The 225,000-nt window shown below is 42.6% G+C and overlaps 2 protein-coding genes across 4 annotated transcripts; one reads left to right on the forward strand and one right to left on the reverse strand.

Annotated features, from left to right (window-relative positions):
- The first annotated feature begins 858 nt into the window (after positions 1 to 858).
- Positions 859 to 65,733, forward strand: Naa15-16 (N-alpha-acetyltransferase 15/16). 2 transcript variants are annotated; one of them, XM_068359587.1, is made up of 17 exons: positions 859 to 1,056; positions 6,597 to 6,675; positions 17,169 to 17,431; positions 23,190 to 23,324; positions 31,358 to 31,505; positions 36,706 to 36,871; positions 38,246 to 38,475; positions 39,048 to 39,214; positions 41,984 to 42,136; positions 42,292 to 42,429; positions 44,625 to 44,776; positions 51,401 to 51,453; positions 52,058 to 52,182; positions 52,304 to 52,489; positions 52,842 to 53,064; positions 54,016 to 54,113; positions 64,720 to 65,733. In XM_068359587.1, the coding sequence occupies exons 1-17, from the start codon at positions 997 to 999 to the stop codon at positions 64,939 to 64,941; spliced, it is 2,598 nt and encodes an 865-aa protein (XP_068215688.1). In that variant the 5' UTR covers positions 859 to 996; the 3' UTR covers positions 64,942 to 65,733. The 2 variants fall into 2 exon arrangements, with proteins under 2 accessions (XP_068215688.1, XP_068215692.1); XM_068359591.1 differs by having other exon boundaries at positions 44,628 to 44,776.
- Positions 65,734 to 89,946: 24,213 nt separating this feature from the next.
- LOC137628450 (uncharacterized) lies at positions 89,947 to 202,861 on the reverse strand. Of its 2 annotated transcripts, XM_068359610.1 has the most exons (10): positions 202,743 to 202,861; positions 190,767 to 190,995; positions 172,722 to 172,887; positions 163,462 to 163,627; positions 140,143 to 140,285; positions 134,110 to 134,291; positions 131,308 to 131,494; positions 123,139 to 123,219; positions 113,972 to 114,101; positions 89,947 to 90,159 (listed from the first exon to the last, which is right to left on the reverse strand). In XM_068359610.1, exons 2-10 carry the CDS (start codon positions 190,940 to 190,942, stop codon positions 90,035 to 90,037), a joined length of 1,356 nt encoding a protein of 451 aa, XP_068215711.1. In that variant the 5' UTR covers positions 190,943 to 190,995; positions 202,743 to 202,861; the 3' UTR covers positions 89,947 to 90,034. The 2 variants fall into 2 exon arrangements, with proteins under 2 accessions (XP_068215711.1, XP_068215702.1); XM_068359601.1 differs by lacking the exons at positions 190,767 to 190,995; positions 202,743 to 202,861 and adding an exon at positions 174,082 to 174,220.
- Positions 202,862 to 225,000: the final 22,139 nt, after the last annotated feature.

Genomic DNA, 225,000 nt, shown 5'->3' on the forward strand with positions numbered 1-225,000 from the left:
GTATTGTAGCAAACATTCACAAGTCGGTTCTATTTTATGACGGAATTTTTCGTGTGTTGATAAAATAGAGAGCGATACGCTTAAAAGTAATGAATAATGAAGGATTTTCTTCCTTCAGTGCACTTCTCAGACAATTAGTATCTGTTGATAATTTCGTTAAAATGCATAGAATATTCAATAAAAAGTAATAAATTTATTATTCTTCTAATATTTGTTTCACGCAAAAATTCGAGGATTTTAGAAACCGTTGTTTGATACATTTTACAGGTGGTGTAAATCGAATTAATTAAATTACAAACATAAACAAATTGGATTTGTAATAATTTAGACAAAGGGCTGACTAAGATCGGGAATTTCAAACCAATTCTTTTTCATTTTATCTCTGTCTCATGTGAGATAAGGAAATGTCAAAAAAATATGTTACCTTTTTTAACCATAAATCCTGGTATCTTTAGATAAATAAATCTATTCCAAGAAATATGATATCTCCGCAGATAACATTTAACGGTAAGATTGTCAATAGAAAATTTGTTTTTCGGTATGGAAATATAGTGATTTTTATTTCTATAAAAATAAATGTGTTTCTCAGCATGTTTGTTCTTATTTCGAAATTATTGTAGAGAAGACAATAGATCGGTAAATCTGAATTTCAAATAGAAATATTATTTTCTAGATATAAGGATAGAAACTAATTTAGAAGCCTTTTTAAGTTATAATTTCTATTCTAATGTTAGCATGCATGTTTAATGTTAAGGGCTTCAAACTCTATCAACTTTACACATCTGCTTATAAATAATCCCCGAGTCCCAACTCTAAAACAAAGAAGAGATCTCAAGAGGCAGCCATATTTGTTTACGATGACGTCACTTCCTCGACGTCATCTCCGACACCCGCCATCTTGCCCGGTCCACGCGGGATATTTCCGTTATTTTGCCTTTATTTATACACTCTGAGGCCATTATTTCCATCATTAGCCTCAGTGGTAGATAAAAGAAGATGGACCCGAAAAAGCAGCAGCTGCCGCCTAAGGAAAATGCGCTATTTAAGCGAATATTGGTGAGTATAGTCTAGGCATGGTTCACTCGGGGATCCGCTCCCGTATCCAAAACAAATCTCCGAAATGTATATGACCGATGCATTCCCTTTCAACCGGTCTACAGACTTCTTCCAATGATCCTACCGATTGACACGACTCTTTAGACAATTTGTGTCCACTGCTCGACGTATATGCCAGTCAGATGCTCTAAATAAATGCGATGCTGGAAAAGCCTGTCTAGGAGTCCGCGTTTAATTTCGGCCCGTTTTACGATGTTCTTTTGAAATGGCCATTTTTCAAAGATGTCACGAAAAGTCATCTTTAATGGGATGATTTACCACCCGAGAGCATTATTAGAAGGCGAATAATAAAGTCCGGCCTAGATTACATAATGTGTAATATATGTTCTACTTTAGGCCTAAGTCAACTTGAACCAGTAGCCTTGGCCAGCATGCATCTTGTTCAGAATTAGGCCTAATTCACGTGTAGCCTCGCCGGTGGCCTTGCCATAGCCTAATTTAATTGCAGCCCTTTGTTTGCATGCAATTGTCACCGGCCTTGGCCTGTAGCCCTTTCCTGAGAGAATTGTTATTTATGATCAAGTAACCTAACAAAAGTAGATTATCCCTTCGATTTGAGAGATATCCAACATAGCCTAACATAATTTCTAAATTCTGCTGTGGGCAGAACTAATATGTAAAGTTAGCATTTGCTTGCTGTTTAATTTTTTTATGTATAACTTTGAGTCTGGGTTAGCCCATAAAGGTTAATGGTTGGCTGTTAACATTGTGGAAATTTTATAATTGTTTGCCGAAGTGGTTGATTTGTTCCACAATTATTTGGCAGAATAGCCACCTTCTGCTAATGGTCCTCAAGGGGAACACCTTTTTTTCCAAAATTATAAGCCGATTGGCTGAGCGAGCTGTCATGTAATTGTTAGTAGCGCGGAGAGGCGTGGCATGAAGTGGGAATCACGTAGGAAGTAACGAGAAACCCTAATTGTGTCACACATAAAGATAAGTGATAACAAAGATCTTTATCGTCTGTTGCTTAGAAAGTAATGACACACCAGGAACTCGAAACAGGTGTGGCCACGTGTGGATCGAAAGTGAACCTTTTCTATTTTTGTGTAGATGTCCGGATGCCAGAAAACTCCAAATTAATCAGTCTACTTTCGTGTCGTGGCGCATGTGTGTGCTACAGCGGCTGTCGCAACTTATTTTGGTGTTGGTGGTATACTGCTGTTGCTTATAAGTTTGAAAACTAATTTCTAACTCCCTTAAGAGCCTAGATTAATTTTCCTTCTGCAGATACAGTACTTTATTGCTTTATGCCAATTTTAACCCTCAGATTGACTTTTTGGTTGCCGCAGTGATATCAGTCCCTCATTCGCAAATAATTGAAAAACAATTATTCATCCTTAAATTTCATGAGTGTGAAGATTCATTGAAATTCTTCTCTTCAATTCCCCAATGGAAAATGCTTATAACATTTACAGCTGTACTTTTTCCTTTTGTTTTGTCACTAAAGCCAATATAACCAGTGTATCTTCATTCGAGGAATCCTTCTTGTCAATTGAGATGTGAGCACATGCGTACGCCTATGTGACAGGGTGATACTTGATGTGAGGTGTTTCGTATTTCGGCGTTAATTTTTCTCGTTTTGCGTTATTTCCTACGTGGCCTCGATATTTGATTCAGGTTTCTGAATTTGGAGTCTTTGTATATCAGCGGCCAGTTCCTCACGCGTTCATTAAAAATGGACATCAACTAACCCAAACTTTCCCCCCTAACCTAACCTACAAGCCATGCCCTTACCTACTTGCCTAACTTTGGGGGGGTGGGGCTAACGCCCCCTTGCGACCCCCCTTACACTGCCGTATTCTAAGTTTGACATACTAATACATGCAGGTGGCCGCTATCATACAACCCCTGAATTTTTTTTTTTTCCTTTTTGTTACTATGTATCTTCAGCATCTTATATGGCAAAATATGCTGTGATTGTGTTGGTGATTAAGTGCGCAAAGATTATGATACTGATAGTGATATTCCAAATGATGTGCATACAATTGTCAATGATCCTGTGTAATGAATATGTGAGCGATAGTGATGTTCAATACAAAGTGATGACGAGACGAGTGATAATGTTACTGCTCTTGGTTAGGGGTATATGTACCCAACTTCAAAATACACTCAAATATACATTGTTTTTAAGTGTAGATGAAAATTAACGCAATAGCCATCCCATTAAATACTTGAAATATTTTTGACTGATCAGTTGATCAATAATTTGTGAGACAGTGATATACAAATACACTACGTTACTTAAGTTAATGTGGAAGGTGAGTAAAGCCAATCTTTTAAATCAGTACAGCACTGGGTGAATGTAATTGTATTATTATTTTGACTGTTTCTACGTTAGGTTAGGTCATTGTTTCCAAGACTCTTGAAAAGTTTGCGTACATTTGCAGTCTGGAATCTAAGAGTAATAAACTTTTTTTCTCAATTTGGCTCACTTGGTAGATATTTCAGTTTTTATTTAGATATTTAGAAAATATGGAACTATTTTGACTGCACTGTACCTAATGATAAACATGTCGGTTATCCATAGAATTAGGCAAAGGTTTACCAGTACAAAACAAAAAGGAATTAAGAATTATAAATGCCCCTAGAATTTTGTTTTCTTCTGCCTTCAACGTTTTGTGTGAAATTTCTCAACATGCCAGTGGTAAGAGAACTGAAATGTATTTTAGTACATTATTGTTCAAGTATTATGAAATATTATGAGTAAAAAGAAGAGCTAATAGCCTCTCTAGTTCAAATTGTATACTTCATTGTCATCTTAACTTCTGGTGTCATAGGCTAGATTAATAGTAACTCGGGGGTATTTTGCCCAACAATTGAGGTTTTCTACTGTGCATAGCCTACATAAATAATTCACATTGTACTTAATAATTTTAAAGATAAATAAACTGCACACTTAGAAATGGAGGAGAAACATAAGATTTTTAAATTCTAAAACTACCTTAGAAAAATTACATGTGATATAAATATTCCTAGTTTCGTAGGATGGTTTGCATATGACAACAAATAAATCTTTACAATTGACTACATGGGCGTTGCCCCTAATTGAATACAAACCTTATGGCCTATAGAACAGGAAAATTTTTAGTTGACCTATAATTACAGTTTTTGTTGATGCATTAGTTACGACAAGTGATGAGTGCATGTGAGTAGCCCCTCCCACTTACATGTCAAAGATTCTTCACTTTTCTCTTCATGGACAAGTATTTTCTTAATGATTTAGATTTCAGGAAAATCCATGAGAATTTCAGTACAATCTATCTCAAGACACCCATTCATTTTCTAAATATACATTTATTTAAGGAAAGCCAACATTTGGTATGGTAGCTCATCTACTCGTAATTGGTAATGTTATGGCACTGTGTTAAGAGTCTCAGAACTTGCCAGAGGGAACAGATGGGACATTCCAAAACACTGAGATTACCTCTCCTTTTGAGCAGTGAATTAGGTACTTGATTGTTAGCCGTTAGCACCATAGTCGGTTGCAGCTAGGTGGAGAGAGAGAGAGATAGAGAAATACTATATAGAAACTGATGTGAACTACTGTCTTTGTCATAACATTTGTGAGGTAGTATCTCGGTCTATGAGTTTAATCCATTCTACAAGCATGTTTGTAAACCAAAACATTTTTCTCAAGAAATCCAGGAAAGGAATTTACTCAATACGATATACATAACCTATACACTCATTTAATAAAGGTTCTAGTATTATATAAAGGATGAATTATAACCGCCTAGCGTCGGAAATTAATAATTCACAATAAAGAACAGAGTAATACATAATAAAGAATGAATTATTGACAGATTAACTCGCACTTCACCATAGAGGAGAATCGGGACTGGCGTTTCGTTTAAGATACAAGAGGAGGGATTGTTAGTGCTTGGAGGGAGAATCTTCCTCCCTGAGAACTTCTTTCACTCCCAGACATAGCGTGAATATGTAAATTAATGGATATTTTCTGGGTGATGAACAAAGTAGACAAGTAAAATGTTGAAAGTGAACAGATATTTAATTTTCTAGGCCCAGTTCCGAGTTTTATCACAAGCAGCAAATGGTTAAAAAGTGGTTTGAGAATTATAAGTATTTTCTCTTTGTTCGGTTAATCTTGTAGTGTTATGGTACAATGCTGTACTTTGAAATAATTTTACAGCTAAATACAGTTACCGACGAGGTAATTAGTACTAAGTACAATCAGATGACAAAGTCTTAATAATAGTGACTTTAGCAAAACTGGTTAGGGTTGCACTCACTCTTACGCTGGACGAATGTATAGCCTTCCGAGTATCAGCTATGACGTCCCGACACTAACTCTTTGCTCTTCAAGGGCTTGAGTCTTCTTTACAATTGCTTGTAGTTTAAATTGTTCAACTGTTGCAGTAGGTGATGGTGCACCCGTCATACCGGTTACATCGAGTTGGTTGGTTTGTAGACCAGAGTAGTCGCAACACTGGGTCGTATTCCTCCTCCACACCTACAGTCTGAGAACACACATTAACACACAAAAGCGCCGAAAACCGCAGTAGACCGCATTTCTTTCATGCTCTCATAACCTCATTAGGTCTTACTGCTGTTGGTACGTGACAGTTCTCTCTTTTGAACGGTGTTCACTATCACCAAGTGAATCACTTGGATTATGGTTTGTATATTTGGTTGTCTATTTCTACACTTGCATTCAATTTTGACAAGAAACTTACGTAGAGATGACTACATTTGTGTTTTCTATAAAATGGCATGGGAAGGGGTAGAAATCTCATGAACATGCCGTGAAGACTGCTTTTGGTGTATGGGCACCGCTTTACTGATTTCATGTTAGTCACGTTAGTATTTGTCCACAAAATGCACATATGGAGAGAAATTTTTTCTTGCATACAGATGCAGTGCTCATATACTGAGAATAAAGTTCATGCCCTTATTCTGAGTTAATACTCATAAATCAAGGTATTACTGTAGTATAACCTAAAAAAAAAAATGGAAGGGCACTGACAAGGTAATCCTCATTCTGTTGGGGTGAAACCAATAAAAGGACGATGGGCCATATTACTATTGCCTTTGGGTCTCGTGTCATTTTAGTCACTCCATCAGGTCTAGTGTTAGAAAGAGAAATTAGTAGAAATAGAAGTTATTGCCTGCTATCATATTTTATTTTTTTAGCTACTGCAGGGATAAGATTTTATCCTTGAGTTCTTTTAATTTCTTGTAAGAGACAAGTAGCTGTATTTATAGAAATCATGTTTCCTTTGACAAGAAGAGAATAGAGCCGCTTGTTATAGTCTAATACATAGGTGTTGTCATGATTTCATATATTGTGATTTTGAATTTTTCTTCACTGCCTCGTTTGAGTTAGTAAATTACATAGTAACTAATTTCTACTCTAATTTAGTTTCAGTAACAGTATAGCATAATTGATTGTAACTAATTTTTACATTAATTTGGTTTCAGTAACAGTATAGCATAATTTATTGTACTTTCTATTTCAGAAATGCTATGAGCAGAAACAGTATAAAAATGGGCTCAAGTTTGCAAAGCAAATTCTCGCCAACTTTTCAGATCATGGAGGTAAGCACTTATATAACATTAAGTAATTTTGATACTGTATGTGTAATACCTTTGGGCTGCAAAGGTATCAACATTAATTCATTTAGACAATTATTTGCAGTTTAAATCCCATTTTCACTAGGCAGCCCAACTGACGCATTTAAGATACTCGGGTGGCACCAGCCGCCCGTTGAGATACTACTGCTAGAGTGTTATGGGGTCCTTTGATTGGCTAGACATTACTACATTGGATCCTTCTCTCTAGTTACGGTTCTTTCCCTTTGCCTACACAGACACCGAATAGTCTGGCCTATTCTCTACAGATTCTCCTTTGTTCTAATACACCTGACAACACTGAGATTACCAAACAATTCTTCTCCACCCAAGGGGTTAATTACTGCACTGCAATTGTTCAGTGGCTACTTTGCTCTTGGTAAGGGTAGAAGAGACTCTTTAGCTATGGTAAGAGCTCTTCTAGAACACTCCAAAATCAAACCATTGTTCTCTAGTCTTTGGTAGTGCCATAGCCTCTGCACCATGGTCTTCCACTGTCTTGGGTTAGAGTTCTCTTGCTTGAAGGTACACTTGGGCACACTATTCTATCTAATTTCTCTTCCTCTTGTTCTGTTAAAGTTTTTATAGTTTATATAGGAAATATTTATTTTGATATCACTGCTCTTGAAATATTTTATTTATCCTTGTATCGTTTCCCTTCCTCACTGGACTATGTTCCCTGTTGGGGCCCTTGGGCTTATAGCATCCTGCTTTTCCAACTAGGGTTGTAACTTAGCATTTAATGATAATAATGATAATGTCTGAAGTGTATTGGATTAATTGCTCTGCATAACCGTAATTCTCAGTGACAGTGATCCAGTAAGTTAACCAAGAATCAGCTCCTTTTAACAATTTGCATTATAGTTGTGGGTTACCCTGTGCTGGCAGCACGTTCTGTTATTAAAATACCCATGTTAGTGCACAGGTGATGTTAATTGAATTTAGATTTGTGTAAATTGCACTTATGTTTGTCATTTTATTTATAGATATGGCTTATAAAGATTGCTATGTTAATCTTGATGACGCGGTACCGTACTAAGCTTACACTTTAGCAGCGTTTGTTTGACATGGAGCATTGTCAGCAACCATTTCTCTTTGCTTGGAATTGATGCAAGTCTAAATTTCTAATATTTGTTATTTTAGTGATTCATAGTTCTAGGTCACATTGCATATATCTACAAAGCACCACAAGATTTTTGTGTTTATTAAAAGAAAAACAACTTGTGCTTACCTTCCCCAGGGATTGCCTCTGTAAGACCCCCAACCCAGGGAAGAAGTTCCCTAAATAGTTGCCAGGGATTTTACATCATAATGAGTGTTAAATGATTACTGTATGATATTTTGTTCGTTATTTTTTATTATTTTACTGCTGAAATTATTCAGGTGTTTTGTGTCTTTAGCTAATATTAGTTATTGTTTCCAACTTATTAGTTTTTGGCCTATGATTGCTTTGCCACTGCATCAGATCTAAGGCTTTTAAGAATATATAATCGGTCAAATTCAATTTGGAGTTTTTTCTGTTATTCAATAATTAGTTGTTCCGTAACTGCAATACAAACCTACGCTATTTATAGGGGTATTACTTTCAGCAAAGCTGAAAAGAGGAGCCATTAGAATTTAGCGAGGGTTAACCACCCATCCTGCTTGTTAGTGGGGGTTGGGGTGGGGGTAGTGCCTACCCTTGTCACTCACAAACCTGTGACTGTTCTTCTCTTTGCTTTTGGCTCGGATGGAGAACGGTTGTTACCGCTCTTCTTCTTCTATAATTCGACTGCCATTGCTAATATTTTTGTACTTTTTCTTCTGTGTGTGTGCCCTTCCTTGCCGGTCATGCGTATCTGCCATAGACCTGAGGGCTGCTCCTGCGGTACTGTACTCTCATATCTTCCAAGGGTACCAATCCTCACCATTTATATCGGGCTTGTTGGTGCCAACAATGTGACGTGGATAGTGTGTTGATTGTCGGGAGTGGTCTGCCTTCTAGTGGGTAAAGTTTGGGCGACTGCATAAGTAGTTTAAAAGGGACTTCTCCTTTGAAGAAGCAGAAGAAACCCAAAGCTGCTTCTTCCGTCCCCGGACTTTTCTCCAAAGCTTCTACTCGAGAGGTTCCCCCCTGGGTTTCGTCGAGTAGTACCGCAGGACCCTTAACTCTTGGTCAGACTCGGGCCTCGAGAGATGGTGTTGCCTCCCCTTGCGAGGCGGCCCTGCCTCTCTCCCTGAGGGACACCTTGCCTCCCCTTGCGAGGCGGCCCTGCCTCTCCCCCTGAGGGAGACCTTGCCTCTTTCTCCCCTTTCTGAGTTGTGGCCATCTCAGGGTTTGCCAGGTTCCACCTTTCAAGGAGGTGTTGTTGCAGTTGCTTCAGCAAGGGGTACAGGGTTGCCACGTTTTTCCGAGTCAGAGGTAGACCCTTTGGCCCTGGTCGAAATGGTCGTCCTTGAGGACTGCGCTTCCCCTTCCGATCTTTTGGGAGTGGAGCAAAGTCCAAGGCATGTTCTCCCATTCGCGAGAGAGACCATTCATAGATTCCTCTTCGGAGGCCTGCTGCTCTGGCTGCCCCTGGGGAGGTTCGTCGTCGTGGTCGCCGAACTCGCCCTCCTCTTCGCGTCGGTCGTGGTCCTTCACCTTCAGTGAAAAAGTGACTGCTTGGCTCGTCTGCTTCGTCCTTGTAGCGCTCCTCTTCGAAGGATCTTCCTAGCTTGTTTGGTTCTTGGTCTTCGCCTGTTTCTCTGGTGATCATACATCCAAGGATCTTCTTTCAGCTATTCGTCGTTTCCGGCCTGGTGCCGTTAGCCAGCTCATCGATCCCCAGTTCACCAATCGCCGACCCATCGATCTCCTCACCGATCGATAGCCCGTCAGTCTCCTGCTCGTCAGGACTCAGTAACTGACGTTCTTCCATCTCGCCAGTTCACCAGCAATCTTTGGTTGCTCACCGAGGCTCTCGTCATTTGCCGACGACTTGTCACTCCCCTCCAGAGGATGGCAAGGCTACAGCTTTACGCCATTCCCTGGCCCGGTTCCGTTCGCCAGCTCAACGCTTGCCAACTCATTGTTTGCCAGCTTGCCGATTTCTTGCTGATCGCTGAACGAATGACAGCATACCTAGAGCATACCTCTCTTCAGGTGGTTGCACGGTAATGTGCTCCCATAGAGCTTCGGCTCTCCCCATTGTTCGCCGTCACCCCATTCTCTTCCCTGTGAACACAGAACATCGCGTTTGCCGAGGACGACTGAAAAGGGCAGCCTGCAAGGATTCAAAATTCCTAAACTTCTTGCTCGGAGACCACAGCACAGCAACCCTCATCATCCTCGTCTGCAGTAAAGACTGTTGCGGCGCTCCTCTTCTCTCTTCTCGGGAACTTTCAGACAGTGCCACCATCGGACAGCAACCGCGGTTTGGAGCCTTGGTTAGGGGAGTATCCCAGGCGTCCTCTTCGGGATTACCATCCTCCCGCCCCTCGGAAACTCCCAGAGTACTGGAGGAGTCTTTCTCTGCTCTTCCAAGGCAAAGACCCACGTTTTTGTCTCCTGAAGAGGAAGAAAGGAGCTCATGATGAGGCACCATATACCAGGGTCAAGCTGACCAATACTAGACCTTTTAAGAGAATGCCTAGGCTCACTGGTTCATCTCCTCCTCAATCTCCTGTGCCTCACTTGTCATTTCAGTCAGAGGTACACAGCAAGAAAGAGTCCTTGCCTGACTCACTCCTGTCCTCCCTTAGCAAGGAAGTCCCACGCGATGGCAATACAACTGCACCGAAACCCGCGGAGGAATCCATCATTCCCCGACTGGTGGACAGCAAAAGCTTATTCCATCAAAACCTGCTGTGGAGACCTTTTTGCCTCCTAGGAGGGAATCTAAGAGCTCCAAGACGATGCTGAAATCCTCTATGAGGATCCCTAGACCCGCAGAGGGGTCAGGCCATGGACCAGCCACTACATGAACCACGACCCACCCCGAAATGATATCTCTTGGATGGAAGACGATGATGTAGCTGTCAGTCCTTCAGAAGCTGATCAGAGAGAGTCTGAACATGCCTTTTGGTAAGTTCTGGCCTGCTTGAGGTCCTTCAACTGGTTGACAGACCCAGTGATGGCTCCTCAAGAGGGCAAAGACACGTCCTCGATTGTGTTTTTGGCACTCGGATGCTCCTCAAGTCCAGTGCACCCTTGCCTTGGTCTCAGGGACTGAAGAGTGCCAGGGGAAAGGTTTCCTCCCAGCTCTCGGACTTCTTTGCAATGTTCCACTCAGGCTCGTCCTCAAAATTCCTCCTCCCACCTCCGGGTCTCCAGCAAGGAGATACGTGGCCCTCCCGACTCTTCAATGTTCCACTCAGGCTCGTCCTCAAAATTCCTCCTCCCACCTCCGTGTCTCCAGCAAGGAGATACGTGGCCCTCCCGACTCTTCCTCTACACCATTTCTTAGAGGAATTAACGAAGGGAATGTCTCTAGAGAGACTTTATGGCCTTCAAATCAAGTTCTCGGCTACAGAGATCCTGATCCAGGAAAAAGTGGGGAAGCACACCATGCAGACTACTGCATGGCTTGATCTGTGGTTAGGATCATTGGGGAACCTGGTAAGGACCGAGGATTTTTCCAAGGAAGGCGACGGAGACGTTCCTGCTTTCAGGCACTTGCACTATAGAGTTCCTCGCCCACCAAATTATGAACTTGTGGGCTTACACCATCTTGAGGCGCAAAGACTGGGTAGTCGAGAGGTTCTATCGCCAAGTCCCATACATCAAGATCACGAGACACTGGAATTCCTCTCTGGAGGGATCTTTTTTGTTTGAGCCAGATGTTTAGCAGGCAGCAGGGAGATGGAGGAAGTCTCATCAGGACTCTGCCCTCCATAGGACTCACACAGACCAACCAGCCAAAACCAGCTTCAAGTAGGACTGCAGCTAAAGACAAGGTTAAGAAGCCCTTTCCTACCAAGGACACTAATGGCTCCAAGTATGCGATCTCCCCACTTGTCCACCAATAGGGGGATGCCTACATTGTTGTTGGCAGAGGTGGCTGCAGCTTTGGGCCGAATCCTGAACAGTGTCCGTGATTCATACAGTATCGCGTCCTGTACACGTCATCTCTCCCTCTACTGATCAAGACTCCAGTGTCAAAAATCTCCTTTGTAATGGGATCCGCAGTGGAGCAGGCCCTTCTGGCTAAAGTCCAGACCATGTTGGAGAAGGGAGCTCTCCAAGAGGTCCTCGATGGCTCCCCAGGCTTCTTCAGTCGAGAGACTCTTGTGGAAAAAGGTGTCTGGACGCTGGAACCTGAGGATTCGATCTCTCCAGTGGTGGCTGAAGTCCAACTGGAATCAAGCCTTTGATTCCCTGGATATTCTGATCCCCATGCAACCAAAAGAACAGATAGACCTGGGGGGGGGGGGGGCAGACTAGAATCTGCTAAAGGGCGTCAAACTTCACTTCTTGTCCTCCCCAGGACTTGTTGCTTTTCACAGATGCATCATAAGAAGGGTGGGGGCCTACAGGCTGCACCACACGACCTCAGGCCTAGGATCAGAATTTGAAAAGTACCAGCACGTCAATCTCTTGAAGATGAGAGCGGCATTCCTGGCCCTTGAACAGTTCCATCAGTTTCTGGAGGGCCACTTACTGGTGGTGATGAGTGACAACATCACAGTCGGGGCTTACATCAACAAGCAAGCCCCTATCCCATCTGGCAGTAGAAATACTGAGATAAACGGAAGTCCATTTGGTAACACTATCAGCTTGCTTCATTCCTGGCAAAAGGAATGTGCTCGCGTACAATTTGAGCAGAGCGAATCGGATAGTGGGTTCCGAATGGTCTTAGGATCATATAGTAATCAACAGAGTCCTGACTTTGTAGGGTTCTCCGACGGTGGATCTGTTTGCAACGGCCCTGAACTTCAGGCTCCCATTGTACTGCTCCCCAGTCTCAGACCCCGAGGCTCTCTGGCAAAATGCATTCCAACAGCGGTGGGACAACGTTGACGTTTTTGCGTTTGCCCTGTTCTTTCTGATGAGAAGAGTGCTCAACAAGACCAGTACCTTGGTCAATCTCTCAATGACCCTCGTAGCTCAGCTGTGGCATCACGCAGAATAGTTCCTAGACCTTCTGTAACTCCTAACGGAGCTTCCAAGAGAACTTCCTCCACGACACGATCTACTCAGACAACCACACGCCAACATCTTCTATAAAGCCGTAGCCTCGCTTCGACTTCACGCTGGAGACTATCCAACATCTCTCCCAGTGAGGCTTTTTGCAGTAAGCTGCGAAAAGAAAAGGATGTCTGAGCATCTGCGAAAGTCGTCAGCTGCAGTCTACCAGGTGAAGTGGAATGTGTTCTGTGGTATCTCTCCATTCGATGCCACTATTCCAGCAATTGCGGAGTTCTTCGTATATCTGTGAGAGGAAATGCTCTCTCAGTTTCGGTAGTAAAAGGCTATTGCTCGGCCTTGAGTCATGCCTTTAGATTGAAAGGAGTCGACATTTTCTTTCCTCTGGAACTTTCACTTCTAATATGAAGTTATGAACTTACTGTCCCCATTTAGAAGTGAGACCTCCTCCTTGTAACGTGGTTTGGGTTCTTCGGTCCCCTGGAGGACCTCCCTATGAACCTTTACACCAGGCAACAGATCGCCACTTCTTCCGTGTAAAGACGATGATCTTACTAGCTTTGGCTTCGCCGAGGGAGTCAGCGAACTACATTGTCTTTCGTATGGCATTGCTCATTCAAGGGGATGGGGAGAGGTAAACCTCAACTTTGTTCTGGAGTTCGTAGCTAAGACTCAAAATCCGGGGATAGCGGATCTGAGATTAGGCTTCTTTTGGATATCGAGTCTTCGTTCTGTAACCGATGACCCAAATCATCTGTTACTATGCTCAGTAAGGACATATGCAGCTCGTCCCTGAGGGCCTTCGCTTTTTGTCAGCATAGGGATGACTAAGAGGAGGATCACAAAAAAAAACATTTCAGCGTGGATTCGCATGATAATTGAATGAGCACAGAATCCAGATCCTCCTCCAACACGTGGACCAAGAGCACATGACGTAAGGTGCATTGCTACGTCTCTGGCCTTCAATTGTAACTACTCTGTGGTGCAGGTTCTATAAGCGGGCATGTGGAAACATCAGATTAACGTTTACTGCCCACTACTTGCAAGACGTGACCCACAGGAGACTTGATATGTTCTCTATTGGTCCTGTGGTGGCTGCACAACAGCTGGTTTAATACCTCAAGCTCCTTAAAGGACAAGTAGCAGAAAGTTTAAGGCATTGGTTACCCGGTTTTAATCTGAATGAACGAAAAGGCTCTTTTCTTTTCTTCATCCTCCCCTCTATTGGGGAAATAAGCATCCAGGGTCCTTTGTACAGCTGACTGACCTCAAACCACTGTAGCTACACCATTGTTCCTAGTATTGTGTCAATACTCTTGCATCCCCATACCTTGGGGAGGTGGTATTGGAAATGTCTTGGTGACCTCAAACAACTCCTACCTTGACAATCACATTGCTAGTATCTCTACACACACAGCTTGCTTAGGCCGCAGATATTGCATAGCAACGTTAGCGAGGTTTTGGGGTTTCCTTCTTTTGGTGCTAACACAAAAAAGAGGAATCCCCAGGTAAAGCAAAAATGTCAGATTGGCAGGGACGTCCACCCTCCTAATGTGTGAGTCGTACTGTACCCCTATAAATAGCGTAGGTTTGTATTCCAGTTACGGAACAAATGACAAATTTGGAAATAATTTGTATTTTTCCTGATACAAACCTTTAGCTCTTTATACAGACTTGCCGGCCAACCCAGGCCCCTTGAAATCCTACTGACAAGCAAAGTGAAGCACAGTTACAGCTGTGTGAGTGAGAGGGGTAGATACTAAACCCCCCCCTTTCCCCCCCTCGCTAAATTCTAATGGCTTGTCTTTTCAGTTTTGCCAAAAGTAATACCCCCATGAATAGCTAAAGGTTTGTATCGTTCGGGAAAATACAAATTATTTTAAAATTTGTCAGATCAGAAGATTTGTATGATGATTTTACTTTCAAGTCGGGTAACGGTGTATATTTGATGGCATTATTGTTATGTTCAAATAACTTTGGTCCAACAACTATAATGTATAGGTATTTTCTCTTCCAATCCCATTGATTGCTTCATTTTAGGGGGAAGACCTTATCCCTTTCTGTTCATTTTCATTGTGTGATCTTCTGGTTTTCTTTAATGTTATTCTTTTGTACTGGGGATTGCTGTTTAAGGTAAATGAATTAAATTGCCAAGTTAATTATTGTTGGGACTAGCTAAGCTACAACTTCAGTTGGACAAGCAGGATGCTACAAGCCCTAGGGCTCCAATAGAGAAACCAGCTCGCAGTTTTCATTGTTTGCTTCAATTCTGTCGCGTGAGGACCATGGAAGATAATTCTCTCGGCATTAGAAATTTGGCAGTAATTGCTCTTGTACTAGAAGAGGAGGAAGAAGAGAGATTCCGACAAAAAAGGAAAACTATATTGGTGGATCAGCTCTTAAAGAAAAGAAAGGGAGGGAGTGTTCTGGACACTATAATGTACTGGGAGATGATGAAGTGAAATTTTGTCAATATTTCAGAATGTCAAAAGCAAAGCTTATCTGTAATGCTACAAAGATTAAAATGGGCCTGCCCAGGAAGAACACAAATTGCCAATGAGCCATATCTCCAAAGGAAAGACTTGGTTTGCTTAAGGTGAAAATGCCTTAATCTCATCTCTGAAAACAAATTTTGTACTTCTCAAAGAAAATTCTATATCATGTCAAATAACTCTTCATACCCTCATACAAGTTCAATTAACTACTCATTCATTGTGCCACCTGTCAACAATGAAGTAACTGTACACTATAACTCTATGAGGAAAAGTCGAGGTTGCAGACTACGAAACTAACGGATACGATACGGGTCCTTGTTCACATGAAGCATCATCCATCCATTGATTGGGTGGCTAACGGCCGTAAAACCAGCTGGCATTTCTTGGAAAGAAGGCTGACGATCGAGGGCCGCCGTCAACCTGACGGGTCGTGTGAACAGTTGCATTGGAATTCACGTAAGAAAGCTAGATGCCGCTTAAACGGCGGCGTGCCTGTCATAAAGAAAACGGGTCATGTGAATCGGCCTTTACTGTACCTTATTGAAACAAGGAACTTGTAAATTTTAGATGCTTTATGAAGTGCCTGTCCAGAATTTGAAACTAATCTTGAATTTACTTTTATTTTTATAAATTTCCCTCACTTATTAGAATAAGGGAATCACATGATATGCCACACCATCCACATAAGTAATGTGAGACTGGTGATTAGTACCTACTTTAACGAATGGGGTGATTATGGATCAAGACAAACCACTCTGTCTTCTGCCTCACAATCTAGTTTAGTCTTTTTGAGCAACTAGAAGGGTTTAGTGGCATTAGGAACTTAGGTACTGTATGTAGATTTTTCAAGGCTCTGTTAGGTTTTGAATCTGTGGAGTGCATTGCAAGTTCAGAATCCTTACTGAATGAAATAATATTAATATTAGAATGATTATGAGGGTTGGGGTTTAGGTTAGTTTTGACAGTGGGTAGAGAAGGATTAGAATTACCAAGACCAAGGGAGAATTCACTGATGTCTGAAGTTTAACAAAGGGAGCAAGTGATATCAAGAGCTTGTGAAGCTCATCACTATCGAAAGATGGCAGAACTTGTGTGTCGTGTAAAGGTCGAGGCGTGTCAATATCGTTATATCGCTAGTCAACCATTGAAACATTTTTCCATGAATGGTACCGAAAGTGAAGTACACACATCACTGAATATTTAAATCACAGAAGTGCCCCCGACATGATATGCAAAGGGAATGCGGATCATGATATCCCAAAAATAACTCTCGTACACATTTCAGGGAATAATTGCTAACTAAATCAGGGGAAGACAACTTCAGTCACAGTACATATGTAAACAATCTAAGAGCGTATTTTGCGAAGGTGCGATCGCCCTTGGTAGACGGAGATAACTGAAAACCATACTGCCTAACCCAGCAATTTGGGATTCCTACTACTAACTGCTAGAGGGCTCTGTTTGTTGAAGTAAAAAAAATGGGAAAATTTAAAATTTGAAAATATTTTACTGGTAAGTATCGATTAAACCAAAATTCTAAAGAAACAATATGAACATCAGGTGAATATAGAAATAAGAAATTTTAATAAATGCTAATTTTACCTCAATACCGTACTGAGGAAACCTTTATTATTAATTAGGCTCTTCGTAATGATATCCTTGTTGCCAAGGTTGATTTTGCAGTTTATACTGTTTATATACTATATGTTTTTGTAGCAAGTTCTATGTGACAGTAAGTGCAAAGTACTGTAGAGAATACAATATTTTTACCATTTTATGAAGCCCTAACATTAATGTTTTGAATGCAGATGATTTTTTAGTAGTTAGAATTTAATGAATTTTGATTTTTTCTTTTACAGAAACGCTAGCAATGAAAGGCCTTATCTTGAATTGTCTTGGACGCAAAGAAGATGCATATAATTTTGTACGCCAAGGCTTACGAAATAATCTCAAGAGTCATGTGTGTTGGCATGTGTTTGGTCTTTTACAACGTTCGGACAAAAAATACGATGAAGCCATCAAGTGTTATCGAAATGCCCTTAAATGGGACAAAGACAATTTACAGATCCTGCGAGATCTGTCTTTATTACAGATTCAAATGCGAGATCTGGAAGGTTATAAGGTGAGCGGCAAGTGATTGCAATAAGTATTTGCCAAGTGTTTTTATGAACAGTAAACTATGCCTTGACAGATTTGTGCAAATCTTCTAAAAAGTAGCATGTTGAGTAAGTATTTATTAATTACTATTTGTTCCTACACAAATACAACCCCATGTTCTTTACGTAGGACTAATGATAATAGTGAAGCTGGAATACCGCTATAAACTTATAACTAAGTGTCAACAACAATTTTGGTTGTTACCAGTCTGTAGCGAGGGAAATAACCCCCTTGCTCACTCACTGCAACCCCACTTTGATTCCAGACCTGTTTGAGAGCGTACTTTCTCTTCCACGCTCTGGATTACTGGCTAAAAGTTGAGATCTTTCTCTTTCAGATATATCAATTGTACATACTTAAATTAATTATGTGGAATGTAATTCTCACCGATGTGTCCTGGGTGCAGAGTACACACTATAACGCAGGTATGTGATAAGTGTCGGAGAAATGGCCATCCTTCCAGTGGGAGTGGTATGGCAGGAGGAAGAAGAAAGGATCTAAAAGGGAATTGTCACCTTTGGGAGCTTTCTTTTCTTCCTCTTTTGCCTGGTACCCACTCCTCTGGCTCTTTTCGCTCGGCCTCCTCGAGTAAGAATGTTGGCCCTTTAACTCTCCGGCAACCCTCCGGTCAGGAGGCTTCCTCCCACGTGAAGTCTGCTGTGCAAGACGCTTTACGTCTCTTGTGGCCCTCTTTGGGGCTTAATCGTTCTTCATCGAAGGATGGGCTGGTAAAGGTGTTAGTCCTGGTTTTATAGAAGCACTTTCTGCACCAGCTGGCCCTAAGGCTAGTCGGATTCAATTTTTATTTCAAGTTCTCTTCTGTATCAGAATGTTAATGAACTTTGCGAGGCACCTCGCTCTTCTCAAAGGGAAAAATCACGTCAATTGACTTGTCGTTTATGGCTTTCCAGGCTATTAAACCTCGTCTAGAACTGCTACGATCTGTCCTGGCAGCTGAGTCCATTAAGAAAGTCTATATTAAGATCTCTGCAAGGAAGGACTCCCTTAGCACCTGGAAGATGACAAAGCTACTTCCTGTTCTATTTGTGAGACAGAAGAAGTGCTACTGTGTGCAGGACTTCCTGTCTCTCTACCTTTAGATCCTGCACACCCTGTTGCATTCTTGGCAATTGATGCCATGAACATGAAGAGGATGGCTAGATCTACTCTTTAGCCTCCTCATGGATGGATGATTGCAATAATTATTTGCCAAGTGTTTATATAAATAACCTATTCCTTGAAAGATTTGTTTAAATCTTTTATAAAGGAGCATTTTGAAAAACGTCGTTCTTTCTGGTAGGTAGGTAGTAGGTTGGCCAAGGCACCAGCCGCCCGTTGAAATACTACCGCCAGAGAGTTATGGGGTCCTTTGACTGGCCAGACAGTACTACGTTGGATCCTTCTCTTTGGTTACGGTTCTTTCTCTTTGCCTACACATACGCCGAATAGTCTGGCCTATTCTTAACAGATTCTCCTCTGTCCTCACACACCTGACAACACTGAGGTTACTAAACAATTCTTCTTCGCTCAAGGGGTTAACTACTGCACTGTATTTGTTCTGTGGCTACTTTCCTCTTAGTAAGGGTAGAAGAGACTCTTTAGCTATGGTAAGCAGCTCTTCTAGGAGAAGGACACTCCAAAATCAAACCATTGTTCTCTAGTCTTGGGTAGTGCCATAGCCTCTGTACCATGGTCTTCCACTGTCTTGGGTTAGAGTTCTCTTGCTTGAGGGTACAATCAGGCACACTATTCTATTTAATTTCTCTTCCTCTTGTTTTGTTAAAGTTTTCTTAGTTTATATAGGAAATATTTATTTTAATGTTACTCTTCTTAAAATATTTTATTTTTCCTTCTTTCCTTTCCTTACTGGGCTATTTTCCCTGTTGGGGCCCCTGGGCTTATAGCATTTTGCTTTTCCAGCTAGGGTTGTAGCTTAGCAAATAATAATAATAATAATAATAATAAGGGCTATGGAATTCTACGCACAGTGTTGCGAGCTAGTGAGTCAACTGGATACTCGAGGTATGATGCCGTCATCTCCAGGTTCCGAAGGCAGATGCCGAGGAGCAAGGTTCTTTGGCTTTGAAATGCCCCTGGTTAAATACCCTTCATTGTTTCCTTTAAAGGAGATATGACCGAAATCCGGAACCAGTTCTTGCAAGACTTCATCGGTGTCGTCTACCGTATTGCAATATTTGGAGTCTGCATGCAAATATTCAAATCCTTACAGTTGCATCCAGACAGTATGATATTCTTTTGTGCTCAGATACTTTGGTTTCTAATATGAGGCACTCATCTGAGTTCCTTATTCAGAGTTTTAGGAAGTCAATAATTTTGAAATGGGATGCCATTCCTAAGGCCAGGGGAATTGTGGTGTACAGTATATTAGAACTGAGTACCCTGCTTTTCATAAGTCCTGCTATGAATGTGGATGTCATGAGATTCAGGTAATAAAAGTTTATGGCAGGCATAACTACTTCTATTTGTGTTCGATCTACTGTATCCAGGCTTGGATGATACTATCTTCGATTGTCTCATTACCATTATGGCTAAGATACAAGAAAATTATAAAGGCCTGTTTTTGGGTGGAGGTTCATTTCAATGCTTACTATAGTGAGTGGTTAAATTTTGTTTCTTATACTGATGGCCATTTCATAAGAGCTTTGACTTTGCCTCTGAATGAGGCTATGAACAAATCATAAGTGAAGCTCCTCATAGGTCTGGTAACGGCTTGGACCTCATATACACCAACTCCACTGGCGTTATAAAAAATAAGGTTGGTTCTTCAGGTGGGGCATCTGATCATGCTTTGATTTCATTAGTACTGAAGACTGAACAGCCTGTCCCTGATGTGTCATACTCATGTAGAATTCATCTAAAATCTTAAGGAGATTGGAATGGCATTTTGAGTGATCTTTCGGGCTTGAATTGGTCACAGTTGTATAATAGTGATGAGCCTGTTATTCCCTTGAATGAGAATCTGATCAACATAATTGATAAGCAAATCCCTTCTCATGTGCTCAGGTACCGAGTGAAAGACAAACCCTGGTTCAGTGATGGTTGTAGACGTGCTTATTTGGAGAAGCAGGAGGCCTATCATCTTTGGAAGGGTAACAGATCTGATTTAACTTGGAATAACTATACTCAGCTTAGAGATTTTGCTCAGAGTTTGTTTCAACTGAAATGGAATACAATTTAACCATAAAAGAAACCCTTTCTGGTACAACCCATGAGCATAAGTGGTGGGTTATCCTTAAATCTGTACTCTTTGGTGTAGACACAACAGTTCCTCCTCTACTTAAACCAGATGGCTCTTGTCACTCACTGTCCAAAGGAAAGGGTAACCTTTGTGGCTGATGTGTGTGACTTAGCAGAGTAATGAGAAACTTGCTCTTACTCATTCAGGTTTTCCAGAACTAGTTTAGCTTTTTGATCTCGGGAAGTTAAGGCTGTCTCGATGGACTTTGATGCTTGTGGAAGTGTAGACTCCAATGGTACTTTTCCTTCATTTATTTTTAGAAAGACTGCTGATTTCTTAGCTCCTAAGTTATATTATTATCCACAAGTTAGCAAGAAGGGGTTCTTCTTTGCACTTGTTGGAGAATTAGTGATGTTACTCCATTAAGTAAATGCTTTTGTGGTAGCTCAAGTACAACTGATTACCGCCCAATTTCTGTAACTCCCATTATCTAACGTTTTTAAGTGTCCTTTGGCAAAACTTCTAAATAAGTTTGTTGAAGGTAATCATCTGTTCCCTAGTTTGCAATTTGGCTTTCGTAAAGGCTTGGGAGCATGTGATGCCCTTCTTACAATCTCCAGTGCTTTACAGAAATCCCTTCCTTGTGGTCAGGAAGTTTGTATGATTGGCCTTGATTTTAGTGTTGCCTTTGATCGTGTTAATCATGAGGTCCTTGTTTTAAAACTAGTTTGGATTGGGTTGGTCTTCTCTTAGCATCATTGTTGAATTTTTAGGTCGTAGGTTTGGATACTACCGTTAAGAGTGTTATTGGGTCCTTTGGATGGCCTGACAGTACTACATTGGATCCCTCTCACTGGTTACTGCTCATTTTATCTGCCTGCACATACACCGAATAGTCTGGCTTATTTTTTCCACATTCTCCTCTGTCCTCATACACCTAACAACACAGATTACCAAACAATTCTTCATTCAAGGGGTTAACTACTGCACTGTAATTGTTCAGTGGCTACTTTACTCCTGGTAAGGGTAGATGAGAGACTAGGTATGGTAAGCAGCTCTTATAGGAATACACTCCAAAATCAAACCATTGTTCTCTAGTCTTGGAGTAGTGCCATAGCCTATGTACCATGGTCTTCCACTGTCTTCGAAAGTTTTTATTTTACATAAGAAAAATCTGATCTAATGTTATTGTTGCCAGGAAGGCTCATAAGGCCTTCAAGGATGGATGTAGTCTGGTGCAGTCCACTGCCAAGAGATAAAACCCTCAGAGACCTTCCTTTTAGGGGAAGAAGTTAAAAGAGGGTAGAGGAGGCTGACAAGCAAAACACCCCCCCCCCTAGTAGGCTACTCTCCCTGCAATTCCACCAGTGGGGGTATGCCTAAAGTGTAGGGGGCAGAGCCCTGGACGGTGAGTGTTGCCCCGTTCACCAAATCTCCCCTTACCTTGATTCATCCTCCAATGAGTTCAATGTCTTTCGCACAGGGTATCGAACACAAATTGGGACCATGGTAGAGAATGGCACTCTCCAGGAGGTCCTCATTGAATTTTTATGCTTTTATAGTCTTATTTTTTGAAGAGAATTCATCTGGAGACCGGTCATAGACTTCTCCGTTATGAATGAGTTTGTCCTTTAGACTCCGTTTAAGATGGAGAACTCGGTCACGGCCTGACAGATAGTAAGACTGCTAGACTTCAAAATCACATTAGATCTCAAGGAGTGTACTTGCAGATCCTTATACAGCCTCCAGGCTGTGGTCTGAATCTGATTGGCAGTGCCGCATAAACCTCCTGGAGTTACCAGCAACCTTTCCCATGCTCCTACATTTTCAACGCTCCAGGTCTCTTGATAGTGTTGATGAGTGACAATACGATCATACTCTTGTTTGTATTTTGCCCCAGACATAGCCACAAAGTGTTCTCATGCTCGATTAGCGCCAAGTGCGTAGGGCGTCAACCCGCTGGCATTGCCAAGCCATCGGTTAACGAGGTGTCTGGATTCTTAGTCTTGATGCTTAAGGCTCAAGTACAGTACTCCCAGGTAGAATTTCCAGCCATTTGGAAAGTGGACTTACACTGTCCCAACGATGATTGGCCTATGTAAAGAACAAGGGTTTGTATGTAATGTGGGGACAAATGAAAAATTTGGAAGTACTTTGAATTTTTTTATAACTATACAAATTTATCCGTCATCATCTATCCCCGGATGTCCTTTTTGCAATCAACGTGGGGTTTTAGTGAGCGTGTAGGAGCGGTGCTTCCCGCTACTGAGTGGTAGCAACCCAAATGGCTGTTGACACTTGGTTAAAAGTTTATACCTGGATTCCAACTTCTCGGTTATCATCACTCTTATCTTATGTAAAAAAAACTTGGTTTGTATACAGTAGTTAAGGAAAATACAAACTGCTTTCAAATTTGTTGTTTGACTACCAACACTGATCTGAAAACTTTACCTTTATGGTAAAACTTTGAATTGTATATTGCAGCTGCTTCTTAAAATAATTTTTGTTTTTTTTTACTTTTCAGGACACACGGTACAAATTATTTGAATTACGACCAACCCAGCGAGCTTCATGGATTGGTTATGCCATGTCTTTCCATTTACTCAAGGACTATGATACAGCATTAAGGATATTAGAAGAATTTAGAAAAACTATTCAGGTTAGTTGATATTGTGTATAATTGTACTTTCATTGATTAATATTAAGGGAATTAGTGCATAATTTCAGCTCAAGGGAGATCAGAGGAAGGGGATTAAGTATTATCCTTTGCTTTTTTGTACTCTTCTCATCATTCTGGTTGGATAAGTTTCCTGTTTTAATTATTACTCGCTAGACCACAACCCTTGTTAGAAAAGCAGGAGGCTACAATCCCAAAGGCTCCAACAGGGAAAGGTGCCTATCACTGAAAGGAAATACTGTAAAGAAATATCAAAATACCTATAAATGAGCAACTACGTTAGACTAGAAAGTTTATAGAATATACAGTATTAAGAATATATCAAGTAACTAGGTTGAAATGAATCAGTCATATATAGCCAAACAAAAAGCATTTGCAATACGTTTGACCTTCTGAAGTTCCACCAATACATTCCCCACATTTGGTATATCATTCCAAAATTTGGTCACCGCTGGGATAAAATTGGAGCCCTTTTTATTAGCACAGACTTAGGTGCGTATTAATTTTATTTTGCATGATAATGTACTGTATTTGACATTACGAGGAATGTCCCCTTCCATAAGTGTGGACGCGGTTGTTGGTACAGAACAAGGCTTTATGAAGACGCATCATAAAAGAATAGTGCAATTTTTTTCTAAACTTTAGATTAAATGTATTACATGGAGTTAGATACTTTTTAAATCATCTATTCATTAGTCGGTGTAATGTTTTAAGTGGTTTAACTTTATTATTGATTTTCTTGAAAACCTAGTTACCAAGGAGAATCCAGCAATATCATAATAAAAAAGTTTGTGTATTAAGAAGGTATCCATGAATTGAATTATTCATTGATAGATTTTGTTTGACCTTTGTATGTATTTCAAAGAAACAAATGATAAACAACAAATTTTGTTAGAACAGTCATTGCATAGTGAGAGTCAAGTTTTGATAATTTTACTCAGCATTCTCTCAAGATGGTGGACTGATTGTGGGGAATTGATATCAGAGACAAAATGGACCTAATATCTTTGACATCTGTAAAATGGTGGATAATGAAAATTAAAGTTTATCTTCAAAATTCTCTTCCCTCTTAACGAGAGAATGCCTTGATGAAGTCATTGGGCTTCAGCACGGCATATCATTCCCGTGCTGAAGGCTTGTGACGGGCAAGAGGGCTCTCGAACTGGGGAATTTCTTTTCCTCAGTTTGACTCTAAATTTCTCTCATTCTTTTTCTATTACCTCTTATTGCTTATTCCTCCTTCATAATTATCAGCTGTCTCCAACCTTGCTGTCAAAACTCTTTTACCCATTTCACTGTCCAGGTTTTTTAGAGGGGACATTGTATCCATGATCGGTTTTTATTTCAAAATCAATTGTGGGAGCTGTGGTGGTCTTGCCAACTGCCCGAAAATGTTTGGACACCTAGGAGTGTCAGTATTCCCATACTGGCACGCGGAACTATCTCTTAGGAAATTTGGCCTTCGGATTCCAGGGGTTGGCGATTTTATAGAGATAGGACTCTCGGCATTCTGTCCGGTTTGCCTGCCACTATGATTAGAGTGGGGATGATTGTATTCATGAAATGCTCTCAGTCCCATCAAGCGGGTTTGGCATACACTTGAGCCACTCTAATCATAGTGGTACCATCCCTTTGTGGTAGGGTAGGGAGTGGACATTTGGTAAGCAGCTTTCACAGGTGTCATTGGTGGAGAAATTAATTCCAGGAAAGGCTAACGGTGTCTTCTTTGGAATTTCAGACAGTCTTAATTTTTTCTCTCCCTTAAACTATATTTTTTTCCATTGTTTTTTTTTCATTGTTATTATGACCCCTTCCCTCCCCCTGAAAAAATAATTAATGAGTAAACTTAATATTCCCCGTACCCCTGGATCAAATGGCGAACCCCAGACACCGTTGACGACTTATGCTTGTTTAAATAGGGAAAGCTCTGTTGACAACCTCGGCAATAAAAAGGATTCCTCCAACAATACTTCTTTGACCAGTGTTGTTAAAGACAATTTATCGGCACTGGTGGAAAATGATGCTTGTAATAACCGTAATACTTTACTCTCTGGTTCTGGCTCATTACCAGATCCAACAAAAAATCTGAAAATTCTCCATTTAAAAAACATACCAATTGGTTGTAGCTATGACATAATTCATGAAGCCTTCTGTAGATTTGGAGCAATCAAAGAAATTTTAATGGAGCTTAATGGTAGTAAAGGCTTTTGGGAAGCTTGGGTATCATTTTCAAGTTTTGAGATTGCTTTAGAAGCAAATAAAAATTTAGATAGCATAAAAATTGACAATTGTTTGATTTCTGGGGCTTTATGTGATAAAGCACCAAGACACCTAGAGGTATATAAACCAGAAGAATGGATGGAAAAAGAAATAGAGCATAGACTTCCAGAAGTAAGAACCCCCAAGCCCCCAACATGGATAATTGCATCTGGAAAGATAGAAAATTATAACTATTATAAGATTAGTAAATTTATACAAAAAAAAGTTGGATTAATTAAAAGTAAGGATATTAGTAGATACGGTAAGCAATCTGTTTTGATTAATGCAAAATCAGATACTCAAGCTCACATGCTTTGTGGCATGAAGATTGCAGAAATTGATCCTATTAAGGATATTAAACCACATATGAGCTTCAGCTATGGTAAAGGAGTAGTTTTTGATAAAGATCTATATGAATTCTCAGAACCAGAAATTCTGGACATGTGCCCTGCTAATGTTTGGAAAGTAAGTAAGATCCCTCAAACAAGCATGGTAGTTTTAACATTTGAAACCCCTGTTATACCAGATCATATAATTATTGAGAATGAAAGAGTACGTGTTCGAGAATATAAACCTAGGCCTTTACAATGCTTCAATTGTTTCAAGTACGGTCACCCTTCCCGGTACTGCAATAATACGAAGATCTGTATTAACTGTTCTTTGTTAGAACATGGCCAATGCAACAGAGATACAACCTGTGCAAACTGTAAAGATAATCATAAACCAAATGATAAAAGATGTAGAGAATACAAGAATGAAGAAGCTGCAATCTTGAAAGCAAATGCTGAACATATAAGTGTAGGTTATGCAAAGCATTTACTCAATCGGCAACTTAATTTTGCTCGCGCGGTTAAGATGCCAACAAAAGATTATAATCCACTACCCCTTACTACCACAGGGGGACCAGTGGCAGCACCTGGCCCGTCAGGTGCATCTCCCTTAGTGGTAGTAGCCCAGCCATCTGGGTCAAGTGCTCAGGCTATAAAAGCCAGAGCACAAACCTCCAAAGAGGTCAATATGGTGTCCAACACACCAAAAGTATTGTCACCGATAGGAGCATCTCCCCTAGAGGTAGTAGCCCAGCCTTCTGGGTTAAGTGCTCGAACTGTTGAAGTTCTAGCACAATCCTCCAAGGAAGCCAATGTGGCTTCCACCACCTTAAATGTATTGTCTCAGGCAGAATCTCTACCTGATTTGATGGAGATTGGAAAACAAGATCTTCCAAAGAGGAAAAGGTCCCCATCATCCTCACCTTCATCTAAGTCAGGTAAGTGCCCTACTGCTCATGATCCTAAGGTTGACTCTTGTAAAGATTCTAGAAAGAAAGAAAAGAAGAGTGGTGGCCTAGTAAAGCCTTCCATCTCCAGGCCTTACATGGCTTCATCTGAAAAGTCCCAAAAGACAAATGAGACAAAGAAAAATAATAACAAAAGATAATGTCTATCATCCAGTGGAATTGCAGAGGTCTAAGTACTAGCATTGAGCAAATAAAAACTTTAACCAGGGACTCGGACACGAAGGTAATTTGCCTACAGGAAACCAAGATCGGTGACAAACCATTTAATCCTGGACTCAATTATCATCTTTGTAGATCCCCTCCTTTGCAAGCTGCAAGAGCTCAAGGTGGTACAGGTTTTATTATTCACAAATCTGTAAAATTTGAAACAATCCCACTCAATACACCACTACAGGCATGTGCAGTTAGAACTCATATCGGGAAAAAAATTACTTTATGCTCGCTATATATTGAACCATCCTTAGAACTTTTCCTCTTAGATCATGCTGGTAATCCAAGAAGGCTTAGACTTTCTGACCTCCAAGACTTGATCAATCAGCTTCCTGCCCCTTTTATTTTAATGGGTGATTTTAATGCAAAGCATACTTTATGGGGTGGAAATGTGTGCGATAGATGGGGTAATCTTGTTGAAGAATTAATCGACAACAATGATGTAATACTAATGAATGATGGTTCTCCAACTAGGTATGATGTATTCCACAACTCTACATCAGCCATTGATTTGTCAATCTGTTCCTCATCCATTCGATTGGACTACCTTTGGTCAGTAAATGAACACCTACATGGCAGTGACCATTGGCCAATAATGTTAAATTATGTCCATAATCTTCCTTCTCAGTGTCCACCAAAATGGAAGATAGATGAGGCAGACTGGGCAGCTTATGAAAACTGTTCACACACTGATAAAGAATATGATGAATTTACATCTCCAGTGCATGCCTATCAACATCTTGAAAATATTATTGATGATAATGCTAGCAAGTTTATACCTAAAACATGCGGTTTACCTCATCGCTCTGTAGTTCCTTGGTGGAGTAAAGAATGTGCCAACGCAAGAAAAGTGACCCGAACTTGCTTCAGAAGATACTTGAGGACAAACTATTTAGCAGATAGAATAGCATATCTCAGAGCCTGTGCCAAACAAAAAAGAATTTTTAAAAAAGCAAAGAGAGCATCTTGGAAGAAATATATATCTAATATTAATACCAAAACTCCTTCAAAGGAAATATGGGACAAGATTAGAAAACTTCAAGGTAAATTCGTCCCTAAGCCTCTACCAATATTAAGGGAAAATAATAGATATATATCTGACCCCAAAGATGTAGCAGAGGTTCTTGCTAAGCACTTTGCTCATGTATCAAGTGCTGACAACTATTCCCCAGCATTTCAACAAATTAGAGCATCAACATCTGTTGTTCCTCCTGCTTCTTCAAATACTGAAGCTTTTAACCTGCCTTTTAGTATGGAGGAGATGCAAAATGCTATCTCCAGCTCTTCTTTAACTGCCCCAGGTGAGGATGGCATCCGGTATGAAATGATATCACATCTTCCAGTGGATACCAAGGAATTTTTATTAGAAACCTTTAATGGTCTATGGGCTTCCCATACATCTCCTGATTCCTGGCATACTTCAATTGTAATTCCAGGCCACAAGTCTGGTAAAGACCCAGAACTGCCATCTAGTTATAGGCCCATATCCTTGACCAGTTGCATATGCAAACTATTTGAGAGAATGATCAACAACAGACTTGTGTGGTATCTAGAATCAAAAAATCTTTTATCTAACAGACAGTTTGGTTTTAGGAAGAACCGAAGTACTCTAGACCCTTTGCTGATGTTATCAAGGGAAATTTCAAATTCTTTTTCTAACCAAAACCAGGTGGTGGGTGTCTTTTTTGACCTTGAAAAGGCATATGACACCACCTGGAGGGGTGGTATTTTAAAGCAATTGGCCTCGTGGGGTATAGGAGGACATATGTTCTCTTTTATTGAAGAATTTTTATCAAACCGCTCCATTAAAGTGAGAGTAGGGTCAGAACTATCTTCATCCTACATGCAAGAAGAAGGTGTCCCCCAAGGCAGCGTATTGAGTGTGACCTTGTTTGCTGTTGCTATTAATAGTCTCATTAGTCACATACCTCCTGGCATACAAGGATCACTATTTGTCGATGACTTTGCAATTTATTGTAGTGGATCATCTGCACTACAAGCATGCCAAAATCTTCAAATTGCAATAAATGCTGCTTCCGCATGGGCAAATTCTCGCGGATTCATGTTTTCTCCTCAGAAGACCAAAGCCATTCGCTTTACTCGTACTCGTAAAAGGGAAGAGATCCCCACCCTTTTCTTAAATGATTGTATTTTGCCATATGAGGATAGTGTCAAGTTTCTTGGAGTCATTTTCGACAAGAAAATGACATTTGGTCCCCATATAAATGACCTATCTATCAGGGTTAAGAAGTCACTGAACATTCTGAAAGTGATATCGCATTTTGATTGGGGTGCTGATAGAACAACTTTGCTTAGAATTTATACATCTTTGTGTCTGAGCAAGTTAGACTATGCATGCCAAATATATGGGTCAGCTACAAAGACTTTACTTGGAAAACTTGATATTGTTCACAATGCTGGGCTTCGCATCTGCACAGGTGCTTACAGAACATCTCCCATTGACAGTCTCTATGTTGATTCTGGCATACCTCCCCTTTCCATTCGCAGAGAGGAGTTGAGTTTGAGGTTTTTAGCTAGGTCCCTTGCTGTGAGAAACAATCCTAACTGTAAATATGTTAGGGCGCCTTTAGATCGGGCTCCTAACAGATCTAGAGTGCCTAAGCCTTTGGAAGTACAGCTGAAAAATGATGCTAGAGAAGTAGGCTTGTTAACAGCACAGATAGCAGAGGTAGGATATCCCAAGTCTCCTCCTTGGTGTAATCCACCTGTTAAAGTATGTTTTACGGCAGGAGGGAAAAATACCTTACCTAGTAGGGTAATGAAAAGTGAGTTTTTAAATCATGCTGCTCAACATCATGGGAAACATGTTTTTACAGATGGCTCCAAATCGGCTGCAGGAGTTGGAAGTGCAGCTGTGGTGGGGGATATTGTTATTAGAAGGAAACTCCCATCCTCTTGTTCAATTTTTACTGCTGAGTTGTACGCAATAATTCTCGCAGTCCAACATATTTTTAAAAATGGCAACCAAAATAGTTTTTATACAATTTTTACGGATTCCAATAGTGTTTTACTCTCATTAAAACAAATTATGCCAGGCCATCATCTAGTACAAGAGGTGCAGGACTGGTTAGTACTTCTGCAATCTAGGAAGAGTATCAGTGTTCACTTCTGTTGGGTCCCTGCCCATGTTGGGGTGGATGGGAATGAACAAGTTGATAAGGCAGCAAAGGAAGCTTCAGGGCTAAGTAATCCATCCCCCTTGAGTATTCCTTACAAAGATCTTAAAAGTGAGATTCATCTTTACTGTAAAAATAAGTGGCAAGCTCGATGGTCTGAACTGACCACCAATACAAAATTGAAACAAATCCACCCATTGGTGGATAAATGGTCATGTTGTAATTCTACAAGTAGAAGGTACAATTATTTTAACTAGGCTGCGTATTGGCCATACACATGCAACGCACAATTATTTAATGAAGAGTGGGGAAGGGAGACAGGCCCCTCTTTGTAATACCTGTCAAGTGACAATGGATGTTAAACATATTTTAGTCGATTGTCCTGTTTTTAATCTCCAGTGGAGGACACATTTACTCCAGGACAAACCGTTAAGAGATATACTGGGGGAAAACTGTAATACCCTGAACTTGAGAAAATTTATACAAAGTATTGGGTTATATTACGAGCTATAATTGATTTTATTAATTTATTTATTTATTTTACCCTTTTAATCGCTATTTATTTCACATCTAGATTTTATTGTATGAAAGTGTTACGATTTGTATTAAAGGTTAAAATGATACTAAATGGTGTGAGTGTACAGATATGATTGAATGATTTTTGTTATATAGCGCTGAATGGCCTTTGATGCCCCAGTGCTTGGCTTAATGCCTAAATCCCATATTCAATTCAATTCAATTCAAAATTCTCTTTAGAAAACTGGTAGTAAAGGGTAAATATCCCAGATTTTCCTGAATTAATTTCTTCAATTTATACTGCATTTAGTTTTCTATTATATGATGAACATAGGATGGAAGAGTTTTAAGGCTGTTTGGTTCTGTACCTGATAACCCTGCAAGGGTACCCATGTAAGAGAATATCAGTTACTGTATTGTACTGTACTTTGTTATTGTAATGGAGGTTGTCAAAACTGTTTACCAGGATATTTGAACCCATAATATGTCGGTACCTCTTCTCGATAAATTGTTTCGAATTATGCTTTGAGTGTATTTAGACTGGAATATTCATTACTTAAACTTGATAATGACTCGCACTGTTTATTTTTCCGCAGAAAAGTACGTACGATTATGAATACAGTGAATTACTTCTGTATCAAAATCTTGTAATACGAGAGAGTGCCAACCTACAGGAAGCCCTGAAACACCTCAATACATATGAAGCAAATATATGTGATAAAGTAACACTCCAGGAATTAAGAGGTATGTCTTGTTAGAGTGAGTGGAAAACTTACTATGTCTGTTATAACTTTTATTCTATCCTGTGTAGTGATAGAATTAAAATATTTTTTCATTTCCATGAATTTTACATTTGAATAGGAGAGGCTGTTAACTGCGAGTGCCTATCTGACAACCGGATGAATTGGTGCATTATCCATGGTCAGCTATGGTCTGTCAAGTTGAGATTCCATATGTACAGTATATCATAAATTTAAAAGTTTCTCTTGTTGAAATTTAAGTTTGTCTCTTTTTTACTTTTTTCATTTTATCTTTTTTAAAAATAGTACAGGTGCTCCCATATTAACAAGGGGTGTAACAACCCAACCAGTAAGTTATTTTGTCATGAATCATGTTACTCGTGTGATTAACATTTCGCCCCTAAAATTTTCTAGTTTTAATGTCAACAGTCACTAGTGGGCTAGACCTGAGAAAATCTCATCTAATGTTGTGTATCATTTTTGTTTCCTTGAAAAAGTGTTAATTAAATACGCTATATGAAATAGTTACTGTATAGTATATGTTGTGGCCAATATGGTAACGTCCCTGACTGGTGAATGCCCGACTGGAGTTTGAATCCCGCTCAAACTCTTTAGTTTCTTTGGTTGCTGCAATCTCACCATCCTTGTAAGCCAAGGATGGTGGTTTTTGGGGAACCTATAGTTCTATCCGCTGAGTCATCAGCAGCCATTGCCTGGCCCTCCTTGGTCCTAGCTTGAGTGGAGAGGGGCTATGACGCCTTTCATGTGTCTATATGGTCAGTCTCTAGGGCATTGTCCTGCTCGATAGGGCAATGTCACTCTCCCTTGACCCTGCTATTCATGAGCAGCCTTTAAACCTTTAAACTTATACTGTAGTAAATCGGTTTTGTAAGGAGGCAAGGCCTGAAAATCCACAGCATGTTTTTTATCAGCCAACTGCCAGTTTTGGCATGCAAACACCAAAGATAAAAAATATATAGTACTGTAAAAAACATTGTCATCATCATATCTTGATTTTCATTTATGTATTCTTGTTTGAATGAAATTTTTTTTTTTTTTTTTGTTCGTAAAGTGTACACATTATCAGATTTTTGTACACTGCCACTAACAAGAATATACACACCAAAGAAAGCAATGACTATAGCAACTACACAGCAGTATAATGGTATTTTTGTTATTAATTTAACCCCCCTCTATTTCTCTCTCGAATATGAATCATTTAATCATATAAACATATTTATGTTGATAAAGCCATTTACTAAACATCGATCAATCATATGATCAAACAAACGAAAATATCTACTAAGGAAAATTGCATTGTGCGAATGTGTTCTAGCTTACCACAATTTACAAACACTTTGTTGAAAGCTTTTTATAATTAGGTAACAATTCAATATGTGAATGCTAACTCGCTCGCTCTCTCATATAAGTTAACATAAGAAACAAAAATTTAAAGAGTGGCAAATGAATATGTTATGTGAAACAGAATTTATCTATCTACCATGACTTTCCCCAATTTTTGGAGCTAGCCAACATGAAAAAAAAGGATAAAAGGGGATTTTTCGTCTTGTTCTTCCTTGCCTGACGATGGTTTCAGCCAAATTTGATTGACACTGCTAGGGTGCTACAGCCCACCTTCCGTTGTTTTCCGCAACAAATGAAGCTTCATATGCTGACTCCCCTACTGCTACTACCTCAGCTGTCACCAAGGTGACCGAAGGTACCAACATGGCCTATCGTAACTACGTCTGAGGGACTCAGCTGAGTTTGATTGGTACTGCTAGAGTGCCACAGCCCACCCTCCCTTGTTTTCTACCACAAATGAAATATAGTACTGTATATCTAATACTTATCTTTGAAAAGAAAAATCAAAGGGAAACTCAAACTTGGTTCACAAATCATTGATTTATTTATAGAAATCTAAGATTACATATGATAACAGAAAGTATAATCAGCAAAAAAAATCGTATTGTGCTCTTTTCTGTCATAGAGTTTCGTAACTTTGAGCTGTCATTAATCAAATACGTTGTTAACCGATGAGTACCTGTATGTTCAGCATGTCCCCATTAATCATAAAATGCTGTTTTTTTTTTTTTTCTTTTTTTTTTTTTTTTTTTTTTCCCAACAAGCTGGTAACTAGAAAAAAAAAAAAAAAACTCTCAGGACGTACATACAGACCTTTTTATGATGTTCATCATCATTTCTCATGCCATTGTGCAATGTAAGTCTTCACACTTGCCACAAGTAGTTTACCCAATTTGCTAGTGTTATCTGTTTTACTATAATTGTATGCCTTTTTTCATACTAGTTTATCACTTTGATGGTTTCTTTAATTCAATTCGTGCTTTAATTCTTGCTTATATTTTTGAAAAAATTATGTAGATCTGAGGTATAGTATGTCTTGTCTGTCTGACCCCAGTTTGGGGTAGTGAGCTCAATTGTTTGGGCATTTTAACAGGCTCGCAAGGTGGGATTGAGATGTGTATATCGGTGTTTGCTACTACCTTGGTATCCAAGAATTAGTGACAGATATTCTTATGTGGTTAAAGTAACCATTTCAAATCCAAGAGTTTGAATTAGGGGTAGGATCCGTTCAAAATCTCTGTGCTAACTTGCCGTAAAGATGGTCACTTGAAGAGAAACATAATAATTTCAAGTTTCAATTGGAGATGAAGAAGTTCGTCGATGAGTTCACCAGAAGTTTCCGGATTATACCATCATAGCAACCTTGTAATGTTGACAGTTGCAAAGTTATTTGACAGTTTTGGGTTTGAATAGTTTTCTAGTGGATTTTATTGATAATATCACTAAACTTAAATTTGCCAATTCACTGAATGGTTCCATCAGCATATTGAATTTTACAATATGGGACAAACTAGAAGAGCGTATCTCTCTCCTTTCTCAATGCCAGATTCAACAAGTGGTTTTCAAATTTCAGGCTTGTAAGAATACCTACTCTTGCACTACAGCACAGTAGTCTTTCCCGTACCTTCTGGATCTATGATCATACAATCCCATACCAATGTGGAAGAAGCTATTCAATCGCCCTTTCTTTCTCTACTTTCATGACTAATTTGACTCCCTCCATCTGCATGTAGAGAATATCCAGTGTGACATTTGAAAGAGAGGTTCCTTGGAAGGACCAGTAACCTCAATGGCTATAGTACCATGAAAAGCAGCACAACTATCTTTACCATTGGGAGGGATTCATTGCTAGTGAAATACATTTCCTGTTGATGCCTCATTTCCACTGATGAGACTTTCAGTTTTGCCAGTTAGTTTTAGGAATAGCTTATTCATGCCAACATATTCTTAACAAGGCCTTGAAATAAACAAAAGTGTATATTTGTTCCTTGTCAGTGGTCTCCCAATTTTATACAGAAAAGCTAATAACAGTAATTTTTATAAAGATGTAAGGTCAACAAAAGATTACGATTTTCAGTTAAAAATTAGATACAATATATTCCCCTTTAATCAAACAGTAAAATTTCTAGCTTTAGCCCCCTTCACCATGATGCGTACACTGAATGTCAAAACATACCAGTTACAATAGGGTACAGTATGACGTACCTGATACATCATTTACACAGATAAATCTTATAGAAGTTAGAATAATTTGTTTATCTTACCAAAGAGTACAACACATGGTTGTATATCAAACATAAGGACATTTCCATAAAAAAAGCTTCTCTTGATTTTATCCCCCTCCTTTCTTCAGCCAACATAGACTGGGATTCTAGGCTTTAATCCTGAATGTGTAAGGGCTACTTCAGTGTGTTTTTCGGTTACCATGCATAATCACACCACTTTTAGCTTTGAGACGTAGCAATCCTGATATCTCGCCACACCACCAACTGAGACACTTGCTATTCTATTCTATTTAATATTATGTAAGGGCTATTTTATTGTATTTCTATGTTGGCATACCTGATCAAATCACACAGGAAGCATTCTCTAAAGAAAGATGTAGCTGTCCACCCCCTCCTGCCTCCCACCCCCAATGTCACCCAAGACACCAGTCACGCAAGTAGTAGAGAGCTGCTGTTTGGTTAAATTCCTTCACAAAATTATATGTAACATCGCACCAAATTATCTTCATACTATAGATAATCACCTGAAAAATGTCTCAATCCATATGACTCTTCCCTTTTTTTTTTTTTTTATAAATTTCTGAATTCCTACACAAATTACTTGCATTTCACAGATCTTGGGAAATTTTCTCAATATCGGTAACACTGATCACATTTGTAACCCTGATGGCTGTAAACATGATGACAGACAACAAGATTTATTGTTTTCTTTCTTTCTATATTTTCTCTACTATCATCTCGACAAAATAATTTTAATCTTTTAGAAATATATATTTCATATTGTCAATTCTTTTTACAAGTAGAAGTTAGCCTACTGTGATTATTTCCAATTACTGACTTTCTAGAATCATACATAATGATGTAATAAAATACAGTATAGCAGATGGTGCAGATTGTGTTCGACTGTTGGTTCTGGATATTTTTATAAACTAAATTTTTTTAAATTAACAGTTTCTGTCCTTTTGGGTACTTCGTTTTTTCCCCAGTATACGGGGTATGTTATTGATAAATCCTTTGTCTTCTAAGGGTTAATAAAGTGGTTGGAGAAAAAGATAAGGAGGAAACTTGCTGAGGGATATGCTCAGCGAGTTTTTTTCCAGATGCAATAAGGTGTACTGGCTTTCATTCATGGAGATGAGGCATCTCAAGATTAACAGGTTTGATTGGAAAATATACTTTTGCCTGATAAATTTTGCTACTATTGACTATATACCTAATTTGAAATTATAATAATGTATGAAAAATAACCTGAGGTTACTTCAAGTGGGAAGATAGTGATGTACTGTATGTACTTTATCTGAAATTATGATAATTATATGAACTGAGGTTGCTTTAAGCTAGATAACTCCCTAGTTAGGTCTTTTCACATTATATGGTTGGGGCCACATATGTGATGTTTACAAATGATCTGTGCTGTATTAATTTTAGTCTTTCTAAGCAAGCATGCTAAAATTCATGTTTTGATTTACACTTGTGAATGGGATAATTATCCATTGTTTCTGTTCAAACAGTAATTCCTTTTAGTCTTGGTCATTTGCATAAGTTCTGTTATTGGTGGTAGCACTGGTGCCACATCATTTAACTTTGTTTTCCAAAGTATGATTTACTTTTCAGGTGAATTATTGATGAAATTAGGAAGAAAAGACGAAGCTTCAGAAGTTTACAGAGGTTTGATCAAACGTAATCCAGAAAACCGTAACTACTACCTCAATTTAGAAGAAGCCCTTGGCCTATCCACAGTTGAAGAAAGATTAAAATTATATGAAGAGCTCAAAGAAAAGTAAGTACTGTACAGATATATCTTTATCCTTGTGGTTACTGGTAATGTTAGTCAAAAAAATTGTAATTTGTTGAAGGAAGATTAACCCTTTTACCCCCAAAGGACGTACTGGTACGTTTCACAAAACTCATCCCTTTACCCCCATGGACGTACCGGTACGTCCTTGCAAAAAACTGCTATTTACATTTATTTTTGCATATTTTTTATAATTTTTGGAGAAACTTCAGGCATTTTCCAAGAGAATGAGACCAACCTGACCTCTCTATGATGAAAATTAAGGCTGTTAGAGCAATTAAAAAAAATATACTGCAAAATGTGCTTGAAAAAAAATAACCCCTGGGGGTTAAGGGTTGGAAAGTTCCAAATAGCCTGGGGGTAAAAGGGTTAATGCTTGCATGTTTGTGTATGAAGCACACTTTGCTCTAGTTTTAAAATTCATTTGTTCCAACAGTATATACAAACCCTCGCTATTTATACAGATTATACTTTTGGCAAAGCTGGAAGGTAGCCATAAGACTTTTAGTGAGGTGTGAACTACCCTACTGCTAGTTAGCTTGGGTTTACAGTTTGGTCCTTCATCACCTGTCGCCCAACAAGCCCTGCCTGCAATGTAAAGTAATGAGACAACACAGGTGTGTGTGAGCAGGGTAGCTGGCTACCCCGTGTACCCCCCCCCCCTCTAACTCTTGGTAGGGTAGTTTATACCTCGCTAAAAGTCTTATGGCTACCTTTCAGCTTTGCCGAAAGTATACTTCCTATAAATAGCTATAGGTTTGTATAGCTATAAAAAATACATAATACTTCCAAATTTGTTATTTTATCTGATAACAAACCCATCTTTTACTCTTTAGCTTTACATTTGGGTTTGTGAATGGGCAAATACTAAACAGTGAAGTAAAACATGCATGTGTGGCTGGTAGTTCAAAAGTTGTTTTTAAAACTATTGAGTTTCTATTTGTAAGATTGGTTTTGCAATTCAACTACATCATAAGGTTCGTGTTACTTAATTGGGTCTTTACCGTAATGTTATTTTGACTAAGTTTTGAAGATAACGGTAATTGGTGCATTGAATATTATTTTCATTATGAAAGATAGGTGCTGTTACCCGGTGTTGATGGTATTTTCAGTATATCTTTGTAATTCATTGTAATGAACAATATATTCCCTTCCAATATGCATGATATAGTCAGTTCCTAGGGTTTGGGCTTGGAAATCCCCTCAACTAGAAATGTAAAATGATTTATGAAATACTTCTTTATTCAGAGCCATAGACAATTAGTGAAGTGACTGCAATTTTTATTTTAGTTTATTGAATTATTGTTTCATGTAAAATATGTTTGATTTTTTCTATAAGATATTTTATTTCAATTTCAGATTCCCCCGTGCTCAAGTGCCTAAGCGATTACCACTTAATTATGCCAATGGAGAAACGTTAGAAAAACTCGTAGATCCATATCTACGGGCGTCATTACAAAAGGGTGTACCACCATTGTTTACAGACATTCGGCCGCTTTACAGTGATACGGAGAGAGTGCAGATAATTGAAAAACTCATGAACCGTTACCTTAAAAACTTAGAAGAGATGGGACATTTATGTGAAACAGGTAATAACTAGAGTTTCCCCACAATCTCATCCCCACAATCTCATCCCCAATCTCATCCCCAAAATCCCATCCCCATAATCTCATCCCCATAATCTCATCCTCAAAATTTCATCCCCAAAATCACATCCCCACAATCTCATCCCCACTAATTAAAATGATTAATATTAGATCATAATCTTTATGTATTATTGTAAATGTTTTATATATCCTTTCATTGACTTAGAGTTCATGAAATGTTAATTAATTTCCTGTTTCGTTACAGATAATGAATACAATTGACTTAAAAGTTCATGAAATGTTAATTCATTTCCTGTTTCGTTACAGATAATGAATACAATTGACTTAAAAGTTCATGAAATGTTAATTAATTTCCTGTTTCGTTACAGATAATGAATACAATTGACTTAAAAGTTCATGAAATGTTAATTCATTTCCTGTTTCGTTACAGATAATGAATACAATTGACTTAAAAGTTCATGAAATGTTAATTCATTTCCTGTTTCGTTACAGATAATGAATACAATTAACTTAAAAGTTCATGAAATGTTAATTAATTTCCTGTTTCCTTACAGATAATGAATACAAAGAACCTGCATCCATATTGTATGTATTGATGTACCTGGCACAACATTACAGTTATTTAGGCGATTCAGAGAAGGCGTTACAGTTAATAGATCGGGCATTAGATCATACTCCAACTCTCATAGAGTTGTATATAGTTAAAGGAAAAATTCTGAAGGTGAGCACTAAATGTACAGTGTATACAGTATTAATTTTAAGGATTATGATTCTAGATTATTTAGATTGATTTTATCATTCTGTAATATTGTTTAAAGATTTTTTTTTCTTCATCTTATCAAGCATTCTAATCCCAATGTAAGGATTAGGTTTCTACAATATAAAACAAAGTTTTCCATACAAACCTATTAATCTGAAAGAGTACAATCATCATTAGTGAGAATAATGAGTGTGTGTGTGCACCTAGTGACCATCAATCAAAGGTGCAGTAAACACTTGGTTCAATCTATCTCATTGGTAGAATCTGATATGACAAAAATGAGGTGGGCCCTTTCTGTGTAATTGATATATTTGCATTAGAAATTTATATTATTTAAAAATTTGATATGTTCTTAGCAAACGGGTCATTAATATTGATACTAAATCACTGTATGTTTGGAATAACAAATGTGCAAGAGCCTTGCAACAAAATAGTTTTGATAGAGAATGTCTAAACTAAGTACAGAATGTACTCTTAATGTAGTACTCCCATTACTTTAATGTAGTACATTATTACTCTTAATGCAGTACTCCCGTTACTGTTAATCCAATCCCAGAGTCAAACTCTTTGTTTGTGCTCTTTGAACGAAGACATACAAACTCTTAACCGTGGAAAGTTGTCTTGCGAGCATGATGTTGATGTTGAGTGCTACATGGAGCAGGTCACGAATAATTGGAAGATTGTTCAGTATAATCAAATACTAGGAAAACTGGACCCTCAGGTCCCATTTTGTGAGAGTTTACTCGGAAGATGACCTTGCAATATGAAGAAATATAAGTTAAAATGTATTTAAAAAAGAGAAGCATTGAGACCCTCATTTACTTGGTGTTGAAGTAATCCAGACCCCTTGATGATTCCTTTTGCTGTTATACTACCTTAGGGGGTTAATGCTTTTTGTACACCATAGTCATTACTGTATGTAAAATCTGCAGTATCCCTTTGGCCTCCTATCTGCTCATATTTTTCTAATTTTTACTATACCTCTGTTTCCACCTACTTTCTTCCATCATGCTGTCCCACCTTTTCTTCATGCTGATATGAGGGTTTTTTACTTCAGTTAAGCATCAGTCACTGAAAGGCCTTCCAGGCTCCAGAATAAGGTTTTAGAACACAACACAATTACTTTTGTAATAAATTCTCATTCCAAGATATTCTACATAACCAGAAATATAAAGGATTGGTGTATGTCTAAGTACCATTGTACGTTTACTCCTTAAACCGTAAAAGTTTCATATGTTAGAAGTTAATGTTTAAGGAAAGTAATTTAGCCTTAGATCCAATCTAGTATTATAAATACCCACAAACTTGGGAATTTGCCTTTTCCTATTATGGTATACAATCAAAGTATGAAAATATAGATAATTTTTGTGTATAGCCACATTGTTACATGGATTTGAATTCTTGTCCTCTGGCTTGTCATTGTATTGTAAGTCAAAGATAGCTATTAGCAAGAGGCTCGCATGTCTCTTGAATTTCAAAATTTAACTACACTGGTTATTTATTTGGATTTTCTTGAGACTGTACTATACGTCCCTGACTTTCATAGCAGTACCGCCTGCAACCTGTCAAAATTTGTGAGCTAAGGATGTTTGTTTTTATGGGAGCCTGTAGGTCTACCTTTCAATTCATCATCATCCATTGTCAGACTCTCCCAGGCTTGATCATATGCGCATATGGTCGGTCTATAGGACCTTGTCTTGTTCCTTGCCCCTGTCATTCATGAGTGACCATTATACCATTTTAGGAGAGTTGAAGTCTACTGTATTCTCTTATAAGATACCTTCGTTTATGCTGAAACTTTATTTATGAATTCATAAGTGCAAAAAGTAATTATTTTCCAAATCAAGCAACATATAAGATGATTTTTTCCATTTTATGTCTTTATTAAATATAGCTAAAAGGAATTATATAAAAATTTAGGTAGATCCTTTTAAACAAAATCTCAAAATCAAAATCTTTAAGGTGGCCTTTTGGCAAAGTCATACCCCTTAATGACTTAGTAGCCTCATCAAATACAAACAGTGGATTGATGTGCACGGGAGACTGCAGATGACTCATGTACTACTGCTACCAATTTTCTGTCTAATAAATAAGACATTGCCGTGTCTTGGGGCATTAGAAAATCATAAATCTGGCCATGAATAAGGCATGATTTGTTATCACTGAAATTGTTATTGATAAAATAGGGTTATAGTTTGAGTTTGTTGAATAAGAGGTATCTAGAGTCATATTAAGTCTTGGAAAAAAAAATTTGAGTTAGATTGGTGTTAGGCATTATTTTTGTAGATCATTATCTTAACCCTTTTACCCCCAAAGGACGTACTGGTACGTTTCACAAAAGCCATCCCTTTACCCCCATGGACGTACCAGTACGTCCTTGCAAAAAAATGCTATAAATTTTTTTTTTTTTTTCATATTTTTGATAATTTTTTGAGAAAATTCAGGCATTTTCCAAGAGAATGAGACCAACCTGACCTCTCTATGACAAAAATTAAGGCTGTTAGAGCAATTTAAAAAATATATACTGCAAAATGTGCTGGGAAAAAAATAACCCCTTGGGGGTTAAGGGTTGGAAATTTCCAAATAGCCTGGGGGTAAAAGGGTTAATTTTTAATTGTTACTATATTGCTTAGACAATAAAGATAAAGTTAACATTTCCTGTTTTATATTCTTTGATAATTATAGACAGTAGGTGTTCAAGTATTTAATATCATTTTTATATTGTGACAGCATGCTGGTGATTTTGTGGGAGCATACGAGGCCTTACAAGAAGCCCAAACGTTAGATACTGCAGATAGATATGTTAACTCAAAAGCTGCATCTTACCTACTTAAAGCTAACCTGGTTAGACAGGCGGAGGAAATGTGTTCAAAGTTCACTAGGGTAAGTTTTACTGTTTTTGTTTATAGTATATTTTGTTTTGTATTATATTTTTGAAGTTTTTTTATGCTGAGAAGATTGCTATAGTGATACCAATAAGTTTAGCTTTTACATGTTTTCATAAGAATATAATAGTGGAATAATTTTTTCTACCTAAGGAGGGAGTGTCGGCAATGGAGAACCTCAATGAAATGCAATGTATGTGGTTCCAAACCGAGTGTGCTCGAGCATATTACCGTCTGGGTCAATTTGGTGACTCTTTAAGAAAGTGCCATGAAGTAGATCGACATTTCCAGGTAAGTTTTTGAATATTTGAAGGATGGGAATGCCACTGCATAACTAATTGGGAGTGGTGGGAATTTTTTTTTTTTTTTTAATTTCATATTTTGAAGTAAAGTATATTGTTACATTTGGGTGTTAATTTTTAGTTACTATATCCTCCAAAGTTCTTTGGCATTACATGAAGTTTCATCATAGATATTAACTTTAGAAGTGTGCCTTTTATTTTTGGCTAATATTAAAATGGTTATTGTTATATCCTTATATCACAAAATTTCAGTCATGCAATTTATCCATATGTTTTTTAAGAATCTTGTTAGTTTGTGATTTATCATAAGTTTTGTTAGCTGTAGTATCAGTTATGTTAGTACTACCGCCGCTACCAGCCAATTTATGCAACCCTAGTTGGAAATGCAGAATGTTTGAAGCCCAGGGGTCCCTATAAGGAAAGCAGCCCAGTGCAGGACATAAATGAAAAATAAAGTATAAACTATATAAGAGAAATAACAAACTAATAGAATGTATTGAGATTGATAATTGTGTTAAACACACAAACATAAACTGTGAAACATAACATGTTAACCTACTACACAGAATAATGTTTGCGTCAAGTTTGAACTTCTGTAGTCTCACTGATTCATCTACAGTATGTATTTCATTGGGAATATTGCAGCTCAATTTAGTCACAAACAGAATTACGAGTCTAGAATGCTGTTGGAATTAAGTGCAAATCCTCTTTAACATGTTGGATGGTTTAGTGTGGGAAGAGTTTAATGAAAATGACATTCATACCTATGGAACAGCATAAAGAACAAATAGAGTAAGGGGATCATTGTCAGCTGCTGAAGAACACTGGAGAAGGTTATTCAAACCATTGTAGAATAAATGAATAATGATGATGGTATTCTTAATCGAGATTTAGATAAACTTATGAGAAAATATAATAAATCAGTATGTAACTAGAGCTTGTGAAATGAATTATTAAAATCAATTCTATATGTAATGGAAACAATGAAGTTCCTGGTAATTCGCTGTTTGTTAGTGTCACATTTTAATCAATGTATTGTGACTTCAAATGATGAATCTTTAAACCCTTTCAGGACTGATGGAGAAAATTGTAGAAAATTAAAGAAATTGAGTGTTAGAATAGTGACACCAGCTTTGAGATGATATCCAGAGGTTTTTGTTGACTCCTTCAAAGTAGGGATAGTTTGAAAAGTTATCTGTAAAACATTTTCAGGAAGAGATATATGTCGTAATTTTTCCCCTTGTTTTGATTTTACTGTATATCCAGTGGCAATATATACCAATGATATACTGTACTACTATACAGTATCAATTTACAAAGACTTAGAAATTTTCCCAGTAACTTATTTGTAATCCTTTGGTTAAAAGGGCAGTTTTTCTTTATTTTCTTTCCACATCTGACAGTTATGATACAAAAATGAGATCGATACCACTATTATGATAAACAATAGACTTACATCACGCAATAAGTGGTAAGCTGTATGTAATCCAGGTCCAGTGTGTTATACCACAAAAAAAATGCACCCTCCATGAAATTGCGGAGAGAATTCCACTTTGACGTTATGGTTAGTTTCAGTAGGGTCACTTCCTTCATTCAGCATTTCTGCTTTCAATATATAATCATTGCAGTACATTTTGGGTTTTAATCATTAAAATATATTACCTTTTTGTTGTCAGCATCCTTGTTTGTGCAGCATATATAATAAGTCTGTACTATTAAAATCAGAAAGTAGAAAACGTGGATATAAAGGAACCTCTTCATGCTGACAATTAAAAGCTATTAGGGTTGCTCGTACCCCTCACTTGCAAAATCTTTTTACCCAAATGGCACTAAACGTCATTTTCTCAAAATCAGAGCAAAATACTTTTCAGGTGACCAGGAAAGACAAAATAATTGGGCTGTGAGACCTGTAAAATTGCCTTTGATACATATTGTGTTTATTGTCTTAAGAAAATAATCATCAGGTAATGGCTCAATTTTACATTAACCTTGCCAAATTAATTTATTTCATGATTTTGTTTTTCTATTTGCAGTTCTATGGACTTGTTTTTTTAACAGTGAAGTGTATCAATGTCTTTACACTAAAAAAAAACTAATTTTATTGAAATGAGCATTTATTAAAATATAAAATGCTTCAATATTTTTTCTCAGGTGTTATTTTTTAGTTGTTTTTGTTTTTTCCAGGAGATAATCGAGGACCAATTCGACTTCCACACATACTGTATGAGAAAGATGACGTTAAGATCTTATGTTGAACTGCTTAGGTTAGAAGATGTCTTGAGGAATAATAGGTTTTATTGGGATGCTGCAAGGATAGCAATTACCACTTATCTACAGTAAGTTTAAATTTTGATAGTTACAGTCCTTTTGCTATGAACCTGTTATTTGCATGTCTACATTTGTGTTCTTTTCTACCCATAGACTTCTCAAATTAAAATATCTTCTATACTGTTATATGATGGACAACACATCATCGTATCTAGGCCAGGATATAATTTTTATTTCCATAAATTGTGCCGCCCTTAACTAGTAAATGCTATTAATTTCAAGTGCTAACCAGACAACTTCTAGTTTTAGCAAAGGAAAAACCTATTTTTTGGGAGGTGCTGTGTGGTCTCCCAAGGACTTTACTAAAAAAGGCTGGAACAGGGAATCCAGTACTATATAAATACCAAAGAAATATTGTCTCCCTTGCAATAGGGCCTGTGTATCAATGTGTAAAGCACCGACAAGGTTTGTATAGGAGAGACCATTGAGGTCAGGTGGTTTTGAACTCTACATAGCACCTCTTAATGCTGAAGACCGTGTGCTATGGGTGACGTCATTACTACATCATCATGTCTTAGCTGAAAATAACCAATGCTACAGTTGGCAACCAGTCAACCTGCACATCAACTTGCCCCATTTATTATTTCTAAGTGAGAATCTGTTGTCCCACTCTTGTGCACTAGGCTAGGGTAGAGGAAGGGTCGTGGAGAACATTGAGTAGACTTTCACTATCGAGGACAACTGTCTTCCATCAATAAATAATGTACAACTACATGTTTATGTAGAGATGAAAAACTAACAAGCTTGACTGTCACCTCTGAAGAAACTGTTTCTAGGGAACACTTGATGCCTGTCCTCACTTTTCTGCTAAAGGACCGGACTGATATGGTCCTTTTCTCTGAATTTCCCCTGTAAGGGTACCTAACAAGTGAAGTACCAAACATAAGTGTTTGTACTGTTTGAAATTTTTAAGGAAGTGTTTGATAAACACCCTATGCCCAAACCAACCTGTAAAGCTCTGGATGTCATGAAATTGCATATTAGTATAGAAAAAAACTAGTGAAGAGGCATGCTTTCTCTCATCGTTGGTTTTACGGATGGAGACAGGATGATCATCTTTAATTAGAATGGTCATCAGAACACAGATAAGCCCCTATTGAAAGGGGCTTGGTGATCTTTGTATTTTGAAACAAAGTACCTTCTGAGGACATGAATCTCTGCAAGTATAGTTGTAGGCTAAACACTGGTCAGAGGCTAATATCTCCCTACTCTAAAGAGGGGAGATGTAAAGTGGATCTCGTCTGAAGGGGCTTTTGGTTAGAAGACAACCCAGGATATAGTGATAAACTCCTGTCCCCTCTGAAAGGCCACAATTTTAACGACATGCTCCTAAGGCTAAAGCTATAAAAAATAGGGCTTTTTGCAATAGTTCCTCTAGGGAGGGAGGAATTACCGTATTTCCCGTGTCATTAGAAACTTTTTTTTTTCCCCTGAAAAATGCCCCAAAAATCACCCTGCATCTTAATACTAAGATAAAGTTGTACAGGTAGTCGTCGGCTTACGACTGTTCACATTTACAACAGCTTTTTTCACTGATGACGTCACAAGTATCGGAACTAGTACACTAATAGGACAAAGGACTAATATTTCATTAGAAATAATCAATTTTCTTGTATATAAATTATCCGGTTTCTCATGGTTAGTTAGTATTTCTTTCTTTGATAATATACAGTATCCATTTTAATAAAAAATACATTAGGAAAAGTTTTAAGTTGTCAAGTTCATATCATATGTCTGATGACATGAAATTTTTAGTGGAAAGCGATTGGGTAAATCGAGAGATTTCCTTTCAATGGGCTACCGCTTAATATTTCATTGGTCTGTATCGGTTGTTTTGAGTACTTAGTCTAAATTTGACTACAACTAGGACAAAATCTCTTATTTTACGGTAGTTTTATTCAATTTGTTTCATCTCTGAGAGTAGATCTATATTTATCTATTGAAAGTAAACTAATAGAACATATATTTTCTTAGAAATAATGATAATTACTTTTGCATTATAAAAATTTTTTTATTGCAAGAAAAAAGTCATTCTTTGTCGAGTTCACGTCATATTTGTGGCGGAAGGGGAGTGGCATATGGAGTGATTTCCTTTTTGATGCTTTACTGAGTAATATTACTATTCCCATAATCAAAACATAGAGTAGCTATACCAAGAATTTCTAATTATTTCTAAAGAAATATGTAGATTTGATAATGAAGTAAATATTGAAATAAGGTATGAAGCTTTGAAAATGAACTAACCGTAGAGAGAGAGAGAGGGCGAGAACGTATTCATATAACTAATAGTAATGGCTATAAACGAACTGTAAGAAAAATATATCCTGTAGCATATTGGTGATGATGTAATATTCATTATGAAGATATTTTGAATAAGTTAAGAAATTATTGGTAATTGTTGATTGTTAAAATGCTCCCAGAATTGAATAATAGAATGCAAAAATGTTTTAATAAAGCATATGATATCCTATGAACCAATCAAATGAAATAATGATATACAATAAGAAAAGAATGATAAAATACAACCAAGATGGTTACAGTATAATGAATTTATGGAAACTTCACATTTCTAAGTTGACTTGGGGGCAGATTGAGTTACAACCTGTCTCTTGGTCCCTATCCCTGTCGTAAGTCGATAACTACCTTGGGGTAGTTTGACAATCGCAAACACAAGTAATGACATACAAACACTCCACTCACCATACATAAAATATAAGGCCACAATCATCATCCATACGTAATAAATAAATATATTTTGATACTAAACTTTGTTTGGTAAAGGTAATAAGATATTTATTTGTTTTGGTTATCAGCTGATGACTCGCCAACGCCATCTACAAGAAAAAATGCCAACTAACGGCATCCTAGCAGACGACGGTAGGATGTATTAATTGTTTGTGCAGTATACTGTATATTTATTTTCTAATTTTCTTGATATTTTGTAATAAAGCAATATTTTGATAGACTTGCTTGAGTTACAAAATAATGCAAACAGATAGTTATTGTGCACGACCTTGAAAAAACATCGCACTATGAGTTGAGTGTAGTGTTATCACGTTATCAACAAATAACTAGACCTAGAGTCACAAGCAGCAGAAAAAATATTCCACCTAGTGGAACTTTTATGGAATTCTTTATTTGATCAGTAATGAATTTTGTATGAAAATGTGGACATGTGGAATTTGGGAAATATTACCAGAATTTTACTATTTTACTGACATTTGATCAGGAACATTTGGCAACAGGAACATTTGGCAACACTGCTTTCACGTAAACAAACACTTGAAAGTTGAAACAATAAAGATGCTACGCATTGTGGTGGTAACTACGACTGGTTAGTGTTTTTTTTTTATATGAAGATTTAATAGGACTTTTTTGATGTGTATATTTAATAGAATTGGGATAACTGGTGTACAGCAAATTAATATTAAACTAACACATTTCTTAATACGTACGCCCAAAATATGAAAATTTACTATGACAGATGGAAAATCACATTGTAGAGTTGCCGAACAGGAAATGCTGCTACGATAGGTTATAAAATCCTCATTTTTTTTCTCCAAAAACTGCTTAGCTAGTTGTAGGGTGCGTCTTACCACGTGTAGTGCCTTATGACGCGAGGAAGTATGTTATTTAACTTGGCCAACAACTTAAGCCCACTATCCAGAGACCAAGTTACAACAGGTATTGGTGGAGATAGTCTGTGCAAAGCAAAAGACTGGGTGATCTTATGAAACATGTCAAAGTCTTGATCCACGTAAAGGCACGCTTGACCAGTTCTGCCAATGCCAATTTGTATAGTTGATGGTTAAAACTTCCTATCCTTATGGACCAGAAAGAATCCAAGAAGTCCAGGGTTATCTGACAAGGTGACCTATTCCTTTGAAAAGTAATCTAAGGTTTTCACACTTGGTGTTTTCTCATGGATGAAATCGGCCAACTTGTGGGATAAGAAATTTCTCTTGTAAATGCAGGAAAGAAGATCCAAGTGTGGAGGTTCTGGGTCTTAAAGGAGGAGACGAAGATACTCCGTCTCCCTATTTTCTTATACAGTTGTGAAAAAGGAAATGGGTGTAATCTTGGTTTCAGAAGGTGAAGCAGTGGATAGCATGGGTTGTCTGGCCACACTGGTTCTATTAAGACAGCTGTTCCTGAAGTTATGAAGGATCTTGCCTCTGCCTAAGAATCCTCATTCAACACTATGTATAGTGAAAGATTTTGGTTCTCTTTTGTTGCAAACACGTGAGTTTAGAGATCTGGAACTAACTGTAGAATCTCTTGAAAAGAGCTCCGATCCAAGGTCCATTCTATATGCAAGTCTGCCTGTCTGGATAAGGCATCTGCCCCTATGTTGACAGATCTAGACATATGGAATGGTCAGAGGAACACCTCTCCCAAAGAAACTTCATAATAGGGAGATTCACTGCAATGAGAATTCTCAAGCAGGATCCTCCCCCCTTTCTGAGGCAATAGACCACTACTTGATTGTCTATGAAAATCTTTATATGGGAGTTCCTTCTGGGACCAAATCTCTTCAATTTCAGGAAAACTGCCATCAGTTCCAACATATGTGAAATTCTGAAAACTGAAGGGATCATCTTCCAAACACATAGGTCTCCTCTGTGTGACCTTCCCAACTCTATTGGGATACTTTGGTATGAAGGATCATGGGAGTTGGGGAGGGACTAATATGGGAAAGGTAAAAACCACTCCATGCCTAACAAAAGTATCTCAACAAAGAATTCTAAGCAAGGCCAGATTCTTTCTTTCAAACTGCTTTTCAACCAGACGGCAACCAGAGAAGAGTTTGGGTCTGCTTCAGATTCCCCTAGTAGTCGATCCAGTCTTAAAGACCCAAGTTGGAAGACCTCTATTTCCATTTAGTTTCCTAACCCTCACTATACATATACACTTCCATGCTTTTTATTATAACAAGGGAGTAAACCAAATTTCACCTTTTTTTTTTTTTTTTTTTTTCTTTTAATCACTAACATTTGTAAGAGTTATGATTAAAGGAAAGTTACTGTTATGTAAAATACAATTAATCCAGTAAGGAATCAAAATTTATTCAATTAGAAAGGGTTTGTCAAATTTTAACACTGGGAATTGTAAACAGCTTAAACCCGTCTATGTTTCAAGAATCTGGAACGTAACTGCTAACAATACTATACAATTCAGAAATCAAAGCATATACACTTACTCAACTGTTGGCACATTTGACCAAGATTTAAATCCAATTTACATTAATGCTATTCAAAACAAAATATTTTTTAATTGTGGTAACCAAAACGTGATTCCTATTATTTATCTTAATCGTTTTCCAAAATTCCTCACTTCATGGTGTTGTCTCAATGACGACGTAAATGTGGATGGTGGTTGGGCGCAAGTAGATTGGTCCCCAGCTGTAGTGTTGCTTCTTTCGACTATGCAATGATGACATAGTAATGACGTCGCCCATAGCAGACATTTTTCAGCATTGGAGGTAGTGTGTCAATTTCAAGAGCTCCTGACGTTGAAGGTCTCTTATACACACACAGTCGGTGCTTTGCATGTTGATACACCGGCCCTAGAGCATGGGAGACAATATTTCTTTGGTATTCATATCATATTGGATTCCTTGTTCTCGCCTCTCACAGTAAGGTCCTTAGAGACCACACAGCACATTAAACCCCCAAAATTATAAGGTATTTTTATTGTCTTATTTTCTTTACATATAATGTTCCTCTAATTTTAATCCTTATAAAGTGATTGACCTTAATCCACCATTTTTTCTGCATTTTACTGTAATTTTGCTCTTATTTATTTTTTGTTCAAAGCTGTCAAGGTTCTTTTGGTGGTGAAGTTTGAATTTTCAAACAAATATTTCAACTTACAACCTTGTCCTAAAACATGCTGCACATATACAGTATACAGTTTTTAATTGATTTGGTTCTTTAACAATAATTGTGTGGCATTGATATATTCATCGCTGTTCCTTTTTCAGGTCATGTTACTGTACAGTACATAGTAGTTCCTTTTTCTTCTCAATATAATTATTAATTTAAAGAACAGAAAGAACTTTCTATTTATCCGATAGTTACTACAACAGAATTGTTTAGCACAACCCCTCCCCCCCAAAAAAAATAGATATGCAAAGACTCAGAGATATTATGTGTACTGTGTACCTTATGCTTGATGCCGTTATACAAAGATTTCTTTGCAGTGATACTTGGCTGTCCAACCTCAGTAACGTAATTTTCAACTTTATTTATTGCCCATATTTTTGTGCTGACTTTAGTTTACAAAAAGGTATTATTGTATAAATTTTACAATATGTTGAAATTTATCCTTTGATCTGTTGCTCTTAAAGTTTACTTTCTTGCAAACTTTGTTTTCTAATCCAAAAATGCCATCTGGAGTAATGGTTAGTGTCCCTCCTGTTAGCATATTCTGATTTAATTTCAGTAGCCCAATTGAGTATTTATTGCCAAGTGCTAAATGTATTTTGAGCATACCTTTCGGTCTTAACTACTGCGGGCTAAATACTTAAATTTGTTTTTCATTTGCTCCATTTGTATAATAAAAGAATTGATAATTTGGGCCAGGTTTATGTAGTTCGACTAAATTTCTTAATAAATTAATTCTTTTTTCAGGTTGCACGACAAGCCTCTGTCTGTAAATACTGGAGAAAATAATATTAATACAGGTAAGTGAACATTTTTATAACATGTCAAGCATTTACACATCTTTTTTTTTTTTTTTTTTTTTTTTAGAGATTTTAAATATCACCATACACCATGGGGTTTGTTAATAAGATCATATTTGAAACTTTTTTATTTTTTTATTTAAGGATAGGAAATTGACTAAATTGTAAATCATTAGATCATAATGTTAACGGGTAAGCACCATATACCAAGGATTTTTAGCATTTTTAGGATATTCACATCTTGTGTGTTTATATGACTAAAATTTCAGCCTAAGGCTTTGTAGGATATCAAAATTGGCTATGCAATTGTATTTTTTCATGATTCTCGAAAAAAAAAGCTTTATTTTTTTCCAACAGAAGATAGTATAAAAGGGGAAGGCTCTAGTGTTGAGTTCTCAGCTGTTGTGATAAACACTTGCAGTTTTCTGTGAAGGTTGTATTATAACATCTACTGTAGGGTTTTGAGGTTAGATATCCAAAAACATACTTAGAGAGTCTGCCTACTTTAGTAATATATTGGTAACCATGACCTTAAGGTTTTAGAATAAAACTACTCTTTGTCTGGAATTAATATTACAAAAGTTTTTTTTCTTTAATTTTTCAGCAAATATGGACCCAGCGGAGCTCAAGAAACTTAGATCTAAACAGCGTAAAGCAGCTAAAAAGGCTGAACAGAATAAGGTCGAGGAAAAGAAGAAAGAAGATAAAAAGTCAAAGTCTGGAAATCCAGTATGTATTGATGGCTCTTATCATTAAAGAAAGTACTGTGAAGATTAAAAATGTAAATGACATAAGTGCATCCAAGTGTTATTATTATTAATGTGTAATCTCTTGCAAAATTTAATTACAGGATGACCATGAAAACACACCAGCAGAAGATCTAGTACCAAGTAAATTGGAGAGGACAGAAGATCCTTTAAGTGAAGCCATCCACTTTCTTAAGCCACTCCAGTCTCTTGCTTCTAACCGAATTCAAACTCACCTCATGGCCTTTGAAATTTATTTTAGAAAATCTAAACCATTGCTCATGCTACAGGTAAGAAAACCCATTATTGACTTCCAGAATTTCTATTTGTACTTTTTTCATACCTCTATAATGTAAATATTCTCTTGTTCATTTTTCTTTTTGTTCATTAAGTTGCACAAGATAATTTTTTATTTCAAATAGTTGAATAGTTTGAGATAATTATTTGCTTTTCATATTTCAAGGTCATTTTGCTTTCTTGCTTAGACACAGAAAATATAAATCCAAGTCCTTTTAGTCATGTTTAGGATATTTGAAAGTGAAATTATATTGTCTAAAGTACTGTGTAGTTGTCATGCTTGTAAAGATTTTCAACTGAAATTTGATCGGAAATTACTTTGAAATACGACTTCTATACTTTCAGGCATTAAAACGGGCTTTAAAATTGGAACCCTCTCATCCAGAACTTCATACGTGTGTGGTCAGGTTTCTTAAATTTAGAAATGAAAAATTAGCAGGTCAGACTGGGGCTGTAGTAGACGTTATCACCAGAGAAGTAACAAGATTACTTCCAACAACAGATCCAACCACCTTGAATGAAGATTTTTTGAATAGTCATCAAGATTCCCTCCCACATAGATTACAAGGTAGGTGAACCATTTTTTCAAGTAGATAAGGGTATATAATATAAACAATTAAAGATGTGTCCATACATATATTTTATATACGGTATACAGGACATTATGAATGTATGAAAATTGAATGGTCCAGGGGATGATATGAGGAAAGTTGTATAAATGCCTTCGTAAGAAAAAAATGAAGGGCAATAAAATGCAAGATGGCTTGTGAAAAAGGTTAGATCTCTCCACCTTATAGAGAAACAAAATGAGTAAAATTCACAAGGAAAAAGTTTGTAAGCAATAAGGAAAGAAACCATGAATGAAATTAAGGTTTTTTTTTAAGGCATATTCTAAGAGCAAACCTAAAGGTTTGGGGTTTTCAAGGGGTAAAGTTTGGACTACAATTTTACAATGGAGCAAATTGTTTGAAGTATCTCGTATTCATTACCCACTTTATCATAATGAATTTGTGAACCAAAGATAGTTTTCTTCAAATGATATCCAATTAAAGGAAACTATCTTTCGTAAAATGTATGCAATCAAAGTCCAAATAGATGGCATAAATAATTAAGCTGGCATTGAGTCATCTATGCTAATGATAAGCAGAAAACACAATGTACTTAATGAGGGATCAGCTCAGGGTTTTACAAAATTTCATTAGGTATAATTTGGCACTCATCTGGTGTTGTAATGCACAATTACAGAATTCTTTTTTAGACATTTGTATTTACTGTAGATTACATTTAAATTTTCATCTCTAAATAATGATGTGTGCCTAAATACTGAATGATTCAGCAGAAAAAATAATTAGAATATGATGATAAATGATATTACTAAAGACACTCTGCTTCATGATTTTGGAGATTGGTTGAATTGGAAAAAAGGCCTTAAAATCAAATTAATTATCAGTATGTAAGGGGTTGACTTATGTATTGTATTCATTCCTGAACTTACCATTTTATTTTTATTTTCTGATAGCTGCCAGATCAATGGTGCTCCTTGACAGCGTACAACGTGAACGAGGCCTTACCATTGGTACAGCTTTAGATTCACACTTGTTAGGCAGAGTACACCAGGTAAGAACTTTTTTAACCTTTTTAGGGCAATATAGAATTTACTGTTGTCCTGGAAGATTAGATAAGATTAAACTGATATTTGATTTGTGAATGGTTGGTATGCTATCTATTTTATATAAAATTAATTTACGTGTGGGTTTTGTTTTAAAACAAGAATTGCAATTCTTTTTACAATTATCCATTTGTTCCAATGTGTATACAGAACTTTCGTGCTTTAGAATAGTGAATATCTTAAGGCGAGCTGGAACAGCCATTGAATTAATTAGCGTGAGTAGCGGCTACCTGCCTGTCGAGGACTCTTCACTTGTGCCTTCGGTTGCAACGAGTACTGTTGTTACCTATTGAAGGCTGTTTAATCTTTTTCTAATATCTTTAGTTTGATTGGTGATATTAACTTTGTGTATAATATGGAACAAGGCAGAATTGTAATGGCACTTCGGTTTATGATAAACCAGCCTTAGATCCGATCACAAATTAAGGGCATAATTGTTTACAATTATCCCCTTTGTTACTAGATCATGGCCTTCTGTTGGTGGGCATTTAAGTTGAGGAGCGACAGGTTGTATTCTTGACAAGTCCATAAATTGCCAGAAAAACTGTTTGGATGTTTCTGGTTGCTGAAGCTTCTTCATATACAACCTTGGCTTTAACCCAGGGAGTATGCTTCAGATGCATGGAGAACTCCGATCTATGTTGGGGAGTTTTTCGGGTTTTTTTTTAGTGTGAGGTGATTGTCATACTCCAATATGTGCTAGAAGCTTTTTCTTGCATGCCGCTGACAATGATCGATATAAGGAAAGCTTTCTGCGTGTAAGGGATGTCCATCTGGCCTTTGGACATCCTCTTCTTAAGATATTTTATTTTTCCTTGTTTTCTTTCCGCACTGGGCTATTTTCCCTGTTGGGGCCCCTGGGCTTATAGCATCCTGCTTTTCCAACTAGGGTTGTAGCTTAGCAATTAATAATAATAATAAAACTCAAAGTATTATTGTTAGTAGGTTAAGGACAGTGGCTCCTCAACATCTGGGTCTCGGCATTAATAATGTTTCTATAAATACAAAATTTTGTGCGTGATTTACTTCTGAGACAAACATATAATCTGTTTCTTCAATTGCAAAAGAAATTGGCTTGAGGAAATCTTTTCGAGTGTTAATGATCAGTCTATTCTAAAGAAATGTTTTGATCCTTTCATTCTATACTGTATTATTTTGACTGTTGTTCTGTATGGTCTTTAGCTGTTGACTTGCATCTTATTTTGTATAATAAAAACTTGTGGTCTATTAAATTTCTTATGCTCAATCAGAATATTAATCTCTGACAGTCATTCAGTTAGTTCTTATTGCTTGTTGCACAAGATTTTTCGTTGTTCTGACCATCCTTTGCATTTAGATCTTCTGACTATACCATCTTGTATGTAGTTAATTTCAACAGTCATGTCTTCTCCATCAGGAGGCTCAACACTGCACAGTATTCTAGAAGTTTTATTCCAGCTGTATTCAGATTGTGGAATGATTTTCGTTACCAGGCAGTTGATATTTTTTTCATGTTGAAGAGTCTGACATTGACCTCTTAATAATTTATACGTGACAGATCTAATTTAACGTTTTTACTGTTTTCAAGATTTTAAGATATTTTATATTCTTCATTCATATATTTTACTAATTTTTGTTCTTCATATATTTTACTAATTTTTTCCTTTCCTCACTGGGCTATTTTTCCCTGTTAGAGCCCTTGGATTTTAGCATCCTCTTTTTCCAATTAGGGTTGTAGCTTAGCTAGTAATAACAATAATAATGAATAAATATTGAAATGAACTGTAAAATGCATAAATAATAGAAATGAATAGGAAAGAGGGACAAATTGGGGAAATAAAATCAATCCACTTCGTCAGAATTTAGTCGGAAATACTGTACTAAATAAAAGGAAATAAGGTTGATAAGAAATAAGAAAGGTAACAAGGCTAATGTGAAATAAGGATTAAACGAGACTGAAATAGACAGTACAAATGCGTGGAAAGGGAAGTAGGAATGAAAAATGTGGAAAGGCAAGTAGAATTGAGAGAAGAATGGCCCAACATTCCCTTTACTTGAAACAATTTTACAGCACCATACTCTATTGATTGGTGATGTAATTGTGCTTAGTTTAAAATTTGTCTCGTTGCTTCCAGTTTAGCAGCCACAGGGAAGTTAATTTCCAGAGTATGTATATATATATATATATATATATATATATATATATATATATATATATATATATATATATTATATTTGTTCCAACACGAATACTTACCTCGAACTACTTTCTTTAGGAGATCACTGGTTATCTCTCTCTGCCGACCAGAGTTTTGAGTAGTTACCCCCCCGCTCCGCGCCCTAAGTAGCCTTACCCCCGGCATCAAGGAATGTGCCCCGAGGGTAGGATTAAGGTAGGTCGCTAGCTTGCTGGGTCGCCTTCCTCATTAAGTTCTCTGGTCGCGAGACGATAACATCTCTCGCTCTCGTATCTCTGTCGATCCTTTGTGTGCGTTCCAGTGCCCCACGTGTTCCCAGCGTGGCAACTTGCGTTTTCCAGTGTACTTTTCCCGGGTGTTCCTGTGCGTTCACCTTCCACCCGTGTGCTTACCCAGTGTATTCCTTGATTCCCTTCAAGGAATTAATAGCTGAAGGGAACAATTTTACAATAAATCATTCTTCCTCCCCTTATCCTCTGTGTTAGCCGTGTAGGGGCAGCTTATGTTCCCCTACAACCACGTGTCAGGACTACTAGTCCTGGAACGTAGTGCAGTGTGTGCACTTCGGCACCAAGAGGAAGAATACATCCAAGAGGCTCATAGGAAGACGAGCCTCTCCTCGCCACTTACTTCCCGATGCCTCGTCGAATAGAGCTTCTTATACAGCCATCTTCCCCTACCCGGAGTAGGGGACGAGGTAAGTCAGTTGCGGGGAAGTGCCCATTGCTCTTCCCCAGGAGTTTGAGTGGGTGCGGTATAGCACCAAGAAGAAGTAGGCGACGAAGGGTTCGCCTAAGAAGACTAGCGCCGGGCGTCTCGCCTGACAGATCTTCCCTACCACCCTCCCCTACCCAAAGTAGGAGACGAGGTTGGTCTGTTGTGGAGGAGGTAACTCCTAAGAAAGTAGTTCGAGGTAAGTACTACTTTCGAGAGTGTGTGGGGAGACGGAGTCCTGGTGCAAGCAGGCCACGTCTCCTCTGATGACCCCATGTGGGGGAAAAATGTCCCTAATTCTTCTCCAGTCTCTGTGGCGTATTTTTCAGTCTCTTCTGCAGCCGAGGGCGTCGCTGAGAAGGAGCCTCCCAAGTCTGTATGGCAGCGTTCCCCGGACCGGCAGCCCAGGGTTTTTCTCACCACGAAGGCCATCCTCCAGACGCAGATATAATCCTCGTAGGGAGAAATGCGAGAAGGCCTCTTCAGGCAGGCGTAAGGCCGCGAAGCTTCCGGTTCACCCCGCCAGCGGGTGTAACCGGGCATCTTTACGGGCAGCCTGGCCGAATCAGCACAGCTGGTTCGGCCCTCGGACTTGAAGGAACGGTTCCCTCCATCGGGTCAGCCCACGGGGATCCGCGTCCGCGTCCCCCAGAGAGAATACACGAACGGTAGTCCTTGACGGTACGGCGATGCCGGTTCTGACCCCCCGAACTTGGTGCGGAGCTCCCGCCGGGGAAGACCGGTACCACCGCAAGGGAGTGTCTGGTATTCCAGAACCGAAGCGCCCGATGGGGAGTGCCCGCTGACCCGGCTCCTCGAGATCAAGCCGTAGGAAGGACTCTACAGGTAGGCGTAAGTCGCCGAAGCCTCCGGTTCACCCCGCCCAGCGGGGGGAAACGCGTTTCTCGTCGGGCGGCCTGGCCGAACCAGCCCAGCTGGTGCGGCCTTCGGGTCGGAAGGAACGGTTCCCGCTGTCGGGTCAGCCCACGGGAACCGCATCCTCGGCACCCAGAGCCCTTGGGCGGACGAGAGTCCCCGCTGAACCAGCGTTGCCTGCGTTAACCCAGGCCCCTGGTGCGGACATCCCCGCAGATGAAATCCAGTACTTCGGCAGGAAGGCGCCCCTGGCCCCAAGAGCTAGACGTCCAGTCGGCGTGCCCGGTAACCCAGCTCCCCGGCCCCAAGCCGAGACCTCGGCTGACGGAGGGGAGGGTTCCCTGACGGAGGACTCCGCTTATAGGAGAGTGGTTAGCCTTTTCAGAAGGCACCACAAAATAGCGGAACCTGCGGCTACGGATGAAGATTCCTGGAAGTCAAGCCTTTTGAGGATCATGCAGACTCCCTCCCAACCTAAGACGTCCCTAGCACTTCCTCTAGCCCGAGAGCTAGTCCTAGAGCAGGAATATGTCGGCAAGGTAGTGGCCAGCAATGCCGAGGCCCCCGAAACCCAGAGGTCCTCGAAATTGCTCCAGGGCCTCAGACCCCAAGGCAAAGTCTATGTACCAGCGGGACGACGCCCAGACCCCTGTAAGGTGGAGTCAGCCGTAGACATCCTTAGTCAAGGCGTTTCAGACGGTAGAGCCTCTTCGGCCTCAGTCTGTTTCTCGCCAGCAGAAGCCTCCATGATGGAGAAAATGTCGAGGGACTTAGTAAACGTCTCCTCTTGGCTGGACTGGTGGGCTTTCACTTTGGTAGGTGTACAAGCCTCCTTCGACCCCGAGGACCCTGACCAGCAAGGCCTACTGAGGGACCTCATTACCTCCGGGGGTGAAACCCTTAAGTTTTGACATATCAGTCTCTCGCACTAACAGCTAACTGGGTGCTCTGGAAGCGAGACACTGTTCTGGCGAAGGTGTCTCGGAAGGTACCAGACAGGGAGGCGCGAGCCATTCGCAGCCTACCCCTGTGGGGAGAGTCTTTGTTTCCTCTGAAGGAACTAGAAGCCATAATGGAGAAGGTCCCGAAAAAGAAGGAGGCTAACGTCCCCAGACCTACGACTCCTAGGAGACCGCCCTATAAGAGGTCCGTCTCGGATAGTGCCGCGACACCCCAAGCCTCTACCAGCACTACGAGGAGAGAGGCCCCCCTCTTCCTCCTGGTCCGCAACACCTCAGGCCCCCCACAGGGGAGCTCCAGCGCCCTCAAGCTCCTTCAGGTCGGGTTACTCCGCCTCTAGGAGAGGCAGATCAGGCCGCCCCTCTAGAAGAAGATAGAGTGGGAGGCCCCCTATCCCCGCCCAACCCTCGGGTTGGAGGATGCCTCAGACGTCATTGGCAAGCATGGAAGGCTCAAGGAGCAGAGCCTTGGACAGTGTCCGTACTAAAGGAGGGCTGCAGACTTCCATTCATAACGAAACCACCCCCGCTTATTCCGGCCAACCGGACAGAATGGCTAGCTCCCAAAGACCCGTTAAAGAGGACCGCCCTTCAAGAGGAGGTATCGTCCATGTTAGAGAAGGGTGCCATGGAAGAAGTTCTTCTCCCAGGGCCAGGTTTCTACAGTCGCCTGTTCCTGGTGGAGAAAGCGACCGGGGGGTGGAGACCGGTTATAGATCTGTCAGCTCTCAACAAGTTCGTCAAGAAGACGGACTTCAAAATGGACACTCCAAAGTCAGTCCTGCTGTCCTTGAGGGAGAAAGATTATATGATGACCATCGACCCCAGGGACGTATACTCCAGATTCTGGTCCAAACCTCGGGTCGAAAGTTCTTCCGGGTGAAATGGGGTTCCCAGATCCTGCAATTCAGGACCCTTTGCTACGGTCTGTCAACAGCGCCCCAGGTGTTCACGAGAGTCTTCACGGCTGTCTCAGTGGGGGCTCACGAACGAGGCATTCGCCTTATCAGATACCTGGACGGCTGGTTGCTTCTTTCCGCCTCAAAGGCCCTCTTGGAGGAACAAGGGAGAATAGTCTCCTCCAATTTTGCAAGGATCTGGGGATCGTAATCAACCCTAAGGAGTCAAATCTATCCCCAGCCACCAGGATGAACTACTTGGGAATGACATTAGACATCATTCGGGGAAAAGTTTTCAATTCGGAGGACAAGATAAGAAACCTCAGGCACATTAGTCAGCCGTTCCTGTCAGAACACCCCAGGAGGGCGAAAGACTGGCAGAGGCTGATAGGTCACCTGGTCTCATTGGAGAACCTAGTTCCCCAAGGGAGGGTAAGGCTCAGATCCATCCAATGGAATCTCAAGAACCTCTGGTGCCAGACGGATTCACAGCAGGTGCTAATCCCAGTCCTTCCAAACACGAGATCCTCCCTAGAATGGTGGCATTGCCAGTCGAACTCACTCAAGGGGACGCCCTTCGGGACCGGCCCTCCCGAGTTACTACTGTTCACAGACGCCTCCAACCAGGGATGGGAGCCCTTCTCCTCGACGAAACGGCACGAGAGACCTGGTTGGAAGGGGACAGGCAACTCCACATCAATGTCCTGGAGTTGGAAGCAGTCCAGAAGGCGTGCCTACACCTCGCAAGTCTGCTAAAGGGAAACACCGTGGTGTTGATGTGCGACAACGCCACGGTAGTGGCATACATGAAGAAGCAGGGTGCTTGAAATCGAAGGAGTTGTGCAATCTCACCATAGAGATTCTAGATTGAGCAGAAGAAAATCAAGTGGTGATGTTAGCAAGGTTCATTCCCGGGAAGAAAAACGTTCTGGCCGACGGCCTCAGCAGAATGGGCCAGATAGTAGGGACAGAATGGTCCCTTCTCCCAGAAGTAGCCAAGCTCATCATTCAATGCTGGATTTCCCCGGTTATTGACCTCTTTGCAACAACCTCAACGCCCAACTCACAGTCTATTGCTCCCTTGTACCAGACCCGAAAGCAGCCTTAGAAGACGTTTTTTAGCTCAAGTGGGACAATCTGGATGTGTACGCCTTTCCCCCTTTCACGTTGATAAGACAAGTGCTCAACAGAGTAAGGACGGCCCGAAACCTAAAGATGACTTTGGTAGCGCCCTGGTGGCCGGAGAGAGAGTGGTTCGCGGACCTAAAAGACCTATCGAGTCAACCGCCGTGGCCTCTGTCCGCCAGGTCAGACCTTCTGCACCAGCCTCACTTTCTCAGGCTCCACGGCAACCCACTCTCCCTACGTCTTCACACCTGGAGACTATAGAGCGGCTCCTGAAGAAAGAAGGATATTCTTCCTCCACGGCTAAGAGAATGTCTTTATACCTGAGAAAGTCGTCAACCGCGGTCTACCAGGCAAAATGGGCCTCCGTCACGTAGTGGTGCTCTGAGAGGCACATTAGACCTCTTAAGGCCTCTGTCCCAGACATAGCAGATTTTCTGGTGTTTCTCAGGGACAAAGTAGGGATGTCAATCCCAGCCATAAAAGGAGTTCGGGCTGCCTTAGGCCAAGTCTTCCTCCTGAAGGGCATCGACCTGGGGGCCTCGAGACACATAGCGATGCTTGTCAAAAGCTTCGAGCAGTCTTGCCCCCCTCAGACGAGGGTGGTGCCCCAGTGGGACTTAGCCAAGGTCCGGAAGATGCTGTGTCGTCCCCCCTTTGAACCCTTGAAGGATATCGTGGACAAAGATCTCACCCTCAAGGCCGTCTTCTTGCTGGCCTTGGCGGCCGCTAAGAGAGTGGGAGAGATCCATGGTTTGTCATACGACGTCTCTCACTCAAAGGGGTGGAAAGAAGTATCCTTCAAGTTCGTGCCTTCTTTTGTGGCCAAGACTCAGAACCCAGCAGTCTGGGACCCGAGGTTTGAAGGTTTTCTCAATTCCTGCCATCCCTAAGACAGGTAATGCAAAAGACTTAAAATTGTGCCCAGTGCGAACAATTAGAAAATACCTGGAAAGGACAGCGCATCTCCGACCAGACATCAAGAGCCTCTTCGTTTCCACAGGTATTAATAAGAAACAAGTTTCCAAAAACACCATCTCCTTCTGGTTGAGACAGGTTATCGCCAGAACCTACAAGGAGGCTGGCATGGTAGTGCCAGGCACTCCCAGACCTCATGACATCAGGGGCCTGAGCACCTCCTTAGCCTTTGAGAAAAACATGGCAGTAGGGCAAATTCTGCGAGCAGGTACTTGGTCGAACCAGTCAACCTTTACTGCCCACTACCTCAAGGACTACTCAAGAAAATCCTTGGACGGGTTCTCCATTGGAACAGTCATCTCCGCCCTCCAAGCGGTGTAACGGTAAAACCCCAGGCGCATTCAAGACTAGCGACCGGTAGGCACAAGTGCGGTTTCCTACCTCCTACCCAGTTGCTTACTTGCCTCTTCGGGGAGTACCGTCTGTTCCCAGAAAATAACACATTCTTCACGACTACGCGACGAGAAGGAACGTCAAAAGAAGTTTTTCAAAGGGTGAGTACTTAGACACTAACGTGAATTTTTGTGTAGTTACCCTCGCTTCCGCTCTCTGGTAGGTCCCGTTATCCAGAGGCCTGTTGGCCTCCACGGCCGGGTCAGTGGGTCAAAATAGCACTCCCTCCTCCTAAAGTGTAAGTTTCCTAAAGAAAGTAGTTCGAGGTAAGTATTCGTGTTGGAACAAATCAAAAATTTTAAGTAATTTTTATTTTTCCTAACATACTTACCGAGAACTACTTTCGGGTAATGGCCCTCCCTTCCTTCCCCGAGTGCCTCTCTTCCCTTGCTAGCATTATGCTAATTCAATAGAACTTAATGAGGAAGGCGACCCAGCAAGCTAGCGACCTACCTTAATCCTACCCTCGGGGCACATTCCTTGATGCCGGGGGTAAGGCTACTTAGGGCCTGGAGCGGGGGGTAACTACTCAAAACTCTGGTCGGCAGAGAGAGATAACCAGTGATCTCCTAAAGAAAGTAGTTCTCGGTAAGTATGTTAGGAAAAATAAAAATTACTTAGAATTTTTTATATATATATATATATATATAATTTTTTTTTTTTTTCATATAAAGGTATCAATAGTTCAACAGTGGATAGTTGAATAAATGGATAAGAAGGTTTTACTGTTTATTAAAGAAGGTGGCAATGATCTTTAGTAATCCATCTGAATATTTTATAGATGATGTAATTTCTGAACTTTTTATTTCAAGATATAGTATTTTCTTAGATATTCTTGTTTCCTTAAAATAATTGAAATGAATATAGGGGGTGGTTGCTGTTCCCACTCCACTATCATAGAACTGGTCTTAGGTTTTCCTACTTCTCGATATCTTCTTTTCCGAAGTTTGTTGAGTCACTATCTTGCCTTGGACTAAGCTGTTTTCTCATTTCCTATGGAGAAGCGAACAAGAACAATTTCAGGTCGGGCAACATTGCAGGTCTGTCTCTGACTCTTTACTTTCTTCTGTGGATCACAAAAAGTCCAAGACCTGATGAAGGTAGCAGTGGCATCATCCTGAACTCTGCCAAGGATGAATATTGTTCCCTCATGGCTACACAATGCACAAAACGGGACAGGTGACATGTCTGGAGCGTGCTCCATACATGAGTATAAACAAGCCCCAGACATGACAGTGATAGTTTCTAAATAGTGCTGAGATATCAGTAGCCATTGATTGGCCCTCCCTGTTCCTAGCTTGGTATAGAGGGGACTAGAGCACTGATTATATGTATATATTGTTCTCTACAGTAATTTCCTGTCCCTTACCTCTGTCATTTATGGGTGAACTTTGAAACCTTAATAATATAATTTCTCAATTTTTTTCCTATACCAGATACTGTATTGTATTCTACATAAGCAATGCCTGTCCATAAATGTTGGGAACATAGCTGAAATTCATTATAATGAAACAACAAAATAAAAAAACAGGATTATGCAAATCAATAGAAATGGGAAGAAGTCGGTCAGATATGGACACAATTCTTGAAATCGCTTATTTTATTGCCACTCGTTTAACTCGCTTCTTACGTGTAGCCAGTGCACCTTGTACGTGGGTTGAACTACCAGTGTACCCTATGTGGCATGCTATATGCATTTCTAAGGGTTCTTTAAAACATTTAATTGTAACCACCTTTTAGTCCTTCCTTCTATCTTGCTGTCCAACCTCTTGTCAACTTTTTCTTCATAGTGGAACTGCAAGGTTTTCCCTGTCTTCAGTGTTGTGTGGCCATATGGGCAAATTCCAGAAATGCAAAATCTTTAGTCAGTGGATGACATCATTAACAAAGGATATTTTATGTGAATGCACAAATTTTATTTGATGACAAATGACATTTATTGGGTCATAAATTTGAAAAAGTGTTAATTTAAAGTTTTTTTTATATATAAAAAATGTAATTTATTTAGTCTTATCAGTTGTATTCCTTATATGCATTATTAAAATTTTATTTCTTTTTATAAGAAAGAACCCTTGGTATTCATTCTATAAGAAGAAAATCTTCAAGCCAGGCCAGTAAAAGTTAAAATTCTGGTTGAAACATCTTTATAATTGATTTGTTAGGCTAATGTAAAGTTTTATGGGTAGTCTAATTTTCTTTATTTAGGTGCCATACAGGTAGGTAGGTATTTGTTTACAAAACATACTATGATTTAAATAAACTTTTATATATAATTAAATTTGTTAGAATAATTTAGTGCAATTACCAGAAGTAACAGAAATGTTAATAAAAATTTATGTGGATTAACAAGAGGCTCTTATTGGATGGTTTGTTAACTTTTAAACTAGTTAAGTGTTTCTTCATTGGTATAATCAAATTTATTTTTTTCCTCAGAATGCACAGGCAGTCCTTAAATGGTTAGAATCAACTGAATTTAATGCTACTCCTGAGGAAATTAGCCATTACAAAAGCCAGTGCCACGAAGTATTTCCAAGGGCGAGAGCCTTCTATCTCCCTCAGCCATCAACAACTGAGTCCAGCGACCCCTCTTCAACCTCCACATCGCAATCCACTTCCACCGCCAACCACAATCATGTTGACTCTCCTAGTAGCTGAGGCTCATTAGTTAATCTTAGACATTGCAGATTAAAGAAAAGGCAGGGTTTGAATTAATGTGACAATGGGAACCCTCACTCAACATGTGTGGAGTGTGCTTGCTTGCTGAATCAGACCCAGTTACCATGTATAGAAGAGACTGTGAGAAAGAGAGATTACTATCTCAGAAGAAAGCAGTAAGTTACTCCCCACAAAGAATGAAACAGCTGTTTATCCTGGTGTATTTAAACTTGGTGTCAACCAAGATCATACTACTATAATTATCATGAGTATTCCATCTCATGCTGTTGTTCTCGCCACATTTTAATTAATTCACATTGATTTTGAAAAAGAACTGCTTTGTTAGATATTGGCGAAGTATTTTTATATATATATATTATATATATAACATTTGAAATCACCTCTGAACATAGGAAATCATTGAACAATATGAAGTTCCTGTTTTAAATGCTTATATTGAACAATTACTTTAAAAAATGTGTATTTATTACCTGTAGATAATTTTTTTCATTATCCTGAATTGACATTACTTGTGTGGAGGTCCCACTAACCAGATATATGGGATAAAGGCATCTGTGAAGGACACAATAGAATTGCCTTGGACAATGTGATGTCAGTGATTCAGTTTTTCTTTCCCCTCCTTAGGTCAAAATTTTAAAGTATTTCTTGAAACTAGGGCAGAGAAATGTACAGAAGTTTAGGTCTACTGTCCTTAGTTTTATGAGAATATGCTGTTTAAAGCTGTGTGTGGTATGTTCATGAAAAAATAAATCAACCCAGAGTGAAGCTCCATTACTGTGTATGGCTGTTATTTCAAGCTGAAAATTGTATTTAAATCCTTTAGAATTGAGTAGGAGTGACCTTTAATGGTGCGGTCCTTTGTTTTGTTCAGTGCACATTGGAGGTTTCTGTTGTTGGTGGCTGTTTTTCTATGGTACATTCCACAATTATTAGTTGAATGTCATCATTATCATTTTCACAAGACTACCATTAATTATGTGCCTTTTATATTCCTCTTATCTCTTCTCTTTTATGTTGAAAGTGCCCATGCCAAAGAACCTTATGATTGATAGTTTCTCCTACAAAAAAAAATTATTTTAGGATGACAAAGAAGTGTGTGCAAGTTCCCTCGTCTTTGTATAGGTTTTTTCGCAATATCCATAATCAAACCAGCCGAGGAAGTTTCCTGTTTTAACAACATATCTTAAGCTGTAAGGGAACTGGATTTTTTAAATACAACTTCATTGTTTTTCATGTACTGGAACTTTAATTTGGAAATAACTCTGGACATCCAAGTCTTCAAATCAAACTGTTATGCAGTGTCTTATTAGCTCCACTAAACTTAAAATTCTTTTTAAATGCTCAAGTATTCCTTGCTCTCACTTGTGGTGTTTTAAGAAATTGGACCAATGACCCCTCCCTCAATTTTAATTTTTTTGTACCTAACTTGCCATGGAAAACAACGACATTGGTGTGATAAAGTATTTGGCTGTCATGACTGATTCACTCTGCTAGTATTTTAAAGCTTAAAACAGTACTGTAATCATTGCTGCTCATTTACTGTAGTCATTTGTGATTGGTTTGCATTGGATATCTTACAGTAAGCCAGTAAAAATTTGCTAATGTGTGCCAGAAAAGATATTTACTGTATACATTTGTATGAGCACAAACTACACATGATAATTGCTTATGTACATAAAACATACACATGTATGTTCACTGCGTAATGAAAACCAGTTAAGCAGTATTAACTGACACCAGAAACCAGTATCAGTCCACTAGATCTGATTTATGCGTATACTAGTATACAGCTTTGATTGTTGTTTAAATTTGCCTAGTACATTAATTTCTCAAGACAATGAAAGTACTGTAACAGTAAATATCATGGAAGCCAAAGACTATATCCTAGAATTCTAGTAAAGGTGGCTTAGGGAAGGTGTAAAGGCAATGCATTTATTCCTGAAACTTCTAATACTCAAGTCCTTTTTGTATTCATTTGTATTTTCTATTGTAACAATTGGTTTGACTTTATTTAGATGATCTAACACTGTAATATTAGATGATAAATTTTACCGAATTGCAACAGCACAGGTAAATCAATTTTTTGAAACAAGTCAGGTTTTGCTTTGATGCCATGGGAGTGTAAAAACCTAATTCATTCTAATAAAAGGGTTCTCTGACTTACCCTTTATAAATTTGTTATTGTTATTTCATCTTATTTCCATTACCACTATTTTCATCTTTTTTCCATTACCATTATTTCCCTCAAAATTTTTCAGGCAAAGAAGTTCGGTTGTTGCACTGTGGTTCAGCTAGTCACAAAGGGGTGGTGTTTTCAAACGCTTTATTTGCTTATATTGAATTGTATATATTGGTTAATACAACTTAGCATTTGAGTTTATTCATCTGAGGTGTGCTGCATCTGCAGCAACAGCTTCTCCATTGGTTCCATCATGAAATGGCCTTTGGTTTCCCAGCTTGCAGAAATGTTGATCAGTAGAGAAATTCAGATATTCATGAGTTTTCCCTTAAAATTGGAATTTGTGATGGAACTTGTAAATTTGAATAAAACTGTACTTTTCTTTGGAGATGAGATGAAGGGGAATTGCTAATTGTTTAATTTTTTTTTTCTAGAAAAAAATCTAAGTTTATAGGTTGTTGAAATTTTTTTTTAGGTGTAATCTCTCTTTATTTTCATAAAGCCTCAGGTGATCTAGGAATGAAATGGGCACAGACAGAATGTACATGGATTGTTATATGAGCCGCCTGCCTGCGTACCACCCTATTTTGATACATTTTACAGTGTCACTATATATAGGCAGAGGACCCTATAAATGGGGACTTGAAAATAAATATAAATCCCTATTAATGTTTCAGTTTCCAAGGTCACTTTAAGGTTGTGTAATACATAAAATAGGAAGAGTAGAGGTGAGTACTTTTTTAAATGTTTGATTTTATGGATGTAAAAAATCACAAATTGAGTCAATGAGAAGTAGCTACACCAAGGAACTTTTTCTTGATAAAGAAACAAATGACTATATGAGAAGAATGAGCCAACACAAAGTAGGTACACCATACCATATGTGAAGAAGTGGTAAGTACATGAAACTAACAAAAACTGATAGGAAGGTATCTAGGTTTGGTATATGTGACAAATTAATGTAAAGAATTTAAGAACACTATAATTGTTCTTACACGAGTACAAACCATATTTCTTTACTTATAGGAGACCAACAGCTGCAATACAGCAGTCAAACTTTTAACTAGGTGTAAACAACTGCCAGCGGTGGGGAGGCAACCGCCTGCCCTGTAGCTAACTTATCTCAATGGGATTTTAGCTGTCAGAGAGTATACTTGTTTCCATCTACTGGAAACTTTGGCAGTTTTTCCTTTGGAAATTATCTTTGAAATTTTCTCAAAAATTTCTTGCCGACCTGCGAGTGTATTTGTTACCACTACTGTACTCATGTATATTTGACCGAAGTTTATGACCATTCGTTTCATGTGTGTTGGTGGTCCTTTGATTACATCCCTGCCTGGCAATCACTGGGGCCAGGAGGTCATCCTTCAAAGGAAAAGCATTTCTGGGGTGGGAATCAGGATCCCTTCTCCTTTGGGGGTCGTTGACACTACATGATGCGACCTCTTTCCCTTTCTTTTCCATTGGCTTCCTCCAAAGGCCTGTTGGGAAAGAGGAATTCCATTAACCTTTTATGAACCTCAAGATTGAGAGTTTTTCTCGTTTCTCTTGGGATGTGAAAGAGGCTTCCTCTCAAGGGGGTTTTTACTTTTCTCAGTTTTGATATGAGGCGAATTGAAAAGGATCCCAAAACAGAAGCCGACCGACTTGGAGAGTTCGGACTCTCTAGGTTCCTCTGCATGGTTTCATGAGAGGTTGAGTGTCAGGGCGCTATCGGTCACTCCTACCCAGGGACGTTCTCCTAACGCTTCAGGATCTTGTCAATGATGCTCTTCTTGGAGGACTATGCCAACAGCAACTTCGAAGACCTTCTCTACATAGGACCATCTCAGCTGCAGCTCCTGGCTTCATCCTTCTCTAGAGCTATTCTGCTTGTCAGAGCATGCTCTCAGGGTTGCTTGTCTTCCTTGTTTGTTCTTTCCTTTTCAGATCTTCAGGGACCTTCTAGATCTGGCGAGCAACTTGAGGAAATTTTTCAGCTCCAGTCCTGTCATCATCCTTCAGGGTGTCAATATCTTGTCGTTGATGCCCTTCTTGAAGGACTAGGGCGACAGCGACTTCGAAGACCTTCTCTACATAAGGACCATCTTGGCTGCAGCTCCAGGCTTCGCCGTTCTCTAGAACTATTCTGCTCGTCAGAGCATGCTCTCAGGGTTGCTTGTCTTCCTTATTTGATCTTTCCTTTTCAGAAGATCTTTGACGCCCCTGGGGTCCTTCATCCTGATCTTTCAGGACCTTTAGATCCGTCCTCTTCACTATAAGATATCTGTTCCTTTTGCCGTCCTTCACTCTGAATTTCATGGAACTAATGGACCTGCAACTACTTCATGGACCTTCTCACCAGGCTGTACCCTACAGGAGGTCCTCTTCCTGAGCGTTACTCCTCGGAGCATGCTCACAAGGTTGCTTGTCAACCTCGTCCTGATCCTTCCTCTTCGGAGGAGGCAACCTCGTCCTGATCCTTCCTCTTCGGAGGAGGCAACCTTGTCCTGAGTCGCCTTCTTCAGAGGAGGATCACTAATGCCTCTGGTGTCCTCCTTGAGCTTAAGGGAACTTCTAGGTCTGCTACAACATAGAGGATCTTCTCTTTCGGTATCATCCCTTCCAGAACACTTGTGCTCCTCGGAGCATGTTTACAAGGTGGCTCATCATCCTTGTCCTAATCCTTCCTCTTCGGAAGAGGATCAATGACGCTCATGGCGTCCTTCATCCTGATCTTTATAGAACTTCTAGCTTCAGCATGCAACTTCATGGACCTTCTTATTGGTGGTTCCAGACCGACGTTATCCTTTAGGAAGTTCTCTTCCAGAGCTCTCGTTCTTCGGAGCTTGCTCACAAGGTTCCTTGTTAACCTTGTCCTAATCTTTCCTCTTCAGAGGAGGATCTCGGATCCTCTGGCGTCCTTGTCTTCAACCTTCGTAGTACTTCTTGTCCTTGGAGTGGCTAAGCGGCGAGTCTCACTCCCGGAATCATCGGTGGGAGTTGTCCTCTCTGGCACCTTCCCGAGGGAAGTGCACTGATCTGTATTGGTCCTATTCTTTCTGACTCCGCATAGTCACTGTCAGAGGGAGAGCCTCTACACCTAGCACTGTTGTTTCTCATCCTCCTCCTGGTCTTGCCTCACCTGGTCGTGTTTTTGGCTATGCTCCACCCAGTCGTGCTCTTGATCGAGTTCTTGATTCCACTCCTGGTAGTGCTCTTGATCACACTCCAGATCATGCTCCTCGTTGTGTTTTTGGTCATGCTTCTGGTAGACAAATTCCTCCAACTTCTCTACCAAGTATAACCCTCGTCAGCAGCCATATGTCTTGCAGATGAATATGGTGCAAAACTTGATCCTGCCTACATCTGCATTTCCCAGAGATGCGCACTACAGTAATACCTTGAGATACGAGCGACCCAACATAAGAGAAAATTGAGATACGAGGAGAGTTCCGAGCAAATTTCTATTCTGAGATACGAGGAAAAATTTGAGATACGAGGTACAGTAGTTCCCTATGCGGCTGCCAGGTGGATGCATGTGCGAGAGGCTGATCACGAGGACAGCATCACTTGGTCTTTCCCTTCGGATCTCTGTCGCGTAAAGTTATCTCGAAGCATCGGCCGTATTGTTTGCTTTTTTTACGTGTTTTTTGCGTGAAGCAGTGCAGAATTAAGTGAATAAATAAAGGGTCCAAAGCAAGCAAGTGCAAACAAGGGTAGTGAGAAGAAAAAGCGTATGATGACAATGGAGATGAAGCATGAAATAATCACAAAACATGAGTGGCGTAATAGTAACTGAGCTGGCGCGCCATTACGAGAGGAGTATGTCAACTATATGTACCATTCTCAAGCAAGGAGAGGCTTCTTTTGATTTGGATAAAGGAGAAACAGTTGGCGGGAGATATCGTGACCGAGACTATCATATGCGAGAAGGCCAGTCGAATCTACGAGGACTTGAAAGGGAAGCAAGCACCCGAGAAAGGGGAGACTTCGCTGCCAGCGGAAACCTTCAAAGCCAGTCGTGGCTGGCTGGATAATTTTAAGAAAAGGACTGGGATACACTCAGTTGTGAAGCATGGGGAAGCAGCAAGTTCAGACGCGAAAGCCCTGGCGTACTTCGTCACAGCCTTTGCCTCGGTTATTGCCCAACATGGCTTCATCCCCCAGCAACTCTTCAACTGCGATGAAACTGGCCTTTTCTGGAAGAAGATGCCCAGGAGGACTTTCATCACGGCAGAGGAGAAGAGACTACCAGGCCATAAACCCATGAAGGACTAGTTAACTCTAGCCTTGTGTGCCAATGCCAGCGGTGACTGCAAGGTCAAGCCACTGCTTGTGTACCACTCGGAAAACCCACGTGCTTTCAAGAGCCAAAGGATCTTGAAAGAGAAACTGCAAGTGATGTGGCGCACTAATGGTAAGGCTTGGGTTACCCAGCATTTCTTCACAGAATGGGTTAATCTGTGCTTTGGTCCGGCAGTCGAAAAATATTTGGCTGAGAAAAACCTGCCAATAAAATGTCTCCTGGTCCTCGACAATGCCCCTGGTCTCGAAGAGGCCATTCTTGATGAATTCCTGTTCATCAAGGTCCTTTATCTCCCGCCCAACAACACACAACTCCAGGCCATGGACCAACAAGTTATTTCCAACTTTAAAAAACTGTACACGAAGCATTTCTTCAAGAAATGCTTCGATATCACAGACAACACCAACCTCACCCTTCGGGAATTTTGGAAAGAACATTTCAACATCGTCCATTGTTTGAAAATTATAGACGATGCATGGCAGGGTGTCGCAAGACGAACTCTTAATTCAGCGTGGAAAAAATTGTGGCCAGCTTACGTCGCTAAGAGGGACTTTGAAGGGTTCGATACAACAGACCCTGATGACCCCGAACCTGTTGTGATGGATGAAATCATGTCTCTTGGAAAGTCCAGGGGGCTGGAGGTAGACGAGGAAGACGTGAACGATCTTGTCGAGGAGCTTCAGGAAGAGCTCACGACAAAGGAAATGATCGAGCTCCAGGAGATGACACATTCGGAGGTGTTGCAAGAGCTCAGTAGTGAGGAGGAGGTGGAAGACAAGGGCCGCCTTTCTACGGCAGAAATCAAAGACATGTTAGCCAAGTGGCAGGAGTTTTCTAATTTTATGGAAAAGAGGCACCCGGACAAGTTGGCGAGTGGTCGTGCGTTAGCCTTGTGTGATGACACTTGCGTGCATCATTTTTGCAACATGTTGAAGGGGAGACAAAAACAAACATCCCTAGATAGGCTCCTTTTTAAAAAGGCCATCAAAAAGTGCAGGTGAAAGATAGGCAAAAAGAGCCAAGCCGGAATAAGAAAAGTAAAAAAAAAATGAAAATGAAAACAAAATGTAGAATTAAGTTTAGTGTAACGTAAGATTAACATTTTATTTTTAAGTGTGTACAGTAAGCTAATTTCATTCAAGTTAAATTTAAAGTTGAATTTCATTTAAGTTGAATTTAAAGTTAAGGTGATGTTACGTAGTGTTACAAAAGTGTTGCGTACCGAACGTGTTGCCGTCAAGTCTCCTCCCCGTCCTCCTCCGCACACCGCCATTAGCCGCTACCGTCTTCCTCGAAGGTAAGAACTCCATAATAAAGTTAAATTTCATTACCAGTTTATAGCTTTTGTTATTTTGTCAGCGTAGGATGTTGATTACAACAATTATAATCATGTTTTTCCTCTAATATCAAAAATTTTAAGTAATTTTTATTTTTCCTAACATACTTACCAAGAACTACTTTCTTAGGAGTTACCTGTAATCTCCTCTCTACCGACCAGAGTTTTGTGTAGGGTACCCTCAATCCCGTTTTCTATGGAGGCCTACCCCGGCATTAAAGAATGTGCCCCAAGGGTAGACTTAGCTTGGGTCGATATCGCCAGTAAGTTCTATTGATGTAGCACAATACTTGCAAGGGAAGAGAGGCACTCGGGGAAGGAAGGGAGGGCCATTACCCGAAAGTAGTTCTTGGTAAGTATGTTAGGAAAAATAAAAATTACTTAAAATTTTTGATTTGTTCCAACACGAATACTTACCTCGAACTACTTTCTTAGGAGACTTGCACTTTAGGAGGTGGGAGTGCTATTCTGACCTACAGACCCAGTAAGCGGAGGCCAAGAGGCCTAGGTATAACGGTACATACTAGAAAACGGACGAGCGGGTAACTACACAAAGAGCTCACGTTAGTGTCTAAGTACTCACCCTTTGAAAAACTTCTTCTGATGTTGCATCCAGTAACGTAGTTGTGAAGAACGTGTTATCCAATGGTACAAGCTGGTAATCTCCGATGAGGATAGGGAACAACTGGGTAGGATGAAAGGAAACGCACCTGTGTCTCCCGGTTGCTATCCGCGATTGAGCCTGGGGCTTTTACCGTTAAACCACTTGGAGGGCGGAGATGACTGTTCCAATGGAGAACCCGTCTAAGGACTTCCTCGCGTAGTCCTTGAGGTAATGGGCAGTAAAAGTCGACTGGTTAGACCAAGTACCTGCCCGAAGGATCTGACCCACTGCCATGTTTTTCTCAAAGGCTAAGGACGTGCTCAGACCTCTGATGTCATGAGGTCTGGGGACGCCTGGCACGGCCAGACCTTCTTCCTTGTAGGCCCTGGCAATAACTTGTCTCAACCAGAAGGAAATGGTGTTCTTGGATACTTGTTTCTTAGTAACACCTGTGGAGATGAAGAGGCTCTTGATGCCTGGCCGGAGATGAGCCGTTCTTTCAAGGTATTTTCTAATGGCCCGGACAGGGCATAATTTTAAATCCTCAGTATTACCCGTCTTAGGGATGGCTGGTATGGAGAAACCTTCGAATTTAGGATCCCAGACAGCTGGGTTCTGGGTCTTAGCCACAATAGAAGGAACGAACTTGAAAGATACTTCTTTCCACCCCTTCGAATGAGAGACGTCATACGACAGCCCATGGATCTCACCTACTCTCTTAGCGGACGCCAAGGCCAGCAAGAAGACTGCCTTGAGAGTGAGATCCCTGTCCACGATATCTTTCAAAGGTTCAAAGGGGGGGGCCACTCAACATCTTCAGGACCTTAGCTAAGTCCCACTGGGGCACCCTACCTGCTTGTGGGGGGCAGGACTGCTCGAAGCTCTTGACAAGCATCGCGATGTGCCTAGAGGACTCCAGGTCGATGCCCTTCAGGAGGAAGACTTGGCCAAAGGCGGCCCGTACCCCTTTTATGGCTGGGATTGACATTCCCATTTTGTCTCTGAGATATACCAGAAAACCTGCTATGTCTGGGACAGAGGCATTGAGGGGCTTTATGTGCCTCGCAGCGCACAACTTCGTGAAGGAGGCCCACTTAGCTTGGTAGACCGCAGCTGAAGACCTTCTCAGGTATAGCGACATTCTCTTAGCAGTGGCTGAAGAATACCCTTCCTTCTTCAGGAGTCGCTCGATAGTCTCCAGGCGTGAAGACGTAGGGACTGTGGGTTGTCGTGAAGTCTGAGAAAATGTGGTTGATGTAGAAGGTCTGACCTGTCGGGTAGAGGCCACGGAGGTTGACTCGCCAGGTCTTTTAGGTCTGCGAACCACTCTCTCTCCGGCCACCAGGGCGCTACCAAAGTCATCTTTAAGTTTCGGGCTGTCCTTACTCTGTTGAGCACTTGTCTTATCAACGTGAAGGGGGGAAAAGCGTACACGTCTAGGTTGTCCCACCTGTGCTGAAAGGCGTCCTCCAAGGCTGCCTTCGGATCTGGTACAGGAGAACAATATACGGGGAGTTGGGCGTTCAGTTTAGTTGCAAAGAGGTCCATCACCGGGGAACCCCAACGTTGGATGATGAGCTTGGCTACTTCTGGGAGGAGGGACCACTCTGTCCCTACTATTTGGCCCACCCTGCTGAGACCGTCGGCCAGCACGTTTTTCTTCCCGGGAATGAACCTTGCTAACAACACAACCTGGTTCTCTTCTGCCCAATCTAGAATCTTTATGGTGAGATCGCACAACTCCCTTGACTTCAAACCTCCTTGCTTCTTTATGTATGCTACTACCGTGGCGTTGTCGCACATCAACGCCATGGTGTTTCCCCTTAGTAGATCTGCGAAGTGTAGGCAAGCCTTCTGGACTGCCTTCAACTCTAGGACATTGATGTGGAGTTCCTTTTCCCCGTCCATCCAGGTTCCTCGCGCTGTCTCGTCGAGGAGATGGGCTCCCCATCCCTGGTTGGAGGCGTCTGTGAACAGTAGTAACTCGGGGGGGTCGTTCGCGAAGGGCATCCCCTTGAGTGAGTTCGACCGGCAATGCCACCATTCCAAGGAGGGCCTCGTATTTGGTAGAACTGGGATTAGAACTTGTTGCGAGTCCAGTTGGCACCAGAGGTTCTTTAGGTTGCATTGCACGGCTCTGAGTCTGATTCTCCCCTGGGGAACCAGTTTCTCCAACGACACCAGGTGCCCTATCAGTCTTTGCCAGTCCTTTGCTCTCCTGGGGCGCCCCGATAGGAACGGGCGAATGATTTCCATGAGATTGTTTATTCTGTCTTCTGAAGGGAAGGCTTTTCCCAGAATGGTATCTAGAGTCATTCCCAAGTAGGTCATTCTGGTGGAGGGGGATAGGTTTGATTTTTCCGGGTTGATCACGATGCCCAGATCCTTGCAAAACTGGAGGAGTTTCATCCCTTGTTCCTTCAAGAGGTCCTTCGAGGAGGAAAGAAGCAACCAGTCGTCCAGGTATCGGATGAGGCGAATGCCTCGTTCGTGAGCCCACACTGAGACAGTCGTGAAGACTCTCGTGAACACCTGGGGCGCTGTTGACAATCCGAAGCAAAGGGTCTTGAATTGCAGGATCTGGGAACCCCATTTCACCTGGAGAAACTTTCGACTCGAGGGGTGGACCGGAATTTGGAAGTAGGCGTCCTTGAGGTCTATGGTCATCATGTAATCTTTCTCCCTCCAGGACAGTAGGACTGACTTCGGAGTGTCCATTTTAAAGTCTGTCTTCTTTATGAACTTGTTGAGAGCCGACAGATCTATAACCGGCCTCCACCCCCCCGTCGCCTTTTCTACCAGGAACAGGCAACTGTAGAAACCCGGGCCTGGGTGTAGAATTTCTTCCATGGCGCCCTTCTCCAACATGGAGGACACTTCCTCTTGAAGGGCGGTCTTCTTCAACGGGTCCTTGGGGACCAGCCACTCCGCCCGGCTGGCCGGGATTAGAGGGGGTGGTTCTGCTAAGAACGGTAACCTGTAGCCCTCCTTCAGTACGGACACTGTCCTGGGCTCCGCTCCGTGAGCCTTCCATGCTTGCCAAAATAGTCTGAGGCATCCCCCAACCCGAGGCTTGGGCAGGGATAGGGGGCCTCTCACTCTATCTCCTTCTGGAGGAGCGGCCTGAACGGCCTCTCCTGGAGGCAGAATAACCTGTCCTAAAGGAGGCTGAAGATGCTGGGCCCCCCCTACGGGGGGGCTGAGGCACTGAGGACCAGGAGGAAGAAGGAGCTTCTCTCCTTGTCATGCTGGGGGAGGCCTGAGCCGTCGCGGCACTGTCTGAGACTGACCTCTTGTAGGGCGGTCTCCTTGTAGGCGTAGGCCTGGGGGTGCTTAAATCCTTCCTCTTAGACACCTTCTCCATAATGGTCTCTAAGTCTTTTAAGGGGAACAAGGAGTCACCCCACAAGGGCAGGCTCCTCATGGCCTGCGCTTCCCTGTCTGGGACCTTTCGGAACACCTTAGCCAGGATGGTGTCTCTCTTGCGGAGTACCCAATTCGCTGTCAAGACGAGAGACTGGTACGTTAGGAAGTTTAGGGTCTTGCCCCCGGAGGTAATAAGTTCCCTCAGGAGGTTCTGCTGTTCCGGGTCCGTGGGGTCAAACGTGGCTTGCACCCCTACTAAGGTGGAAGCCCACCAGTCCAGCCAAGAGGAGACGTGCACCAGGTCCCTCGACATTTCTTCCATCATGGCGGCCTCCGATGGAGAAAAACAAACTGGGGCCGAAGAGGCTCTATCCTCCGAGACGCCCTGACCCAGGATGTCAAGGGAAGGTTCTACTTTGCAGGGGCCTGGCCGACGCCCTTCCGGTACATAGACCTTGCCCTGAGTCTTGAGCCCCTGAAGTAATTTTGAAGAACTCTGAGTTTTGGGGGCCTCGGCATTACTAGCCACCACTTTGTCTACGTATTCTTGCCCTAGGACAAGATCCCGGGCTAGAGGGAGAGCCAGAGAGGTCTTAGGCTGGGTAGGGGCCTGCATTAACCGTATAAGGCTGGACCTCCAGTAGTCCTCGTCGGTAGCTGCAGGTTCTTCAATTTTATGATGCCTCCTGATAAGGCCAATCACCCTTCTATAGGCCGAGTCCTCCGTCGGGGAACCCTCCCTACCGTCAGCCGAGGCCTCGGCTTGAGCCCGGGGAGCCGGGTCACCGGGCACACCCACCGGACGCCTTGTTCTTGATGCAAGGGGCGCTGCCCTACCGAGGTACTGGACTTCTTCGGCGGAGGCTTCCGCACCAGGGGCGGGGGTTAGCGCAGGCATCGTCGACCCAGCGAGGACTAGCATCCGCTCAAGGTCTCTGGGGGACGAGGACGCGGATCCCGTGGGCTGACCCGACAGCGGGAACCGTTCCTTCCGACCCGAGGGCCGCACCAGCTGGGCTGGTTCGGCCAGGCTGCCCGAAAGGAAGCGCGGTTCCCCCCGCTGGGCGGGGTGAACCGGAGGCTTCGCGGTCTTATGCCTGCCTGTAGAGTCCTTCTCGCGAACTTGCCTGCGAGGGTCAAAACCGTGCTTGGAGGGAGGTCTCCTTGGCGAGAACTCCTTGGATCGGCGGTCCGGGGAACAACGTACCTCTGCTTCACGGGGTACGAAGACCCAATCGCCATCCGGTGACCTACTCCTTCTGTATTTTCGTCTTGGAGAGCGGGAGCGTTTCCTGCTGTATCTGGAGCGCGATCTTGAACGGGAACGCCTGCTCCTGGACCGCTCCCTCCGACGGCGATGCTTCCTCCTGGCGTCTTCCCCCGACGAGTAATACTCCTCTGAAGAGCCCGACGACACTGCACTTACCGTACGGCGGGCGGGAGCGGGGACCGCGGGGGACTTCGTGACTCGTTGCGTGCCCGAGGTAGAAGGTTGTAGGAATTCTTCGGGAACATCCATGAGCGGGGTTGGGAACAAGGTTTGACGCCCAACGCCAGGAAACCAGGGATCCAGGCCCTCTTCCATTCGCAAAAGGGACCTACCTGGTTTCTTAGGAAGTTTCCAACTGAAGGCATCACTCCCTGCAGAACCTAACTTACTCTGGTTGTCACCGCCTGCCGAAGACCATGAAACACAGGCCCACGAAGGGGGCGAAGACACAGACACAACGTTACTACCCCACAAGGGGTCATCAGAGGACGCGTGCCCGCCGAGCACAAGGGCCGAGTCTCCAGACGCACTGCTGGGCTCTTCACTAGCCCGAGAAGGACCCGCAACCCCCACTGCACATTCACTAGATTCTTGGGGAAGATCATTCGGTTCTTTCCCCACGATGGACTTACCTCGGCCCCTACTCTGGGTAGGGGACGGCGAAACAGAGGCCCCGTCGGACCGTTCACTGGGCGACGGTAGCGGCGAAGTAACACTAGCCTTCCTGGGTGAACGTTTCGACGATTTTCTCTTCTTTGTTCCGTAACGCACCCACTGGATATCACTCCAACCTACACACTCGGGGCACGTATCTGATGACGAACAAACCTTGCCCCTACAGGAGGAACAAAGGGAGTGAGGGTCCACTTCAGGCTTGGAGAGGAACGCTCCACACGATTTACCGGCTCTAGGCCCAGGACAACGGCGGATTTGCTCCATAATGCACAAACGCAAGACACAGGAACGCAGGGAATCAAGGAATACACTGGAGAAGCACAAGGGTGAAAGGTGAACACACAGGAACACCAGGGATAAGTACACAGGAACACAAGTTACCACGCGGGAAACATGTGGGACACACACAACGCACACAAAGGATCGATAGAGAACGAGAGCGACGTGGTGACACGTCGCGACCAGAGAATTTACTGGAGATATCGACCCAAGCGGACATCGACCTAGCGCTAAGCCTACCCTCGGGGCACATTCTTTAATGCCGGGGTAGGCCTCCATAGAAAACGGGATTGAGGGTACCCTACACAAAACTCTGGTCGGTAGAGAGGAGATTACAGGTAACTCCTAAGAAAGTAGTTCGAGGTAAGTATTTGTGTTGGAACAAATACTGTTTTTAGGGTTTTTTTCAGAGTGGGAACGGATTAATTTGTTTTCAGTTATTTTATATGAGAAAAATTCATCTGAGATATGAGGGAATTGAAATACGAGCTCAGTCCCGGAACGGATTAAACTCATACCTCAAGGGGTTACTGTAGTGCTGGAGGAGCTTTCTTCTCTAATTGTGCTAGGGCACTCGTCGCAAGACGCACAGCAAATAGCATTGCATCTTATTAGTTAAGTTTTCTCACCGATGAAGATGAGAGAGGAATGCTTTGCATCTAGCACCTTGAGAACTTCTTCGTCTAGTTTTCATCTTCCTCTGAGGGTACCAGGACCACTGAAAGGGCTCTCCTCTGATTAGGTGGAGAGAGAACAGAATCAGGTCACCTATGGCCGATTGGAGAACAGTTCACCAGGCTCCTCTAGTTCTTGAGGGAAAGTTTTAATCTGTTCTCGTCTCACTTGGCGGCGAGCTCATATTGTAGAGGAATTTTCTCCTAGTATGTGTTGGATGCCATGCTGCTGCTTCATCTCCTGCCAGGGAAGAAGGATCCCTAAGCACAAAACAATCAACCCTGAGAGTTCTTTTAAGACCTCTTCAAGTTCCTCTGCATAAATTTGTGGAAGTAGCAGCATTACACCAAATCCTTCTATTGAGTGTGAGGTTTAAGGACCAAGTCCTTTGCCTCAAGTAGTCATTCCCGCTAAGGGAGGTCCTACAGGCGCTACTGTTCAGGATGAAAAACTTTGCTCTAGTTCCTCTCCTGCCCAGAGATGTTCCCTTTACTCTTCGGAATCTCCCCGAGTCAGCTTCTTTCAAAGAACGTGACACCTTTGGCTTTCAGGGATTTTCATTGTAAGCTGCTCCTCATTCATACTCTGCACTTCAAGGAGTATTGTCACAAGTCTAGGTTTCATTCCCCCACGGCACAGATAAGATTGGTCCCGGGAGGAATTAGTTTGGCTTTACGGACTCTGATTTGTCTCTTCCTAGATCGTACCTCACCTCCCAGGACAGTCCCTCAAAGTGAAGGTAGACCAATCCTGTTCTCAGGAGACAAAGTACAATAATCGTCTCTGGCATCAAGGGCCACGCTCTCATCATATTACTCTCAGTAGACGTCTTGAGCATAGGGGGACATCAAAACTAGGCCAAGTTACAAGCTCTGCTTGTCTGATCAGTGAAGATAAGCAACATTGGGTCTGGTTACTACTCGGATGGGTGACCGCTGGGGACCAGATATAGTTGGCATCAGTTTTTGTTATCAGTCTACAGTTGGCTTTCGGTCAAACACCCTTGCCTTCATATCCAACACAGTGGATCACTTGGATCCAAGGATCCCATTAGATTACATCATTAAACAGTCACACTCGATTCATATTAAGCAAAACCCTGGCTCCTGTAAATCCTCAATGCCAAACGGGAAGCTAGATGTGGATTCAGTGTCCCTTTAATCTCTTGGGTATTGGAATCTAGTTGAGATTTGTGATATGCTCAGAGATGCCTTCTTTCATGGTTTGCCCTTTGCCAGATGCAGTTGGCAAACTGCTTCCCTTTTCGAGATACAAGCCTCATGAAAGAACGACCATCCTCTTTACAGGCTTTTCTACGTAAAGTGCCACAGCTTTCAGCACCTCCTTGCTCTTCACGTTCTTTTAGCTCTCGAGGCTAACAATCCAAGAAAAAAAGGGGGGACAGTCCACCTGTGCTGTGGGTCGCCAGTACTCTATCTCAGTTGAAGAAAGGAGATAGAGTCAGATGGAGTAGCTGTGGTCTCTTCACTATTGTTAACCTTCTCAACCTTAAGCATTGACAGCAACACATCAGGGTTTGTCAACTTTGCTGGTCGTTCGGGGAAATCAAGACTATGGTAAAGAAGACATTACTTGAAGCTTTTCCTTCTATTAGTCAAGTTTCATTTCCAAGCCGGAGGCCACATCCATGAGCAATCAAGGCATTCAAGTTGTGAGAGGACGGACAAGGTACCTCACCAGGGGAATTCAAAGTTCTATAGTATCACACCTTCAGGGATACCTATGGTTCATCAAGACGGACAAGACACTGTCTTACAGGATTTTTCTCGGTTTGTTAGAGACAGTAAACAGGGCCCAACGGCCTTCCTTCCAGATGCATAGCTATGCCGGTGTAACCTCGGGAAATTTTGTTCTTGATTATTTGAGTATATAGCTGCTCTTACCTCCTTATCATTCGCCAAACTATGATACCCCGACCATCTGAAAGTCCATGTGTTGCCTTGGCATGACACTGTGGGTCTCCAGGTGATTTGTACAGTCCCGCAGTATTCATTAATCCAGAAGTGTTCAATGTCTCTCTCGTCATGAGCTACTTTTCAATTGCACCTATGCCAGAATCAGTCCGGCATATAAGAGCTCTGTCCATCAACTTTGAAATGCCCACATCTTTTCCTTTTGTCTCCACCCTACCTTGAGGTAACACTCAACATGGCTCGAGTCAGTTTAGGTCTTAGCATGACGTTCAAAACTCTTGAGATATCGTTAGTCAAAGATGCCCACTCTGGCTCAGATATACTCTGAGAGGCTTGGCTGCTTTTCACAATCACATAGGCCTGTTTGGAGCTGGTAATAGCAGAAGAGTCCTATTGACAATTTCTTTGCTTAATTGCCTGATTTAAGGAGATAAGGACGAATGTTGTCCTACGCCTCACCAAATATCAATGATCAGAAACAAGGATCAATCAACAGGTAGATCCTGGTTTTCTATAGCCTGAATGTGAATTAACACAAAGTAATGTGTGGACTGATTAATTACTTAGTGTCCAGAACTTCGATTCCTTTCTCGGAAAGAACTTCGAATAGGAGCCCTCCAGCTCAGCTGAGTAGGCGCTTGCCACCCTTCTAAAATCTCTGGCAGGTTTAATGGGCAGAGAAATGTCAAGCAACATTAACTGTCCTATTCCTGTGCGATGTGACCCAAAGGTTTCTTCATCAAGACCTGTTGTAACCACACACAGAGTGAAATAGCTACCCTGGCTCCTTTCACAGGACCATTAGCATCATATCAAGGCAAGGGTGATATATGAGTCTGGGACAAAAGGATAGTCTAACTGGTTCTTTCATTTCCTTTCGATTTTCCCCGTTTTTGTGGTACAACTTTGAAACCATGCTAGGTGGACTTAATCTCAATGCAGGTATTCTCCATTCAGCTTGCATCTAATCTGTACTAACGTATAGATGTCTTCTTCCCAACTCCTTACTAGGGGGAGTGTAACGTACCAGCCATACAACATAATTCAGCGAATGCATCATTCTCTTTTCCAGGATACAACACAGATTTTCAACTAAAAAACAACTCTACAAAGCACAGCACATGATTCATGCACTCTTTCTTATAGTTCTCTAGATGTGAAGAATCCTGAATCTTCTAGCATAACAAATACTGGAGTCTTAGTTCCTGAATAGTTTCCAGCCACTTGGAACAGGAACTTTCTCCTACCTCTTAAGGATATGTCTCCTATAAGTAAAGAACGATGGTTTGTATTCGTAGGAACAAATGACAAATTTAAAAAGTAATTTGTATTTTTCCTAACCATACGAACCTGAGTTCTTAACTCAAACTTGGCCACCGTCACCAACCGCCAACATAAAGCCCGGCTGCAATCCAATTGTTACAGTGAGCTACAGGCGAGGTGGTTGCCTCCCCGCCACCAGCAGAGTAACTTTACCTGCTGGTTGTTTACACCTCGGTAATAGTTTTAACTGCCGTATTCGAGTTGGAGTACAGAGTAAAGAACTCGGGTTTGTATAGTTAGTAAAAATACATATTACTTTTAAAATTTATCATATTTTGATGAAGGAAAAATGTAGTTTTGGGGAGGTGCTGTGTGTTCTCCGAGGACTTTCCTGTGAAAGGCTAGAGTGGAAGCCAATGCAACATAAATATCAAAGAAATGTTATCTTCCCTGCTTTACCGCAGTGTATCAGTGCAAACCACAGACTCGGTGTATATACGGGGACATGCTAAGTTTAGCTTCTCTAGAACTCCACATAGCACCTTTAATGCTTAAATTCCTTTGCTATGGGTGACGTCGTTACTACATCGCATAAAACAGAACCAGTGTTCCTGTCGTAGACAATGCTGCCAGCCCATCACTTTGCGGCCAACAGCCATATAGCCCATAAATGATTACCCCGTTCTAGTCTAACCTCACCCAGGTTAGAACTACCACATCAATTGATAAAAACTTTAAATTTGGGTCATGGAATCATCTAAAATTATAAACCAGTGAACTATTTGAAGTTACACACAACTGTTTCAATAATTAACCACTTGTAAATTGGCTAGAAAAGGCCCACATCAGGTTATAGTAGCCAACCATAATTATAGTTCAACAATAAGATTTTCTAAAATTCCCATTTAGTTTCATAACAGTCAGTGTGTATATAGTGTATACATTCATGCTGAACATAATAACCTGACTGAAAATACCAATGGTGCTGGAAACTTAAAACCCAAACATTCTCAAGATTGACTAAAGTTATGAAAAGGGAAAATTTCTAGGCTATTGAAGGGTGACTTTATTAATTAATTAGAAAGGGAAGTAAAATTTTAACACTGGGAAGGGTGGATAGATAAAACCCCTCCACATTTGCAAGAAGCCGAGTACTGTAACTACCAACGTTGAATGTATGAGAATAAAAAAACAATTAATCAACCTCAAGGACATTTGACCAAAATATTTAAGTGTTAACATAACAAAATGAAGAAAAACCTGTTTACACTTATTGGACTATTCATAAGTAATTTTCCACTTTGAAGAAGACACACTCGGGGGTGTTGGTTTGTTAATGACAAACTCGAAGATAGTGGTTGGGCACAAAGTGATGTGCTGATAGCATTGTCTCCAACTGGGATGATGGTTCTGTTCTATAACGCAATGTCTTGGTAATGACGTCATCCATAGCTTAAAGAATTTCAACATTAAAGGTGCTGTGCCAAGTTCAAGAGAGCCTGAACTCAAAGGTTTCCATTATACACTGAGTGCATGCTTTGTACACTGATACTCTGACCCTATAGCAGGGTAGACAATATTTCTTTTGTATTTATGTAGTACTGAATTCCCTGTTCTAACTTTTAACTGGAAAGTCCTCGTCCTTGGAGACACAGCACATTAACCACCTGAAAATATAAACATGGCTGTAATTAAATTAGTCCTGTCATAAAATATAATTTGTATTTTTCTTAGCCATACAAACCTGAGTCCTTTAAGTAGAGAGATTACTTCAGCGCGAGCTGGAATCGGTCATTGAAAAGAAGAATAAGCAGTTACCCGACAGATGAGGGCTTTGGCCCAGCGCCCCTCACAGTCAGTTTTCTATTCACTTTTGTTACATCAACCCAGGACTTGAAGGGGTGGTTTGAGTAGGGAAGTCATTAAATTCCCACATGACATGCAAACCCTTGTACAGTACTTTAATTAGGGAGCTTAACTGCTTGGAGGGTTAGAAGCTTCCCTAAAATCAAACTGGGAGATTCTTTCAACTTCTCTCAATTGTGTTCAATGCTTGGTTTAAGGAGAGCAAAGCAAAGACACAAACATAAGGATGATAAACTGATAGGACCTGAGGTGTACATAATGCACCAAACCAAAATCAAAAGAACCCCTTTCCCCATGGGAAATTTTTTTTGGCCAAATCAAATACTAGGCACATGAGTAATAGTATTGCATTAGATTCATCATCCCCTGACTCACATGGAAAATTTGGAGATACACTTCTTTGGCTTTGGAAAATGGAGCTCTGAAGTATAACTTACCAGCATCTAGTCTAACAAGCTTGTAACGTTTCAACTGCTGACCCGAAGAAAGGGGAAGAAGAATGAAGAAGAGCCAGCTATACTACATTAGTTCTCGACTTTAGTCAATATCGTTACCATATATAAGATGCAATCTGTCCTCATAAGGAGCTGGGCTTGCTACACTACAGATTGGGCTGATACCACAGGGACTTGTGGGTACAATCTCTTTGGTAAAGGTAACCTACCTTTAACACTTAGCTTATCGACAGGTTCCATGGGAATGAGAGATCGGACAATACCCCTGACTACATGAGCTCTAACACTGGTTGGCTCCCCGACTGTCTTGTCACCCAAGGCGTAAGCTCTCCGGATTGTTTTATGTAACCAGGAAGACATCATGTTCCTCGACACTCTCTTGGAGTGGAAAAAAAAAATATCCTACACTCAGGCCTGAGGTATCGGGTCCTCTGTCCTCGTAGGATAGCACTGTAGAGACCTTACAGGATGCAAGAGCATTTCGTTTTCGTCACCACCCGATGCCTCCCAGAAGGAAGATATGGAGAAGGACTCGAACCTGGGGTTATCCACCAACGGATTCTGAGTCTTGGCCAGAAATTCCTACATAAAACTAAAGGCTTCCTTCCATCCATGAGCATGGGTGACTACGAAAGAGAGACCGTGCAACTTACTCACTTTCTTTGCCGAAGCTAAGACTGATAGATCCCTATCTGATGGCCGCAACTGAGACACTTCTCCTGGTGAAGGAAGACGAGGAAATCTACGATCTGTGTTAGTGACACTCTGACCAGAGAAATACCCCTTATATGACACCAATCGCCGAAGATGGCTCACTTAGTCTTGTAGACATCTGTCGAGGACCTCCAGAGGTATTGTGACATCTCTTGTGCAGTGCCTCGAGAAAAGCCTCTCGTTCAAAGGAGATGCTAGATACTATCCAACCATGAAGAGACAACGATTCCACGAACTGATGATACCTCTGCCAATGCAGATGACAGAGAAGAGTTGCCCATGGGGGTAGTTCTCTCAAGACCTCAACCGGAAGAGCAAGCAGATTGGGATAGCATTCGGTGTGGGGCCATCTGGGAGCAACCAGGGTCATTCTGATTCCTGGTATAATTAACACATTGTTGATTACGAGCAAAATCAAGCTGAACGAGGGAAAGACATAGGAGTCCAAGGGTGTTGGAAGGCATCTTTGAACACTGCCTATGGGTCTGGAACCGGGGAGCAGAAGACTGGGAGCTTCCTATTCAGCTAAGTCACAAACCTGTCAACCCGGGGAGAGCTGAGTGTGTCTGCTAGGACATTCCTCTTGCCCGGCATGTACCTTGCTGACAACTACATGGCGTTGAATGCTGCCCAGATCTGCATTTGCTTACTTGCAAAGATGGCCTAAGACCATGCCTCCTTGCTGGTTTACATAGGCCAGTACAGTTGAGGTTTTTGCTCATCAGCACTACCAAAGTTCATGCAGCCACTGGCATCTCAAGGATGTTCATGTGTAGATGCCTGTGTTCTTCGGAATGCACTCCTCATACAATATCCACGTGTGTACACCATCCCTACAATGCATCCAAGAACAGATGCAGATCCAGAGACAAAAATTCCAGTGGGATGCCCCTGGTGAGGATCTCGTCAAACCACCCGGCAATATTGCTTCGGCCTTCCTGTGACACAGTCACAGGCATACTAATAGATTTGGCAGCAAGAGTCTTTCACATAAACAATCACATCAGCAAGCTCAGGTAGGTTGCGCGACCAGTTTTCTTGGACAGGGACCGTAATGGCAACATCTCGGACATCTGTCCTCGTTAGAGAATCTTGTTCCTCTCAGGTTTCTCCACCAGAGATCCCTTCAGTAGTGTCTGATGAATCATTGGCTAACCAACAGGGATCTCCCTTCCTTCCTGTGACCGAAATGCTAATCGATGACTGATGTCCTCCCCAAAAGCAGAACCACAAAAACCTCCCCTACACTGTTGCATTCACCGAGTGCAAGGACCTCCAAAAACAAACTCTCCGACTCAAGACAGGCAGCCTCTGCAGTTCAAAGACCCAGAGACATCCTGCTCCTGAGCACCTTCATTCGCCACCACAGCCGAAGGTGAGGCAACATGTTTCGGAATCCGCTTCCACACACGAGTACATCCATTCTGTCCCTCAGGACAAAACCCTGCATATAATTAAGGGCACACAAGGACCCGGGCAAGCCAGAGCCATGGGAGGGGATCTGGTGCAAGACCCATTAGCAATCGATGAGGCACAATTTGCCCATGGTGCGACAGGTCAGGGCAGAGGGTCAACCATGGTCTTGTGCAAGAAGAAAAAACCGCCACCCCACATTTTCCACGAATGTCTTCTAGCACGGTTTTGAATGGTACCATCCTCTCTTCCAAGAGTAAGTCTGTAAATGAGGGAGGAGCCACCATCCAACGTCCAGGTCGAAAGGGAGATGGAGGTTGCAACAGCTCTTCCATCATCCCCAAAACAGAATGTGTGCCATGCACCATGTCTGTTCTAACCGGCTACCAGAGTAGCCAGACTGAAGATCTATGATCTCTTTAGCTAGTGCTGTAGTGTCCTCACAGGGCAGAGAAGAAAGTCATCTTGGTCCTCGATAATCACTTATTGTAGAGAAGGGATGGAGAAAGAGTTGAACCTGAGGTCATTGACAGATGGATTTTGACCATAAATTGGAGAATAAAAGGACCTTCCATCCTTCAGGATACCTCATGACAATGAGATACCATGAAGCTCGCCTACTCGCATCACCAAGGATAAGGCTAGTAAGAAGACAGTCTTGAGTGTCAGATCTTTGTCCTACCAACTCAAAAGGCTAAAATGGGCTGTGCATTATACACTTCAGGACACTGGTAACAATCCCCTCTGAATTTCTGAGCTCCCGGGAAGGGTAAGGCTGCTCCATCCACAGAAGTATCCCTTCTAAGATACCAACTGAAGAAGATGGCTCACAGGTATCCAAACATCTGTGCAGTGTCTAGAAAAAAAAATCCTTTTGCTCGGAGATGCTGGATAGTCGCCAACTGTTAACTGCAAGGGTACCCGCTGAGTTATAGTATACTATACCTCTGCTGAAAGTGGGCTGACCAAGTGAGTATGTCATTAGAGTACTTTTCTCGGTACATTGACAAACATATCTATACTATTTGAAGTGTTGAAAATTGGGAGCCAACAGGTCATCTTGAGAACCCATGTTATTAACAGCCTGTTGATTACACAGTGATTCAGAAAGGCAGGAAAGGCGCCGGCGATCAAGTTGTCCCAGGGAAGTTGAACGGGAAGTATAATTCCATGAGTTTCTCATTCAACCATGTGGTGAACAGGTTGTCTGCCAGTGATCTTCAAAGAGCATGTTGCCTTTCTTCCACACAAGGGTGTAGGAACTCATCTGAGCCTACAACCTGCCCCTGGCTACTAAGCGTATCTGCAGGACACTACTTCTTTCCAGGAAACTTTGCTGACAGCTCCACAGCATTGTCCATTGCCCAGGTATGCACCTATATTGCCATTTGGTCTGAAATAGTACCCCCATTACTTGTTGACCTATGTCACAAATGTAGTTTTGTTGCTCATCAACAGTAATGAGTGCCCTATAAAACTGCTAGAATGCTTGTAGTGTTGGGAATGGAACTTGTATTTCCTACTGGTTGACATGTAGGTGCTTTTCTACTGAGCACTACACTCCCGTGGTATTTTTTTTCCTCAAGTGTGCAGCATTTGGATGTGGAAAGTTGAGTGGAATAAGACTGTGAGGGAGATCGCTACTTGCTGATCAGTGTCACTTAAGACCCTACTCAAATGAAGAAAGATGTTCCAAAAGATGTTCCAAAAGTTGTTGTAGGAAGGAATGCATCCTCCTTCACTGAGTCAGTGAATATGGTTGTCTGATGAAAAGTTATGGGCTGCCTTTTGGTATGAGCCCATGGCCTGCACCTTTAGTGCACGTCGTTCTAATACCTACCTGATGAAAAGACTTACTACTGCCATATGTATCAGCACGTCTAGCAGCGTGTCTACTAGAACATTACTCTCGCCCGGAATGTACCTTGCTGACAACTCCGTGGCATGAAACACTGCCCAGACGTGCATCTGCTTATTCAACTCGGAGGGGGGAGGATGAGACCCTGCCCTTGACAAAAGGAAACCAGTCTATTCAGATCATAAAACAATTGCTTCCTAGTGAAGGCCAAGATTAGCAAATTGTCAAGATACCTGAAGAGTGGATCCCATTTGAGTGGACCCAAGTAGAGATGTGCGTGAACACTTGAGGAGTGGTACACGGCTCCAAACTGGTACACTACTGCCCCGTGGATGAAGCAGAGATATTCTAGGTAGGACAGATGGATGGATATGTTGAAGTATGCATCTTTCAGATCCATGAAGACCATAAATTCTTCTTTCCTGATAGTGGACACCACAATGCTTGTCTCCACATTGAATGGTGTCTGGAGAACAAACTTGTTCAATGAGAGAGGTTAATGACCGACCTTCTGCCCCAAGTTGACATAGATTACCATCACTAACATAAAATTCAACAGATAACTAGAGGGTTTGTAACGAACGAAAATTCGTTTTTACAAAACAATAGTTTGTACTAGAGCCGTGTTTTTGTTCTGCACAATTGTATATACATTTTGAATACTGTAATGTCTTCCTACACAATCAGAGATTTTGGCTGATTTTTTATCCATGAATCCTTATGCAATGTAAACGGAGATAATATCTGTGGATTTACATACTTTACAGCTATTCACAAAATTAAATTGAAGGTGATATTAAAATGTCACAAAACATTTAGTATGTAATATAAATAATTGATGGAAATATATACCTTTTTACAACAATATTTCACTCCGTACAATCCCAATTATTCAAGTCACATGCCTTCACTGAAATTTGTACTTATAGTAGGAGAATCAAGTGTGAAATTAGCCGCTAATGCACTGCGTACGGCAGCTTCAAGTTTTTGACGTAGGTTATGTTCTTCCACAAAACGCTGACCTGCAATAAAAATAAATACTATACATTACTGTACTGTAAAATGCATATGTGATTAGTTTATATATTAAAGAAATTTATCGAAATAATCATAAGTAAATAAAATATAGTTAATTAAGCAAATCTCAAGATGAAATTTACAGAAAACTAAATATATCTGCTGTGTATAAAGAAATACTGCTGTAAAGTACTTGAAAAGAAAGAGAAATGTCAGGGAAAATTTGTGGGAGTGGAAAGACCACATTTGCTCTTGTACAAGAAGCTTGTCAATTTTGGATTGGAGTTTCTGGTAAAAATAAAACTATCCCTCTTTCCTCAAATCTTTTGAATCGTTTCTAAAAATGAGATTTTGACATAGGAAAAATCTATTTTTGGAAGAGATAGCCATGTCGTCCTGCTGGAAGTTCCTCTAGGCAGCTTTCTACTTGGGATATTTCCTACGAGTGATATACCAGAAAATTTTACTTGTAGAGGTATCACAGGGTTATTACCCCTAAAACGAATATCCCAAAAGATATCATGTATGTAACAGGGACGTTTTTAAAGCAACCACGGCTATCCTTCCCGGAATAGAGTTAACCTTTTCTCGAAGAATATGGGATAGGATTGGATTCGTTGGAGAGCCCTTACAACTACGATCCAGCTAGTGTGTTACTGTAAACATGTTCGCTGATTCTCCATTCCTTCTTGCAGCGCTATTTTGATTGAATTCCTTTGGGAGTTTTCTGCTTGTTTTGCAAGTTTAGTGCATTTTTGGGTTTATGGATGCCTCTGCTTCTGCTTCGCCGGTTAAGTACCTTACCATTTTTTGGGAGAATTTTGCATCTCCCCCTTGTTTTTTTGTGCAATGCGTCCATTTTTGCCTCGCGGCTGCCGCATGACCAAAGCCAGAAGCTCATGTTTTCAAATTAATCAGTGTTTCATATGAATTGCTTAGCTATCCTTGTTGAAGTGTGTTAAATATATACTTTTACAATTGTGGTATAAATTTCGTTGTGTGAACTTCTAAGCGCGATATCTCAAAAGTAGGGTTTCCTGTATATGAGTGAGTTTAAAAAACAACGTTTTTTTATTTGTTGTGTGATTTTCATCATTCAATAACCTTTTGAATCCTAAATAAATTAAACATTATAAACCGTGGACATTCACATTTTGATTTTTCTTTTAATTTTAGAATTTAATAGTAAAATAAAAACAAATACAAATTTTTAGATTTTTTTTTCTATCAAAATTATGTCTACTGTTTCTGAAAGACCATAATTCTCTGAGTATACTGTATATTGGTTTTGTTTTCAAAATTTCAGTTAAAACTAAGGGAGCCTTTAGGTTTTAAAGCAATGCATCTAAAAATCAGAAAAAATAATCATAAAAAATGTAAAAATTATTTAAACTTTTTGAAACTTCTTGTAACAGCTTCCCATTAGGTTTATGATAAAAGGGTACCAGAATTAAACTGATGTAGGCATTACTTGAATATCTCCTCTCCCAAGCGAGCTACTCCCCTTGAGGTGTATTATAATTTGTCCTTCACTTAAACCTCACTTGAAGGTGTACATCTATTGATGTACACATGAGCAGTCATATTGGTTTTTGACTGACATCTGGTGACACGTGTAGTCTCTCTGGACTACGATGCAAAAACTAAAATTTTTTGTATGAACAGTACATGGTCTAATTGGCAAACCTAAAACATGGATATGGGATATAAGAGGATGTGATGGGATGGCTGGCATCAGTTATTTATTAATCTGCTTTAGTCAGTGATGGATACAAACACTTCTGTGGTCCCAGCAAATAGTCTGTGTGTTTCAGCGGAAAAGCTCAGTTGAGAGTGACATTTTGTTGTAGGCTAAATAATTATGCTGTAGCTCAAATTGGAGAAATTCTAGATAAATATACTGGTATTGGAGAAGATGAAATTGCTGATAGCAACTAATAAATTCAGTAATTATGAACAAAAATTAACTGGTGATTGAGATATTCTCAATAGAAGAAATGTTGATGAATTAATTAAAAATAAATTCTACAGCACAGGCCTGCGAGTGTGAAGAATCTTTACTCGCTCCTAAAACACAATCTCTTTACAACAGGTTAGGTCTGGTTAAAATTTTTTTATTCATAATAATAGCTCTTGCCACATAAACAATTATGAATACAGGTAATTGATGCAGCTACAAAGATTCTTCTTTGATCAGTAAACTTTAAAAAACACAAATACAGTAGTACTAGAATTATCTTAATGATACATACTACACTCATATTTACATTCATTCTCTCTTTCTTTTTCAATGAACTATGAATGTTAAGTACAAACAGGACACATTTACGACACGTGTACTGAATTTCTTAACAATATCCTTTTATTAAAAATCATTAATATTTTTCTAGAAAACCCACTGCGATAAGCTAACCGTCTATGCTAGCAAAGTGACTTAAAGGGAGAAAAATGCAGTAGCCAGAGAATATCTGAATGTCTGAAAGGTTACCTAGCAATTTTAGGGGACCTCTTTATTTACTCATAAAATTTAGTTTAATTGGAAAAAAAAAATGATATTTTAATTATAAAATAAATTTTTGAATATACTTACCCGGTGAATATATAATAGCTGCTGCTCCAGCGGCTCGACAGAAAAACACAAAAACTCGCGAGCGATCGCTATGAAGGTTGCGGGTGTGCCCACCAGCGCCAACTATCGGCCAGATACCACACATGCATGTAAACAAGCCTCAATTCTTCTCGTCCCGCTGCGTCTCTATTGGGGAGAAAGGGAGGGCCTTTAATTTATATATTCACCGGGTAAGTATATTCAAAAATTTATTTTATAATTAAAATATCATTTCTGGGCTCGAACCTGTGCCGCCCAGTGAATAAGCTCCATTTAGCACTTATTCTTAGGTAATTTACTGCTAAATATACCAGAGAAAAAATGTAAAGGAGTGCTAGGTTAACTAGCTCGCTCACCTATTGGTGTCGGTATAAAATTGGGCGTATAATCCAGAGGTCCCGCACTATTTAGATTCATCCACGACAGAAACCCCAATAGAGGAGAGCCGTTCAACCTCACTCGGTACTACTAACAATGCATCCGCTCAGAACTCAACTCCTTTTAGCACGTCTTGTGTGTAACCCGCTTTTTTGTTGTGCTCTCGTTTTTTCGCTTATTTTCTTTGGATTATGGCTTCTTCGTCGGTTTCCCTGGAGACACCGTCTAAGTTAAGTACCAAGCTGTGTTTTGCTGTGTTTTGAGCAACCTAGATCGTCTAATATTTGAATTATAGGAGTGTATTCTCTTCGTTCATACCGATCTTGCTTGATTCCATTTACAGTTGGTACTCCTGTTTTGAGAGCTTTTAGTTTCACTCGCGGTGTTACTATATGTATTATTTTTATTATTAAATTTTATTTGTTATTATGGATATTCATTATTTAGCGTTTAGAACCCTCGTGGTTCAAATTTTGGGCCGATATCATTTACGTATCGTTATGGCTGCCGACCTTCGTGCTAGGCGGCAATGTTATTTTTTAAGCCATCAGGTGTGTCTTTTGTGATTTAATTATTATGTTGCATGCCTTGCCCAAAAATTTTTATGTGTTTATTTTATATTATCAACGCTATTACTATTATAATGAATATTGTGCTATTACTCCGTTTGATCTGTCTGGTTGGGGATCGTCAGTTGGTAGCCCTGCTGCTCCGTATCACGTGATCCTCCCCCATGCTCCCCCTCTCGCTAGGTGGGTGGCTACGCTTCTCTCCCCCTCTCTCCTAGGGGACCGTTGCCTTCCCTCCTTGTAGAGGGGGTAGTTCAGTGTTTATGGACTTTGTCCTCCGGGTGTCCCGGCGGGTTCGGCTCTGTCTAGTCTGGTTGGCCACCGGTCAACAGAGTTGGATCCCGGTGCACCCTATTTTATATTCACTTATCACACTGGTTTATGTTATATGAAACCCTCTGGGTTCCGTTGGCGGTTCTTATCTACAGTTCCGCCCCCCTATTTAATTTATAACAGTTCCTATGATGATTATATGACAGATCACTACCCCGGAGTTCCTATACGAATTGGTTTTGGATACTTTTATTTCCCGGCCCGGGGCTTAGCCTCGCCCCGGGAAATCAGACACCCTGTGTCTTAATTTTTTGTTGTTGCATCCTTTTTTATACTCCCGGCTCGACCGGAATGGATGGCTATACTTTAGTCTTAAGCTAGACTTATGTTTAGGCCGGGTCCTCCGGACCCGCCCCTACTTAAGAGTATTACAGTTAAGCCCTAATCTTGTGTTAGGCTTATGTTAGGCCCGGGTCCTCCGGACCCGCCCCTACTTAAGAGAATTACAGTTTCTCATATACTATTCTTTTTATAGATGGTGCATTGTCAGACGACAGCCTGTGCAGCTGTTCTACATCAGCCCTGCGGCCATACCGTCTGTCGGTCTCACGCCCTCTGCGGTGTGCAGCTGGAGGATGTCGTGGTATGGCACCCGGATAACTGTGTGGTCTGTTTTGACCTCGTTACCACCCTTGGATCTGACTCAGTGAGTCCCGTTGGCTATGTTGCCTTCTTATTTATCTTACCTTTTTTGGCATACATACACTATTTAGTAAGATATCTATGGTCTTGAAGGACCACTGGGAGTCTGCCCTTTTATAATTCCCACTATTATTTCAGGCATCCCCGGAGCAAAAGTTTGCGGCTCGGGCCACACTGAAAGTGTGGGTTGGTGGTTTTGCCCGGAACGTGAAGTCCAAGCGGCCGTACGTCCTCTCCGAGGACTACTGTTCCTTGATTTACCCCAACGCCAAGTCTTCAGCCGCTGTGGCTAGGCATGTTGCAGCTCCCATCATTGCCCACATTGATGCCACCATAGCGGGGTTTATTGATCCAGAGCAGGATCCGTCGGACGCCCCCGGAGATCTAGAAGACAATGTTGCCTACATGAACCTTGACGTGGAACCCATGTTATTGGATGATCCAGATACAGGTAGGGTGGTAAGTGAGGCAGGTGTTTCTGGCGCTGAGATTCCTATCCTCAGCCCCTCTCTTTCTTCTTCTTCTGATCGCTCTTCCTTTCATGGTTTTTCTGGGGACCGTGATTCGTCCCAACGATCACACCCGGTTCCCCCCAAGAATAAGTCTAGAACCTTACCTAAAGTTCATAAGCCTCATAAGGCTTCTCATGGTTCTAAACAGAATACAAACCTGTCATCTAAGGCTTCTGGCTCCTCCTCTAAGTCTCGCGACCCGGGAGTTCATTCCGCCACACCTGCTGCTAGCCCGGGCCTTTCCGAATCAGCCATGCTTCGCATCGTGTCGGAGATGCAGGCTAAGTTTGTATCAGAGATACAGTCTAAGATGGACACGATGTTCTCTAACATCGGTCAGAGACTTGGGGCATTAGAGCAAGGTGCTCCGGAGCGGGTCCAAAGCTCTCTCATCCCGGATGCCTCTAAGCTCCCGCAGTTTGCCAAAAACAACCCTTGGCGTATGGCTCTTCATTCCCCGTTCTCAGACGGAATGTTAACTTTGGAGGGTCTTGGCACTCGTCCCCTAGAGGACTTTGAATTCTTTCCTCCTGGTCTGGCATTTCCATTTCATGGTTATGCCAGGCTTACCGAGGAAGCTTTGGTTCGGTTAGACAAGGAGACAGTCATCTTCCCAAAAGAGCAGGCCCAATCTGTGTGGGCCAGATTCCTGAATGACATCGGCTGCACCAACACTATGTTGACGCCTTATAAGAGCTCCTTTACAATGTTCCTAATGGACAAAAACACCGTGACTCCATGTGTCAATAAGGTAGCAGAGCTTGCCTTCCAATATGCTCTGGAGGAGAAGCCCTTGCCTCCCATCCGAGAGGTGGATCCAATCTCCCTCCTTCTTCCTTCAGGCATTGAGTGTTGGGACAACGTCCATACTACATTTACCTCTGGAAAGCTAGCAGCAGACTGTGCTTCGGTAATGTTTAGTGAGCGGCTTCCCCGTCTCCCGGAATCCCTCATTAAACAGGAGTATGATTCTCGCCTACGCGTTGGCCGTACTCTGAACCTGGCCACTTCCACGGAGTCGATAGCCTTGACTTACGATACTGAGAGTATTTTTAAATCTCTCAACAAGGCTACGTTGCAGTCATTATACTATGACCTGTATGACTTCGCTACTGCTAAACGCAAGTGTCGCAAACATGTCCTGGCAGAGGCGACTATTAGGCATGAACCTAATAAGCTGATCAGGTCCTCCTGTTGGGGTTCAAACCTCTTCCCTGAGGACCTTGTAGAGGAAGTCTTGGCGGAGGCCACTAGAGTCAACCAGAGCCTTAAAGCCCGTTGGGGTTTGACTCCTAAACGTAAATCTGACCCTGCAAATTACCAAGCCCGGGGTAGGAAGAAGCTCCGTCCATATACTTCCACCCAGTTCAGGCAACAGCAGACTGGTTCGCCCATTTTCCGGCTGCCTCTTCCCCCATCTCCTGTTGCCCCGGCACAGCCTTCCACCTCTCAGGCTCCTTCGGACGACTATGTCACCGTTCTGCTTCCTAAGAGCCAGCTTTCTGGTGCCTCCGCCACTTCTCCTGCCTTTAACCAGTCGTATGAGGCTCATAGCTCTTCCCAGAGTTATGGTAGAGGTAGAGGCTACCACCGTGGTTCTAACCAGAACAAAGGCAGGGGAAGAGCTTTTCGCAGAGGAAAGAACTTCCAAGGCGGACGTGGAGGCAACTCCTCAAACCAATACTGAGGTGCAGCAGGTAGGGGGGAGGCTCTATGCCTTCCGCAACAAATGGAGGTTCAGTCCCTGGGCGTTCAGTATCATCTCCAAGGGACTGGGGTGGAGTTGGATTCAAGGACCTCCTCCTCCGAACAAATTTCGTCAACATTCCACTCCGGACCTGGTCGAATTTGTCCAGGATCTTTTACAAAAGAACGCCGTACAAGAAACGAAACACCTGAAGTTTCAGGGTCGGCTGTTCAGTGTCCCGAAGAAGGATTCAGACAAGAGAAGAGTGATTCTAGACCTATCCCTTCTCAACTTGTCCATTCAATGCGACAAGTTTCGAATGCTTACCGTCTCGCAGGTGCGGACCTTACTTCCCCGTGGGGCCGTCACCACCTCTATCGATCTTACAGACGCCTATTATCACGTCCCGATAGCGAGACACTTCCGTCCGTACCTAGGCTTTCGCTTAGGGGACAAAAGTTACTCCTTCAAGGTGATGCCTTTCGGGCTCAACATCGCTCCAAGGATCTTCACAAAGTTAGCAGAAGTCGCTGTTCAGGAACTCAGGAATCAAGGGATTCAAGTAGTAGCCTATCTGGACGACTGGCTCATTTGGTCAGACACCTCCCAAAATTGCCTAAAAGCCACTCACAAAATCATCCATTATCTTCAATCTCTAGGCTTCCAGATCAACTTCAAGAAGTCCCGTCTTCTTCCAAAATCGAAGTTCCAATGGCTCGGCCTGCAATGGGATCTTATATCTCATACTCTGTGTCTTCCCAGACCCAAGAGGTTAGAGATTGCAAGGAACACCAAACGCTTTCTCAAAGACAAAGTAAGTTCCAGACGACTCCAAGAGAGGATTCTGGGGTCCCTTCAGTTTGCCTCAGTGACGGATCTTCTTCTGAAGGCAAAATTGAAAGATATCAATCGTGTCTGGCGTTCGAGGGCGAACCGGAAGCTCCGGGACAGGAAAGTCCGCCTTCCTCCCATTCTACGGGAAAGACTTCTTCCTTGGACAAGAGCAAACAGTCTGTCAAAGTCAGTTCCCCTTCGATTTCCGCCTCCGAAATTAATCATTCACACGGACGCATCCTTATCAGGTTGGGGCGGTTATTCTCAGCTCAGGAAAGTTCAAGGTCTTTGGACTCCCTTGTTCCGCCAATTTCACATCAATGTGCTAGAGGCCATGGCAGTTCTTCTAACCCTGAAACGTCTCGCTCTTCCCAAGAAACAACACTTTCGTCTGGTCCTCGACAGCGAAGTGGTGGTCCGCTGCCTCAACAGAGGCGGGTCAAAGTCAGGGCCTCTGAACCATGTTCTAGTAGCCATATTCTCCCTAGCAGCCTTGAACCGTTGGCATCTTTCAGCTGTCCACCTGGCGGGAGTCCGGAATGTAGTGGCAGACGCCCTGTCCCGGACCTCCCCTCTAGAATCGGAATGGTCACTCGATCTAGTCATTTCGGTGGATTCTCTCTCAGGTTCCCGGTCTCCAAGTGGACCTCTTCGCCACGGAATCCAACCACAAATTGAGAGTAATATGTGGCTCCCAATCTAGACCCTCAGGCTTACGCCACAGACGCCATGTCACAGAATTGGGACACCTGGGAAAAGATTTATCTCTTTCCCCCGGTGAATCTTTTGCTGAAAGTTCTAGACAAACTGAGATCCTTCAAGGGACAAGTAGCCTTGGTCGCACCCAACTGGCCCAAGAGCAACTGGTATCCTCTCCTGCGAGAGTTGAGACTATACCCTCACCCGATACCCAATCCGGTTCTGTCTCAGATAGTACAAACACGTGTTGTGTACGCTTTCTCAAACATTCAGAGCGCCCTAACTTTATGGACTTTATGAAGTTTGCGGCTATGCATGGTGCCAATATTGATCCTCAAAACACCTTGTTCCTAGAATCGGATAAACGGGATTCCACCATCCGCCAGTATGACTCTGCAGTTAAAAAGTTGGCAAAATTTTTAATAGACTCAGACGTGAACTGTATGAACTTGAACCTTACAGTCACTTTCTTTAGATCTTTATTAGAATCAGGTCTGGCAGCCAATACTATCACCACTATTAAATCGGCTCTGAAAAAGATTTTCCTAGTGGGTTTTAACATAGACTTAACCGACTCTTTGTTAGCTTCAATTCCGAAAGCTTGTGCCAGACTGAAACTGGTTACTCGTCCTACCCCGGTGACCTGGTTCCTTAATGACGTACTCAAATTGGCTTCTGATACCATTAACAGTTCTTGTGATTACATTCCCCTTCTCAGGAAAACACTTTTCCTGGTGAGCTTGGCTTCCGGGGCAAGAATTTCTGAATTGGCAGCCTTGTCGAGAGACCCGGGTCATATTGACTTCCTGCCTTCGGGAGAGGTCCTTCTTTCTCCTAACAAATTCTTTTTGGCTAAGAACGAAGACCCTCAAAACAGATGGTCTTCCTGGAAAATTGTTCCCCTCACGCAAGATCCGTCTCTGTGCCCTGTTACTACTCTTAGGTCTTATTTATCCCGGACCTCCTCTAACTCCTCGGGGCCTCTATTCGTTAGAGAACAAGGCGGTACCATTACTATTAAAGGGATCAGGCAACAAATCTTGTATTTTATTAAACAAGCTAACCCTGACTCTTTTCCTCTTGCACATGATATCAGGGCGGTTGCTACCTCGGTGAACTTCTTTCACCACATGAATTTTACAGACCTTTCCAGGTATACAGGGTGGAAATCACCGTCAGTGTTCAAGAAACACTACCTTAAACATTTGGAAGCCCTAAAATTTTCTACAGTAGCCGCAGGGAGCGTAGTTACTCCCAAGTAACTCACAGGTTAATGCCTTGACTCTTTATCTCTCCCTCTTACCTGCCTCATTTATACCCTATTGTATTCGTTGGTCTCGCACCTGAATACTGTTATTATATTTGTAAATTTTATACTCCTGAGTATCTGTATATATTATCACTCACGGCATTATTATACCTACCTTATTGGATTTATGTTCATATTTAAGATACCCTTATAATTGTTTTTTGGTACTCATCTCTGATTAAAAGAATCCTGTATTTCCCTTACGCTTATGTTTTTTCCTTTATTTTGCAAGTTTGGTGACATTTTCTCTTGTATAGATTCACTGGGCGGCACAGGTTCGAGCCCAGAAAAGGGATTTTGACGTAGGAAAAATCTATTTCTGGGCGAAGGACCTGTGCCGCCCAGTGAACCCTCCCAGCTCCTCTCCCTTGGAGTCCCCAAACTTTGGGTGCTAAGGAGTTGGGTTCTGAGCGGATGCATTGTTAGTAGTACCGAGTGAGGTTGAACGGCTCTCCTCTATTGGGGTTTCTGTCGTGGATGAATCTAAATAGTGCGGGACCTCTGGATTATACGCCCAATTTTATACCGACACCAATAGGTGAGCGAGCTAGTTAACCTAGCACTCCTTTACATTTTTTCTCTGGTATATTTAGCAGTAAATTACCTAAGAATAAGTGCTAAATGGAGCTTATTCACTGGGCGGCACAGGTCCTTCGCCCAGAAATAGATTTTTCCTACGTCAAAATCCCTTTTTTAAATATTTAACTTAGCCGGTGAATATATAATAGCTGATTCACACCCAAGGCGGTGGGTAGAGACCAGAGTTAATTAAGTTTACAGCGTATATGCTTAGAGTTTTTGACAGTTATCAATATAACAAAACCCAAATATATAGGTACCTGGTAAGGAAGTTGACTTAGACGATTACTCTGCCTTGTAAGTCTGTCTTCCTCACGAAGCCCAGCGATCCTCTTAGGATGCTGAAAGACTCCCAGGAGCTGAAGTATCAAGGGCTGCAACCCATACAAACAGGACCTCATCAAACCCCTAATCTGGGCGCTCTCAAGAAATGACTTTGACCACCCGTCAAATCAACCAGGATGCGAAAGGCTTCTTAGCCTTCCGTACAACCCCCCAAAAAAATATTAAAAACATTTCAAGAGACAGATTAAAAAGGATATTGGAATTAGGGAAGTGTAGTGGTAGAACCCTCACCCACTACTGCACTCGCTGCAACGAATGGACCCAGTGTGTAGCAGTCCTCGTAAAGAGTCTGGACATCTTTTAAGTAAAATGAAGCGAACACTGACTTGCTTCTCCAAAAAGTCGCGTCCATGATACTTTGCAGAGATCTATTTTGCTTGAAGGCCACGGAGGTTGCTATAGCTCTAACTTCGTGCGTCTTAACCTTAAGCAAACATCGGTCTTTCTCATTCAAGTGAGAATGAGCTTCTCGTATTAAAAATCTGATAAAATATGACAAAGCATTCTTTGACATAGGCAATGATGGTTTCTTAACTGAGCACCATAATGCCTCAGATTTACCTCGTAATGACTTAGTACGAGCTAAATAGAACTTAAGAGCTCTAACAGGACATAATACTCTTTCCAGTTCGTTGCCTACGATCTCTGATAAGCAAGGAATATCAAAAGATTTAGGCCAAGGACGAGAAGGCAGTTCATTTTTGGCCAGGAAACCAAGTTGAAGAGAACAAGTGGCTTTTTCTGTAGAAAAGCCGATGTTATTACTGAAGGCATGAAGTTCACTGACTCTTTTAGCCGAAGCCAAGCACACTAGGAAAAGTGTCTTGAGAGTGAGATCCTTCAGGGAGGCTGAATGTAATGGCTCAAACCTGTCTGACATGAGGAACCTTAGGACCACGTCTAAGTTCCATCCAGGAGTTGCCAAACGACGTTCCTTAGAGGTCTCGAAAGACTTAAGGAGATCTTGGAGATCTTTATTGTTGGAAAGATCTAAGCCTCTATGCCGAAAGACCGAAGCCAACATGCTCCTGTAGCCCTTGATCATGGGAGCTGAAAGGGAGCGAACCTTTCTCAGATGTAAAAGAAAATCAGCGATTTGGGCTACAGAGGTAATGGACGAGGACACAGATGCTGACTTGCACCAGTCTCGAAAGACTTCCCACTTCGACTGGTATACTCTAATGGTAGAAGCTCTCCTCGCTCTTGCAATCGCACTGGCTGCCTCCTTCGAAAAGCCTCGAGCTCTTGAGAGTCTTTCGATAGTCTGAAGGCAGTCAGACGAAGAGCGGGGAGGTTTAGGTGTACATTCTTTATGTGGGGCTGACGTAACAGATCTACCCTTAGAGGAAGACTTCTTGGAAAGTCTACCAGCCATCGAAGTACCTCGGTGAACCACTCTCTCGCGGGCCAGAGGGGAGCAACCAACGTCAACCTTGTCCCTTCGTGAGAGGCGAACTTCTGCAGTACCTTGTTGACAATCTTGAATGGTGGGAATGCATATAAGTCCAGATGAGACCAATCTAGGAGAAATGCGTCTATGTGTATTGCTGCTGGGTCTGGGACTGGAGAGCAATAGATTGGAAGTCTCTTGGTCATCGAGGTGGCAAAGAGGTCTATGGTGGGTTGACCCCAAGTCGCCCAAAGACTCTTGCACACGTCCTTGTGGAGGGTCCATTCCGTAGGAATTACCTGACCCCTCCGACTGAGACAGTCTGCTAAGACGTTCAAGTCGCCCTGGATAAACCTCGTTAACAGGGAGATGCCTCGATCTCTTGACCAAATGAGCAGGTCCCTTGCGATCTCGTACAGCGTGAGGGAGTGGGTGCCTCCTTGCTTGGAGATGTACGCCAAGGCTGTGGTATTGTCGGAGTTGATCTCTACCACTTTGTTTCGAAGGAGACTCTCGAATTTCATCAAGGCCAAGTGGACTGCCAAAAGCTCCTTGCCGTTGATGTGCATGCTCCTCTGACTTGAGGTCCACAGACCTGAGCATTCCCGACCGTCCAGGGTCGCACCCCAACCCAAATCCGACGCGTCTGAGAATAGTACGTGGTTTGGGTTCTGAACTGCTAGGGAAAGTCCCTCTCTCAGACTGATATTGTCGTTCCACCAATTCAGGCATGCCTTTACTGGTTCGGAGACCGGGATTGAGACCGTCTCTAACGTCTTGTCCTTCTTCCAGTGAAAGGCTAGATGAAACTGGAGAGGTCGAAGGTGTAGTCTTCCTAGCGAGACAAACTCCTCTAGGGATGATAGAGTTCCTACTAGACTCATCCAATTCCTGACTGAGCACCGTTCTCTCTTCAACATTAGTTGGACTTTGAGCAGGGCTTGCTCTATTCGGGTGGCAGACGGAAAAGCCCGAAAAACTGAACTGCGAATCTCCATCCCTAAATACAGTATAGTTTGGGATGGAATCAGCTGGGACTTTTCTAGGTTGACCAAAAGTCCCAATTCCTTGGTCAGATCCAATGTCCAATGAAGATCCTGCAGACAGCGATGACTGGACGAGGCTCTGAGAAGCCAGTCGTCCAAGTACAGGGAGGCTCGGATACCCGATAAATGGAGGAATTTTGCTACATTCCTCATAAGCCTCGTAAACACGAGAGGAGCAGGACTTAGGCCAAAGCACAGGGCCCGAAACTGGTATACCACATTCTTGAAAACAAACCTCAGAAACGATAGGGAATCTGGGTGTATAGGGATGTGGAAGTACGCGTCTCGTAGGTCGAGAGAGACCATCCAGTCTCCCTTTCTGACCGCTGCTAAGACTGATTTCGTGGTCTCCATGGTGAACTTTGTTTTCGTAACAAAGACGTTGAGCGCACTGACGTCTAGCACCGGTCTCCAACCTCCTGTCTTCTTCGGGACTAGGAAGAGACGGTTGTAAAACCCCGGTGAGTGAAGGTCCGAGACTTTCACCACCGCTCCCTTCTCTAGCAACAGAGACACTTCTAGGTTTAGGGCTTGTCTCTTTGACTCCTCTCGGTACCTGGGAGAGAGGTCGATGGGGGAAGTCGCTAGAGGAGGTTTGCGTACAAATGGAATTTTGTACCCCTCTCTGAGCAACCGAACAGACTGTTGGTCTGCGCCCCTCTTCTCCCAGGCCTGCCAGAAGCTCTTCAATCTGGCTCCTACTGCTGTCTGAGGCTGTGGGCAGTCAGACTCTGCCACGTGAGGACTTGGCTCCTCTCTTCTTTCCTCTCTTTCCCTCGGCACGAGTACTTCCCCTGCTGGGAGCTCTGCCACGAAAGGGCGGGATAAATCTGGACGCCGGAGTGTCGATCCTGGGTCTAGCAGAAAAGGATGTAGAAGGAGTCCCCTTGCGAGCAGAGGACGACACCAAGTCATGGGTGTCCTTCTGCACAAGCGAAGAAGCTATGTCCTTAACCAATTGTTGCGGAAACAAAAACTTTGATAAGGGAGCAAAGAGCAGTTCTGATCTCTGACAGGGAGTAACTCCTGCCGAAAGAAAAGAGCAAAGGGACTCTCGCTTCTTTAAGACTCCCGACGTAAAAGAGGAGGCGAGCTCATTGGAACCATCGCGGATGGCTTTATCCATACAGGACATTACTGTATCAGTAAGGAGACATCTCTATCAGCCGATGAGATTTTCCTACTTAAGGCTCCCAAAGACCAGTCAAGGAAGTTGAAAACTTCAAAGGCTCTGTATACGCCTTTCAGCAGATGGTCAAGGTCCGAGGAGTACCAACTAATCTTCGAGCGTCTCATGGCTAGGCGGCGGGGAGAGTCTACGAGGCTTGAGAAGTCACCCTGGGCAGAGGCAGGGACTCCCAAGCCGAGAACTTCTCCCGTGGCATACCAGACGCTCGATCTAGACGAGAGCTTTGACGGAGGGAAGGCAAAGGCCGTCTTCCCCAAACTCCTCCTGGTATCCAACCAGTCGCCTAAAAGTCGTAAAGCTCTCTTGGAAGAGCGAGAGAGCACTAGCTTTGTAAAGGCTGGCATGTTAGCAGGTAAGCCTAGAGCAAACTCAGACGGTGGCGAACGAGGAGCAACAATGACGAAGTGATCGGGAAAAAGCTCCTTGAAAATTAACATGACTTTCTTAAAGTCCTTTGATGGAGGAACCGTTCTAGGTTCCTCTACATCCGAAGGATGATCATCATGATGAGGGTCAGCAACGTCCTCATCTGAAGGATCCTCATCCGACAACTGCTGAGTAACAAGCAAAGGGGTTGGCAATGCTTGACACGCAGAGTCCACACGCACTGGTGCATTAGTAGCAGTCCAGGACGCTACGTCATGTAACTGCTTAACAGTCTGACTGTCAACAACAACAGGAGCGGGAGGACGTTCGACGTCAACTCGAGACTGTTTTGACTGCCTAGACTGAGCAGTCAAAACAACTCTAGACTGCGGTGGTTGACGCTCAGCGTCAAAACAAGTCAACTCCGCTGGTTGGCGAACGTCCTGAACGTCAACAAGAGCATTAGGAAGTGGCTGAACGTCCATATGCGGCTGAAAGTCAACACGTGACTGCATCGAGTGAGGCTCTACAAAGCGTGACTGACGTGACTTAGCTACGCCAACGTCAACAGGACGAGCAAAGGCTCGTTTAGGCGGCTGAAGGCCAGGATCTCGATGAGTTAAGCGGCGAGGATCATCGTGAACCTTTTCGGCAGAATAGTCTTCCATAAGGGAGGCGAGCTTGATCTGCATGTCTTGCAGCACAACCCATTTAGGATCAACGGGAATGGGTGCGGTAAAATGTTATTTTTATTAATAAAATAAATTTTTGAATATACTTACCCGATAATCATGTAGCTGTCAACTCCGTTGCCCGACAGAATTCTATGGAGGGATACGCCAGCTATCACAATACTAGAAGGGGGTGTACTTACCAGCGCCACCTGTGGCCAGGTACTCAATCATTTGTTGTTGACACCTCCTCAATTATTCCTCGGTCCACTGGTTCTCTCTGGGGAGGAAAGGGAGGGTCGATTAAATCATGATTATCGGGTAAGTATATTCAAAAATTTATTTTATTAATAAAAATAACATTTTTCAATATTAAACTTACCCGATAATCATGTAGCTGATTCACACCCAGGGAGGTGGGTGAAAACCAGTGTACATGATTAAAGGATAGCTAAGTATCCCATATTTCATATAACAGTTATCTCAAATAACAATGAAATAATAAGTACCTGGTAAGGAAGTCGAATAGAACCGTTACTCTGCCTTTTATTTAAAGTTCGTCTTCCTTACTGAGCGCAGCGTTCCTCTTGGAGGCTGAATCAACCCAAAGGTGCCAAAGTACAAGGGGTTGCAACCCTACTAAAGGACCTTTACCAAACCTTTAACCCAGGCGCTTCTCAAGAATGAATAGACCACCCGCCAAATCCAAGGATGCGGAAGGCTTCTTAGCCTACCGTAACAACCATAAAAACAACAATAAAAGTATTCAAGAGAAAGGTTAAAAAGGTTATGGGATTAAGGGAATGTAGTGGTTGAGCCCTCACCTACTACTGCACTCGCTGCTACGAATGGTCCCAGGGTGTAGCAGTTCTCGTAAAGAGACTGGACATCTTTCAGATAAAATGATGCAAACACTGACTTGCTCCTCCAATAGGTTGCATCCATAATGCTCTGCAGAGAACGGTTTTTATTAAAGGCCAACGAAGTAGCTACAGCTCTTACTTCGTGGGTCCTTACCTTCAGCAATGCAAGGTCTTCCTCCTTTAAGTGAGAATGTGCTTCTCTGATCAGAAGCCTTATATAGTACAAAAGCCCATTCTTGGACATGGGTCTCGAGGGTTTGTTGATGGCACACCATAAGGCTTCTGACTGTCCTCAAATAGGTTTAGACCTCTTCAGATAATATTTGAGAGCTCTGACAGGGCAAAGAACTCTCTCTAGTTCGTTACCTACCATGTTGGAGAGGCTAGGTATTTCGAACGATCTAGGCCAAGGACGTGAAGGAAGCTCGTTCTTTGCTAGGAATCCAAGCTGAAAAGAACATGTTGCAGATTCGGTTGTGAAACCAATGTTCTTGCTGAAGGCATGAACCTCACTGACTCTCTTAGCTGTTGCAAGGCAAACGAGAAAAGCAGTCTTGAGGGTAAGATCCTTGAAGGAAGCTGACTGGAGAGGTTCGAACCTAGATGTCATAAGGAACCTTAAGACTACGTCTAGATTCCAGCCTGGAGTGGAAAGACGACGTTCTTTAGACGTCTCAAAAGACTTGAGAATGTCTTGAAGGTCCTTGTTGGAAGACAGGTCCAAACCCCTGTGGCGGAGAACTGAGGCCAACATGCTCCTATATCCTTTAATCGTAGGTGTTGAAAGGGATCTCTCATTCCTAAGATGAAGAAGGAAGTCAGCTATTTGGATCACAGAGGTATTGGTAGAGGATATTGAATTGGCTCTACACCAGCTTCGGAAGACCTCCCACTTAGACTGGTAGACTCTACGAGTGGAAATTCTTCTAGCTCTGGCAATCGCACTGGCTGCCTCCTTCGAAAAGCCTCTAGCTCTAGCGAATCTTTCGACAGTCTGAAGGCAGTCAGTCGAAGAGCGTGGAGGTTTGGGTGCAACCTGTCTACGTGTGGTTGACGTAGAAGGTCCACTCTTAGAGGTAGAGTCCTGGGGAAGTCGACTAGCCATTGAAGTACCTCTGTGTACCATTCTCTTGCAGGCCAAAGGGGAGCAACCAGCGTCAGCCGTGTCCCTTCGTGCGAGACGAATTTCTGCAGAACTTTGTTTATTATCTTGAACGGAGGGAATGCGTACAGGTCGAGATGGGACCAGTTCAGAAGAAAAGCATCCACATGAACCGCTGCAGGGTCTGGAACAGGGGAACAATAAAGCGGAAGTCTCTTGGTGATGGAGGTGGCAAACAGATCTATGGTAGGTTGACCCCACAAGGTCCAAAGTCTGTTGCACACACTCTTGTGGAGGGTCCATTCCGTGGGAATGACCTGATTCCTTCTGCTGAGGCGATCCGCTGAAACATTCATATCGCCCTGGATGAACCTCGTGACCAGTGTGAGGTTTAGACCTCTTGACCAAATGAGGAGGTCCCTTGCGATCTCGTAAAGGCTCCTCGAATGGGTCCCTCCTTGCTTGGAGATGTAAGCCAAGGCTGTGGTGTTGTCTGAATTCACCTCCACCACTTTGCCTAGCAGGAGGGACTTGAAGTTCAACAGGGCAAGATGAACTGCTAACAGTTCCTTGCAGTTGATGTGGAGTAATCCTTGTTCCTTGTTCCATACTCCTGAGCATTCCCGTCCGTCCAAGGTCGCACCCCAGCCCGAGTCCGATGCATCCGAGAAGAGATGAAGATGGGGGGTCTGGATGGCCAATGATAGACCCTCCTTGAGAAGGAGATTGTGCTTCCACCACAGGAGAGTGGTCTTCATCTCTTGGTTGATAGGGATAGAGACTGCTTCTAGAGTCGAGCCCTTGTCCCAATGAGCCGCAAGATGGAATTGAAGAGGGCGGAGGTGGAGTCTCCCTAGCTCGACAAACAGGGCCAGTGATGAGAGGGTCCCTGTGAGACTCATCCACTGTCTCACTGAGCAATTGCTCCTCTTCAGCATGCTCATGATGCACTCTAGGGCTTGGTTTATCCTGGGGGCCGATGGAAAAACCCGAAAATCCCGACTCTGAATCTCCATTCCCAGGTACACAATGGATTGGGAGGGAATGAGTTGAGATTTCTCTATATTGACTAATAGACCTAGGTCTCTGATTAGATCTAAAGTCCAAGAGAGGTTCTCCAGACAACGACGACTCGTGGAGGCTCTCAACAGCCAGTCGTCTAGGTAGAGGGAGGCTCTGATGTTCGATAAGTGCAGGAATTTCGCTACATTCCTCATCAGATGAGTAAAGACCATAGGAGCTGTGCTTAGGCCAAAACACAGGGCTTGGAACTGATAGACAACCTTTCCGAAAACGAATCTCAGGAAAGGTTGGGAGTCTGGATGAATGGGAACGTGAAAGTATGCATCTTTCAAGTCCAACGAGACCATCCAGTCCTCCTGTCTGACCGCTGCTAAGACCGACTTGGTCGTCTCCATTGTGAACGTCTGCTTGGTGACATACTCGTTGAGAGAGCTGACGTCCAGCACCGGTCTCCAACCTCCTGTCTTCTTGGCCACAAGAAAGAGACGGTTGTAGAAGCCCGGGGATTGATGGTCCCGGACTATAACCACTGCCTTCTTCTGCACAAGTAGCGACACCTCCTGTTGCAATGCTAGCCTCTTGTCCTCTTCTTTGTAGTTGGGAGAGAGGTTGATGGGCGATGTGGTCAGAGGCGGTTTGAGGCAGAATGGAATCCTGTAACCGTACCTCAGCCAACTGACAGACTGTGCGTCTGCACCTCTCTTCTCCCAGGCTCGCCAGAAGATCTTGAGTCTGGCTCCTACTGTTGTCTGGAGAATCTGAGAGTCAGTTCTTTCCCTTAGATGTCCTGGGTCCTTTCCTAGACTTGCTCCTGTGAGAGTCTGGACGGGAGCTTCCTCGGCTGGGGGCTCTACCACGAAAGGGCGGTATGAACCTCGTAGCCGGGGTATCAGCCACTGGGGAGCGATAAGTCTTGGGGACAGAGGTGGTAACCTTAGACTTACGAGCCGATGAGGCTACAAGATCGTGCGTGTCCTTCTGTATCAGGGCAGCCGACAAGTCCTTAACTAGCTCCTCGGGAAAGAGGAACTTTGAGAGTGGAGCAAAAAGGAGTTGTGACCGTTGGCACGGTGTAATGCTGGCGGAGAGGAAGGTATTCCCTTTTCTTCAACACCCCTGATACAAATAACGACGCTAGCTCACCCGATCCATCTCTGATGGCCTTATCCATGCAGGACATAATTAGCATGGCAGAATCTTTGTCCGCAGGAGAGGTTTTCTTGCTGAGGGCTCCCAGGCACCAGTCGAGAAAGTTAAACATTTCAAAAGCTCTGAACAACCCTTTCAGAAGATGATCCAGGTCTGAGAAGGTCCAACAAACCTTCGAGCGTCTCATCGCAGTCCTCCGAGGCGAGTCCACCAGACTTGAGAAGTCAGCCTGGGCAGAGGCAGGTACTCCCAAGCCTGGTGCTTCCCCTGTGGCATACCAAACGCAACCTTTCGAAGCGAGCTTCGTTGGAGGGAACATGAAGGAAGTCTTGCCAAGGTGTTGTTTAGAATGAAGCCACTCCCCTAAGATCCTTAAAGCCCTCTTGGAGGATCTAGCTAGGACAAGCTTAGTATAGTTGGACTTAGCTTGTTGTACGCCCAGCGAAAACTCAGATGGAGGAGAGCGGGGAATAGCAGAGACGAAGTGGTCTGGGTAAATCTCCCTGAGTAGAGCCAAGACCTTTCGAAAATCAATAGACAATGGAGAAAGCTTAGACTCTTCCACGTCTGATGAGGGATCAAGGTGTGCCTCCTCATCATCCGACACTTCATCAGCAGAGGGTAGCGAAGCGATCGGACCAGAATGCTGAACCGCAGAGTCAGAACGGGTAGGAACAATAACAGAGGTTTCCTCATCCTGAGGGAAAACCTGAGGCTCAGACTGCATAGGCTGAACAACAGACGAAGCAGAAGGCAGGCGCATGGGTGAAGGAGGTTGACTCCTAGCAAGAGTTGAACCCAAGGATTGCACAAGCTGAGCGGAGGACGGAGGCGGAGTAGTCCGTTCCTGTTCCTGTGAGATGAGTGGAGCATGAAGAGGTTGAGGCTGCGCAGAACAAGGTAAAGTTCTCGCAAGCTGAGGCTCCTGAGGCGCAAGTCCAGGGTGTAGAGGAGCTTGCCTAGAGGAGGGTTGAGCTCGCTGCAGCGATGGTTGAGCAGACAGACTCACGGAGGGGAGAGGTTGTTGTACCCCAACCGAGAGTTGCACCACTGGTGGAGCAGCAAGGGGAGGCGGAGGAAGAGTGGAATAACTCTCCTGATCCCAAAGCAAGGGTTGCCTTAAAGAAGGCTGAGGCTGAACAACACTGGGAACAGCGAACTCCGAAAGTGGCTCAACATCGTACGCCTGGCAGAAGGTGCTGCGACCAGGCGGAGCAGGTGCAGGCTGGGCGAGCACAGGCGGAGCGAGAACAGGATGAGGGAGTGTAGGCGGAGGAGGAGGTGCAACACTCTCAGCCCGACACTCACGCATCAAGTCCGAAAGCTGAGCTTGCATGGACTGAAGCAGGGTCCACTTGGGGTCGGCAGAAACGATAACAGACTGAGGTAAAGTCACAGTCGGGCTCTGTTTAGGCAGAACCTTACTCCTCTTGGGCGGAGTACAGTCGACCGATGACTGAGGCGAGTCAGAGCTGAGCCAATGACTGCAACCTGGCTGAGCACTCGCTGACTGAACTCTACGTTTAAGCGGTCTCGAGACCTGAGACCAACGTTTCTTCCCTGCATGTTGATCAGCGGACGAGAAGACGGGCTCAATCGTCTGCAGGTGGGAGTGACGGTCTAAGGAAGACACGCCCGCAACCACCGAGGATAATTCTGTGCGCCTAACAAGGCCTGTCGAACCCTTAAGCCCTTCGACATTGCTTCTCCCCTGGGCATGGGAGCTTGCAAGAGGTCCCGGACTGGGAGGACGACTGGCTCGCACAGAAAAATCCTCACGCACCACACTGGCACCACTAGCACTTGGCACTGCACCGACACTAGCACTCGTCACAGCACTGGCACTATTTCCACCCACTGCACTCTTGACTTTCAGTTCTTTAACCTCGGCCATCAGAGACTTATGGTCACTTACCACTGATTCTACTTTATCTCCTAAAGCCTGAATAGCACGCAAAACAATTGACATATCAGGCGGAGGGCACACAGTAGGTTCGGGGGTAGCCACTACAGGGGTAGGAAAAGGTAGGGGATCATGAGGTGAGGAAAACATAGAAGAGTGAGAAGAACTTCTCCTAACTCTACCTCTCTCTAACTTAGATGAATATTTTAAAAGACGGACAAATTCCAATTCCGAAAGTCCGGTGCACTCCTCACATCGATTTTCTAATAGACAGGGCCTGTCCCTACAGTCAGAACAAGCGGTGTGAGGATCTACCGAGGCCTTCGGAATACGCCTATTGCAAGACCTACATCGTCTATGGGAGGGGGCTTGCGAAACGTCAGACATCTTGTTTCAAAGAGTTAGCCAAAGGGTGATCCAAAAACAAGCAAAAATTCATTAACCGTTAACCAGTATTATATAAAAGCTATCTAGCTAATATAAAAAGGATTCCAGTAAAGCGACAGCCGTTAATCTAAGAGAATACTTCACCAAATATCCATGAATAAACTCGAAGACCATAAGCGTATCCCAGAACGTCTAGCCGGAAGCACGACAGAGGAATAATTGAGGAGGTGTCAACAACAAATGATTGAGTACCTGGCCACAGGTGGCGCTGGTAAGTACACCCCCTTCTAGTATTGTGATAGCTGGCGTATCCCTCCATAGAATTCTGTCGGGCAACGGAGTTGACAGCTACATGATTATCGGGTAAGTTTAATATTGAAAAAGACGGGGTTAACGTCTGAGACTGCACAACCTTGCCTACACCAAGACTCTCTGAGCCTGTGTAACGTTGCTGCTTAGGCGGCGAGCAGTCTTCCGATGACTGCAAAGGGTCAGAGCTGTCCCAATGGCTACAACCAGGACGCTGGACCTGTCCTGAAGGGACCGACTTTCGCTTAAGGGGCCTAGAAACCTTGCTCCACGGTTTCTTATGCGAAAAGCCTTCGGATGACGAGGAGAAAATGGTCTCTCTCGTCTTATGGTAGGGGCGATCTTGATGAGACACGCCTGTTACCATAGAGGGAACGTCTGTTCGCTGATCAAGGCCTCTCGAACCCATAAGTCGTACGACATTACTTCTCCCCTGGGCTTGGGAGCTTGCAAGAGGTCTCGGACTAGGCGAACGACAGGCACGAACAGACGAACCCTCGGTCGCAACACTGACAACACTTTGCGCACTAATCACTTTCCCACGATTTTCCGCTGTGGCACTCTGACACTTAAGCTCTTTAACGTCAGCCATGAGTTGATTACGATCTGTTGCTAACGATTCAACTCTTTCACCCAAGGCATGAATGGCACGTAACATGTCTCGCATCGATGGTTCCTGAGTGCCAGTAGGGGGTTCAGGCACAACCACTACAGGGGAAGGATTAGGATCAGGGGCATGTGGAGAGGAAAAATCTACTGATCTAGAGGAACTCCTCCTTACCCTATCTCTCTCTAGCTTACGAGAATACTTGTCGTATTCGAGCCAATCGAATTCCGAAAGGCCCACGCATTCCTCACACCGATCTCCTAATTGACAGGTTTTACCCCGACAATTAGAACACACAGTATGTGGGTCGAGAGAGGCCTTTGGAAGACGCCTATTGCAATCCCTAGCATTACACTTACGAAATCTAGGGGCTTGTGAAGCGTCGGCCATTTTGAATTAGTCAAAGAAAGTCCAAAAAACAATCCAAGTCATCAACAATTAAATCTGTCCAATAAAGAGTTCAAGAGTTTAAGTTGAGGAAAAACACCTGCACTGCGAAAGCTCAAACCAAAATGAAGTACTTCACCAAATATGTTGAGAAAACTCCAAGTTATACAGCGAGTATTGATACGTCTTGTCGTCAAGGTCGACAGAGAAGAATTGAGGCTTGTTTACATGCATGTGTGGTATCTGGCCGATAGTTGGCGCTGGTGGGCACACCCGCAACCTTCATAGCGATCGCTCGCGAGTTTTTGTGTGTTTTTCTGTCGAGCCGCTGGAGCAGCAGCTATTATATATTCACCGGCTAAGTTAAATATTTAAAATTAACATCATTTACATAACTATCAAATAACCTTAAGTTAATTTATTTAATAAAAACCTAACAACAGTAGCCTTTTCAAAGCTCTAAGAATAAACGACCCTTTCAAACCTCTTTCAATACTTTTGACCTTCAGTCCTGGGGTCTAAAGTGTTTGTTATTCAAAGATAATAAAAATGTATATAGAAGTTGTGGAATGATCTTCCTAATCGGGTTGTTGAATCAGTAGAACTTCAAAAGTTCAAAGTTGGAGCAAATGCTTTTTTGTTGACCAGGCGGACATGAGTCTTTTTATAGTTTATATATGACATATTTGTTTTTGACGTTGTTAATAGTTTATATATGACATATCTCTTTTGACATTACTTTTTTTAGAATGATTTATTGTTAATTTGTTCTCTTCAGTTATTTATTTCCTTATTTCCTTTCCTCACTGGGCTATTTTTCCCTATTGGAGCCCCTGGGCTTATAGCATCTTGCTTTTCCAATTAGGGTTGTAGCTTGGATAGTAATAATAATAATAATAATAATATAATACTAAAACAACTGCTACATACCACTTTCAGACTGGCATGCTCCATTGATGATGTTGGCAATGAATTGCAATGTTTCTCTTCGTAGGTGGGGATAAGACGAATACAGCAGTGCAGAACAAATGCTAACAAACTGTTCGCTTCGATTACAAACCTGAAATACATAAATTCTCCTAAAAATTATTTTTCAACACAAACCTATCATTGACATTAGCACACTTTTGTGGTTTCCACAAATCCAAGACAATTTCTGAATCATTTAAAAATCATAATCTGGCTGAATGATTGATACTATGTATGAACCTCCAAAAAGGAAACTAAGTTCCTGGTATGTTACAACTTTATTCTCCATATACCGGTAGTTTATAATAGACTGTACTTGCAACCAATCAGAGGAACATTACCGGTATATCTAAATGATGAATCTACAATAAAAAAACTATATACTGTATGTTTTAGCAATCACATTTGTTTCACAGTATAACAATAATTTACATTAGGCCAGTCCTAGTGTAAAAGAGAGGAGACATATTGGGAGCAAGTATCCAAACTGAATTTTTGGAATAGGCATTAACAAAGTGTATCACATGGTTTAAAATGAATAAGTTAAAATACAGAAATCAATACAAATATGCATTGAAGGAATGTGTCAAATGCATGTCCATACATTACTCTTAGAAGTATAAAAACATTTTATTAAAAAAATATATTTTTCATACAACCCCTTTAACCTTGACTTACTTTCATGTAAAAGAATCCAAGTCTCACCAATTTGTAACAATCAAAATAAGAAAGCCCTCACTGGGCATGCCCAGTAAATGTTGGTATACCTCTAGGATCATTCCTGGGCCCTTTTCTTTCTGTTTATTACAGTAATGGAGTGCAAAAAAAGGGGGCCACTGGTAGCTGTGTTATGCAAATGACTTATGAATGTCAATGTCATGAGATTTGAGGGACAATCATAAGAACTTTCACATGTGTTCCATCTATTGCAATCCAGATTTTGAATGCCTTCCAACAACAATGGTTAAGATACACGAAGATGATACAAAACCCTCCTCTGTGCTTGCTGGTAATTTCAATGCTTTCCATAGGAATTGGCTAGATTCTTTTTCTCATACTTAAGGCCATGACATACAAGCTTGTGACTTTACTTCTGAATACAGCTATGAGCAAGTCAGTGTTGGATGGCTCTGACATAACAGAGAGGCCCACTTTCCCTACTGAATGACAAAGCTAAAAATGAGAAATCAGAGTTGAACCAAAAACTACCAAAGACTCGTCTCTGGTATGCATAACACAGCTATACAGTGCATGCAACTGATTGGCTACCCCTGAAGACACAGCACTTATAAGGAAAGCAGCCTTCATCGTAGGAAATCCTTCTGAGACCCTATTTCAGAGGCTGGAGAGTTCTATGAGGGAGACCTTTCTGAAAATGTTGTCTGCTGAGGTTCCTGGATGCAGTTATTTCAATGCCTCAGAGGTCAAATACTTGAGAGATAGCCGTTTTGTAGCCACTGACTGCAGATACTTAAAACTTTTTCTGGAGGTTTAAGAGTTGCTCTGAGTACAGTACTTAAGATATGGAACACCAAAATGCTTTACAAACCAACTATATACACATGATCAGCACTCCCCTGAAGCTAGGAGGAGGGAGAGCCAAGCAATGGTTGCTGATGACTCAGCATGTAGACCTATTGGGTCGTCCCAAAAACCCTAATCCCTTGCTCATCAGGACGATAATATTGGGTATACTGAATTCCACAGATTGTGAGTCTTGGACATTTCCACTAGACTATCACAACCAGATGTATTTAAAAAGTCTGCAATCCCAAGAAAAAAGGCATGAGTAAAGTAATTAAACCTCGACTTCTAAAGCCTTGATAATCTTTAAACAATGAGTGCTTGGATCTGTGCAGAACTTCTTTATGTGCAGCAGCTCAAGAAACTTCATCCATATCAGCATGGTTATGGGCATATCCATAAGCAAGTGATGATTGAGTTATCAACCCTTCTTCAGGCACAGAGGAGAAATTAGTATCACTCTAGAGATGTGAAAGTGACAAGCTTGCCCAAACTGTGAATTGTGGCTTCCAGGTTTCAGGCTTATGAATCCCTTCCAGTTGGCCTGAGCAATATACAGTATTGGAACCTTGTGGTTCAATCTTAATGTTGGCAAGTTTGCTGCCAGTTATGGGAGTAGTAGTTATCAAGTAGAACACCCAGCAAAGGTGTTACATGAAAAGACAATAAGATAGGTGTGTGGGCATTGAAATATCATTAGAGGACTGGATCTCCTTAGACTTAAGGAAAGAGGCTCAAATCCACATATTGACCAGTATAATACATATAAAATGACACATGAAAACTATATAACCTGAAATAACATGTCTAAAGATTATCAATCAAATAATCAAAGTAAAAAAATATGTTATTTTTATAATAAAATAAATTTTTGAATATACTTACCCGGTGATTATATAAGCTGCAGCTCTGCTGCTCAACAGAAAACTCTACGGAAAAAATCCGCCAGCGATCGCTATGCAGGTAGGGGGTGTACTTCAACAGCGCCATCTGTCGTGCAGGTACTCAGTACTCATTGTAAACAAAGAACTCAATTTTCTCCTCGGTCCACTGCGTCTCTATTGGGGAGGAAGGGAGGGTCCTTTAATATATAATCACCGGGTAAGTATATTCAAAAATTTATTTTATTATAAAAATAACATTTTTCAATATTTAACTTAGCCGGTGATTATATAAGCTGATTCACACCCAGGGGGGTGGGTAGAGACCAGCAATAAATGTTTACATTATTATGAGCTAAGGATTTTTTATTTCATTTTAGAAGTTATCAAAATAACAAACATAAAATAAATAAGTACCTGGTAAGGAAGTCGACTTGAACAATTACTCTGCCTTTTTAAGTACGTCTTCCTTACGGAGCCTCGCGATCCTCTTAGGATGCTGAGCGACCCCTAGGATCTGAAGTATGAAGGGTTGCAACCCATACCACAGGACCTCATCAAAACCTCTAATCTAGGCGCTTCTCAAGAAAAGAATTTGACCACCCGCCAAATCAACCAGGATGCGAAAGGCTTCTTAGCCTTCCGGACAACCCAAAACAACAATAAAAACATTTCAAGAGAAAGATTAAAAAGGTTATGGAATTAGGGGATTGTAGTGGTTGAGCCCTCACCCACTACTGCACTCGCTGCTACGAATGGTCCCAGGGTGTAGCAGTTCTCGTAAAGAGACTGGACATCTTTAAGATAAAAAGACGCGAACACTGACTTGCTTCTCCAATAGGTTGCGTCCATTATACTTCGCAGAGATCTATTTTGTTTAAAGGCCACTGAAGTTGCGACAGCTCTAACTTCATGTGTCCTTACCTTCAGCAAAGCTTGGTCTTCCTCACTCAGATGGGAATGAGCTTCTCGTATTAACAGTCTGATAAAATAGGATAAAGCATTCTTTGACATAGGCAAAGATGGTTTCTTAACTGAACACCATAAAGCTTCTGACTGTCCTTGTAAAGGTTTAGTTCGTCTTAAATAGAACTTAAGAGCTCTCACAGGGCATAAGACTCTTTCTAGTTCATTTCCAACCATATTAGAAAGGCTTGGAATATCGAACGATTTCGGCCAAGGACGAGAAGGTAGCTCGTTTTTGGCTAGAAAACCAAGTTGTAAAGAACATGTAGCCGTTTCAAATGAAAATCCGATGTTCCTGCTGAAGGCGTGAATCTCACTGACTCTTTTAGCTGTGGCTAAGCAAACCAGGAAAAGAGTCTTTAAAGTGAGATCTTTAAAGGAGGCTGATTGTAGCGGCTCGAACCTTTCTGACATGAGGAATCTTAGTACCACGTCTAAATTCCAACCAGGTGTAGCCAAACGACGCTCCTTCGTGGTCTCAAAAGACTTAAGGAGGTCCTGTAGATCTTTGTTGTTGGAAAGATCTAAGCCTCTGTGACGGAAGACTGATGCCAACATGCTTCTGTAACCCTTGATAGTGGGAGCTGAAAGAGATCTTTCTTTCCTCAGGTATAAAAGGAAGTCAGCTATTTGAGTTACAGAGGTACTGGTCGAGGATACTGATACTGATTTGCACCAGTTTCGGAAGACTTCCCACTTCGATTGGTAGACTCTAAGGGTGGATGTCCTCCTTGCTCTAGCAATCGCCCTGGCTGCCTCCTTCTAAAAGCCTCTAGCTCTCGAGAGTCTTTCGATAGTCTGAAGGCAGTCAGACGAAGAGCGTGGAGGCCTTGGTGTACCTTCTTTACGTGTGGCTGACGTAGAAGGTCCACCCTTAGAGGAAGAGTTCTGGGAACGTCCACTAGCCATCGAAGTACCTCGGTGAACCATTCTCTCGCGGGCCAGAGGGGAGCAACTAACGTCAACCTTGTCCCTTCGTGAGAGGCGAACTTCTGCAGTACCTTGTTGACAATCTTGAACGGGGGGAATGCATATAGGTCTAGATGTGACCAATCTAGGAGAAAGGCATCTATATGAACTGCTGCTGGGTCCAGGATTGGTGAGCAATAAATTGGGAGCCTCTTGGTCATCGAGGTTGCGAAGAGATCTATGGTAGGCTGGCCCCATGTGGCCCACAGTCTCTTGCACACATCCTTGTGTAGGGTCCATTCTGTTGGAATGATTTGTCCCTTTCGACTGAGGCAATCTGCCATGACATTCAAGTTGCCTTGGATGAACCTCGTTACTAGAGAAATGTTTAGATCTTTTGACCAGGTGAGGAGGTCCCTTGCGATCTCGTACAACGTCATAGAGTGGGTCCCTCCTTGCTTGGAGATGTACGCCAAAGCTGTGGTGTTGTCCGAGTTCACCTCCACCACTTTGCCTTGAAGGAGAGACTTGAAGCTTTTCAAGGCCAGATGAACTGCCAGTAGCTCCTTGCAGTTGATATGCATTGTCCTTTGACTCGAGTTCCAAGTTCCCGAGCATTCCCGACCGTCTAATGTCGCGCCCCAGCCCGTGTCCGATGTGTCCGAGAAGAGAACGTGGTTGGGAGTCTGAACAGCCAGGGGCAGACCCTCTCTGAGGCTGATACTGTCCTTCCACCAAGTCAGGGAAGACTTCATCTTCTCGGAAATGGGGATCGAGACCGCTACTAGCGTCTTGTCCTTTTTCCAGTAAACAGCTAGGTGATATTGAAGAGGACGGAGGTGTAGTCTTCCTAACGATACGAACTGTTCCAGGGATGATAGCGTCCCTATCAGACTCATCCACTGCCTGACTGAACATCGTTTCTTCTTCAGCATGTTCTGGATGCATAACTGGGCTTGACTTGTTCTGGGGGCCGACGGAAAAGCCCGAAAAGCTAGACTGTGAATCTCCATCCCTAAATACACAATAGTTTGGGATGGGACCACTTGTGACTTTTCCATATTGACCAGGAGACCCAATTCCTTGGTCAGATCTAGAGTCCACTTTAGATCCTTCAGACAGCGACGACTGGAAGAAGCTCTTAGAAGCCAGTCGTCCAAATAGAGGGAGGCTCTGATGTCCGCTAAATGAAGGAATTTGGCTACATTCCTCATCAGCCTCGTAAACACAAGAGGAGCTGTGCTTAGGCCAAAGCACAGGGCTTGAAACTGGTAGACAACCTTTTCGTAAACAAATCTCAGAAAAGGTTGGGAGTCTGGGTGGATGGGGACGTGAAAGTATGCGTCCCTTAGGTCTAAAGAGACCATCCAGTCTTCCCTTCTGACCGCTGCTAGAACGGACTTTGTGGTCTCCATGGAGAACGTCTGCTTTATGACAAAGACATTCAGCGCACTGACGTCTAGCACCGGCCTCCACCCTGTCTTCTTTGCCACTAAGAAGAGACGGTTGTAGAAGCCCGGGGTTTGATGGTCCAGGACTTTGACTACCGCTACCTTTTCTAGTAAGAGAGACACCTCCTGTTTCAATGCTCGTCTCTTGTCTTCCTCTCTGTACCTGGGGGAGAGATCGATGGGAGACGTTGCTAGAGGGGGTTTTCGTACAAACGGGATCTTGTACCCCTCTCTGAGCAACTTCACAGATTGTGCATCTGCACCTCTCTTCTCCCAGGTCTGCCAGAAGTTCTTGAGACTGGCTTCCACTGCTGTCTGAAGAAGCTGGCAGTCAGACTCTGCCTTTAAAGGACTTGGTTCCTTTCTTCTTCCCACGTCTCCCTTCGGCACGAGCACCTCCTCTGCTGGAGGCTCTGCCACGAAAGGGCGGAATAAATCGAGACGCTGGAGTGTCCATCCTTGGTCTAGCTGACAAGGTAGGCAAAGGGGTGGCTTTGCGGGCAGAGGACGCAACCAGGTCATGGGTGTCCTTCTGTATCAAAGAAGCAGCAATCTCCTTAATCAAGTCCTCTGGAAAAAGGCACTTAGAGAGAGGAGCAAACAGAAGTTCTGATCTTTGACACGGTGTCACTCCAGCTGACAGGAAAGAGCAAAGGTTCTCACGCTTCTTGAGGACTCCGGATACGAACGATGCAGCAAGCTCACTAGATCCGTCACGTATGGCCTTGTCCATGCAGGACATGATGAGCAAGGAAGATTCCTTCTCAGTCGGGGAGATCTTCCTGCTCAAAGCTCCTAGACACCAGTCTAAAAAGTTGAAGACCTCGAAGGCTCTAAATATCCCTTTCAACAGATGGTCTAGGTCCGAAGGTGACCAGCATATCTTAGAGCGTCTCATGGCTAGCCTGCGGGGAGAGTCTACAAGACTTGAGAAGTCGCCCTGGGCAGAGGCAGGAACTCCCAAGCCGAGAACTTCTCCCGTGGCATACCAGACGCTCGATCTGGAAGAGAGTTTAGCAGGGGGAAATGTAAAGGCTGTCTTCCCTAGACTCTTTTTGGACTGCATCCACTCTCCTATAACTCGTAAAGCTTTCTTGGACGAGCGTGCGAGGACGAGTCTAGTAAAGGCAGGCGAGGATGACTGCGTACCTAAAGCAAACTCTGACGGAGGAGAGCGCGGAGCCACAGACACAAACTGGTCCGGAAACATCTCTTTGAACAGAGCAAGAACTTTTCTAAAGTCCAAAGAGGGTTGCGTGGACTTGGGCTCGTCAAGGTCCGAATGTGGTTCATCAACGTGTGCCGCATCGTCATCATCAGAGAGTCCATCATCCGAGTATTGAGGAGGAAGTGGCAATGGAGTAGGTATCGGCTGGTTAGCTGAGTCCGGTCGCACGGGTGCACGCGTGACTGAGCCGGACGCAACGTCATGGAACTGTTGCCCAGTCTGTGAGCTGGCAACAACCAAAGCAGCGCGGGGACGCACAGCGTCTACTCCAGACTGTCTAGTCTGATGTGGGCGAGCAGAGGCAACCACACTGGGTTGCGGAGGTTGACGCACCGCGTCAAAACAAAACAACTCTGACTGTTGTTGTACCTCGCGAACGTCAACGGAAGGTTCCGTGCGTCGCTGAACGTCAACATGCGGCTGGCAGGGTACACTGGAACGCATGGGTGGCGGGACTCTCTCAGCTGGAGTGCGGAAGAAGGTCGCCTCAGCGTCCACAGGACGCACAACCGTGGTTGGTTGTAGGCAAGAGGTTGGTGCAGCAGCAACCTTCTCCGCACGAAAGTCCTGCATTAGAGACGTTAATTGGTACTGCATGGTCTGCAGCAAAGACCACTTAGGGTCTGCAGGAGCAGGTGCGGCGACAGACGGTGTAACAGCCTGAGGCGGTACCGCTTTGCCTCTCTTAGGAGGTGAGCAGTCATCGGAAGACTGCAGCGAGTCCGAACTGACCCAGTGGCTACAACTGGGCCGTTGGATTTGCGCGGAAAGGACCGACTTGCGCTTAAGAGGTCGTGAGACCTTGGTCCATGGTTTCTTACGAGAAACCTCTTCCGCAGACGAGGAATAAATGGGCTCTCTCGTCTTTGTGTGGGTGGGGCGATCTTGGTTAGATACGCCCGAAACCACGGAGGGAACGTCTGTTCGCTGATTAAAGCCTCTCGAACCCATTGGTCGTATGACATTGCTTCTCCCCTGGACTTGGGAGCTTGCAAGAGGTCCCGGACTAGGAGGACGACAGGCACGAACAGACGAACCCTCAAGCGCAACACTATCCACAACACTATCACTCACTTTACCACTTCCCACTGCACTTTTACACTTCAGCTCCTTGATGTCCGCCATGAGCTGGTTACGGTCACTAGCCAGGGACTCCACTCTCTCACCCAGAGCTTGGATGGCACGCATCATATCAGCCATCGAAGGTTCCTGAGTGCCAGAAGGGGGATCAGGAGCAACCACTACAGGGGAAGGAATAGGTTGTGGGGCATGAGGAGAGGAAAAATCAACAGAACGAGATGAACTTCTCCTGACTCTATCTCTCTCTAGCCTACGTGTATATTTTTGGAATTCGATAAAATCGAATTCCGAAAGCCCAACGCATTCCTCACATCGATCTTCCAATTGACAGGCTTTACCCCTACAATTGGAACAAACGGTGTGAGGATCGATAGAGACCTTCGGAAGACGCCTTGAACAGTCCCTAGCATTACACTTCCTGAATTTTGGGACTTGAGAAGGGTCAGCCATTTTGAATTGGTCAAAGGGGAATTCAAAAACTATCCAAAGTCATCAACAAATAATCCGATATCAAAAAAAAAGAATGCAAGGATTTATTGAAGAGAAAGCCTGCACAGCGAAAGCTTAAAACTAGAATAGTGTACTTCACCAAATAGTTGTGAAAACAAATCCAGTTAGCAACAGCGAATTAGTAGGTCTTGCCGGTAGCACGACAGAGAGAAAATTAAGTTCTTTGTTTACAATGAGTACTGAGTACCTGCACGACAGATGGCGCTGTTGAAGTACACCCCCTACCTGCATAGCGATCGCTGGCGGATTTTTTCCGTAGAGTTTTCTGTCGAGCAGCAGAGCTGCAGCTTATATAATCACCGGCAAAGTTAAATATTGAAAAATGAAAAATAAAGAAGTAAAGTAAGATTAGAATTGCTAAAGCAAATCTCATTGTTTCTTTACCAAACAAAATATAAAATTAAATAAATAAAGTTAAGAAAATAAGTAACAACTGATAAAGATAACAGTACAAAAAAAGTTATCTCACCAATTTTTGCCCATCCAGTACTTGCTTAATTAAAATTGGAATCTCGGTCTACTGTATCTGTCAATGTGACTAGTTTTAATAGTTCAATAGAAAAATAGCAGCATACAAACCTGATGGGCAGATCTAGGAAAAGCTCCTAAACAATTTAACAGTACTCTGAGAAGTCCTGTTGTTGGAGACACCAATAAATTCTGCAAAGAAAGCCATTGTAAATGTCAGGAAAAATCAACAAGTAGAAAAAAAGTCTCTCATTCTAAGTAAAACAACAAAAGATAACTATTACAAATATTTCAAATACCTTGAAAACTCATCAAGTTTTAAGGAACAAATATAAAAAACATGCATACAAATTATCATACAATCGACTTTGAAATCTAAAATCGTGACACCATAATCAACACGGTGAGACAGGGCCAATAAGGGAGGGGACCTGGTATTAAATGGATTCTCCCACTTACGCCACATCACAGATCACTGGCTTGCCTTCTTTCTCCAACCCAGCTTCATTTCCTTAGTCACTGTTTCTATATAAATTGCTGTATTTCTGAAATTGTATCTGAAATTATTTCATCTTTTGTGGCACACCACTATTGAGGTAAAATTCAAGTGCATTTTCTGTATAAAGGTTTCTCCCCATACTAAAAGTGGTGCATGAGCGGGGGCCCTTACACGCTCATATGCCAGATGCTGCCACTACACACTCTGCGATATGCACACATACACTCACGATGGACCATTCTCCTGCTTCAAGCTCAATATATGACCACCTTCATAGCTAAGGCAATTATCTACAACTTAAATAGGTACTTCTTGGAAGAAAAGGCATAGGCCAAAAAGAGAGAGAGAGAGAGAGAGAGAGAGAGAGAGAGAGAGAGAGAGAGAGAGAGAGAGAGAGAGAGAGAGAGAGAGAGAGAGAATCATTTTATAAATATCAAAATTTTAGAGTAATTTGTATTTTCTTAACCATACAAACCAGAGAATCTTAACAGGAATAAGACGTCGGCGAAATTGAAACAGCCATTAAGAATTTTTAACAAGGTAAACATAGTTGGTCGCCAGGTGGTGTTAAGCCCCGCCCCCCTGACAGGTAGAGAAACCTTCACTTTGACCTTTGGCCTAAGTTGAAGCGGGCTGTGTTACTTGAAAGATCTCAGGTTTGTATTGTTAGGAAAAATAAAAATTTGTGATTTGTTCCTACACAATATAAGCCATCAAAATTTAATGGGAGACTTATCCTAAAGAGGGAGGAGGTCCCTATGACTAAAAACTGGTTTGGTTAACAGACCGGGAAACGTTAATGAACTTTAGTCCTAAGGAAGAGCAAAAGTCATTACTCCTTTCAACCCCCTAACATCCTTCGCATATTTTGTATACGCATTATATGATCAATGAATGTGAATTCATCAGGTCCATCATCTGCATCTAGCGTCCGATCCAGCAAAACAGCAGCTCGACTGCTCCACCCCAAGTGAGGGGAAGAGGAAAAGAAAAATTGCCAGTCATTCTCACCTTTCACTCTAGATCTACATCACAACAGCTATCTACGGCGCGATGTTAATTGTCCTGTGAGGAAGTTGGGTTTGCTATACCACCTGTTGAGCAGCAACTGCCGGTCCTAAGGAAAAGTATCCTGGGACCTATGAGTATATTCCCAGGGGAAATGGGCAGTGAGGGTCATCTGGCATTTCCAGACTCCAGCCTTAATGACTTGTGCCACAGACAGATTCTTCCTGAAGGCTAAGGTAGAACCAATACTTCTGACTAAGTGAGCCCTCATCCTCAAAGGTTCACTTCCTTGGATTTAATCTGGGGAGTAGTAGCATCTGATAGTTTCCCGAAGACAGAAGGACATACTGTAGTATTACTTGAAATCAGTTTTTTTACCTTGTCAGAGCTCAGAAACAGTCTACTGGGTGCTCAGGTCTGAAACACCGAGTTCTTCGGAGGTAGTGTTGCAACCCCCTCATAGGACAAAGAAGCAGGTTATTTTAACCGCTATTTGCTTTTTAAGAGAGGAGATGGAGAAGGTCTAGAACCTGGAATTCTGGATTGATGGATTCTGCATTTTCGCAAAGAACTGAGGAACCAAAGAAAAGACCTTCCAACCCTCAGCATGATCAACAGCATAAGAAATGTTGAGTAACTCGCTCACCCTCTTTGCTGAGGCTAGGATAGGCAGGAAGATAGTAGTTATAGTCCGATCACATTTTGATGCCTTCTTCAGGGGCTCGCAAGGGGCTCTCTCAAGCTATCTAAAGACCTTCATGAAGTTCTATTCAGGAGGTCGAAATTTCTTCAGAGGACAAGACTATTCGAGGCTCCTCATGAGCATGAATAGTTTCCATGATGTGGAAATGTCCAAGTCCTTCAGCCTTACGAACACGACTAAGGGCCAAGCGATAACCCTTTACTGTAGCGAGTGAGAGGTGCTTCTCTCAATGAAGAAAGATGAGAAAGTCAGCAATTATTTGCAAAGAGCCTCCAACTAGAGAAATATCCCGTCAATGACACCAATCGCATAAGATGGTCCATTTTGAATAGGCCAAAGAAGAGACTAGCATGAACACTCGGGTGAATACCTGCCGAGAGGTGGATAGTCTGAAGTACAAGACTTTGAACTGATGCATCACTCCATCTAGGACGAAGCAGTCGCTTGACGGGTATCTGAAACTACGATCCTTCAGAATGACAGAAGCTAAGAATTACCCTCTCCTGATAGTGGCACAGACTGTACTTGCAGTCTCTATCATGAAAAGGATTTGTAGAACAATGGCTCAACAGGCATCACCCCACTCTCAGCAGTTGGAGAAGGGAATCACCATTCTCAGTGGCCCTTTCCTCCTTTCCTCCCTCTGCCTCCTTTCTTGGCTCAGACAGAACGAGAATGAAAGTAGGAAGGATTCTTTCAACGAAGGACTTTAGTGAGATTATTTAGATATGGAAGTGTTGGCTCATCTTCCTCCGTTTCTTAACTGTTGCCTAGACGTCCTTTTGCAAGAACACAGACGTCATGCCCAGCATTGAAAAATTTTGTAAAGAAAAGGCAGCCTTCCATCCCACATGGCAGGAAAAACAGCCAGCTACTGCCTCTCTCCGCTTAAGACCTACAATAGTTCACCCACTGGTTGGCTGACTGGCTCACTAAAAATGTGACAGCTTTAGCACAGGAGAGAATCAGATCCATGAATTTCTTTAGCTCATCTGGGACATGGCAAAATGGCCAACTGCTCCTGACCAATGGTCAATCTAGGAGGCAGCCTGGTCACTTGCCATCAACAGCAATTCCATCACAGTGGATTCAGAAGCCGAGAATGAAGTCCATTCATACGTCAGCTTTTCTATCTAAGTCGTCAACTTTTTAAATCGAGTCATCGATTGGCAAAGGAGTGGGTGGAGTGTCCTCAGGAACATAAAATCTGTGTTTTCTTGAGAGGGTGGGAGGAAAAACCTTGTTTGATTGACTCAAACGCAGAGAGTTATTAGGTCTTGCAATTTGGACAACACTGCCAGATTGAGCCTTTACCAAGGTAGTTCTAGGTTAGGGCGAGAACCATAGGGAGCTCCATATTGCAGTCTGATAAATGTAAGACCTCCTTCAATTTGTTCTGATGAAACTTCTTCTAGTTTGTCCGGCTCCCTGATAAGCACCAGGATCTTCGAAAAGATTGACTCCATCAGTAAGTTGTTTACCTCAGCGGGCAAAGGACCCTGATCAGTAGTTGAATCTGATAGATCACAAGAATTCCTACTCCGAAAGGAATGTTTCTTGCAAGAGGAAGGAATCTCCATGGATTTAGAGTAAAACTGTTCAGTACCTATACTAAACTGAGCCGGTAATCCTTGGTACAAGAAGATGACACCGAAACATGAATTGTAGTCTCTCCGAAGATGCTCAAAAAGAATGTTCGTCAATATTTGAGGGAGAGCTTACATGATCTGATGTATACCAGTTCCAAGTCTTATCCTTCTTTGAAGGAGAATGGTGGTTTGGTAGCTAGTAGATTGGCTAGGGCACCAACCAACCATTGAGATACTACTGCTAGAGAGTTATTGGGTCCTCTGACTTATCAGACAGTATTACATTAGATCAATCTCTCTGGCTACGACTCCTTTTTCTTTTGCCTAAACATACACTGAATAATCTTGCTTATTCTTTCCACATTCTCCTCTGTCCTGATACACTTGACAACACAGATTACCAAACAATTCATCTTCACTCAAGAGGTTAACTACTACACTATAATTGTTCAGTGGCTACTTTCCTTTTGGTAAGAGTAGAAGAGACTTTTTAGCTATGGCAAGCAGCTCTTCTAGGAGAAGGACACTCTAAAATCAAACTATTTTTCTCTAGTCTTGGGTAGTGCCATAGCCTCTGTTCCATGGTCTTCTACTGCCTTGGGGTAGAGTTTTCTTGTTTGAGGGTACACTTGGGCACACTTTTTTACCTTATATATCTTCCTCTTGTTTTTTTGAAGTTTTATAGTTTATATATGAAAGATATGTTTTAATGTTATTACTGTCCTTAAAATATTTCATATTATCCATTCTTCTCTCGTAGTTATTGATTTTCTTATTTCCTTTCCTCACTGACCTATTTTTCCCATTGGAGCTCTTGGGAATACAGCATCCTGCTTTTCCAACTAGGGTTGTAGCTTAGGAAGTAATAATAAATAATAAATAGTAAATAATAAACAAATAATAAATAATAAATAATAAATAATAATAATAATAATAATGATAATAATAAATAATAAAAAACAATAACAACAACAATAATAATAAGAACAACAAGAATAAGAATAATAATAATAATAATAATGATGATAATAATAATAATAATAATAACAATAATAATAATAGACTTATAGTCTCTGCAACTGGGACTAGAGTCAAAAGCAGTAAGGTCCAAACCTGGTTGGGGCACCACGAGTAGACAAGCAATTGTTTCAGGAAGATTTCTTTGGTGAAGATATCTCTTGTTGGAAATTGAAAAATCCAGAGAAGAAACTTCCTTAAGTGACTTGGAGGAATAAGGGGCCTCTCTCGAAGCTTTAGAAGATTTGAACAGCAAGGTCCGAAAGCCAGCAGACTCCTCCAAATAAACATGGCCTCTGCAGGACCAAGACTTCTTAGATGAAGTAAAAGAGGACCAACTGTGAGAAGACCAACAATGTGGGGTCTTAAATGGTGGGGAATGTGAGATAGAACCCACTGTTTTGATCTTAGAGATCGGGAACATGTTCTCGTGTCACTTTCAAAACTCATGTTGTGATCGAGGGTATTTGGATTGTTGCTCAAAACAAGAGCTAGAAGAACAAGACTTCTTGTCTTGTGGGGAGCGATGCCGTACGACACAAGATTTCTTGTGGTGAGCGAGACTTCCTATCTCTTGGAAAAGTAGAGGGAGAAGTGCAAGATCTCTTTGTTCTTGGGGAACAAGATCAAGACGATCGTAACAATCGTGCTTATGGAGACTTAGACCGGGACAACAGGGTATACTGTGATCATGCATGTGGCAAACGTGCTTGGTGTGTTCACGTCTCATGTGGGGAAAGAACAGAAGGGTGTGAAGGGCCTGGTTTCTCTTCTTCTTCTTAGGGTGTATGGGTGATATTGGTCGTTCAATTAATAAATTGGTCGTTCGAAAGAAACGGAAGAGTTGTCAGAAACCACCTCCTTCCTTGCCGATCCTTTCTTAGATTGACACTCAGTCAACAAAACGTCTTGGAAGAGTTCTGAAGCAGGAGAGGTACCAGAGTCCTCACCAGTAACGCTTGGAATAAGTTTATCATAATTTTGATCCCTGGAACCTTACACGTGCGTGCCAGAACCATTCAGAGGAATTGACCAAGAACTCTCGAGACTATGATCAACTGGTCATCCTGTAATTTGGAGACTTCCTCTTCTTCGTCTTCCTCTGGAAATCAGACAACACCTATAAAGCAAGAGAAGGAGGCATACCAGGAGAAGAGACAGGCTAAGGGAAGTATGGTCACTGAACTTCCTACTTGGCCTTCTTCACAGCAGTCAAGGGTTTCTCATTAGTTGATGACACCTTAGCTGAAGCAAGGCATTCCACAGAAGAAACATGCACATTGTCAGGAGCCTCTTCCACAGGGGAAACTGAACAGGAAGCAGCAGAGGACTTCTGAGCTCTAGCCAAAGCTTTATAAGGTCTAAATAATTGCAAGGGTTGTCAACAGCAGACACACCAGGGGGAGAAGGTTGAGAGAGATGAAAGGGTGTACTGCCCTCACTGAGAGATGACCAAACAACCACCTTCTCTGACCACTCCTGGAGGGTAGGGTGCAGTCTCCCTTCCCTGATGGGTTCCCTCAGAGGAATCAACCTCGACAGAAGCAACAAGGGAAACAGACAGATTTGTTCCAAAAGGAGGGAAAAAAAAAAGCTAGTTTCTTCGGCATCAGCTTGGAAGTGCCCTCTGGTACCATTAAATCTTAGACTTCTTCCTGCAAAGGGGGCCACTCCCTACACTCCTCACAAGGAGATGACTGCTCACAGCCATGTCCCCTGTAAAATCTACCATTAAATCTTAGACTTCTTCCTGCAAAGGGGGCCACTCCCTACACTCCTCACAAGGAGATGACTGCTCACAGCCATGTCCCCTGTAAAATCTACAAAGACGATGAGGGTCCACCTCCGGATCGCTTATGTAACGACTGCTACAGCAACCTTCCTTACTTGGGCAAAGCCACATGTCTGGCTTAGGGGTGACATCAAAGCAAGCAATCAATCACTCTGGAAAGAGAAAAGAAAAAAAGAATTAACAGCCAAGACAGGGACACAGCAGCGTACAAGTGTACATAGCTGGAGCCGAATTCTAAGAGAAGGTTGCTCTACCTGTTAGGTGGGCAGGGCGTAACCAGCTACCTGGCGACCAACCATGTTTACCTCGTTAAAAATTCTAACGGCCGTTTCTGCTTCGATGTCGTCTTACTCCTATTAAAGGTTGATGGTTTGTATTACGTGTAGGGACAAACGTAAATTTATATAGAAACAGACAGAATAAAAGTAATAGAGAGACTAAGTAAGGGGGATGGGTTGGAGAGCGGGCGGGTGATTTGTGGAGACGTAGCATCAGTGACGGAACTTGTTTAAAACCAGGAGTCCTTTCTCGCTGTGTTGAGTATAGCATTTTCTTTCTTTAAGAATCTTATAAACATATAGTTAATTCTAAATAATTTATTTTCCTTCATAAAGCTCTATGATACACAGTATTCTGGAAGTTTAATTCTGCTTTGATCATCCAATCAAATACTCAAGACAATGAAACTTGGGAAGCTTGAACACAGTGTAAATGCTTTTATGTTGAGCAGGCTAACATCAGCCTTATTTCATAGCTCATATGTTAATCTGTTTAGCACTGCTTTTCATCTTAATATGCTCTTTTTTTATCTTTTTTGTTATCTCTCTTTTGCAGATGTTTACTTCTCCATCAGTTTTACTTTTTTCCCTGTTATGGCACTTGATCTTGTAGAATCGTGCTTTCTCTACTATTGTTGTAGTATTAGTAGTAGCAGTTTGTTAAATATTATGGTGCCATCAGTAGTATTGATCATGTGCAGAGTTTTCTCTATTTTTCTGATTATGCTTTTCTCTCTGGGACTCAGTTTTGACAGCAAGAGACCTATTTTTCAAGGAGATATTCGCAAATGGTAAAGGGGTGGTTGTGACATCACCCCTTTACCATTCACAATGGCCAACAAAAACAAGTCCCCTTAGCCTTACTCTCAGTTCACTCCTGGATTCTCCAGGAATAAAACATATGTGATCTAGAACACTAACAAGATGGCTTTCAGATCATTGATCTTCCCTTTTCCAAAGACCTGCCACAAATTTTTCTTGAATTTACTTAGAGTAGTACAGTCTACATAGTATGAACACAAAGATATTTCCACTATCCCCTGAAGAATTATAATGAACATAGGTCTCTTGCTACCAACAATGAGACAGAGAGAAAAACATAATTCATTAGCCATGTGTCAGGAAAGGTCATTTCAGATGGCAGGTAAATTTGTTTAGGCTTCCAATACAATTTCTTTGCAAATAAAATAGTGAAAACTTTGTACAAGATCAAAAGTACTGATACGGCCATAATCTTAACAAAACGTGCTTAAACGAGATTCTTTCTCCTATATTCAATAATAATAATGATATAAAAAATAATGATGAAAAACAATAATAATAATGTAATAAAATAGTACTGTAATAATAATAATAACAATAATAACAATATTGTAAATACATGTACAGCTTACCTGTTGATTAATCAGCTTTTGTAAAGAACCCATAGCAGCAGGTATGACTCCTAGACATAACAAATATTCACAGCCCAACTGATCGCACGACAACACAAACATGAGCCAGGCAATTTCATCTACACCATCGTCATGTCTCTCAAGACCATCGATAGCTTTCCGTGCAATATTGTCAACCCTCACATATCTGCCATAAGGAAGATCATAAACTTTTTAAATCATTTGTATTTTTCCAAACTATACATAATGAGGAAGAATCATTTAAATATTTAGGAACTATGATCTCTAATACAGGATCTTTAGAATTGGAGTTTAATGAAAGATTGAAAAAAGCAAATCATACAATGGCTAGGTTAAGTAAAATTTGGAAATCAAATCACCTGAAATTACATATAAAATCAGGCTATATATCAGATTAGTGAATCGGTGTTACTGTATGGACATGAGTTGTGGTATGACGATGAAACAGTATCCAAAAGATTTTGTAAATTTGAGAACAAAGCCCTCAGAAGAATATTGGGAGTTAAATGGTATGACAGGATTAGAAACGAAACTATAAGGGAGATTACTCGAGTGCCATATGTGGATGAGATCATGGTGAGGGGTAGATGGCGATGGTTTGGGCATGCTCTTCGCACTCCCCAAGAGAGATTAGTTCACCAAACGTTCAGCTGGGGTCCACAAGGGACTAGAAGAGTTGGAAGACCCAGGCCTACATGGCCGAGGACCATGAAGCGTATAGTAGGAGATGATGAATGGAGAAGTATTGATTTAAAAGGTCAAGCTAGAGATGACTGGCGACATCTAACCAGGGCCCTTTGCGTCAATAGGAGTAGGAGGAGATCATGATGATGATACATACCAGAGTCCTTTACTGGGATTAAGACTTCATAGAAGCTGGAATGGTCATTAAAATTCAACAAGGTAGTTATAAATACAGGCAGGTGGCAGGGCAACCCCACCTACCTGTTAGTCAGCTTGACGCTCACTTTTGGTCTTAGGCCTAGGACTTGCTGGGTGCTTGAGGTGCAAAGTGTTACTTAAACGACCCAGGTTTGTAAAGTTGGGAAAATACAAATTTTCAGCTTTATCCAGAAACATCTGTCCTACTGGAAACATCCCTACCTGGGGATCGCTGGACTGGGGTTCGAGTCCTGCTCAAACTCGATAGTTTCTTGTAGTATGTAACCTCACCATCCTTGTGAGCTAAGGATGGGAGGTTTGGAGGAGCCTAATGGTGTACCTGCTGAGTCATCAGCAGACAATGCCTAGCCTTCCCTGATCCTTGCTTACGTGGAGAGGGGCCTTGGGCACTGACCATATGTACCACTATATATGATCAGTATCTAGGGCATTGACCTGTTAGCCAAGACAATGTCACTGTCCCTACCCTCTGCCATTCATGAGTGGCATATAAATTGTAGATCCTTGTATTCTTCATCTTATTCCTCCTTTGAACAGGACAGTTTATCTGCAAATTTATCTGTTTATATTAGAAAGAGAAAGCAAAATAAAAATCCCAGGCAGCAAGACAATTTGTGTAATACTTGAGGCCAAAGTTATGAGTGAGTGCCTAGCTGACTGGCAAGGGTGGGGCTTCCCTACCCCGTGCCGATAATTATAACTACCTCGTCAAATTTTAACGGTTTTACCAGCTTTGCTAAAGTCATACTCCTATTAAAGGATAATGGTTTGTATTGAGGTGGGGACAAGAGAGCATTACCATTTGCACTTGTACTGCTTGTATGTTTAATCATTCTTCAGGTACAAAAAAATACACTAATTCCTTCATTACCTGTACTAATAAATCTAATACATTTTCTTATATTAGTAATACTGCCTAATAGGAAAATCTATCTAGATTAGCAATATAAAACCTACCCTTCTAATCAATATATTCTATCACAATGTAAAGATGTATTTAAGCTGAAAATAACAACAAAATTACATTAACAAAATTAAATAAATTCCCTGTATTTACATAAATCTATCCTAGAATAGGACTGCAATTCCTCCATTGTAAAATCTCTCAAGCACCCATTGTTTATAAAGTAAGACTATCAAAATTCTATGATAAACTATTTATTGAAAAAGTAATATACTGTAACATATACTATACTACTAAAAATTACAAATAAAGTAAACTTCTTTAAATATACATAGAGCCAAGGAATCTATTGAAACTTATACAGAACAAACAGTAAATTGTAAAGAATTTACTTGTATTTTATTTTATTCCTTTTCAGTGAATGCATTCCTAAAATACAGGTAAGGTTGGCTAACTAAAATGCACATAAGCTTTCATATACTTCTCACAAATCAAATTGAATTTGAAGAAAGCAATCTGGCATACATTTGCTTATCACCATTACACACAATTATCTTTTATTTATCCTTTTCAATTATATTAAGTGGTAAATGTTTGTCCATATTCATAATATATCTCTAAGGATCACTTATTCAATTTTAATCATATTAACAAACACAACCCCATAAAATAAAAATAATAATATAGGCAAGCCAGATGTCTATTTGAAGATTCTAACATTTAAACCTTGGGTAACTATACAGTATTACTGAAATTATTTTTTGTGTGCCACCTAGATCTCTAACCAGCATTAATTACAGAATATCTGTCATGTTAAAATTAAGGAACCAACCAATAAATTTAATCGGCTGTGTTTTTACATTTCACCTTGTAACAAAAAATACTTTAATTCTTTCCGAGAGATATACGAGCAGATTAGTAATGACAAAAGGCACTGCAAAGCATAAAACAATTACAGAAAAGGTTTTACTTACTGCAACATATCAGGAACTGTTGCGTAATAGTGAGTAAGGGCATACGAAGCAGATTGCACTGTACGGCACACGTGACATCCCAAGAGCTCTGTTAGGTGACCATCTACTCCAAGCAATTTCATTTCATAGCAGAGTTCCTCATTATTTAAACATAAGTTACCCAGGCACCAAGCAACAGCATCCTATCAAGAAGAGACGAAAAACGCAAGCAATAACAAGTTTGCCCACGCAAGTTAATTCTAAAACATTCACTTTTTTACATGCAGGTTTGTACATTTGCCATAAGTTAATTTATTTACCTCCATTTATTTTTTGTTTGACTTACAAACCCATTAGTTAAACTAACCAAATTCATTGTTTCCCTGAATCTTAGACACTCCATTCAGGAATATAAAGAAAAACAGGATCATCTGTGAGCCTACTGACCATGGAATTCCACTTTTAGCTATGATCTCCATGTCTTGATTTTTGCCTTGATAAGAGCAAGTTGCCTCTTAGACTTTTATTAATTTTACCCTTATTCTATTCCTCTTCCATCAATTCAAGCTAGTTCATCACCTTTCTCAGCTCAATTTCTCTTGTGCACATCTCCATACAAATTCTAATAAACAGAATTTTACTTTGTCTTTCAATTTAAAAAAAAAAAATTACCTATTCATTGTACTCAACTTCCAGCCATGAGTGTTGTGCCAGAAAATGGTGTTTTCTAAGGGATAAAAAGACATTTCTTGTGTAGATTTTTAAAAGCTACTTCCACTTCATAAAAAGTAAAGACCGATTACACATAAAATCCCTACAGATCTACTCATTGAGTGTCCATTTTCATTATCTTAAAAAATACTATTGTAAAAGTTTTACCCCGGGTATCACCAAGCACATTATTCTGGTATAGCAAGGAAAAGGTGTTCAAAATAGCTTCTGTTGCTATTCTAAAGGTCAGTTTCCAGTACAGTAATCCATAATCTGTATTGCTCCTGTCAAAGCCACCAAAGTATTTGTTCTCAACCACCAGTGATACAAATTACATCCCTCCTGCACAGCTCGACTTCATTTTTTAAAGGTAAAATCTAACACTACAAAATATTTCTTTCAATGCTTACTCCTCACTTGTAATTATGTTCTGCCTAAAACCCCAATAAAAGAAGAGCTCTTGCAAAGCTAAAACCAATAGGCCACTGGCAAATATGCATGCTACTACCAGTCAGCCACCTAGCTGTCTTCTGTACATCTGAGTTTTTCTACTGCTAGATGGTTCTCTAAGAAATTTATATGCTAGTACCTTTCTGATTCGGACCAAAAGACAGAGATGGTTTAGTGTGGTTTATGGGTCCCCCACCTTCTTTCGATGCATTCGCAAAGAGCATCAGTTCCAGAGGGGAGCGGGACGAGAAGATTGACCTCTTTAAGGAGGTTCTCGTCTGCCACCCACCATCTGAGGTCTGTCAGTTCTTCTGACCTTAGTTGAACCAGGGTGTCTGAGGCATCGCTTGCTTAATTTCACTTAGACTTGAGGCCCCCTTGGACCCATGAGGAAAGATTTTGCCCCTCCAATGATCGGAAAAGGGGAAGGGCACTGGACTACCTGGTCAACCAATTACCCTATAGGGTGGTCAACAATACCCCGGGATTGTAATTGTTGTTCCCCTCTCCTAAGGGCTAGCAAGTTCCTTTGAGTGGAACAGGCGACCTTGACTCTCAAATGAGAATCAATGCCCCTTGGTTTGCATCGAGGCGTTGAGGGATTGCGAAGCAAAAAAACATCTCAAGTTGATGTCAAGACGTGCAATTGATTGCACGCTTCTGCTATGAAAGGGGGGGAGGATCCTGTCCTTCCTCCAACTGTCACCAATCTAGTGGGAGTTGGACGAGTAAGAATGATACAAATCGATAAACCAGGTATCCAGTACAGCTTATGTTATTACAGTGAATCTCCTTAGCGATTGCTTTTTTGGATAAGAGACTGGTCGGTACAGTAACTACAAAGCGTATCCAATTATTCCCAAAGGATAAGATTGAGATGTACCTTCAATCTATTGTTGGATGGATAATATGTGCATATGTCTATCTACGGACCAGTAACACAGACAGGGGAGCCGGACGAACATACGGGCATAGCCTGAATTATAGTCGTGTCCGAATCTCGGTTAGAGAACGTTGAAAACGTTCGTGACTGTGATTTTCTCCTCCCCGTGAAAGACGAAAAACATTTGTATTTTTTTGTCTCCGATTGGAAAAAACTGGCATAGGTATTTAATATTCCCTTATAGGAAAAAGGATTCACTTATGAGAAGTTTTTGGTCCAAATATTTTTTAAAAACTAAGACCTTCAATCAGAAAGAAAGGAAGGAACTGCCTATGAAGGCAGTCTGTGCATGCAGTATGTCTGGTTACGGGAAGGTAAATGTGTATTACATGACCTGGTTTCCCGTAAGGTAGGCTATATAGCCATCAACACTACAACTTATTAGAACAGAGTTCTAATTGTAAGATGGTGTATAGCCCTTGTTGGTAGAAAGATAGCTTGCACGCATATGTACCTGCCAGTCTGTGGTAGCACATGTGTACTCATTGCCTCCAGGTAAACGTTTGAAAACAAATTTGAGCTCGGTTGAGGGACTAATGTACGTGCAACAAATCGCACCATTTTTTCCCAAGGAAACTTTGATCGTCGAATAGCTATGGTATTTTTTCAAGATGTGAGTGCATATGCCTACAAACAAAACATACAGTTATTGTAGCGATCATTCCTCCATCGGTGTGTGCCTACCCTGTGGGCAGGGCTCGCCTACATTCATACACAGACAAAGTTGTCTGGCCCCCTTGTGGGCAGGGTTTGTAACGTTAGTAAACGTAATGAGAAGTTGACAACGTTTGTTGCTACTGTTCATAAACATAAGCTAATACAGCTCCCTTGGGACTAAAGGCTTTAGAAAATAACCCTATAAGAGTAAAAAAAAAAAAAAAAAAAAAAAAAAAGGTAAAATGTCTCGCAAGCCTATAATGTTAAAACTAGAATTCGTTGTGCCCAGGGGCACAATGACAGCATGCGGGTGACTCGAACAATCGGTAGAAACCATGTTTGTGACAATAACCTTGAGGTTTTCTTTGAGAGAGAGAGTAAATGCACCCCAGAAGGAGTTCTTACGGCCTTTTATGAAAATTTTAATGAACGCCTGTTGAAGTCGTATAAAACTTCTCAGAGACGAGAGTTTCCCATACAGGCTATAGTCTCGTATGTGAGGGTTTGCTCAACCAACACATAAATCAGGCAGGTTCGTATGGAGTTGCCACTGAGCGCTTCTTCATATCGAACACTTTCTCGTAAGGGGTTGCCATCGAACCCTTTCTCGCTAGCGAGAACTACTACTGTATAATGCAGGCAAAAAAAAAAACCTGCCAAAAGGAATTGAACTGGAATGTAAAAATTCTTTTTACTTTGCTAGAGTCCCGGTGGTAGCGAGATTGATGCTGATCTCACAGAGGGAGAAGATTTCTCAGTGACGACAGACAATTACAAGCCACCTACTACCCTAACCGCTAGTTAGTGGGAGGGGGGGGAGGTGACGGTGGTTCGTCTATGGATGAAAGGCATGGAGCTAGCGAGACCAGTCGAAGGTTCAACGCGACAAGGACCAGAAGGTCTCCCAAAGCCACGAGAGACCGAAGCCTCAGTGTGACAGGAACCCTAAGGTCCTGGGTTGCGAGAACCCGATGGTTCAGCATAACCGGGGTTGTGAGAGCCTGAAGGCTCAACGCAACGGGAACCCGCAAGTTCCAGGCCACGAGAACCCAAAGGCTCAACGTGACTAGGACCCGAAAGTCCCAGGTTGCAAGAACCTGAAGGAACATCGAAACCAGAACCCGAAGGCTCGGTGTCCCGCAAGCCAGAAGGCTTAGCAAGACGAGGACCCGAAGGTCTCGTGTTGTGAGAACCCGAAAGAAAATCGCGACAGACGCCTGAAGGCTCTGGATCAAGGAAGCCCGATGCGAGATTGTCACGAGACCAAGAAACATTGTGACTTGAACCCGAGGGCTCAAAAAGGCGTCTCCTACCGCTGGGGGAGGAGCACGCCCTGGATGGCGAAGGTATAAAAACTCCTCCAACCGACGAACCTCCGAAGGGGAACGTCTAGCAGAAATCACCAAAGGGGGAGACTGCTCAAGCTCAAGAGCTTTCTCCCTAGGGCGGAGGATTGTTCTCCCAAAGAATATTGCTTAGGACAACGCACTACCCCCACCCTTGGGGGAGAAACGTAAGCGTAAGGAGATCGCTGACCACAAGCAGTTCTCTCTCGCGAACAAGAGATGTTCCTCCCGAGGAGAGATAAGCCTAGGACTTTGCTCTCCTAATGCCCCTGAAGGAGAAGCCACGTCTTCGGAGTCAGCCACGAGACCAAGGTCAGACCAACAGGCCGCAGCACTTGCAACAACCCGAATGATGAAAAGGACGTCTCCTACGCAGGGAAAGGAGAAAGCACAAGAAGAGGGGTCAGAAACTCCTCTTCCCGATGGACCCCAAAGGGGAATGTCTAGCAGGAACCTCTGGAGAGGGAGTCTGCTCTGTTACAAAAAGCTGAACAAGCTTTCTCTCATGAACAAGAGGAATGTTCTCCCGAAGGAGGACATCACGACATCGCCTAGAACTAGTTTTCCCCCAGCCCAATGGGAAAAAAGTAGGCGTACATCATGTGTTGGACACTGAACAATCAGTCCTCCCAAAGGAGAACCTTGCCTTGTACATTGCCCTCCCCCAGGCCAAGGGGGAGCAGTCTTCGGCGACGAGATAGCAACAAAGGGAAGGTAGCTAAACGGCTGATGATGGAAAGCTCTCCCTCGGGAGGGAGAGCAGCCCAACACCCAGGGAGGTTAACTCTCTCTCAAAAGAGAAAGTTCTCCAACCCCTGGAGGCAAACCTCCAGATAGCGGTCTCTGCTTCCTTTCAATAAGCCTTGTTCAAGTTGAAGGTCGGCATTGAGTGCTACATCGTAACCAGCGAACAGCTCATGAGTTGCCACCGGAAGCACAAGACAGACCGGCGCAGTCAATTCCACAGGATCAAACGGATCTGCTTTTCTATGACGGCTGTTTTAGCCAAACAGAGAAGAACAGCATTTATATCTGAGGAACAAATAAAAGTTATGATGAATACAACTCATAAAACCGCTGAAATAATTATATAACAAGCAGTTAAAAAATTTAACTTGAGAACTGAAGAAACTAATAGGGAGCAACACCTAATCTGCGAACGGGAAAGGTGACCCCCCCCCCCCCTCCCCACAAGGAACTGCTGGCCATCCACATAAGAAGCAAGCAAGGGAGTAGTAGTATCAACACAATGACGACTCCCTTGCTACAGAAGCCGAGCCCATAATACGCTGTCACACATACACATATACAGTATATATTGTATACATATATAAAACGAATAAGAAAAACAGAATGAACCGTTAACAAACAAATGGCAAGTCTAGAGGGTGAGAGCGGCCATATGACCGTCTTCTATCGAGCCAGAAAGCAAAGTGGTTACTTAATCAAGGTGAGTGAGCAAGCAGGGTACCCGGTCTACCCCCACCTGCTAACTAGCGGGGTGGGTGGTTACCCCTCACTAAAAATTATTCTTGGCTCGTCTTTCAGCTTCACCGAGAGGTAATCCCCTATAAATAGTGGAGGATTTATATTTGTGACAGAACAAACTAATATTCTATTGGGAAAGATGTTCCCATCTTCCTGCAATTGAGTATATGACCATGAGAAAAGGGCTGACTGATCAGTCAGTAGTCCTTCCATACTAATCTGATACGAGTTGTGGTTAACTACAAGGTTATATAATATTGGTGCTAGGATGAACCATCGCCTGTCTTACTGAAGTGAATATTTAAAAAATAATAATAATATTAAATACTTCTACAAAAGAAGGATGCTAAACATATCAAGCAAAATATAATTGTCATTATTTTGCATTAAGTAAGCGTTAAATTCTTCCCGCTTCTAAATATGTCTCACTGTACAAAAATAAGTTGCAAATCACAGTACCTGTGACTCAGCACATCTGCCATTCATGTGAATCATAAGATAAACTGAAAACCGCTTGTACAAATCCAAGCACTGCTCTGGTGTTCCAAGCCCAAGGTTTATGAAGACATTCATTGCTTCTCTCTTCACTTCTGCTGAGTTACCTAAAAACACAATATGCAGTGACTGATCTTTCATGGGTAACTAGATTTACTAATAATTATGATAAGAGCTAAAATAGGAATAAAATAATACATGTATACATCAAAGTCTATAGGAGCTATCAAGGAAAATAAATATACAAGAAAAACAATGGAAAAATTATTTCAATTCAAATTTAGTAACAATTCTATATACATTAGAAAATTAACTAATTTATCCTTGCCTGATAGCAATCAATGGTTACGAAATAAATTTTCTATAAAAGATTGAGATGTTTTCACTGTTACTACAGCAAGGGAAAAAAGGTAGTGAATAATCCACTAGTAATAAAGCTATAATAATTTTTGCCACGCAAATTCCAGACTCCCTTTAAAAACAAATTAAACTTTAACAGTAAATTCCTTACTGATAATATGGGAAAATATATTTTCTCTTGTTTTTGTTGAGTCTATTATACAGTTACAGTATACAGTAATACCCTTCTTTACGTCGGTTCAACATACTGTATGTCAGTTCCAACTTTACGTTGTTCTCCTTAAATATTAAAGAAACAAAATCTAACATACGTTATTTTGTCGCACCTTATGTCAGTCTCTAAGTCATAAAATAGTAACTAAGTACTGTACTGTACTGTAATTCACATGAAAGCTTACTGATGTAAGTATTTGGTAATTATAAAATGAGAATAGGTTGTGCACATTTTTTTTGTGTTTAGAACCCATATAGGGAACCTTTAAGTCACTTTATAGGACGCAAAACCAACCTACATAGAAAACCAAGTTACATTAAGTCTGTTGAACACAATTAACGACGTAGAACATGGTATTATTGTACTGTAGAACAATTTAATTTTCCTTTAGTGTCTACTGAAAATATTATGTAAAAATAATTTTATTTGCTCCTACTCTTACATTAATCTTTTATTATTAAAAATAAGGAATTCATTACCAAAGTGACTAATAACAGACGAGTTATCCTGACCACTTTCCTGCCAAAACTCTTCACTTGTGTCTTTGGCTTAAATGAATATGGCTGAACTGTTGCAACCTATCCAAAGGCTAATGTTTTTCCTTCTCATACAATAAATGGTTGATTCCTGTATTCGATATAGATGTGAAACACCTTCTTAAATGCTGGGGAAAGGGTGGACGTTACAACCCCTGTATGGCTAGATCAACTGTAGATCCACACTCTCTCTGTGCCTCTTGTAAAGAACATGAAGGTGTTCACAATCATTCCTATGAGCTGAGTGAAGATTGTAGCTCATGTTCAGTGGCTGGCTTTTTCTTTGAGGAAAAAAAGGAAGTCTAAGTCTTCTCCGTCATCCTTGGCGAGGCACAAGAGGATGCTGAAAATACTTTATAGCACTTTTCTCTACTCATCGAGTTCATTAGTCGCTGAAGCTCTTAGGTATACGGCCCTGACTTACCCCAAGTGGAGTATACTTCACGAGTGGGTAGAACTTGCATCTGCATTGCAAGTTTTTCAGGGTTTGATGAAGTATGGAGTTCCCACAGTGATTGCTACATATCAGCATACACCTGTTGAGATACTACCACTAGAGAGTTACGGCATCTTTTGACTGGCCACGCGGTAATACATTGGATCCTTCTCTCTGGTTACTGTTCCTTTTATCTTTGCCTACACATACACCGAATAGTCTGGTCTCTTCTTTACATATTCTCCTCTGAACTCATACACCTGACAACACTGATATTACCAAACTATTCTTCTTCACACAAGAGGTTACTGCACTGTAATTGTTCAGTGGGCACTTTCCTCTTGGTAAGGGTAGAAGAGACTCTTTAGCTATGGTAAGCAGCTCTTCTAGGAGAAGGACACTAAAATCAAACCATTGTTCTCTAGTCTTGGGTAGTGCCATAGCCTCTGTACCATGGCCTTCCACTGTCTTGGCTTAGAGTTATCTTGCTTGAGGGTACACTCGGGCACACTATTGTATATAATTTCTCTTCCTCTTGTTTTGTTAAAGGTTATATAGGAGATATTTATTTTAATGTTGTTACACTTCTTAAAATATTTCATTTTTCCTTGTTTTCCTTTCCTCACTAGGCTATTTTCCCTGTTGGAGCCCCTGAGCTTATAGCATCCTGCTTTTCCAACTATGGTTGTAGCTTAGCAAGTATTATTAATAATAATAATAATAATAATAATAATAATAATAATAATAATAATAATAATAATAATAATACACTGGAAGCTGTCCCATAGCCACGCAGACTGCTGCCCACAATTCTGACCTGAGAAAGACGTGTCCTTCCTTAAATCTTGCAGGTAATCCTTTATGTCTTTTCTGAGGGTGCTGGTAGCTATGGCTATTTAACCCCCCTCCCCCCCCCCCCCCCAAGTGCTAATGGTTCCAGTGGTGACCACGGGGATCCTGCTCCCATGGTAGCACCAGTGCCCAAGCCAATGAAATGTGTAAGAAGGAAGTGGTGTTAGTGAAACATCCACATGTTGCCTTAGCACCTGCTACCCCTGTGCCTGTCACCCCTGTGCCTGTAACCCCTGTGTCTGTCAACCCTAATACTGTCCCCTCTACCCCTGTGCCTCTGACACCAGAGGCTATGGCTTCCACTATCTCTGTATCAGTACCCACAGCAAATGTCTGTGTTGCAAGTGTTAGTGATATTGCCTGAAATTCACTGCTTGCAGAAACTGATGGGAAAGTTAGTAAGAGTAAGATGAGTGTTTCCTACTCATCCTCTTCTGACTCTTAAGAAGAAGAAGAAGAAGAAGAAGAAGAAGAAGAAGAAGAAGAAGAAGAAGAAGAAGAAGAAGAAGAAGAAGAAGAAGTTCGGAATGGCTAGTCATAAGAACTCCTGTAGGACTCTCAGAAACACCACCTATTTTTACGGAGGAGTGGACGGTCCTCAGGTGGTTTCCAGCCCCATGGTGGGGCCAAGTGGTTGGCTTGACTATAACGGTAGCCAGGCAAGTCGGAGATCTGTTCATTCTTTACATTGGCAAAGTGTTGGAGGAGCTTGTCAACCTTCACCTTTCCTACCTGAAGGGGGAGTGCTGCTTACTTCTCTAACTGGAATACTTTGGTATCCTGAGTTGAGACGATGGCACAAGTGCACGGCTGGCAGTCCAGCATCACTAGCTAATGGTCTGCGACTCCCTCTTTGCATATTGGCAAAGGAGATGCACATTTGTGGAGTGTACCATACCATGCAATAGAGCAGTCAGTTAGATACATTCCAAGCAAGACCAATGTACTAACAGATACACTCAGCTACCAGGGGCAGGTTGTACGATTGGAGTAGTCTCTACCTCCTTGTATAATGGAAAGGCTTCTTGCCTTATGGAGATTACGAGAAATTACCCGGTAACCTGTTCATCACCTGTCTAAACATGAAACTCAAGATGTTCTGTTCTAACCGTCCAGATATTTGAGTAATGTTCATGAATGCTTTTTAACACCAATGAGATCACCCAAGACACCTATGCCTTTACTTAGTTCAGCCTAATTAACCAACTGATCAACCTAGTATTGATTGTGCCAGGTCTAAGAATGACCCTTATGGCTCCCAGATGGACACCAGCCAAGTTGTATACTGATCTGTTATCTCTTTTAGTTAAAGTAATGAAAGAACTAACACCATGGAACCCTTTTCTCTGTCAACTGCACTTTCCGAGATACTGTGCCACCATTCCGTGAAGTCGATTGCACTTCACGGTTGGAGACTACCCAGCATCTAATCGGAACAAAAGGCTTTTTATGAGGGACTACACATATATCTGGGTACCAGCAAATCTTCTGAAATGGTAAACCATGGAAATAAGGCCTATTTTATGAAATTGGCATGGTGGAAGGGGTAATTTTCTGGTCTGAGCATCTGTAACATACAGTAGATTATGGAATTATTTGTCTATCTTCGCTAAGAGAAGCTCCTCTCGGTCATGGCTGAGAAAGGCTATTGTTAAGCCTTGAGCAGTCTTTTAACTGAAGGGCTTAGATCTCTTTTCCTCATGGGAGTTGTCTATGCTCGTGAGGAGCTTCAAGAAATATTGTTCAAGCCCCTGTGGTGACTGCTCAAGTACTTGTTTAGTCATCCTAGCTCAGACATGGGACAGAAATCATCTTGTTTATGGTAACAGGTAAATATAAGTATAAACGAAAGATAGAATGATTGGTTCTTTTGCTACTCCTTTCCTTTCCCGTCACTTGGGGATGAAGCTGTTGTACCATTAACCCTTTTACCCCCAGGCTATTTGGAAATTTCCAACCCTTAACCCCCAGGGGGTTATTTTTTTCCCAGCCCATTTTGCAGTATATTTTTTTTAAATTGCTCTAATAGCCTTAATTTTTGTCATAGAGAGGTCAGGTTGGTCTCATTCTCTTGGAAAATGCCTGAATTTTTTCAAAAAATTATCAAAAATATGAAAAAAAAAATTTTTATAGCATTTTTTTGCAAGGACGTACCGGTATGTCCATGGGGGTAAAGGGATGGCTTTTGTGAAACGTACCAGTACGTCCTTTGGGGGTAAAAGGGTTAAACAGTTGCTCAGATATTGATACTGGTAAGGTACACTTATGAGGACCAATCTTCAATTAGTAGCTCTTTCTAATCACCCCTCAACAACGGGGAGGATGGTGGAATGAATATCAAACCTATATGCCAGGTATTTCCTTCCAGAATGTATCTCTCCTTTGGGGGAGATTGATTCCTGCAGTGACAGTGTACCAGGTACATACAAAGTACAGGCCAGGCCCTATTAATTTACTCATCCATAATGGGCAGATAGGGGGTTGTTGGAGTAATTTCCCTCACTCCCATACAAGATCAGGGAGCCTGATATATTCCAGGAAAGAAAAAAAAAGTTTGTCTCTAAGGGAACTTCCTACCCACCAATAAGTGAGTACTGTATTCCTACTTCAAAGGACAAAAGGTTTGTATAATCATAGGAGAAAATAAAAAATTTTAAAGTTTATATTTTTCCTAGCTATACAAAACTGAAATCCTTAAAGTAAACTTCCCGCCTCAAACACACCTCTCAGTCCTAAGCAAAAGGTCAAAAGTGAAGTCTTTGACAGGAAAGTGGGCGTGGCTACTGGCCCACACTTACTGCATGCCTTAACTACCTCAATAATGAATTCAACAGTCATTCCATTCCAGCTCTAATGAAGATATTTCCTTATTCAAAAGGATTAGGGTTTGTATCACTAGGATACAATAAAAATTTCATTCAAAATCTAAGTTAACCCCTCATTCCAGAATCAATAAAAGCATATATTCAAGTTCATTATTTCAATTATTCTTTTGTATAGTACAATGATCATGTCAGAACAATAATGTGTCATAAATTATAGGGAAAACTTTAAAAAATCACCACCAAAAGGCCGCATACACACCCGTAGAGGAGCATCAACAAAGCGGCTGAGAGAAAAACCAACAAGGTTATCAAATGAACGTGTGTCGCTACCTAGAAATCCCAAACAGACAAATATAATACTCAACTTGGGAGCAGGGATCTCCAAAATGCCTGACATCTTCAAAAATCAAAAATTTTAAGTAATTTTTATTTTTCCTAACATACTTACCGAGAACTACTTTCTTAGGAGTTACCTGTAATCTCCTCTCTACCGACCAGAGTTTTGTGTAGTATACCCTAAACCCGTTTTCTATGGAGGGCTAACTCGGGAGTAAGAGAACGTGCCCCGAGGGTAGCCTTTGCGCTAGGTCGAGGTCCGCTTGGGTCGTGAGCGCCAGTAAGTTCCTCGGATGTTGCACAAATTCTTGCAAGGGCAGAGAGGCACTCGGGGAAGGTAGGGAGGGCCATTACCCGAAAGTAGTTCTCGGTAAGTATGTTAGGAAAAATAAAAATTACTTAAAATTTTTGATTTGTTCCAACACGAATACTTACCTCGAACTACTTTCTTAGGAGACTTACACTTTAGGAGGTGGGAGTGCCTTCCTGACCCTCAGACCCAGCAAGTGGAAGCCAAGAGGCCTAGGTATAAAAAACAAAACATACTAAGAAAACGGACGATAGGGTAACTACACAAAGAGCTCACGTTAGTGTCTAAGTACTCACCCTTTGAAAAACTTCTTCTGATGTTGAATCCAGTAACGCAGTTGCAGAGACGTGTTATCCAATGATTACAAGGGGGTTATCTCCGATAAGGATAGGAAAAAACGGGGATTAGGGTGAAAGGGAACGAACCTGTGTCTCCCGGTTTGCTATCCACGATTGAGCCTGGGGCTTTTACCGTTAAATCACTTGGAGCGCGGAGATGACTGTTCCAATGGAGAACCCTTCTAAGGACCTCCTTGAGTAGTCCTTGAGGTAATGGGCAGTAAAGGTTGACTGGTTCGACCAGGTACCTGCACGAAGGATCTGACCCACTGCCATGTTTTTCTCAAAGGCTAAGGACGTGCTCAGACCCCTGATGTCATGGGGTTTGGGAGCACCAGGTAAGGCCAGTCCTTCTTCCTTGTAGGCCCTGGCAATAACTTGTCTCAACCAGAAGGAAATGGTATTCTTCGATACCTGTTTCTTAGTAACACCCGTGGAGACGAAAAGGCTCTTGATGCCTGGCCGGAGATGAGCAGTCCTTTCAAGGTATTTCCTAATGGTACGGACCGGGCATAACCTCAAATCCTCAGAATTCCCCGTCCTAGGAATAGCTGGCAGAGAGAAACCTTCGAATTTTGGGTCCCAGACAGCTGGGTTCTGGGTTTTCGCCACAAACGAAGGAACAAACTTGAAAGAGACCTCTTTCCACCCCTTCGAATGAGAGACGTCATAAGACAGCCCATGGATCTCCCCTACTCTTTTTGCAGAAGCCAAGGCTAGCTAAAAGTCTGTCTTGAGAGTGAGGTCCCTGTCTACGATATCCTTCATTGGTTCGAAGGGGGGGCCACTTAACATCTTCAGGACCCTAGCTAAGTCCCACTGAGGCACCCTAACTGCTTGTGGGGGGCAGGACTGCTCAAAACTCCTGACAAGCATCGAGATGTGTCTAGAGGAACCCAGGTCGATGCCCTTCAGAAGGAAGACTTGACCCAAGGCAGCTCGCACTCCTTTTATAGCTGGGATTGACATTCCTATCTCGTCCCTGAGATATACCAGAAAGTCTGCTATCTCTGGGACCGAGGCTTTGAGGGGCTTTATGCGCCTTGAAGCGCACCACTTCGTGAAAGAGGCCCACTTCGCTTGGTAGACCGCTGCCGACAACCTTCTCAGGTATAGCGACATCCTCTTAGCCGTAGCTGCTGAATATCCTTCTTTCTTCAGGAGCCGCTCGATAGTCTCCAGGCGTGAAGGCGTAGAGACTGTGGGTTGTCGTGAAACCTGAGAAAGTGCGGCTGTCGTAGAAGATCTGACCTGTCGGGGAGTGGCCACGGAGGGTGACTCGCCAGGTCTTTTAGGTCTGCGAACCACTCTCTCTCCGGCCACCAGGGCGCTACCAAAGTCATCCTTAAGTTTCGGGCAGTCCTTACTCTGTTGAGTACTTGCCTTATCAACGTGAAGGGGGGAAAAGCGCACACGTCTAGGTTGTCCCACTTGTGCTGAAAGGCATCCTCCAAGGCTGCCCTTGGGTCTGGGACAGGAGAACAATACACGGGAAGTTGCGCGTTCAGTTTGGTTGCAAAGAGGTCCATCACCGGGGAACCCCAACGTTGGATGATGAGCTTGGCTACTTCTGGAAGGAGGGACCATTCTGTCCCTACTATTTGACCCATCCTGCTGAGACCGTCGGCTAGAACGTTCTTTTTCCCGGGGATGAACCTTGCCACTAACACAACCTGGTTCGTTTCTGCCCAATCTAGGATCTCTAGGGCGAGATCGCACAATTCCCTTGATTTCAAACCTCCTTGTTTCTTTATGTACGCTACCACTGTGGCGTTGTCGCACATCAACGCCACAGTGTTTCCCCTTAGTAGATCGACGAAGTGCAGGCAAGCTTTCTGGACTGCCTTCAACTCTAGGACATTGATATGTAGGTCCTTCTCCCCGTCCATCCAGGTTCCTCTCGCCGTTCCGTTGAGGAGATGGGCTCCCCATCCCTGGCTGGAGGCGTCTGTGAAAAGAAGTAACTCGGGAGGGTCGTTCGCGAAGGGCATCCCCTTGAGCGAGTTCGACCGGCAATGCCACCACTCCAGGGAGGGTATTGTGTTTGGTAGGACTGGGATTAATTTCTGGTGCGAGTCCAGTTGGCACCAGAAGTTCTTCAGGTTCCACTGGACGGCTCTGAGTCTGAGTCTCCCCTGGGGAACCAGTTTTTCCAACGACACCAGATGCCCTATTAGTCTTTGCCAGTCCTTCGCCCTCCTGGGTTGACCCGAAAGGAACGGACGAAGGATCTTCATCAGATTGCTTATTCTGTCGTCCGACGGAAATGCTTTCACTAGAAGGGAATCCAGTGTCATCCCCAAATAGGTCATTCTGGTGGAGGGAGATAGGTTCAATTTTTCCGGGCTGATCATGACACCCAGACCCTTGCAAAACTGGAGAAGTTTCATCCCTTGCTCTTTCAAGACATCCTTCGAGGAGGAAAGAAGCAACCAGTCGTCCAGGTATCGGATGAGGCGAATGCCTCGCTCGTGAGCCCACACTGAGACTGTCGTGAAGACTCTCGTGAATACCTGGGGAGCTGTTGACAATCCGAAGCAAAGGGTCTTGAATTGCAGGATCTGGGTACCCCATTTCACCCGGAGAAACTTTCGACTCGAGGGGTGGACCGGAATTTGGAAGTAAGCGTCCTTGAGGTCTATGGTCATCATGTAATCTTTCTCCCTCAAGGACAGCAGGACTGACTTCGGAGTGTCTATTTTGTGTCTTTCTTATAAACTTGTTGAGAGCCGACAGATCTATCACCAGTCTCCAACCCCCCGTCGCCTTTTCTACCAGGAACAGGCGACTGTAGAAACCTGGTCCTGGGTGTAGGATCTCCTCCATGGCGCCCTTCTCCAACATGGTGGACACCTCCTCTTGAAGGGCAGCCCTCTTCAACGGGTCCTTGGGTACCAACCACTCCGACAGGCTGGCCGGAATTAGAGGGGGAGGTTCTGCTAAGAACGGTAACCTGTAGCCCTCCTTCAGTACGGACACTGTCCAGGGCTCTGCTCCGTGAGCTTTCCATGCTTGCCAATATAGTCTGAGGCATCCCCCAACCTGAGGCTTGGGCAGGACTAGGGGGCCTCCCACTCTATCTCCTCCTGGAGGAGCGGCCTGAACGGCCTCTCCTGGAGGCAGAATAACCAGTCCTAAAGGAGGCCGACGCTGCTGGGGCTCCTCTACGGGGGGGCTGAGGTGCTGAGGCTCAAGAGGAAGAAGGGGCTTCTCTCCTCGTCAGGCTAGGAGGGGCCTGAGGCGTCGCGGCACTGTCTGAGACCGACCTCTTGTAGGGAGGCCTCCTTCAAGGGGAACAAGGAGTCACCCCACACAGGAAGGCTCCTCATGGCCCTCGCCTCTCTGTCTGGGACCTTCCGGGAAAGCTTCGCCAGGATGGTGTCCCTCTTGCAAAGCACCCAATTCGCTGACAGGGCGAGAGACTGGTAGGTGAGGAACTTAAGGGTCTTGCCCCCGGAGATGATAAGCTCCCTCAGGAGGCTTTGCTGTTCTGGGTCTGTCAGGTCATAGGTTGCTTGCACACCCACTAGTGTGGAAGCCCACCAGTCTAAACAAGAGGAGACGTGCACTAGGTCCTTAGACATTTCCTCTATCATCGCAGCCTCCGATTGAGAAAAACAGATCGGGGCTGAAGAGGCTCTGTCCTCCGAGGCGCCCTGTCCCAGAATGTCGAGAGCAGGTTCCACTTTGCAGGCTCCCGGCCGTTGTCCTTCTGGCACATAGACCCTGCTCTGTGTTTTGAGCCCCTGGAGCAGCTTCGAAGAGCTCTGCGTCTTGGGAGCTTCGGCATTGCTTGCCACCACTCTATCAACGTGCTCTCGGCCCAGGACGAGATCTCGGGCCACAGGAAGTGCCAGGGAGGCTTTTTGTTGGACAGGAGCTTGCATCAACCGGGTAAGGCTGGACCTCCAGTAGTCCTCATCGGCAGCAACCGGTTCTTCAATCTTGCGATGTCTCCTGATCAGACTTATTACTTTTCTATAGGCCGAGTCCTCAGTTGGGGAACCTTCCCTACCGTCGGCCGAAGCCTTGACTTGGGCCCGGGGAGCCGGGGCACCGGGCACTCCCACCGGGCGCCTTGGTCCTGGCACAACAGGCACTCCCCTGCGGAGGTACTGGTCTTCCCCGGCGGAGACCTCCGCACCAGGGACGGGGGTTAGGACAGGCATCGCCGAACCGGCGAGGACTACCGTCCGATCATGCTCTCTGGGGGACGAGGACGCGGATCCCGTGGGCTGACCCGACAGCGGGAACCGTTCCTTAAAGTCCGAGGGCCGCACCAGCTGGGCTGATTCGGCCAGGCTGCCCGTAAGGAAGCACGGTTCCCCCCGCTGGGTGGGGTGAACCGGAGGCTTCGCGGTCTTACGCCTGCCTGCAGAGGCCTTCTCGCGTTTCTCCCTGCAAGGGTCATAACAATGTCTGGAGGATGGTCTCTTTGGCGAGAAATCCCTGGACCGTCGGTCCGGGGAACACTGTATCGCCGACTTACGGGGTACGAAAACCCAATCACCACCGGGTGACCTACTCCTCCTGTGTTTCCTCCGTGGAGAGCGGGACCGCCTCCTGCTGTACCTGGAACGGGATCTTGAGCGGGAACGCCTGCTCCTGGACCGCTCCCTCTGACGCCGATGTTTCCTCCTGGCTTCTTCTCCCGAAGAGAATGACTCCCCACCATCCGAAGAGCCCGACGACACCGTACTAATCGCACGGCGGGCAGAAGAGGGTGCCGCGGAGGGCTTCGCGACTCGTTGCGTACCCGAGGTAGAGGGTTGCAGGAAGGCTTCTGGAAATTCCGTCAGAGGAGTTGGGAAAGAGGGTTGGCGCCCAACACTAGGGAACCAGGTATCCAGGCCCTCTTCCATCCGCATAGGGGACCTACCTGGCGTTTTAGGGAGCTTCCATCCGAAGGTATCACTTACTGCGGAGCCTAACTTACCCTGGGTGCCGCCGCCTGCCGAAGAACCTGAAACACAGGCCCTCGAAGGGGGCGAAGACACAGGAACAACATTGCTACACCATAAGGGGTCGGAGGAGGAAACGTGCCCCCCAAGCACAAGGGCCGAGTCTCCAGAACTCCCTGACACAGCACTACCAGGCTCCTCGCTAGCCCGAGAAGGCCCCGCAACTCCCACTTCACACACACCAGACTCCTGGGGAAGAACGCCCGGCTCTTTCCCCACAACTGACTTACCTCGTCCCCTACTCTGGGTAGGGGAAGGAGAGACAGAAGCCCCGTCGGACCGTCCACTGGGCGACGGTAGCGGCGAAGAAACGCTAGATTTCCTGGGTGAACGTTTCGACGATTTCTTTTTCTTCGTGCCGTAACACACCCACTGAATTTCACTCCAACCAACACACTCGAGGCATGTATCCGAAGGAGAGCAAACTTTGCCCCTACAGGAAGAGCAAAGGGAGTGAGGATCCACTTCAGGTTTGGATAGGAACGCTCCACACGATTTACCGGCTCTAGGCCTAGGACAACGGCGGATCTGCTCCATAACGCACAAACACAGGACACAGGAACGCAGGGAATCCAAGGAATACACTGGGGAAGTACAAGGAAGGGTAGTGAATGCACAGGAACACAAGGGATAAGCACAAGTTACCACGCGGTAAACACGTGGGACACACGCGGCGGACACAAAGGGTCGAGAGAGACGAGAGCGACGTGGTATCACGTCGCGACCAGAGAACTTACTGGCGCTCACGACCCAAGCGGACCTCGACCTAGCGCAAAGGCTACCCTCGGGGCACGTTCTCTTACTCCCGAGTTAGCCCTCCATAGAAAACGGGTTTAGGGTATACTACACAAAACTCTGGTCAGTAGAGAGGAGATTACAGGTAACTCCTAAGAAAGTAGTTCGAGGTAAGTATTCGTGTTGGAACAAACACAAAATAACACAGAGCTACGATAAACACGTCCGAGCATTGGTGCTAACAAGAAATGATGGGAGAAGGATAGGTAGTGGTGGTGGTGGTGGTGGTGGTGGTGGTGGTGGTGGTGGTGGTGGTGGTGGTGGTGGTGGTGGTGGTGGGGGGGGGGGGGGCAGTAGCTGTAGTGAACGACACCTTGTAGTAACAGGGGATTTTGAAGAGGGAGAAGTCTAATTGAAAAAGGACCTCTGGTAGTGGATTCACTCGCCCCAGTTTTAATACCGACACCCTTTAGGGGTGAGCAAGCTGGGTATATTCCTGGCATTCCATGCAACTTTTTTCTCAGGTATATTTAGCAGTATTTATACCTTAGAAATGGTGCTTTAAGGAGCATTTCACTAGGCGACACAGGTTCCTCGCCCAGAAGTAGATTTTTCCTTCGTCAAAATCCCTTTTTTATGACATTGATTCAGAGTATAAAAGAAGTTAAAGGAAATTCTTCAACTTTTAAATTGAGTAAAAATAAAACTTCCACTTCCATGGGTGTGTATGTTAGATGATCAAAAGCTTGAAATAACCAAGAGAGAAACAATATAAAAAAATTTTAGATACAAAGTCTGTTGACTAAATTTCCTATCTGTCCAACCATTTATGAGCTATAATAATCCTGATTATAATACTCTTGTTTACCACTCCCTTGTGATTGTGTTTTGCATTTCACTTGAAAAAGTTCAATCAATATCTTACAACACTTATATTTTCTGAAATTTTGAATGACACCCAGGACAAATTCTTTTTAACCCTTTTACCCCCAAAGGACGTACTGGTACGTTTCACAAAACTCATCCCTTTACCCCCATGGACGTACCGGTACGTCCTTGCAAAAAAACTGCTATTTAAATTTTTTTTTGCATATTTTTGATAATTTTTTGAGAAACTTCTGGCATTTTCCAAGAGAATGAGACCAACCTGACCTCTCTATGACAAAAAAGGGATTTTGACGTAGGAAAAATCTATTTCTGGGCGAGGGACCTGTGCCGCCCAGTGAATAAGCTCCTATTAGCACTTATTCTTAGGTAATTTACTGCTAAATATACCAGAGAAAAAATGTAAAGGAGTGCTAGGTTGACTAGCTCGCTCACCTATTGGTGTCGGTATGGAATTGGGCGTATAATCCAGAGGTCCCGCACCATTTAGATTCATCCACGACAAAGACCCCTAATAGAGGAGAGCCGTTCAACCTCACTCGGCACCACCAACTCTGCATCCGCTCAGAACCCAACTCCTTAGCACCCAAAGTTTGGGGACTCCAAGGGAGAGGAGCTGGGAGGGTTCACTGGGCGGCACAGGTCCCTCGCCCAGAAATAGATTTTTCCTACGTCAAAATCCCTTTTCTGGGCTTGAACCTGTGCCGGCCAGTGAATATATACAAGAGAAATGTCACCAAACTTGAAAATAAAGGAAAAAACATAAACACAAGGGAAACACAAGTTACTTTAATCAGAGTTGAGTGCCAAAAACAACTATAAAGGTACCTTAAAAGGAACATAAATCCACTTGGTAGAACAATTGACAAAAAAGGTAAGGTATAAAAATGCCATGAGTGATGATATATACAGATACTCGGGAGTCAAAAATTTAACAAATATAGGAATAGTAACTCGGTGCGAAACCAACGAATACAAATAGGGTATAAATGAGGCAGGTAAGGGGGAGAGATAAAATGACAAGGAATTAACATGTGAGTTACCTGGGGGTAACTACGCTCCCTGCAGCTACCGTAGGAAATTTAAGGGCTTCCAAATGTTTAAGATAGTGTTTCTTGAACACTGACGGTGACTTCCACCCAGTGTACCTAGAAAGATCCGTAAAATTCATGTGGTGAAAAAAGTTCACCGAAGTAGCAACTGCTCTAACATCATGTGCAAGAGGAAAAGAGTCAGGGTTAGCTTGTTTAATAAAATACAAAATTTGTTGCCTGATCCCTTTAATGGTAATGGTACCGCCTTGTTCTCTAACGAATAGAGGCCCGGAGGAGTTAGAGGAGGTCCGGGATAAATAAGACTTAAGAGTAGTAACAGGGCACAGAGACGGATCTTGCGTGAGGGGAACAATTTTCCAGGAGGACCATCTGTTCTGAGGGTCTTCGTTCTTAGCTAAAAAGAATTTGTTAGGTGAAACAAGGACCTCTCCCGAAGGAAGGAACTCAATATGACCCGGGTCTCTTGACAAAGCTGCCAGTTCAGAAATTCTTGCCCCGGAAGCCAAACTCACAAGGAAAAGTGTTTTCCTGAGAAGGGGAATATAATCACAAGAACTGTTAATGGTATCAGAAGCCAATTTGAGCACATCATTAAGGAACCAGGTAACCGGGGTAGGACGGGTAACCGGTTTCAGTCTGGCACAGGCTTTCGGAATTGAAGCTAACAAAGAGTCGGTTAAGTCTATGTTAAAACCCACTAGGAAGATCTTTTTCAAAGCAGATTTAATAGTGGTGATAGTATTGGCTGCCAGACCTGATTCTAATAAAGTTCTAAAGAAAGTGACTGTAAGATTCAAGTTCATACAGTGTACGTCTGAGTCTATCAGAAATTTAGCCAACTTTTTAACTGCAGAATCATATTGGCGGATGGTGGAATCCCGTTTATCTGATTCTAGGAACAGGGTGTTTTGAGGATCGATATTGGCACCATGTATGGCCGCAAACTTCATGAAGTCCATAAAGTTAGGGCGCTCTGAATGTTTGAGAAAGCGTACACAACGCGTGTTTGTACTATCTGAGACAGAACCGGATTGGGTATCGGGTGAGGATGTAGTCTCAACTCTCGCAGGAGAGGGTACCAATTGCTCTTGGGCCAGTTGGGTGCGACCAAGGCTACTCGTCCCTTGAAGGATCTCAGTTTGTCTAGGACTTTCAGTAAAAGATTCACCGGAGGAAAGAGATAAATCCTTTCCCAGATGTCCCAATTCTGTGACATGGCGTCTGTGGCGTAGGCCTGAGGGTCTAGATTGGGAGCCACATAGACTCTCAATTTGTGGTTGGACTCCGTGGCGAAGAGGTCTACTTGGAGACCCGGAACCCGAGAGAGAATCCACCGGAATGACTTCTGATCGAGTGACCATTCCGACTCTAGAGGGGAGGTCCGGGACAGGGCGTCTGCAACTACGTTCCGGACTCCCGCCAAGTGGACAGCTGAAAGATGCCAACGGTTCGAGGCTGCTAGGGAGAATATGGCTACTAGAACATGGTTCAGAGGCCCTGATTTTGATCCGCCTCTGTTGAGGCAGCGGACCACCACTTCGCTGTCGAGAACCAGACGAAGGTGTTGTCTCTTGGATGGAGAGAGACGTTTCAGGGTTAGTAGAACTGCCATGGCCTCCAGCACATTGATGTGAAATTGGCGGAATAAGGGAGACCAAAGACCTTGAACTTTCCTGTGCTGAGAATAGCCTCCCCAACCTGATAGGGATGCGTCCGTGTGAATGATTAACTTCGGAGGTGGAAATCGAAGGGGAACTGACTTTGACAGATTGTTGGCCCTTGTCCAAGGTAGAAGTCTTTCCCGGAGAATGGGAGGAAGGCGGACTTTCCTGTCCCGGAGCTTCAGATTCGCCCTCGAACGCCAGACACGATTGATATCTTTCAACTTTGCTTTCAGAAGTAGATCCGTCACTGAAGCAAATTGAAGGGACCCTAGGATCCTCTCTTGGAGTCGTCTGGAACTCACTTTGTCTTTGAGAAAGCGTTTGGTGTTCATTGCAATCTCTAACCTCTTGGGTTTGGGAAGACACAGAGTGTGAGATATAAGATCCCATTGCAGGCCGAGCCATTGGAACTTTGATTTCGGAAGAAGACGGGACTTCTTGAAGTTGATCTGAAAGCCTAGAGATTGAAGGTATTGGATGACTTTGTGAGTGGCTTTTAGGCAATTTTGGGAGGTGTCTGACCAAATGAGCCAGTCGTCCAGATAGGCTACTACTTGAATCCCTTGATTTCTGAGTTCCTGAACAGCAACTTCTGCTAACTTTGTGAAGATCCTTGGAGCGATGTTGAGCCCGAAAGGCATCACCTTGAAGGAGTAATTTTTGTTTCCTAGGCGGAAGCCTAGATACGGACGGAAGTGTCTCGCTATCGGAACGTGATAATAGGCGTCTGTAAGATCGATAGAGGTGGTGACGGCCCCACGGGGAAGTAAGGTCCGCACCTGCGAGACGGTAAGCATTCGAAACTTGTCGCATTGAATGGACAAGTTGAGAAGGGATAGGTCTAGAATCACTCTTCTCTTGTCCGAATCCTTCTTCGGGACACTGAACAGCCGACCCTGAAACTTCAGGTGTTTCGTTTCTTGTATGGCGTTCTTTTGTAACAGGTCCTGGACAAACTCGACTAGGTCCGGAGTGGAATGCTGATGAAATCTGTTTGGTGGAGGAGGTCCTTGAATCCAACTCCACCCCAGTCCCTTGGAGATGATACTGAAAGCCCAGGGACTGAACCTCCATTTGTTGCGGAAGGCATAAAGCCTCCCCCCTACCCGCTGCACCTCAGTATTGGCTTGAGGAGTTGCCTCCACGTCCGCCTCGGAAGTTCTTTCCTTTGCGAAAGAATCTACCTCTACCTCTGTTCTGGTGTGAACCACGGTGGTAGCCTCTACCTCTGTTATAACCCTGGGAAGAGCCTTGAGCCTCATAAGATTGGTTAAAGGCACCGGGAAGCTGGCTCTTAGGGAGCAGAACGGTGACGTAGTCGTCCGAGGAAGGAGCCTGAGAGGTGGAAGGCTGTGCAGGAACAGCCGGAGATGGTGGGAGAGGCTGCCGGAAAACGGACGAGTTACTTTGCTGTTGCCGGAACTGAGTGGAGGTATACGGGCGGAGCCTCTTCCTACCACGGGCTTGGTAACTTGCGGGATCATATTTCCGCTTAGGAGTCAAACCCCAACGGGCTTTAAGGCTCTGATTAACTCTTGTAGCTTCCGTCAAGACTTCCTCCACAAGATCCTCAGGGAAAAGATTTGGACCCCAACAAGAGGACCGGATAAGTTTATTCGGTTCGTGCCTAATAGTCGCCTCAGCCAGGACGTGTTTGCGGCACCTACGTTTAGCAAGAGCAAAGTCATATAAATCAAAGTACAAAGACTGCAAAGTAGCCTTATTGAGAGACTTAAAGATACTCTCAGTATCATAAGTTAAGGCTATCGACTCCGTAGAAGTGGCCAAGTTCAAGGTTCGACCAACACGTAGGCGGGAATCATACTCCTGTTTAATAAGGGATTCCGGGAGACGGGGAAGCCGTTCACTAAAAATTACTGACGCACAGTCCGCTGTCAGCTTGCCGGAAGTAAAGGTGGTATGGACATTGTCCCAACACTCATTATCTGAAGGAAGAAGGAGGGAGATCGGATCTACCTCTCGGATGGGAGGCAAGGGCTTCTCCTCCAGAGCGCATTGAAAGGCAAGCTCTGCAATCTTAGTGACGCATGGAGTCACGGTATTCTTGTCCATTAGGAACATTGTGAAAGAACTTTTATGAGGCGTCAACATGGTATTGGTGCAACCTATGTCATTTAGAAACCTAGCCCAAACAGATTGGGCTTGTTCCTTTGGGAAAATGACGGTCTCTTTAGGGACCTTATCCAGCCGAACCAGAGCTTCCTCGGTAAGCCTGGCATAACCATGAAACGGAAATGCGAGACCAGGAGGAAAGAATTCAAAATCCTCTAGTGGACGAGTACCAAGACCTTCCAACGTTAACATCCCGTCTGAGAACGGGGAATGAAGAGCCATGCGCCAAGGGTTATTCTTGGTAAACGGAGGAAGCTTAGAGGCATCCGGGATGAGAGAGCTTTGAACTCGCTCCGGAGCACCATGCTCTAATGCCCCAAGTCTCTGACCAATGTTAGAAAACATCGTGTCCATCTTGGCCTGCATTTCTGACACAATCTTAGATTGCATCTCCGACACAATGCGAAGCATGGCTGATTCAGAAAGGCCCGGGTTAGGAGCAGAAGTGGCGGATTGTACTCCCGGGTCGTGAGACTTAGAGGAGGAGCCGGAAGCCTTAGATGATGGGTCTGTATTCATTTTAGAACCATGGGAAGCCTTGTGGGGCTTACGAGCTTTTGGCAAAGTTCTAGATTTAGATTTATCTTTGGGGGGAACCGGGTGTGATCGGTGAGACGAATCGCGGTCCCCAGAAAAACCATGGAAAGAAGAGAGATCAGATGAAGAAGAAAGAGCGGGGCTGAGGATAGGAATCTCAGCACCGGTAACACCTGCCTCACTTACCACCCTACCTGCATCCGGATCATCCAACAACATGGGTTCCACGTCCAAGTTCAAGGAGGCAACATTGTCTTCCAGATCTCCGGGGGCATCAGACGTATCCTGATCTTGATCCTGATCGATGAATCCCGAAATAGTGGCATCAATGTCGGCAATGATGGGTGCCGCAACAGCTCTAGCCACAGCGGCTGAAGACTTAGCATTAGGGTAAATCATTGCACAGTAGTCTTCAGAGAGTACGTAAGGCTGCTTTGATTTCACATTTCGGGCAAATCCCCCAACCCACACTTTCAGTGTGGCCCGAGCCGCAGTCTTCTGCTCCGGGGATGCCTGAAATAATAGTGGGAATTAAAGAAAGGAAGAGTCCCGGAGGTCCTTTAAAGACCGTAGAAATCTTACGAAATAGTGTATGTATACTAAATAAAAGTAAGAATAATTAGAAAAGACAACATAGCCAACGGGACTCACCGAATCAGATCCAAGGGTGGTAATGAGGTCAAAACAGACCATACAATTATCAGGATGCCAGACTACGATGTCTTCCAGCTGAACTCCGCAGAGGGCGTGAGACCTACACATCGTATGGCCACAAGGCTGGTGAAGAACAGCCGCACAGGCCATCGTCTGACAATGAACCATCTATAAAAAGAATAGTATATGAGAAACTGTAATTCTCTTAAGTAGGGGCGGGTCCGGAGGACCCGGGACTAAACATAAGTCTAACTTAAGACTAGAGCTTAACTGTAATACAGATGCTCCCCTACTTACGAACATTCGAGTTACGAACAACGGTACATACGAACACAAATTGAAGGAAGTCCAAACATGTTCGTAAACATCCGTAGATTTCATTTCAAGTTAAATCTCTCTCTCTCTCTCTCTCTCTCTCTCTCTCTCTCTCTCTCCGTATTTTGATTTTTAATGCAGTTAAATCTTCACATTTCTTTGAAAATTATTAAAAAAAATTTTATATCCTTATTCGATGTTTCAATTAAGGGAATAGTAACGGATCGGAAGAAAACCACTTGATTTGCCTCTCGCCTTCCGTCAGAAGAAATATAACGTCATCAGACTTTTGGCATTTTTTTTTTTTTTATTTCTTAACATATTAGAAATATCTTCAAGATGAATATTACATCAGCGCCAATATGTTACAGAAAATCAGTTTCCCTACAGTTCTTATTATTAGGTATCATGCGAAATCATTGTAGCTCTTTCTGTGTGTGTGTGTGTGTGCTCGCTCTGTCAATCGCATACGGGTAGTTAATTCTAAAGCTTCATACAGTATTCAATTTTTCGTTCAATATTAAGCCTTCATATTTCATTAGACATTATTGTGTTTAATTGTGGTTTATTAAAGCACGTTCATATTTTTTTTTTTAATTTCTTGAGCATTTCAATAATCAACAATTACTTTTGATTTACTTTTGGTTGGGAGATCAGCTGATCTCAAGGTGACGCTGCAGTATTACGATTATGCGCACATATAGTACGAATAACACTGATTTATATAATTTTCTTGATATTCGAAATCTCTTCACAGTGAATATTACAACAGCGCTAATATATTATAGGGTATCACATTTTCCATACAGTTCGTTGATAGACCTTATTATTAGTTATAAACGGAATACGCAACCCCCCACCTCTCTCTCTCTCTCTCTCTCTCTCTCTCTCTCTCTCTCCGTATTTTGATTTTTAATGCAGTTAAGTCTTCATATTTCTTTGAAAATATTAAAAAATTCTTTATATCCTTATTGGATGTTTCGATTATGGGAATAGTAACGGATCGGAAGAAAATCACTTGATTTTCCTCTCGCCTTCCGCCAGAAGAAATATAACATCAGACTTTTTTTTTTCTTAACTTTACGGTAAGTTGTAGGCTACTAATCTCATAACTAATGATACAGACCACTAAAACACTTGATATCGTTACTCGGTGTTTCGATTATGAGAATTCTGTAATAAGATTACTCGGCAACATAATGAAAGGAAATCATTCGGTTTGTCAGCGCTCTTCCGCCAAATACATGACGTCACAAGATACGTGACGTAAACTCTACAAAGAATGATTCCGTCGGTCAAAATTGAAATAAAACAAACCTCTCTCTCTCTCTCTCTCTCTCTCTCTCTCTCTCTCTCTCTAACATACGTAGTACAGTACTGTACGTATTCTCTCCATTTTATTAAATGTTTTTTTCAGTACAAACCAATACAGGTTACTTATACAAGCCTTAAACATACTTAAACATACTTATATAAACCTTCAATATACTTATACAGTACTGTATACAGTGAACCCTCGCTACTTCGCGGTTCGACCATCGCGGATTCACCACTTCGCGGATTTTTTCCATAACCCATATATATACAGTAATATATATATATGTATATATATATATATATATATGTATGCATGTATTTATGTATATATGTAGGTATGTATATGTGTATACATATAAATATATATATATATATATACACACACACACATATATATGTATATATATATATATATATATATCTAAAGTAGGAAGATGTGATGTAGTTCTAAGGGAAAAGTATGGGAAATATGTCTGGGTAATAAGCAAAGCTCTACCTCCAGTTTGTTTCTTCATTATGATCAGAGATAAATGTAAAGAAAACATTGGTTGCCATTTTTTATCGGGCTTTTTAGCATGTTTAGGAAATGCATGATATAAAATCACCTTTAATATTTGTGCCTGTTTTAGTTTAGGGTACTGTAGTACATGCATTAAGTGTTCTGTACATTAAAGGGTAGTTTGTTAACAGTACTACGTACAAGGGAAGGTTTTAAAAGTCTGAATATACATGTTGAATAAATAGGTAAATATGGTGTCACTACTTCGCGGATTTTCACCTATCGCGGCCGCGACTGGAACCTATCTACCGCGATAAACGAGGGTTCACTGTATGCCTTAAACATAAATTATAATACAAAATATGGCACTGAAGCAACTTACGAACAGTTTGAACTTACGAACGATCGTTCGGAACGTAACTCGTTCGTAAGTTGGGGAGCGTCTGTACTCTTAAGTAGGGGCGGGTCCGGAGGACCCGGGCCTAAACATAAGTCTAACTTAAGACTAGAGTATATAACTATTCATTCCGGACGAGCCGGGATCATAAAGAAGGATGCAACAAAGAATTAACACACATGGTGTCTGACTTCCCGGAGCGAGGTTAAGCCCCGGACCGGGATATATAAAAGTACATCCATAAACTAATACATATAGGAACTCCGGAGTAGTGATCTGTCATATATAATCATAGTAACTGTTATAAAAATAAGGGGGGGCGGAACCGTAGATAAGAACCACCAACAGAACCCGGAGGGTTTCGTATAACATAATTAAAGGTGTGATAGGTGAACATTATAAAATAGGGTGCACCGGGATCCTACTCTGTTGACCGGTGGCCAACCAGTCTAGACAGAGACAAAACCACCGGGACACCCGGAGAGAGGACAAAGTCCATAAACACTGAACTACCCCCTCTGTAGGAGGGGACGGCAACGGTCCCCTAGGGGAGGGGGGAGAGAAGCCTAGCCACCAACCTAGCGAGAGGGGGAGCTTGGGGGAGGATCACGTGATACGGAGCAGCAGGGCTACCAACTGACGATCCCCAAACACTACCAAAACAGATCATACGGAGTAATAAGCACAAATATTCATTATAAAAGTAATAGCGTTGAAAAATATATAAATATACACATAAAAAATTAGGGCAAGGCATGCAAAATAATGAATAAATCCCGAAGGACAACAACCTGATGGCCGAAGGTCGGCAAGCCACCTACGATACGTAATCTGATATCGGCCCTAAATATGAACCACAAGGGCTCTAAACGCTAAATAATGAATATCAACTATAAAACATATAAAAAATCAAACTAACAATAAAAATAATACACTTAGTAACACCGCGAGTGAAACTAAAAGCTCTCGAAACAGGAGTACCAACCGTAAGCGGAATCGAGCAAGACCGAGATGATCGAAGAGAATAAACTCTTATAACTTAAATATTAAACGATCTAGATTGCTCAAAACACAGCAAAACATAGCTTGGTACTTAACTTAGAGGGTGTCTCCTGGGAAACCGATGTAGAAGCCATAATCCAAGGAAAATAAGGCAAAAACACGAGAGCACAAACTAGCGGGTTACCACACAGGCGTGCTAAAAAGGAGTTGGGTTCTGAGCGGATGCAGAGTTGGTGGTGCCGAGTGAGGTTGAACGGCTCTCCTCTATTAGGGGTCTTTATCGTGGATGAATCTAAATGGTGCGGGACCTCTGGATTATACGCCCAATTCCATACCGACACCAATAGGTGAGCGAGCTAGTCAACCTAGCACTCCTTTACATTTTTTCTCTGGTATATTTAGCAGTAAATTACCTAAGAATAAGTGCTAATAGGAGCTTATTCACTGGCCGGCACAGGTTCAAGCCCAGAAATTAGGGCTGTTAGAGCAATTTAAAAAAATATATACTACAAAATGTGCTTGAAAAAAATAACCCCTGGGGGTTAAGGGTTAGAAATTTCCAAATAGCCTGGGGGTAAAAGGGATAAGATTTAGCCAATATTACTACTAATCTAATAATAAAAAAAGTTTTGCCCCAAACACACAAGACTTTTACAATAAAATTATATCTATTTTAAAAACAATCAATAAATGAAACCTGTACCTATAAGACATGTAACTGAGAAAGTCTATAGATCAAATGGCCCCTTCTCAACATGACACATGCTTCCACAACCTCATTAAAAATATTTTATTCACCAAAAAACATTACTGTTCTCTTTAGTGTCGAGGTGGCTTACTCAGGGTCACAGGAATTATTTTTTTACAGAAACAGTCTGGACTCTCCTTTTATAATAATAAATACTCATAACATATTAGTTACCTGAAAAGCAGCTCACAAGAGCATACAAGGCGCCATCAGTACTAACAAACACAGTTATACTGTTGCCACCAACACTCAGGCCCATACGCAACTTATGCAGTATGTGGAGGCTCTTCTTTTTCTTCAACTGGATACTCAGTTTGTATACTTCATCTATATCAGGAATCTGGAAAGTTGAAATAACCACACAATCAATAAGAATAAATATCCCAGATTCTAAAGTAATTTGTATCTTTCCCAACTATAGAGACCAGAGTCCTTTAATAGGAGCATGATTTCAGCAAAGCTGGAAACTTGACTTTTAAAATTTAAGAGTAGGTGTCAGTAGTTAATGGCGGGTAACAGGGGAAGACCCGCCGCTCCTGTCAACTCACTGAAAAAACGCTTTGACTTTCACCTAGAACTTGCAAGGTGGATGAGGTGGGAAGTATAACTTAGGACTCAGGCCTGTATAGTTAGGAAAAATACAAATTACTTATAAAATTTGTGATTTGTTCCTACACAGATACAAATCCTTGTCCTTTAATAGGAGACATATTCTTAGGAAGGAGAAAGTTCTTATTACCAAACTAGCTGGTTTAAAATCCCAGGATGTTTAACACTCAGTCCTTTTGTGGAAAACAAGGGTGTTGACTCCAATTGACTTCCTATTGCTTGAGTATTGGGGGATAGGGCTAGGTTACTGTCATAGCCAGGTGGTCATGAAAGAACTGGTGGTCACTAAAGAACTATATCCTCAGAGGGTATTGTATCTGTAATGTATGCCTCTTGTAAAGAACATGAAGGTGTTCACAATCATTCCTATGAGCTGATTGAAGATTGTGGCTCCTGTTCAGTGGCCGGCTTTTTCTTTGAGGAAATAAAGGAAGTCTAAGTCTTCTCCGTCATCCTTGGCGAGGCACAAGAGGATGCTGAAAATACTTTATAGCACTTTTCTCTACTCATCGAGTTCATTAGTCGCTGAAGCTCTTAGGTATACGGCCCTGACTTAGCCCAAGTGGAGTATACTTCATGAGTGGGTAGAACTTGCATCTGCATTGCAAGTTTTTCAGGGATTGATGAAGTATGGAGTTCCCACAGTGATTGCTACATATCAGCAAACACCTGTTGAGATACTACCACTAGAGAGTTACGGCATCTTTTGACTGGCCACACGGTAATACATTGGATCCTTCTCTCTGGTTACAGTTCATTTTATCTTTGCCTACACATACACCGAATGGTCTGGCCTATTCTTTACAGATTCTCCTCTGTCCTCATACACCTGACAACACTGAGATTGCCAAACAATTCTTCTTCACCCAAGGGGTTAACTACTGTACTGAAATTGTTCAGTGGCTACTTTCCTCTTGGAAAGGGTAGAAGAGACTCTTCAGCTATGGTAAGCAGCTCTTCTAGGAGAAGGACACTCCAAAATCAAACCATTGTTCTCTAGTCTTGGGTAGTGCCATAGCCTCTGTACCATGGTCTTCCACTGTCTTGGGTTAGAGTTCTCTTGCTTGAGGGTACACTCGGGCACACTTCTATTTGGTTTTTCTTCCTCTTGTTTTGTTAAAGTTTTTATAGTTTTTTATAGGAAATATCTATCTTAATATTGTTACTATACTTAAAATATTTCCTTTTTCTTTATTTCCTTTCCTCACTGGGTTATTTTCCCTATTGGGGCCCCTGGGCTTATAGCATCCTGCTTTTGCAACTAGGGTTGTAGCTTAGCATTTAATAATAATAACAATAATATGTTATTTTCATTAGTAAAATAAATTTTTGAATATACTTACCCGATGATCATATAGCTGTCAGCTCTGCTGCCCGACAGAAAAACCTACGGGCGGAATACGCCAGCGATCGCTATACAGGTGGGGGTGTACATCAACAGCGCCATCTGTCAAGTAGGTACTCAAGTACTCGATGTCAACACAGAACCAATTTTCTCCTCGGTCCACTGGGTCTCTATTGGGGAGGACGGGTGGGTCCTTTAATTTATGATCATCGGGTAAGTATATTCAAAAATTTATTTTACTAATGAAAATAACATTTTTCAATATTAAACTTACCCGATGATCATATAGCTGATTCACACCCAGGGGGGTGGGTAGAGACCAGCATTACATGTTGACATTATTATGAGCTAAGTATTCCATATTTCATTTTAGCAGTTATTCAAAATAACAAACATAAAATAAATAAGTACCTGGTAAGGAAGTCGACTTGAACAATTACTCTGCCTTTTTAAGTACGTCTTCCTTACTGAGCCTCGCGATCCTCATAGGATGCTGAGCGACTCCTAGGAGCTGAAGTATAAAGGGTTGCAACCCATACTAAAGGTCCTCATCAAAACCTCTAATCTAGGCGCTTCTCAAGAAATGACTTTGACCACCCGCCAAATCAAGTAGGATGCGAAAGGCTTCTTAGCCTTCCGGACAACCCAAAAACAATAATAAAACATTTCAAGAGAAAGATTAAAAAAGGTTATGGAATTAGGGAATTGTAGTGGTCGAGCCCTCACCACTACTGCACTCGTTGCTACGAATGGTCCCAGAGTGTAGCAGTTCTCGTAAAGAGACTGGACATTCTTAAGGTAAAAGACGCGAACACTGATAGGTTGCGTCGAATATACTTGCAGAGATCTATTTTGTTTAAAGGCCACGGAAGTTGCGACAGCTCTAACTTCGTGTGTCCTTACCTTCAGCCAAGCTTGGTCTTCCTCATTCAGATGGGAATGAGCTTCTCGTATTAACAGTCTGATAAAATAGGATAAAGAATTCTCTGACATAGGCAAAGATGGATTCTTAACTGAACACCATAAAGCTTCAGACGGGCCTCGTAAAGGTTTTTAAATAGAACTTAAGAGCTCTTACAGGACATAATACTCTTTCTAGTTCATTTCCAACCATACGATAAGTTTGGAATATCGAACAATATTGGTCAAGGCCGAGAAGGCAGCTCGTGTTTGGCTAGAAAACCAAGTTGTAGAACATGTAGCCGTTTCGGATGAGAATCCGATGTTCTTGCTGAAGGCATGAATCTCACTGACTCTTTTAGCTGTGGTTAAGCATATCAGGAAAAGTCTTAAAGGTGAGATCTTTCAGGGAGGCTGATTGAAGCGGTTCGAACCTGTCTGACATAAGGAATCTTAGTACCACGTCTAAATTCCAACCAGGTGTAACCAAACGACGCTCCTTCGTGGTCTCAAAAGACTTAAGACTTTATTGTTGGAAAGATCTAAGCCTCTGTGATGGAAGACTGATGCCAACATGCTTCTGTAACCCTTGAAAGTGGGAGCTGAAAGAGATCGTTCTTTCCTCAGATATAAGAGAAAGTCAGCTATTTGAGTTACAGAGGTACTGGTCGAGGATACGGATACTGACTTGCACCAGTTTCGGAAGATTTCCCACTTCGATAGGTAGATTCTAAGGGTGGATATTCTCCTTGCTCTAGCAAACGCTCTGGTTGCCTCCTTCGAAAAGCCTCTAGCTCTCGAGAGTCTTTCGATAGTCTGAAGGCAGTCAGACGAAGAGCGTGGAGGCCTTGGTGTACCTTCTTTACGCGTGGCTGACGTAGAAGGTCCACCCTTAGGGGAAGTGTTCTGGGAACGTCTACTAGCCATCGGAGTACCTCGGTGAGTCATTCTCTCGCGGGCCAGAGAGAAGCAACTAGCGTCAACCTTGTCCCTTCGAGAGAGGCGAACTTCTGCAGTACCTTGTTGACAATCTTGAACGGAGGGAATGCATATAGATCTAGATGTGACCAATCTAGTAGAAAGGCATCTATATGAACTGCTGCTGGGTCCGGGATTGGTGAGCAAAATATTGGGAGCCTCTTGGTCATCGAGGCTGCGAAGAGATCTATGGTTGGCTGGCCCCAGGTGGCACAAAGTCTCTAGCCTACATCCTTGTGGAAGGTCCATTCTGTTGGAATTATTTGCCCCTTCCGACTGAGACAATCTGCCATGACATTCAAGTTGCCTTGGATGAACCTCGTTACTAGTGATATGTCTAGACCTTTGACCAGGTGAGGAGGACCCTTGCAATCTCGTACAAGGTCAGAGAGTAGGTCCCTCCTTGCTTGGAGATGTACTCCAAAGCCGTGGTGTTGTCCGAGTTCACCTCCACCACTTGCCTTGAAGGAGAGACCTGAAGCTTTTCCAGGTCAGACTTACTGCCAGTAGCTCCTTGCAGTTGAAATGCATTGTCCTTTGACTCGAGTTCCATAATCCCGAGCATTCCCGACCGTCTAATGTCGCACCCCAGCCTACGTCCGATGCGTCCGAGAAGAGAACGTGGTTGGGAATCTGAACAGTCAGGGGAAGACCCTCTCTAAGGTTGATATAGTCCTTTCACCAAGTCAGACAAGACTTTATCTTTCCGGAAACCGGGATCGAGACCGCTTCTAGCGTCTTGTCCTTTTTCCAGTGAAAAGCTAGATGGTGTAGAAGAGGACGGAGGTGTAGTCTTCCTAGTGACACAAATTGATCCACGGATGACAGTGTCCCTACCAGACTCATCCACAGCCTGACTGGGCAGCGTTCCTTCTTCAGCATCTTCTGGATGGATAGCAGGGCTGGGGGCTGATCGTCTTGTTCAGCAACGTCCTCATCAGAGGGTTCCTCATCCGAAACTGATGAGGAAACGGCAACGGAGTGGGCAACGTCTGACTCGCTGAATCCGGTCGCACTGGTGGATGCGTGACGGAGCCGGACGCAAAATCATGGAACTGTTGCACAGTCTGTGAACTGTCAACAACCATGGGTGCGCGAGGAAGTACAGCGTCAACCCGAAACTGTCTAGACTGTCTGGGTTGTGCAGTCAACACCCTACCGGGTTGCTGAGGTTGACGCACTGCGTCACAACAAGTCACCTCTGCTGGTTGTTGAACGTCCTGAATGTCAACAACCACCTCCGAGCGTCGCTTAACGTCAACGTGCGACTGGCAACCCACACTGGGGGGTCGCATCGGTGGAGGAACCACCTTAACTGGCAGACGCGAGTAGGTTACCTCAGCGTCAACAGGGCGCACAACCGACCGGTTGGAAGGTTGTTGGTCAGAAGGAGGAACCACCTCAACTGGCAGACGCGAGTAGGTTACCTCAGCATCAACAGGGCGCACAACCAACCGGTTGGAAGGTTGTTGGCCAGAAGGTTCTTCTCCGCATTTAAGTCCTCTATCAAGGACGCAAGCTTGGACTGCATGTCTTGCAGCAAAGCCCTTTAGGGTCTACGGGAGCAGGTGTGGCAACAGACGGGGTTAGCGACTGAGGCGGAACCATTTACCATCCCTGAAAGCCTTGTTATGTGTGACATAATAGTACAGCAAAACTTCAAAGGCTCACAAAAGTTGAGAAGTTGACCTGTAAACAACTTGGAGCGTCTCCTGGCTAGGCGCCAGGCCGAGTCTACCAGAATTGAGAAGTCTATCTGGGCAGAGGCATGAACTCCCAAGCCGAGAACTTCTCTCGTGTCCTATCAGACTCTCACTCTATAAGCCAGTTTAAAAGAAGGGAAATCAAAGGCTGAATCCCTAAAACTCCTCCTGGTGCAAAAACCAGTCGCCTAGCCAACGTAACGCTCTCTAGGAGAGCGAGAGAGCACTAGCTTAACAACAACGGCTTCGAAGTAGCTAGGCCTAGTGTAAGTTCTGACGTGAGGCGAACGAGGAGCAGCAGTTACAAGATCCGGACGAAGATCCTTAAAAAATCATCATGATTTAATTAAAGTCCATTGGAGGCTAAGCAGCTTAAGGCTCCTCTCCAAATGACAGAGTCCTCAAAGGAATATCAGTAGGAGGGAGAACAGCACTTTCTCATCTACAGGAACCTAGTCCGAGAAAAGCTAGGTTATCTCAGTGAGGGTCTCACTGGTGCATTAGCAGCAGACCAGAAGGCAACGTTATGTAACTGCTTGACAATCTGTGAACTGTCAAAAACTGAACTGTCAACCACAACAGGTGCGTGAGGACATACAGCACTGGTGCATTAGCAGCAGACCAGAAGGCAACGTTATGTAACTGCTTGACAGTCTGTGAACTGTCAAAAAACTGAACTGTCAACCACAACAGGTGCGTATGGTGCATTAGTAGCAGTCTGTGAGCTGGCAACAACCCAAGCTGTGTGGGGAAGCCTCAACTCCTGACTGACTAGTCTGTTGCGGGCGAGTGGCGGTAACCACAGTGGGTTGCGGAGGCTGACGCACCGTGTCAAAACACGGCAGCTTAACTCCACCCTCCTGTTGTTGTGGTAGCACACGCACGTCAACGGAGGGTTCCGTGCGTCTGTGAACGTCAGCATGCGTCTGGCAGGGTCGACTGCGCATGGGTGGAGGAGCTCTCACAGCCGGAGTGTGGGAGCAGGCAGCCACAGCGTCTGCTGGGCGCACAACCGTGGTAGGTTGTAGGCTAACGGGTGCAGCGTCAACCTTCTCCGCACGATACTCCTGCAAAAAAAAAATGCTAACTGTGTCTGCATAGACTGTAGCAAAGACCACTTAGGGTCTACAGCAGCAGGTGCGGCAACAGACGGTGTTACTGCCTGTTGCGGTACCGCTTTACCTCTCTTAGGAGGTGTGCAGTCATCGGAAGACTGCAGCGAGTCCAAACTGACCCAGTGGCTACACCTGGGCCATTGGACTTGCGCGGAAGGGACCGACTTGCACTTAATAAGCTGCGAGACTTTGGTCCAAGGTTTCTACGAGAAACCTCTTCCGCAGACGAGAAGTAAATGGGCTCTCTCGTCTTTGTGTGGGTGGGGCGATCTTGGGTAGATACGCCCGAAACCACGGAGGGAAAAACGTCTGTTCGTTGATCAAGGCCTGACGAACCCATAAGTCGTTCGACATTACTTCTCCCCTGGGCTTGGGAGCTTGCAAGAGGTCCCGGACTAGGTGAACGACAGGCACGAACAGACGAACCCTCGGACGCAACACTGTAACACTTTGCGCATATCACTTTATCACTTTGATTTTCTGTTTTGCACTTATTTCACTGAAATCGAAACTTTTACTGATTTCTACCTGAAACACGCAATCCTACCCTTCATTAAAAGGTAGTAATTGCGAAAACAGTCGTATAATGCAACAGAAAACATATATATAAAGATAAAGAATTCAGTGGCTGGGAAAGAGACTAAACACTAGTTCAAATAAACTACGTTTGCAATCTCTCACCGCACATAGCCTGGGAACAAGAATAAAACCCTAGAAACGTTTTACCTTCTTCCCCTACAGCGACTAGGGAGGAGAGTAAAACGAGAACAACGTTACCCGCTTGAACGAAACGTTTTTTTCTCCTCTCTCTCCCTCCGTCTCTATCTCTCTCTTTCTCTCTAGATTTCGCACCTGAGAGAAGAGCCCAATTATATATCGTCAAAACATGTTATTTGCTAAAGGAAAAAAACTGAAAGGTTTTCCAAATAAAAAGTTCCTTTGATTTAGAATTTAAACCATTCAAGCTAAGAAAGAATGAACGAAACGCCAGAATCGGTTTACTCTTACTGCAAAGTGAAACCGTGATACACTCTCTCTCTATCGTAACGATAGAGCGCATGTTGAACGTCCTGAACGTCAACAACTGCGTAGACTAAAAGACTAAACGTTAGTTCATCTTTGAAAACAGTACGAGACTATCAAAGAAATTCTTTCATAAAACATTAAATTTAAAAAGTTTTAAATTCTTTAAAGGTTAAATACGATATAACGGGCTCAACATTGATTAACTTCGGTTCCAAGTTAGGACCGCCTACTATCAGAAAAGGTCGCATATAAACAAAACATAAAAATTTATTTTTATATGTTTATAATAAAAGGAAAGTTAATCGAAGAGGCCTAATAAAGGCGGAGAGATATAAAATATATACTGTAGATCTATAACGTGTTAAGCAAAATTACTAAAAACCTAAACACACTTCCGTCTAAGGGAAGGGTCGGCCATTTAAAAGTGAAAGAGAGTCCATACTCTCTTTGTCACCATAATTAAATCTATCCAAAACGAGTTCAAGTTTTGAAATGAAGATAAAACCCCTGCATAGCGAAAGCTCAAAACTGGAATAGTGTACTTCACCAAATAGTTGTGAAAACAAATCCAGTTAGTAACAGCGTATTTAGTAGGTCTTGCCAGTGGCACGACAGAGAGAAAATTGGTTCTGTGTTGACATCGAGTACTTGAGTACCTACTTGACAGATGGCGCTGTTGATGTACATCCCCACCTGTATAGCGATCGCTGGCGTATTCCGCCCGTAGGTTTTTCTGTCGGGCAGCAGAGCTGACAGCTATATGATCATCGGGTAAGTTTAATATTGAAAAAATAATAATTATAATAATAATAATAATAATAATAATAATAATAATAATAATAATATATTGTATGACATATCTGTTTTTGATGTTTTTAATAGTTTATACAGGACATATCTGTTCTGACGTTGTTAATGTTTTTAGAATGATTTATTGTTAATTATTTCTCATTTTTTATTTCTTTCCTTATTTCCTTTCCTCACTGGGCTATTTTTTCCTATTGGAGCCCATGGGCTTATACCATCTTGCTTTTCCAACTAGGGTTGTAGCTGGGCTAATAATAATAATAATAATAACAGCAGAAAAGCATACATGTCTAGGCTTTCCCAAAGTGTTGGAAGGAATTTGTCAAAGCCACTATGGTAGTGTTGTCACTCATCACTATTGAGTGACTCATCAAACTCTGTTAGAGAGACTGTAGCACTAACAGTACTGCCTTATCTCTAAGATATTTATATGAAGGTTTCTCTCTTCCTTTAACCAGAGACCTGTGATCACATGCTCTCATAGCCACGTGACCCATCCTTTCTTTGATGTATCTGTAGAAAGAAGTTTTGGAGTAGAGGACTCCATAGGAGATTCTCTAAACAGACTTTTGTCCCTCAGCCACTAATCTAAATCAGATCTGACTTCCTGTTGCACAGAAACTAGAAAATGAGGAGGGTCTGTGTTCTGAGACCACTGCAGAAATTTTAGATAGACAGCCATATCAAACCAGTTTCTCCAAAGATAACAAGTGACCTAAAAGTTACTGACGAGCCGAAAGCTATCGAAGGCTTAAAAAAGGGAGAGTCACCCTTTTGAGTCTAGTTATTTGATCTTCAGATGAAAAATCTTTTCCTACAGTTACATCCACTCTCATCCCTATGTACAGTACAGTACTCCATGCATTGAATTATTAAAGCAAATAAATTAAATAAGAAATCTTAATGGATAGTATAAAGAAAATTTTTTTTAATAAGACATTCAACACTCACCTGTAATTCTTCAGCTACTTTATCAAGGGCATGTCGATGAGAAGCGTGTAATTCTTTTCTTCTTTTCACACGGAAAGCTTGACCAGACTGGCGTGCCTTCTGACGGATGGAAGATATCATTTCACTCTCTTTTGTGTCCATTTTCATCTCTTCATCAAACTGGTTTCTGCAATATATAACAAACTTTAAACAACATATTTCCATTGCAGAAAGTCCTCAACTTACAAATGTAATAAGTTCAAAGTTGGAGCACATATTTTTATGTTGACCAGGCTGACATGAGTCTTTTTATAGTTTATATGACTTATCTGTTTTTGATGTTGTTAATAGTTTGTATAGGACATATCTGTTTTGATGCTGTTACTGTTTTTAGAATGATATATTGTTAATTTATTCTCATCATTTATTTATTTCCTTATTTCCTTTCCTCACTGGGCTATTTTTCCCTGTTGGAACCCTTGGGCTTATAGCAGCTTGCTTTTCCAACTAGGGTTGTAGCTTGGCTAGTAATAATAATAATAATAATAATAATAATAATAATATTAATAATAATAATAATAATAATAATAATAATAATAATAATAATAATAATAATAACAATAATAATCGGTTCCAAAAAGCTGTTTATAAGTCTAATTTTATGTAAGTTGAATTTTGCTAAATTTTGGCCTAGCGTAGTCTTCACTTAACTCGCATGCCTATGATTTTAGTTGCAAAGGTTTACAAATAGTCCCGTTTCATATAGAAAATGTCATTTTGCTTACTGCATAAAATTATATTATTATTTTATTACTGTATTTCATTATGAACTTTTGATACAATATCTGAGATTTATCATTTCATTTCAATTTGTGTTTGTATCTTCGAGTGTTTCAAGTCGAATGTTTGTAAGTTCAGGACCTTTTAACAAAATGAAACCCAGTTTAACCCTTTTACCCCCAGGCTCTTTGGAAATTTCCAACCCTTAATCACCAAGGGGTTATTTTTTCCCCAGCACATTTTGCAGTATATTGTTTTTAAATTGCTCTAACAGCCTTAATTTTTGTCATAGAGAGGTCAGGTTGGTCTCATTCTCTTGGAAAATGCCTGAATTTTCTCAAAAAAATATCAAAAATATGAAAAAAAAATTCTTATAGCATTTTTTTGCAAGGACGTACAGGTACGTCCATGGGGGTAAAGGTATGAGTTTTGTGAAACGTACCAGTATGTCCTTTGGGGGTAAAAGGGTTAAGACACATTAACAAACCCAATCTCATTTCATTACTGAATTTTTTCATTTTTGAGCAAAACACACATCCCGTTCTTGGAACAGGTAATTAGCGCTAACATATTACCTCAGATTTTACATTGCATACTGTACCTTTTTTTAAGATATCTCAATAGCTGAGAAATGTTTTCTTATTAGGAATATTCCCACCACTAAAACTTTATCAGTAACCTCTACTACTGCTGCTGCTGCTATTGATCCCACCATATAATCTCAGCTTCTTGGATTATCTAAAGTTGGACGGTATACCTTATTGAAAGCTTCTATTTCAACCACTCGATAAGCCGTTTCATTTGGATTTTTAACATGACCTGAAATACTTGTTAAGGATTAATGTGTAAAAATGAATAAAAACAGAAATGCTAAAAAAAAGAGAGAGAGAGAGAGAGAGAGAGAGAGAGAGAGAGAGAGAGAGAGAGAGAGAGAGAGAGAGAGAGAGAGAGAGATGCATGCAGTATAAGTTTGTAGTTCAACCATCAACCTTTCATCATAAAAGTCACTATGGTACTGTTTTCAAGATTAAATCACCAAGACGCTTCGGCTTTGAAGTTGAAAACCATATTGATTACCTTTGCACAAAAAGATGACGGAAATACTAAAAAATATGTAACCTTAATTTCTTTTATAGACTTTACTGCATTTTGATGTGATAGTTTCCCCTTTTGGTAATATTAATTGAAATATATACACATTATGCAGTAAAGTATACTGTACTGTATTAAAAAATGACAAATTCGTGGATAATTTGTATTTTTCCTAACTATACAAACCTTAGCTATTTAATAGGGGTATTACTTTCGGCGTAGCTGAAATGACGAGCCATTAATTTTTAACAAGGGTTCACTACCCACACCGCTAGCTAGCGGGGGTAGGGAGAGTAGCTTGCTACCGCTCCCCCTCACACACCTGTGATTGAGCTCACTTTGCTTGGAGATAGGACTTTAAGGGGGATAGGGCTGGCGGGCAAGTTTGGTTAAATTGGTAAGGTTTGTATAGTTAGGAAAAATGTTATTTTCATTAGTAAAATAAATTTTTGAATATACTTACCCGATGATCATGTAGCTGTCAACTCCGTTGCCCGACAGAAATCTACGGTCGGGATACGCCAGCGATCGCTATCCAGGTGGGGGTGTGCTCAACAGCGCCATCTGTGGTCAGGTACTCAAGTACTTCTTGTCAACAAGACCTCAATTTTCTCCTCGGTCCACTGGTTCTCTATGGGGAGGAAGGGCGGGTCCTTTAAATCATGATCATCGGGTAAGTATATTCAAAAATTTATTTTACTAATGAAAATAACATTTTTCAATATTAATCTTACCCGATGATCATGTAGCTGATTCACACCCAGGGTGGTGGGTGGAGACCAGCATACATGTTAACAAAGAAGCTAAGTATCCCGTATTTCATTTTATTAGTTATTCAAAATAACAAATATAAAATAAATAAGTACCTGGTAAGGAAGTCGACTTGAACCATTACTCTGCCTTTATTAAGTACGTCTTCCTTACTGAGCGTAGCGGTCCTCTTAGGATGCTGAACGACTCTTAGGTGCTGAAGTATAAAGGGCTGCAACCCATACTAAAGGACCTCATCACAACCTCTAACCTAGGCGCTTCTCAATAAAAAATTGACCACCCGCCAAATCAACCAGGATGCGGAAGGCTTCTTAGCCGACCGTACAACCCAAAACAACAATAAAAAGTATTCAAGAGAAAGGTTAAAAAGGTTATGGGATTATGGGAATGTAGTGGCTGAGCCCTCACCTACTACTGCACTCGCTGCTACGAATGGTCCCAGGGTGTAGCAGTTCTCGTAAAGAGACTGGACATCTTTGAGATAGAATGATGCGAACACTGACTTGCTTCTCCAATAGGTTGCATCCATAACACTCTGCAGAGAACGGTTCTGTTTGAAGGCCACTGAAGTAGCCACAGCTCTCACTTCATGTGTCCTTACCTTCAGCAAAGCAAGGTCTTCTTCCTTCAGATGAGAATGAGCTTCTCTAATCAGAAGCCTGATGTAGTAAGAAACTGCGTTCTTAGACATTGGTAGCGAAGGCTTCTTGACAGCACACCATAAGGCTTCTGATTGTCCTCGTAAAGGTTTAGACCTTCTTAGATAGTACCTAAGAGCTCTGACTGGGCAAAGTACTCTCTCCAGTTCGTTCCCCACCAAGTTGGACAGGCTAGGGATCTCGAACGATTTAGGCCAAGGACGTGAAGGAAGCTCGTTTTTAGCCAAAAAACCGAGCTGCAAGGAACATGTAGCCGTTTCAGATGTGAAACCTATGTTCCTGCTGAAGGCGTGGATCTCACTTACTCTTTTAGCTGTTGCTAGGCATACGAGGAAAAGAGTTTTTAATGTGAGGTCCTTAAAAGAGGCTGATTGGAGCGGTTCAAATCTGGATGACATAAGGAACCTTAGGACCACGTCTAGATTCCAGCCTGGAGTGGACAACCGACGTTCCTTTGAGGTCTCAAAAGACCTAAGGAGGTCCTGTAGATCTTTGTTGGTGGAAAGATCCAAGCCTCTGTGGCGGAAAACCGCTGCCAACATACTTCTGTAACCCTTGATCGTAGGAGCTGATAGGGATCTAACGTTCCTTAGATGTAACAGGAAGTCAGCAATCTGGGTTACAGTGGTACTGGTTGAGGAAACTGCATTGGCCTTGCACCAGTTTCGGAAGACTTCCCATTTAGACTGTTAGACTCTGAGAGTGGATGTCCTCCTTGCTCTGGCAATCGCTCTGGCTGCCTCCTTCGAAAAGCTTCTAGCTCTTGAGAGTCTTTCGATAGTCTGAAGGCAGTCAGACGAAGAGCGTGGAGGCTTGGGTGTACCTTCTTTACGTGAGGTTGACGCAGAAGGTCCACTCTTAGAGGAAGAGTCCTGGGAACGTCGACCAGCCATTGCAGTACCTCTGTGAACCATTCTCTCGCGGGCCAGAGGGGAGCAACCAACGTCAGCCGTGTCCCTTTGTGAGAGGCGAACTTCTGAAGTACCCTGTTGACAATCTTGAACGGCGGGAATGCATACAGGTCGAGATGGGACCAATCCAGCAGAAAGGCATCCACGTGAACTGCTGCTGGGTCTGGAATCGGAGAACAATACAATGGGAGCCTCTTGGTCATCGAGGTAGCGAACAGATCTATGGTTGGCTGACCCCACAGGGCCCAAAGTCTGCTGCAAACATTCTTGTGAAGGGTCCACTCTGTGGGGATGACTTGACCCTTCCGGCTGAGGCGATCTGCCATGACATTCATATCGCCCTGAATGAACCTCGTTACCAGCGTGAGCTTTCGATCTTTTGACCAAATGAGGAGGTCCCTTGCGATCTCGAACAACTTCCTCGAATGAGTCCCCCCCTGCTTGGAGATGTAAGCCAAGGCTGTGGTGTTGTCGGAGTTCACCTCCACCACCTTGTTGAGCTGGAGGGACTTGAAGTTTATCAAGGCCAGATGAACCGCCAACAACTCCTTGCAATTGATGTGAAGTGTCCTTTGCTCCTGATTCCATGTTCCCGAGCATTCCTGTCCGTCCAATGTCGCACCCCAGCCCGAGTCTGATGCGTCCGAGAAGAGACGGTGGTCGGGGGTCTGAACAGCTAAAGAAAGACCTTCCTTGAGAAGAATGCTGTTCTTCCACCACGTTAGAGTAGACCTCATCTCTTCGGAAACAGGAACTGAGACCGTCTCTAGCGTCATGTCCTTTATCCAGTGAGCAGCTAGATGATACTGAAGGGGGCGGAGGTGGAGTCTCCCTAACTCGATGAACAGGGCTAGCGATGATAGTGTCCCTGTTAGACTCATCCACTGCCTGACTGAGCATCGGTTCCTTCTCAGCATGCTCTGGATGCACTTTAGGGCTTGGTTGATCCTTGGGGCCGACGGAAAAGCCCGAAAAGCTCGACTCTGAATCTCCATACCCAGGTAAACAATGGTCTGGGATGGGACGAGCTGGGACTTCTCTAAATTGACCAGGAGGCCCAGTTCCTTGGTCAGATCCATAGTCCATCTGAGATTCTCCAGACAGCGACGACTTGTGGGAGCTCTTAAAAGCCAGTCGTCTAAATAAAGGGAGGCTCTGATGTCTGCCAAGTGAAGGAATTTCGCAATATTCCTCATCAGTCTCGTAAACACAAGAGGTGCCGTGCTTAGGCCAAAGCACAGGGCTTGGAACTGGTACACAACCTTTCCAAAGACGAATCTTAGGAAAGGTTGGGAGTCTGGATGGATGGGGACGTGAAAGTATGCGTCTTTCAGGTCTAACGAGACCATCCAGTCCTCCTGCCTGACCGCTGCTAGGACCGACTTCGTCGTCTCCATCGTGAACGTCTGCTTGGTGACATAAGCATTGAGAGCACTGACGTCCAGCACCGGCCTCCAACCTCCTGTCTTCTTGGCTACCAGGAAGAGACGGTTGTAAAAGCCCGGGGATTGATGATCCCGGACTATGACCACTGCTTCCTTCTGTAGCAAGAGCGACACCTCTTGTTGCAACGCTAGCCTCTTGTCCTTCTCCTTGTAGTTGGGAGAGAGGTTGATGGGAGATGTAGCTAGAGGGGGATTGAGGCAGAACGGAATTCTGTATCCCTCCCTTAGCCACTTCACAGACTGAGCGTCTGCACCTCTGCTCTCCCAAGCTTGCCAGAAGGTCTTGAGTCTGGCACCTACTGCTGTCTGGAGAGAAAGGCAGTCAAAACTTGCCTTTTGCGGACTTGGAACCCTTCTTGGACTTGCCTCGGTGACTGTCTGCACGGGTACCTCCTCTGCTGGAGGTTCTGCCACGAAAGGGCGGGATGAACCTAGAAGCAGGTGTATCAACTGCTGTAGGGCGGAAGGGTCTAGGCACGGAAGGTAAGGTTTTAGCCTTACGTGCAGAAGAAGCCATGAGGTCATGAGTATCCTTCTGGATAAGAGAGGCAGCCATCCCCTTAATCAACTCCTCCGGAAACAGACACTTGGAGAGAGGAGCAAACAGCAACTCTGACTTCTGGCAAGGAGTGATACCAGCAGATAAGAAGGAGCACAGATGTTCTCTCTTCTTGAGGACTCCTGATACATAAGAAGCCGCAAGTTCACCAGACCCATCCCGAATTGCCTTGTCCATGCTAGACATGATCAGCATGGCTGAGTCCTTATCTGAAGGGGAAGTCTTCCTGCTTAAGGCTCCCAAACACCAATCGAGGAAGTTGAATATCTCGAAGGCACGAAAGACTCCCTTCAACATATGGTCAAGATCTGAAAAGGACCAGCAGATCTTCGAACGTCTCATAGCCAACCTGCGGGGAGAGTCAACCAGACTTGAGAAGTCGGCCTGGGCAGAGGCAGGAACCCCCAAGCCAGGTTCCTCTCCCGTGGTATACCAGACGCTCGACTTAGAAGCCAGCTTGGGAGGAGGAAACACAAAAGAGGTCCTTCCCAGTTGCTTCTTGGAATGCAACCAGTCCCCCATAACCCTCAAAGCTCTCCTAGATGATCTGGCGAGAACAAGCTTGGTGAAGGCAGGCGCAGCAGACTGCATGCCCAGAGCAAACTCGGAGGGAGGAGAACGAGGAGTTGCAGACACAAAGTGTTCAGGATACAGATCCCTGAATAAAGTAAGGACTTTGCGAAAGTCTAAGGAGGGTGGCGAAGACTTGTGTCCTTCAACATCAGAGTGAGGATCATCCAGATGAGCAGCTTCATCATCCGATACATCATCATCCGAAAGTTGAGTTGTGAGAGGCAAAGGCAGAGCAGCAAGTTGAACGGTTGAATCCTGCAGAACGGGTGCATGCGTACCTGCGGATCCATCATCATGCCTCTGCTGGACAGTCTGCGAGCTGGCAACAACAAAAGCAGAGGGCTGGTGTGTGGGAGGGTCTGCGGTGGGCTGAGGAGCATGCGGTATGGTATGCAGAGCATGCTGTAAGGTATGCGGCTCATGCTGCATGGTATGCGGAGCATGCTGTAAGGTCTGCAGAGCATGCTGCATGGGCTGAGGAGAATGCCGCATAGTGCTGGAACCCGGCAACTCCTGATGCGGCAGCTCACGCATGTTAGCAGATGGTGCAGCAAGAACATGCGTCTGGCAGTGAGGACTGCGCATCGGTGGAGGAGCTCTCACAGGTGGGGTGTGGGAGCAGGCAGCCGCAGTATCTGCTGAGCGCACAACCTCTGCGGGTTGTAGGTTAACAGGAGAGGTGTTAACCTTCTCGGCATGATACTCCTGCATAAAAGCCGCAAGCTGAGACTGCATATTCTGCAGCATGGACCACTTAGGGTCTACTGTGGTTGGAGCAACAACAGCCGGAGCAGAGGCCTGTTGAGGGACCACTCTACCTCTCTTGGGAGGTGTGCAGTCATCAGATGACTGCGGCGAGTCCGAACTGACCCAGTGGCTACACCTGGGCCGTTGGACTAGCTCGGAAGGGACCTTACGTTTGAGCGGTCGTGAGACCTTGGTCCACCGTTTCCTCCTGGAAACCTCTTCCACAGACGTGGAATGTAAGGGCTCATTCGTCTGTAAGTGGATGGGACGATCCTTAGCAGATACGTCCGCAACCACTGAGGATACATCTGTGCGCCGATCAAGGCCTGCCGAACCCTTTGGTCCTTCGACATTGCTTCTCCCCTGGGCTTGGGAGCTTGCAAGAGGTCCCGGACTGGGAGGACGACTGGCACGCACAGATGTACCCTCATGCGCAACACTGACACTGACACTATGCACATCACTAGCACTAACACTTCCCACTGCACTCTTCGCTTTCAGCTCTCTGACATCTGCCAAGAGCTGATTGCGGTCACTAACCAACGACTCCACCTTCTCACCGAGAGCCTGAATGGCACGCAACATATCAGCCATACCAGGCTGAGCACTCGTAGCAGGTTCGGGAGTCACCACCACAGGGGAAGGAAAAGGTTGAGGGGCATGGGGAGAGGAAAAATCCACAGAGCGAGAAGAACTCCTCCTATCTCTCTCCTTCTCTAACCTACGTGCATATCTGAGGAATTCATTAAAATCGAATTCCGAAAGCCCAGCACATTCCCCACATCGATCTTCCAATTGACAGGATTTTCCCCTACAATTGGAACATACGGTGTGAGGATCTATAGAGGCCTTCGGAAGACGCCTAGTACAAGTCCTAACACTACACTGCCTGTATTTAGGAACTTGGGAATGGTCAGACATCTTGAATTTAGAGGTAGTCAAGGGGGAATTCCAAAATTAAGCAAAGATCGTTAACCAATGAATCAAATTAATTCCAAAAGCTTGCTAAGCTAAGGATAAAGCTTCCTGAACAGCGAAGGCTAAATTTCAGAGCAAATACATCACCAAATAGTGAACAAAAGACTCCAAAATCAACAGCGTATCCATGTAGGTCTTGCCGGCGGCACGACAGAGGAAAAATTGAGGTCTTGTTGACAAGAAGTACTTGAGTACCTGACCACAGATGGCGCTGTTGAGCACACCCCCACCTGGATAGCGATCGCTGGCGTATCCCGACCGTAGATTTCTGTCGGGCAACGGAGTTGACAGCTACATGATCATCGGGTAAGATTAATATTGAAAAATATAAATTATCTACGAATTTGTCATTTGTTCCATAACTGAAATACAAACCACGCTATTTAATGGGGGTGACTCACCCATTAGGATGGGTGGACGTCCCAGCCAGTCTGGCTTTTTGGCTTTGCCCAGGGGCTCCTTATCTGAGTTTGTTAGCACTCAAGAAATAAGGAGCCCCTACACCTCGCTAAAACCTTGCTACACAAGATCTGCGGCCTACGCAAGCTGTGAGTGAAGGTATGTAGAAGTGTGACTCGTCCTAGAAAGTTGTTCCGAAGTTCTTTAGATGGAAAATTGTACACTAGGACTTTCCCAATACCACCTCGTCAGGGTATGGGGATGTAACAGTATTAATCTTAATACTAAGAACACAAGGGAGCATGGTTTACCTGCAGTGGTTTGAGGTCATCTATGCAGAGAACCCAGGATGCTGCTTTCCCCAAGAGAGGGGATGATGAAGAAAAGAATAAGGGCCAGTCAAACCTTTTCATTCATGCAGACTAAAACTGGGTAACAATGCCCTCAACCTTCTGCTACTTGTCCAATAAGGAGCTTGAGGTTTTAAACCAGCTGTTGTGCAGCCACCACAGGACCGATAGAAAATGTATCGAGTCTCCTGTGGGTCACGTCTTGCAGATAGTGGGATGTGAACGTGTTCTGTCGTTTCCACACCTCAGCTTGAAGAACCTGCGTCACTGAAAAATTTCTTTTGAAGGCCAGGGACGTAGCTATGCCCCTGACATCATGTGCTCTGAGGTGACGTGACGGAGGAGGGTCTGGATTCAGTGCAAGGTCAACGACCCTGCGAATCCATGCTGATATGGTGTTCTTGGTGACCCTCCTCTTAGTCCTTCCTGTGCTGACGAATAGTGCTGACACATGAGGGCGGGCTGCGGCTGTTCTCTTGAGGTACAGCCTCAGGCTCCTTACTGGGCATAGTAAGAGATGGTCTGGGTCATCTGTTACAGTACGGAGACTAGAAATCCGGAAGGAGTCTAATCGAGGATCCACTACTCCCGTTCCGAGTCTTAACAATAAAGCTGAACGTTACCTCTCCCCATCCCCTTGAATGGGCGATGTCATACATCGCCCATGAAGTTCACTGACTCGCTTGGGCGAGGACAAAGCTAGCAGGAAGACCGTCTTTCAAGTCAGGTGGCGATCTGAAGCCTGGTGTAATGGTTCATAGGGAGGTCTCTTAAGAGACCTGAGAAATCGAACCACGTTCCATGGGGGAGGTCTCACTTCTGACTGGGGCCAGGTAAGTTCATAACTACGTATGAGTAGAGAAAGTTCTAGCAATGAAGAAATGTCCATTCCTTTCAGTCTGAAGGCGAGGCTTAAGGCTGAGCGATAGCCTTTCACTGCCGAGACTGATAGGCGCATTTCTTCACGCAAATACACGAGGAACTCCGCTATTGCTGGAATAGTGACATCAAGTGGAGAGATTTCACTTCCATGACACCAACCACAGAAGACTTTCCACTTTGCCTGGTAGACTGCTGCTGATGATTTCTGCATATGTCCAGACATCCTGATCGCAACTTGTTGCGAAAATCCTCTCTCAGAGAGGAGATGCTGGATAGTCCCCAGGCGTGAAGTCGTAGTGAAGCTACGGCTTTGTGGAAGATGTTGGCGTGTGGTTGTTTGAGTAGATTGTATCGTGGAGGGAGTTCTCTTGAAGGCTCCGTTAGGAGTTGCAGAAGGTCCGGGAACCATTCTGTGTGATGCCATAGTGGAGCTATGAGGGTCATTGAAAGATTGACCGATGTTCTGGTCTTGTCGAGTACCCTCCTCATCAGACAGAACGGGGGAAAGGCATAAACGTCGATGTTGTCCCACCGTTGTTGGAAAGCATCTTGCCAGAGAGCCTTGGGGTCTGGGACTGGAGAACAGTACAGCGGGAGCCTGAAGTTCAGGGCCGTTGCGAAGAGGTCCACAGTAGGAGAACCCCAAAAAGTCAGAACTTTGTTGGCTACTAGATGATCCAAAGACCACTCGGTACTCACTATCTGAGATGCTCTGCTCAGGTTGTCAGCGAGAACATTAATTCTGCCTGGAATGAAGCGTGCCGATAGTGGTATCGAGTGGATTTCGGCCCATCTCAGTATCTCTACTGCAAGAAGTGATAGTTGCTGCGAAAAAGTATCTCCTTGCTTGTTGATGTAGGCCACTACTGTGGTGTTGTCGCTCATCATCACCACAAAGTGACTTGCCAGGTACTGTTGGAACTGTTGAAGGGCCAGAAAGACGGCCTTCAGCTCTAAGAGATTTATGTGGAGTTACTTTTCTGACTCTGACCAGAGGTCGTGTGGTGCAGCATGTGGGCCTCCCACCCTTTTTTTTGAAGCGTCTGAAAACAGCATTAAATCCAGGGGGAGGACAAGAAGATCCACTCTCTTTCATAGATTCTCGTCTGTCACCCACCACTGGAGGTCCGTCAGTTCTGCAGGTCCCATGGGGATCTGGATGTCCGGGGAGTCGTAAGCTTGATTCCACCAGGACTTGAGTCGCCACTGGAGGGATCTCATCCTGAGGCGACCATTTGGAACTAGACGGGCCAGCAATGAAAGGTAACCGAAGAGACGTAGCTATGATTGGGCTGGAAGTTCTTCTCGTCTGAGAAAAGGTCTTGCGACCTTCCTCAGCCTTGCTATCCTGTCGTCTGATGGGAAGGCTTTGTGGAGAGTGGTGTCTATAATCATGCCTAAGTATACCAGTCTCTGAGTAGGAAGCAGAGAAGACTTCTCGAGATTTACCATGATCCCCAGATCTTGGCAAAGTCTCAGAAGTTTGTCTCGGTGTTGAAGAAGGGTTGACACCGAGTCTGCTAGGATTAACCAGTCATCCAGATAACGGAGGACACGGATGCCAATCCTGTGTGCCTCAGATGATACTAGGGTGAACACTCTGGTGAAGACTTGTGGTGCTGTGGAAAGACCGAAGCACAGCACCTTCAACTGGTATTTTCTGTTGTCCAGGCGGAATCTTAAGTACTTCCTTGAAGACAGATGGACTGGGATCTGGAAGTATGCGTCATTCAGATCCAGTGTGCACATGAAGTCTTGCGGTCTTACTGCTAGTCTGACCGTGTCTGCCGTCTCCATGCTGAACGGAGTTTGTTTGACAAACTTGTTCAAAGCTGAGAGGTCGATGACTGGTCTCCAACCTCCAGACGTCTTCTTTACAAGAAAGTCAACTGAAGAAGCCTGGGGATCCGTCGAGGACCTCTTGGAGAGCGCCCTTCTCCAACAGGGTCTGAACTTCTGCCCGAAGGGCTTGCCCCCTTGCCGATCCCATGGCAAGGGAGTTCAATGACACTGGATTCGTAGTCAGGGGAGGTAGAGATGTTATGTACGGGACGCAATATCCTAGACTGATCACGGAGATTGTCCAGGAATTGGCCCCGAGTTGCTTTCACCTGTTTGCGCAACTTTGTAGGCATCCCCCCACTGGTGGAAATGCAGGGGGACTGCCTATCCTAGCGTTTGCGGCCTCGGCTGCTCCCTCTAAGAGTTTTGCCTCCCCTGGAGGACTTTTTGCCTGTCAAAGGGCTTAGACACCATTGTCTTCACTGCAGTTGTCGTCGTAGTGGTCTTTGTTGGACAGAACTGCTGTAGTGCTGGAGGCTTATAGGGCTTAGGTGTTAAAGCCCTATGGAGGAGGGAGTCTTGATGGGACTTCTTCCACCTCTCAGCAGCATGTTCCACATCCTTAGGCTTGAACAGAACAGACCCCTCTAAGGAGGAATGTCTGAGCCTATTGATCTCGATGCTAGGGACCTTCTGGTGGAATCACTTAGCTACTGCATCCCAACATTTCAGGATGGTATTTGCCCACAAGTTCAAGACATAGTGGGCCAGAAACTCGATCGTGCGAGTACCTGAGAGGAGGAAGGTTTCCAGAGCTTTCCTGGTACGTTCCTTGGAGAAATCCTCAGAACGTATCAGGATACCTAAGGTCCCCAACCAGATATCAAGCCACGAAGTAACTTGCATAGCACACTTCACGACCTTCTCCTGGTTGAGGATCTCGGCTCCCGATAACGAGACCTGACGGTTTGAGAGTCTCTCAAGAGGGACTCCCCTAGTTAGCTCTTCCAGCGAGTGGTAAAGTGGAAGAGCTAAACAAGGCTCCTCCGGGATCTCAAAGTACCTCCTCTGCTGTACGCAAGGAGGTGGGAGGAGCTTGTTGGTGGTACCGGAACGGCTGGAGGAGAACATTTCAGAGCTGCTGAGCGATCTTGTCCCTGGTACTCTTTACCGCTTGAGACCAGGGCAGGGCTGCACTGGTCTTAGAGGGTTTTTGAGTACCAAAGACGTGGTCTAGGACCGTGTCTTTTCCCTCTCTGGGTCGGGAAACCCATTGAGAGCCCTCATTAGAGTCAGGACCTGCCAAAACACGTGTTCTGACTCCTACTGGTCTCCTCCTGTTGTAGGACTTGCAGCAAAGTCTCCTTCTATCCCCAAAGGTTCTTCTTGGGGAGAATCGCGGACATTCCCCGAGTGGCTGGCTGGCTCCATCCTAGCCCTAGTGGAGGACTTTGGCAATGTTTTGGAGTCTTTGGATTCCTTCCGGGGAAGGATGTAAGACTCCAACATTGATGAGGGTGGCATGTCCCTTCTATTCCCGGACTGTGTGGAACTCTCGGCGTGACAAGAGGTTTCCTCCATTGGTGCTATGGGGGAAAATCTCTCTTCGCATGATTCCCTTGGTGACGGGAGATCTTTGTCCGAAAGGGAAGGAGAGTTAGTCCGAGAAATAGGAGGAACTTGCCTTGAAGGTCTGCGTGGAGTCAGTTTCGCCCTCGGGGAAGTGACCGCGTCCAGAACTCCTCTTTTCCTCTTCAACAGGGTAGAGGAAGCCATGGTTCCGTGTCCTAGATCAGAGAGGACAGGCTTGAAAGCCTGAGTTACGGCTCTGATCAGGGGACTGAACCAGGGCTGTTGGCTGACAGACGCACTGACAGACACTCCCCCTGAAGGGAAAAGGATTGAAGGATCCCTGAGAGGAGTCACTGGAATAGGTGGGTTCGCCTTCGGAAGTAGCTTTGGGATCCTGAACCCCTCTGCATGTTTCCCTTCTCCCACAATGCGCAGTGGAATGCGCTTGAGGGGAGGGGAATGAGGGGATGGCGACCTTGCCGGATGTCGTTCCTTGTGATGCGCAGGCTCCCGCCCGGGAGAATATTGGCACTCGCGTGACGGAGAATATTGGAGCTCGCGTGCGGGAGACTGATGGTGCGTGCACGAGAATCACAATGTGCGCGTGCATCTGCCAAAGACCTAAGGCGCGCGCACGCAGGAGAATATTCCCGAGCACGCGGGCGCGCAGTAGAATCATGATGAGCGCCCGGGAGCGCGGGAGAATGTTGGCGCGCATTATTAGGAGAGAGATGGCGCGCGTGCGTGTCTTTGTGAGTGCGCGCAGAAGGCTGGAGCGCAGGTGAGCGCTGGCGCGTTGGATAAGGGTGGCGCGCGGGTGAGGACAGCATGGCTGTTGTCTCACCTATGAACTTGCGTGCAGTAGATTGAAGGCGCACAGGTTTTGCCTGGCGCGTAGGCTGGCGCGCAAGATGGCGCCCAGGAGAGCGTGATGTAGGGCGTGCATGTTGGCGCACAGGAGAGCGCTGGCATGTGGGAGAGCGCTGGCGCGCAGGAGAGTGCTGTTGTGCAGGAGAACGGTGGCGCACAGGTGAGCGCTGGCGCGCAGGTGGGCACTAGTGCGCAGGAGATCATTGGCCCGTGGGCACAGGGTGCGTCGGTGCAGGAGAGCCCTGGCGCGCAGGAGATTGTTGGCGCGTGTGCGCATCTGGGCGCGCATGGCACGTGGTTGAACTCTGCTCCTGTGGGCGCGTAAGCACATTAGGTTGTTGCCCTGTGTTAGGGCGAGCAAGATGGGTGGCGCGCTGCAGTGTTGGGGCCTGACAAGCTACTTACGAGCGCTGGTCAGGTTGCGTGGGCGGGTGGTGCGCAATAGCACGTTCAGGTGGAGCCTTGTTAGGCCCATGCAGGAACGACGATGGAAGGTCGGCAGGTCTGTCGGGTGGAAGGTCGCCGTGTCTATTAAAAGGACGACCATCCACCGAAGGAGATCTCGAACGATCTGCAGAGAGGTCCAGGACCGAAGTCACAAGACTGGTTGCAGGTGCAGTGATGGACGATCGGTCTAGAGGTTCCGTTGCGGGGGACTGCATAGACGACGTTGAACCAAAGAGGCGCCTCCTCATCGCAGGTGAAGGAAGGCCTCTATGACGAAGAGGAAGGCGAGCCTTCCGACGGATGCGTTCTCTGGGGGCCATTGGATCAGCAAGCTGACCGTCAGCAGTCCTCCGAAGAGGAGTCTCTGTAAATGAACTCCCCCGAGGGAAAGAAACACTAGCAGGAGAGACTAATGATGAACTTAGTTTCCCCCTCGGAGGATGGTCAGGAACGGGGGAAACTAAGCCGTCAGCTACCGTAGAGTCTGGAGTGGCAGAGATGGGTGACGCCGCATGGGACACCTCTGACACAACAACGTCGACAAGAGTCAGGGGATCTACCTCTGACGGTGACGTCGATTACTTGACAGCAGCACCCAGGCGGATGTAATCAAGCAAAACCTCCTTGGAGGGCGAACCCGTGAGCCCCAAGGTGGATCAAATCTGAAAGAGGGAAGTTAGTGACACGGCCTCCCCCGGGGGGAGAGGTGGAGCTGCTTCGCTAGGGGAAGCAACATCATCTCTCGAGACCCAAGGTTGGACAGAAATAATTCGGTCTACACTACTACTCGACGGTCTCTCGAAAGAGACCGACCGAGTAGGAGCTTCGAAGGAGGTTTGGGCAACGGAAGAAGAGGCCTTGGGTTTCTCTTCCTTCGAAGCAACCTTCGAACGAGAAACATCCCACTTGGACTTCTTCTTCCGCCGTCGCGAAAACCTCTCCCACTGGGAGGCAGACCACTCCCTACACTCACTACACTTGTTGACACTATCACACCGTTGCCCCCTACAAGAAGGACAAAGGGCGTGAGGATCGGTCTCGACCGCTGACATGAATATTCCACAGGGGCGGTCGGGAAGACCAGGGCAGGTGCGCATGGTCGCAGAGGCCAACTTCACGTACACATTCTAGAAAAAGAAAGAACAAAAAGCATTAATGGCTGCCAAAAAGCAGACACGTCCGATCACCATCTGAGCCAAGAGCAAAGTGAGCTCAATCACGGGTGTGTGAGGGGGAGCGGTACCAAGCTACCCTCTCTACCCCTGCTAACTAGCGGTGTGGGTAGTAAACCCTAATTAAAAATTAATGGCTCGTCATTTCAGTTACACTGAAAGTAATACCCCTATTAAATAGCATGGTTTGTATTCCAGTTACGGAACAAATAGTTATTATACAAAGCACATTGACAACTATAGCACAAGAAAATAAAGGAGAAATTACGTTGATGCACAGCACATATAAAAGGATACGAAAGTGATTGACGACAACTTGAATCTTTGACTGAAACAGATTCAAACGGCCACGAATGTCTATCAGATCTCCAAGACGTATCGGTTGGGGTTGATATTTAGTTGACTTTATAATATTGAGAAGGTGACGATCTAGTGAACCAATATTCCTTTCACGACTGGAAGATGCAGATGAATCTTGAAAAAGTATATTTTTAATGCGATCCTCAGAGGTTAGTTCGTTACCATCTTTTTCTGAGGTACAGTCATTGAAATCTACATCTTCCTGTGCATGATCATTTCCTCTTTTCCCGAACTGAATACAACTAATAATGCCTGTCCCGTCATCAACTGAAATAGATATATTATAAATGAAGTATAACTGAAACATGATATTAATAACAATACAAATCAAATGTCATGAAAGGTCTCATTGTTTCATAGAATGCAAGGATAGCATTACTTACACCTTACTTCTGAAAACTGAACAGCCACTACTGACAAAACAAAACAAATCTAATTAAGAATACAGTAGTTTATTGAACGCACAGGCTAAATTACTTTAATCAACAAAGAGCTAGCCTTCTATAATTATATTTCTCCTCTTTTAGGGTAGGCTTGAGGTAAGTCTCCCTCATGCTTACTTGGTTACTTAGCCTGGCAATACCTACTGAACTCAAATATCTAGCAATGGCTTCTACCAAAGTATAGGATAAATTGGAGTACTTTCTATCAATTTTGGATTTGGAACAAGCACTATTAACTTGCAATAAGTAAAAGCTCAAATTTTAAAGGTGACAGGCCAGTACATTATCAGGAAGGGAAGAAAAAATACTGGACTTTTGAGACCTGGAGGGAGAAATGGAAATCCTAAAATGAATGAATCATATCATTAACATTAAATAATGAGTTATTGATGCTATGAGAGCAATATTACTCACTGAAATACACTCACTAGCTGACTGCATGCCAGCTCTGCACTTTTTTTCCTTGAAAGATCCATACTCATCGAATCTATCTCGACCAATAAACAATGCCCGAACAGGAATTCCTGGTACACTTCGTTCTGAGGAAGTGCACCCAGCAACACCTTTACTGCGTCGTAAGCTCCTATATTTAGCCCACCACATCACCTCTTTCTCTCCCTACACTAGCTTTATGGTTACTCACTGTGAAGTAAGGGTGTGACAGGGTGTACTTCTTCAGAGTAAGGTGTACCAGGGGCTCCTATGTCCAATTGTAGGTCCTGTGTGTGTCGAACTTAGGCTCGTAAATAAGAATCTTATTAGACACTACATAAAACATACCTTGAATCTTAAAGTTGGAAACCTAATAAAACCCCACTACCATTAAAAGAATGATAAAGATCACAAAAAAAGTCAAACAAATGTAGTTCAATAATATCAAAGAGACGTTATCCCAACACCTGGAAGAGTGACTATGGGTTTTCTACATGGCGACCTATAATGGACATGCCTTGTAGCAGTAGTTGTGAGGTATCAGAGGTCTAGTAATACAAACCCAAACTTAATCCTCTAATTTCTAATTTGGTAACCAAGCTGAACCTTCTAAGATTATAGCACAATGAATGTAAGCTAAGTCTCGCTGAAATAATTATAATTAGTCTATCACCTATATCTACTAAACTAAAAGGAAATAGGCTATATGCCAAAGAATCAAACAATTACTATACAACTTATATGCTATTCAAGTAACTGTTTGAATTTTTTGTTCATATTAAAAAGGTTATATAATCGCAAATCATTTACTTCTCTAATATGTTTACAAAATAAAACATCACCTACTGTCAAAAAGAGTCGAATCCCCTTTGAGAGCTAAGCTGACAACTGTGCCAAGAATATCAACATGTGTCACAACTTCATCTCCAACATGAAATTCATTATCACTGTAGGTTAAGTGGCCCAAGAAAAGCTTAGAAAAAATCCTCTTTTTAAAGTTACTACTTTTCTGAGCCATTCAACTTCACATAGAAAAGTGACTGAGTGTTATGTATAAACGAAGGGTAGGTTCTGGAATAAAATAAAAATGCAAATGAATAATACTTACATGCAGAAAATCATCATATAATAGGTTTAAAATAACAAAACTGTGTATAACATTCCAAAATAAAACGATAATCATTAAAACTAAGTATAAAATCATTTATAATGTATTTCTAATAAAATAATACTGTCATCCAATGTACTAATGTCACTGTATTTGGTGTAAGGAAGAATATGAAATAGTATATATACCATCTTGATCCCTTTAAATAAATTGACCCTTTTCCAAAAAAAAAAATATGGATCTGTGATTGTGATGTGAATATTCAAGTGAATTGGAAGGAGAGCAGGGAACTGTAGACAGTTTCTAGTTTGGATATAAACTTAGTAAATGCAAGATACTTCCAGCATCATTATCATCACAAACATTTTCACATCAATTTTTCCCCTTCACTAAGTTAAACGGGAAGTTGGCTCTCTCAGCTATCACAGTTCTAAGCACATTATGCCTTAACTCTCATCAGATATGACAAATTCGAAGATAATTTGTATTTTTCCTAACCATACAAACCTTAGCTATTTACAAAGGGTTTACTTTTAGCGCAGCTGAAATGACGAGCCAATAGTTTTTAACGAGGGTTAATTACCCCCGCGCTAGTTAGCGGGGGGTGGGGAAGGGTAGCTTGCTACCCCTCCCCCTCTCCACACACCGGTGACTTGCTTCACTTCACTTAGAGGTAGGACTTGACTTGGGGGTCAGGGATGGCGGGCACATATGTGTAAATAGCTAAGGTTTGTATGGTTAGGAAAAATACAAATTATCTTCGAATTTGTCATTTGTTCCGTAACCGAAATACAAACCACGCTATTTACAAAGGGTGACTTACCCCTTAGGAAGGGTGGAAAGTCCCCAGCCTTACTGACTTCGGCTTGCCCGGGGGCTCGATCCCTCAGTGAGCAGCACTAGAGAGAGGGAGCCCCTGTACCTCACAGGTTCCTAGCATCGCTAGGAACGAGTGGCCTACATAAGCAGTGTGAGGAGGAGAGTGTGACTCGTCCTATGAAGTTGACCTTGAGACCTTCAGATAGGAATTCTAGGATAGGACGTTCCCCATACCACCTCGTCAGGGTATGGGAGACGCAACAGTATTAAGCTTAATACTAGGAGCACAAAGAAGCATGGGTTACCTGCAGAGGTCGAGGTCAGCTATGCGAGGACCAGGATGCTGCTTCCCCAAGAGAGGGGAGAATGAAGAAAGAAGTAAGGGTCAGACATACTCTTTCATTCACGCAGACTAAGACCGGGTAACAACGCCCTCAACCTACTGCTACTTGTCCAAAAGGGAGCCTGAGGTTAGACCAGCTGTTGTGCAGCCACCACAGGGCCGATAGAAAACGTATCGAGGCTCCTGTGGGTCACGTCTTGCAGGTAGTGGGCTGTGAAGGTCGTTTGACGCTTCCAGACCCCAGCTTGAAATACCTGCGTCACAGAGAAGTTTCTCTTGAAGGCCAGGGATGTAGCGATACCCGACATCGTGGGCCCGAGGGCGACGTGACGGAGGAGGGTCAGGATTCAGGGCATGGTGGATAACTCTTCGAATCCAAGCTGAGATGGTGTTCCTGGTGACCCTCCTCTTTGTCCTGCCTGTGCTCACAAACAAAGCTCGCACATGAGGACGGACTGCAGCCGTTCTCTTCAAGTAGTACCTCAGACACCTCACTGGGCATAGTAGCAGCTGGTCTGGGTCGTTTGTTACAAAACGGAGACTCGCGATCCTGAAAGAGTCGAACCGAGGATCCGGCACTCCAGGATTCTGAGTCTTGGCCACAAACTCAGGGACGAACCTGAACGTTACCTCCCCCCATCCCCTTGAATGGGCGATGTCGTACGAGAGACCATGAAGTTCACTAACTCGCTTGGCCGAGGCCAAGGCGAGTAGGAAAGCCGTCTTCCAAGACAGGTGGCGATCGGAGGCCTGGCGTAATGGCTCGAAGGGAGGTCCCTTGAGAGACCTGAGGACTCGAACCACGTTCCAAGTAGGGGGTCTCACTTCCGACTGGGGGCAGGTAAGCTCATAGCTACGTATGAGTAAAGAGAGTTCTAGCGATGAAGAAATATCCACGCCCTTCAATCTGAAGGCCAAGCTTAAGGCTGAGCGATAGCCTTTCACTGCCGAGACAGAAAGGCGCATTTCTTCTCGCAGATACACGAGGAAGTCCGCTATTGCTGGAATAGTGGCATCGAGTGGAGAGATACCCCTTCCACGACACCAACCACAAAAGACTCTCCACTTCGCTTGGTAGACTCCCTCAGAGGACCTTCGCACGTGCCGAGACATTCTCTCCGCAACCTGTTGCGAAAAGCCTCTCTCCGCGAGGAGACGCTGGATAGTCTCCAGGCGTGAAGCCGAAGCGAGGCTACGGCCCTGTGAGGGACACCGGAGTGGGGTTGTCTGAGAAGCTCGTGTCGTGGAGGAAGCTCCCTTGGGAGTTCCGTCAGGAGTTGCAGAAGGTCCGGAAACCATTCCGCGTGATGCCATAGCGGAGCTACTAGAGTCATGGAACAGTTGACCGATAGTCTGGTCCTGTTGAGCACCCTTCTCATCAGACAGAATGGTGGGAAGGCGTACACGTCGATGTTGATCCCACCGTTGCTGGAAAGCATCTTGCCAGAGTGCCTTGGGGTCCGGGACTGGTGAGCAGTACAGGGGCAGCTTGAAGTTCAAGGCTGTCGCGAACAAGTCCACCGTCGGGGAACCCCACAAAGTCAGGACTTTGTTGGCTATCTGAGGATCCAAAGACCACTCGGTACTCACTATCTGCGAAGCCCTGCTCAGACTGTCGGCGAACACATTCCTCTTGCCAGGAATGAAGCGAGCTGATAGTGTTATCGAGCGGGTTTCGGTCCACCTCAGAGTCTCTACTGCAAGATGGGATAGCTGTTGCGAAAAAGTGCCTCCCTGCTTGTTGATATAAGCCACTACCGTGGTGTTGTCGCTCATCACCACCACGGAGTGACCCGCCAGGGACCGTTGGAACTGCTGAAGAGCCAGAAAGACGGCCTTCAATTCTAGCAGGTTGATGTGTAGGCACTTTTCTGATTCTGACCAAAGGCCTGAGGCCCTCTGGTTCAGAACGTGCGCCCCCCACCCTTCTTTTGACGCGTCCGAAAACAGAGTCAATTCCGGGGGGAGGACGAGAAGACTCACTCCCTTCCGCAGGTTCTCGTCGGCCAGCCACCACCGCAAGTCCGTCTGTTCCAGAGACCCCATTGGGATCAGAATGTCCGGGGAATCGGATCCTTGATTCCACCGGGACTTGAGCCGCCATTGAAGGGATCTCATCCTGAGGTGGCTGTTTGGAACCAGACAAGCCAGGGAGGATAGGTGGCCTAAGAGACGCAACCACGATTGGGCGGGGAGTTCTTTTCGCCTGAGGAAAGGTTCCGCCACCCTCCTCAGCCTTGCTATCCGGTCGTCTGATGGAAAGGCTTTGTGGAGATTGGTGTCTATTAGCATGCCTAGATAAACCAGTCGTTGGGACGGCTGCAGAGAGGACTTCTCGAGGTTTACCACGATCCCCAGATCCTGGCAAAGATCTAGAAGCCTGTCTCGGTGCCGAAGAAGGGTCGACTCCGAGTCTGCTAGGATCAGCCAATCGTCCAGGTAACGAAGGAGACGAATGCCGTTCCTGTGCGCCCAAGATGAAATCAGGGTGAACACTCTGGTGAACACCTGAGGAGCTGTGGAGAGACCGAAACACAGCACCTTGAACTGGTAGATCTTGTTGTCTAGGCAGAATCTCAGGTACTTCCTGGAAGACGGATGGATTGGGATCTGGAAGTACGCGTCCTTTAGATCCAGTGTACACATGAAGTCTTGTGGTCTCACCGCAAGTCTGACCGTGTCTGCTGTCTCCATGCTGAACCGGGTTTGTTTGACAAACCTGTTCAGAGCTGAGAGATCGATGACGGGTCTCCAGCCTCCAGTAGCCTTCTTTACAAGAAAGAGTCGACTGAAGAAGCCTGGGGAGCCGTCCACGACCTCCTGGAGAGCACCCTTCTCGAACATGGTCTCGACTTCGGCCTGAAGGGCCAGCCCCTTTGCCGATCCCATGGCATAGGAGCTCAACGACACTGGATTCGCTGTCAGGGGAGGTTGAGATGTCGTGAACGGGACGCGATAGCCTTGGCCGATCACTGAGACCGTCCAAGCATCGGCCCCGTGTTGCTGCCACCTGCGGACGCAACGCTGAAGGCATCCCCCCACAGGTGGACACGCAGGGGGACTGCCACCCCTAGGGCTTTCGGCCGCGGCCGCCACCCCTAGGAGTCTTGCCTCCCCTGGAGGACTTACCGCCCCTCTTGACCTTGGCTGGAAAGGGCTGGGGCTTAGACACCACTTTCTTAGCTGCCGGTGCCTGTTTGGGAGCCTTACGAGGCTGTTGCTGCTGTTGTGGCGGGGCTGGAGGCTTATAGGGCCGAGTTGTAAGGGCCCTGTGGAGGAGGGAGTCCGTGCTGGATTTCCTCCACCTCTCAGCCGTTCGCTCCAAGTCTTGAGGCTCAAACAGGCTCTCCCCCAGAAGGGAAGCATGTCGGAGCCTACACACATCTACGGCGGGGACCTTCGGATGGAATCTCTCGGACACAGCATCGCGACGCTTCAACACCGAGTTGGGCCACAGGGTGGTAACCTGGTGCGCCAAAAACTCGATGGAGCGGGTGCCCGAGAGCAAGAAGGTCTCTAGGGCCTTCCTATTGGTCTCCTTGGACAAGTCCTCCGATCGCAATAGGATGCCCAGAGATCCTAGCCAGAAGTCCAGCCACGAAGTGGCCTGCATGGCACACTTAGCGACCTTCTCGTGGTTAAGGATCTCTGCCGCCGAGAACGACACCTGCCGGGCAGAGAGTTTCTCAAGGGGAACTCCCTTCGCCAGCTCCTCCACAGAGTGATGGAGAGGAAGAGCGAGGTTGTGCTCACCCAGGATCTCGAAATACCTCCTCTGCTGAAGGCGAGGAGGAGGGATGAGCTTGTTCCCGGCAGTGGAACGACTGGAGGAGGCAAGAAGTGCGAGCTGAGCGTTGGCCCTAGCCCTGGCACTCTTCAGCCCCCGAGACCAGGGCAGAGCTGCACTGGTCTTAGGGGCCTTCCGAACGTCAAACACTTCATCCAGAATCGTGTCTTTGCCTTCACGGGGGGCGATGACTGGATCCGTAAGTCTGTTAAGTTGCCTTATCAGGCTTAGGACCTGCCAGAAGGAATGTTCGGACTCTTGCTGTTCTCCTCACTGCGGGCTGGCAGCTAAGTCTCCTGCCCCAGGAATCTCTTCCTGGGGTGATACGTGGACGTTCCCCTGGGTAGTCGCGGGTTCCTGACGAATCCCTGCATAGGATTTAGGGATGGTCTTGGAATCCTTGGGTTCCCTCCTGGAAGGGATACAGGATCCCAACAACGAGGTTCGAGGGGCCCCTTCCTCACGAGACGATTCTCCTGCCTGAAGCGAAGTCTCCCCCCCTGGTGCCGAGGGGAAGACTACCGCCCCACTGGACTCACCTGAGGACGGAAAGGCCTCGTCCACGGGAGAAGGAGAGAGTACTCGTGCAGGAGAAGGGACCTTCGAGACCGACCTCTTGGGAACCAGCTTCCCCCTGGGGGAAGTCACCACGAAGTCCACTCCTCTCTTTCTCTTCAGCGTAGGAGAGACAGCCGCTGGTTTGTTACCCTGGCCGGCGAGTGCTGGTTTCATAACCCTCACTAACGCCTGTGCCAGCGGACCAAACCAAGTCTGCTGCTCCAAGGACACAGAGTCCGAAATCCTCGCTAAAGGGAAAGGGATCGGGCGATCCTTTGGAGTGGACACGACGGTACCTGCCTGAAAAGAAGGTGGGGAAGAATGCTGTACTGACCTGTCTTCGTCCTGCACTACCAACCTGTGCTTGGATGGAGGTGATCCCGAGTGCCGTCTAGGAGCACGCGTCCCTGCTGCTACCACCGGCTGTGGAATTCGCCGCGAACGATGGTCGCGCGAGGGCGAATGGTCGCGCGGGAGCGCGGGCGAGCGATCGCACGGGCGCGCAGGTGGATGATCGCGCGGGTGCACAGGCGAGCGGTCGCGCGGGCGCGCGGGCGAGTGGGCGCGAGGGTGGGCAGGTAAATGAACACGTGTCCGAGGCGACGAACGCAAGCGTTGGCGCGACGGCGAGGGATCGTGCTGCCGCGTAGGTGAGGAAGATCGCTGGCGATGTAGATCCACAGGCGATCGATGACGAGCTGGTGAGTGCAGTCGCTCAAGTTGGCGATGGCGCGATGTGGTATGTCGACGCACTGGTGTGCGATGGTGAGCAGCATGCGCAGGTGAATGACCGCGTAATGGTAAGCGATGGCGAGCAGCATGCGCAGGTGAATGATCGTGTGATGGGGTGCGATGGTGATCAGCATCCGCAGGAGGGCGATCGTTCAGGGTCGTGCGATGAGGAGCAGTATGCGTAAGCGGGCGATCGTGCAGGGGCGAGCAGCATGCGCAGGTGGCCGATCGCGTGATGGGGTGCGATGGTGATCAGCATCCGCAGGAAGGCGATCGTGCAGGGTCGTGCGATGGCGAGCAGCATGCGCAGGAGGGCGATCGTGCAATGGCGAGCGATGGCGAGCAGCATGTGCAGGCGGGCGATCGCACGATGGCGAGCTAGAAGCTGGCGAACCATGTTCCTTCAGGAGCGTTGGCAAACGTAGGCGCGCTAGTTGTCGCTGTTGAATAGGCGATACTAAGATCGCCTGTGCGCGCTGGCAAGCAGGTGAACGCTGGCGAGGAGGTAATCGCTGGCGCGTAGGTGATTGCTGGCGAGCTGGTGATCGCTGGCGAGCAGAAGGTCGACGCGTGTCCTGTGAGAGGACAGGTGGCGCGGCGCGTTCACGAGCAGGAACGGGAAGATCGCTGGCGCGTTGGCGAACATGTGTTTCTGACACACGCGCAGCACGATGTTGCGTAGCCACAGGACCAGGCAGATGGCGAGCAGGGAGTTCAGCAGGAACTAAAGGGTGGTCAGAGACCGCAGGGCGAGGGTCCTCAAATGAGCGCTGACGCTCGGAAGAGAGCTGACGAGCAGGAGAGCGCTGGCGAGGGGGGCGAACATCAGGAGAGAGCCGACGAGCAGGTGAGCGTCGGCGAGCAGGAGAGTCTTGGCGAGCAGGAGATCGTCGGCGAGCAAGAGAGCGCTGGCGAGCAGGAGAGCGCTGGCGAGCAGGAGAGCGCTGGCGAGCAGGAGAGCGCTGGCGAGCAGGAGAGCGCTGGCGAGCAGGAGAGCGCTTGTGCGCTAGCACTGCTCGCGTAAGGGAAGAATCCCTTAGCCCCGAAGGGACCGTTGCCCGTCGGGTGACGAGTTCTCCAGAAGACGAAGATCCGGCAGGAGATGGTGAGCGGTCTGCAGAGAGGTTCAAGGAGGGCGGAGCAGTAGGTTGAGGCTGACGAGGAGAGTCCCCCCCGGAGGACGAAGACCCAAAAAGGCGCCTCTTAGTCCCCCTGTAAGGGGAAGGGAGGCCCTTGGGGCGTAGAGGACGGTGAGCCTTACGGCGGAGGCGGCCTTGGGGGAGATCGTCGGGACTATCGGTCCTCCGAAGGGGAGTCTCCATCAAAACACTTCCCTCAGAAGGAAGCTGAGCAGCAGTCGAGACCGAAGGACTCACTTCCCCCTTCGAAGGATGTACGGAAGGAGGAGGAGAGCCTTTAGCACCATCACCAGCAACAGCACCTGCGGCGGAAGGCCCAGCCACGTCGGAGGCCTCTGTCACCACGACGTCGACAATAGACAGAGGGTCTACCTCTGCTACCACCGGCGACTGCTTAACAGCGGCCCCCAACGAGACAAGGTCAATAAGAGCGACCCTGGAGGGCAAGCCCTTAAGCCCCAGGGACGACCAAATCTGTAAAAGATCATCACTGGATAAGGCATTATCAATAACCTCCCCCGGAGGAGGAGGGGGAACCGCCTCGCTATGGGAGGCGACGCCCTCTCCCCCCACCGAAGGTCGGGAAACAGAACAAGGGCCTGCGCTCCCACTCGGCCGACTCTCCTTAGGAGGCGGACGAGGGGGAGCTTCGGAGGAGGTTTGGGCGGCGGAAGAAGAGTCCCGAGAACCTTCCTCCTTCAAGGCTAACCCCGGAGGAGAACGGTCTCTCTTGGACTTCTTCTTACGCCGACGGCCAAACCTCTCCCACTGGGAGGCAGACCACTCCCTGCACTCACGGCACATGTTCTCCTGGTCACACCGTCGGCCCCGACATTGAGGGCAGAGGGTGTGTGGATCCGTATTAACGTCCGACATGAAAGTCCCACAAGGACGGCCGGCAACTCCAGGGCATGTACGCATAGTAAAGAAAATAACTGAAGGTCAACTTCCAACCAACACACACCCTGAAAAGAAAAAGCAGAAAATTAAAGGCTGTCACGAAGGCGATGAGCAGACACGTCTGATCACCGCCGAGCCAAAAGTGAAGTGAAGCAAGTCACCGGTGTGTGGAGGGGGGAGGGGTAGCAAGCTACCCTTCCCCACCCCCCGCTAACTAGCGCGGGGGTAATTAACCCTCGTTAAAAACTATTAGCTCGTCATGTCAACTGCGCTAAAAGTAAACCCTTTGTAAATAGCGTGGTTTGTATTTCGGTTACGGAACAACTAAGTCTTTAACCATCCCTTTTCCATGATTGCCTTGACCTTCCTACAGGATACTTCCACATCTACTGCTTTTTCAACTACTGTAACCATTTCTCGTCAATTCATTCCACATGTCCAAAGCATTTAAATATACCTAATCACTAGACACTATATTCATCTGGCCATTCCTCATTTGTGATGCAATCTTCTCATCAAATATTACCAATAAATTTCAACATTCTGAAATCATCCCTTCCCAAATACTCTGATTTTCTTAATATAATGGTATGCTTACAATGCATATAGTACAGGTAGTACTGTTAAGTCCTTTCATATCCTTTATGAGATTTCTCTCTCTCTCTACTAAATATTTCTGTTTAACATCTGGTAACAATACAGTTTAAACATGAGGAGGATAGAGTTTTTTCTTTGTTACCAAATCTCAATATGAATAATACCAAAAATTTTAACTAATATTGAAATATTTAGGTTGTATAATGTTATTCCAATAAGATCTGAATACTGTTATGCGATGAGATTCCAGATCATTCTTTTTTTAGTGAAGTATTATGGGTAAGAATGCCAATCATATTTTTTTTCCACATTGAATTACTGTATAGGAATAGGGATAATGTTGAAACCTAATTGGTTCATTGTTGTAACCTTAGCTAATTAACTACAATTTTGGAATTTCTGCTTAATGACAGAAAATTGGAGGGGGCGGATATCCCTATGAACAAAATTACAGGCTGGTTCACTTTCCCAGGAATTGCTAACGTACCTGGTCCTGTACAGGGGCAAAGGTGCTGACTCCTGCCAACCTCCTAACAATCTGTGTAGGGATGTCATAGGCATTAAGTTAGGTCCGTACCAAGAATAAAATGTCCTCGGTAACACAAGAACCTATATCCTCATATGGGATATGTTGTCTGCATGTATTCATAGCTATTGTAAGAAATAAGTTTGAATACACTAACCATCCTCCCCTTCCCTCATCTGGAGGGATGGGGAAGAAACTTCCCAACAGATCTACTGTAATAAAAGTTTGCTCAGTTATGAAGCTTACCTGCCTTTTATATCACGGTCAATTCTTAGTGACCACGGCTGCCTCTAAAACTACTCAATTGGGCCATAAATAAATGTCAAATTTGTTCAAAACACAGTATAAGGTAAAAAAAAATATATTTTTGTATCTGAAATCTGGTGTTGGTGGACACCAATTTTACCATATCTGATCTGACCAAATGTTTGCAAATAAATCTTGAGTCAAAATTATGTGAGCTTCATGAATTTTTCAAAGAACAGCAGAGATCTTCCCCTTGCCACAGAGAGCTTTGTCCCATCATTCTGCTATGCAATATAAAAGGGGCATTGCACAATGAGTGTAGCAGTGCAGCATGACTTGGGTGGCACAGCTACAACAAAACGATACAGCCAAACCAGGAATGCCACACTTCAATACTTCACACTCAGTAACCAACGCTTTCCTTCTTCCCTACAACCTCCAAACTCGTCGCATCTTGTGTGGCCAAGCTCTAAGAAAGGAACCACAATCTAAGACAGGTTATGTGACAGTACCTAAAGGGTAGGGTATACAATACCACATCAACTTCATGGATGCAGTAGGCTGCAACATAGAAAACAGGATTTAATTTCCAATTTCTATGAATTTTGTAGGTATCGCTTAACAAAACTACATTCATACCTCTTCCTTAACAAAGTCACTGCCATATTAAGTCTGCTTCACTGAAGTGAGTCATCTGCAAACAAACCATGGACTTGGGGATCCTTTATATAACAACGGACAGGATCTCCCTAGTGCATGTGGTTTTATTATAGTTATGGACGGAGAAAACTTTCCTACTAAAAAACAACTTTTTCCTATAGAAAAATGCAAATAGATACTTTATTAAATATATATATATATATATATATATATATATATATATATATATATATATATATATATATATATATATATATATATATATATCCGCCAATAATGGGGGACCCCCCGTGGGGACCCAGGGTTTTGGGTGGGGAAAACATACTAGGATAATGGTGTATAATGGTAAAAAAAAAAAAAAAAAAAATTTGACTTCATTTCAATTACCAGTTCTAGTGAGTGTGTTGTGGGGAACTAAGTAGGTAGTCAAACTAGTTGTTCTGTTCGTTTGCGGATGAAATGATGGTCAAATTCACTTAAATCACATTATTCACAACAGGAAAACATACATTTTCTATTCTAAAGGTTTTCCCATCCGTAAATATAATCTTACCGTGCATGAAACACAACCTAATCTAAACATCCCCACCCAACCTAACCTACAAGCCGTGTCCTTATCTACTTATCTAACGGGGCCTAACGCCACCTTTCGACCCTCCTTAAACTGACATATTTTTTGGCAATAGTGTGGAAAATAAGGGAGTTATGAAGCATGGTCATCATCATACATACAACCCTCGGAACCTTTGTATATCAGCGGCCAGTTCCTCCCACGTACATGGAAAATGGGCACCAATCTAAACTTCCCCACCTAACCTAACCTACTAGACATCGGAGCCTTTGTATATCAGCGGCCCCTAACTAACCTAAACTTCCCCCCGTACCTAATCTACAAGCCATGTCCTTACCTACTTACCTAACGGGGAAGCTATCGCACCCCTGCAAACCTCCTTACACTGCCGCATTCTCAGTGAGCCGTCATTATGCATACAGGTGGCCGCTATCATACATACACCACGACTTGTCCTTACCAACTTACCTAACAACATGGAGCTAACGAACCACTGCGACCCCGCTTACACTGCCATATTCTTAGTCTGCCATCATCATACATGCAGGTGGCCACTATTATACATACACCCCCACCCCTCCTATTGATTGTCATGTGAATTAGTCTACTGTCATCAAATTGTCAAAAAAAAAGTTTCGCCGAGGAACACCTTGACTATTGATACGTCACCCTAAGGGTAAAGGGGAAGCCTTAGCTTACTGGTATGGGGTCCAGGTATGATAAAAATAAATAGTCTACAACTGTAAAATAGATCTTTTAATTAATCTATACAGCACAAACGCTTCTCATACCAGACACAAGGTTGTGAGGATGAAAAGGATGGTAAGGTTACCTATCAAAACAGCTGTTGTTGTTAATCAACAAAAAATCCTACAATCCAGTGTTTACAAATGACGTTTTCTGAGGCACAAATAATCTTCTTCTTCTTCTTCCATTTTAGTACGAGATCTGACCCCTTCTTGGAGCCAATGTACTCCCCTGTAAATATGATATAAGATAAGATATTAGATCTAATCAATGCAGTTGATAAATTTTAGTATTAGTCTGTTACTAAATATTAATTCATTCACTGAACGGTATGAATGATATGCTAACTCCACCACATGAGGCTTGATACTCTTTATTCAAACAATATCCATGCTCTCCCTTCCATTGATACTGTTTTTATAGTGCAATATATATATATATATATATATATATATATATATATATATATATATATATATATATATATATATATATATATATAAATATATATATATATATATATATATATATATATATATATATATATATATATATATATATATTTATATATATATATATATATATATATATATATATATATATATTTATATATATATATATATTTATATATATATATATATATATATATATATATATATATATATATATATATATATATATATATATATATATATATATATATTTATATATATTTATATATATATATATATATATATATATATATATATATATATATATATATATATATATATATATAAATATATATATATATATATATATTTATATATATTTATATATATATATATATATATATATATATATATATATATATATATATATATTTATATATATATATATATATATATATATATATATATTTATATATATATATATATATATATATATATATATATATATATATATATATATAAATATATATATATATATATATATATATATATATATATATATATATATATATATATATATATTTATATATATATATATATATATATATATATATATATATATATATATATATATATATATAAATATATATATATATATATATATATATATATATATATATATATATATATATATATATATATATATATATTTATATATATTTATATATATATATATATATATATATATATATATATATATATATATATATATATATATATATATTTATATATATATATATATATATATATATATATATATATAAATATATATATATATATATATATATATATATATATATATATATATATATATATATATATATATATATATATATATTATGACACTTTATGAAGAACATTTCCACAAATAATAATACAAAATCCACTTCGAGTCCCACAGATGTGAAACCTTAGCTAGACAACAGTATTCAACGTCAAAGAAAATTGGCGATTTATTTTTTTAACACATTACGACGTGTGACTAGAATTATGGTTTTAACTGATATCATGAATTAGTATTGATTATCATTATAGAGTAGTTTATCTGAATAAAAGGACTTGATCATAAGTCCATTCGTTGCTATGGTGTTATGCCCTCATCCATTCAAATTTTTGTCTGCGGTTAGGAGAATATCTAGTATTTTATACATTCTATATAAAACAGTGTATTATTCAAGGTGTTCATAAGAATATTAAATTAATTCCAGTTCACCCACCACATGCCTCAGATATCTATTTATTTGGTAAAAGTAAGGGGGTGATCAAATCGAAGCAATGAGATTACTACCTTAGACTTACTGCAGTTTGTCAAGACTAATTTCATGGCCGCTAAGAACAGAGGATTCTTATTGTATGTATTGACAACTTTATAGATTTTAGAATATTCCAGTTTTATCGGAATCATATATATATATATATATATATATATATATATATATATATATATATATATATATATATATATATATATATATATATATATATATATATATATATATATATATATCAGTGGTTCTTAACCTATGTTCGATCGAACCCCAAGGGTTCGGTGAGGCAGTGTTAGGGGTTCGACGGAGGTAACATAACACAAATGATAATTATGAGAGGGGCCCTAGCCAAGGGTAAGCCACGTAATTCTGAAATTGTCTATGAAAGACAACAGCAAAAGTCACATTTATTTGCAGTAAGTATTCATTATGTTTTTGTGTGAAGTTCATATTTTGTTGATTTTGTTCTTTGAACACTAGTTTTGTGTGCAAATGATATGGGGTTCATATTAAGCAATAATACAATATATACCTATGTTTTAAATTAGAAATATATGTTGATATATTTAGGTGTAACTTTCTTTATATTTTCCTCTTTATTTCATTTACCTATATCATCTATATTTCCATCTATGAAGGATTTGATGATTGTACATATGACACTTGCGGGGTTCAGTATCTCCAACAAGGTTAAGAATCACTGATATATATATATATATATATATATATATATATATATATATATATATATATATATATATATATATATATATATATATATATATTGTCTGCAAGATTGTTATATACCCACAACTTTGAGAAACTTTATCATTATACTAATTCAGAAAATGATACAAAAGAACTAAAATTTACCGTCCAATAAATTTACTCTCAGTAATATACAATATATTTACAAACATCATATCAGGCCAAATAAAAAGACAGATTTTAATCGACCAAAAAAGCAGGCAGGCATTGGAAGCGAGTTTTCATGCAATTAACACCTAATAGCAAATGCATAAAAGTATGGTAAACCACTATGTATGTCATTAAATTTCTAGACTATGACAGAGCTCTTGATTCTGTCAAAATTTCAGCAGTAATGAAAGCAATTCAAATATAAGGAAAAGATGAATCTTATATTAAAGCACTTGGGGATATCTATACGGGAAGTAGACTACAGCAATCCTAAAAATACGTAAAGATACATACATACATACATATACCAAAGGCACTTCCCCCAATTTTGGGGGGTAGCCGACATCAAAAAATGAAACAAAACAAAAAAGGGGACCTCTACTCTCTACGTTCCTTCAGCCTAACCAGAGACTCAACCGAGTTCAGCTGGTACTGCTAGGGTGCCACAGCCCAACCTCCTACATTATCCACCACAGATGAAGCTTCCTAATGCTGAATCCCCTACTGCTGCTACCTCCGCGGTCATCTAAGGCACCGCAGAAAGCAGCAGGGCCTACCGGAACTGCGTCACAATCGCTCGCCATTCATTCCTATTTCTAGCACGCTCTCTTGCCTCTCTCACATCTATCCTCCTATCACCCAGAGCTTTCTTCACACTTTATTAAGAACATTTTCACAAATAATAATACAAAATCCACTTCGTAAAGATAACGAGAAAATTCCGATTGAATAACGACTTAGACAGGAAAAGCCCATCTCTCCTAAATCATTCACAGCGTGCCTAGAAGAAACTTTTTAACAGTTTGGATTAAGAAGATGCAAGCATTAACATTGATGGGGAATACTTTAACACCTGAAGATACTCCATATAAAGGTTCGGTCATAACCCTTATTCGTTGTCTCTGCATTTTCATTGAACATTATCTTAGTTTTACTCACATTTATTTTCAGTCCTTAATTTCTGCTTTCTCTATTTAAATCTCCTATCAAATTTTGCAAATCTTCCCGTGATTCTTTAAATAAAACTAAGGCATCAGCAAATCTTAATGAATATGCGTAAGTGTTTTGCCAGGACATGAGACTTAGATTAGAAGTATAAAAGCATGGCATGGAGAGCTTTTGGTAAACAAAATTATATGAAAAGTAAAATGCCACTTCCCCTAAAATTAAAAATATTTAATATGGTACTACCAGTAATAGCTTATGCATCAGAAACTTGGAACCTTACTAAAGCCTTAGAACATAAGCTAGTTATAACTCAAAGAGCTATGGCAAGAATAATGACGGAATAACACTAAGAGACATAAGAAGAGCAACATCGATATTAGAGAAAATTAAAGTAAAGGATATTCTAACAAGATGTAATAAAAAGAAATGGACGTGGGCAGGATATGTAATGAGAATGACAGATAATAGATGGAGAAGAAGACAGAATAGACATCTAAACATTGCAAAAGAAGCAGGAGAAGAAAGAGAAGACGATGGATTAACGAGCTAAGAAAACTTGAAGGGATAGACTGTCACTGAAATACTATAAACCGACATAAGTGTAAGGATATGGACATGTCTGAGGTATTTGTCCTGCATTATTATTATTATTATTATTATTATTATTATTATTATTATTATTATTATTATTATTATTATTATTTGCTAAGCTACAATCCTAGTTGGAATAGCAGGATGCTATAAGCCCAAGGGCTCCAACAGGGAAAATAGCCCTGTGAGGAAAGGAAACAAGCAAATAAACAACAAGAAAAGTTTAAGAACAATAACAACATTAAAATAAATCTTTTATATATAAACTATTGAAACTTCAAATAACAAGAGAAAGAGAAATAAGATAGAATAGTGCGCCCGAATGTACCCTCAAGAAAGAGATTTCTAACCTAAGACAGTGGAAGACCATTGTACAGCGGCTAAGGCACTACCAAAGACCAGAGAACAATGGTTTGATTTTGGAGTGTCCCTCTCCTAGAAGAACTGCTTACCACCGCTAAATAATCTCTTCTACCCTTACCAAGAGAAAAGTAGCCACTGGACAATTACAACGCAGTAGTTGACCTCCAGAGAAAAGAGGAATTCTTTGGTAATTTCCGGGTTTTCAAGTGTATGAGGAAAGAGCAGAATGTGTAAAGAATATGCTTGACTATTCTATGTATGTGTCGGCAAATGAGCCATAACCAGGTAGTAGGTTGGCCAGGGCACCAGCCACCAGTTGAGATACTACCGCTAGAGAGTTATGGGGTCCTTTGACTGGCCAGGCAGTACTACACTGGATCATACTCTCTGGTAACCGTTCACTTTCCCTTTGCCTACACATACACCGAATAGTCTTGCCTCTTCTCTACAGATTCTCCTCTGTCCTCACCGGATGATGATAATGAGCCACACACACACACGTGCGCATATATATATATATATATATATATATATATATATATATATATATATATATATATATATATATATATATATATATATATATATATATATATATATATATATATATATGTGTGTGTGTGTGTGTGTGTGTGTGTGTGTGTGTGTGTTTGTGTGTGTGTGCACGCACGAAATGTAATTGCCTTAGTATTCAATTTACTGACTTTCTTCGATAATTCATAAAAGAATAACTGATGCTAAATACTTATACTGATTTATGCACATATGCATAGTAGATATTCAAAAGTGATTTTATTAATTTGTATAAAACTTAGGCTACATGCTCACGCAAACTAGATCAGTTTAGTTTGATCAAGAAAACTCCACCTTTTTCGTCTCACATCTAGAAGTGACGCTTAATAACTATTGATATTGATATTTCTTTTAGTAAAATCAACGTATCTTCCGAAATGTTATTGATAGGAGAAAAAAATATGAAATATACAGTACTTCCTGGACCAATTTACGTATAGCGAACACATACAACACTGCATTTGATAGGACCAGGAATGTGACTTTCTTAATACACATTTTAAACAATCCAAACGGGATAATAGATAAGATGACGAAATTAAAACGTGCTATATATATATATATATATATATATATATATATATATATATATATATATATATATATATATATATATATATATATATATATATATATATATATATATATAGAATAATTAGATGTATGGGTTGACAATGTATACATAATCTGTAACAATGAGCTTTAGGGAAGAAAGAAAATAAGAGAAGTAGCAAATAAACTATAAATTGATAATAATATAGGATGTATTAGAATCAGTAAACAACGTTGAATAAATAAATCATATATATACATTTGCAATAAGTTTGTACCTATGAAGTTTCACCGATTCAACCTCAAAATTAGGAAGATCATTCCACAGTATGGCCACATTGGGAATAGAACGCCTAGATTTCGGTTTAGTATTGAGCCTTATGATGCTGAATAAAAGACTTAGAATTGTCTGCATATCCAGTGCTGCTTACTGGGTAGTACAGATTGGGAAGATCTGAATGCAAAGGATGGTCAGAATTATATATATATGAAATCTTATACAATCACAAAGATTAATTTGTCATTAGATATCACAATAATAGACTGGATAACCTCTGCAGCTTCTGGCGAAGGTAATTCTTAGTACACAGGCGAGATAAATATAGAAATGGTGAAACGTTCATGACCAAGCAACCTTCATCTCATTTTGGAAATACTATGAAGTTGTGTTTGCCAACGAAAACAACAACAACAAAAAAATACTTTTCATATGCACCCTTCCTTTGCAAATCTTAGAAATTTAACTTAATTAAAAAGACAGGCGTTACCATTTCTAATAAGTATCAGTTTTTAGTAAATAGTTATATTATTTGTTTACATGATTAGCCATCGTCCAAGTAAGGTATTTAAAGGCTGGAACTCATATTTTCCAACTGCAGTAATTTACATTTCTAAACTCTTGTAAAATAATTAAATATTTTTATATGTCCATATGGAATTGTAATAAAAAGCAATAAAAGCTCTATAATAAACAGTATGTGGAAATAGACCAAGAGAGAATAGCGTAGACAAGGTGTTATGAGTTGAATCATTCTCTCGCATATTATTGGAACGGTGACAGTCGAGGAAAACAAAACATTTGTGGTGATAGTGAGTAACAAAAACAACGTTTACTTGAAACACCTTGTTTCCTCAGCAGTGTTCTGAGACACGCTTGGATGTCAAGTTAAACGACAATGTCTCATAAGAAAAAAGGAGTCAAAGCCAACGGCAAATCACCGGCCAAAGAGAAAAGAAGGTAAGTTACCATACAAGCGAGACTTCATCGCCCTCGGGCGATGCTACTCTTTGACATGAAACAAAATATGCTTTCGTTTTTTCTGTCTTTCTTTATGTTCAAGATGGATTTCTTACTTTTTAATTTGTTCTTCTCTGTCTTAAGTGATTTTTTATTGACTTGGTGTATACTGCAACGTAGCATGCATGACCTGGATGTTGCTTACACGAGTCCTAGGTCTACTGAAGCCAGTTGGAAATTTTCCATTGAAACTCATTACAGAAACCTGTTTTATGTATTGAAACTTAATTCAAGCTTTGTAGGTAAACATACCTTTCTTTTGAATAAGGTATTTTATATTACTTTAATCTGTTAGTCGTCGGTTTGTTGAATTATTAACCAAGGTTGCGAGACCAGGACCGTCCCGGTATCCTATTCACACTTGTAGGAGTATTCCTGAGCTTCCTCGGCTAAATTATTATGACATAATCATTCATTAGAACTCCAAGATTATCGTAAGACTTTTCTGGCATGAATATGCTGATACATCAAAGTCGCTTTGCCGAGTTATATTGAGATAAATCAGTTTAACCTAGAAGCAAACCCATGTTTTTAGTGGTTTGGGCATTTAATTAATGGACAAACATCTTCTCTAATGCTTTTATTTTCAATTTGCTAACATGTTTTTAGTTACGTCATATTTTGTTTTCTAATTACAATTTTATTGACATTCATTTAAGTAGAAAAAGTTCCAAGATTAGTGTGGTTTGGCTGGGCTACTAGGATATATAAAGAATGCGGAGCCTTTGTATATCAACGGCCAGTTCCTCATGCGTTGATTAAAAATGGGCATCAACTAACTTAAACTTTCCCCCCTTAAACTAACCTACAAGCTGTGCCCTTACCTACATACTTAAGGATGGGCGGGCGCTAACGCCCCCCAGCGACCCCCCTTACTCTGTGCCGTATTCTAAATTAGCCATAATAATACATACAGGTGGCCGCTATCATATACACCCCAAAGACTGCTATTAGTACTTGGGTCATGTAGATATTTTTATTAAAATTTATGAGTTATGAGGGATTGTGGTGTATATATGATAGCGGCCACCTTTATGTATGATGATGGCTGGTTGAGAATACGAGAGTGTAAGAGGGATTGCAGGGGCCGTTAGGCCCCCCCCCCCCCATTAGGTAAGTATGTAAGGACACGGTTTGTAGGTTGGGTTAGGGGGGGAAGTTTAGGTTAGTTGATGTCCATTTTTGATGTACATGGGAGGAACTGGCCGATGATATTTAAAGGCTCTGAGGGATTGATGTGGTTGATACCCCTGTAACTGGAGTAGTATCTTGAAAAAGATTATTTATAAAAAGAAAAACAGTAAATATTTATTACCACAATTCCTGGTTTTTTTTTATGCTGAGGTCAACGATATATTCAAGTTGTAAGGAAATACTATATAGAGAATATGTATTAACCTTGGGGTGTAGCCTATGTATGATAGCAGCCACCTTTATGTATGGTGACGGATAAGAATACGACAGTGTAAGGGGGTCGCAGGGGGCGTTGGCCCCCCCTGTTATATAAGTAGGTAAGGACACCACTTATAGGTGAAGTAAGGGGGTGGGAAAGTTTAGGTTAGTTGGTCTCCATTTTTTATGCATGCTGGAGGAACTGGCCGCTGATATACAAAGGCTCCCTAACCTTAAGTAACTTCCCCCATAACTTGAGCTAAATAACTTTGTTGTTACACAGCAGGGAGGGGTTGGGTTGCATGCATTCCCCCCTACATTTTTACACTGATATCTTGGTCATTACGACAGTGTAAGGGGGTCGCAGGGGGCGTTGGCCCCCCCTGTTATATAAGTAGGTAAGGACACCACTTATAGGTGAAGTAAGGGGGTGGGAAAGTTTAGGTTAGTTGGTCTCCATTTTTTATGCATGCTGGAGGAACTGGCCGCTGATATACAAAGGCTCCCTAACCTTAAGTAACTTCCCCCATAACTTGAGCTAAATAACTTTGTTGTTACACAGCAGGGAGGGGTTGGGTTGCATGCATTCCCCCCTACATTTTTACACTGATATCTTGGTCATTATCAAGGAAAGATTAAGTAAGATTTTTTTTTTTTTACTTGACAAATGAGTGTTTCCTGGAAGTTTCTTAAAAGGCAATTGGGGAGAATAAGAATTTACAAGTAAAATTATCTGAGTAGTCATATCCATGATAGGATATATATATATATATATATATATATATATATATATATATATATATATATATTATATATAATATGTATATATATATATATATATATATATATATATATATATATATATATATATATATATATATATATTATATATGTATATATACTGTATAGATGATAAATTAATTTTTTTATTTATTCATATTCATATACCGATAAACCTACTGTAGATGCCTTAGAATCATTGAGGCCTCTTACCATTGATTGGTTTTGAAAGCGTCAAAATTAGCGTAAATAATGATTAGTCTAATTCATTACCTTGGCCTAATTTGAGATTAGTTTGTAATTGATGGAGACAAAAATAAGCTGAGTGATGTAATTGATATAGACAAACAACTAGTACATCAGCCTGCTATCCCCCAATCAGAAAATGTTATGAGGTCGTTAGCAGTCTTATACCAGGCTCTTAAAGAAGCGATTAATTACTGTTTCCTTATTTGCCCTATCCTTAGCTCGTTGTGTAATGAGAAATAAGTCTAGAGAAAAAGGAAGTGTGTCAGCCGATACTAAATCCGAATTCTGTTCCCAACCGTAAAAGATGAGTCATCAGCAAACATAGGGAGTCCTGATAATACAGTACCAGCATTTATGGAGTGCAAGCTTAACTTGGTTGTTATGCTCTTCAATAAGCTTCATAATAATTTATTGTGCAAAAGGCAAAAAAGTAGATTTCACTCCTGTTAAGTTGTCATGTCTGGTTAGGTGCCAGTTGACTTTTATTATTTATTTTTTTGAATTTTTGCATCAAATTTCCTTGCTCGCCGGTGAGAATCCTTCTGTGGACATTAATGCGGTGATTAATGCTGTGGAAGTCAAAGGCACAGACTTCAGTCCCCAATTGAGCTGTTAAAGGCTAAATGTGGCTATGACTTGTTTTGCTCTTCTCTGGGGTCACGTAAGTTTCTTCAGTGTACAGAGATTTCTCAGTGTATAGAGATAACTTACTTTTTTAGTTTACCACCCCCAGCCTAGGTCTACCACTGATCCCCCCCCTGTATTTCCAACAATCAAATCCCTTAATAAATGCATCACCACAAGAGATTCCACTCCATGGAATTCATATCATCATGAATGTATTTACGTCTGCTTAGGGCTGTGTAAATTGAGTCTTCTCCATCGTTCTTTGGCCTTTACTCTGTCTTCATGATTGCCAATCAGGGCTGTCTTCATTCATCACCTTATACCAGTTACCTGGGCCTTCCTAATGGAATTCATCATGTCATTTCTATTTTTTTACTGTTTTTCTGACTAACTGTTCCTCATCCCCACCTATCACATGTCCAAACTATCCCAATCTTCTAGCTTTTCTAAGATCACACATCTTCAAAATTGTCTTCATTTTCTTTGTTCTCTAAAAAGGTATTTTATCTAAATATAAAGAAATTAATGGTGACATAAAAGAAGTCCCGAAGCTAAAATTAACTATAGAAAATGCCTGTCATGTATGCTTTTATTGAATAGAGTAATTCAGGCCTTATGTACATATCATTTACAATATTAGCTTTCTTCTGATAGAGCTTTTTTTTTTATTTACCATTAGTGCAAAAACTATCTAAATTTCATGCATGCTTCCATCACTCAACTATTTTCTCAACTCTTGCATACTAACCTAGAGTTTTTCCAAGGTAACAGAAAACGTGCTCCCTCTATCACAGCAGTGTTCTGTTATTTCATAAATTTTGTGCATTCAAAATCTCTTGTTTCCCAATCCCATTTGGATATTTATCATGGTTCTATGTCAAATGACTTTTATGATCCAAAATATGTAGTACAATACAGTCTCTTCTTCCTTGCATGGTACTTTTATTGGTTCTATGTCAAATGACTTTTATGATCCAAAATATGTAGTACAATACAGTCTCTTCTTCTTTACATGGTACTTTTATTGTAATTGCCTGATTATAAAAACTGCTGCAGTTGTTAATATCATTGGCATGAATCCAATCTGACAGTTATGAATTTTATATGATATTTCTTGGGGTTTTTGATATTTTTACACACTCCGACATTGTCTTATTTTCTTCTCATGTCACTTTCCTTACATTTTAATCACCTAGTGCTATCATCATATTACCCTGTTCTGTTCTCTAAATCCAACCAACTATAGATACAGACACTTAAAAACCAGCATACCATACTGTATTTGTTTTTTAATGTCCTTGAAGTTTTTCTAACATTATAAGTGGTACCCCTTCTCTAGTATTAGACACCTTTCATCTGTCGAGTTGGTTTATGTCCTCATATAAATAGGTTTTGTTCCAACACAGAGTACTTACCTAGAACTACTTTCTTAGGAGTTACTGGTAACTCTTCCCAACCGACCAGAATTTTGTGTAGTTTACCCTATTCCCATTTTCTATGGGTGACCTCAGGCGGAGTGATATGCGCCCTGAGGTAACCCGGGGTCAGAGAGCGTGCTAGATTAGGTCTTGCTTCTCAGTAAGTTTCTGGTCGCGACATGATTCACATCCCGCCGCGCTCTCTCTTACCCAGTGCGACCCTTTGTGTCCCCGACCCTTTGTGTTTACCACGTGGTTCCTGTGCCCGTATCCTTACCCCTTTCCCTTGTGTCCTTGTGTCTACATAGACTGTATATGATGATAGCATAGTTTATTTTTATTCTTGTTTTCTAGGATGCTGTGTTAATATGCCCTGAAATTCATTGAATGCATTTTATTTTGGAATACCTTATGCACAAGTTTGAAATACTTTTTTGCACATTGTGCATTACTTTTGAGTGTAGTGTATTTGCTGTAGGACTCCCAAATTTCATTTTTAAATTATTATATCAATTCCATAATTCTACAACTACTGTACAGTATGTTTATGTGGAGATGTAGATGGAAAATGATTTCAATTGAATTTCTACAGTATATGGATGTGTGATGTATATGTTTTAGTCATGAGCATTGATAGCTGCTTCTTTTATGGGGATAACTTCTGTATCTTTGCCTGTTTGATCATCACTGGCTTTCTTTAGATGATCATTGTTTTTGTATGGTTTCAGTTCTTATTTAGAAGTTAATTTCAAGGGTCATCTGTTATAGAAAAGGAAGAATTTGTAGGTGACTTTCCTTATGTCGTTTCTCCTTGTTTGAAATGTGTCGTTGTTTGAGTACTGTACTAGTTTAATGAATACTTTAAGGCTTATGACAACCTATAAGTAACTGAATGGTAGTCATATGCAAGCTTTGTAATATGTATTTGTTGTTTGGAAAATTAAATTTCTTTTGTCTTTCTGTCATATTTTCACTTGGTCTGTCATATTTTCACTTGGTACAACAATCTCTCTCCCTCTCTCTCTCTCTCTCTTTTTGTACCTGGCAAAGTTATGCTGAAAAATCTTTCTGTGGACTTTATTTAACTGATATTTAAGGTTGTCCATAGTTTAATTTTTTCTTATGCAGTATACTGTACCGTAGAACTTCCTTCTAAGGAGATCTGAGTGTCAACCCAGTTACGACCAGAAATTTCCGATAGGCCTCCCTAGTTCTCCCCCCATACTGTGCATCTGGCAGTACCTAGAATCTCTTACTGGGAGGGTAGAGCATCTCTCCCGGTTCAGGGTGAGCTTCGCTCCTCTTACTTCCCTCACCTTGTTCAGGACTTGACGTAACAGGCTGAAGGGTGGAAAGGCGCAGGCGTCCAGGCTGTCCCATGGGTGCTGCAAAGCATCCTCCATGACTGCTGCCGGGTCTGGCACTGGAATGGAACATGTGGAGCTTGGCTTCTTTGAGCCTTGTTTCGAAAGCAGGGAAGCCCCATATACTTATCAGATGACTCACTACGTCCGGGTGTAGGGACCACTCTGTGCCTAGGATATGGCCTCTTCTGTTTAGGCCAACACATTCCTTTTGCCTTCGATGAACCTCGCTGTCATCATCGTCCCTCTGTCCTTGTCCTATCCCAGGATCTCCTCGATCAGACTTCGCAATGATTTATATATATATATATATATATATATATATATGTATATATATATATATATATATATATATATATATATATATATATATATATATATATGTAGAGAGAGAGAGAGAGAGAGAGAGAGAGAGAGAGAGAGAGAGAGAGAGAGAGAGAGAGAGAGAGAGATATTAGGCAGGGCACAAGTGTATAAATATAACCTTGGGAAATCTAAGTTATAACTGAATATTTTATTCAAAACGGGTGTCAGTAACTTTTTGAAATCAATTTCAGATAATCACGGCATTGGATAAACTTCGATATTTATATTGCCAGGATTCTTAAGTATCCTAAGGCTGACAAAGCAATATCTAGTGTTAAGAAAATAATTAAACCAATGGTCATGCCATGGCTCTAATTTAGAGGGACACTAAGTAGAGCGCAGACCTCCGCTGCAGCAGCTTATTTCTCGACTTTGATTTTTTTTACCTTAGACAGTATGTAAAATAGTGATAGGAGCCCTGGGCTACACACCATAAATACTTGTTGTTAACCAGAAGGGTAATTCTCAATAGTCTAGTTAGAGGTTTCATAAAGCTCTGGCCTTTCGACAGCGCTCTCTCTCTCTCTCTCTCTCTCTCTCTCTCTCTCTCTCTCTCTCTCTCTCTCTCTCTCTCTCTCTCTCTCTCTCTCTCTTTATTCAAATGAATTTACCTTTTCAATTGAACTCTCATCCTTTTTAATCAGTTTACAGTATTTCTATATGATACGCAATGAATTTATAATTTAATTATTTTGTAGTAGTCAGTTTTAAATTTTTCAAAATAAAGTGGCAGGCCAAATATCCTAAATTGTGGTTCCCAGATGCATCCTGTTTTTAGCTTTCTAATTTACATCTGTGCCCACTTGCTGTTTAACCTGTCTTAACTTTAACTTCCAAGTGCGATGGTAGGGTTTTGCTTTTACACATTTTGTCCGACCTCTGAAAGGACTCTCTTCCATCACCTTCTTGTCATATGTCCCAAATTCTATCAGTCTCATAAGTAAGAAATTCATATTCTTAAAAGTAACTCACGCAGAGGGTATAAGTAAATTTGTCCCGGTACTTTCGTCATCGACCGGAGTCATTGGCAGCAGCAAATGAGTGGGACATGTGGTGTTCTATCTTTGAGTCATTCATTAATTCAATACATTCTGCTCTAAGCCAAGACCAACTGAAGCTTCTTCGAGCACGTTTCAAGCAGTGTTTTTAAGATGATCAAGAAGGTGGGTACTCACTTCCAGGCATTCAAAATATGAAAGGTGAGGTCTATGAAGGCAAAAGTTAAGTCTATGTAAGAAACTGCTTAGCTACTTTCAGACAACAGCTTAGTTAAGCACTGGAGTAGTTTCAAGAGTGAAGAATTTAGCCCAAGACTGTAACTTCCAATCTACCACTCCTGAACAAGTTAAAGAATTAGTCGTCTGGGATGTTTTCATAACAGCAGGGTTTCGAATGCCATTCGACAGAGGCTTCTGGAGAACCTTGAACTATATCTCCATGTTGCTGTGAAACAGGCATGTGCACTCGAAATGGCCTAGCTACATTCAGAGGCCATTATCACAACCATTCCATATTGACAGTATCTACTGAGTCCGTGACAGCTGCCACTGTGATGTCAGCAGAAGAACGGTGTCCACGAGATCATTGTACAACCCGAAACCCAACACAATCTAGGGTAAATTAAAGTTTCTAATGTGGAATTTTACATCACAAGATTGTGTATGGTGAAGGATGCAGTGCATCAAGTGTGGAAAGATTAAACACTTTCTTGGTCTGTCCGTCTCAAATAAAGCTTGGGCAAACTTAGGATGTCATGGGCCTCTGTCATAGCATCAGTGACACCAACACTGAATGGCATCTCCAGGGCAGTCACAAGGATCCTTTTATGTAGCAAAATGCCATATGTTGCTTGCAGTAGGAACAATTTGTCTGGCCTCTGCTCATCAGACCACTGAATTGCTGGTCTGTATAAGTTACATCTAATCTCTACAGTGAGTAGGAATATAAGTTCATCAGAAATAAGGCAGTGAACTTACTACAAGAAGTGGTCAGTGTACTGAGTCAATGCCCATAGCAAGCTTAAGCTGTTGCCATTTAGAATGGAAACAAAAGGAGAATGGGGGTGGATTACTCGCTCAAAATCAACTGTTTCATGAATCTGAATGCGTACCCCATTCCAGCAATATCTGAGAGGACAGAGAAGATCTTAAGTACAGCTACTTCATTTCCATTGATCTCATCTCAGAATATCACTAAATACCTCTGAAGATTTCAGAGAGAATGTACAAGGGTTTTTGAAGTGAGTGGATAACTATTTAAGTTTACTTGGATCCCATTTGGCTTCACAAATGGGGTTGTCTATTTTTAGCAGATTTTGGACAGTACCCACAATGAATGTTTGGCATACACTTTCGCATGTGAGAAGTACATCACAGTGTGTTGTCACTAAAGAAGACCATAATGCTAACCTAGAACAGTTCTGCTCTGGGGCTGAAGAGTACAGACTGACCATCTTATCTTCCTCAAGAGCCACAGACTAGCTCTCTGGCTCCGTGTACCCAAGGGTAGCACATCCGAGCCATCCATCAGTGTAATGATCTTTCCGCAAATTCACCTACGTAAACATTGTTATGACTTTTACTTCCTCTAAATGATGAAGTTTGAACATCTTTTCGGCCCATCCAGGTAAATCGGTGGAACCCCATTGCTGGGACAAAATGGCTGATCCAGCCCAAGACTGCTAGTCCGAGGGCCTCACTAAATCATTCAATCAGTAGTAGTGGCGGGCAGTGTGTACTCCTTGATCCAGAGGTCGTGTAACCACTGCTGGAGATGTTTGCCTCCAGAGGATACTAAGGCAGGGCGTTGAGCTCTTGGTTTATTATCTTGCTACGGTAAGTGGGTCCAAACCTTCTTAGATTTGACCCATTGTCAAGTACCAGAGTTTCCCTGTGACATTCAGAGCACTGGAAGCATTTAACAGGTTTGAACGAGAGATATCGTAGGCTTTGCTCTGTGCTTTAGAGGACAGTCATTTTAATTGAAATGGATGTTTCAGTGGAGGTCATCACAACTTCTTCAACCTAGAATAGCAAACCCGTTGCCATGAATGCACAGATTTGCATCACAATGCTGGGCCACATCATCAAAGATCATGCTATATCCTTGATCCAGAGATCATGCAGCCACTGCTGGAGATGGCTGTCCCAGAGGATACCAAGGCATGGCGTTGAGCTCTTGGTTTGTTGTCTCAGTATGCTAAGTGGATCCAAAACTTATCAGAAGAGATTTGACCCATTGTGAGTGACCAGAGTTTACCTGTGACATCCAGAACACTTGAAGCATTTAACAGGCTGAAGCGAGAGATATTGTAGGCTTTGCTCTGCACTATAGAGTACAGTTATTTTTAGTTGAAATGGATGTTTCAGTGGAGGTCATCACAACTTCTTCAATCCAGAATAGCAAACCTGTTGCCTTATCTCGTGTTAACTTGCTCTTGGAGAATGTCACCACTCGTCTGTTGAATTAGAAGCATGTGCTATAGTCGAAGCCATAGCAAGTGGCATCACTTTGTGATTGGTTGACACTTGAAGCTTGTTTTCAATTAACTGTAAGGGCTTTAATGTTTGATTTCAGGAACAGAGGAAAGGTAAATGAGAAAATACTTTGTTGGAGGTTATAACTGTCCTGTTTTACTTTTGATATCTCTTATCAGCCTGACTTTCTCAACTTCATCGCTGATATACTGTATCAGACACCCCTTGATATATCACCAACAATGAACAACCTGAATGATGAACTTGAACACCTGCATAACTCTGTGCCACCCTGGTGTGATACGGAAGTTGCAAATAGTCTGCTGTAGGAACCTGCCATTTTCAATGAAAGATGTCAAGTCAGTTAACCGTGTGCCAAAGTGAAACCATAATTCATCAAGCAGAGTCGAACATTAGTTAAAAGCTACCCTCCCAATTGACAGACAAAATTTATTGACTTCTAGGGACCATTGCCAACCGAATGAAAGAAGAATGTTATATCTTCAATTTGGTTGATGAATGGAGCCACTTCTTGTTCGCCTTCCCTACAGAAGATATGTCCCCAGAGACAACCATCAGGTTCTAACTTTTTTTCTGTACCTTTGGAATGTCAGAATATACCCACTCGGACTGTGGCTCGGCTTTTGCCTTTGGTATATACCAGCAGTTTCTACATGATCGAGGGGTAGCAACTAGCTACTTGTCAGCATACAACCCGCATGGTAATGGACAGGTGGAATGCTACATTGGCATTCTGTGGCGTACCATAGATTGAAATTACACTCCAGCGGGCTTTCTGTTGAAGACCGGGAACTCGTGTTTCCAGATGCACTACCCAGGCTTTGGTCTCTACTCTATGTAGCTTCCAACCGTACACAGCACAAATGCTTCATAATATTTGCACAGAAAGCATCCTTTAATCAAACTATCCCTTCATGGATGCTGCCTCACTAGAAGAACTATGACTACGTCAAAGTAGGATCCGCTTTAGAATCTGTCACATTGCTACATGCCAAACCTCAATATGTCTAAGTGCGACACATACTGTACATGAAAGAGAGGCCATAGTATTAATCCAATGTCTCTTCGTTATCAGAGAATAAACCTATACATCTACTTCTGAAGCTGTTGTATCACCTGCACCTCCACGGGCCAAAGTTGCCACACTGCCGCAGTTATTGATATGCCTTTGAATAATCCAGTATCCGTGCCCCCCCCCCCACCCCACCCCCACTGGCAGACAGACCAGTGATGAACTGTTTTGGTGTACGGAGGAGTTCTAGACTGAGAAGAACGCCTCCTACCTTGCTGATTATTAGTGGCACTATGCTGCTGCATTGAACTAATTACTATACAAGGAGGAAATAGGAAAGATTGGGAAAACTGTGAAATTGCAATCTATCAACTGTTCGTTTCTTTCAGTCTTATATTGGTGGTAATTTGGTTGATTAAGATAAATGTGTTGAGGCATCAGAAGAAATCTGCTTACACTTAAAGATTTCATGAGCTTTACTCCCCTTCCTTAAAGAGCACAATCCTCCTTATATGGTTGTCCCCCAGTCACTGTTAATCACCACCTCATGTGTCCCCCCCTTTCTCTCTACCCCCAACTCACATGGCGAGGCGCAAGCAGGTGTAGAGCTGAAGCCTTAGAAGTGGAACCTCGTGCTTGTCGGTAGGTACTGGAGAGACACGTGATCCCCATGCAGTTAGAGAGCCGTTGTCTACGTGAGGCACTTGTATAGTTACGCTGAAAAGGAGACGCAGATATGCCCCCCCCTCTCTCTCTCTCTCTCTCTCTCTCTCTCTCTCTCTCTCTCTCTCTCTCTCTATATATATATATATATATATATATATATATATATATATATATATATACAGTATATATACACATATGCGTGTGTATGTGTTTAGAAATCACGAAAGCTGAGACGCGATGATCATGAAATATGTATAATAGCCACGAAAGGAAAAATAAAGACTTTATTGGAGTTAGTACTTTCGTCCATTAGCCTTTAGTGGCTGCAACACACACAAACATATATATATATATATATATATATATATATATGTATATATATATATATATATATAGATATATATATATATACACATATATTTTTATATATACAGTATATATATATTTTATATATATATATATATATATATATATATATATATATATATATATATATATATATATATATATACAGTATATATATATATATATATATATATATATATATATATATATATATATATATTTATATATTATATATATATATATATATATATATATATTTATATATTATATATATATATATATATATATATATATATATATATATATATATATATATATATATATATATATATATATATATATATATATATATATATATATATATATATATATGAGAGAGAGAGAGAGAGAGAGAGAGAGGGGTTGGTAGCGACATAAGAATGCAGTAATTACCAGGAAGTAATACTGCTCTCGGAACGAGTTTTCCAATTAATCGTGTTCAGATATCACGAAAACTTGCATTTCAATCATCGATATCATAATTTTCTGTTGTTAATTAGTCAAGATATCTGAAAATACTGGAACGGGAAATACTTTACTTTCATTTACCAATTTGTCTTAGTATGTATTTGTGTCGAATTTGTACCCATCTTTTATTTCTAAGTTAAAATGTACGATTTTTTTTTTTTTTTTTATATTTTATGCGACACACTAATGTGTTATAATAATTTAGCATCGTTTCTAATCTAGCTGTATTGTTTTATTCCCTTTACTTCTTTTTTTCCCTCCTGTATTTTCTCGTCTAACTGCTAACTACAGTAACTAAACTAAAGCCCTGTCCACACGATCGAGCATGCCCGACGGGCAAACAGTGATACCAGACCACAATAGTTAGTAAGAATGAGGGTTAATGACGTCAGAAGCGGGAAAACCACAGACAGGAATCTGGCAACATGCAGTGTTGCCAGATCCCTGCCTTTAGTTTTCTCGCTTCTGACATCATCAACCCTCATTTTCACTAACTATTGTGGCCTGGTATCACTGTTTGCCCGTCGGGCATGCTCGATTGTGTGGACAGGGCTTAGGGGCACTATAGAGAGTATGCCTTCGCCACGCCAAACACTCTTTATTTTGCTCTCAAGTCCAAAGCGTATTTGTACTTCTATGTATTTTCTTCAAGATCTAAGGCCTTTGGTGTCGGGATGCCAGAAAAATTAAAATCAATCTATCAATCAACCGAGATCTAATGGATTTGTCCTTGGGTTATGTTATTCACTGACAAGAATTTGTTACAAAATATTTGCCATTTACTTAACATTGCGATTATTTTCAAGGCACTGCTACGTACTTGTACTTTGATGTTCTTTATACAAAATGTTACAGATTCATCCTTGGGTCATACCCAACATGACTGCCAAGTTTGGTCAAAATCGGTACCGTGGATTGTGTAAAGTTACCCACAAATAAACAAACTAAGAAACAAACAGGGGTGAATACATACCCTTTGCAAATTCCTCGATTATATATTCACCCAATACGAACAGTACAATTAGAATCATATAATTTGAAAGCTTACAGCAATACGCAGTGGGTTGTCACTATGACAACTTTCAAGGTAAATAGACGCTGATGATGAAGAGTTTGATTCGTATTGTTTTGACAATTTCCGCCAACCCCGATTTGGGTTATTTAGCGAAGACCAGAAATCCGTAAGTAATTTGCATCCGAAAATTGAAGGAGTGAAATAGGAGTCTCACTCTCTCTCTCTCTCTCTCTCTCTCTCTCTCTCTCTCTCTCTCTCTCTCTCTCTCTCTGAATTTTTAATGACTAGGGCTTTAAGTCACTATTGGAATTAAAGTGTAATTCTGGCGTATTTTAATCTTTATGTTATTTATTAAACAAGTTATTTTGATTAATCAGATGACATGATTTAGGTATCTGGACCAATTTGACATGATACGTGATTAGGCATTTCGTATATATATTATTGGATGATATAAAGCCATTAAACTTTTGCTTAACGTTTTCGCGTGTCCTTCGCCGACCTCCTCCCCACTGGGCCAATATTCAGTCCCCATGCAATGAATATAAATATCCTGGCTGTCAATTCATTGACAGAAACTCTTATTTACATACCAAGGTCTTTGTGTGTCATTAGGTACTGCAGGCCAACAAAAAAGTACTCGTTTAAGTATTTTATTTGGATGTTTGAATGAGGCATTTTATAGATATAGCCAAGGAATGGTGTTTATAGTTTCACTTTTTAACACACACACACACACTATTATATATATATATATATATATATATATATATATATATATATATATATATATATATACTGTATATATTTATATTAGCTCACAAAACTTTCAACTTGGCACTAGAAGAGTTGGAAGACCCAGGCCTACGTGGTTGAGTACTATGAAGCGCAAAGTAAAGGTGATGAATGGAGAAATCTCAAGATAGAGACTTCTGGCGAAATCGAACCGAGTCCCTTTGCGTCAATAGGCGTAGGAAAAGTTCATGATAATGATTTTTATTTGTTCATTCGATAATCTGATACGCTGATTTCATAGAAAATGTACTTGACCTTTGCTATAAATAACAATTCTTTAATATTGCAAGAGGGTCTGCCCCTCTCTTTTATTCTTCTTCTGTACTTCTCTTTCTCCCTATTTCCTTAATCTTTCCCATCCCGAGTACCTGCCTTTGAGCTGTAAAGTGGATTGTATCCATGGGTACTCTTCCTTTCCCCATTTTCCCCACTTCCCTATCCTTATTATTATTATTAAGTGGTAAGACAGACCCAGGTCGTGAATGAAATCTAATCTATTTACTAGACAAAAGGATATGACACAGAGTGATTCGTAATGTAAGTTATATGTAGTTGGGAGTGAAGAGTCGCAGAAGAGTGCTCAGAGGTTAAAGAATCGATATGTCTTTGGAAGAGAAGAAGAATTGAGGAGTATAGCGCTGTCAAAGTATACTGTAGAGCAGTGGTTCCCAACCTGGGGGAAATTTCCCCCTGGGGGGAAATTTGAAGCTTCCAGGGGGGAAATAATTACGCAACCTACTAACTAAAACAAGCGGAAAATGTCCACATAGTACGTGCCGTAATTTGTTGTTAGCCATTCAATTGTGATATGATCATATCAGTTCTCACAGACATGATATTCAAGGGGAGAACTGGGGTGTCATGCCCATTTCTGAGGCAGGCGAGTGGGCATGAGGGCTGGGCGGGGCATGGAGGGCGAAATCTGGATGGTTGAACTGGGTGCAGGGGGAAATGACAGAAAAAAGGTTGGGAACCACTGCTGTAGATGCTGTCAAAGTGTAGATTTCCGTATTATGTTGCGTGTTAACAATTTCTTTCCATGCATTATAAATGGATACTCTCTTAAATGTTGCAAATTTAATGACAATTTTTAATCTTTAGCGTAGAACAGTGGAACCATTTGCTCCATTGTTTATGATATCGTTATATTTTTCTTATCTTGCTACTGTTGTAAATTTGTTTATTTCATTCATTTGTTTGTAACCAAATCTAAATATACAATATATGTTCAAACGAATAATTTTTGGGTGTCTGGTGCTCAGTGAATGCATTGAATTTTCATATTTATAATATGTCGTCGTTATTTGTT

The sequence above is a fragment of the Palaemon carinicauda genome, chromosome 2 (genome assembly GCF_036898095.1).
Source record: "Palaemon carinicauda isolate YSFRI2023 chromosome 2, ASM3689809v2, whole genome shotgun sequence".
NCBI lineage: Eukaryota > Metazoa > Arthropoda > Malacostraca > Decapoda > Palaemonidae > Palaemon > Palaemon carinicauda.

What these genes read in the sequence shown, in the direction of transcription:
- Naa15-16 (XM_068359587.1), top strand. Translation starts at nt 997, where the DNA reads ATGGACCCGAAAAAGCAGCAGCTGCCGCCTAAGGAAAATGCGCTATTT. An exon ending in CAACTTTTCAGATCATGGAG is followed by an intron (nt 6,676 to 17,168) that starts GTAAGCACTTAT and finishes TTTCTTTTACAG; the next exon opens with AAACGCTAGCAATGAAAGGC. An exon ending in AGTCAAAGTCTGGAAATCCA is followed by an intron (nt 52,183 to 52,303) that starts GTATGTATTGAT and finishes ATTTAATTACAG; the next exon opens with GATGACCATGAAAACACACC.
- LOC137628450 (XM_068359610.1), bottom strand. Translation starts at nt 190,942, where the DNA reads ATGGCTCAGAAAAGTAGTAACTTTAAAAAGAGGATTTTTTCTAAGCTT. An exon ending in GCAGATGTGCTGAGTCACAG is followed by an intron (nt 134,292 to 140,142) that starts GTACTGTGATTT and finishes TCTTCTTGATAG; the next exon opens with GATGCTGTTGCTTGGTGCCT. An exon ending in ACAGTTCCTGATATGTTGCA is followed by an intron (nt 131,495 to 134,109) that starts GTAAGTAAAACC and finishes TCCTTATGGCAG; the next exon opens with ATATGTGAGGGTTGACAATA.